This window comes from Mirounga angustirostris, unplaced genomic scaffold (genome assembly GCF_029215605.1).
Source record: "Mirounga angustirostris isolate CCGP_5_RB_7025 unplaced genomic scaffold, mMirAng1.0.hap1 SCAF_3, whole genome shotgun sequence".
NCBI classification, from domain to species: domain Eukaryota; kingdom Metazoa; phylum Chordata; class Mammalia; order Carnivora; family Phocidae; genus Mirounga; species Mirounga angustirostris.
Window position 1 is genome coordinate 167,541,924 of NW_026991711.1, and position 288,358 is coordinate 167,830,281.

The 288,358-nt window shown below is 42.3% G+C and overlaps 5 protein-coding genes, 1 long non-coding RNA gene and 1 other non-coding gene across 8 annotated transcripts; 2 read left to right on the forward strand and 5 right to left on the reverse strand.

The window, feature by feature from the left end:
- The first annotated feature begins 1,022 nt into the window (after positions 1-1,022).
- Positions 1,023-11,071, forward strand: LOC135363916 (uncharacterized). The gene is made up of 3 exons (XR_010410280.1): positions 1,023-1,348; positions 1,479-1,646; positions 6,049-11,071. It is a non-coding gene; the product is annotated as an uncharacterized LOC135363916 (long non-coding RNA).
- A 6,208-nt stretch (positions 11,072-17,279) lies between these two features.
- Positions 17,280-198,319, reverse strand: PLEKHM3 (pleckstrin homology domain containing M3). 2 transcript variants are annotated; one of them, XM_045868108.3, is made up of 8 exons: positions 198,085-198,319; positions 175,728-176,593; positions 159,134-160,069; positions 131,663-131,808; positions 119,286-119,479; positions 93,721-93,784; positions 47,481-47,638; positions 17,280-23,566 (listed from the first exon to the last, which is right to left on the reverse strand). In XM_045868108.3, the coding sequence occupies exons 2-8, from the start codon at positions 176,323-176,325 to the stop codon at positions 23,389-23,391; spliced, it is 2,274 nt and encodes a 757-aa protein (XP_045724064.1). In that variant the 5' UTR covers positions 176,326-176,593; positions 198,085-198,319; the 3' UTR covers positions 17,280-23,388. The 2 variants fall into 2 exon arrangements, with proteins under 2 accessions (XP_045724064.1, XP_045724062.1); XM_045868106.3 differs by having other exon boundaries at positions 175,728-176,648.
- A 57,468-nt stretch (positions 198,320-255,787) lies between these two features.
- Positions 255,788-258,187, reverse strand: LOC123842679 (gamma-crystallin F). Its single transcript, XM_064585790.1, has 3 exons — positions 258,179-258,187; positions 257,845-258,087; positions 255,788-256,060 (listed from the first exon to the last, which is right to left on the reverse strand). The coding sequence occupies exons 1-3, from the start codon at positions 258,185-258,187 to the stop codon at positions 255,788-255,790; spliced, it is 525 nt and encodes a 174-aa protein (XP_064441860.1).
- A 6,272-nt stretch (positions 258,188-264,459) lies between these two features.
- On the reverse strand, positions 264,460-266,154 carry LOC123841838 (gamma-crystallin D). Its single transcript, XM_064585835.1, has 3 exons — positions 266,146-266,154; positions 265,812-266,054; positions 264,460-264,732 (listed from the first exon to the last, which is right to left on the reverse strand). Exons 1-3 carry the CDS (start codon positions 266,152-266,154, stop codon positions 264,460-264,462), a joined length of 525 nt encoding a protein of 174 aa, XP_064441905.1.
- Positions 266,155-271,098: 4,944 nt separating this feature from the next.
- Positions 271,099-272,941, reverse strand: LOC123838332 (gamma-crystallin C). The gene is made up of 4 exons (XM_045867357.2): positions 272,780-272,941; positions 272,434-272,676; positions 271,592-271,594; positions 271,099-271,438 (listed from the first exon to the last, which is right to left on the reverse strand). Exons 1-4 carry the CDS (start codon positions 272,939-272,941, stop codon positions 271,166-271,168), a joined length of 681 nt encoding a protein of 226 aa, XP_045723313.2. The 3' UTR covers positions 271,099-271,165.
- A 4,727-nt stretch (positions 272,942-277,668) lies between these two features.
- Positions 277,669-277,776, forward strand: LOC123840050 (U6 spliceosomal RNA). Its single transcript, XR_006789872.1, has one exon. It is a non-coding gene; the product is annotated as a U6 spliceosomal RNA (small nuclear RNA).
- A 3,081-nt stretch (positions 277,777-280,857) lies between these two features.
- On the reverse strand, positions 280,858-283,000 carry LOC123838331 (gamma-crystallin B). The gene is made up of 3 exons (XM_064585836.1): positions 282,992-283,000; positions 282,652-282,948; positions 280,858-281,198 (listed from the first exon to the last, which is right to left on the reverse strand). Exons 1-3 carry the CDS (start codon positions 282,998-283,000, stop codon positions 280,923-280,925), a joined length of 582 nt encoding a protein of 193 aa, XP_064441906.1. The 3' UTR covers positions 280,858-280,922.
- Between the last annotated feature and the right edge of the window lie 5,358 nt (positions 283,001-288,358).

Below are 288,358 nucleotides of genomic sequence, written 5' to 3' on the forward strand. Positions count from 1 at the left end.
CTCCTGACCTGAGGCAGCCGCTCGTGCTGGTCCTCCTCCCGCCCAGCCCAGCTCCTCGGGGTTTCTCTCACCAACCCGCCCCTTCATCTGAAGCCCTCCTGTTAATAAGGTTTGATCCTGAAATCTCCACCCTCTCCAGAGGAGCGACTATTTCAATGTTCAACTTCCACCTAAAGCTGTGTGACTTGAAAATAGCCCCCCTCGAGACCTGCTTTATCAGCTACAGACGTGATGCAATTAATTAACTATATGCAGCCTCTCACCAAGCGAGCTGCCTAACTTCTAGCCCATTGTAGCTCTGGTTTACTTAGCAGATAGGGCCTAAGAGCCTGTAACTGTTTACCTCCCTCTGGAGGGGCTGTCCTGGGCAGATGAATTCATTAGTTGGTGTTTGCAGAGTGGCAGGAAACCACCCCCCCCCCCAAAAAAAACCCATTAGGTGAGTTTTTATTTTTATTTATTTATTTTCTATGTAAAAGGTACTGAAAAACTGAACTTACATCCAAGTTATTGTGCACACTGGTCGGTTTGCACACACCCTCCCCACCCCCGTCCCCTGCTCTCCACCCCTCCTTTCCTCTAGCCCATTTTTTTCTCTGTCTCTCATTTCCGCTATTTCTCCAACTGGAAAACTCTTTGGATTTTGTCCCAGAGGATAGAAAAGGTCTGTCTGTCCATTAGACGGGATTTTTGAGGATTTTTAGTCTTTTTGGTTTGTGCCAAATGCCTCCCAAATCCTCTGCTTCCTGGTACTCTCCCACTCACCCCACCTCCAGGAAGCTGTTCTTTCCTTTTTTTTTTCCTTCCTTTCCTACTTTTCTTCCCTCCCCTCTCTTCTTTTTAAAAAACAGTCCTGTTGAGGTTTTGTCAAGAAACAGCAAGCACATTTTTTTCTAGAAACTGCACTCCCCAAAACTCTGGAGAAGGAAGGAGAGGAGTGGCCATTTTCTTGCAGACGGGAAGCGGAAGCAGAACGGGGGGCTGGGAGGCGGGGAAGAGAACGTTTTTGGGGGCAGGGAGGACATTTGAACTTTGCCTCATCTTTTTCAACTATCACTCTTCGAACAAGAACAGGATTTCTTAAGTGCACTCTATAGGGCACTGGAGGCAGAATGCAGTTTCCAGGGCCACACTCCAAGCCAAGTGAATCACAGTTTCTGGGGATGGACTCTGGGCATCTGTATTTCTAACAAGCTCCTCAGACCATGTGGACATTCACTGACCTTTGAGAACCACGGATCCAGAGGGGAAGGCCCGGGGTCCTATGTACTGAATGCTTTCTGGATGTCAGCCTCTGCACAAGGGAGAGAAATAGCTTTGGTTTGGTTTTTGAAAAGCCAAACTCCAGGTACCCTTTTAAAGAAATGAGTACTTTGTTATTTTATATTCATGGTATTTATTGGGTGTTTGGATATGCCAGATGCTTTATAATCCTCACAACCACCCCCATCTGTATTCTTCTTGTACCCATTTTACAGATGAGGAAACAGATGTGGAAGAGGTAAAATCGTTTGCCTACCTCACACCAATAACCTGTGGTGTCTTTCGACTCTGTATTTCTGGCTCAATGCTGAGCTGTTACCTCCCAAGCCGAACTGCGGTGGCCCTATTTCCCACACTGGAAACTGAAACTCATGACTTCACAGGTATGTTTTTATTTTATTTTATTATTATTTTTTAAAGATTTTATTTATTTATTTGACAGAGAGACACAGCGAGAGAGGGAAAACAAGCAGGGGGAGTGGGAGAGGGAGAAGCAGGCTTCGAACTGAGCAGGGAGCCTGATGCGGGGCTCCATCCCAGGACCCTGGGATCATGACCTGAGCCAAAGGCAGACGCTTAACGACTGAGCCACTCAGGCGCCCCGGTATGTTTTTATTTTTACAGACAACTGTTTATAATATTCGCAATCTGAAAGGTTTCCTTCTATTCTGGGCGTGTGTGAGCCTGTCCTCCACTTTGTAGCATGTCGTTCTGGTCAGACATGGCGGCAGTCCTGGGCCCACTTTGCCAAGCCTACCGGGAGGAAACCCCAGCCTTCCTCCCCTGATACTGGGGAGTTATGGACCTATTTTAAAATTATTCCATGATAAAAGTAAATCACAAAGGGTTCCCATTTACTCCCCCCACCCCCATTCTCCTCAGAAGCAAGTTCTGCGACCAGTGTAGGGTATTTCCTTGGAGACCTTTCCTTGGCTTGTGCACATACAATGTATTTCTTTTTCTTAACATAAATGGAAAGGTATTGTGTACAGCAAGGCTTTTCACGTCATAATTTATCGTAGACTTCTTTCTTTGCCTACCTCATTATTTAAAAAAATTTTTTTTGCATTTTTTTAAAAGATTTATTCATTATATATAGAGAGAGAGAGCACGAGTGGTGGGGAGAGGAGAGAGAGAGGGAGAGAATCTTAAGCAGGCTCCAGGACCAGCACGGAGCCCTATGGGGGGCTCGATTTCACAACCGTGAGGTCAAGCCCTATGGGGGGCTCGATCTCACAACCGTGAGATCATGACCTGAACTGAAATCAAGAGTTGGATGTTTAACCAACTGAGCCACCCAGGTGCCCTGCATTTTTTTTTTTTTAAGATTTTATTTATTTATTTAAGAGAGAGTGAATGAGAAAGAAAGAGAGCACGAGCACGAGCAGGGGCAGGGGAGACGGAGCAGCAGACTCCCCACTGAGCAGGGAGCCCGATGTGGGGCTCAATCCCAGGACCCTGGGATCATGACCTGAGCCGAAGGCAGACACTTAACCGACTGAGCCAACAGGTGCCCCCCTGCATTTTTAATAGTAAAGGCACACTGAAGAAATTCAATGATGGGAGGAGAAAGAAGGGTGTTTTTAAGGCATAATTTTTTTTTTGAGAGAGACAGCAGGTGAGGAGGGGCAGAGAGACAATCTTAAGCAGGCTCCATGCCGGGTGTGGAGCCCGACTCAGGGCTCGATCTCACCACCCAGAGGTTATGACCTGAGCTGAAATTAGGAGTTGGACGCTTAACCGACTGAACCACCCAGGTGCCCCTAAAGATTTTCTTTTTTTAAGTAATCTCTACACCCAACGTGGAGCTCGAACCTACAACCCTGAGATCAAGAGTCTCACACTCCACTGACTGAGCCAGCCAGGCGCCCCTAGAATGATAGTGATTTTTGAATCCAAGTTTGGAAATAACTTTTTTTATTGTGGTTAAATATCCATAACATAAAATTGGCCATTTTAACCATTTTTAGGTGTCCAGTTCAGTGACATCAAGCATATTCACATTCAATCACCACCCCTCCATCTCCAGAACTCTTTCATTTTCCCTCCCTGGATTCTGTACTCACAAAACAGCGGCTCCACCTTTTCCCCCTGCAACCCCCTGCCCCGGCAACCACTATTCTACTTTGTCTCCCCGAATTTGACCGCTCCAGGTCCTCCTATAAGTGGGATCATGTGGTATTTGTCTTCTTGGGTTGGTTTATTGCACTTAGCATCATGTCTTCAAGGATCATCCCTGTGGTAGCATATGTCAGAATTTCCTTCCTTTTTAAGGCTTGCAGTCCCTCATATGTATATACCACATTTTGTTTTTCTCTCTTCTATCAATCGTTCCCACCTTTTGACTATTGTGAATGATGCTGCTGTGAACATGGGCGTGCAAAGATCTGTTGGAGTCCTCGCTATCATTTCTTTGGGGTTGGTACCCACATGTGGAATTGCTGGATCATATGCAATCCTATGCTCACTTGTTCCTTCTAAGTAACAAATCCTATTCCATTGTATCTTTCCTGCGTTTACTGGCAATTTAAATTCACTTTTCTATAAACTGCCCACTGATATGATTTTTTAATGGGATCTTAGATATAATTTATATAATTTAGGTATTCATTCTTTTATCTGTTATACACCTGGCAAATTATTCACATTTAAAAACAACTTTTTTTTTTTAAAGATCTTATTTATTTATTTGTCAGAGAGAGACAGAGCACAAGCAGGGAGAGCGGCAGGCAGAGGGAGAAGCAGGCTCCCCGCTGAGCAGGGAGCCTGATGTGGGGCTCATTCCCAGGACCCTGGGATCATGACCTGAGCCGAAGGCAGCTGCTTAACCGACTGAGCCACCCAGGCGTCCCTAAAAACATCTTTCTACATCATTCCAGATCCGAGCACTTGTCCTTATCTCTGATTATTTGAGAACTATTTATTGATGAGAATTTTTATTATTCTAAAGATAAGAACACACAGGCGGCCATCTGGACGCAGCATAGGGCCTGCCTCATGGAGGGTGCTCTGTAAATGTTTACCGAATGACTGAATTACTTTTGGACAGCACATGGTTTCATTAGTTTCTTTTTAAGGATTCACTGCGATCTGTCCAATCCAGAAGCTAAATTAAATCCTTCATGATACCTCCTAGCACAGCTCTCCTTAAGTTTAACTGTTCTACCAGCCTCAGGAAAAAAAAAAATTAATCCAAATTGCTATGAAAATCATAGATCATTCAGGTTTCTGTTATTTGAAAAGCACTTCAGGGAAACGGTCCTGCAGTGGGCTTTGTTAAAATGAGGATAGTTAGTGATCAAAAAACCCGTAGACTAGAAAAGCGCGGGAAAGGGACCATAGTTCTTCACTCAGTCCTCCTGCCTCTTCTCCAGGAAAGATTAGTATAGGCTTAATCCATACCAAATAATTTGTTGAACACTGTGCATCTGGTATTTAATCTTCAACATAATCCTGCAGGGGAACCATGACCATGCACATTTGACACAGATCGGGGGGCTCAGGAAGGCTAAGTCACCAGCTGGAGGTCACACAGCTCGTGGTAAATAGTAGAGCTGGGAATTCATCCCTGTCCCTTTGGTGGCAGGCTCTGAGATCTTACCCATTTTCTCATCTGTGCCCCTGGTACCCCAAGACTGGACCAGGGTCCCTACCAGGAACCATGGCCAAGAGTGGATGACCTGGCCGGGGGGACGTGCATGGAAGGGGAGCAGGAAGGTTTGCTTGTGCCCCATGGCTGGCTGGGGGATGCAGGTTGGGGTGACTGTATCCCTGAACCTCAGAGGGCCACAGCTTCCCTGGTCAAGCCCCTCCCCCTCCTGAGACTGCTTCCCTGAGGAGCTGCGGGGTCCTGGGGCTGGAGGGGACTCCAGGGTGCAGCATGAATGTTGCAACTTGGCATCCCTGGGGAACGGCTCTGCTCATCTGCGGGATGACCCTGCCTTCCAACTGTAGCCCTTAGAGGTCTCTGCCTTTTGAACCCTGACCACGGAGGGCGTTCACAACTCCCAACTTAGTACAGGCATGTATTTGTTCTCGTATTGCTCTCTGAACTTTGTTTCTTGTCACACCAGACAAACAGTGACATCTCCAGGGCCAGAGGCTCTTTTCAAATATGGCACTGGACCCAGGTATTGCCTGATAAAGTGTATTTTTAGTGGACAACCATTTCAGAGTCTCTGAGACCTTAGTGTCAGCTGAGAATAAGTGGTATGAACAACTGTTCTCAGAGAGGAGAAGAAAGATGAGGAAGAACCTCTCAAATTGAATTTTATATTTCCAGAAAGAATGCCATGTACCTGTTGGTAAGTGTAATCAGCCGAACTTTAAGGGGAGCGCCCCCCCCCCCCCACCAAAGTTCCAGCTCTGCTTTCCCTCGTGCTCATCCTAACTTCTGGTCTTAAGTGTAGCTCATTTTCTAGACTTGCCTTCTCCAGGGCCTATTAAATAGGAAGTGCCCCTAGGGAACCTGGTGGGGGTGGTGGCAGCAAAGGTGAGAAGAGGACCCCCATTTTCCTTGGAGGCATGGAAAATTAATCTATCCTTTGGATGACAATTTAAAATAGCATTTGGAATTATCATTCAAATCCTACAGGGGTTTTGTCTTTTCTCGCAAGTGTGTGGATCATTTTAAATACCAAGACGCTGTGGGGCTCACTTGTCTGTGATTCGCCTGCGTCGTCCTGATTCCCCGCCACCTAGATCTGCTGTGATTTCTACTCACCCAGCTGCTCTCATCTTTGAAATTGTCCCCGGGTGATCTACTGTTACCTGTATCATTTACAGAGTCCTCACTGAAAGAGACAATGCTCCTTGAAGATGGAAGCCCCGCCCCTCACCCGGTCACACTCAGACTGGGACCTATGGCTCTGGGGAGAGCCATAACTACTGTTAACAGGAACCCTTTGACACCTTTGGAGGAAAGGAATGTAGACTCATCCTCTTGTCATCGCAGAATCCCTTGACTCCGCCAGATATTCCCCACCACACCGAGGTGTGGAAGGCTTCTTTTTCTCATTTCGAGGTAAGACCACATGTGGCTACACCAGGGAGCCCCACATCGTGGTTGTCAGCAGAACGTGCGTAGAGAGAAGTTGGTGCTTTCCATCGAGGGAGACGGAAAAGACTGTTTCCCCTTTCATCGGAAATCTTCCTCCTTAGGAGGTGCTCAAAGGCTTGTCATTTGCCCAGATGTCCTTCTGAGCAGGCCTCTCCTTGGCCACGGCAAGGATCAGTAACGTCACGGAAGGCTCTGTTGTCCAAGGTGGGAGCTTCTAGCCACAAGTGGCTACTGGAATTTATACTATTTGAAATGAAATAAGATCCACCATTCCTATTGTTAGTTGCACGAGCTATAACATTTCAAGTGCCGGTGGCGTTCATACCGGACCGCGTGGCCACGGGACACTCCTGTCATCGCAGCAAGTCTGATTGGATGGCGGTACTCTAAGGCAAGCTGCTTACCAGAGGCCACCTTACTGGTCCCAGAGGGGGTGACCTGCACTGTGGTCCTGAGGGGCCCACATGAGGCTATCCCCAGCATGGGTGTGGTCATGGGGTGAAAACTTTTTTTTAAGATTTTATTTATTTATTTGAGAGAGAGAGAGCACAAGCAGAGGGAGAGGAAGAGGGAGAGGGAAAGGGAGAAGCAGACCCCCCGCCGAGCAGGGAGCCTGACACGGGGCTCGATCCCAGGACCCTGGGATCATGACCTGAGCCGAAAGCAGACGCTTAACGACTGAGCCACCCAGGCGCCCCACTGGGGTGAAAACTTAATGATACTTTCAATCAACATGTATTTCTTACATACAGCACTTCATTCAAGGCCACTCAAATGAGCGTGGGAAATCCTGACACATTTCTGTTGTCTCGGAGTTCATAATTTACATGGACTGAAATGGCCTGGGAAGAGGGGCTAAGGACAGGAGAGGTGACAGAGGGACACGGAAGAGATGGGACCTGAGAGCTACACAGGCAGTGAGCTGGGCGACTTGCTGATGGGACCCTGACTGGACAGCATGTGGGGTGTGCGGTGTGGACATGAACTCTGGAACTCACAGTCTTCGGGCTCGACGTCCGAGTGGCTGTCCTCCCCTGACCTCTCTTGTGCCTCCTCCTTGGCAGGTTCCGGCATCTTTGGGTCCCGTTACCCCTCCCAGAGCACAAGGCTGAGGGTGGAGGGCGAGTGCCACCAGCCCCTCACCCAGAACCCTTTCAGGGTACACCTTATGCTGCCTGCCCGCCCCCAGGTCTGGGGGACCTGAACCGGCCCCCTCTCTGCCCTAGAAGCACAGCCCTTAGGAGGCTCCATCCTCCTGGGTTCAAGCCTCCCTGGGACGTGCATTTCCTGACCTGACCTGACATGGGCCACCACCAGAGTTTCACTTTTCATTTTCTGACTGAATCAGGATGTGCCCTTTTGGGAAGGGGGGGTAGCCAAGGCATTCCAGAGCCCGGAACAGGCCCCACGGCCCAGCAGGGAGGGAGGAAGGAAGAACCAGCGCGAGCGCACCTCGGGCAGCTCCCCTGACTAGCAGACGGCAGGGAAGGAAGCCAGTGTGTGTCCAGTGCCAGGGCGGGCCATGTGCCAGCACCCCTCCCTCTTGATAGGATCTCTCTTCTAGCCCTCACCACATTTGTCACAGTGCCTGAGGGCCAGCTTAGTGGCCCCTCCACACACATACACACACAGTGAGCGGGCCCAGGTCTACAGCCACCTGCCCCTGGCCACTCCACTCTTTGGGGATGTGGATTAGAACTCTGGTCTTCGCGTTCCCGGACATCACCCCACTATCCCTCCTGTCCCAGGTAAATGTCTGGGAACAGCCCCCCATTTTTTTTTTTTGCTTCAACTTCAAACATAGAAAAGACAAAAAGAGGAGGCATAATGGTTAGACAGTCCTGGGTAAATTCCGAGGGCTTCATTTCTAAGATGGGAGGTGATTTTATTGAAACCTTGCATGGTCTCCATTAGCTTATTTGTAAAATAATAGGAGTCTGGTCTGATCCAGAGATCCACATTAAATAGGCTTCCCCTTTAATGCTTTTGAAGGGAAATAAAAAACACGAGTAGCAGAGTGAAGGAGGTATGAGTTGTGAGTTGACTGCCTCTGGCTTCGTTGTTCCAAGAAAACTGTTAAAAAGGAGCAACATGTGAATATCCTAATTCCCTGGCAAGTCCAACTTGGTGAGTCTTTGCACTTTCTAGAAAATGTGGTGTGGGATAGGTGGGAGATGAGAGGGAGAGAGAGGGCGAGGGAGGAAGAGAGAGAATATGAAAATGAACATGAATGAACTTGGGCATCCGGGAGACCAGCTGAACTTTGGGGCTTCTTTGTCTCAAAGAACTTTCCTTGTCCCTCAGCTCTTGGAAGCACAGAACACTTCCGATGGTTTTAGGGATCAGTGAGGGGGAAGAGAGGGAGGAAAAACATGGGGAGGTTGTTTGATCAGCCCCAGAGCAGTCTGATCAATGCTCAGAGTGGATACCAGCTCAGGAGTGAAGGCTGCTTTTCCAGGTTGGTCCTGGCTGTAAACTGGGATATGAATTTTACAAGCAGGAAAGGCTCTGAACATACAAGTTTGACTGACAGGAAAAGTCCATGGCCCGTGGGCCCTGGATGGAAGGGCTGGGCCTCTGGGGACATCTTCCTGGCTGCAAAAAGGGCTAGGCTGCTTGAAAGGTACTTGAAACAAATAAAACAGTGACTCTAAAACATACCCATATGTCACGTTCTTACAGAAAAATACTCTCTGTAATTAGTTACAAGCTTCAGGGAATAAAATCCAATTTACCTGTCAAAGAAGAAAGGCTAAGCTGCCCCCACCCCAGGCTGCTGGTGGGGGGGACACGGCTTGCAGGCCCTTCCCTCCCCTAGCCCCTGCTTTTCTCCTCCCGCCCCCTTTATTTGTGAGGACTAGAAAAAAAATAGGAAAGTTGGAAAAATCCTCTAAAGACACACAGTGTTCCAAGCACAATCAGGCCACTAATTACTGTTAAGCCCGAGCCCCTTTTTGTGTTCTCGGAGGGGGGGGACTTCAGTGTGTAGCAACCACTTGGGTCTTTTCATGAGTTCGGGCTAACTCCTGAATAGCAGATTTTTTTCCCTTCTCTTTTCAACATTTGCTTCTGCCCACCCTTCTTTTCCTTCTGCCTTCATCTCCAACTTCACCTTCTCCTTCTGTCCTTTTTTTCTTTCTCTCTCTCTTTTTTTTTGGTGCTTTTTTCCCCTTACCCACCACCTTCCCTCTATTCTTTTTGCTTTTCTGATAGCATTTTTCTTCTGGCGTGGTGTTTTAAGTCTCTAAATGAAACTTGACTGCCCCCACGGCCGGCTGGAGAAGCACAAAGGCCTCCCATTCCACTGGCTACAGTAACGCCATTGTGTGTCCTAACAATGCACTAATTGGTGGTGACAATTGTGGGGCTGGGAGGAAGAGGGGGGCGCTCTTTTCCAATCAGTGGGCCACCAGGATAAAAGGAGAGGAGAAGGAGGAGGAGGATGGCAGGCCCGGGCTCCTGGTGAGAGGGAGACCGATCTGCAGAGGGGGCATAGTACTTGGGGCTCGTGTTGGGCTTTCTAAATTAATAATACAAATGAAGGAGAAAAGAATTGTTTGGGGGAGAAAGTAGACTTTGCCTCAGACAACTTCAGGGTCCTGGTGGTGGCGGGGGGGGAGGTGAACTGCCCTCAGTTCATCTCTATGGGAAGGGACCTGAGTGGCCTCCGCATCTCCGTCCAGCGTTCCAGTGTTTCCGCTAAAGGATGGGAAAGTCGGAGAGGCCGGTGAGAAAAGGCTCTGGGGGAAGTGTTCTCCGGGATGGTCGGGATGGTCAAAAGGCAGGTGTTGAGGCTGGTGTGTGGTGATGCCCCTGTTTCCACCACATTTCTCAGCGAGGGGAGGAAGCCAGAAAGGGAGAAGGCTGAGCCATTCGCCTTGTGGCACATTAGACTCTCACGAAGTCCAGGGGCTCTGGGCGGCGACTCTGACCTTTAAACTGGTCCAGAAGAGGAGTTGGGCAGGATTGTGGGCCAGAGCACAATGGTCGCCACATGATGCTGCTGGGACTCTTGGGGCCTGCTGGAGAAGGTGCGAGAGGCCCCAGAATGTCCCCCAGAGGCTGTGGGATCCTCCCAGCCACGTGGCTCTGGCTGACACCCTTCCTTTGCACAGAATGACTCACCTTCCTAGACCGACGTCAAACGTGTTCTCTCCTGGAAGCCCCTCCTGGCCGGGTGGGGTCGGCCCACACCCTCTTTCATGTTCTCACTCTGCACCCTGAAAACCACAGGACCTGACCTCTAGTCCTCTCTCCTGTGGGTGCCAGGCCCAGGGATAAGGGCCCTTATCCACATCATTTCACCTAAATCTCACAACAGCCCCAGGACTGGAGGATGATTTTTATCTCCATAGAGAAGGCAATGGGGAAACTGAGGCCTCTTAGCCTCCCTAAGAGGTTCAGGATCGCACTCGAGGTCACCCAGCGTCAAAGCAGAGAGGCTGGGAATCTATCTAACTGTTGCAACAAGGATGCTAGCTCCCGGGCCCTCTTTGCTTCCATGCTCACCTTTCCCCCGTCACTGGTCTCTGGAGGGCAGAGGCTCTTTGTGGTCTTTACATCCCCAGCACCTAACACAGCACCAGACATACAGGAGGCTTCCAGAAAGGTTTGCTGCCTGAAGGGGGAGGTGGGGAGGGCTGAATAACGGGCAGTTATTGCCAATTATCCTCCATGTCCCTTTGGGTCTCAGACTTCAGCCTGCATCAGAATCCCCTGGGGTGGAAGGTTGCTCAAAGACAGATCCCTGGGCCCTACCCACCCCCCCACCCCCCCCCCCCGCCCCCGCCCCCTCCACCCCCAGTCCTGGTGGAACCCGAGAACGTGCCTTCCTAAACGCTTTTCTGCCGCTGCTGCTGGTCCTGAGACCCCAGCCGGACAAGGGCTGCCCGAGCTCCAGCACGCTGCGAACTCCGCCGCGGGGAGCCCATTCCTTCCATTATCTCTGTCTTTTTGTGGCCTGAGCCCCGAAGTTTTATTAAGGAGAAATTGAAGTTGAGAAGTTTTGATTATAATAATCTCAGGCTTCTGCCTGCTTTTTTTTCTTTTTTCTTTTTTTGATTTTTATTTATTTATTTGACAGAGAGAGACATAGTGAGAGAGGGAACACAAGCAGGGGGAGGGGGAGAGGGAGAAGCAGGCTTCCCGCGGAGCAGGGAGCCCGATGCGGGGCTCGATCCCAGGACTCTGGGATCATGACCTGAGCCGAAGGCAGATGCTTAACGACTGAGCCACCAAGGCACCCCTTCTGCCTGCTTTAAATAACAATCTTATCCAGTAGCCATTTATATCTGATGGAAAAAATAAAAAAGCCACGTGCCCAACTAACCACACTGCAAACAGTGGCATTTTCAAGAAAATATCTGGACTGAATCTTTTATTTGGGGAGACTCCTCACACAGCCCTTCTTTCCCACAGGTGTTCTGTGCCTTTTAATTTTATTTCATGAATATCTTATGCTTTTGGGTGAGATGCTCATGCAAGGGAGAACGGGACGCAGAGATTTGAGCTCTCGTGTGTTTGGTGAGGGCATCGAGGGGTCAGGTGAGGTTTGAGGTGCCTTCCCATGAGGACCAGGGTGTCCTGTCAGCTCGGGAGCCAATGCCTTGGGTCTCAACATGGCGCCGGGAAACCACAGATGGGACCCTCTGCCTCCCCTGCAAGCCAAGGGCTCTCTCTCTACTCAGTTCTGTCGGAACCAACCCTTTTCCTTGAGCACATCGTTTCAATTAGTCCGTTCCTCCGGGACCCTTGGTAAGCCACTAGCGTCGTGTTGGGGATGTCGCCTTCCGAATAGAGACCAGGGATGGTGGCCCCTGGCAGGTCTGCTCTTGTGTGTTCACGCTGCAGTGTCTGCTGGGAGCCTCGGTCGGGACAGGATGGCAAATGTACAGAGAAAGGGGACAAATTGTGAGGAGACATTGCATGGGAAAGGCATTGTGTGAGAAACCAGCTCTGGCTGACTTGAAGAGAGAAGCCATTGCTGCATAGCTGATAGAATTTAAGGAATAAAAACCCCTAGATCAGGCGCCTGGGTGGCTCAGTTGGTTAAGCGACTGCCTTCGGCTCAGGTCATGATCCTGGAGTCCCGGGATCGAGTCCCGCATCGGGCTCCCTGCTCGGCAGGGAGCCTGCTTCTCCCTCTGACCCTCCTCCCTCTCATGCTCTCTGTCTCTTATTCTCTCTCTCTCAAATAAATAAATAAAATCTTAAAAAAACAAAACAAAACAAACCCCTAGATCTTTGGAAAAGCAGAGTTCAGGGCAGTTTCAAAGGAGTTGGGTGAACGGAAATCCCCTTTAGCGGTTGTCGTCCAGGTGCACGCTCAGCTCCGGTCAAGGTCAAACTCTGAGCTTGGGCTATGGGTCCCAACAGTCAGACTCTGAAAGGCCACCAGGATGACCTGGAATGGAGAGTACTGTCCTCTGAAGGAAGGGTGGGACACTTTAAAGAAGGTGGAAGGGGGAGCGCCTGGCTGGCTCAGTCCATAGAGTGTGTGACTTTTGATCTTCGGGGTTGTGAGTTCAAGCCCCACATTGGGTGTAGAGATTACTTAAAAAAAAAAAAAAGAATAAAAATCTTAAAAAAAAAAAAAAAAGGTGGAAGGGAAGCTGAGGAGGCACCAGAGCCTTTTATAATTTACCAAGCCTTGGGGTGGGGGCACCTCATGATCTTGTTTTTATTTTGTAAAAGCTTTACTGTTTGAACAAACAAAACAAAAGACGTTTTTGAGATAAGATGAATATGATTTGAAACGGAGTATCAGATAGCAAGGAAACATTGTTAATTTTGTTAGGTTTGTAATGGCATTGTGACTACATAGAAAAAAATACACATCTTTTCTTTCTTATTTATTTGAGAGAGTGGGGGAGTGGCGGGGGGAGAGAGAATCTGAAGCCGACTCCCTGCTGAGCACAGAGCCCAACTCCATGCGGGGCTGAGATCTGGGGCTGAGATCTTGACAGGAGCCAAAACCAAGAGTCAGATGCTCAACCGACTAGCCACCCAGGTGCCCCCCAAAATACACATCTTTTTTAGACGTGTACTAAAGCATATAAAATGTCATTATGTCTCGGATTGGCTTTGTGATACTTCCTCAAAAAAGTGAAAAATGAAAAACAAGGCTAGGTGGAATAAACAAGGCAAAATCCAGTAATTTTTATCTTAAAAAATGTTTATTTTTATCTTTGAAAAATCCTCATTAGAAGCATCCTGTGGTGGGCTGCACGTGAGCTGACTGTTTGGGTGCAGGGGTAACCGGTGGGGGGGAATTCAGGCAGGGCTGGTTTCCAGGGCTCACTGTCTGTGGGACCACACACTGACACATGGTCACCACAGCGCTGACCCTTGGCGAAGGCTGTCAGCCCGTGCCTGGCCTCTGCTCTCCCACTTTCACCTTGGCGTGGACTTGAAGGCGCACGTGCAGGAGTACTTCCTGAGACACCTGTCATCGGACATCTCCTCTGGACACTGGGGCCGCCGATGGCTGCTTCCTCTGTTGCCTCGCTCCGGGGCATCAGTGAGAAAGCCATCTGGGGAAGTTGACCCAGTAGAATTCAAATTCACTTCCCTGCCTATGCAATTGGGATTTATTTCCTCTGCAAAAGGCTTGCATCTCAGCGCAAAGGGCCTCTCGCTGGGCTCGGGTATGCATGCGGGGATCTTCACAGAGAAAGCTCCTGCCTGGCTGATTTTCCTAACAGCGTGCACCTCGTGGTGTCCTCGGAACCTGGCGTTACTAAGAGCGTGTCATCACGATACAGTACAGAAGCTAAGGCAATTTGGATGTCCTTGGGCCCCAAATTAATACGCGCTTTGTATAGTCTTGTAATTTGGGAGGCAATTTTCCATAACACAGTGAGAGATGTTCCTTCATACATTTGAGATAATTTAGCTCAATGTTCATTTGAGAAAATTACCGTGCTAATAGCAGCTCTTCAGCTTCAGAACAACAGACCTTCCTGGGAGAACGTGGAAGTCCCTGAAAGCGATTCTCCCATCAGTCTGTCTGGGAGCATCAGCATAAAAGCTGCTGGAATTTCCCCCAGACCAGCAGCTGTCTGGAGGTTGTACAGCAGGATCGAATTGGGGCAGGGACTCGTGAACTCTAGCTGATTTGCATAAAACCAGGAGCCCTCAATGGAGGAATAGGAAATAAAGGTGGAGTAATGAGTTTCCCTGTTGTCCAAGTAAACTGGAAGTCACTGCCCATAAATCAGGATTCCTGTATGTTCAGCTATGGGAACATTTATTCTTCCTGCTGGACGTTTCTGCCCAAGCTGTGAACAAACAGATGCCAACAGGAGAGCATGAACTCTACCTTTCTGCTGGGTGTGTTTTGTCTCGGGCTTCCTGGTTCTATGTACCAGAGGCCTTTGTTATCCTGGGGGAGGAATGATTCTCTACCCCAATCAGAATCCAATACCATAATAAGAAATAAATTTAAAAGCATTTTTTGCCCCAATCAGGAATGTAGTTTCTAATGGTGCTGCTTTATTTATTTTTTTTTTAAGATTTTTTTTATTTATTTGAGAGAGAGAGAATGAGAGAGAGAGCACGAGAGGGGGGAGGGTCAGAGGGAGAAGCAGATGCCCCGTGGAGCAGGGAGCCCGATGTGGGACTCGATCCAGGGACTCTAGGATCATGACCTGAGCCAAAGGCCGTCGCTTAACCAACTGAGCCACCCAGGTGCCCTAACGGTGCTGCTTTAGACCAAACCCCAGGTAAGGCCCCGGTAGACCCAAGTTCATTTCCGGCTGTATTCCTGTTCCACAGCATACCAGCTGCCTATAGTGATTTTGAATTAAGTCATTGCTACTGTGGGTGTTTTCCATGTGATAAGCATTATGGGCATGGAGGAGATGATAATTTGTAAGACTCTGAACCGTCTGGAAAAGCTCATGAATGAGGAATACTTGTCATCAAAGTCACTGACTTCAGAAAGGGAGAAGAGGGAAGAACTGGCTGCTTCTATTCACCTGTAACTGGCAATTGAGGCTGAAAGTCGGCAGTTCAATAGGTGCCTGCATTTGGAAGGACTCTGGTTCATTTTCAAGTCTAGTTCTTCTACTGAACCAAAGCAAATCTGAACACAGCCCCAGATTTCATGAATTTCCCAGATCTTTCTGGGCAAGAAGCACCTGGTGCTTTTCCATTTTAAACACCACTCTCGAGAGTGTTGAGGGTCAAGTTCACTGGATGGGCCCGAACTGGGAGCAGACTCTCACACACATACGTGTGAGGACGAGTGCAGCAGAACCAGGAGGAATGAAAAAGTGGAAGGGAGAATACAAGGCTCCCTTTGTAGCCAGCTGAGTCACCTGTGCCCATGACCTGGCCACTTCCATTCACCAGGCTGCCTGGTGATAGTATATACTGGAGAAATAGAAGCTGACCACACCCTGGAAGAAAATAAAGGGGGTATAAAGGTGAGGTTTTATGGAAACGATTGCAACCTCTGCGCGGCAAGTTCCAAAGTACTGCTCTGCGTCTGCTGGGAAGAAGGGTGGCAGCAGCTGTTAGCTAGAGGGTAACTAAGGCCACGCAGTCCGTCCACATCCCTTTGCCGCCCTTCCCACCGCCGACCACCAGCATGCGAAGCAAATGTTTATTTCAGGGCAACTTGCTTCATTTCATCTAGTGGTTCTTAACTTTCAGAACACATGAGAATCACCCAGGGAGCTCTTAAGAAATAAACACTCAGGCCCCACCCAGAGAGATTCGGATTCAGTTGTCTGTGATGGGGTCCTGACATTTTGCTTCTGTTTTTGTGTGTCTGATGTGGGAACCGCTGATTAAAGCCATCATCAAAGGACAGGACAGGGGAAACAATGAGGGGAGATTCAAATCATCATCTCCTGGGGGTGGGGAGACAGGAACAAAATCGTGTCGCTTTCCATGCTTCTGAAAACATCTTTGCATATCTTCTCTCTGATAATGCCAAACTTGCTGGAGTTACCCAGTCACTCCAGTTTACTACAGCTGGGGGAAAGCTAACCAGCGCTGTGAATCCAACGAATCCCGGCTCTGACTAGATCGAGTGTCTGGTTTGGTTCTGTGAAACATTAACTTGTTTCCTTTATCACGGATTGTAGCAGGTTTCTTGTGAGGATGAAGTCCAGTTATTTCTTGGACAGAATGGGCGTGAGCCCCAGTTGGTTTCCTGAGGGAGGAGGCAGAGAGGCTGGGCATGAACATGGTTAGGTATGTCTCGGGGAGTGAGGCTCAGGGTTCACCTTTGGTAAATGTTTAACCAGAAGCACCTTTACTAGTCTTCAATGTCTGTCTTTGAGAAAGTGAGTTTAAAAGGTGTTTTGAAAGTTTCCTAGCGGACAGGTGTTGCACCCCATGGCCTTTGTGGAGGCAAAGCAAGGGCCAGCCCAGGCTAGGTAGCGCAGATACTCCCGATCACTTCTCAACGCCAGAGGACTGCTATCTTTCACATAAACACCTACTCTACTTTTCACTCTTTGCCCCCTGCATATGGTCTTCAGGAAGACCAGCGTCTTTGCCTAGTGGCTTACTGCCTGCCACTTGTCCATCTAATTTGGAGAGCACGGTGGCGAGATGAAACGAGGGCAAGGAGGCTTGGGGCGGAGCTACGTATGGTAGGAAGACCTTCCATGCATGAGCTTTGGCAGGTTTGTCTCAGACCTGAAGGAAATCATGCCAATTTCGCAAACAAGACCCATAATACCACATCTGCATTTTTTAAAAATTACACTATATTCTTCAGAAGCATAGGAAGGGGCTGATGAGGGTATTATGAGTTGATGAATTTAGAAAAACCCAAATCTATAAGATTAAGAGAGATTTTAAAGTCCTTGTAGCTCACTTTCAATAAAGCTCAAATCTTGACTTTGAATTAACATCCAGAGCTCATCTTGGGCTTTCACCACCACCACCCGCCCCCGCCGTGAAAACAGTATTTTAAAGAAGTTGTTATGAGAAGAGAAAGTACTTTCTGTATTGTTTATTGAGAGAGAGATAACTTTATACATTAGGAACTGGTGCACTTAAATTATATGACAGATGACCATAAAAACTCGGGCTTTTGTCAACAACACAACTTCATCTTATATTATTACAGTTACTGATATTTAAAAATGATACAAACAAAAATATGTATAAGTTATGCCAAAACAAAAGGCAATAAATTCCAGAAAACAGAAACAACATATATATGTGTGTGTGTGTATATTAGCACATTTCAAATAGCTCAACACAGAGTGATATAATAGCCCAAACCTAGAATTGTAGCTAATTCTGTACTGCACGAGCAGAACTAAGGGAAAACGACACGGATCTGACCCAGGAACCGAGGAACCAGTGGAGCAGAACTCTTCTCACCACGTTCGTGCTCTTCATTTGCAAACTGAACGTTTTCCCTCCTTTTACTGTTCCTTGAAGACAGATTCCCCAACCCCCACCCCCAATCTTGTATGGTAGGCTTCTGGCTATTCAAAATAAGATTGTGGTAGGTGACCGAAATCAGAACAGAGGCCTCCAGCAGCAAAAGCCGAATTTAATAGCTTGGTGGACCGCCCATGCCACCCAGAAACATTTTTATCACAATGTGTCCAAGAGGCTTCCCACTTCCTACTTGGAAAACAGGGGGCGAAGTAAAAAAGAAAACCTTTACACAGTAAAAGAAAAGAAAATTCTGTGTTTGTGTAAATTTTTGACCTGAAGAAAGGCTAAGTTCACCGACTTTATAGAGAACTGGTTTAATTCCTCTACTCATTGGTCTTGGTGACATTATGACATACATTCCCCTGAGTTTGGTTAACGAAAGCAAGCAAGCAAACAAATAAAAAGTGATTAAAAAAAAAAACCCAGCATAAAACAAAGTTAAAACATTATGTGGTTGTGTCTTTTGTATTTCCTGGTATAAGTGTCCACGGAGCTAAGAAGCCCACGTTTCTACCGTTCTACTTTAGCAATGCGTTCCCCAAAGGAATCCTTCCCTCGCGAGGTTAAGGCACCAGGTTAAACAAAGGTGAAAGGTCTGCCATGCTTGTGGAATGTGCAGGTTCCGAGCGCATCTGTATCAAGAGTGGCCAGCAGGGAAGAAGCAAAGTGATCTGTGTTTAGGCCAAGGGCCCTGCAGGCTTCAGGTGGGTCCACGGAGGAGACTAGAAGCACGAGGCAGTACTGTAAGGCACTCCTACGGGGAAAGACAGGTGGGAAGCCCAGCATGGAGGAGGAGTGCAGGCTCCCACGGTTGCAGGCAGGCTTTCTGGCCAGGAGGCCTGACCCCCCACCCCGCTCAGGAGGAGGGCGCTGGGATCAAGGGGAGGGGGAAGAGGCTGGCCTACGGCGCTATGGCCACGAGAAGGGAGTCTTTACCGCGCTAAGAATTGCTGTAAGCGCTTGAATCTTCCACCCTGGGCAACGACTGTGGCTTCCTTCCACCCCTAACAAGGTGGCTTCTCTTTCCACAGGGAGGAACCAAAGCGAAATAGCAGTTGTTCCCTCTCCTCGAGTTGAACAATGCCTTCTGTCACTTCGGAGGCCACTTGATGAGGAGAGTGCCCCATAACACGATCACCGGGAACCCGTTTTAAATAAAACCCCTGACAACCACGGTTGTGCTGAGGAGGGCATTCCATGCTTCTGACTTTTACCTAGAGTTTAACAGTGACTTAGACTTGACCTTGGCGTGCACCCACTAAGACACACCAAAGGAAACCCTTCAAGTCAGAGGGTCTGAAGACAATGAAATTAGAATTGTCTACCATTGGGAATTGCCGAGTGCTAGGACTGAACTGTGCCCCGTGACAGAAACCAACACTTGTCCGCTTAAATGAACTGAGCGGGGCTTATTCACGCATCACCGGCCCCCCCTCTAGCAGGGAGTTTTACCGGACGCGGGGTTAGAAGAACGGTCCGAGGTACACAGCACGCTAATGCCCAGCTGATAGCAAGGACCGAGGGAAGGAAAACAGTACCTCTACTGACTCAGTTCATGCCAAGGAGAGAGTGTTCATTTCTTTGTGTTTCGCCCCAAATTCTTTATTTTCTGACATTAGGTAGAGTAAGGAAAGTATGGAGACAGAAAACAAGAAATAAGGGGGAAGTTGTATGCATCGCTCTTTACTGGGAAAAGTAAAAAAAATAAAACAACCTCTGTATTGACTCTCGGCAGTCTTAGAGTCAAGAGTTGAAGACTGACTTGCTAATGCAGTTATTTCAGTAGAGTGCGGCAGAGCGGTGGGGATGAATACTTCTGCCCAAACTCAGGAACGGCAGTCCTGGCCTCACCCTAGATTAGGAGCAACCGTATCTTGGCTTCCTCCGATAATGCCTCCCTTTGCAGGAAGTGTTCAGTGTGGTGTCTAGTCGTACCCCGATTCCGTAATTCCCGCATGGCCTCTTTGGGCCAACAGGTAGAGAACAAACCCCCAGGGTTGGAAGCCAAGCCTTTCCGGGGAGGCACAGGGAGAGACCGTCCAGCGTCAATGTCCAGGGTGTACACGCGCAGCGACCACACCGGAGGCCAGACCTCAGCAAGGTGGACTCTCTCCAGCTTCGCAAAGGCTGCCTTTGGCTGCCGGAGTGAGGTCAACGCCAGGGTGCTCGCCGCCCCGGAAGGAAGTCATGGCACAGTCCCTTTGCGGGAGTCTGAGATCCCACTGAGTTGGTTGGAAACCACAAATCCCCAACACCACTGAGGTTCCCTTTTTGGTGGAGGCCTAGTCTGGTAGAATCCAAAAGTGATTACCCCCTCAGCGAATCAAGTGTGCAAGCTCCGAACAGTATCACCCTTTAGTCCTACGGATGGGAAAAGAAGGGTAATATGGTCCCCTGGAAGGCAGGGAAGCAAAGGGGGATGACGGGCGTTGACGTGGTTTTCACATAAAGAGGCTTTCAACTTTGGGGGAAATCAGCCCTGGAAAGAACACGATGCGATTCCAGTTGACTGCTTTTAAAGTACTTTGTGGCCTCCCCTCAGTGGTACAAGGGAGGTCTATTTTGGGAACTGGCTTCTCTCCTGCAGGGTTAGGTGCCAACATTTTACCAGGGTTGGACGGTCTCACACATGAGTTTCTGGCACCGTTAGGAGGGATTTCCTCCAGTGATCCACTGGGGAATGGGCCTTTCAAGTGAAAAGAGGTTCCCCTGAGTCGGCCGCCAGCTCTAGGAGATTAGTTGGCCATTTTCTCGTGTGTTTTATGTGTGAGCTATTTCAGATGGGATGAGAGAGGGAATGTGAGGGAAAGCAGGTATTAGCTTGGTCTTAGGTAGGTGGTAATCCACGGATTTGCTTTTGTTTCGACAGTTTCTAAGCAGTGGAACAATTCCCTAACAGTGCACCAAGTCATTTGTTTGGGTGGAAAACAGTAAGGGCGTTCATGTGCTCTAAGGCGTTCTGGGCTGGAAAACGGCAATTTTGAATTTTTCAGGACAGACCTGATTCCGAAGCCGGCTCCACTCTGTCCTATCAGATTTGGGTGGTGGTGGCTGTGCAGGCCGGCAGGTGGCACCGGCCAGGCTGTCAGGGGCGTACGAAGAGGAGAGAAAACGGAAGCGGCCGGGAGGTAGTCCTACTTCTGGGCAGCTGATGGCCATAATACCTCTCCTGTATATATATATATATGTATATATCTATTTTTCTCTATTGAAAATACGCAGAAAGCGACGTGGGTAGGAGGTTCTCCTTAGGAGTTCCCAGGGGAGGCCCATATTTAGCAGGACCCTCTACGCGGGCACCCGTGAAGACAAAGGCCTTAGAACAGGGATCCAGAATCTCACCCCCTCGGCAGATTGGACGCTCGGTGCCTGTGAGGGGGGGCAGGAAGTTCTGAACGTCCGGCAAGCGTGCTGGATGGGGAGGAGGGGGGTCTGCACTTCAGGACTCCAAACGCAGCGTGCTGGGGACGGCCTTGCTGACAGTCGGGATCACGGATACATTAATTACGGCGAAGGCAGAAGTAAGCTACGGTGACAGGGAGCTGGGGGCGGAGGGAAAAGGCACTTTGCCATCGAAGCACATCTGTTTTATAATAAGCAGGTCTATAATTCTCTTGTGAAAGATCATGTTCTGCTATCTTCTCTGAGGCTGGAAAATATAAATACTGTGTTTCACGAAGGGGAGGAAAAAGGAGGAGAGGATCAAATTTGTTTGCCTGTGTGCCAAGTGCTTGTTTGAGATTTTCCACCCTTTATCTTTTGTGTGCAACATTCTCTATAACTGGGGTGGGGGAAAAGTCAACCTGTTTTTCCAAGAATAAAAGGCTCCTTAAGGTCTCCTCGTGAAGGGGGCCTTGGCCTTTTAGCAAGTTTTTATGCCCTTGGTCACAGCTGCTGTAGAATTGGAAAATAAATGAAGCGTGTGGTCCGGGGCCCAAGGAACTGGCAGTCTGCACAAGTGTGTCTGAAATGTCTCGCCTCTAAATGGACAGAGGTATCAAGAGTCAGGATCTGGAGGGAGCAAGGTGTTGGGGGGAAAGTGGTAAGGGGGTTAAACGTATCCTGTACTTTGTGAGTCACTGATGCTCTAGATCCTAACAGTGAAACTGCCAAACCAGGAAGGCATGGAGGCATCTGCTCAGTGGAAACATACACAGTCTTCTCACATAGTCTGCTGAAAATTGTTTCAATATCAGTGTATCTTTCTGTTCTGGGAGGAGTTCTGGTGGGAGGACCGGAGCCATGATTTCCAGCGCCGTCCTACCTGACATTTTGGCCACAGCCACTGCTGTGGGGGTGCTGCAGTGGGGGCCCCCTACTCGGCCAAGTGGTGAAGCAATTCATTATAGTTCCTATTCCTACGATATGATTTTAGCACATTCTGTTTCACTTTAAGGTGGCAATTATATGTGTGTGTGTGTGTCTATATATTTATTTAAACAATATTATTACACTGAATTCATTATATTTGTAAGTTTGGTATTTTCTTAATAGCCTAGCGTGGGTGTTTTGAAGTCCCATGTTACTTTGATTTTGTGAACAATTTTAAAAATGTGAAAGTGGAAGTGGTTAAATTGACAAATTAAAGGTCCAAATGAAAGTGCAATGAAGAACAATGAGAAACAAAGCATTTAAAATAATTAAGGTAGCAAATGCCTACACAAGATTCTGTGGAAAGAAATTGAAGACCATCTCATGGCATGTACGCACCATCTCCACCAGTCTCCACACCCATGCATTTAACCACAATCGCAGGAAATTTCCTCAGGCCGGCACCATTACAACATCATAAATATTACCCACGAAACTGGGGAAAACTGCTCTTCAGAGCGCTAGGTTTTCGACCGACTGTGGTGGGGTGCCACGTCATTAGGGGGCGCTGGGATTCGTACCAGCAAACGGACCCACACGTACTCATTGGTCTCGGAGGTCTTTTTTCCAGGAAAAACCCTGAGATCAACCTCAAAACCAGAGGGGCTCTCCTCATAAAGTAGGGGGTGCATGCTTTCTGTCAGAGGAAGCGCACACGCCTCATCTCTAAGCCATTCGGCTTGGCTTAGCTGATCCCCACCTGAGTGGTAGAAACTGAGGTGATGGCGTCAGGGACACGGGGGTCTGGGATGATCCAGGCATCGTTCCTGTGTTCTGAAACAAACGATGATGAGTGCTTGCCTCAGTTACTTCGTCCTCTGCTAAAAATAAATAACACAAAAATAACCCGAAGTTCTGTGGTTCTGTAGGAAAAGCTTCCTCCTGTGTAATAAAATGGCCCCTGAGAGCCAAAAAAAAAGGGAAAAAAAAAAGTCTGACCTATAAAGCATTGTGTGTAAACCACGTTTTGCTTGGGAGTGAACTGCTGAAATTCATGGCTAAGTGTAATTCAGCTATCGGTAGTGTTTTTGGTTTTTTTTTTTTTGATGCCTCTGTTGGTAGTTTTTTGAGCCACAGAGGCTTCCTGGACCTTTTGGACAGCGATTTACACAGAACATACATAAGGACGTATTGGGAAGTGTGGATATGTATGTAAATCTACATCTATGTCTAGTTGAAGATGAGACATCCTCTTCTTCCAAAGGGATCGAACGGGCTAGCTGGGAAGCTGCCGGCTGCTGCATCAGCCAGAGGTCAATCCCTGGCCTCAGGCCCCTGCTGACTCAGGTGTTCTGATAGGACAGCTCGAACATGTTGCAAGCCTCCTCCAGGCTCTCGTCCATGTTCAGCCTCCGCCAGAAAGATTTCTGCTTCTTCTGCAGCTCCCTGCGGACACACCTCGGGCAGGGGACGGACTTCTCTTTGCACTCAGAATGGAAAACGGCTCCACAGCTTTCACACCTGCAAAAACCAACCACGGAGATGATGAACAAGGTGGGAAGAAGCAGGACACAAGCACCTAAAACCCAGGGGCCTCTGTGCCGCTCAGAGGACAACGTTTATTCTGGCGAGCCCTGCCACCGGGAAGAGAGAGGACTCAGAAATGGGCTCTTCCCTTTTCCAAGATGCTCAAGGTTGAATTTTTTTTTTTTTTTTTTTTCCCTGATTAGAACTGGCTGGGGCAAGGCTTATGGCTTACAGCGGAGAGGGGTCAGCAGTCAACTAGCAATGGTGTGATCATGGTGACAGTGGCCAGAGCTCTGGAAGTTTCCCCTCCATGGGCCCTGGGGTGAAGTGACAGAGAACGGGAGTGAGGTGTTTCACCGACCGCAAGTGCTCTGAACACCAACCCCAGTGTGACCGCAGTGAAAATGTTGCTCCCCACTTCTGTAAACAGGGACTGAGTGGGTCCCCGTTACTGCTTGCCCTCATTTAACAGTTTGGACAGATAAAATGACACATTTTCATTTTCTGAATGTTATCCTTAGGTCTATTGTCCTTTGGAGTTTTTTAAAAATTGGGAAAACCCCCACCACTGTAAGCCCACCTTTATAACACAAGTGGGAACAGTAAAGCATGAGAAAGTGGGGAAAAGAAAAGTTTTTAAAGAAAACACTCAGATACTGTAATTTATAGAGAGGAAGCATTCCAGGTGGATGACTAGTTTGTTGTCTGGCTTGGTGGAAGCCTGTACAAGAGTCCAAATAGCTTGTTTTTATGGCAAAGTCTTTAATAATGAGGAACTGACAAGCGCAACAATGGCTGCCCCAAGAGGTGGCTGGCCAGTGCGGATTACGGTGCCCATCCTGCCGTTCGGGAGTGACAAGCAACTACTCCCTCATCTCAGGAGCCCAGGGAATTAGTTCAACCAGCAGCAGTCCCTGGAGGGTCCAGCACTAGGCTGGGTTCGAAGATGACTCTGCAGGAAGCAGTCCTCAGGGCTCAGCTTGGGCTTCTGTTGGTTTTCCTCTAGGAACCTGGGCTTCAGTCCTGCACATAGGTCAGTCTTTGGGGCACCATTCCCTGGCGTGCCACTGACTTAGCCCTGGCACCATTCAGGATTCAGAAAGTTTGGTGATAGGAGGATCCTCCCACCCACCTTTGTACCCAGGGAGCGAGAGACGCGGGGAGTGGGGTGAGGTGGGGAGGAAGGGCGTATCGATCAGCTGAGAGACCAAAAGACAGAAGCTTCGCTGTAGCCAGCGGTCTCTGCCCAAGCTCAGCTCTCTGGGCAAGTAAATCATAGTGGTAGTTATGAAACTAGGAATAGGGTGACATGGCCTGACTTCAAATCCCACCCTCAAATCACTCTCTGGCTGCATGACTGCTATGGGCGGAATTGTGTGGCCAGCTCCCCACCCTGCCACCAAATGCCGATGTTGAAGCCCTAACCCCCAGTGACACTGCATTTGGAGATAGGGGTTTTAGGAATTAAGGTTAAATCAGATCATAAGGGTGGGCCCTGATCTGATAGGATTCGTGCCCTTATAAGAAGAGACCTCAGAGAGCTCTCTCTCTTTCTCCCCACTGTGTGAACCCAGCGGAAAGGCCATGTGAGGAGCACAGCAAGAAGGTGGCCGTCTGCAAGCCACGAAGGGAGCTCTCAGCGGAAACCATGCCCTGCTGGGTCTTGAGCTGGGACTCCCAGCTTCCAGAACCGTGAACAATAAGTGTCTGTTGTTGGAGCCCCGTGGTCTGTGGTATTTTGTAGGACAGCCTGAGCAGTCTGTGACAGTGATCGTGCAAGTCACTTGACCTCTCTGAGCTTCAGTCACCTTATCTTAACATGCCCCTCAGAGAGGTCTTGTGAGGCTCAACGGGAATCACAAATAAAGCGCGTAGCGGAGTACCTGGCACAGTAATGCAACTAAGCCTGCGCCTTCCAGGGTGAGCAGCGCCTCCTGGTGTCTTCCAGGGACGCTTCCTGCAGTCTGACTGCACCGACGTCACCACCGTGACCTGAGGACATCTTGATCAACCCCCTCTTGGCATAGATAAGAAGACTGAGACTCTAAGAAGGCTTAGTGATTGTCTCATGAGGACCCAGTGAGTTAGACAGGTTGTGACTAGAACCCGGAACTGCTGACAGCCCAGCCACGGCTCCCACCGAAGCCTGGTCATCCGAGTGGGGGGAATGCGCCGTCCTGGACGGGAATGCAGGCCTTCCAGTCAGAAGACTCCTGTTCCAATCACAACCCTTTCTTTGGTGACTATGGGCAAGTCACTGACTTTCTTGGTGCTCTGGTCTCCTCGTCTGTAAAATGCTGCTCGCAGTGACCTCCTTCCTACTCCCTGGGGTTCTGTGGGACGAAAATGGGGGACCGTCTGTGGAATGAGCAGGTGGGTGTGACACCACCTTTCACGGTGACTCCAGTACCTGCCTTCTTGATGCTGGAGCCACGCTGGTCAGGAGAGTCGACAGTGGCAGAATCTTCTCTAGCATCTCCCTGCCCTCGGCCCCTCCCTCCTGCCAGGGGGCTGAAGGTCAGACCCAGGTCTCCTCCTGCCTCTCGTTTGGGCCAGCTCCTCCCCAGTGGCAATGGCTCTGTCCTCCCTGGGTCACACCTCTCTACCCTCCTGTCACTGAAGTGACACTAATCGTAGCCTTATCAAGTAAATTTCCTCCTTCCTGCCCCCTTTGCCCTGCTGAGTTAGTGATTTATACACCTAGGGATGTTGCCCTAGGGCAGTGATTGATAAGGAGAAAACCATGGGGTTCCTTCAGTACCACTCCCTTATCTCTGCTGATACCAGCACCCCCACACCCTGCTCCGGTGAAGAGGTTGAGTCTTACTGGGGATTTCTGGTGCAACAAGCATTCCCGAGGTGACGGAGGGGCCGAGTACACCTGCTCTTTCTAGCCAAAGGTCAGTAACTGAAAAAAAGTCTGAGATAAAAAATTAATGATTTCAGAATGTAACCAAGTCCTATTTTCTAACCATTTGTAAGCCAGCAGTCATCGTTTGAACTGTATAACGGACAGACTGATCAATGACCTTCCCAAATTCAGACAGTCTATTGTTAACTTTCCCCCTGATTTTTTTTTTTTTTAAATGAAAAGAATAAGGTCAGGAAAAGGAAGGAGGAAGAGAAACTGTTTCTTACGTAAAAGTTATGGAGCTTCGTAAGAAAAATGTGCAGGAAGAATAAAGTATTTGCATTAAAAAATGCAATATGTAGGCATGCTCCTCTTTGAGAATATTATTTAAAAGGCCCTTTCACTTTAAAAGAGTTCGCTGGCCCCTTAGGGTTTACTGAATTTTCTGACTGTATTTAAAATATGATTTTACAAGCAACTTTTCAGGAACATATCTTATATATAAGGTTAATCTACCAATGCAATCATCCATGTAGAAAATTGCAGCAGATAATGAAAGAGAAATGCCCTTCAGTGTTCCCGAGTGATAAATCAAATGAAAGCCAGCCAGTTTCATCTTCATTTCTGAGTTCCCCGCTCCCAGCAATCAGCAGTTTCGTTGCCTTCCGGTTGTTGCTGTACACCACAGAGAACAAAGACCTATGTCCTCCTTTCCAGTGTCCCAGAGAATGCAACTACAGGGAGACATTTGCTATTGACCGAAGCCATCCTATGGGTTTTTCCTGAAAACGTCCATTGCTTCACTGAATCCAGGGATCTCAACCTCGGCACTGTTGGCGTTTGGGGCCAGTTAGTTCTCTGTTGTGGGGGGCTGCCCTGTGCACTGCAAGATGTTCAGCAGCATCCCCGGCCTCTACCCACAGGATGCTGGTCACAATCCCTTCCCCCCAGTTGTGACAATCAATGGTGTTTCTAGACACTGCCAAAAGTCCAAATGTCCCCTGGGAGGGCCAGGGAGATCATCCCAGTTGAGAAACACTGACCTAATCTATCTGGAGAAGGCATCATAGAGGGAGTACCCAGGGGGTACTTTAAACAGTGCCCTCCCCGGGTGGAATTTCCAAGCGTCAACTGCAGGCTTATACCAACCAAGAGGGTCCAACATAGTGTTCTTATTCATTTCATTTTCACAAATATATACATTTTTAATACATCATTCAGTTAAAATAGCTGAAACTCACAGGCATTAACCATCCCGTGGTTTTGAAAAGTAATTTAAAACATCATATAAGAAGTCAATACCCATGACACAATTCTGTGCATTGCTTAGTAACCCTTAACTTTCTATCAACTCACTCTGATTTTTTAGTCTTCCTCAAAAGCCATCTTGGTGGTTGACCCTCAGTTGCATGTATTTGCCCTATGGCCAAGAACATCTGGGCTGTTTCTCTGTGGTGTTCTTTACTTCTTCATGTCCTATGTAGGCCATCTAGCAAATCTAAACCAAAAACTTGTACTTGCCCCACAAAACAAATTGCTTTTATGTAACTGGGAAGCAGTTAGGTTTCAGCAACATCTCCAGTGAAAAGGAGACCAGAAAATATTAACAAGGCCACTTACTGCAGAGAGGAGGGCTCCAGTGAAGTGAAGAGCCCTGAGTTCTTGGCTCAGGTTGGCCCCATTGTCCCTGGGCCCTTGGGTAAGTTACTTCATCCCTGAACCTCTTGTTCTCCACAGAAGTAAAAGGGAAGGTTGGATTATCTAAGGTTCCTTCCAACTTGCAGATTTTGTGCAAGAGGGAGGGGGACGGCAGGGGAAGACTACTCTGGGTTTTACCCTTCTCTTTCCACATTTTCTTGCCCCAAAGTCTGTGGATGGATGAGTGGGAATACAGCCTTGCTGGCCACTCCTTGGAAAGTCTCAAACTGACAAGCTGGGACTGAATGGGAGGATCCTTAAAGTGAAGAGCACTACTTTAAATTTTATTTATTTGCACTGATTAATCAAACCATGAAATAGCTTACAGACTAGTACATACAGCTCGGTTATCAGGAATTTGGCCAAAAGGAGCTGACTCTGCCTCTTTCTCAGAACATCTCAATTAAACATTAAGGATTCCTTTCTAAGGATTTTCCCAACCCTCATCAGCATCCTCTCTCCCCAAGAAAAAACCCAGAATGGTTCAGTGTTGTGGGGTTTTTATTTTGGGGGTGGTATGGGGGCTGGCTAGAGGTGACAGTCATGGATCGTCCTATGTGGAAGAAATTGTGTTTTAACCACTGGGACAGATGCACTGGAGTGACCCGTATGCATATCAGCACCGCGTACACCATATGACGTGGGATGAGGACGAGGGAACTCTAGGTCTGTTTCTTCGGAAGCTCTAGGGGGCAGTGCCATGAACTGTCCACGTGTGCCCTGGCAAACCGGTCCCCTTCCTAGGGCTCGGGGCGGGGACATAGCCCCACCACTGTGTGGGGGTGGGGGCAGCGCAGATCTCATTCTCTTAGTAAAGGCACCATCACATGAGACTGTACATTTTATGAACAGTCTTTGACCTATAAACATTAGCTTACTGACCTATGGCAAGTGACAGAGAGGTACATACCCTAGAAATCTAATAGCCACAGACACGATGATCTTCTTCCAGCTCTCAAAACCAAGAAAACACACCTGCTGCAAACGGACAGAACTACCTATGTGCAGGGGACAAGGGTTGCTTCTCAAATATGGCAAAGCGGCAAGAATTCCTGGCTGTGGACAGTTTCCTGTTCTGGAATGCTGATGATGTGAGACCAATTAGAGACAGGCTTGATGCGCAGAGGCGGGTCACAGGAAGCTGCTAAAGGCCCCTGCCCCAAGTTGAGGTCACTGAAAGGCTTCTGCTCTGCTCATGCTGGATTCTTCTCCTGCTGCATTTTTATTTTTGGCTCAGGCAATGACCTCAGATATTTCATTAGATTGAAAGTCAGCCTTGAGTTTGGCTGGATCTCTGACAAGTGGAAGGACAGGCCTGCAGAGCAGGGCAGAGCTTTGGCTGACTTCCACTCTGCCGAGCCCACAGCGACTAGGGCGGGGTGCAGAAATCAGGGCACGCGATCAGGCATGCGAGTGCGGTTGGTCGGATGGCTACTATATAAGGCGCCCCACAGAGCCACCAGCTATTACTGGTTTTTCCAAGAAACCAAGATGATTATTGAAATCTCTTAGCTAAGGGAGGTAGTTATTGGAGCCTGGTTATTTGAATGTTCTGGGTTGGTGTTTTCTCCTGTTATTGTGTGAGTGAGTGAATATAAGCCAGTAACTTAGAGTTTGCTTCAGTGGGAGATCACATAAGGCGTATGTGTATGTACATCTGTGCTACGTAGGTACTTACTGCAGGTACACAGGTATGTGTGCTCTTTAGAAGAACACACAGAACATGGCACTAAACACGCTAAGGGAAAACGAGTTAAATATGATATAGTTGAACAGATGCTTCCTTTTGCGGGGGCACAGGGTTAAAATGACGAGAGGTTACACACAATTTCAGTAACGTGCTGATGGCTGGGGATAGTCCAAGTTTCACAGCCTCTGCCAGTGAAGGCTTGAGCCAGGATTACTAGAATCCACACACTCCAGATGTCCCTCTCTTCGGCCCCAGGGGAAGCAAGTGGAATGGGGAGGGAGAGAGCAAAGGGTCTGGGAATGCTGGATTACGGAACTGTTGTGGCTCCTTGCAGAGTGAGAAATGGACTACGTTTGGGATTATTCATTGTGGGTTTTTTTTTTTTTTTTTTTTCTTTTTTTGGCTGGGGGTAAGGAGGTGGGAGGCAAAAAGGTATCCATACGGTTTGACTGGAATTGTACGAGACTGGAAAAGCTCTAGCTCCTTTGGCCAAATGTCTGGCAGATGTAGGTGTGTATGTGCTAGTGTGTAAAGCTATTCCAGTGGTTCTGAACGGTAAATGCAAGTACAGCCCAGATCAGTGTTGGACATTTAAATTAGGTGACATCTGTATGCCTTTTGCCCCTGTTTTTACAGAAATTATCCTTACAATACCTCTCTTTGCTAGGTACTATTTGTTTTCCCATCTTTAATAAGTCGGGCAGTCAGTAAATGGATAAACCAAAATAAGGTAATAAAATAAAGTAACTGGTGGCTTCTCAGGTCCCCAAACTGGTAAGTGTGTGATCGACTCTGGCCTTGATTCCAGTCTTCGGACTTGAAATCTGGCTCTCTTTCCCCTGTTACTAGCCCCGTGGTCCTTTCGGTTATTCAGCACCCTCTCAAATACTTGCTAAGACTCAAATCATGGGAAGAACAATTGGTATGCCCTGCAGTGATCTTTTTATTTACCTTTTCATCCCCAGAGTTAATTAAGGAAGAGTTTTTCCCTGATTGCAGACCACAAAGCCTTTGGCTTTCACAAGTCTTGCACTTTTAGTTTGTAAACCAAGCTCAGCTAATAGCTTTGACAAAAGCTTTACTTAAAACCTTGGCTTTGAAAGAGAATGTAAACAAGGGTTAATTAATTCATTTGTTAATTTTGCTATCCCATTGGGAGCAGTAAATCACATTATCTTTCGTGCCAATGCTTAATAAATGCTCCTTGCTAATTTGTGGATGGTGACAACTTCTCATTAATACTCTATCATCTCATTAAGAGAATTGTATTGGTGAGAGGAGATAAAGACATTTTCGGGGATGGGTACAATGCAGAAAATTCAGAAGGTAAATCATATCTAAATTTATGAACATGACTGATTGCTTAGGAATGAGTTAGTGATATAAATTTAGAAGGAGAAAGACAGTCACATGAAAGGCCCAAAGTGTTCTCTCATTACTTTAGATTGCTCCCCTAATTTGTCTCCTCGCACCAATACAATTCTCTTAACGAGATGATATCACATAATTTTCTAATACTCAATGTGTTCTGGGCCAGTGGTTTTCAAAGTGTGGTCCCTGGACCAGCCAGACCAGCATCACCAGAGAATTTGTTAGAAATGAAAATTATTGGGTGCCACTCCAGACTTACTGCATCATAAATTCTAGGGTGGGATCTGGCAACCTGTGTTTGAACAAGCCCTCCAGAGAATTTTGATGAATATGGAAGTTTGAAAACTGCCGCTCTGGGCCAATTGTCTCCAAAGACAGCAGGGCTAACAATATTAGACAGCACTGTTGTAAATATTTAGAACAAAAATATGGACTTTGCAAAATGAAAATGAAAAGTGGTATTAATTAATGTTTTAATATTGGGATTTGCATTTCATATCTTTTAACATTTTCTCATAGCTGATAGGTAAGAACCTCATTTTACTTTCTTGAATTAGATGTGATATTAAGCTATTCAGATATTGGCCATTTGCATATTTTTTCAGTAAATCAGTTCATGTCCTTTGCCCATTGTCTAATGACTTTTACTTGCTGAGTTTTGAAGATTTTTTATATTCAGAAAATTAATTAATACTTTGTTAAATGTGTTAAAAATGCCTTTCCAAGTTTCCTGTTTACATTTGTCTTTACAGATCTTTAAGCATTTAACTTTTAAAAAATATATTTAAAAGCATTTTGCTTCCATGGCTTCTGGGTTTGTGTCAAGCTTAGAAAGACCTTCCCCACTTAAGATTATAAAAATATTCACCCATCTTTTCTTCTAGCACTTTATGGGTTTTATTTTTATATCAAAATATTTGATCCATCTGGAATTGATCCTGATATAAAGAGTATGTTAAATCCGGCATTATTTTTTTGTCTCCAAATGGCTGTCTAGTTCCCAGTTTCTTTTAAGGAATGTTCCATCTTTTGTTTTGCTAATTTGCTGTGCACCTTTATCATGTACTAAATTCCCATATTACTTGGGTCTATTTGCGTTATTTCTGAAATCATGTTCCGTTGATCTGTCTGTTCCCATGCCAGCACTGTACTGCGTAGTATATAATACATTTTTATATCTAATGAAAACAGTCTTCCTTCATGTAAACAACTTGAGAGGTCAAATTCTACATTGAATAATGAGGAAAGTTTACTGCCACCCATCTGAATGTTAAATAAAAAATTTTTTTGAAATGTATATAATCAACTAATTTAAAAAATGTATAGTGTAATTTATAAGGTTTATCTAAAATGAAAAGCACCTGTGTAAACATCTCAGGTGGTCAAGTACTAATCCTAGCTTTAGATATTTGACTTTTTGATTTTTTTTATCTTTATGTAGTGATAAAGGTATTGTATAAATTTGGTAAGGTAAACTAATAGCCTGTTTACATGTTTATAAAATTAGGAAACATGATACAATGAATTTAATAATGTATACACTCTTAGTAATTAAAATTATCCTACTTTGCAGGAACTGAGATGTATTACTTAAAGTAATACTTAAAACATGGTATACATTATCACTGAACAAAGGAAGATGTGACGAACAATGCATGTTTAACAGTCCCTTTCATTCAGTGCGAACATGATTTAGAACATTTTTACTCTGCATATGAGTAAAAATTGGATAGAACTGATAATCATACTAAGGAAACTAGTTATGCTATCTATGTACACAAGCAATAAACAGACATGTAAGACATCTCGCAGTCACTGAAAATGTTCTGTCCTTGAACATGGATGTTCCTAAGACAGGAACAGGGTAGAGAAGGCTAGATGCTAGTCTATCAGTAAAGGAAATTCTCAAAGGCAGTAATGTACTCGCTCACTGGGGAAAGCCAACGGGAGCCTTTAGCTTAGGTCTGGTTAGCAAAGTGCTATGCTAACTAGTAACTAAGGCTTTTCTCCTTCATTTCTCTGAACGGTGGCCTGGGTAAGCTCTCCAGACCCCTCAGGGAGAAAAACTGAAGTATGAACCTTGTGGGTAGGGTTAGGTGAGGTGGGGAGAAGGGTTAAGTAATGCTCTTAGGTACTTTCTAAATACTAAGGTTCCCCTGATTAGGTCTCTCTCTTTTAAAACAGGAGACCTTAACTACATTGTCAGGGAAGCTGAAGGAAGGAAAAGTCATCTTTCTTACTTGCTGCTTTGACATTCATTTCTGTCCCTAAGACTCTTCTTGGCTGGTGCCTCTTTCAAGCATTGTATGAAAACCATGTTCCCCCTGAGGTTACCTCAGGCCTCACTATCCCCCTCACCCTTCCACCCTGCCCCCACATCTTCCCCACTGCCAAGGAAAATTTGCCTATCTCTTTTCATTCTCAATTCTGAAAATTTTCTTTCAAATCATTGATGTGAGCTGCTTTCCAGCTAAGTCTTTTAATTTAAATTTCCTTTCTCTCCACCATCAAGGATTCTTTCTAGAAAAAAGTGTTAACTCCTCTTAAAGAAGGGCTTTAATATACTTCAGCTTCCCACCTCTCAAGGCCAAACTAGATTTTTCAATTTAAGTCAGCTCAAGTTAGTGGCTTCCAATGTTGTCTTTGAATCAGTCATTGGCTGGTGACTTGCAAGTCAGTCTATTATTGGTTTTATAAAAGGAGATTCCCACAGTTCTGTTTTTCACATGAATTACTGCTTGTTAAACGCTATCTTTTCCTGCTTTCTCATCAAAAGTTTACAAAATTCTTCCCATTATTTTTGTTGAGAACCTCTCCCCACCATCCTACCACCAACCATCACCAGAAGTGAGACTAGTTAAGGGTATGTGGTATAGTCTTTTGCCCTCCTAAGGTTAGTTTGTGCATTCCCTCAAATTTGAGGCTAGTGTTGTGAGGACAAGGAGAGGCAGAAAGCGGACAGTACTGGGATTCAACAGCCCGCATCTCCCAGGAGCTACCGCTGTGGTGTTGAGTGGGGATGCCTGCTTCCCTGGGGAGGGGGGAGGGAGGGAGTGTATGTCAGGGGGTGGGAGTGATGGGCTGATGACTGCTAAGCTCCTCTCTGACTCTACACAAGCTCTATGCTATGCAGACATAATTGAGTTCAAGCAGTGACTGGGGTAGAGAATGAACATCTATAGACTGCCTTTTCTCTATTTTAAGTGCTTTGAAAGCATTAGGAATTGGAAGATGATTATTAATGATAGCTATGGATAGCATATGCTGATGCTTCCGGATGTACCATGGAGTGGTTTAATATTTACAATACTGAAGAAGTTTAATAAAAACATGATAATATACTTTAGATGCCGAAATGAAGACAAACAAACAAAAAAAGGATTTTTAAAAGACAAGTTTAAAAAGATCTTGCTATCTGTCCTCCCATAATTAGTTAGGTGAAAAAAGTCTCACAATATCAAAAACATATACTGACAAAACCAAGTTACTATTGTACCTTTCGTAATTCTAAAGCATAATACAGTTCATTTCAGAACATACTGCTCAGGCTGAAGAGTCAACATTTTTTGTATGGAAAGGTAAACACTCCTCTCTTCCCTATTGTGTATTCAGGTTACTTATTTACAGTCGCATGGGGAAGGAAAAAACACACACTACAAAGTGACCAAAAAGTTGTTTTGAAAATTAAATTATCTGAGTAGCTTAGCAAGACTCAAGTTTTTGACATTAAAGTTTTCACTGGGCCAGAAAAATACATCTATTCCTAATATATGGTAGAATGCTAGCTATTACTCAATAAAGTTATGTATCTTGGTAATGTCTACATTTAAGTAGACAGTTTCCTTGAAATTAGTTGAAAAGTTATTTAAAATAAAAGAAAGTATGTGGAAAAGCACATATTTGAAAAACTAAAAATAAAGCAAACGCTTCATGAATTATTTATTGAGCATTTACTATGTGCTGTTCTAAATGCAGATAATTGAGCAGTGAACAAAACAGAAAAAAGTCCATTTCCTCATGGAGCTGACATTTTTTCAAAATGGTAGACTGAATCACAATTTGCATTTATTTCTTAATCCCTATAGGTAAATTGTATCAAAAATAGTCAGCCTTGCTGAAAACATCATGACAAACTAGCAAACAGGCTAATACAAAATGCTAAGCAAAGGAGCTGAATGAAGTAAAGTTCTAACTTTTTTGTCTGTAAGAGCTTAAAACAGTGTCATATATCAGCTAGGCAAATCCAGAGGTGAGGGGTGGCTTGTGAAAGGTCACACTGCAAATCAGTGGGCCAGTCTGCCTCTATTTTTAAAATGGATCTTAAAGACTTTAGAACCAATAAAATTTTTTTCCTGTTAAAGTAGCTGCCAATTAAAGCTTATCTATCAACTTATTCTGATATGATGTGATAAAAAAGCTGGATATAAAACCATGTATTCAATATATTGTCAATTTTATTAAAAAGTAAACATGCATACATATGTATGGAGAATTTTCTTCTTGTACTTTTGGTGTACTTTTCAAATTTTCTATAATGCACACCAGTTTTATATAGTTAGAAAATTACAACACGAGTTAAACAATGATGAACATTACCCCCTCTAATCAACAAAAAAGTAGGCTGTCCGAAATGCATAGCGATAAGATAATTACACAGTATTAACCAGACACCAAACAAGAGGCTTGGTAAGAAATGAGTCCAGGTGGAGATGCTAGCCATCTATTCAAGTGACCAAGTGGCTTTAAAAAACAATGGCAGCAGTCTCACGGGTGAGGACTGCCTTTATAAATGCACTGTATTTATAAAGTGGCTTAATGGCATAAAGGGTCAGGTCAGCCCTGAGGGTTTCACAGAAGTCTCGTCTGTGTTAGCAGACTTTCTGGAACATTTTGACATGTGAATATAGGAGCCACCAGGCCAAGGTGAAATGTTATTTACCAAGTTACTCTTTGACCAAAGTTTAAAAGCCAAAAAAACTAGCATTGTGTTTGAGGGTTTTTTTTTTTTTTTTTTTAATCAAGGAAAACCTTCACTGACACAATAAATACATTTAAGAGCAGGCGGTCATGCAGCCTAAGAGTAGAATTGCCTCTTGGTAAGTCACCACTCGGGCTTCTGCACTCACAAAACCTGTGAGCTTGCTGGGCTTGAGTTTTTCTACCCCCCCACCCCCACCCCGTGTCCGAATGTTCTCCACAGGCCTTTCCATCGCTGTTAATTTATGACCCTAGAACACAGGCAGAGATCTCATCCTTTCTCATCAGTGTTAGGGGACATGGAGGAAGTTCCTCACTCTGCCCCTCTTCAATAGCAGAGAGAGGAACAAGCGCTAAGCGGATGGAAATGAATGGTTCCTGAGCAAAGGTACCGAGGAAGAGGCGTCTGAACTTTCTCTCGCCGGTTCAGGAATCCCACACCTCAGCACAATACGCACTGAGTGGCTGCTTCCCCAAGAAAAGCCACAGAAAGGAAATATCATTAGGGAAGTGTCCCTCCGTGGAGCCAGGCCTGGGCCTCGCCAAGGCTGCTGTGTCTATTGTTGAACAGGATGTAACCCGCCCGCCAAGCGCCGCCCACAACCCTGCTCAGGAGGTGAGTTGACACTGTTTGTTTTGGAACCATTTACCAACAAAGGAATGTGTCAGGCTGCTTAGTGAGAAAAGGGTATGTAATGTATGTGTATTTGCGTCCAGATGAGGGAATAATCCAGGTATTCAGTCTGTTTGTGCAAGGACTGACAAAAACTAAGGCTGAGCAAATAGGAAGCCACAAGGAAAGACCAGCTTCTGGGCAGTGCTTCTCTCTCGTTCGCCTCTGGAGTTTTGTTCTACTCCCCAAGCCCTGCCAAAACATTCCTGCCTAAACATGAAAATCTCTTTCAAGAAATGACCAACTGTAACTGGCTCCTCGAAAAAGGGAAGAGCCTTTGTTAAGGCTGCTGGCAAATCTGGGGTTTGGTGATTTTCTAGGCACCTAAGTTAAGCGACAGCTTTGGGCAAAGCCCTCTCTGCCTTTATCCTCCAGGGACAAATCAAAGGGAACGAGGGCACAGAACACATAGCCCTTAGTGGACCGCTTAAGTTGTGCTGAGAAAAACCATGCATCTCAGCATCTTCTAGGGCAAGAAGTAATTCTATACTTTGTAATAAAGCGGTTGCTTTCTCTCCTTTAAACAAACCTTTATAAGGTTCGACGACTATTAGCTATTGGAAACTGTGCAAGAAGCGTGATGAAGTGCAGAAAGTGCCAAGGCAAAGACCAAAGTCCAGGCCCCAACAAGCTGAGGTCCTCAGGGACAGGGTTGTGTGGATTGCCAGGAAACATAAAATGACACAGACCAATTCACAAGGGTGCTGGGAGGAGCCTCTATGTTCTTCAGTACAAGCTGGGCCTTTCTGAAATTTGGCCAGATGGATGAAAGCAATGGGGCTTGGACTGAGTTCTTTGGGTGGCCTTCTTTTTCTGTAAGTTAACCTAACAAAATTGGTTTTTAAAATGAAACTCACTTGTTTTTTTTTTTTTTTTAAGATTTTTATTTATTTATTGAGAGAGATAGTGATAGAGAGCATGAGAGGGAGAGAGTCAGAGGGAGAGGCAGACTCCCCGCTGAGCAGGGAGCCCGATGCGGGACTCGATCCCGGGACTCCAGGATCATGACCTGAGCTGAAGGCAGTCGCTTAACCAACTGAGCCACCCAGGCGCCCCGAAACTCACTTGTTATGGATTTTTCTATGAGGCCAGGGATCATTCTCAATAGACATATGTAGGAAATGTTCTTGAAATGGGTTCAAATTAGACATGGTGTCAGAGTATGTTAACTCAACTGGTAAAAGAGTTTGGTGTTGATAAGTTCAAGGTCCTGAGTGCAATCGTTATTTCCTGGAGGCAGGGAGGGAGCGATCAAGTACTCTACCTAAAGAAAAACTGGCAAGTTATGCTCAATCTGCTTCTCCAAACCCTACTGCTTCAAAAAACACAGGACCCTTTTAGAAGAGTAACCGCTGAGCTGCAAATGACTTCCCCGCTCAACAGGAAGAACACCTCCCTTGGATGCCTTCCCAGGGGCAAGTGAATGTTGGGGACCTGGGCAGGCCGATGCCCATGCCACAGAAATACTTTAAACAGAGGTCAATTCCTTCAACTTCACAGATAAAGCTTACATATAAAGTAGTGAATTCAGACTTTCATTTTGCTCCTCTATCTTTGCAAGTATTCCCCCCCAGTTTTACTGAGATATAATTGACATGGAATATTGTATTAGTTTCAGGTGCACAACATGATGCGTTGGCAGGCATATAGATTGCGAAGTGATAACCACAACGTTTAGTTAACATCCATCATCTCGTGTGGTTAAACCTTTTTTTCTTGTGATGAGAACTTTTAGGATCTGCCACTCTCTTAGCACCTTTCCAATATATGATATAGTACTGTTATCTTTAGTCACCATGCTGTACATTACATCCCCAGAACTTATTTATCTTCTAACTGGAAGTTTTTACCTTTTGACCACCTTCACCCCCTGCCTCTGGCAACCACAACTCTGTATCTACATGTGTGGTTTTTTTAGATTTAACATATAAGTGAGATCATAAAGAATCTATCTTTCTCTATTTCAGATGATGCAAGTATTTTAAATTTTCTTAACTAATCAGTTTATTTAAAAAACTTTGTCGGTGTTCTTAGTGAATGTACATGATATGCTAGGAGAGCTGAACCACACAATAACTATTTATGGAATGCCTACTATATGGAACACACCAGATTCAGTGTTAAGTATAATCTTCTTATTGTATACCTACACCTAAATACAGCCCAAAATGGTATAGGGGTCATGAAGTCTTAAAGTGCAGTTTTCCATATTGGAAAACTTGTGGGGATGATTTGTATGTCACATGAAATAATTAACAAAGCCAAATGGATCAGACAGGATGGAACTGATTTATGATAGTTGGTATATATATGTATATATTTAAAGATTGTTTTTATTTATTTGGCATAGAGAGAGCCAGAGAGCAAGCATAAGCAGGGGGAACGGCAGGCAGGCGAGGAGCAGACTCCCTGCTGAGCAAGGAGCCTGATGCGGGACTCGATCCCAGGACCCTGGGATCATGACCTGAGCCGAAGGCACCCGCTTAACCTACTGAGCCACTCAGGCACCCTGATAGTTGGTATATTTTGTACGTTCCATGTTAAAATGCATGCTGAGTGTTTTTAAGATGCAATATTTATGTACTTGTGATCTGGAAGCATTTCAAGATTCAGGAACGACATCTTCACACAAATGTGTGCAGGAGGATGGTCTCTGTAGCAGCAAGAGCAGATTAGTGATATGTAGAGATGTCAGAAAGAAAGCTGGATAGGAGGCAATTTAAGGGTTAAAAAAAAAAAATCTAAGTCCTAGGTCACTCTGTGGATATATGTGACTCTTTTTTTGATTTTATAGTCACTGCTTTCCCTTAAGTCTTAAGAGTGGTATCAGTCTACTCTTCTGATTTGTAATTCGGAAGTTAGAGCTTTTATTTCTTATTCTCAGTCAAGGAGGGTATGTTTGGTCACTTTCTTTAGGATGTGGAATTTTATTGCTGTTTTAACAGAATGTTTATCTCTCTGAAAGCTGTGCTTTCCTTTTTCTAAGGGTGTAAATGTTGGATTAGGCTTAAGTTCTGTGATTCTGGATCTTACTATTGTATTTAAAATCTTGTAATTTGGATTTTAGTGTTTTCCTATTTAAATCAGAGAGAGGTATGTAATTAATTTGTGTTGGAGAAGAAAGACTACCTCAATGTGAAACTGTGGGCATTATCGTCTGAGTGGAGGTGGGGGTGATGGAGCAGCAAAGGGGGGCCTGCCTACTCAGCCTGAGTAAGGCACATTGTCAGCTCCCACAGGCCCCCCTGGGCCTCGTGACCGGCCTCGCATTGTGCAGAGGAGGGAGCTCCACTGTGGTCTCTCTCCACACCCCCTCCCACAGTCCCTCAGCCATTTTACCAAAGAAAGGCCTATCTTTCCCGCACCCTAATCTAACTCTGGCCTACTGCTCCAAGTGTAAACTCTTTCAGGATGGCACATATAGGGAGAATGCAAAATCACAGTTTGGGGGGAACCTTCTTGGGACATAATTTCTTCACAATGTCTTTTAGGGGGTATACTGCAAAAATTGTTTGAAGACTATAGGTACAGAAGAAAGGTGATGGATGATGGAAGCGTAGATTTTGGAGTCAGATGTATTTGGGTTCCAGTTTTGGCCTTATCTCTTGGGTCAAGTTCATTGCCTCCTCTGAACCTAGGCTTCCCCGTTGTTAAACGGAGGGGACAGTATTCCCTCAGAGCACTGACCTGAGAACGAAATGACGAGATATGTAAATTGCTGACACAGTACTAACACGTATTAGTGCCATTTCCCTACAACCCCAACACTTTCTCTCAGTTGGTCAGAGACAGTGCTCTAAAAATTAATACTAGGACTATATTTTTAAATGACATATTCATGAAGCTTCCTCCTGCATAACAATTAATTCAATAAGGAAAAGGAAGTCTGAAGAGCTGACCAGTGTTGGACACATGGTCGCAATCAAATAAGCATGTTAAAACCAAGTATATTCTAAAACTGAAGTATGTAAATCAGCACTTTAGAGTTCAACATAGAGCTCTCTGACAGTTGCAGGAAATTGTGCGACTGCTTTTTCCCCTACAATGTCCATGACTCCTATGGGTGATGCCCCTTCTTGGAGCTCCAGGTCCACCCCCTAGACTGTGGATCCTCCAACACCTCAACACAACTGCCTAATGACTCAATGTCTCTTAGTAGAGACTGTCAACTTCGTGTGAGCGAGGAGCATGCCATGTTCACTGTGGGTCTCCAGGGCCCAGCCCAGTGCACACAGTATGCTCTATAGATCATTTATTCAAAGAATGGATCGTTCTAATGCTCGTGGAATGTTTTTTTACTGAGTGGTAATTTTGCTGTTCAAATGATATTTGAATCTAAAGGGATATTAAGTATATTTCTGAGGACACAGAGGTGCTGACTTTAGCAAGGTGGTCAAGGATATGTGGTGACAAATTCACTAAATACATCATATCTAAGATTTTTACTTACAGATTTTTAAACATGTCTTATTATGGAATATTTCAAACATATTCAAAAATAGAGAGTATAATAAACCCCTGTCACTTATATCTACTCCCTCTCCCCCACCGTCAAATTATTATTTTTTTGCCACCATCAGATTATTTTGAAGCAAATCCCAGGTATCACATTACTTTACCTTCAGTTACATGTAAATTTTAAAAATTACCCCACTATTCACATTTATTTTTATTTAGCACATTTATTTATTCAGCACATCTTTATGGACATGTTTTCAATCTGCAACTTGATTTCTTTTCTTTTTTTTTAACGGGAGGGAGCAGGGCAGAGGGAGAGGGAGGGAGAGAATCTTAAGCAGGCTCCATGCCCAGTGCGGAGCCCAACATGGGGCTCGATCTCACAACCCTGAGATCATGACCTGAGCTGAAATCAAGAGTCAGACACTTGACTGACTGAGCCACCCAGGTGCCCCGGCAACTCAATTTCTGATTAGTTTTCCTTTAATAAATCTTTTATTCGTGTTTGTTTTTGTCCTTTCCCATAGGCTTGCATGAACTGTTCCCAGTGTTTAACTGGAAACTGAACACCAAGAGAAAGCATTTCAATGGGTTCCTGGAAAGTATTATCAAACCTGGAATTCCAGGGAGGCTGGTGAGGACTCCTTTGCTCTTAGACATTTGTCCAAGCTTAGAGAGCTGCATCTGACCAAGACAGAAACAGAAGATTCGTATTCCTTCTTGCTGGGTAAAGGGCTCCCTGAACCCACAGATGTGCTAATGTGGTCATTCTGATTATAAGAGTCTGGCACCTCTGCCTATGGCCACAGTTATCTTAGAGGAGTGATTCTTTCTTTTGGCTATGATGCAGAATCACATGCGGAGCCTTTTTTTTTTTTAAGAGTTTATTTATTTATTTTGACAGAGAGAGAGACAGCGAGAGAGGAAACAAGCAGAGGGAGTGGGAGAGGGAGAAGCAGGCTTCCCAGTGAGCAGAGAGCCTCACATGGGGCTTGATCCCAGGACCCCGGGATCATGACCTGAGCCGAAGGCTTAGCGACTGAGCCACCCAGGCACCCCACATGGGGAGCCTTTGAAGATAGATTCTCAGAGTTAAAAAACAAAAAACAAAAAAAAACCCAACGAGTCTCACAGGAGATTCTGATATGTAGTCAGAGGGCAGCATCTCTCCCTAGTCATGGGATAAGTCCTGGGACTGAGGGCCTTAAAAAATGTGTGTGCAACCTAGCGCCCTGATGTTGGTTTCATATTCTCACTAAAAGGAACCCTGGGCTCCTTGGAGAAATGGCTATCTCTAGGATTAGGGCAAGAAATGTATATGATGAGGCTGGAACAGTTGGTAGCACAAGAAAGTATGGAAATGATCAAAATCAAAAACTCCACAATGATATGAGTATATCAAAGTGATGCAGGAGCCAGCTGCAAGAGCTGGATGGCCAAAGCTGGAATAGTTTGAGCAACAAAATAAAGTAATCTTGCTTATAACCCAAAATGTAAAATAAACATGCACATGCCCATGCTGATACGAATAAATACTTTGGAAAAATAAATGGGAAGAAGAGACAAGTCACTCAGGGCAGAATTCCAAATAATTTTGTATAAACTCCACTCCCAAGGGAAGTGGAGCATAATCTTCACTCCTTAAGTGTAGGATAATATGGAAAAGGTGGGGCAAGAAGAGTTCCTTCCGTGAAGAAACCTGACACAAACACTGCAGTGGTAAGTCATGTTGACAGTATGTACCCGTGGTCTGATGTGATGAGAATGGCACTTTATGTCTGTGGTATTCCTCCCCAAATCTGTAAAACCCAGTCTAATCATAAGAAAAACATCAAGTCTATCCCCACAGAGGGATTCTACAAAATACTTGGCTAGTGCTCCTCAAAACACTCAATGTCCTAAAGACAAAGTCTGAGAAATTAGGTAAAAACTAAGGAAATCTGAAAAAGCTATGGACTTTAGCTAATAATAATGGATCAACATTGATTCATGAATTGTAACAAATATACCATATTAATGTAAGATGTTAATAGGGGAAACTGGGTGCGGGGTATATGGGAAATCTCTGTACCATCTTTGTGATTTTTCTGTCAATCTAAAATTATTCTAATGAAGATTATTAATATTGATCAGCTTTAGTATTTGAGGCAACTGTTTAGTTGGATGCATTGTGGTTTTTTTTTTTTTTAATAGACTTTATTTTCAAGGGCAGTTTTAGATTGACAGGAAAACTGAGCAGATAGTACAGTTTCCATATTACTACCCTCATCTCCAGTTTTCTCTATTATTGACAAGTTGCATTAGCGTGGTAAATTGTTTATAACGAATGAACCAATATTGATACATTATTATCAACTAAAGTCCATAGTCTAAATTAAGGTTCATTCTATGTTGTACAGGTCTAAGGGTTTTGACCAATGTATAATGGGCAGAATAATTTTACTGCCCCAAAAAATCTCCTGTGCTTTACTTACTCATTTTTCCTTATGTACTCCTGAGCCCCTGGTAATCACTGATTTTATTTTTTATTGTCTCTACAGTTTTGCCCCTTTCAGAATGTCATATAGTTGGACTCGTACAGTATGTAGCCTTTTCAGACTGGCTTTCACTCTGTAATATGCATTTAAGGTTCCTCCATGTCCTTTTGTGGCCTGAGAGTTTCTTTCTTTTATCACTGGATAATATTCCATCACATGGATATACCACAGTTTATTTATCCAACCACACCTGAAGGACATGTCAGTTGTTCCCAGGTTTTGGCGATTATGAGTAGACCCACTATAAACATCTATGTGCAGGGTTTTGTGTGGACATAAATTATCAACTCACGTGTTATTTAGAAATACATTGTTTCATCCCAAAATGTGTTGGGATTTTGCAGGTATCGTTCTTTTTTTTCTTTAAGATTTTATTTATTTATTTGACAGAGAGAGACACAGCGAGAGAGGGAACACAAGCAGGGGGAGTGGGAGAGGGAGAAGCAGGCTTCCCGTTGAGCAGGGAGCCTGATGCGGAGCTCGATCCCAGGACCCTGGGATCATGACCTGAGCCGAAGGCAGACACTTAACGACTGAGCCACCCAGGCGCCCCTTGCAGGTATTGTTCTGTTACTGATTTCTAGTTTAATTTCATTATGGTCTGGGAGCGTACTTTGCATGATTTCTATTCTTGTAAATTTGTTCAGATGTATTTTATGGCCCAGAATATGGTCTCTCTTGTTAAAGGTTCCATGTGAGCTTGAGAAGAATGCATATTCTGTTGTTGCTGGATGAACAACATGAATTGGCAGAGACGTCAATTAGATCCAGTTGACTGATAGTGCCTTTCAGTTTAACGATATGCTTAAACTGATTTTCTGCCTGCTGGATCTGTCAGTTTCTAACAGAGGGGTGTTGAAGTCTCTCTAATAGTGGATATATATGTATAGTTGTGGGTTTGTTTCTCCTCGTAGTTTTATTAATTTTTTTGCCGCATGTATCTTGACTCTGCTTGTGCACGTTAAGGAGTATTGTGTCTTCTTGGAGAACTGACCCCTTTATCATTATGTAATGCCCCTCTTTATCCCTGTGTGAAGTATTGGTATTATTTCTTTAAATATTCAACAAAATTCATCGGTGAAGCCATCTGGCTTCTTTATGGGAAGATTTAAAAATGACTAATTCAGTTTTTTTACTTGTTATAGGGCTATTCATATTTCTATTTCTTCTTGAGTCTGTTTTGGTAATTTGTCTTTCTAGAAATGTATCCATTTCATCTAAGTTGTCTAACTTGTTGGAATAAAGTCATTTATGGTATCTCTTTATAATTCTTTTAATTGCTTTTTCCTTCCTGATTTTGAGTAGTTGTGTCTTTTCTCTTAATTTCTTGTTCAGTCTAGCCAAAGAGTTGTCAATTTTGTTGATTCTTTCAAAGAACCAACTTGTGGTTTCACTGATGTACTCTTTTTCTGTCTTCCATTTCAATGATATCTGCTCTAATCTTTACTCTTTCTTTTCCTCTGCTTGCTTTGGACTTAGTTTGCTCTTTGTTATCTAGTTTCTTAAAGTGGATTTTTTTGGTAATGGATTTCAGACCTTTCTTTTTTTTTCTGACATGTTTTTCATGATATGTTTATAGCTATAGGTTTCACTCTAAATACTATGTTAGCTGCATTCCATACCTTTTGACATTTTATATTTCATTTTCATTCATTTAAAAATATTTTAAATTTCTCTTGTAATTTATTTCTTCTTTGACCCATACGTTTTTAGTGTGTATTGTTTAATTTCCAAATATTTGAGGGTTTCTCAGATTTTTTTCTATTGGGGATCTTAATTCAATGTGTCAGAGAATATACTTGGTATGGTTTCAATTTTAAAAATTTATTGAAACTTGTAGGGCACCTGGGTGGTTCAGTCAGTTAAGTGTCTGTGTTCGGTTCAGATCATGATCCCAGGGTCCTGGGATCAAGCCCAGAATCGGGTTCCTTGCTCAGTGGGGAGTCTGCTTCTCCCTCTCCCTCTGCCCCTGCCCCCTGCTTGTGCTCTCTCGCTCTCTCTCTTGCTCTCAATAAATAAAATCTTTAAACAAAATCTGAAACTTGTTTTGTGACCCAGAATATAGTTTATACAGTTGGAAGCATTTTTTAATTTAATTTTAATTTTTTTATTAAATACTTTCAATTGTGATATAATATATATACCATTAAATGCATTCTTTTAAAATATACAATTCCCTGATTTTTAATGTATTCACAAGACCTTGTAACCATCACCACAGTCTAATTCCAGAACATTTTTGTCACTCCTAAAACAAATCTGTACCCGTTAGGAGTTACTCACTTTCCTTTCCCCGATGCCCCAGGCAACTACTAATCTACTTTTGGTCTCTATAGATTTGCCTATTTGGGACATTTCATATACACAGAATATAAAATATGTGGCCTTTTGTGTCTGCCTTCTTTCACTTGGCATAATGTTTTTGAGGTTCACCCACACTGGTAGCATGTGGCAGTCAGATTCCTTTTCAGGCTGAATCATATTCCATTGTATGGATATACCACATCTTGTTTATCCATTCATCAGTCGATGGACATTTATGTTGTTTCCACTTTTTGACTATTATGAATGCTGCTATGAACATCTGTGTACAAGTTTTTGTGTGGTGTATGTTTTTAAGAAGTCTATAATCTCTAGGCTATGAGTTAAGTACCTGTACTCAGGAAACGAGGCTGAAGTGTGTGTGTGTGTCTCTGTGTGTGTGTGTGTGTGTGTATGTGTCTTTCTGTGTGTGGGGCCAACCCAAGTTCCTGTATGCTTACAAAGAGTCTTTGGGTTTAAGAAGAGGCCAGAAGGGCTGAGTCAACTCTTAATATCATAGCTTCACCCTAAATGCTTCAGACCTCCCTGGCTACATGCCTCCCCTTCTGTTCTGAACCACAGACTAAGTGAGCCCTGCTGGGTGGGAAATGAGGCATGATTTCATGGCCAAAGAAGCCAGTGCACAGACACATAAACAGTATATATTTCTAGGATGCTTTTGGAATGAAAGGAAAAGTGATATGTATCATTTTGTGATTCAAGAAAAGCAATAGTAAAAACCCCACTCTCAAGTTAGTGCGGGAAGAAAATCATCCATCAATCAATGAATGTGATGATGCCCAAATATTACTTTGGTTAGAAAAATAATCCCACACAAACTCCCACTTTTCTCTCCTTTGGATCCTAAAACTTTCATCACCACACTACAGCGCATCTGTGGAGAAAAGCATGTGGTGAGCCAGACAGCTGTTCCCCAGGGTCTTGTAGTTTTATGCCTGGCGGTCCGTCCAGTTTTAGCCTTGCTCTCAGACTGTGATTTCCCATTGCCTATCACTTAGCCCTGAAGTATTGTGAGGATTCTTCCTCCCTGATTCTAAAATGAATCCCCACATTCTAAAAATGAATCTGAATGCTCTTCGTTATCTAAGAAGGCAGACATAGGTGATGTTTCTTTGCAACTCTGTTATCTCATTCTAGATAAAGATAGTGAAGTGAGTTGGGAATAAATATAGGAAACCAAAGGGTAAAAAATGTTCTCCAAGAATAAGGGAAATCTGATACAAGCAAAGAGACAGAGATACAGTACAAGACCAGAAGTTGGCCAGATCTGACCAAATAAAACTGCATGTGACATATTCAGGTATACATTTATAAGACAAGAGAGTCTGTACCTGCTTGTTGAAATATCCTCAAAAGGGTAGAGGATCTCTCCATTGTTACAGATTTCACAGATGAACCCCTTCTGGCTACAAAGACTGCAGCTGTACACGTGTGAGGTGGCAAATTTAATGACCTTGCCCAAGAATGGAGCCAGCTTCCCCTCTATCACCTGCGGAAAGAGAAATGGGACAGGGAAGCAGATCCATTGAGAACAGAAGTCTTGCAGACACAGGAAGACTGGAATTCCTTTCCTTTACACAACAGGAAAACCTCTAATTATAATTTCTCAGCAACTCTGAGGAAGAAAAGACATAGTATTTTCACTCCAAAAGAACTCTCTGGTTTAAACCACTGGAGGTTGGGAAATGAAGATGTTGAAACTTCTTTTGTATTCCTCTTTCTCTGTAGTGTGATATAGGGGATTGAGGACCAACAAATGGGGAATGCTACTTTATAGACCAACTTACCGTTATGGTGTGGTATAAGAGGGGTGTGGTGGATTTCCCAAAATAGAAAATGTACAAGGTAAATATTAATGTAGAATTTTATGTTGTAAATTCAACAATACCTATCCTCTGATGAGTTAATGGTATAGCTTTTTTGCCATCTCCCCCAAAACATGTAACAAACGTGGAAAATGAGGTTTCTCTTGCTGCTGCTAAGTATGTTAACATAAAGAGGTTGTGATCTGACAGTCTAAGAGCCACATTCAGCCTGAGGGTTTTTTTGTTTTGTTTTGTTTTTAAATCTCTCAGTGTTTTAGAAAATGAGCCAATTTGAGAACTGGGAGATTTCACAGAAAAATCCAGAATTTTGGCTTCTTTTGAAAAATCATCAGATTTAGCAAAAGTAGGCCTGAATTCCAACATGATGAGGATCCTGGCTGTGAGTAGGGGCTGCTTGCTCCTACTGAGGCACATGCTCTGCAGCCCACAGTTGTCCCTTCTAGGTCCTGCTATTTTGCATCTGTCTGCCTCCCACCATCACCTTACCTGTTGGCCTGCAAACATCCATGAGTTTGGAACCAGTGGTTAGTCAGATCCCACCTCACTTAACTAATACTGAATGGGTTTCAAAGACTTCAGTAGTACAATACTAACAGGAAAAATAATCTGCCTTCTCTCTCATTCATGCATCTGCATATACATGCTGATTCCAATATAAAACAATAAAGATTAAATTTACTTTGGAAATAGCTGAAAATAACTGGTAATAGCTGGATACTTTCAAATAAATACAGAGTTAAAATGACAATTTTACATAAAAATAACATCTGAGGGCACTGTGGTAAATCATACCTAAGGAGAAATTACGATGTCAAGGTGAATAGATAGCAGTAGCGGATAGAAAGACTACAAGGAATGTAACAATGTATTTTGCAAAAAATGAAGCTATATATAATATTGGAGATAAACTCCAAGTTTTGTTTTTAAACATCATGGGATAATCTTATGGTGTTTTAAAAATGAATATAACAGTAGTTAACTCTAAGGAAGGGAACAAGTTGGAAAAGCAAGTCTTTTACTTTGTAGATATATAGGGTTTTTTTTGCATTTTTAAAAAACAATGTATATTATTTTTGTATTAAGATGCAGAAAATGAACAGAAAAATAAGGTTCACTGCTTTATAAGAGTGGATTTTTTTTTTCTTTATAAAGGGGGTAGAAATTATGCTGGCTGGTTTTTGAGTCAAGTAAGTACATTTTCCACAATTCTTTCACTTACTCTGCTCTACACTTCCTTCAGGAAGCCATAGGTTGACCTGCTTTATTTATGTTTTCTCAAGAACCATTAACTTTGATCAACCCCAGTAACATGTACTCCTAATGCCACCACCATGATACACACTTTCTAAGAAATAACCACTACCAAATCTTATACCAACCACCGGTAAACACTTTCCAATGTGTCATAGGGTTATTTCTAAATTGTGGTAACAACAGTTCAGCTGAGTTTGGTTTTACTTATGTTACTCTTTCCTAAACAACCAAGGTTAATGACACATTCAGAGATGCACTGACAAAATAGGGTCCATTTAGGGGAAAACATCAGTATCTAGAATAGTCCAGAAACCAGGTGAGTAAAGGTTGTTTGGAGGGACTGAAGGGAGGACGTGGAGGAAGACATGAAATTTATCATCTAGGATCTAAAGCAGAAGACTGGGCATCTTATGCATAAAGGTTTTTTTTTATTTTATTTTAAAGATTTTGTTTATTTGAGAGAGAGACAGAGAAAAGGGGAGAGGGAGAGGGAGAAGCAGACTCCCCACTGAGTGTGGAACCCAATGTGGGACTCAATCCCAGGACATCAGGACCTGCGCCAAAGTCAGATGCTTAACCAACTGAACCCCATAAAGTTTTTTTTTTTCCTATTAGAAAACTTCCTTGAGATAAAGGCCGAGAACAATTTGAAGGCTTTTGAAATACTTCACCAAATTTACACTGCCAGAAATGTAAATTTATTCCTACTTGGAGACTTCAATGTGCTTTAAAAAATTAATTTAGGGGCACCTGGGTGGCTCAGTCAGTTAATGTCTGCCCCGGGGTCCTGGGATTGAGCCCCGCATCAGACTCCCTGCTCAGTGGGAAGTCTGCTTCTCTCTCTCCCCTTGCCCCTCCACTCCGCTCGTGCTCTCTCTCACTCACTCTCTCAAATAAATAGATAAAATCTTAAAAAAAAGTTAATTTGGGGGCTGGTATCTTTATAATATTTATCCTCCCTATTTAAGAACCTTACCTATATCTCCATTTTATGAAATCTTCATTTGTTATTGCTTAATAAAATTTTGGGTTTTTTCCCTATATAAGCTACCCATCCTATTATTTAGGTTATTTCAGGGTTAAACTTTTATATAATATTTTTCTTATTAGCTATTGTTGGTATTTAGAATATACTGACATCTGTGTATATCTTATAAATATAACTATATTACTGAGTTTTCATGAATGCAAATCATTTTTAGGTGATTCTTTCAGGTTTTCTGAAAGTAATAACTTGGTCCCTTCCTTTCTAATATTATATCTCTTACTTACGTTTCATGTCTTATTTCATCATCCAGTGATCCTAAAATAATTTTACGTAATGATGGTGTTAGCGGATATTTTTGCTATTTCCATGAGAATCAAACTGGAAATTATGTAGTCTACAGTGAGGGGTTCATTTTCTCCATCAAACACATATATATTGTCATTCACATTTATTAATTCCTTCTTCTTTTTAATAACAGCTTTGACATATAATTCACATGCCATGTAATTCACCTATGTTAAATGGTTTTTAGTATATTCACAGAGTTGTGTACCATCATCACAGTCAATTTTAGAACATTTCATCAACACTTGCAGAAAATCCTGTACCTATTAGCAGTTACTCCTCTTTCCCCCATAACCTGTCCCCCCTCCCCCAAGCCCTAGGGAATCAATAATTTTTTTTTTTTTTTTTGTCTCTATAGATTTACCTCTTCTGGACATTTCATATAAATAGACTCATACTGGCTTCTTTCACTCAGCATAATGTTTTCAAGGTTCACGTTGATTTTGTTTTGAATATCTCTGGTGCCAGAATATCTCTTGCCCCAGCTATTAATCACTCCTCTCTAGATTAAGGAGATCATCTTCTAGTTTTATTTCTGGATGCCAGTCTTTTCCCTTTGGTCCATCCAGCATATATACTAATCAGTTCTGGACATCATTTTTATCAAGTATCATTTCTTCTTCCAAATCTTGGTGAATTCTTATTTTATTATTAATAAGAACTCTTCACTCATTCATTTCATAAAATTCTATTGAGTGACTATGTCCTAGATACTCCGTATACGAGTGAACCGGCCAAGACCGGAGCTTACATTTTTGCTTGGTGTGCGAGTGTCTCCATAAGCTGATTCCATACTATTTATCCAAGCTCATTTTCCATTTCCTACTACGTATCTTCCACTGTGAGAAAACTTTTCCCTGTGTAGAATATGCTTACTTTTTCTCTTGTGCCTTTCCTCATGTCATTTCCTCTATCTTAGGTTTCACTTCTTAATACTTACTTAAATTTCACCTAGGCTTCATGGCTCAGATCTAGTCAGCTTGATCTGGAAAGCTATCGTTGGCTACTTCAGCTGTTACAGATCTTTACTTTTATATCATATAATTTAATACAGAACTTGATGCTGTTTTGTGCTCTTTACTATTGTTTAACATGTGATTGTTTTGCTTATCCAACTAGATTGAACATATAAAAATGGTGATTTTATATGGAGCAGTCTAAGAATGTAAATTGCCCAAAGGCAAAGAAGGGGTCTCATACTTGTTTTAAGTATTCCTTCTCTGCCAGGGACATAAGTTCTTGTTGACTGACTGGGGATGCCTTCCTGTTTTTCTCCTGGGCAGCAGCTGCATGTTAGGGCTATCTCTGTGTCACAAACATTTTTAATCATTCTGCTGTGTGATTTAGGGAGAAGCATAAAGAGTGCGTGGGCCCGGTGGCTGCTTAGCTGTTCAGGAACTTTTTTTTTGCTCTTTATACTTAATTAATTGTTCTTCCTATTTGTTAGCTTAGGTTCATGGCCACGTTCCAAAGAGCTGAAGATGCTGAAAGTTTTTCCTCCAGAAAAGTGAGGTAATACTCTGTATATTTATTTTAGAATTTACATATATTTCTTTAATATTATAGAAAAGAAAACTTCAGACTTATAATGTTCCAGAGGTCCAGATATATTTAGGAGGTTTAAAGCTTGTCTTTGAATACAACTACTAGCAGCACTGGAAATAGAATCCAGCTCTTCTGGCTTCTGGTCTAGAGGTTTCATCACTACAAAGAAGTAGGTTCTAGGTATGAAATCTCCTAGGGTTCTTTTTAAAAATCAGACATAGAGGGGCACCTGGGTGGCTCAGCTGCTTAAACGTCTGCCTTTGGCTCAGGTCATGATCCCGGAGTCTGGGGATCAAGCCCCGCATCGGGCTCCCTGCTCAGCGGGGAGTCTGCTTCTCCCTCTGCCCCTCACCCCACTCTCGTGCATGCTCTGTCTCTCAAATAAATAAATAAAATCTTAAAAAATTACCACATCCTTTAAAAAATAAAAATCCGGTATAACTTTGCTTTGGATAATTGCTTAAAAAGAAATCAAGTGTCCTACCCCCACCACCTCCTCCTGCCTCCAAGAGTCTTGTAACTTTCTCTCCCAGTTCCTAGCCATCTTGGTGGGGGGTTAAGGTTAGGGACATATTCCATAAACATCATGAAGATGGTGGCCTCAAAGACGACCAAAGCCCGAGGAGCCACTATCTTCAGGTTCCAACTGAGAACAAAGTAGAAAAGAGCTGCCAGGATGCCAATGGACCTGGAAAATGACTATGGGTAGGACAAAGTCAAATGTCCAACAAGGCAACAAATTGGCCAAGGGCAGAGGCTGAGAGAAGTCAGACATGAGAACTCTTCTATGTCAACCCTAAATTGGAACACCTCCCTAGGTGGTGTTACTGCCTAGAGTAACCACAGTCTTCAACAGGGCCCAGCATGGGGAAAAGTTCTACGAACTGTGTATTTAGATTAGAGCTGATCCAGGGGATTCTGATATCACTAAGAGCAAGCCAGGACTGATCAGGACAAAGTAAACCACAAAAGTGCTTCCTTAATAAAACGGGCCAAAGCTTGTTTAAAAAACAAAAACAAAAACAAAACCTAACTATCATAGCTTTTGCTTCTTGACAACTTGGCTGTATTTTCCTGGTGTGTGTGGTCGTTTGATTCATCAGGGAATCTCCCAGAGAGGCTGACATTACAGAGTTACCATACTCCCTCAGAACTTAGTTGTCTTTGGGTACTGGGAAGCAGCAAAGCACAGTGGAAAAGGCAAAGCTGATCTGAGTACAAATTCTAGTTCATCTGCCTTCCAGCCATGAGACGTTGGCAAGTTACTTAACCTTTTCGAGGCTCAGTTCCTCAACTGAAAAATTAGGATAATATCTACCTTGCAGGGTTGAGGGATGGATCAGATTTAATATAATGAAAGCACTGGACATAATGTCTAACTTAGAGCATGTGATTAATAAATAATAGCTTACTATTTATCTTAATCTAAACAGAAATTTTATATGATTTAGATTGATTCCTTCTTTCAAACACTTGAGATTTGTAATTAATCACAGGTTAATGTAACTTTATAATAATCCATCAAAAGTCACAAGGCCATTCCATGTTTAGCGTAACAAGGCTAGTGGTTTTAGTTAACAAGGTGGTCATTTCAGGATGTCAGGAGTGAAGGTGAACTGGACCTCTGAGATGAGGTTTAGTTATCCCTCCACTTATCTTCCCCAAGTGGCCAGTCTACTTGAACAAAATCACGACAAAGTAATTAGCAGAAAACATCTGTAGCTCTTCCCCCATCTGCTAACCCCCTGCACTTCTCCTTCACCTTCTCCATACCAAGCTGCCCATCTGCTTGAGAAAAGGCAGATGCCCAAAATAGAGAAAATGAGTTTGCTTCTGTTTTCCATTACACTTAATTTCTTGTACTAAGGAAGGTACTAGTCTGATTGACTTAGTCGGAGGGTATGCATATGTGATTATTTCAGAGGTATTTTACTGGTCAGGTAGTCGAAGAATACACACTTTCATTTGTGATTTAAAATTATGTGTCCTCTCATCACACGGCAGGATAAGGATCCAGCTGGTATCTTCTTCCCAATTTTGCTATTGTTTATTTTTGCAATCTTTGTACGAATTCTTTGCACTCATCATTTCAGGTATTTCTAAAACTCAAGGAGTCATCCAATGTCACTTTTCATCCTCCAGCTGGCTGACCGATATACCAACTATGCTTACCCTTCTGGGACTGCAGAGCCCACGAAAGCTGCCTGGTTGAACTTCCAGCTCAGGGACACACACATTTTCCCCCCCTTCTATTCTGGTCAAGATGGTCAGCATTGGAATTTGAGGCCTATGGCTTTCTTGCAGACTAAGACAACAGACTTTATTTGATTTACTTTCTTGCAAACCAATCAAAAATTACAATTAAGTTAAAAAATAACCTAGTGCTGCCTTCTCCAAACCATAGTTTCAGAAACAGCTGCTTATTACTCATGTGTGGCACCAGGAAATTGCAGTGTCCTGTTCAAGGTCTGTGGCCAATAGAGATCTGTGGGATTGGGAAAAGGGCACAAATGATTCTTTTATGTCCGTTACCTTCACTCCCTTGGCGCCACCACACCATTCAAAATCTACAGGGGGAGAGGGACAGACCACTAGTAACTTGGGCAAGAAAAAAAGAAAAAAACTCTTTCTCATTGAATTTCTTTATGCATCGGCTCATTGCTTTCCCCTGATGTGTCAAGTTACCTTCCATTTCAATACAAGCACTCCTCAGTCATTGTGTAACATCTAGATTCTGGACAACTGTTGGGAATACTGTGATGAAGAGGGATGTTGCACTTGACAGATGGCCCCTCCTCAAAAGTCGAGCCAGAAGACCCCATTCATGGTAAACAAAGCCACCTGCCATTCACTAGTAACAAGCTAGCTTGATGAAATCAAAGAATCAAAACTGTCACACACTGTAAAATGATTTCAAATATAATTTAGTTTGCATTTGCTTGGCCAGAGGACCATGATAGGTTGTGCTCACTATTTTTTCTCTGAGTGCCATTTCTCAGCATTAACATGTGGATACCATGAAATCTAGTGATCCCGGTCAGGTGAGTTCGTGGAGAGTTAGGAAAAGCAGTCTGTAGATTCTGCTCAGGTTTGAAAACCCTAACACTCAGTGAGAATATTCTGAATCTTTATTCAATTCTAAATTTTACCATTCTTAATTGTAAGTCCTTAAAAATAGAAAATAAAAAGCATACCACCATATTATTTTTCTTAAAAATAGAAAATAACTAGGGGCGCCTGGCCGGCTCAGTCAGCAGAGCACGCGATTCTGGATCTTGGGGTTGTGAGTTCTCCCACATTGGGCGTAGAACTTACTCAAAAAGGGGGAAGAAAAGGAAATAACTAGTACAATGTTTTCCTATTTCAAAAAGTTTGTTAAAACCCCATTTTCCCATAACTAGCCTTTGAGTGCCTTTTTTTTTTCTTTCTAAAGAGAGGGACAGCATGAGTCGGGTGAGGGGCAGAGGAAGAGAATCTCAAGCCGACTCTCTGCTGAGCGCAGAACCCGATGCAGGGCTCGATCTCACGACCGTGATCATGACCTGAGCTGAAACCAAGACTCAGACGCTCAACTGACTGAGCCAGCCAGGTGCCCCTGAGCTCCTTATAATGGCTCAGTGCTGGGAGGTTTGTGCATAAACAGAAAACTTCTCTGGTCAGCTGTTCCCCACCCCTCTCACAGGACGGAAACTTTGGCTAATCAAGCACTTCACTGTGGGTGGATTATGAGGTTACCAATTAGCTCTTATCTGAGCCTCTCCCAAAGGTGACAATTTCTACTTAGACTTTGTAAACCAGGTGATAATTTAATCTGGGTTGATGTAATTGGGTAGATTTGTGAGTGGCCATCATCATTTCCATCAAATCGCATTTTGCTTCCTGCTGGAAACAATCTCAGGGAATAAAAGAAAAACAATTTCTTTTTTTCTTTTTTTTAAAGATTTTATTTATTTATTTGAGAGAGAGAATGAGATAGAGAGAGCATGAGAGGGGGGAGGGTCAGAGGGAGAAACAGACTCCCTGCTGAGCAGGGAGCCCGATGCGGGACTCAATCCCAGGACCAGGATCATGACTTGAGCCGAAGGCAGTCGCTTAACCAACTGAGCCACCCAGGCGCCCAAAAGAAAAACAATTTCAATTTCAATTTTCTTTAATGGGTGAATGGCAAAGATGAAGCCAAGAACACAAACTGCTTATTCAGAAAAACATATGGAATGGGGCCCACTTCGCAGAGTTTTTCTGCACCTGCTGAAGTGCCTCCAGGGCCACAACCTTGAGGAACTTCAGTGGCAGCACCTGCAAAGGGTGAGTACAATTATGTGGTCCCCATGTCGTGAGCCCCCAAACAGGTCACATGGTCTGATAGAGGTACACATGTATTTATGAGGAAAACAGATTAAAATATTTTAAATTGAGATAGTTCCAGAAAATTCTCATGGTACGGTCAGCAGAATTTTGCTTCTCTATTGAGTTAACTAGTTGTATGTCTGAAATAAATTATATTTAGGTCTTTATTATTCATTTTGGCTTTAGTTAAGATATTACTGACTCACTGAAGAGTAAATAAGGAAAGGCCCTAAATGGTCTTTTAAACTCAGCTTCCTTACTTTAATACCTGAGAAAACTGAGGCCCTGTGGTGATGTAAGTTGTGCAAGATCACCCAGCTGGTTGGTGACAGACACAGACCCTCCACCCCAAGCACCTTTCGCTGCTCTAGGAAGGGGTCTTTCTAAGGGCATCCGAGGGCAGAGTGAAGCCTCTGGGTGTGGTTCAGCCTGGGAATTCTGAGATCTCTGGATGCCTACTGACCCACCATGTAGAAACAGAGGATTTCTAAACTGACTCAGTCTCCGCCTGGAAGCAAGATGCACTGTCCACATCTGTATCTACATCTGCCCACAATTTTGATCCGAACTGGATCTGCCTTTGGCTTACAGAAAGGTTTTTTTGTCCAACATATTTGCACCTTGTATAACAGTTTTCTTAAATGGTCACATCTTGTGTTGTTTCCTGAATATGGAATATGATTTTAAATATTACGTTACTCTTAAACTACTGGGAAATTCACCAGTTAAAGTAGCCACCAAATTCTGTGACAAAAATGGACTTAACATCAACTTAAACCCTAGCCTACTTACCAAAACTAGAGAAGTAACTTCGTAAAAGGAGAAGCAACTACAGCTGGAAAAAGCAAAGCAAAGCAAAACTTAACTCCCTCTATGCATGTACTGTGGGAGAAATGAAAGAAGTATGGCTTTTCAGAGAGGGCTTGAGTAGAGACCAATAATAAAACATCTCAACAGAAAACAACAAGAGCCTCCATATTTGAAGGGACAGAGAGATATCAGGAGAAATAAAAGCAGCATGACCTGATCATGTAAGGATAGTAGAGACAGAAGAGGCAGAAAGTAAAGAAGGGGAGGAGAAGTAGGGAAAGGATGGAAACTGAAAAGAAAAAAAATTTAAAAAATAGCAAAAGGCAAATTGAAATGCTCACAGAGAGAAACAAAGGACAGAGCTGACTGAGGGCTAAGAGAGGGGTGAGGTGTCTAGGCTTCGATCCCAGCCATGTCCCCCGTGAGCTGTACAACCTGTTTTGTAAGTCACTTCACTTCTCTGTGCCTCGGCTTCCTCATCCACAGAATAAAGGGATTGCACTAAGTCATTCAAAACTGGAGGATCAATAAGGATTCCTCTCAGTTTGAAGATTCTATGATTTTGTGATTAACCAACAAGGAAAACATCAAAAGAAGCTTGTTGAATACCCCCAGGAATGTAGAAAGGGAATATCTGGGGAGATAGATAAAAGGTGAGTTTAACCAGACTAATTAGAAGATACCCAAGGAAATTTTCAAAAGAAGTGAAATAATGTCACCAGCTTTTTATTCCTCTGCTTTGCTGAGTGCCATTCAAAGAGGGAGTTAGTGCTTTTTAGGAATCATCCCCTCACAGGTGTGCAACCAGATATCAGTTTTCCTGAAGACGTCTGCAAATCCGTTCCTTTTATCAGTGCATTTAATTAGTTAAAGTTTAGATAGCACCTAGGGACGAAAAGCACAATATAAGTGCTCAACATTACTATTACTTAACAGCTTTTATGAGACCAGCAATGCTTAAGATTAAATGAGAAACCAAAATGAGTTTCTGGCTAGAAGGTTGTGATCTAATAAACTGCTGGGTTACTGATGTGAGGAAAAACAACCCTGCATATAAACTGAAATAGGTGCTCTTTATTAGCTTGCATGCCATTGTCTTAAGACAGCTGGTAATTTTTCTTCTTTGCCTCAAGGAGTCAACAAGTAGTAAAGCACCACTCACTGCACAGTACTGATTATGATTTCATACATCCTGTTATTCAAGAATATTATCTGGCGTCCATATGCTGGACATCTGTATACCCAGGATATGGGTTCAAATATGTACGGGAACTTATGATACAATAAAAGTGGGGAAAGATACGTTATTTAATAAATGATGCAAGGGTAACTGGTTAGACATCGTGGAAAAAATAAAATTGAATCTCTAACTTGTTTCATGAAAAAATAATTGCAGATACATTGGAGATTTAAATATAAAAAGAAAACCATAGAAGTATTTTAAAACTACAAAGAATATTAGAGAAAAATGTTAGAAAAATATTTACGTGGGGCAAATATTTTATAACCTTAGAAGCCATAGAAGAGTGATAAATGTGAATATGTAAAATTTAAAAATTAGTAAAATACAAAATACCACTTACAAAGTGACAGGACAAAAACAAACTGGGAAAGATAGTTCCCATTTATTATAAAAAAGTGCCAATTTCCTTAATATAGAAAGAGCTCTTTCAAAATAATAAGAAAAACAGCAATAACATAATTTAAATACAGGTTAACGAAATAAACAGGCAACTTACAAAAACTACAAATGGTGAGTAGCAAAAAAAAGATGCTCAACCTTACAGTGGAAAAGCATACAGATTAAAATAATAGTGTGAAGTTACTTTTTATTTATCAGATTGGCTAGGATTAAAAATACTGTTAATAGAGATAATTAATGTGGTGTAGGAACATAGGTATTCTCAAGATACTGAATGGAAGTAAAAATTGGTTCCACCTTTTCAGAAGGCAAGTGGCAATACTTCTCAAACTACAAAGCACATCTACCCTTTGACCTGGCAGTCTCATATTAACTAATTTACACTACAGACGTAGTCACACAAGTTCTCAGGGAAATATATGAGGGGGTTTACTGCTGTACTGGTTCTAGTAGAGAAAGAATGCACTGGTCAAAAATTTAGATAACTCTGGGTGCCTGGGTGGCTCAGTCGGTTGAGCATCTGACTCTTGATTTTGGCTCTGGTCCTGATCTCGAGGTCGTGGGATGGAGCCCTGCGGCTGGCTCTGTGCTCAGTGGGGAGTCTGCCCCTCCCCCTGCTTGGGCTCTCTCTCTCTTTCTCTGAAATAAATAAAATAAATCTTTTTTAAAAAAAATTAAGATTGGGGCGCCTGGGTGGCTCAGTCATTAAGCGTTTGCCTTCGGCTCAGGTCACGATCCCAGGGTGCTGGGATGGAGCCTAGCATCTCGGGCTCCCTGCTTGTGTTCCCTCTCTGTGTCTCTCTCTGTCAAGTAAATACATAAAATCTTTAAAAAAAATAAAAAAAATTAACATAACTCTATACTATGTAGCTGATAAAAGAATGAGGTAAACCTTTATGTGTACTCAATGAGAACATATGCCCAGATGTCCACAGTATACTATTAAGTGAAAAAGGCAAGATGCAGAAAGGTACTATTGCTTGATCCCATTTGCAAAAAAATAAAAAATTAAATTAAATTAAAAATTAACATTTGTAAATGTGTAGAAATGTCTAGAAGACAGACCAGCTATCGTTAATGAAAGCTACCTCTACAAAGTGGTATGTTGGGGGAAAGAAGGGAGGACTTTAAAAATAGAAATCTGTAATGAAATCTCAGAAAGGGAAATTAAGAAAACAATCCCATCTACAATTACATCAAAAAGAATAAAATACCTAGTAATAAATTTAACCAAGGAGGTGAAAGACATACATACTGAAAACTGTAAGACACTGATGAAAGAAACTGAAGACACAAATAAATGGAGATATTCTGTGCTCACGGATTGGAAGAATTAGTATTGTTAAAATGTCCATACTACCCAAAGAAATCTGCAGATTCAGTGGAATTCCTACCAAAATCCCAATGGCATTTTTCACAGAAAGAGAACAAACAATCCTAAAACTTGTATGGAACCACAAAAGACCCCAAATAGCCAAAGCAATCTTGAGAAAGAAGAACAAAGCTGGAGGTATCATGCTCCCTGATTTCAAACTATATTACAAAGCTATAGTAATCAAATTCGTATGGTATTGGCATAAAAACAGACACACAGATCAATGGCATAGAATAGACAGCCTGGAAATAAACCCACATGTATATGGTCTATTAATTTACGACAAAGGAGCCAAGAATAGATAATGGGAAAAGGACAGTTTCTTCAATACATAGTGCTGGGAAAACTAGACAGGCACATAGAAAAGAATCAAACTGGACCACTATCTTATACCATACCAAAAATAAACTCAAAATGGATTAAAGATTTGAATGTAAGACCTGAAACCATAAAATTCCTAGAAGAAAAGACAGGTGGTAAACTCCTTGACATGAGTCTTGCAAGGATTTTTTTTGGATTTGATATGAAAAACAATGGCCACAAAAGGAAAAATAAACAAGTGGGACTACATCAAACTAAAAAGCTTCTATACAAAAAAGGAAACCATCAACAAAATAAAAGGGCAAACTAGTGAATGGGAGAAAATACCTGTAAATCTTGTATTTGATAAGGTGTTAATATACAAAATATATAAAGAAGTCCTACAACTCAACAGCAAAAAATAACCTGATTAAAAAATGGGCAGAGAGCTTGGTCAGGGGCTGCACTGCCACCCTGGGTAACTTTGCCAATGCCACTTTTGATGCCATTTCCAAGACCTACAGCTCTCTCACCCCTGACCTCTGGAAAGAGACTGTGTTCACCAAGTCTCCCTATCAGGAATTCACTGACCATCTTGTAAAGACCCACACCAGAGTCTCCGTGCAGAGGACCCAGGCTCCAGCTGTAGCCACCACATAGTTTGATTTTTTTTTTAAGATTTATTTATTTATTTATTTATTTACTTATTTACTTATTTATTTGAGAGGGAGCACGCATACGCACAGGGGGAAGGGCAGAGGAAGAGAATCTCAAGCAGACTTCCAGTGGAGCCCGAAGCGGGGCTCAATCCCAGGACCCTGAGATCACGACCTGAGCCGAAATCAGTCAGACGCTCAACCAACCGAGCCACCCAGGTGTTCCGCCACCACATAGTTTTATACAAGAAAAATAAAGTGAATTAAAGCTTGTTAAAAAAAGAAAAATGGGCAGAGGATCTAAATAGACATTTTTCTGAAGAAGACATATAGATGGTCAACAAGTACATGAAAGGTGCTCAACATCACTAATCACCAGGGAAATATAAATCAAAACCACAGTGAGCTATCACATTGCATTTTTTAGAATGGCTATTACTGAAAAGACAAAAAATAAAAAGTGTTGGTGGAAAGGGGAACGCTTGTGCACTGTTGGTGGGAATGTAATTTGGTGCTAACATTAGGGAATATGGTATGGAGGTTCCTCAAAAAATTAAAAATAGAACCACCATATGATCCAGCAATTCCATTTCTGGGTATTTATCTGAAGAAAATGAAAATGCTAATGAGAAAAGATACCTGCACTCCCATGATTACTGCAGCATTATTTACAATAGCCAAGATACAGAAACAATCTAAGTGTTCATCGATGGATGGATGAATAAAGAAACTGTCACACACACATACAAACACAGAGGAATATTACTCAGCCATAAAAGAAGAACAAAATCTTGCCATTTGTGACAACATGGATGAACCCTGAGGGCATTATGCTGAGTGAAATGTCAGACAGAAAGACAAATACTGTATGATCTCACAAAAATGTGGAATCTAAAACAACAAAACCCAAAAAAACACAACAACAACAACAACAACAACAACAAAAAACAAAACCCAAACCAACTCAAGCTCAGAGATACACAGAACAGGCTGGTGGTGGTTGCCGGGGGGTGGTGGTGGGGGAGTGGTGGTAAGTGAAATGGGTGAAGAGAGTCAAAAGGTACACACATCCAGTTATAAAATAAATAAGTTATGGGAGTGTAATGTACAGCATGGTGACTATAATTAACACTGTTCTGCATATTTCAAAGTTGCTAAGAGAGTAGATCTTAAAAATTCTCATCAGGAGAAAAACAATTTTGTTAATTATGTATGGTGATTTATGCAGTGGTGACCATTTCTCAATATACAACAACAGCAAATCATGTTGAATACCTGAAACGAATATAATGTTGTATGTCAATTATACCTCAATAAAAAAAGGAAAGAAATCTACCACAGACATTCAAAGGTGATGATAATTTCTTAGAGGCAAAAGAGGGGTAGTAAGAGTGGAGAAGGAAGAGAAATTTGGGTGGTAACATTGGAAGAACAAATTGGTGACTGTGTGGATGTTTGCAATACAGAGTTAAACTCTATTTTGATGTTTGCAAACAGCTTTTAAGCCTCGCGCCCGCCTCTTCTTGTGCCCCACACCTGCGCAAGCTGATGGGCAGCCCAAGTGTTCTCCCTTTAGCACCTGCAAGAGATTCAAACCACCCAATTTCCTGCTTCCTATGGGAATCCTCACCCAGGCCCACCCACTAACCGCAATAAAAGCCTCAAGCCAGGCTGCTTTCCACTCTCCAGCCGTTTTGGACATGTTTGAGACTGCTCTGCTCGTCCCCAAGGCCTCAATTTGTAAGTAGCCTTTTTGTACTTTCAATATATATATATATAAATTCTGTTTTTTGATGTTTAAATAATGAATGTGAGTTAACACTTTTATAGTAAATGTTTAAGTTAGTAAAAAAAAATGACAGCTCTACAAAGCATGGCTTTAGAAATATATACATGAAATTTGCATATGCATATACGTGAACATTATAAAAATGTAGAAGACCTTCCTTTTTTGGTTTTGTTTGGCCTGTGTTTTCACTTGTCTCCGATAACCTGTTCATTTTCACAAAAATTCTTGAAAACTGCCTATCAGTGAACCTGTCATGATTGCATTAGACTTGATGCTTGTATCTAAGGAGACCTGTGTGTCTAATCAGAATGTTCCCTGACTTACGGGTGTTTTTAGGTTTTGGAAGGTAACACTGCCCCATTCAATTAGAATGACTTATAAGATATGTGGAGTGTCAATAGCCCTATCTAATACCAGGCAATTTAAGGTCAGGTTTTTGTTTACATAATTATCACTGAATTCTAGACATTTAATCTTATCTCTTGAAATACCTAACTGGGAGTTAGTAAGTAAGCAATCAGGATGCATATAGCATTTTCTAGAATCTCACTTAACGTTTTCAATGCCCTTTTGCAGCTCTGCTTCTTCCTTCCTGCCCTCTCAGAAATGACCTGACCTCACAGCTCCCTCCCCTGAGGCACATTATTTGATCTTGATCACCTGGCTGGTCCCCAAATTCCTATAGTTTTAAATGGGTGTTTTTGTAGTCCATAAAAGGAGAGACAGTATTGATATCATATTTTTTTTATCCATTCCCCAGACACTCAGAGGTCACAATAATTTCATACCACCCAGGGCACTGTGCAGGGCAAGTCTTGAACATTTTTACCATGTAGTTTGGTGTCAATTCAAGGAAAAGTCAATATACCTGACTAACCTGCCTTAGACTTGGCCTTAAATAAAAAATGAAAACTGTGATTTTACAACAGGACGACATTCAGAGATAAGATCAGGTTCAAAGACAAAAGCATTTTAAATAGCAGGCCCACATGTGATGTGTTCAGAGTTTTGGTAAAATCTAAATGGAAATGGGTCCTAAGAAAGGAAGCCCGGTAAAGAACCAATTTTTCAGAGCGATGAGGGCAGACCATCTGTGATCTGGTCCAGCCTCTAAGCCTCTCCACACCAGTAGCCTGCGTTTCTCCCTTCCAGCATCTCTGTGCCACTAGGCCAGAAGAGCGAGGACTCTCCTACCGTCATTTGCTACGGCAGGTGGCTCTAGCCGAGGGAAAACTATCAAGCAGGTCAGAGTTTTGCAGAAGTCGTAAAGGTTTTCGCTTTCCTTGGGCTTTCTGTTCTTCAGGAGCATGGGTAATTGAAAAAGGATATTACTTCATTTCCTCAGTCTCTCCTTTATTTTTTTAAATTCACTTTATTTTTTTTTTAGTGAAGAGCACTCAGCTAATTGGAACTCCAGGCAATTGTAGAGTAGCTTAGGTTTCACTGCCTATCTCTCATATATATATATTTAAACTGAGGTATCACATATATAAGATAGAGTGCAGAGATCTTAGGTACAACTCAATGAATTTTTAAACGTGTGTGAAACTACTATCGTCCTACTCGCTCTCTTGGCCTCCAGCCCCAACCATGCCAACCTATTCTCTATGCTATCACCAGAAGGATCTTATTAAAATACAGATTTGACCAAGTGATAAAAATGACACCAGCTGGTGCACCACCCCCACAGCAGTGACTGACTGTTTAATCTGTGCCAGTCACTGCCCTGAGCGTTCTAATTCATTTCTTCCTTAAGCTAGTATAAGTCCAGCACTTGGAACATTTGCAGGCACATAGTGAGCCTTAAATAAATAACTATTATTATTATGCACAAGAGCCTTAAAAGGTCCATGTTTTTATCATTACCAATTTGGAGGTGATAAAACTGAGGCTTATAAGGCTTAAGTCATTTGCACAAGGTCACTCAGCTTGGATGTCTAGAGTAGGGAGCTGGACTCCCAGAGCCCAGGGCTAAACCACTATACTTCAGTGTGTTCCTAGAACTGGTATCTTTTTTTTTTTTTCTTTTTCTTTTTCCTTTCCTTTTCTTTCTAGATTTATTTGTTTGAGAGAGAGTGCGTTCACACGCATGCATGCACACGAGTGGAGAGAGGGGCAGAGGGAGAGAATCTTCAAGCAGACTCCCCACTGAGCATCTCACGACCCTGAGATCATGACCTGAGCTGAAACCAAGAGTTGGATACTTAACTGAGCCACCCAGGCACCCCCAACTGGTATTTCTTTAATGAAAACCCCTTGAAGCTTCCTCAGCTCCTACAAGATAGGGTCTCAACTCCTTAGTATGCCCTACAAGGTCTTCCCACAAGCTAGGTAGGTACATCCTGTCTTTCCAAACTTGCTTCTAGTTTTTATCTACTGTGCATCCATCTCCTGCTCTCACAATGCCTACCTACCTCATCATTCCCTGAAAAAGTTCTGATCTTAATAACTACTATTTATTGCTCTCATCATGTATGAGTTCTGGATGCTTTCTATACTTACCTCCAATTCTTACTGCAACTGCCCAAAATAAGTAGTATCCTACTCGTTTTACAGTTAAGTAAACAGAGATAGAAAGATTCAGCGGCATGTCTCATGGTCAGAGAGCCAATATGCACCAAAGCTGGAGTTTGAACTCAGGCCTGTATGATTTTAGTGCCTTGTGCTGCTCTCATATGTGGCCCAGTGTCTGTCAGTTCCTAAGGCATTTTTGATTCTAGCTACCACTTGACCCCATCTTGCTCTGCTGCCTTCCACAGATGTAAACAGATTACTTGTTAAGGAGGTTAATGCTCCATTTCCATTTCAGGTCTTTCCAAGTGCATTCAACCTTTGCATTCAAAAAGCTGAAATGGAATATTTCTGGGATATTCCTACTGCAGGCCCCAGAGCCAAACATTTAAACGACAACTTTGTCCAAACAAAATGGCAAGTGTGGGACCAGGTGAGGTTATGGCTTAATGGCATGAACCTAGAGGGCAGAAGAGTTGCTGCCAGTTAAACACCACATGCACTTTAGCAGAACCTCCAGGGGATGTGTGACTCATGAACTCCTGGGACATGTACAATTCCTGAGGGATGAGCTAGTCAGCTCTCCAAACAGGAGGACAATGGAGGATGAATTCTGTGGGCAGCCAGAAAGGCCAGAGTGGGCAATTTTTGAACTGATCTTGCAAAGCATTTTATCATTGGAATAGCTAACATTCTTGTTGATTATGTAAAATAAAAAATACTGAAGCATTTGAACATTTGGTACATGTTCAGCTCCTTCTGTACCTCAAAAATGAATATTAATGTGCAGTCTGTAAAAGTCTTATAACTTGACAGGAAGTGGCTGGCTCTGCAACTGTCTCCTGACAAGTTTTGGCAGCATTTGGCTGTGATCATTCAATCATACTTGTATTTAAGATTAAACAATAAGTGAATTCTTTTTTTTTTTTTTTTAAAGAAAAGATTTACTTGTTTGTTTTAGGGAGGGTTGGGCAGAGGGATAGGGAGGGAGGGAGTCTCAAACAGATTCCATGCTGAGCACGGAGCCTGATGAAGGGCTCCATCTCACAACCCTGAGATCACAACCTGAGCAGAAACCAAGAGTTGGACACTTAACCGACTGTGCCACCCAGGCGCCCTTAAAATAAATTAATTCTTTAGCTTATTAATTTACATAAATGTAAACTACGTGTGTTACTTTTTAAGTCCTGAGCTAAAAATTCTCACTGTTAAGAAAAAGTACAAAAATTCAACTTGGAATCAGTATAATTATTAAAATAATTTTAAAAAGTCAAATGAGTTGACAAGTTGATTCCAAAGTTGGGCTGGAAGGATAAAAGGGCAGGCGTAAGTAAGACAATTTTATAAAAGAATATGAGGATATATTTGTGCTACTAGATATGAAAATATCATGAAATTCAAATGATTGGTATTGGCGATTAGACTTGCTACTGAGGAAATAGAAGTGATTGCTCAGAAACAGACCCCAGGACACACATGTAATTAGATTATGATGAATATGGAATCAAAAGTCAGCATGGAAAGGACAGATTATTTAAAAAGGAGCTGAAATGACTGCTTACCCATTTTGGGGGGAAAAAACCCTTATACCCTCACTTATGCCATGAAGAAAAATAAATCCCAGAAACTTACTAAATTATTAAATGTATAAAATAAACTATTTTAAAAGATAAGAAAATGCAAATTATTATTCATCTGATTCAAACATGGAGAAAGGCTTCGTAGGATTTAAAGCCTCAGAAAAAAATCACAAAAGGGAAAAGTGGACAGATCTGAACTCATAAAAGTTGAAAACTTGTTTATCAAAACATCATATATATATAATCCGAGGGCAAACAACAAAACTAGGAAAAACATGACACCTAATGTATAAGGAACTCATGCAAACTAACTGAAAAAATAGCCTGTCCCAAATGGGCAAAAGATGTAATCATTTTTTTAAATTGTAGTAATAAACATACAAAAAAATGTTTAGTTTCCCAAATAATAAAAAAATAGATACGCAAAGTCAAATAATGAGGAATCTTTTTTTACCTCTAAAATTATCAAAGATGTGCACATGTGCACATGCGTGTGCTTAAAATAACAATGGCTGGGGCGCCTGGGTGGCTCAGTCGTTAAGTGTCTGCCTTCGGTTCGGGTCATGATCCCAGGGTCCTGGGATCAAGCCCCGCATCGGGCTCCCTGCTCAGCGGGAAGCCTGCTTCTCCCTCTCCCTCTCCCTCTGCCTACCCCTCCCCCTCAAATAAATAAGTAAGTAAGTAAGTAAATAAATAAATCTTAAAAAAAAAAAAATAACAGTGGCTAATGCTGAAGGGAGAACTTGCCATGTTGGCAGGTATTAAGCTAGTAAACTACCCAGAGCTTTTAAAAAGTTCAAACCCTGACTATAATAATTCCTCTTCTGAATTTATCTTAAATAACCAGAAGCTAAATGATTTTATACAAGGATGTATATCCTAGTATTATTTATAATACAGAATTGGAAACCCCTAAATGTCCAATAAAAGGGAAAAGGCATTAAACTATAGCAACAGAATCTTGTACAAGAAAACAAAAGAGCTAGTGCTTCTGAAGATTAATAAGTTATAAAGCAAGATAAAAATTTATATACCGTAAAGAATGAGCCATGTTTTATACCTACACATGCATAAAAAAGAACTAGCCAGGGGCGCCTGGGTGGCTCAGTCAGTTAAGTGGCTGCCTTCGGCTCGGGTCGTGATCCCGGGGTCCTGGGATCGAGCCCCGCGTCAGGCTCCCTGTTCAGTGGAGAGTCTGCTTCTCCCTCTCTCTCTGCCTACTTGTGCTCTCTATCTCTCTGTCAAATAAATGAATAAAATCTTTAAAAAAAAAAAGAACTAGCCAGATGTGTATCTAATTATTAACTGTGCTGATGGGCTAATAGTAATTAATAATAGCAGAAGCAGTTAACCTTGGCTAGGTATGTGATCTCATTCAATCCTCATATCATTGTTAGATCTTATTCCCCCCACTCTATGTGGGGATGCTGAACAGTGGACCTGGGATTCAAACTCTGGTCTAGCAAGGGCTGGGATCTGAACCTCTCCACCATGCTGCCACATGGTTACTTTCTCCCTAGTAACTGTACTTTCAGATTCTGTGACATGAGTATACTTTAATAATCTGGGGGAAAACACAACTATTAAAATGAATTGGGGCCAGAAGCTCTTGGAATTCTAGTGTTCTGTCCTGTGACAGCCTGTGGTATGGGAGACTGTGCCACCAGTGAGTCCTTCCACTCTTGTCCTTGGCTCTGGGTTCTCTTTCTTCAATTTCCCATCCCTTTCTCCTCTTTCCAGTGTACATCGTGGATTCACTTGGTGATGGTGGGAAGCCCTTGGTGCATGGTGGTGCCATCCCAGGGCTGGTCTGGCCTACTCATTTTCTTTCCTCTGCCTCTCTCTTTTCCTACCCTTAGACTTCCTAGCACCCCTGGGAATAAGCCTGGTTCAAAGTTCTGGTTTAACAAAAGAAAACAGGGCATCTTGGGGTTAACTCGGCCTTTCACAGTTCTATGATTAAATTGCATTTTTCAGTGGTTCTGCCTTTAAACTCAAACCCTTTTAAAGAGAAATTTAAGGAGAGCAAAACATAGGAAACAGTGCCAAATGCCAATAACATATTTTAGTCGTTTGGGGAATGGGCAGCTTTAGAAACCGCAAATTCCCACTTATGCAAGGGCTACTTGAGCTTTTTTCTTTATTGCTTACTGACAGAAGCCTGGCTTTAGACCATGGTCAGAGTTGTTCTCCCTTGTTTTCTTTGTCTCTCTTCCTCTGAAAACAGTTATAAAAGTTATCTGAGTTATCACAATGAGAGTTGTCTAAGCCTAAAGCTCTAATCAAATAACAAAAATCATTTTCCACTGATGTAGTTAGTTCAGACTAAAAGGCAGATCCAAGTCTGTCTTGGTACCTGTTATACCTGCTCAACAAGCTGTCCTTATTGAACCCTGCACTCTAAGCTTGGGAGGCTCTACCCATGTGACTTCACCAGTTGGCAAGGCTTTGGTACCATGAGCTCGGCTAGGTGTTCTGTCTCCTTTCTCCCAAAGAAAGTGATGAAAGGGGAAGATATGAATATTGTTTTGTGATTATGCTGTTCCAAACCATAGCTGGCACAATATAAAATGGAAAGAATCCCGAGAGCTCCCTATCAGGGACTATGAACCCAAACATCAGTGTTTAATGAGGAAGTTCTTCTTCTCAGCCCTTACCCTCAGGGCTAGATTATGGTGTGGCCCAGCCAGTCGCAGGACATGAACTGGTAAATTGTACCATATTATCACCAAATAAATTGGAAATAAGGTGCCAGTAAGCTCATGTTTCCACAGCTACTCTTTAAATTACTGGCAAATGTGAACTAGTCCCTCTAGAGGATAAGTAGATAGCAGTGGAAATTTTAAGAAACTTCTTTATATATTGAATACTGAGCATTTTGGTGGTAAGCACATGTACAGAGAAACTGTAAGCCAGGGAAAGCATCCTGGAATGAAGCAGCTGACAATCATCTGAGCAGTCAATTAACATGGGTGCAATAGATTACTTTCATTGCATAAAAGTCAACTGATTCTGTAAAAACTGCAAAGAAAAAGAAGAATTATAAAGTTAGAAAAAGATACAAATATCCTCAAAAAAATACTAGCCAGCGCCGCCTGGGTGGCTCAGTCAGTTAAGCATCTGACTCTTGATTTTGGCTCAGGTCAGATCTGAGGTTTGTGAGATCAAGCCCTGTGTTAGGCTCCGTGCTGGGCGTGGAGCCTGCTTAAGATTCTTGATCTCTCCCTTTCCCTCTGCCCCCCACCCTCATGCTTGCTTTCTCTCTTTTTCTCTCAAAAACAACAAGAACAAACCCAAAACCCCAAACAACAACAAAAAATTAGCCAACTGAATCTAGCAACATATAAAAAGAATTAAACACTGGGGCGCCTGGGTGGCTCAGTTGGTTAAGCAACTGCCTTCGGCTCAGGTCATGGTCCTGGAGTCCCGGGATCGAGTCCCGCATCAGGCTCCCTGCTCGGCAGGGAGTCTGCTTCTCCCTCTGACCCTCCCCCCTCTTGTGCTGTCTCTGAAATAAATAAATAAAATCTTTAAAAAAAAAAAAAAAGAATTAAACACTATGACTAATTGGGATTCATCCCAGGAATGCAAGGTTGGTTTAACATCTAAAAATCAAACAATGTAATAGACCATACTAATAGAATGAAGGACAAAAACCACATGATCATCTCAATAGATGACAAAAAAAAAAAAGCATTAGACAAAATCTAACATCTCTCTGTGGTAAAAACATTTGACAAACTAAGAAAAGAAGGGAACTTCTTCAACAGATATAGGCTAGCCATGAAATACTCAGTTTAAAGTATATTTAATGATGAAAGATCAGGGCGCCTGGGTGGCTCAGTCGTTAAGCGTCTGCCTTCGGCTCAGTTCATGATCGCAGGGTCCTGGGATCGAGTCCCACACCAGGCTCCCTGCTTGGCGGGAAGCCTGCTTCTCCCTCTCCCACTCCCTCTGCTTGTGTTCCCTCTCTCGCTGTCTCTCTCTCTGTTGAAAAATACATAAAACCTTTTTAAAAAAATGATGAAAGATCAAATGTTTTATACTTAAGATCGGGAACCAGACAAGGATGTCTGTTCTCAACACATCTACTCAACATTTTACTGGAGGTTCTAGCTAGGACAACTGGGCAAGAAAAAGAAAAACTTCTGATGATGACAAGATCTGGTATATGAAAAAGTTGGAAACATTTTGCTGACATGAAAGCCAGAAAAAAAAAAACTTTTAGGTATATTTTGATCAAGACTTTGTAATTATATCCATGTATGTTTCCTGTACTCTTGGAGAGGCTGTGACTAACACTATCCAGTTCAGAGTTATGGAAACACTTATCAGGAATCCCATTCCGAATAAGTTAAAAAGGTAGTGCTATTGTTAGAGCATGTAATAAATTCTTCATTTTCAACAGAGAGAAGTATAATATATTTTTATTGATAATCAGTTTCTCTCCCTCTTTCCCTATCTACTAAATATATTAAATACTCTTTGAGTACATATTCAAAGTATGTTTAAAGAGTACCAGTGAGTAGGATGCCAAATTATTAGCCTGCTTGGGCATCCACATATTTCAGTCTGGCCCTGCTTTCTGCAGGTACTCTGGGTCATGGCTACTCCCAAGAGAAAAAAAGATGACATTAGTCTGATAGGCCTGTTCCAGGTCCCCTTGTATTGCCATCTGCTGCTGAAACCAAGGTCACTGGGCCCATGAAGATGAGAATCTGCCTGTCTCTCTACAAAGATCCTTTAAGGTACAAGGAAAGTCATGTAAGGGACAGGGCTACTCAGACATCTTAGAGTTAGTGAAATAAAAACATGAAAGCCAGTAATATCCACCAAGTCTACAGAGTGATCCAGGGGCCTGGGAATATCTCAGGTCTGAGAGCTCTCTACCTAGTTTGTTTTCTTCCTTAGAGCATTGACTATGGCAGCGATCCTGTTGATTTGGGGTTGCTGGCCAATGCTGGCCTTGAACTTGCCAGATCTCCCCTGGCTAACTCAGACCTATCCTGACAAATCATCTTAAATTTTGCTGGAGTCTTTGAACTTTGCTTCTTGTCTGTGCTTTAGCCTTACAATTAACCCCTCCAACTCTAGTCTCCTTGACATTGGGCATTTGGGGCCTCCTCTCCCTTTTACAACTTTTTCTGCATCTCCAATGGCTTCCTTCTAGATCAACTCTGAACTCAGAGTAAAAAAAAAATGTGTTCGTCAAAGCATGAAATGAAAAACAGAAAAATGACTTTTCTTCCTAAATATGTCCAAGATTTTTAGCTTCTCTATTCTCCTAAGTCCCAGAAACAACAGCAGCAACGTTAAAGAAAAACAAACAAAAAACCAATGACTGTTTAAGTATTTCTCAATTGTGGTCTGAACTTTCCACTTTGGAAGTGCAAAATGAAATAAACATTTTAGTGAATATGAGTATTCCAATGGATTGGTTGCTCATAGTAACTATTTCAGAGATATCTCATCTTTCAAAAATCATTTTATTAATAATGAGCACTGCAGTCTTGATAGGAAAACTATAAATCTAGAGAACAGACATGAAAGAATTTCATATAAGCAGGATCTCTTTAATAATTTCCCTGAAAAAATGCTTTAATGCACTTTAGAAAGAGATTGGCATGATTCCATATCACCCTTCCTGAAGTACTCAAGATTGCTAAGCAATGAAGAGGAAGCCTACCATGAACAGTGACTGAGCAATGGCACCCAAATTTCATGTTTTCTGGATCAGCACAATTTTTTTTAAAGTTTTAAATCTTTACTTCTGCCAAATAAGGATATTAAAGACTAAACAGTCTATTGACGATCACTATCATTTCGTAAGAAATGGGATTTTAAAACTAAAAAAGTAGATATAGTAGGATTTCAGAAAAAAAATTTTAGCCTATATCGTGGTATTAAAAATTCCCCACATTATATTATTTTTCTCCCTTCTGTATGGCCTACTGAAAACTCCATCCCAGATGAGCCCTTAACCGATGGAGGGAAGGTGGGGATCTTTTTGATAAGAGTAGGAGGAATCTCACTCAATGTTTGCCAAAATCATTGCTTTAAAGTTAACTTCAAAATAGAAGAATCAGGACAGTATTTCCCAAACTTCAATCAGTGAAAACACTTTCACAAACGTTGTCATAGCTGCATTCCACCTGTGCTATTTACTTAATGCTTTATTTAGACAGAGTCATTTGTTGACTCAAGTAAGTTTAAAAATGAAAGCCATAGATGAATACCATAAATGGAAACCAGTATCCTGTGCCATAAAATCAAGATAACACAACTGGCTGGAAAACCCTGAGCCTGCTGCCAACTCTGTTCAAAAAAAAAAAAAAAAAGATTAGCAGGTGTTAGGGGTTCAAGTCACAGCAGCACCAGAATAAATCTTTGTTTAATTTAACCTCAAGGAGAGAAAGAGAATTGAAGGGAATAATTTTCTCATAATGCAATTAAATGTCATTTAATGCCATGTCTATGTACTGTCTAGAGCATCTCTTGTACCAACCAATTTTGTTTTGGTAGAAATTCCATGGAATCAGAGGTCTCCTTGCACAGTAATTAAAAGCACTGGTTAAACTGGCCTTCCTCAGTTCAGATTCTGAGACTTTTCCACATACTAGCTGATGACTTTGAGCAAGTTATTAACCTGCTCTGCCTGAGGTTTTCATCTAAGAAATGGACATAACAATAATACCCACTTCACAGATTGGTTGCGAGGGTCAAATGAGTAGATACACGTAAAGCTTGCAGAACTGTAAATAGCACACTAAGAGCTTAAAAAAGTTATTCTTCATACCCACACTTTGAAGAATGCCAAATTAGGATACTGAAGGCCTATATGAAGTTGTATCAGGCATACAGTAATATAGTAACCTATTTCTGGAGAGAACAGAGAGCTAGGGAGTAAGAATGACCATTCTTTGGTAATTTGAATTAAAAGAGTAACTCCATACACATGCATCTATGGTAATTTATTGCTCATTTGGCTTGTTTCCTTCCATGCCCCATTTTCTTGGCTAAGAGCACTGCTGAGTGATGTATTTTCGCCTTTAAGGCCTAGTACACAATGCCTTTGACACAGAAAGGTCACACCATACAGAAAGGCTTTCAGGATCTTAACTGTAAGTCACTACTTAGGTAAACAAGGCCATCTAAATATACGAGGCTTTTAACTATGAAATCAATGTCCCCCCTATTTAGAGTAAACAATAGAATTAACATAGGATTTAACCCTCAGAGTGGTTACTCGTTACGATTTAATTCGTATTGCGAAATATAGTGAGGGAGGACTTACTCATCACTAAATCATCAAATAAATAAGCTAACATCAAAAACCAGTCGTTCTAGGGGGCTCCTGAGATGGATTAGTTGGTCCTGAACAAGAAAGACATATATTAACATACCCTAAGCTGTTGCCTTTCATGTGTTTCATCCCTTTTGTCCCTGGAACTATATTTAGTACAGAGGGAACAACAGTGCTGCCAGGGCAGTCAAGTAGAAAGAGCGGGTATTAATTTAGTAGGTCATGGTCAAGGTTAGGTAGGGCAAGAGATAGTGGACAAGTACACGATGAGTTTGGTAGACTCCAAGATAAGGTCATTTGGAAATTTATAGCAATCTCCAGACCCTCTGTTGGGTCTACCTTGATGGTGGCCTCGTTCAGAAGGATCTGTATTTTAAAAATACCTGTCTTCAGTCCCTGTCCATTTCGCAGGGAGGGACCGTTTATTCCATCTATAGAACCTGCCTCTTGATAACACCTTTACTGCCTCTTCTTCCTCTCCATTCAGTTCTGGCTGTTTTCTTCCTCTAGTGTCCCAAGTTGAACACTTCAGCTTTTCCCTTTTGCTGTCATCCTCTCCCATTTGTAAGTTGCCTCCCTCTTCTCTACAGACCTCTGGATTGCTAGGTTTCTTCTGATCAGGCCAAGTCCTCATTCTCATTTGCTCTGCTTTTTCAGGAAGGTCACTCAGCTTTTCTATTAAATTCTGCATCAAACACTAACTGTTCTTTCTTAAAAATGTTATCTGTCCTTTCCCCCTTCTCTTCTTCCCACACTGCCAAGGACAGTTTTTGTAAATTCCTTCACTCTACTTTTATTATGTCTGTAAGCAATAGAATGTTCCAGATGCTGGAAGTGGAATGAAGTCACATCTTCTAATTTTCCTTTGCACCTTTCCCCTAGGACCTACTCCTTTTAGAAAGCTTAGATTGAGTACTTCAGGGGAGACCATGAAGAGCAGAATAAACTCAGATGCAATACAGTAAATTCTTTTCCCCTTCTTTTACTGAGTTTGCATCTGGTCCGGGTATTTAATCGAAAAGAGTGCCCAGGGGCACCTGGCTGGCTCAGTTGGTAGAGCATGCAACTCTTGATCTTGGAGTTGTGGGTTCAAGCCCCACACTGGGTGTGGAGATTACTTAAAAATAAAATTTTTCCTTTTTTTTCCTTCCTCCCTTCCTTCCTCCCTCTCTCCCTCCCTCTCTCCCTCCCCGTCTTAAAGAGTGCCCAGGGTTGGAGCTCAATAAACCTTAACCATTAGCAGTGGCTCTATAGCTTTTAGTGAGTTCTACACCTTATCTATAGATGATCTCTATGTTCTGGGGTAAATGAACACTTTTGGATCTATTTGATTACAATGATCTGAATGGGTCATTTATGAAAGTATAATAGTGTCCTAGAAATGTCACTTTACCACCAAAATAAGGAGCAAAATTTCCACAGACATTCATGCGGAGTCTGCAGTACGGCAGGTGGGGTTCGAGTGCTGGGGATACCGGTGAACAACTCAGGCAAGGCCCAGGTCTTCTGGGGCAATGACTTCCCGTGAGTATTTAAAGGCCAAGGAAAATGACTGCAGTCGTACTGGTCAAGGAGACCAGGTTAAAACCATCCTGCTAAGGAGGAGCAGACCAGTTCGCTGGTGGATATGCCACTGTGTTAACAAAAGCTCCACCTCCCTGAACTAGGATACACATTTAAAAGTGGGCAGGTTAAAAAAAAAAAAAAAATCCTAACCCAACCCAAAAGATAATGGGAATCATCTGTTCTGTTCTCATGTGCAAACCTATAATTTATGGAAAGATGGGAAAGAGAAAGTCCCTGAGGAGACCTAGCCAAGTTCTGTGGTGAAAATTCAACTGTATTCAAAGCTCAGACTGGAAGAGGTGGGGGTGGAGAGGAGCAAGAAGCCGCAGTAAAAATAACATGTCTTGAAGAAGCCAGCTCCCTTTCTTCTCCCCGTTTCCAGGGCCATTCCTGGGCCATTCCTGGGCCGTTCCTGGGCCGTTCCTGGGCCGTTCCTGGGCCAAGCTGCCTTCCTCCCTTGCTCCTGCCACCCCAGCCCTTCCCCATTCACAGGTTGTTAATTTTTCTTCTGTGTTTTTCATTCATTTTTTTAAGAATTCCAAGCTAGGGGCGCCTGGGTGGCTCAGTCGTTAAGCGTCTGCCTTCGGCTCAGGTCATGATCTCAGGGTCCTGGGATCGAGCCCCGCATCGGGCTCCCTGCTCGGCGGGAAGCCTGCTTCTCCCTCTCCCACTCCCCCTGCTTGTGTTCCCTCTCTCGCTGTGTCTCTCTCTGTCAAATAAATAAATAAAATCTTAAAAAAAAAAAAAAAAAGAATTCCAAGCTAGCTGTAGTAATCATAATTCTGTCACAAGGTAATGCCAGCAAAATAAATTATAGGGCATCTTAGGAAGCAGGTAGTTAATACCACATGAGAATGTATGTTAATGAAATGGAGTTACCAGGAATTTTCAAATTATGGAAAGGAGACCATTTCCTTAAACACATGACCGCGTATAATATATATTTGTACACACTTACATACAAAGTAATTTACTACCAAGAATATGCTGTAAGACCTGATAGCAGGAAAGGCTATCATTCTTAAATGCTATGTGACTGGCAATATCACCCCCCCAAATTCTGATTTTTCTAGTTTTATCTCTATATCATGATGGCCACATGTTGTCTTTTTTGATGCTTCTGTTGGCTATTATCACTTACACTTTAGAAACAATATTATAAAGCTATGGTTACTAATAAATCAACTATTTGATTTTTTTTATTTTTAGAGAGAGGGAGAGAGGCAGAGGGAGAGAGAGAATCTTAAGCAGGCTCCACACCCAGGTTCAGTCTCACAACCCTGGGATCACAACCTTGGCTAAAATCAAGAGTTGGACGCTTAACTGACTTGAGCCACTCAGGTGCTCCTCAACTACTATTTTATTTTATTTTTAAAGATTTCATTCATCCATTTGAGAGAGCGAGAGAGAGAGAGCGAGCACGCACCAGCAGGGGGGAGGGGCAGAGGGAGAGGGAGAAGCGAGCAAGGAGCCTGATATGAGGCTCAATCCCAGGACCCTGAGATCACGACCTGAGTCGAAGGCAGACGCTTAACCGACTGAGCCACCCAGGCACCCTCAACTACTATTTTAAATATTTTTTTTAAAATGCCAGTATTAGTGATTTCTGCTGGGCCATTTGAAAAGGCATTTTTATTACACTTAATTTGCTCACATACTTCAACAAAAGTTCAATATATGTACTTTTTATTGGCTCCCTTATCGGCCATGGAAGGTAAATTATTATCCATGTCAGAGATGGAGAAATTGGGGCCATCTAAACTAGAAAAGATTGGTGGTCGTGGTGGAAAGAGGATGTGAAATATACCTCAAATTGTCCAGGCAGGGAATCCTCCTGGTATCATTTCAGTTTCTAATGTCTGTTGCAGTGTTCTTGCTATTCATGGATAGCTTTAACTGTTAGAATAAAACAGAGAAAGAAAGCACCCCTGGTCACAGGGTGCATGATAAAGCCTCATTACAGTGTGTAAATCAACTGAACTTTGTTTTTTTAAAGATTTTATTTATTTGACAGAGAGACAGCGAGAGAGGGAACACAAGCAGGGGGAGTGGGAGAAGGCGAAGCAGGGAGCCTGATGCGGGGCTCGATCCCAGGACCCTGGGATCATGACCTGAGCCGAAGGTAGACACTTAACAACTGAGCCACCCAGGCGCCCCTGAACTTTGTTAATGACTGTGAGGGACTTTTAACAACAACACTCCCAGAGTATTCACTATCAGCCAGCCATTCCTCAGAGTACTTGATGTATTTGTGACTCCCTGAACCTCACAATCTTATGAGGTAAATACTTTAATAATCCCCACTTGACAAATAAGGAAATTGAGACATACCAAGTTTAAGTTACTTGCTCAAGGTCACACAGCAGGTAAGGGGTGCAGCTAAGATTCTGGTATTCTTTTTATTGTGGTAAATATATGTAACATTTACCATTTTTAGGTATAGCTCTTTAGGTATAGCTCATAATCTCTTTTGATTGGTTACATTTCATTGATTACTTTCAGAATTCTGCAGCTTCTCCTCCACTGTTAACCATTTCATGGGTAATAAAATCACAATTCAGACAATTAGTTGGTTTTCCTAACTAGCACAGCGGGCCGCATTAGTACCTTCGGAAGAGATGACTTCAGTCCTTGTGGTGCCCCCACCCTCCCCGCCCTCGATGGATTCAGAAGCTAGCTCCAAGGTCTGAAGTTTCTTTGCCTTCCTCATCCTAAGCAGCTGAAGCAACTCGTCTCTCCACCCCTTTTATTATCCCATTCTGGCCACCCCATCAGTGGGGTGGAGACTCACAGCTTATAAGTGTGCTGAAGAAAACCCCAGAGGCAAGAAACGAGAATAACTTGCTCGTGCTAACAAAACAAGCCAGAATACACAGTAGGGGCCAAGACCTCACAGTAGCTGAGTTCCAAATCTTTCCTTATCCCAAGGAGCCAGACTGCCTGCCTCTCTATTCTAAGCTCAGGCAATGTGGCTTAAGCAAACTCATAGAAGGAATTCAAGCCTCAAGATCCATTTTCAGCTTCTCCCAGATCCCCATGTGCCTTTTTATCCTCACTCCATCTTGTCCAGCCCAACGTGAAAGCCTGTGTAAAGCCCATTACATGTCTCACTTTGAAAGGACTTGAATGCTCTTATGAACTAGCTCCTGGCTGAAATCTTCGGTCCCACGGAGACAGAGAAAGCAGCAGCCAGTTGGAAAACACAAAAAGAGTTATCTTTATGTCAAATTAAACTCAGATCTGCTTAATATCTTGGCCAACTTATGCCACAACTATTTTGGCCCTTTCCGCCACCCCAAAGCCTTTCGTGGCCAAAATGCACCACCGTGTTGCTGTCTGACAGTGTGGGCCAGCAGGCTTCTGCGCCAAAGCCAAGTAACACCCTTCCTTCTTTGGGTTGTGGGGTGGCAGGGGACGGTTTCTAATTCCTTTTGTGACCACTGACTAAGAGCTGAGTGGTCAACAATTTGGCAAATTATATACACACCTAAAACGTCAGCTGCATCAGATTTTTGTTCTCTATTCTTCCAGGAGCTGAAAGAAACCTTTAGGCTGAAGGCAATTCTAGAAGAGTTAGGTTTTCTAACCACGTTCTGGGGGAGGGATGCTAGCAGAACTCTAGGCACACAGAATCCTGAGCAGCAAAGAATCCTCTTTGATAAGGGCACATGCCACTGATTTAAGCCAAAGGCAACGGATGGGAATTAAAATTAGCCAGTTATGAACGCACGCACGTGTGCACGCACACAAAGAGATAAAGCTCCACCGCAAAAGTCCTTTTTGGAAGCAGACTAGCTATAAATATGTAAACACACTGACGCAGGTCAGCCATAGCTATGAATACAGAATATGCTCAGTCCAAACAAAAAGCAGAACCAAAAGCAAATTCATAGTATCCTAAGTCCAAATGGAATTAGCATGCTTTCCCCCTAGGACTATAATATATCCTGTGTGTTATCCAGCTCTTTGTTCTAGAATTTTGCTGTTTTTGACGACTACTGGTCACTGGATTGGAAAAAACGAAAATATTTTGACCACCATGGCAGCTGTTAAAACCGACCTGTAGGGGCACCTGGGTGGCTCAGTCGTTAGGGGTCTGCCTTCGGCTCAGGTCATGATCCCGGGGTCCTGGGATCGAGCCCCGCGTCAGGCTCCCTGCTCGGCGGGAAGCCCTCTTCTCCCTCTCTCACTCCCCCTGCTTATGTTCCCTCTCTCCCTGTGTCTCTGTCAAATAAATAAAATCTTTAGAAAAAAAAAAAAACTGACCTGTAGAAATTTTAGGGGCTGTGGACTATTTGGGGGAATCTGGGCACGAAGCTGGGCCTGACCACTATGATCGTAGCATCTACACGGACTCTCCTGGGCACTGGAATTTTTACATATGTGGTGCTGGTACTCTGAGGCTAGAGATGGGTGCATTTACATAGTTCTGTTCCCCTCTTTGCCTTCTATTCCCTCCTACCCAGTGGTAAGACTTGGTGGAGCTTCAGCAATGGTAGGGCTTGGCCTTGCTGCCAGGTGGGTTTGGTACCAGGATGCCTCTTGAAGTAATGTTAGCGCGGCGGGAAATGGTACAATGTAGTGGTTCAGGGTGTGTGCCCATTGGAGAAGGGAATCCTTCAACTGCAGGGGTAATCAAACAGCTGGTCATATTTGTTATTCTTTGATTTGATAAGTCTGAAATCTCTCATATGGAACTGAAACAAAAGAGGATATGTGCTAGAACAGGACAGCTTGATTTTGAATTTCAGCTCCTCCACTTTAGCTAGATGACTTTAGGCAAGTTTCCCTCATGTGTAAAAGGTGCGTAATAATAGAACCTATCTCACAGGGCTATTGGGATTAAGTGAGATAATCCATGTAGATTTAGAACACGGTCTGGCCTAAAGTAAGCACTCTATAATAAAAGTCACATTTTTTGAACATGTAATAAAAAATAGCTATGATTAATCAGTACATTGTTCTCATCTTATAAAGACTTTAAGCACCAGAGATATTACGTGACTTGGTAAAGGATGAACTATGGTCACCCTGGGTCGTAGGTTTCCTGAATGTCCCTCTCCTCCCTCCTTGACTAAGTGCTGTGATATGAGAGGCCCATTGCCCTCAGGGAGGCTGTGCCTCAACAACCCTGGGATGAAGCAAGCAGACTGAAAGTCCTGGCTCTTTCTCGTTCCTTCTGTCTGTCCGATGATCAGTCCCTGCCCCCAGCTGACAGCAGGCAGAGGAAGGAGAAAAAGATGAAACTCCAATCAGTAGTTTTACTACCTGGGATTGCCTAGACTTTCTCTCTGCACCCTTGACCTCTGCTCCAGCCCAGAATCCATTCAACAACATCCTTCCCCCAGATTCCCTTGTTCTTCAGGTTTAAGCCTTCCCTTAGGATGCCCCATTCTTTTATTGTCCTTTACCTGACTCTCTTTTAGCCCTGACAAATGCCAGCTCCTAGTTCACCAGATAACCTGACTGATGCCGCCCATTTTAGGAGCAAACTCACTAAATGGCATATCACCTTCTGCACATTTTTATTGGCCAACTTTTGTGTGCTGGGCACTATTCTAACTGCCACGAGATTGTAAGGTATTATGAGATTAATCTGTCTTTAAGGGCTATATAAAAGTAGTATATTTGACTCGTGGGCTGTCCTTCAGATCCTATTTGTGAAAATGCTTAAAACTGCTATTTAAGGACAAAAAGTCAAAACATCAGTTGATCTTTGGCAAATGGAAATCTTGACATTTGTCCCTTGGAACTGTAGGAGAGGATATCTAGCTTTCATTCCAGGTTTCTTGCTATGCCCAGAGCCCAGTTATGAAAACTGACAAGGAAGTCCCAGAAAGCAGATAGGTAAAAGTAGACTGGCTTCTACAATTTAATTTCTCCTCAAGGATCATGGAACCGGGGTCCTAGAGCTGGGAGGGGCTGTAAAAATTGTTTAATTCAACCTTTCACTCCACAAATAAGGAAACCTAGGGCTCCAGAAATAAAGTAGTGAAGAGTCTGAGATTCTCTTGGGAACGGATTTGTACAAAGCCAAAGCTGGAGTAAAAAAGTGGTCCAAGTTGGATGTACTGTGTGAAATTGTTGTTTAAAGATGCCCTATATCTTTAACACACGGGTTAACAGGGTTGAGAATAATCCCTTCAGGGGTTAAAAATCCATTTTAAAAAAACAACTCCGGTTTTGCAAAGCCGTAAGAAGGGACAGGGATGGGGATATTTTCAGAGGTAAGCTGTGTTTCTACTCCTAAGATTTAATGGAACACATGCATTCAGGGAGATGCGTGGAATTTAAACACAATTCAGCATCAGTTACTTCTAAGAGTAAAGGTCCTTCAGTCCGGCTCCTTTCCACCTGCACGTTAAAGGAAGCTAGAAAGCCAATTACACTCACAGCAGGGCCTCTCCCCCGACTGCAAAGGAAGAATGTACTGCAAATTCTACGTGTGCTTTACAAGCTAGTAAAACTATAATTGCAGGTGGGAAGGAAACATGGGTTCTCTTTGTTTCTGCCAACAGCTCAGTCTGGTAAGCTCCACCCTTCTACAGCTACAGAAACAGTGTGAACTCAGTATTTTTTAAGCTCAAAAAACGTACACTCTATGATTCTACAAAACTTAAAGAATGCTTTTTGTTAACATTGAAAAGATGATCTGTGTATAGCCCACCAAAAGGGCACACATTCTTCCAAGAGACAGGTGCTGAAGGTGCCTACCTTTTTTGGGGAAGCCAAAACTCAGCTTCTGGTTCATGTGCTAAAGGCCTCTTAGCAAGACCAAAGAAAGATGGTGAGGCTAGGAGGCCAGCATGTGATTCTGACTTGTTCTATCTAGCCCAGCCCTCTAGGGAGGTCTCACTGCCACGAAGGGGGTAGGGTGGGAGGCTCTGGAAGAGCAGTTCCCCTGTGGGGCCACTGGGGAGGTCTGGTCTAGGACCACCCTGGAGGCAGGAGGAAGCCCACCCAGGGTTTCTCGGCTTTCCCTATCACGGTGCTGGTGAGAGGCTAAACAGGTAGAGCAAACATGACTTCTGTGTGGTGGCTGTCGTCTGGTGTCCACAGATGCAGTGTCTTGGTGCCGCTCGAGAAAGCCACAGGGAGCCATTTACGAAAGGTGCCCATCTCCTAGCCAGTGCTAACCCCAGTAGTTGTGCCACTGGTGAAGCTGGTAGCTCCTAAGCTGTGTGTGTGTCAAACAGCCTTCCAACAGCCTTACACGTCTTCCCTCCTCTAAGCCTCACAGCACCTTCTGGGGAAGGTACCGTTATTATCCCCAACTTCAGAGATGAAGTGTTTCGTGAGTTATGAAGAGAAGGGACTTGTCCAAGGTCACCTAGTGAGTCTGGAGTGAGCTGGCATTTGAATGTGGGCAGCCGGGCTCCAAGTAAATCACCCTGTACCATCTAGTCCCTCTGCAGTGCCCAGCATCGGGTATCATCACCCTTTTGGAGACCTTTGTTCCAGGCAGAAACCTCATCCTAGGTTGGCCTCACACTGGCCTGCTGGTCTCCTAAAAGCTCCTGACAGCCATCTTAATTTTGATTTCTATTTAATTTTCCACCTCACAAAGCAGTGCCAGAGAGAGGGAATCTGGTGATACCTTTTGAATATGATTTATTAACCAACAGCTCGAGGAAATGGAGGGCTTCCTTGCTGCCACGTGACCTTCCTAATGTTTGCATTGCTGCCCTGACCTTGCAAAGTGACCTGGAATAGCTCGCCTGTTTCCCTGTGTGTGTCTACTTTCAGAGCCCAGCTGTCAGCCTGTGCAAGTCTGTCAATTAGTATCTCAAGGGTTTAGGATGGGGTCCGGAGCCTTTTGAGGAGCACAATCTAACACCAACCTCCAAATTCCTTCTCGTAATTGAGCATTCATTAGTTTTGACGGAACAAAAGCAGGCATTCTCTATTATAAAGCAGAGGTCAAAACCAGTGGCTATGTTTTGTTTGGCCTGCAGAGTGTTTAAATATTGAGAAATTTCACATAAAAATACGGATTTCCGGCTTCTCTTGGAAAATGGGAAGAGATGACAACTCTGGGGCTACTGAAAAACAGCTGTCCCCTTCAGAGGGGGACGCTCTCTGCTTTCTCATCATGACCTGAAGGCTCCACTTGGGCCTGCCTCGGGCACAGATGCCACTTGCCTGGCCCCTGCGGAAACCCTGTTCTAAAGCCATATGGGTCTCCTTTAAATGCAGAATGGAATGGTTAGGCTGCCCCTGCGATGTGCTTGGCATACCAGTACAGAACTGGGAGAGAATGTTCTCAGAGGGCAAGTGCTGTGCCTTTCTGATCCTGTCATCAGACCTGGCACAGTAAGTTCATGGTACATCATACACCAATTACCATTTGGTTCTCATATGGATAGATGAATGAATGACTGGCCCTTGGGAAAGAAGTGCATTTCTGAGTGACAAGAAACCTGCTCAACAGCTAACAGAAGTCTGGGCTTATTAATGCTTCGGCAGCTTTCTGAGTGATTCATGCTCCTCCCTATACCTCCCCTTAATTTGTTGGGTTGTAAAGATCTTCCCTGCTGTCACAAAAGATTTTAATCTTGTTTAAAATTCCAGGAGCAAAAGTGTTGATGGTTCACTAGGATTTGGCCAGAAATTTAAAAACAAACAAAAAGAAAGGCTGTGCCAGTCAGCCTTCTAATTTTTTCTCAGAAAGATCGGGGGCAATATTACTGAAAAGCAACAAGTTCCCAACGTGGATCGCAGTGCAGGCCACCTTCACATGCAGCCAATAGTTTCATCAAAGACATGTGTGCTAAAGCTGTCTTGTGAATCTGCCATCCTGCTCCATCTCTGGAGCAACCTCAAGTGAGTGAACTTTGTGAAAATGCTAGAAACCTCCTTAGCCTTCAACACCTGGCTAGACAGCCTTCTCATGATCCCTCTGGCCCCCTGAGGACCAAACTACAAATGTGGTAGAGTGGCTGGCATGAGGGAGGCATCAAGGAGTAAAATCCTGCTCATTAGGTTGAGCACAGCCTGTATCAGAAGTTCTTGGCACAGGACAAAGTACAGGAGTTTGACTATAACCAGTAAGAATCACTAGTCCTTTTCTGAGAAAATGAGCTCCCTCAACTTCAGGGCCAGCATAGCTATGGGCACATAGTGTGTACTTAATCAACATCTGAATGAATGAATGAATGAATAGGGAGGAGACATCCAGCCAAGGGTTTGGTGACTGAGAATTTGGCTCATGTTTCAGGAGCCCAGGTGGGATAGAAAAATTATAAACTCCACACTCTGTGGAGCTCTAGCCCGGAGACTCTTTCACAGATTTTTTATCACATTCATTTCTGAGTAAAGTAAAGTGATCCCATCATACTCATTCCATGAATGTTTGTTGAGACAATTTATCAAAATAACCCTGAAGCATGCAGACAGAATGTTCTTCAGAAATGTCAAAGTCAGTAATGAAAACTTTTTCCTGCTTTCCTTCGTGACAGAAACACTGTAGATTAGGTCGTTGATGGGTTTGAAACTACCAAGGCCTGAAAGTTCTCTTCCCATTCCCCTCCATCTGGCTTCTGCCTATAGGCCCTCACATTTCAACTTAGATCACAGCCTCTAGGAAGCCTTCTAACAGTTGAGTTACTGGTGTTCCAGTGACCACTGCTCCAAAACAAAATACTCCAAACCTAGTAGTGTAAAACCACCATTTTATTCTCAGATTCTGTGGTCAGAAATTCAGGCGGGATGTAGTGGAGATGGCTTTTCTCTGCTCCGTATCTGTTGCTCTGCTGAGAAGACTTTCAACTAACGGTGGGAATCCTTTGAAAGTATCTTCACTCCATGCCTAGTGTTGATGATGGCGGTCAGCTAGAATGACTACCTGTGGCCTCTCCTTGTGGTCTCTGTGCATGGGCTGGTTTGGGCTTCCTTACAACATGGTGGCTGCTTCTAAGCGTGAATAGCCAGGTTGAAGCTGTATCACCTTTTATGACCTAGCCTTGGAAGAAGTCACCTAGCATCCTAGCATCACTTCCATGGTTACAAGCCCAGCTAAATTCAGGGAAAGGGAACACAGACCCCACCTCTCGATGGAAGGAATGTCAGAGTCATAATGCAAGGAGAGCATGTGGGATGGGAGATGCTGTTGCTCTTGCTTTGCAAACTATAACTTATTTCAAAAAATGTATAGAATGGGGCAGAAGTGATGGCTCTCTGACCTGCGAGGCCAAGACCTACAAAGGATCGCTTTGCCTGGCTTTCACTGGCTCAGACAGCTCACAAGGCAGCCTGTGGCAAAGCCCAGGTGAGGAAGAGCAGAGGCCTCCCACCAACAACCAGCACCAACTTTTGGCCACTGTGGAAGTAACCCACCTTGGAAGCAGATCCTCCAGCCCCAGTTAGGGCTTCTTCCAATGACTATAGTCCCAAACAACATCTGGACTACAACCTCCTAACAGAGTCCGAGCCCGAAATGCCCAATTAAACTGTTCCCAAATTCCTGACCCACAGAAACCATGGGAGAAAAGGGTTTACTTTTGTTTTGGGTTACTAAGTTTTGGGGTAATTTGTTATATAGCAATAGATAGCAAATGCACAGACCTATGCCCCACTAAGCAACCACCACTGTGGCAGTTATTTCTCTGACCATGTGATAGCTTAGTTTTGATGCTAATCCATTCTTGCCTGTTCCTAGTGACTAATAACATTCGTGTGTGAAGTGGCAGGCTGAGGCGCTAGGTAGGGACGGTCTGATTCCACCAACGGTAAGATCGACACTGACCTTACTCTGTCTTTAAGTAAAATGTCTTTGAAAGTAGGCCCTCGCCTAGTCAGTATTCTAGCTGCGTTTTTATAAATGGGAAACAACAACAACAACAATACAAACCCCAAATCAACAACAACCAAAAAACCCAGATGGTTAGAAGCTAAAGCAGAAGCAGGGCCAGGAAACTGGATTCCAGGAAAGTGATTTCAGCACTGCCTGAGCACCATCCAGTTCTGCGGCTGCTACCCCATCTATTATCATGGTGTTTACGCTTGAGGGGCTCCCATATGACTTCTGAAATCCTTATCTCAACCAAGCTCTTTCTCAACTGGAGGATGAGGCTCTCCATCCAGCACTTACAACACACGTCCTCTTTCTGGCCTGGATTCCCAGGAAGAGCAATACATTGCCCTTAGCTACCCCCAGTTTCTGCCACAGCCCTGCCCACCTTCCCCAATCCTTTACTGTGTCTGTGGACCAGCTGTGTGGACGTAGCTGTGTGTGGTGCCTGGATCTGCAGCCAGACAAAGTGTTCTCAGAGCAAAGAAAGACTAACCAGCTGGCATAAAGAACAATCTGTACCACCACCTTGTCAATCACCTGCTTTCACCCACTCAGTTAACTGGCCCCATCACCCAAACCCCAAAATATCAGTAGTCCAGACTCCAAAGCCTGAAGGCCTCCTGCCGAGGAGTCCGAAGCCCCAGGTTCCAGCCCAGGCACTTCGCACTAGTAGTCACTTCCCTTCCCCCAGGATCCGAGACCCCTGGAGGACTGAGCATGAGGCCTGAACTACTCAGCAGCTACTCAAGATACAGCTCTCCTGAGAAACAGCGACTTTCCATTTGCTCTGGTGCTAGCCTGCCAGTTCTTCAGAGAATAACCTTCGATTCCTTCCCTTTACCCTTGAGACACACACTCACTTTTGAAAAAAGCTGCTTATTTCAAAGGCGGGATTTGTGTCCCTACTCAGTAACTTACGGTCCTCTTGTCTAACTCCTTGATTAGAACAACTCTGGCTAAAGTAGCTAACAGAGCTTTAGTGATGTTTTAGTGGAGGCCTCACTCCCATCTTGCCCCAGATTGCCTCAGAAGTTTCTGAAGGCAGTGACGGCTGCGGCGGACACAGGCCCTGGCCATGGAACAACACAGGCAAGCTGTCACACTTTGTTTTTCTGCTTGTTAAATCCGAATGCTCCTAATTAGTTACCCTGCCCGCTAACGCCTGGGTGGACAATGGCGCAGGATCAGGGGTGCTGAGAGGCTATGAATACAAGTTCCTCAGGCTGCTGAGGCTTGGAGACTGGTGACTTGGTTGTGGGCACCGAGGCGCTGTGTTCTTGTGGACTGCGGATTCAAAGATGTCAGCCTCGTGTGAATAAAGGTCATCACCTGTTGCTTCTTCGGTGAAAGGGCAGCTGTGCTGGTTACCCACTTAGGCTCAGCCTTTGTGTGCTGACTCTGTGAATAGCGCCCACAGAGAATAACTTTCTCTGGTTGTTTGCTTGGTGGGGCAGGGCCATGCAAAATTACTCACATACTTCCTCAAAGAAGAATTCAGCAAAGTCTGTTTTTAAAAAGTGGCCTTGAAATGGCTTAAACATGGCCTTTTGGTGACTGTATTCACTAGCTAGAAAACAAGCTAGATAATCTTCACGGTAGGATCACCATTTGTGTTGTTTTTTTCCAGCGCCCATTTTGATAAATGTTTAGGTCACAGAGATGACAATTCTAAGTCCCACGGGTGTGGGGGACTAGTGAAAAAGTTAACTGAAAAGTTGGTTAGCTGTTCAGGAATGTTCAGTGTCCAGAAAGTTTGCGACAATGAACAACGTACCATTATCCCAATATATAACAAGTGTAGATTTTTAATTTGGTTTTAGAATTCTGTGCATTGTTGTTTTACAGAGCAGCATTTCTAATGTTTAGGGGCTAACATTAAATTAGTTCGTTTTTCTTTGGGAAGAGAGAGTGCTAATAAGTTTGGGACGGTGTATGTATTCATCCATCCTTCCATCCATCCATCGATACATCGAATATTTACATGCCCAGTTGCTTAGCGTGTTTACTGCTTTAGCATAGAACAAAAGCAGTTCAGACCATTCTAGGCAACTCTAGAAAGGCAGTACACGTTTGATTTACTCCTCTCTCTTCATGGCTCCTGAGTGCTATGGGCCCTCCTCTACTGGCATCCTTCCCACTTCACATCTCGTTAGTTAAGTACTCCAAATTCCAGACTGCTCCATCTTCTTTCATCATCATGTCTGCTGAAATATATCTCCCCTGAATACCATCCTGTGCTTTTAACTTATTAATAAGACAAAAGAATTTGTGCCAAAATAATTTATTCTTCTCAGGTAATGTTTTGTATTAACTGGAATCTAAATTGCCTTAATCTGAAGGTAGGGTCTAGTTTGGAAATTTAGGGCCCAGGAGAGGTGATTGTCCCACAAGATGGGTGTGTATGTTGGGAGGTAGGTGGTAGGCGGTGGAGGGGGTGGCTAGGAGGGGCTACTCTAAGCAGCTGCCTCACCCATGGGATCACCCAGTAGCCTTTCTCATGAATCACGTGCAAATGGAATCTTTCAGTGCTTAGCTAACATATGCCCCAACGGTGAGTAACACCAGAAGATTTAGTCATTAATATACATTTCAGGTTTTGTCACAAAAGCACAGGTAGACAAAACTTAGAAGTTAAATCTGGCCTTTCCTTTCAGTAAGGAAAAGGAACTTGAGAACAATTCTCCTATCACTTACACAGTCTGAGGAATGAGCTATTAAACCAGGGTTCTGATTTGCTCCTTACGAGCAACTATGATCTCTTGAACATTAACTTACATATGCTAAGGTATTCTACTGGTACAGTGTGGAATTTTCTCATCAGTGATGTAAATAAGGAGATGGTTTGTCACATACTTTGCAGGGAAAGGAGAGAGCTAAAACAGAAAGCTAATGCATTGAGAGTTATGGTATTGTTTCTACTGTCTCATCGGGCCTTATCTTTTTATTGTATTCCTATCTTAAAGTCTTCCCATGGATTTGTGACAATGCTGGATAGACAGAAAATAACAAGACACAAATTCTATTCTACATCCCCTTCTTGAAGTATCAAAGGAGGAGAAAACTTTTAAAAGCAGTGCCTCCGTTTCCCCATTCAAAACATGCCTCGGTATTGTCCATTCATTCACAGATGCTTAGTCCTTGTCTGTCAAATCCTTTAGAAAGAACTGCTCTGTCAGTTAAAAAACAAAACACTGCATTCACACCTCCAGAAAGTTTCTGCTTACATGATTTTATTTTGTAAAAAATCAGCTGTATATTATGTTAGATTTACATTCAAAGAGCATGGATTGGGCAAGTTTTTCTAACAGTATCTACTATGCTGAACAGAAATTCACCTGAAATTCTAAACTGTAGAAATGACAGGCTCAAGTCAGTGCCCCTCAGAGCTCCTAGGATTTAGAGAGCCTCTGCTCCCATCTTTCGCCTTCCTTGGACCTGCTATAAGGCAGGAGGAGTACCTGGTTCTATCTTAGGTGTTACATGTTATAATGCTGCCAACTGATGATAGGTAATGACTGTGTTGTTCAACTACTACCTTTATGAGGTGCTAGTAAAACCCAGCAGGCAACTTAATGACTGGTGAAATAAATAGACAATTAGGGACTCGGCACCAGCATCAGCTACAAATTTTGTCAATAACTGGCACTCATTGGCTAGTGGGCAGGCAACTACAGCTTCCAGAACAACTGGAGGGAGTTTTTTTTGCTAAGCAGTGTCCGTCCTGCTATTTGTTTCCTCACATCCAAGTGTACAGGAGCAAAGGAGAACACCTGCAAAGAGGCCAGTAAATTCAAATAATGAGAAGTGGGGAGAAAATGGTCTTGAATGTAACATCAGAAGCATTAAGGTAGCTTGAAATCTTTGGCCAAATTGTTGAATTGAGCCTATTTCCTAAATTTTGGGATTGTTATTTATAAAAATGAAAACAGAGATAGAAGGGAGCAATTTTCTTGGTATCAGACTTCTTTTAGCATCTTTATCTTAGGTATTATTAGTGTTTTGTGTACTACATTATTTTAAGATTATATATACTTAAATTATAAGTCCTCTTTTACCAATGTGTATTCTCACCTTTTTTGATTTTTGGAGAGGAAAATGTCCACATTTTGTTTTTTAAACACATGCTAATGGGAAAAATCAAATGCACTTAAGTGGAATTTGTAGAAAGCAACTGATGTCGTTAGGAAGGATATTTATATTATCATTATTCAAGCTCTAGAACTCTTCAGTTACTTGCTTAGCTTATCTTCCACTCCCCTGCAAAATTAATAAACTGAAATTCACTTTTCTATAGTTATTTTATGTGATCTGCTTTTATGGAGACCTTTATTTTAGGAGTGTGGAGCGTAATGAAATGGGGAGAAATAGCTTACCCTAAAACTACTGAAGCTGACATGAAAGCGGACAACCAAGTAGCCAGACAGGCCAAAATGGTATAGGACAACATGGGGCTGGCCGCTGGCTCCATCAGTTAGGTTGGATTGCCTGCGGTCACGGACACACTCTGTCACAGAGCAATAGTATATGTTTTTCCCCTTATGTTCCCTTCTCTTACGTATTCACAAGAACAGTTCAGGTTCAGAAAACATGCCTGAAATTTACTCAGAAGCCAAGGGAAAATGGGGTGGAGGGGCCCTTCAGTACTGATAACCTAGATGCGGACAGATCAAAAGCTAAATTCAATTTAAACCACCTCAGGCAGGAAAAGTAATTGAATTAAACTTCCTCTAAATATGATAAGTTTGGGGATCTTAAAACCAGGCACAAAGAACCAGGTTAGAGTGAGCTGTTGTGTATTAAGTGGATGCACAGAGCTCTAGCCGACCTCCCCACCCCCACCAGGGAGTTTGATGAGCTGCTGACTACCTCTATCACTTTGCTACTGAGGCTGAAAACTGATTAAGCTGCTTATGGGGCTCCAGAGGCTAATGGTCTGGCCCACCAGGGATACTGCTGTCACTGACTTAAGTAAGCAGCGTGGCATATGTGGTTTGGTTATTACAAGGGGGGATAAAAGTCTGCAAGGCATAGGAAAGCTTTAAAAAGGAGGATTTATCATGCCAAATGGATACACTACTTTGACACCCTAAAATGAATATGGAATTTCTCTGATTCTTTCTCTTCATCTGGTATCAAAACTCATTTTTGAAAGGCTTCCTCAAAGAGTACTCACTTTGGACCCCACCCATTCTATTTTAAACCACCCTTACAAGACTACGTCCACGCCTTTAAACATACTTCTCAAGCGGATCCTCAGATACTATGATCAGGTAGAGTCCTAGAAAATAGGTTAAGTGTATAATGGGTATTTTAATCGATTCTTCTCCTTGCATGCCACTAGGCAATAGTAATTAAAAATATGCCTTTTCCCACCCCGGCCAGCAGATCATTGCTGCTTGATTGTGTAGTAAAGGGTGTGCAGGACTGAAGGAGTGGAAGGAGCTGATGTGAGAAATACGTTAAACTTGACGCACACGAGAAAATTAAAACACTACCATTCTCTCAGACGTTTCCAACTAAATGTTCTAAAACCACTTCTACCATTTAAAATAATTTTCCTCCCTCAGGGGGTACAAAGAAAACACAAGTCTTAAGTTAAACAACACTTAAAGTAGTTTAAATTCTTGAAAAATGACTGAAGGATCTGAACAGTTTTTAAGTTGACCTCATTTCCCTGGGCAAAACAAACCGTGAGGAAAACAACAACAAACAAAAGAACAGAATCAGAGCCGAATGAGATACTCTGAAAGTTGTCACAATCATTTTTTTGACTCTTGAAAGAATAGATATATGGAAAGTACTGCTTTCATTTAGTGTCTAAAAGCTTCTGAGGGAGTGAGTTGTTGATTTAAATGATTAACCAAAGCTTAACATATTCAGAACTTTGGGTTGAACAGACAAGATGTTGGTTTTCTTCTTGGTTGCTAACCTGGTCAATCATTAAAAGGACAAGCACTAATAAAAGTTTTAAAAGATGATTTTGACTCTTACATGTTCTCTTATGTTTTATTAAAGTCCTCCAACTGTTTGACTTAAGCACAAGTCAAAGAGTTTCCCAGAGTCATTGCCTTTTAAATCTTTTTTCCTTGTACAATTTTTTTTATTGAGATATAATTCACATACCATAAATGCACTCTTCTAAAGTATACAATTCAGTGGGGTTTGGTATATTCACAGAGTTGTGCAACCATCACCACCATATAATTCCAGAACATTTTCATCAGCCCCAAAGGAAACTCTGGTCCATTAGCAGTCACTCCTCATTCCCTTGCTCTCCCCAGGTGCTGGTAACTGCTCATCTATTTTCTGTCTCTCTGGGTTTGCCTATTTTGGACATTTCATTTAACAGAATCATAAAATATATATTTTGTCTGGCTTCTTTCGGCATGATGTCTTCAAGGTTCACTCATGTTGTAGCATGTATCAGTACTTCACTCCTTTTTACAGCCAAAAATATTCCATTGTCTTGATATACAAAATTTTGTTTATCTGTTCATCAGTTGATGAACACTGGGTTACTTCTACTCTTTGGCTATTACGAGTCATGCTGCTCTGAACATTTGTGTACAAGTTTTATGTGGACACAAGTTTACAATTCTCTTGGGTATATTCTAGGAGAGGATCTAACTGCTGGTTCATATGGTAACTGTTTAGCTTTTTGAGGGAATACCAAACTGTTTTCCAAAGTGGCTGTACCACTTTACATTCCCACCAATAATGTATGAGAGCTCTATTTTCTCCACATATCCTTGCCAACATTTCTTGTTGTCCCCCAGCATCTTTTTATAGTAAAGTTCTCCCCCCATTCTGAGTAGAAGTTGATTATCAGGGCTTGTGAAGAAATTACCCCAGTGATGGCAGAATTCAGTGCCTAGACCATAATCAACTAAGACATTTTCCCAGTGAGAAAGCAGAAATGAAATGGCCCTTCCGAGTGCTCACCTGCTGCAGATCAGCGAGGGAATATAGGTGGATCTGTTGAAGGAGGTATTCTCTGGGGAAAATTCTGAAAACAAGGACAGAAACACAAATCAACTGTGGTGCTGCCACAAAACAAGTTTGTCTCTTTCAAGATCCCTTTCCTTTGCCTTCTTCTCTTTCCACTGATAGTCTTCCTCTCAGCATTCTCTGAGAAATCCATTAACACCCCTTTTCTTAACACAGATACTAACTAAGATGGAAGTAAAAGTTTGGTCTTTGACTTTTTTTTTAATTCCTAAATGAGTTTATTTCAGGACAAAAAGGAATGATGCTCTGTTTTGTTTTGTTTTAAATTGAAGTGTAGTTGACATACAATATTCTGTTAGTTTCAAGTATTCAACAAAGTGATTGAGCAGTTATATACATTATGAAGTGATCACCATGATAACTCTAACATCTATCATCATATAAAGTTGTTGCATATTATTAACTACATTCCCTATGTTGTACACTGTATCACTGCTTATTTTATAAGTTTGTATCTTTTAATCTCCTTCCCCTCTATTATCCCTCACCCCATGCCACTCCCCTCTGTCAACCACCCTATTCTCTGTATCTACGAGTCTGTTTGTTTTATTTTGTTTTTTTAAAGATTCCACATATAAGTGAAATCATATGGTATGTGTCTTTCTCTGTCTTATTTCATTTAGTATTATACCCTCTAGGTCCATCCATGTTGTTGCAAATGGCAAAGTTTCCATTCTTTTTTATGGCTGGGTAATATTCCATTGTATGCATATACTACCTCTTCTTTATCCATTCGTCTACTGATAGACATTTAGGTTGCTTTCCTATCTTGGCTACTGTAAATAAGGCTGCAATGAATATAAGGGTGCATATTCTTTTCAAATTAGTTTTTTTTTTTTTTTAAGATTTTATTTGAGAGAGAAAGAGAGAGAGCATGGGGGGGGGGTGTCAGAGGGAGAAGCAGACTCCCTGCCGAGCAGGGAACCCAATGTGGGACTCGATCCTGGGACTCCAGGATCATGACCTGAGCCAAAGGCAGTCGCCCAACCAACTGAGCCACCCAGGCGCCCTCAAATTAGTTTTTTTCTGTGGATAAATACCCAGAAGTGGAGTTGCTGGATTGTATGTTTTTAGTTTTATTTTTAATTTTTTGAGGAACCCCCATACTATTTTCCATGGTGACTACAGCAAATTACATTCCCTTTTCCCCACATCCTCACCAACATTTCTTGTCTTTTTTTTTTTTTTTAAAGATTTCATTTATTTATTTGACAGAGAGAGACACAGCGAGAGAGGGAACACAAGCAGGGGGAGTGGGAGAGGGAGAAGCAGGCTTCCCACGAAAGCGGGAGCCCGATGCGGGGCTCGATCCCAGGACCCTGGGATCATGACCTGAGCTGAAGGCAGATGCTTAATGACTGAGCCACCCAGGTGCCCCTCTTACTTGTCTTTTTGATACTAACCATTCTGACAGGTGTGAGTGATATCTCACTGTGGTTTTGATTTACATTTCCCTGATGATTAGTGATGTTGAGCATCTTTTCATGTGTCTGTTGGCCCTCTTTGGAGAAATGTCTTCAGATCCTTTGCCTATTTTTTAAATTGGTTTATTTTTATATTGAATTGTGAGGTCTTTATATATCTTGGATATTAACCCTTTATCAGTTATGTCATTTGCAAATATATTTTCTCATTCAGTAGATTACCTTTCCATTTTGTTGATGGTTTTCTTCACTGTGCAAAAGCTTTTTAGTCTGATGTAGTCCCATCTGAGTTTTTTTTGTTTGTTTTGGGTTTTTTGTTTTGTTTTGTTTTGTTTTTGCTTTTGTTGCCCTTGGCTGAGGAGACAGATCCAAAGAAATATTGCTAAGACCAATGTCTAAGAACCTACTGCCTATGTTTCCTTCTAGGAGTCCCATGGTTTCAGGTCTTACATTTAAAAGTCTTTATTTTGAATCTATTTTGTATTTGATATAAGAAAATGGTCCAGTTTCATTCTTTTGCATGTCGTTGTCCAGTTTTCCCAACACCATTTATTGAAGATATTCTTTTCCTCATTGTATGTTCTTGCCTCCTTTGTTGAACATTAACTGAACATATAAGCATGGGTTTATTTCTGGACTTTTCTAGTCTGTTCCATTAATTAATGTGTCTGTTTTTGTGCCACTGCCATAGTATTCTGATTACAATAGCTTTGTAGGATAGTGGGATATCAGGGTGTGATGGCTTCAGCTTTTTCTTCCTTCTCTAGATTGCTTTGGCTCTTCAGGGTCTTTTGTAGTTCCATACAAATTTTAGGATTATTCGTTCTAATTTTGTGAAAAATACCATTAGTATTTTCATAGGGATTCCGCTGAATCTGTAGATCAGAGCTAGTAGATTTGGATAGTATGGACATTTTAACAATATTAATTCTTCCAGTCCATGGTATGTCTTTCCATTTATTTGTGTCATCTTCAATTTCTTTCATCAGTGTTTTACAGTTTTCAGCGTATAGGTCTTTCATTTCCTCAATTAAATTTATTCCTAGGTATTTTATTCTCCTTGATGCAATTGTAAGTGCAATTGTTTTCCTCATTTCTTTCTGATAGTTTTATTAGTGTATAAAAATCCAAGAGATTTCTGTATATTAATTTTGTATCCTGCAATGGTACTGAATTCATTTATTAGTTCAAATAGTTTTTTAGTGGAGTCGTTAGGGGTTTCCATATATGGTGTCATGTTATTTGCAAATAGTCACAGTTTTACTTACTCTTCTCCAATTTGGATGCCTTCTATTTCTTTTTCTTAAATGACTGTTGTAGCTAGGACTTCCAATACTATGTTGAATAAAAGTGGTGAGAGTGGCATCTTTGTCTTGTGCCTGATCTTAGAGGAAAAGATTTTAGCTTTTCACCATTGAGTATGATGTTAGTTGTCGGTTTGTCGTATATGGCCTTTATGATGTTGAGGTGTGTTCCCTCTATACCCACTTTGCTGTGTTTTTATCATAAGTAGATGTTTAATAATTTTGTCATGCTTTTTCTGCATCTATTGAGATATAATTTTTATCCTTCTGTTAATGTGGTATATCAAGTTGATTGATTTTGTGGATATTGAACCATCCTTGCGTTTCTGGAATAAATCCCACTTGATCACTGCATATGATACTTTCAATGTATTACTGAATTTGGTTTGCTAATATTTTGTTGAGGATATTTGTGTGGATGTTCATCAGCAATACTGACCTGTAATTTTTTTTTTTAGAATGTCTTTGGTTTCGGTATTAGGGTAATGCTGGCCTCATAGAGTGCATTTGGAAGTGTTCCTTCTCTTCAATTTTTTGGGACTAATTTGAGAAGGATCAGTGTTAATGCTTCTTTAATGTTTGGTAGAATTTACCAAAATAGCCATCTGGTACTGGACTTTTATTTGTTGGGAGTTTTTTCATTACTGATTCAATTTCAGTATTAGAACTGGTCTGTTCAGATTTTATATTTCTTCTTGATTCAGTCTTGGAAGACTGGGTGTGTCTAGGAATTTATCCTGACCAGTGATTCTAATGTAATCCAAGGTGCTATGAGTACCATGTAGTGGCCCAGGCCTGAGGACCAGGGCATCAGGTTTCTTGCATAAGCTGTGTTCCTCACAAGCTGTGTCATCTCAGGCAAGTCTTAAACCCATGTAGCTTCAGCTTCTTCACTGTTTAATAAAGATGAATGAATACAATGTCTTTAAATATCTTTCCAGTTCTGTGCCTCAATTAATAGATTTTGGAGTTGAGAAAATTGATTGGTGTGGCAACCTGTGTGTCTTTGTCTAGAGGCTTCTATGGCTTTTATTAATGGGGACAATTGTGCTGAATATCACAGTAATGAACTATCCTCCTATATATACAGTGATGAATTTTAGATAGGTACAGATGGGAATAATGGGACGAAATATTTCACATTGGTAATCTCTGACAAAGTCTAATATCTTTAACTGCTGTCAGTTCACAGCATCTGGATAAATGACAGTGAATGGGAAACAACAGTGGATTATGGGCAAGCAGATAGGTACCAAAGTGTTGATGGTCAGAACCCTCCCCTACCAACACACATACATTACCCAAACAAAACTCATGGTGCTTGCTAGCAGTTTTTCTCTGTCTTATAGGATACTATGCAATCTTTTTGTACCCTAAAGGGAAGAAACAACCAGTTTATTCAATTAACATTTAGAATTGTCCACTATATACCAAGCACTGTGCTGGGCATCAGGTAGATAATTATGAATAAGATAGTCCCAGTACTGAGTTCAAGGAGCATTAAGTCAACTGAGGAAAAGATATAATAAACTGATAACTGAGAATGATAAATTATGCACAGGATACATCCTTTTAGAATGGCCTAGCATGTTGGATCCCAATCGTGGCTACCTATTAAAATCACTTGGGGTGGCTCAGTTGGTTAAGTGTCTGCCTTCGGCCCAGGTCATGATCCCAGAGTCCTGGGATCAAGCCCCACATCGGGATCCCTGCTCAGGGGGGAGTCTGCTTGTACCTCTCCCTCTGCTCCCGCTAGTGCTCTCTCTCTTGCTCACTCTCTCTCAAATAAATAAATAAAATCTTTTAAAAAAAGAAAAAAATAAAATCACTTGGGGGAACTTTTAGAAAATAACAGGGCTAAAGCATGGGTAGAACCCAGAGATCAGTGTTAAACAAAACAAAAATTCTCCTGGTGATTAGTGCAGCCAAGGTTTAGAACCACTGGCCTAATATCTAGCTCACTGGGAAAGTCCTTCAATTAAATATGCATTATTGGACAAATCCTAGAGGCTAAACCATTCATCCTTCCACTCATCCATCTATCCATCCAATACTGATTAAGTACACTATGTGCTGGTCCCTGTACTAAGCCACTGAAGAAAGGGCATTGAACCTATTAAAGTCCTTCCCCCATGGAGGCCTCGGGCAGGCATATGCTAGTTTGGAGTTCTCCTGGGAAGTATGACAGGCTCTGAAGAATTCTGCTGAAAAGCCCTGTTTCATCCACAGAAATGAGAATAGACCTAGTGCCAAGGCCCTTATATTCTGGGAAATACAGTACAGTACCTGAGGCTGAGCTCCCTTTCACTCTAATGCTTCAGGGTCGCACCTTTGGTAGGAAGTGGGTGCACATTCCAAGCCCAGCTGGGCAGGATATAGGGCAAGTGCCTACTCCTCCAAGTGAGAATAAGCTTCCCTATCACAGAGAGGCTCCCTGTTGTAGAAGGTGGAGCACTTCCATTTCCAAGAACACACATATAAGACAGAGATGATCAAGAGATCTATTCCTCATGGCACCCTTTAGTATTAAGCACCAATAACAGTAAAAGGAGCCCACAGTGGGCTGGGCACTTGACATACATCATTTCATTTAATTCTCAGAGCTGCCCGGCATGTTAAGTACAACCTCCATTTTGCATAAGAAAAAACTGATGCTCAGAGGCAAAGACTAATTTGCCCAGTCACAAAGGATTTAAGGCCAGGACTTCCTGACTCCAAAGGCCTGTTTTCCTTCCACTTTCTTGAAGGTGGGGGTAGAGGAAGGAGGGAGGGAGGGAGGCAGGCTGGCCATCTAATTTAGCTATACAGTGCATGTCTCTTCCAGGTAGATGTTTATTACTGTTTAGGCCAGTAGCAATATAGAGCCATTGGTGCTTTTTTTAAGCAGGAAAGTGACACTGATATACTTTGTCATGCCTATTTTCTGAAGGCAGTAGAGAAGGTGGACAGACTGCAGGCAGGGATAGTCCTGACAGGTATTTGAGAGTCTATTCTAGGATAATCACAGGAGGATGGTGGGGGAGGGGGGCAGGATAGATAATACAAGAGACCTTTTGGAAGAAGAACTGACAATTTTTAGAATTAGTGACAGAGGGGGCGCCTGGGTGGCTCAGTCGGTTAAGCGTCTGCCTTCGGCTCAGGTCATGATCCCGGGGTCCTGGGATCGAGCCCCGCGTCGGGCTCCCTGCTCAGTGGGGAGCCTGCTTCTCCCTCTGCCTTGCTGCTCCCCCTGCTTGTGCTCTCTTTCTCTCTGACAAATGAATAAATAAAATCTTAAAAAAAAATTCGTGAAAGAGGAGAGGGGAAACAGAGGTGACTGACGTATCTAGCTTGGGTGACAGGATGGTGATGTCACTGGCCTACACAGGGCAGGCTGTCAGGGAAGGGGATAAAAAATTGAGTTTCATAAGTGCTGACTATGAAGTGCTTGTAGGCGGGGCAGGAAGTATGGCCCTTGGAAATGTGGGATGGGAGTGATGAGCGATGTGGAATACTCAGGGGGCACTGCGGCTATCAGCACAAAGGTGACAGTTAAAGCTGTGGGAATGGATGCAATGGACCTGGGAGGGAACGGGAAGGGGGCTGAGCAGGGACAGAGGTTCTTTGTCGTTATTTGTTTACTTTGTGCTGCCTGGAATTCTCTGAAGTATACACTTTGCTGTTCAGCAATTTTTCTCCTGCTTGAAAAATTCTGCTTTGAAAATAACCAAGATGTTCACATGTACTTGGGTTTCTAACATTTCCTCTATTTGTGAAATGTTTGTACCCTCATACCCTTCACTTGGTTACCCCTAATGTTAACATCTTACACAACCCACAGTGCATTGACCAAAAACTCAGAAATGAAGCATTAGGTAAATTATAGACTTTATTCAGATTTCACCAATTGTTTTGCTAATGTCCTTTTTTTCTATTCAAGGATCCAATCTGAAATACAACATTGCATTTATATATATAAATAATTTATAAACATATAAACATATAAATATATATATTTTATAATATATGTAAATGCAATGTATTCCAGATTGGATTTATATTTATAAAATATATATAGCTTTATATATATATATAAATGTAAAGTTTAAGCATTTGCAAGAAATTGAGTTTGTGCAGAACATATGTGCTGAACAGGAAACCTAGGAGAGTCTTAGAGTGGGGCACGTAGGGTAGCGACGTACGATAATCTAATACAGGGACACAGGACATTTGAACATGGCTCAGTGGGAGGAATAATCTTCCAACAATGATTGCTTAATAACGAAATCCCTTAAATAAAGTACATCAAGAGCAGTGTGGCACAAGGGCTAAGACATGGAGACAGAGTGAATCAAGTAAGTAGGCTGGAAAATCATTTCAAGATTAGCTTCTGCCTCTTCTGTTGGTTTGTACAAACGGAGGTCAGCAGGAGCTGGGAGAAGGAAAGCAACTGAAATGGACTGTAGCAAGTACAAACACAGGGTAGTGTTCTCTCAGGGCTTTGCCACTTAGTTCTTTCTGCTCTAAAATCCTAAAACCTCTATCACGGAGTACACAGGATATAAAAAATAATTATAAAATTACAAACCAAATCCTACTGGTCTACTCTTACTAGAGTACTACAGCTAGTCAGTTATCCAGCTAACATTTACTGAGTGCGTAAAATAAGCCAGGTGTTGTGTGAAGTGCTGGAGATGAATGGGTCAATGAACACGGTTGATGAGCAACAAAGAGAATTTCCATACTAGGCTGGGTCCTTCTTGCTTGAAAACACTGTTCATTAATTAACTCCTCTTCTCACAATAACTCACCAGCTTTGAACACGGTCTGCTGAAGTTATCTATGTATTTATTTAATGTTTCTGTGTATAAATATATTTCACATGTTTGTTTCCTCTCCCCTGAGAAGCACCTTATCTATGGTCTCCTCTCTACTACTTGTCCGTGTCTACCTCTATAATTTACATGAGGTCAGTCATAACAGACACAAAGAACTAGAAAATGCAATATATGTAGGAAAGATAAAAGAACTGAGCTTAGTGTGTCTGGAGAAGATGTGTCCAGGAGATACGGTGGTGGCCATAAAATACACAGGCTTTTAAGACTGGATAATGCCAATCAGCTTTTCTTTTCCCCGAGGACGGAAACTGTAGCACAAAAGCACTAAAGTCAAATATGACAATAAATTTCCTGAGAGGGAAGACTGAGAGGTATTAAAAGGTATCTCTTATAGTGATGCTTTTTAATGTAAATAAAAAAAAGAAAATATCCTTCGCCGCTCTTTAGAGGTAGGGACACACTGTTCTGCGTGGAAGAGGTAAGGGTTTTGGAGGCAGGGCCAGATGACTTCAGGCTTACTTCCCACTGCCTGCCATCTTCAAGGCAGACAGAGTTTGCAAGACACTCTTTGAATATCTCCTTTAGGCAGACCATCCACAGGGGAAGCACAGGGTAAATAACATAAAAGCCAAGCCCAGGAAAGCACCTGCAACTTCTCATTTGGGTGACGCCAAGGGCTTTTCCCTGCTGTGGTTGAGATGTACAAGTTGGCTCATCCAACCAAGCTCTTTAGTGAATGGAGGGAACGAGCAGGAACTCCGAGGAGCGGTTCCCCTTAAACTATGAGTAGTAAAGGGGGTTGTGGAGAATCTGCAGGCCCAGTGTGTGCTCAGGGAGCATTTAAGTGCCTCAGGCAGAGCTGATGAGGCAGGACAGGACTCTGCAGAGGATGCAGAGAAGAACTCATAGCCACTTCAGGGACTGCTGGGGGAGCCATTCATGTCTGGGAGGCAAAGCCTAGCATCCCTTAAGATAGTCATGTCAGCATTAATTTTACTATTAACGTATTCAATAAAGAATGATTATTTGCATTTTGTCAGAAAACACAACTTGTGATCATCATTATCTCCCAATGAATTTAATGCAAATGAAATCCAACCTTACAACCTCTGTGGCTTGTCACTGTGGTAAAAACCTAAAATCAGAACCTAAAACCTGCATATATTTCATTGCAATAAATAGACGCTGGGTCCGTAATATGGGACAGGCATTGTGCCAGGCCCTGGAGCTCTGGAGAAGACATGGTTTTTTAACATCAAAGAATATGCAGACAAGTGGGATAAACAGGCAAGTAAGCAAACAGTTCCAGTTCACAATGTGGAGTGCTGAAATCCGCAGACACACAGGTAGAGGTGAAGGAAGCCTGCAGAGCACCTGGTCAGGAAAGGCCTCCGAGAACTGCCCAGGGGTAATCTGAAGAAGTGGAAGGAGGGGTATTCTAGGCAGAGGGAGCAGCATGCGTGAGAGCACAGGGGCCAGTGTGAGGACTGTGCTTTCAGGGGCCCGGCGGTATGGGCAGATGAAGGAGCTGTGCACGTGTACAAATGGTGAGGTGGAAACTGCAGGGTGTGAGCTCAGGAAGGCAACATGTAGCCAGACATGACAGGTCTTGAATACCTTGCTAAGCATCTACCTCAAAAGAGGTGGGGTGCCACAGAAGTGCAAGAGAATAACACAGTTAGATCTCTGACTTAAAAAGAACAATGAAAGCAGAAGGAGATGGGGGCAGAGACAGAGGGATGGATCACTTTTTTGGTAAGTTAGGTGTGAAATGATGGGGGCCTGAACAGAATTTAAATGGTTACCGTGGGGTTGTAGAGAGTGGGCCTACCAGGAGATAGATTTCTATAGCAGAATCCACAGTGATGATGACTAACAGGAAGTGAAGGCCAGGAAGGAGCTGGGGATCATTCGGTTTCCAGCTAGGTCAGTAGGAAAATGGCAGTTCCATTTACTGGCATAGGGAATAAGGAAGAGGAATTGTCTTTGGGAACAGGGAGTTCAGCTGGGGCAGAGGACTGCAGCTGTCTATAGAGTGTCCAGGTGGAGTTGTCCGTGAGTCCAGGCAGGAGATCTGTGTGCCCTTAGCCTACAGGTGTTAGGTGAAGCCATGAGAATGAGCCTAGCTCGGGACAACACATATTAGAAAAAGAGAAAAAGACGGGACCCTGGCAGAACCGTATTATTTAGGGAGTAGATGCAGGAAGACTGGGAAAGAGCAGCTGATAGGAGGAAGAAAAAGCAGAAGAGCCAGCATCAGTGAAGTCAAAGAAGGAGAGAATTTCAAGAAGGAAAAAGAGGGTCATGGCATCCAAGGCAGTGGGGAGGTCAAATAATACAAGTAAGGCTGTCACAAAGCCTGAAAAGTTTGTGCTGGATTTGGCAAATGAAATCATTAGTGACCTTGGACAGGATGATTTCAGGGGAGGAAGAGGGAAGCTAGACTGCAGAGGGGTAGAGGACCATGGATTACTCTTTAAAGAAGTCACCCTTAAAGAAAGGAGAGAAATTGGGCCATGGCTGAAAAAGGATGTAGGACTAAGAAGGGATCCTTTAAAAATAAATAAATAAATAAAATGTATTATTTCAAATAAACTTTTTAACTGTAGTTAACATATTAGTTTCAGGTGTACCACAAAGTGATTCAACCTTACATCATACATCACAAAATAAACACCGTTAAGTCTAGTCACCATACACAGGTAATACAATATTGACTGCATTCCCTATACTGCACTTCACATCTCTTCAAGTTCTTTATAACTGTTAAGTCTGTACCTTTTGATCCTCTTCACCTATTTCACCCATCCTTTACCCACCTCCTCTCTAGCAACCACCAATTTATTCTTTGGGTCTGTTTTCATTTTTTGTTTATTCATGTTTTGTTTTTTAGATTCTACATATAAGTGAAATCCTATGGTACTTCTCTTTCTTTGACTTACTTCACTTAGCATACCACCCTCTGCATCCATCCATGTAGTCAAAAATGGCAAGATTTCATTTTTGAAATCAGCTTATGGTTAACTAATATTCCACTGTGTATATCTATATATATCACAGTTTCTTTATCCATTCATCCACTGATAGATACATAGGTTGTTTCCATACCTTGACTACTGTAAATAATGCTGCAATGAACATAGGGGTACATTATCTTTTTCTGTTAGTATTTTTTTCTTCAGATAAATCCCCAAAGTGGAATTATTCGATCATATGGTTTTTGTTCTATTTTTAATTTTTGGAGGAACCTTTATGCTGTTTTCCATAGTGGTTGCACCAAGTATGTTCCCACCAACGGTGCATAAGGGATCCCTTTTTTTCTATATCTTCACTAACACTTCATTTCTTGTATTGATACTAGCCATTCTGAAAGGCGAGCCATCTTACTATGGCTTTGGTTTGCATTTCCCTGATGATTAGTGATGTTGAGTATCTTTTCATGTGTCTGCTATCTGTGTATCTTTTTTGAAAAAAATGTTTATCTTAGGTCCTTTGTCCATTTTTTAATCAGGTTGGTTTTTTTAATACTAATGAGTTTTTTATATATTTTGAATATTAATCCCTTATTGATTATATCATTTGTAAGTATCTTCTCCCATTCAGTAGGTTACCTTTCCATTTTATTGATAGCTTCCTTTGTTGTGCAAAAGCGTTTTGTTTGATATTGTCCTAATTGTTTATTTTTGCTTTTGTTGTCCTTGCCTGAGGAAACATCCAAAAAAATTTCTTCTAGTGTTGATTATAACTTCTCTCATTTCTGATTTTACTTATTTGAGCCCTCTTTCTTTTATTCTTGATGAGTCTGGCTAAAGGTTTATCAATTTTGCCAGCTCTTAGTTTCATTGATTTTTTCTATTTTCTTAGTCTCTATTTCATTTATTTCTGCTATGATATATATTATTGCCTTCCTTCTATTAATATTGGGTTTTGCTTGTTCTTCTTTTTCTAGTTCCTTTAGATCTAAGGTTAGACTATTTGAGATTTTTGTTTCTTGTGATAGGCCTGTATTGCTATGGACTTTCCTTCTAGAATTGCTTTTGCTGGGTCCCATAGATTTTGGAATGTTGTTTCCATTTTCATTTGTCTCAAGGTATTCTTTAAATTTCCTCTTTGATTTCTTCTTCTTTTTTTTTTTTTTAAGATTTTATTTATTTATTTGACAGAGAGAGGCACAGCGAGAGAGGGAACACAAGCAGGGGGAGTGGGAGAGGGAGAAGCAGGCTTCCCGCGGAGCAGGGAGCCCGATGTGGGGCTCGATCCCAGGACCCTGAGATCGTGACCTGAGCTGAAGGCAGACGCTTAACAACTAAGCCACCCAGGCACCCCCCTCTTTGATTTCTTTATTGACCCATTGACTGTTTAGTAGCATGTTGTTTAGCCTTTAAGTGTTCGTTTTTTCTAGGTTTTTTTTTGTCATTGATTTCTAGTTTCATACTATTGTGCTTGGAAAAGATGCTTGATAGGATTTCAATCTTCTTAAACCTATTGAGACTTGTTTTGTAGACTAACATGTGATCTATCCTGGAGAATGTTCCATGTGCACTTGGAAAAAATGTGCATTCTACTGTTTTGGGATGGAATGTTCTACTATATATATATCTGTTAAATCCATCTGGTCTAAGGTGTCATTTAAGGCCACTGTTTCTTTATTTTCTGTCTGGATGATGTATCCTCTCATGTTAGGTGGGATGTTAAAGTCCCCTACCACCACTGTATTACTGTCAATTTCTCCCTTTAGGTCTGTTAATATTTGCTTTATACATTTAGGTGCTCCTATGTTGGGTGCATAGATATTTATAAGTGTTCTATCATCTTGTTGGATTGATCCCTTTACCAGTGTGTAATGTCCTTCTTTGTTTTAAAGTCTATTTTGTCTAAAAAAAAAAAAAAATTAAAAAAATCTATTTTGGGAGCGCCTGAGTGGCTCAGTCGATAAGCGTCTGCCTTTGGCTTGGGTCATGATCCCGGGGTCCTGGGATCGAGCCCTGCATTGGGCTCCCTGCTCTGCGGGAGGCCTGCTTCTCCCTCTGCCAGTCCCCCTGCTTGTGTTCCCTCTCTCACTATGTCTCTCTCTGTCAAATGAATAAATAAAATCTAAAAAAAAAACAAAACTATTTTGTCTGATATAAGTACTTGCCACTTCAGCTTTCTTTTTGTTTCCATTTGCATGGAATATCTTTTTCCATTCCCTCCATACTTTCAGTCGGTATGTGCCTTTAGGTCAGAAGTGAGTCTCCTGTAGGCTATATATAGATGCGTCTTGTTTTCTTATCCATTCAGTTACCTTATGTATTTTGATTGGAGCATTTAGTCTATTTACATTTATTTATTTATTTATATTTATCTATCTATCTATTTATTTATTTATTTTAGAGAGGGAGTGCATGCTGGGGGGAGGGGCAAAGGCAAAGGAAGAGAGACAATCTCAACAATACCCTGCTGAGCATGGAGCCCGATTTGGGGCTCCATCCCACAAACTGGAGATCATGACCTGAGCTAAAACCAAGAGTCAGATGCTCAACCAATTGTGCCACCCAGGTGCCCCTAGTCATGTACTTATTGCCATTTTGTTAACTGTTTTCTGGTTGGTTTTGTAGTTGTTCTCTGTTCTTCCTTCTCTTGCTCTCTCCCCTTATGATTTGATGACTTTCTTTAGTGTTATGTTTGGATTCTTTTATCTTTGTTTTTTTGTGTATCTATTACAGGGTTTTGGTTTGTAGTTACCATGAATTTCATATATAACCCCCTATGTATATGGCAGTCTATTTTTTTTTTTATCGCAGGTATGTTTTATTTTTAATTTTATTATGTTAATCACCATACATTACATCATTAGTTTTTGATGTAGTGTTCCATGATTCATTGTTTGTGTATAACACCCAGTGCTCCATTCAATACATGCCCTCTTTAATACCCATCACCAGGCTAACCCATCCCCCCACCCCCTCCCCTCTAGAACCCTCAGTTTGTTTCTCAGAGTCCATAGTCTCTCATGGTTCGTCTCCCCCTCTGATTCACCCCCCTTCATTTTTCCCTTCCTACTATCTTCTTCTTCTTTTTTTTTAAACATATAATGTATTATTTGTTTCAGAGGTACAGGTCTGTGATTCATCAGTCTTGCACACTTCACAGCACTCACCATAGCACATACCCTCCCCAATGTCTATCACCCAGCCACCCCATCCCTCCCACCTCCCACCACTCCAGCAACCCTGTTTGCTTCCTGAGATTAAGAATTCCTCATATCAATGAGATCATATGATACGTGTCTTTCTCTGATTGACTTATTTCGCTTAGCATAATATCCTCTAGTTCCATCCACGTCGCTGCAAATGGCAAGATTCCGTTTTTTGTTTTTTTTTTTTATGGCTGCATAATATTATTCCATTGTGTGTGTGTGTGCGTGCGTGCACAACTTCTTTATCCATTCATCCATTGATGGACATCTCCCTTAACTAATTATTGTATATAAGTTGATATTATCACTTCTGTTTTTTACCCTTTATACTAGCTTTATAAATGGTCGACCCACTACCTTTACTATATATTTGCTTTTATTAGATTTTTTTCCTTCATAATTTTTTTTCTAGTTATGGCCTTTTCCTTTCCACTTAAAGAAGTCTCTTTAACATTTCTTATAAGACTGTTTTAGTGGTGATAAACTCCTTAAACTTTTGTTTGTTGGAAAACTTTTTATCTCTCCTTCAATTTTGAATGATAAACTTGGTGGATAGAGTATTCTTGGTTGTAGGCTTTTTCTTTTCAGTCTATATGCCTGAATATATAATGTCACTCCCTCTGGCCTGCAAAGTTCCTACTGAAAAATCATCTGATAATTTTATAGGGACTCCCTTATATGTAACTAGTTGCTTTTCTCTTGCTGCTTTTAAGATTCTCTCTTTAATTTTTGACAATTTTAATTATTATGTCTTGGTGTGGTTCTTTTTAGGTTCATTTTGTTTGGGGCTCTCTGTACCTCCTAGACCTGAATGTCTGTTTCTTTCCCCAGATTAGAGAGGTATCAGCTATTACTTCTTCAAATGAGTTTTCTGCTTCAAAAAGATTCTTAAAGTTGGGAGAGACTTGGGCACATTTATATGCTAAAATGAAGGTGCTAGTACAGGAGAAGCGATAGATAGAAAAGTAGGGATAACTGACAGAGCCTAGCCCTGGAATGGCCTAGAGAAAATGGGATGGGGACCCAGCTGGAAGCTCTTTCAAATATACATATTTGCACACATATGCACACACACATCTCCTGTATTTTCTTGATTTAATTGCTTCAGGTTTCTACTAAAATGTTATATAAAAGGTAGTTACTAATTTTTCCAGTGTTCCCTCTAAAAGTCAACATATTGGGAACCCAAAGCTACAAACTACCTGCAAGTAATCTAATTTAGCAGTCCTCTGGTAAACAGGATCTTTGCTACAGAAAGGGTGCTGCTTTTTGCTTTCTGACAAGGGTACTGTGTTTAGGGTTTTCTGTGATTAAGTGACCTTACTGCACTGCAGGGCTACTGACAATCAGATCTGACAGCATTTCTCCAGCAAGCCAACCCTGAGAACAGCCCTGCTCATGCCAATGCAAGTTCATCTGGTCAGTCCTGACATCAGAGCCAAAGGACAAATGTGTTAAGGGAAACTACATTACTGGCAGGTAGCACTATCAAATTCTCAGATACCAAAGAACGATGAAGAAACCTGCTAAAGAATCATGGAAATCAAGTAGAACAATCATTTCTAAGGCCAAAGTTTTCTATTTTACCAAGAAGGTAACTTAGGCTTCATTTATAGGTTGCTCGAATGAGAAAGGTGAGAAAAAAAATGAAAATTAACAAAGGAAAAAGGTCATATATGATTCAGAGTCCTTAATATTATGCAGTTGGTACTTGGGGTTAAAAAAGTAAGAGATAATTGCCTAAGAAATCAAAGGCAATGGTCTTTGCAAGAAAGGTAGAAGTCCTCATTCCATTTTGTACTTAGGACACTGAGTCAAATAAATGAAGATTCATTTAACTCAACTAATTTCTGAGGACTTCAATTCAGCCCCCACCAAGGTTTGATCTCATGAGAGAAGAGGGACTAGGTCATAGATCAGACTCGGAAGTAAGCAGACATCTGGCAGGATTTTGTAAGATTTAATAATATCACCATTTCCCTGAAGCTCAGTTCTTGGAGGTGCACAACTGGCATTTAAAAACCCAATGATTAAAATGTGAAGAAAAAGTTTATAATGGAAATATGTTAGCACATGTAAGAAGTTTTAAAGACAAGACCCATCTAAACACACACACACACACACACACACACTCACCCCACCAAAGGAAAACCTCCAATTTTGATTCTAAGTCAGAACTGTCTAAACGAAGAATAGGGATAGAAGAGCATAAAGAATAATTTTAAAAAGAAAACCATTTACTCAGGTAGCATTACTGTGTTTTCCAAGAATATGTGCTCTGGGTTGGGTAATTTGTGCTGAGTTGAGAGGCTTGCAATAGCACCCACACTGAAATCAGTACAAAGCACCATGAAGCATCCCCAAGGAGATGCAATTTGGTGTTCTTGATATGAGCTGCAAACTCTTCCTGAAATCGCTACATTAGGCTGAATGTGGACAGGAATCATATGTCTAGCCATGCTCCCAGCTAATGGAAAAACAATTTTAAATCAAAGGCAGATATTTCGATAGCAACCCATGTAGAAGAAACAAGCTTCGATCATTTCTCTAGATACCTCATTTTGCTAATCTCATTGGCTGAAAAAGTAGCAAGATTGCATCAGACATTATATCTTGGCAGACAGTTATGGGAAATAAGGGCCTCTTTTACCTGCTCATTCAAAAATTGTGCTTAAGTTTCTTAGTAACAATCTAAAGCCTGGAGTAGGAATACTTGGAAGTAATTTTGGTTGTGATTATTCTGGGGTCTGATTATAAGAGTGACAGACTGTATCTCAGTTATAGATCCTAGCTGAAAGTCGTAGAGTATTTTTTAACAGTTCCAAGAACTAACACTTTTTTGTTGTCCCTTAGAAAATGATTTTAGATAATTTCTGTATATTTCATTTCCTCAGAATAAGATAAAATCACTTTTTAACTTTCTGAAGGAATTCAGTAAATAAAAAGCTATATGTACATCATAATAAAATTAATACATAACTTGCCAGGATTCTTTTCACAGATTATTAATCTGTTTAGTTTTGAATGAATTGTCTTTTATAGACAGTCTGTAACTCCCTTTTAGAGTGTTGATATTGGCATATGATTTGCTAAATAAGATCTCTGAAGAAAATGAAGGGGGAGGAGCTATTAGATCAGGTTAGATGACTTGAAGACCTTAGAAGTTCTAGAAGTCACCCAAGGGAAAGGGAATTCTTAAAGTAGAATGAGAACAGTTGCTTTCATGTGTTTTAGTAGTTTTTGAAATCCTGATAGATTCATAATTTGTTGAGACTAAAGCCCCAACTGCAGCTAATGACGCTTTTAATCCACTAACTTGAAAAATAAAGCCACAAAATATAAGATTAAATCTTACAAAGAACAAAGAGTCCTATTCATTTACTGAACCTAAGAGTTATCTATACACTTAGAGTCCTGCTAATGCTTATTCTTCTAAAATTCAACATTAACTAGTCTTTGTTGGCCAATAATTGTACAGTTAGATCTCAAATTTTGCTTATAAGATAGTCCTCCCACGCAGGTCAGGGACATGCCAAGTCATGTCTGTATAGATTGTGTTTTAAGAATTAGGCTGCCCTAAGAGATATGTCTTAATAAGCCAGCCTCCTAAATTAAGCGTATTCAATTCCCAACACCATGCAATCTTTTCTCTTTGTAACAGATAACCCTTATACCTAATATGTCCGATTTTTTTTGGCGGGTGGGGGAAGTGGGTGGGGGAAGAGGATGTGTTGCTATGAAATGATCTCTCTCAGTTTATTATCAGTTCATGCATGCTTTTGGGTACACTAAGTAATATCCTCATTTACTTTTTCCAAGATCAATGTTATGTAGGTATGCTCACACATCAAAGCACCGTTTTTATTTAGTGAATCATGCTTAAGACAAATATTTACTGGCATAAAAAGATGTTCACAGTATACCAAGTGCAATGATTGGGTTAAAAGTAGTATGTACAGTATGAAACCATTTTAATGGGGAAAAAATAGTCTGTGGAGGAAAAAGTCTGAAAAGATATGTACCAAAGTGGTAAGATAACGGATGGCTTTATTTTTGTTTTCTATAATGACCAGTATTTTTTTGTAGTAAGAAAAAAGTAAGTTTGACCAAATTAAGTGGGTGGAATCTTGGGAACTATTTTATTCATTTAGCTAATTTGTTCAACAAATATTGATTAGCCCTCACTATACATCAGGTATGGGTCTAAGCCCTGGGGATACAGCAGTGAACAAAACAGATAAAAAGCCATGACCTTTCGTAGCTTAGATCCGGTGGGGAAAGCAGGCCCCTGCATATGGCTGCAGAGACTGAGCAAAGCACAGCCTCCATATCCATGCATGACGGCCCAAGAGACGGAGACAGACAAAATACCATGTCATATGGTAATAAGCAAGAAAGAAGACAGGAAGTGTGGGGGTGGAGGGAGAGTCAAGGATACTTCATTAAGGTGACAGTTGTGTAAAGACCTAAAAGAGGTAAGGAAGCAACCCTGCAGTTATCTGGGGAGAGGAAAAACAAGGACAGAACTCACACAGGACCCTGCTCAAAGACCAGAAAAGGCCGGTGTGACCAGAACAGAGGAATGAGGGGACAGGTAGTGGGAGGTGAGGGCAAAGAGGTGACTGAGGAGGAGACCGTACATGGCCTTGGCTTTTACCTGGAGTGAGAGGTGAAGCTATTCGTCTGGATGAGGGGTGACGTCATCTAACCTACACATGAGCTCTAGCTGTAGTTTCAGAACAGACTGAAGGGGGAGACCAGTTACGGCACTAAGGCAGGAGAAAGAGGCCAGTGGCTGGGACCTGGGTGGTAGCGGTGGAGGTGGGGATGAGTGGATGTATTTTGAAGGCGAACCCACCACAGGATTGGCTGAGGCACTGGCTGTGGACACGAGAGAGAGGTGTTCGGCGTGAGCAACAGGGCGGCTAGAGGTGCAGGGGCCGGTCAGCTAGACGAGGTGTGCAGCAGGCACAGTTCGCAACAGCAGTGGGCTCAGGAAGATTAGTTCTGCCTTGGGCATATGGAGTTTACGATGCTGGCGAATGGCCAAAGGACATTACAACCTTTGTACTTAGCCTCCCCTCAACTCTCTAGAAAGACAGCTTTCCCCGGGGCTAACAAAGGAAGGAGTGGGAAGAGAATCTTGGTAAATCAGATGACACTGATAAGGACTAGAGGAAGAGCTGAGCAAGCTGCTAAATTTGGCAGTGCCAGTCTGATGGGATACACATCCATACACTCATTTTTTTTTTTTCCTGGTACTCACCTGGATAAATTAATAAAAATGAGAATCTTGGGTGCCTGGGTGGCTCAGTTGGTTAAGCGACTGCCTTCGGCTCAGGTCATGATCCTGGAGTCCCGGGATCAAGTCCCACATCGGGCTCCCTGCTCAGCAGGGAGCCTGCTTCTGCCTCTGACCCTCCCCCCCTCTCATGTGCTCTCTCTCTCTCATTCTGTCTCAAATAAATAAATAAATAAAAAATCTTTAAAAAAAAATGAGAATCTTTATGATAGAAATTTCTCACTATTTGGGAAAGTTGATATTTCAGTGAGAACTAATGCTGAATATAATTATAATTTCGAGAAAAATGTGAGACCAAAGACCAGAAAAGGTGGTTTAAAAGGTAGCAGAATCACGTTTGTTGTTCTCTTGATACTCCCAAGTTGAGCTGTTAAACAAGCAGGACCAAATGTTCCCCAGTGTAATTCTGTCCTAAGCAATTGGGAGAACAGGCATACTATTCCCTATCGGCCCCCAACTAGCGTTGGAGAGAAACTAGTTTTAAATTTATCTCACAGTAGGAACTTTGGATTCACCAGGTACCCAAGTTCCCAAACCACATTAATTTCTAGAATGTCTTTCCCTGGACTAAATGGTGTACTTTAACACTCAGAAGAAAATATAGGACTTAAATTTCTGAAAGCTAGTCCAAATAGCTGGTGTCAGTCTGATGATATTTTCAGCAGTCCAAGGTAAAATGAGGAAAAGATAATAGAATGAATTTTAAAATGTATTTTATTTATTTTTTTAATTTATATTTTTAAAGTTTTTATTTGTCAGGCAGAGAGAGAGTGAGCACAAGCAGAGGGAGTGGCAGGCAGAGGGAGAATTCTGCAGGCTTCCCACTGAGCAAGGAGCCTGATGCAGGACTTGATCCCAGGACTCTGGGATCATGACCTGAGCTGAAGGCAGATGCTTAACCAACTGAGCCACCAGAGCAGAATGAATTTTAAAATCTATTTGATTTTAAAAAGCTGTATGGGGCGCCTGGGTGGCTCAGTTGGTTAAAGCGACTGCCTTCAGCTCAGGTCATGATCCTGGAGTCCCAGGATCGAGTCCCACATCGGGCTCTCTGCTCAGCAGGGGTCTGCTTCTCCCTCTGACCCTCTTCCCTCTCATGCTCTCTCTCATTCTCTCTCTCTCAAATAAATAAATAAAATCTTTAACAACAACAAAAAAAAGCTGTTTGATTTGAGATCATTTGCCTTTTTAAAAAAACTTTACTATGTTCTTTCATGAAATGGTGAGAAATAGGCGGTAATGTTTATTTTGGTAAAAAATATACATATATCTAACAACCCTGTAGACGTCTCCATTTTTTTTTTTTTAAGATTTTATTTATTTGAGAGAGAACATGAGTGAGAGAGCAGAAGCAGGGGGAGCAGCAGAGGGAAAGGAAGAAGCAGACTCCCCAATGGGCAGGGAGTCCGATGCGGGGCTTGATCCCAGGACACTCGGGTCATGACCTGAGCCGAAGGTAGATGCTTAACTGACTGAGCCACCCAGGCGCCCCAGATATCTCCATATTCTTGTTTAAATTTACAGGTCTGTGAAAAGGGAAGGTCTGGTAAATGCCGACCTAGAGAAAACGTACTCGTTAACGCTAACCAGTTGTCATGCCTTGCTCTCCTAGGCTGACTGAGCAACTGTGAGCATAGGAGTGCGTGTGTCAGCAAGCCCACCTTCCCCCTCATTGGGACATCACTGTCTGCCACCTCCCTGCTGCCTGCCTTCCCTCTCTTCTACATGACCTCAGTCAAGGCTTTAGGAGAATTAGAAGTGGTTCCTCTTAAGAGTCTAGAGACCTCTGGCCATCGCCACCACCAAGAGCAAATGTCCTGGGGAGAGCTGCAGTGACCTGGTTCTGAGTGGGGAGGGAGGGACTCTGCTGCTAACCAGCTTTGTCACCTCAGGCAAGTCACGTAGCATCTCAGAGTCACAGCTCTTTCTCTTCTTTCTAAATACCCTCTGTTTCCTGTAAGGAACAAACAATATATTTATGGGAAAGCACTTTTTAATTGATAAAACCTTAATTACCTTACATGGGCCCAGGTACCATCATAAATAAATGAAATGGGCTGGGGAGAAGAAAACAGGGCCGCAATGTAGTCTCTACTGAATGACCCTGGGTTTGGGGAGAACAGGAGCAGGACAGACTATGCACAGTGGAGCATCCAGGATCTAATGCTGACTGTCCTCAGCGATACCAGGGGGCTTCATTGTGTACACATGAAAACTCCTGGTTATTTAAATGTTAGCAACTAATTCACAACTTTAAAAGCCAGGAGACCATTCCTGAAAGGCCAAACAAAACATGTCTGAGGGCCAAATTTGGCCCTGAGGTGCCTGTTGGTGACATGTGATCTACACACACATCCTACCGTTCCTGTTGTTCAGCGGGATATATAGGGCTGGGACCCCCTACCAGTTCTTCTCAGTGTCCCTCCCAAAGACTTCCTTCCCTAAGGCTGCTGATGTGTGTGTGTGTGGTTGTGTCCTCACAGTGCTAAGATTTTCCAGAGAGTTCTTCATGTACCTTCATGTGTGGACACTGTAAATAACTCTTCTCATGAAAAGTTAACTGGGCCTTAAACCAATCCAACAGGGTCACCATCTGGAAGTCCTCAGGAACAGTGGATTGTCAGCACTGTAAACATTTTAGACTTCACGGAAGACACTGACTTTTTCTAAACTAATCATCCCTGCCAGTCAAGATTTGCAGTATGGGTTCAAGAACAAGGCATTCATTTAACAACAATAACAGGAATACTGAGGATGAAGAGCGGGCGGTCATCATAATGAAAGGCCTAAAAGCAAACTGTGACTTCCCTAATAAGGCGACAACCAAAGTTAGCTCTCTGGTGGGGGTGCACCAATACGATTAATCAGTCTGTTTTCAGTTTTCTCACGACAGCAATATTAACAGTTTGCTTTATTCTGTTTATATGGTGCTGACAGGTCTTCAGCATGTTGGGCCTCCTTGCTGGAGATTAATGGCTACTCCTATACGGAGGTAAAAACCAGGCAAGGAGAAAACGCCTTTCACAACTAGATGAGATCTGGCTTCTCCTGCTCTCTTTTGTTCCCTGCTGCATATCAAACTCCTCTTAATTTCTATCAAGGTTACACAAGATTAGTTGTATCTAGGAGCTTCTTCTTATGTTTAAATTCCACTTTAAATGTTGTGTCCCCAAGTGAAACAAAAACAAAGGGAACCTTAAATATTACTTCTGGATAAGTTTATCATCTCTCTTATCAAGAGTGCAGTTGGCTCATTTTGTTTTTAAAATGCCAGACTCCTTATAAAGGTAAAAGATAGGTAAGAGATGGCCTCTGGTGACAGGAATTTCAGCATCTATGGTTATTTAGTGCACACTTTAAGAAGAAGGCAGAAATGATATTAAGTATGGCCCAGCTGCAAGAAGTATGGGCATCCCAGAAAATCTTAGACCTACTGCACTAAATAGTCCTCTATTTCAAAACAAAAAGATTTGAAATAACTCAAGACCAGCCCCCTGTAAGTACTGCTTGTGTCCTGGTATCCTTTCCTCTGTGCCAAGGTGGGAAGACATGGTAAGCCCAAACGTTATTTTAACAGCATATAAATATAGAGAAACGAAGATAATTTTTCTTTTTTTAAAATCAATGTGCCTCCTCTAGGGTTCTGTAGGAATCTCATTCTTTGGTCTTAGGGAACCTCCTGCCCTACCCATTTTTATGCAACAACTGCATGAATAAGTATGCATCAAATACCCAGGAACCTCAGATCCTTGGCCAGGGTGAGCTCTCCAACCCACTTCCTCTGGCTCACTCCTCTCCTGACATAGGAACAGGAAAAGGGGACTGATTCCAGTAGACAGGGCATCAGGGGCGGCTTTTAAGTGGAAACTTCTAACAAAGATTTTTAAAGCCAGAGATAAGAACATTCTAGGATAATAAAGCAGTATTTTTTTTTTAAGATTTTATTTATTTATTTGAGAGAGAGAGAATGAGAGAGAGCACATGAGAGGGGGGAGGGTCAGAGGGCGAAGCAGACTCCCTGCTGAGCAGGGAGCCCGATGCGGGACTCGATCCCGGGACTCCAGGATCATGACCTGAGCCGAAGGCAGTCGCTTAACCAACTGAGCCACCCAGGCGCCCTAAAGCAGTATTAATAATAGTATTTATTGAGTGCTTACTATGTATAAGCACTATTGTACGCACTTCAGTTGTAAAAAAAAAAAAAAAAAAAAATTTAATTCCCACGACAGAATGCATTAAAGGAAGTTAAATCGTGTTTGAAGTACAAGATATTTGACAGTAGACCAATATACTGGACTAGATTTGCACAGATCTTGAATTCCATACTTAATAATCTGCCTGACATGAAGGTTCAATGGGAGAGGGAAAAAACTGATGTGAGGCTAGTCTGAAGGATACTGCAATAGTCCTGAGACTCCAAGCCAGGGTGGTACATTGAAAGTGAAAAGGAGAAGAAAGATTTGAGACTTATGCCCAAAACACAACCAACTAAACTTTTTTTGACTGCTTTGATTTTTTAGTTCATCTATTCATTCATTCAGGAATTATTTTTGAGGGTTGCAGATAGGTGAGTCACTGTGCTAAAGGACATCTAAGGAAGAAATAAAATCCAAAGATTGACTCCTTCCTCAAAATTGGGCTACTAGCCATTATTCAGTGGTCTCAAGTGATACCCCAGCAGACATCTGTCCATCCCTTCCTCCTTCCTTCCATTCAAAACTTACTGAGTTTTGGTCATGAACAAGTGAGGAAAGAAAAAAAGACTGCTGTCTTCATTTTCATAGCCCTAGGAGTATCTTTCTAGAACTTCCATTCCTTTTCTGGTGGTCTGGCCATAAGGTGCAGGACATGGTGGTAAACCACCAGAACAGCATAGGTATTCTTAGTCATCCAAATGAAGAGAGGATCTATTTACTTTCTAAATGTATGCCCTGATGTGGCATATTTATCCAAAGCAAAACATCGTATCAGAAAGGTATCTAGAGGCACACGTCTGGGTGGCTCAGATGGTTAAGCATCGGCCTTTGGCTCAGGTCACGATATCAGGGTCCTGGGATGGAGCCCCCGCATCAGGCTCCCTGCTCAGCGGGGAATCTGCTTCTCCTTCTCCCTCTGCCTCTCTACCTGGCTTGTGCTTTCTCTCTCTCTCTCAAATGAATAAATAAAATCTACACATGGGAATCACGTCAGATACTTTTTTTTTTTTTTTAAGATTTTAATACTGTCTAGAAGTATAGGCACAAGAAAAACTAACTCTGAGCAAAGCCAAAGGTGAATAGAACAAACATACTTTGAACATTAAAAATCTTGTATCTAGTTCAGTTGGTAAATTGGAGACCTATAATCCTATCGTCTTTCAGGGAAAGCCCTGATCTGTTAAAATTAAGATTGGCCTAGACTTTATAAGAATAAATCCTGACCATTTTCTAGTGCTTTCTGAAAAACAACGAGGTAATAGAATGACTACCACTGAGAGGTATTCTGCTTTATGGCAGCTGCCTTTTCATTACTATTTTATGAGAGCGTGTCTAGATGTTATGTATTCCTCACTATCTACATTTAATTCTTTTTAAAATGTCTTCTGGGGTTATGTCAGTTTCTTTGGATCTAACCAGATCTCAAATAACAAACTAGAGCACTTTAATATTTTCCAAAGGTTCTTTTGCATGTAGGCTCACCTCCAGAAACCATGACTAAGGTATGCTTTCGGTCATTTCTATTAAAACATTAAAAGGTATTTTTAGGGACCTATGAACACCATCAACAATTATCTCGAGTGTAAGCTAGTTCATATATGCCAAGGGTGAGACTTGAAATGCCAATAAAATCTAACTGTAAAAGAAGGAATTTGATGAGAGCAGGCAAATTTTAACTTCACAGTTTTACTTTGAGGATCTGAACCTGGTATGGACTTGTGTGTTCTATGAACTCTGTGATAACTAAGCTATGGAAGAACAGCCTGCATAGACAGGGACATGAAAAGGCAGAATCCTGGGCCTGTGCATCTTAATCCAGCCTCCACGGTCTGCCTCACTTACCACTCCCGTTTCTGTCTGGAAAGTAAGATCTGAACAACCACCTACTTATTTCCACTGAAAAATGTCTTTAAGTTATGGAATAGTTCAAACATGCTCGTTTTACAAATGGAACTAGGAAAAGTGTGAAACACTCCAGAAGTGATCAGTGAGGACACTCCCGGGATTATCAAGTTAACCTAGGGGGAAGAGCAGTCTTCACTGTTGTGGGAAACTAGTTCCCTGGGTGAAAAGCCTTCAGTTGTGCTCAGATACTGCTTTCATTGTTCTGGGCTCAACCGGAGAGGGCTTTGGAGGAAAAAAGTCAAAGATGAGCCTAGAGGGAGAGCCACAGAACTCGAGAGGGTGCGCACCGCGAAGGCCGGGGAGGCCATCTGACCACCCTCCCCTGGCGGGCGGGAGAGGAAAAGCAAGTGGAGCTGCCTGACCCGTGACCTACCTGCGGCGCAGGTCCTCGGCCACAGCCGCCCGGCAGCTGAACAGGTAGGCGCGCAGAGACTTCAGCCGCTGCCGCAGCCGCACCACGGTGGCCAGGGGCTCGGCGTGGCGGTACAGCATGGGGTTCTCCTGCTGGATGTCGATCAGGGGCTCTTCGTACACGTACTCCAGAAACTCTTTGGCCTGCTTAGATACCTACGAAATAAACTTTCTCGGTCAGCCTGGTGAATCATCCAGCTTGCCACACCTCCTCCAAGTAGGAACCTGAGTTTAAATATCAGAGTCACATTATTTTTTTTTTACTTCTACATTTTTTTTTATTATGTTACGTTAATCACCATACGTTACATCGTTAGTTTTTTTTTTTTTTTTTTTTAAGATTTTACTTATTTATTTGAGAGAGAGAGACTGAGAGAGAGAGAGAGCATGAAAGCGGGGAGGGTCGGAGGGAGAAGCAGACCCCCCGCCGAGCAGGGAGCCCGATGCGGGACTCGATCCCGGGACTCCAGGATCATGACCTGAGCCAAAGGCAATCGCTTAACCGACTGAGCCACCCAGGCGCCCAACATCATTAGTTTTAGATGTAGTGTTCCATGATTCCTTGTTTGCATATAACACCCAGTGCTCCATGCAGAACGTGCCCTCTTTAATACCCATCACCAGGCTAACCCATCCTCCCACCCAAAGTCACATTATTTTCTGAACAAGCCAAGAGAAATAGCCCATAATTTAACTAAATATAAATTTTGGCTTTTCTTTCTCTCCTCCAGAAACTTGTAAAAGTAATCTTGCATGGAAAGGAATTCATTAATTCTGAATCTTGATTATACGAATCTACATGTGATAAAATGACACAGCACTATACAGACCCAGGATACCCATGTTCACTTCTGGGGTTTTTCTGGTTTTTTGTTTTTTGTTTTTTTGTTTGTTTGGTTTTTCTGATATTGCACCATAGTGATCTAAGATGTAACGAATGGGAGAAACTGGGTGAAAGGTACACAGGACCCCCTTTATCTATGCAACTTCCTGTGAATCTATAATCATTTCAAAACTTAACATTGCTGTTAAGAGTCTTAATTTTTCATTTTTAAAAACTATACATGTATATTCTGTACTACTTTTATAAGTAGCCACTTTTTTTTTTTTTTTTAAGATTTTATTTATTTGACAGAGAGGGACACAGCGAGAGAGAAAACAAGCAGTGGGAGAGGGAGAAGCAGGCTTCCCGCAGAGCAGGGAGCCCGATGTGGGGCTCAATCCCAGGACCCTGGGATCATGACCTGAGCCGAAGGCAGCCGCTTTACGACTGAGCCACCCAGGCGCCCTATAAGTAGCCATTTAAAAAAACAGATTAATCATGTACATATTACAAAATTCAAAAGGAATAAAAGGATAGCCTAAAACGATAATTTGTATAGAAAACAGGCTCAAAAAACACACTTTAGTGAACAGAAAGGCACGCTCTTAGAATAACTTTGAGCTTGGGCTGACTGTCTAATCCATCCATCCAATTCTATATCCACTTCTGGTAGTAAACATCAAGCCTATGAAAAGGTGATTTTAAAATGTCATTGTCATTAGAGTAGAAACACAATGCATCCAAGATACAGAGGGAGTAGGTTAAATAATGTGTAACAAGTGGGGAATTTGGGGGAATCGTTACATACCGATTCACCAGATACTGAGATGTGGACTGGCTAATGATATGTAGATTTGGTTTAGTTTCTATTTATGGAAGGTAAAACCTCTCTAAAAAGTTTCCACCAAAACTACTCTAGTACTGGGAGTAATGATAGAATTCAACATTAAAAAAATTCTGCTTATTAAAAAGAAAATTGAAAATCCACTATGCTTTACAGTCCAGCCTAGAAATTTATTAATGAAGATAAATAGGATACAGTCTGTACCCTCAAGGGGCTCACTATTTAGTATCACAGATAAATATTTAAAATAAAAACTACATGTAGCACGTAGCCTGTCTTCTAGTACAGAAGAAATACAGATGAGGTTCACTGGGAGCTTAAAGGAAGGAGAAATCAACTGTCCTGGGGGGAAGGGAACCCCTGACAAACCAGGCCACACTGCCTAAGGTCTAGAAGGATAAACAGAAATTCACTTGGTGGGCAAGGATGGGACAGAGGAGAGTACCACAACTAGATACAACCATGAAATACAACCCCTGCAGTATAAATAGGTGATAACTAAATGTACAGCTATTGTATGTTGATTAAAACACATTTATGTAATTTAATATAAAATAGAACTCATATAAAAGTTTGTCATAGAGAGATACAAAAGCATTGATTTTTTTTTTAAATAAAGTCTCATTTTTTTTTCCTTATTAGCAATTTTTGAGGTACCTGTTGTGTGATCCTTTGGGGGTCCTGCAGTTACATAGCTGGTGAAGTTTACAGTCTGCACATCAGCTCACAAAGAGGCATCTGGAATTAGCCAAAACCTTTCACTACTTAACCAGATGGGAAATAACAGTTGGCAAGGATAAATAATGCTTCACTCTGAGGCATTGAGACACAGGTACATGCCAGATAAATACCATAGCAGGCATTAGTGGAGAATAAAGTAGGCAAGGCCCTGTCCTCATGTAGCTCAAGGTTCGGTAAGAAAGACAGAATTGGGTTCAAATATTTTATTTATCATGGTTAAATATTTGCTATATTTAAATATCTTAAATGGGGAAAAAACGGATAGTGTTCTGGGAAATGAAGTACAGTCCACTTGAAACTGTTGCTGAAAAATGATGTATTGTACAATTCAATTAGTCTTTCTGGCTCTATTGAGCAGTGTTTATACTGAGTCAGGGCCCTGCTGAATTAGGTTAACAATACTACCTTTTAGTAGGTGAACAGAAGGACAAAGGGCACTGGCCAGTCTCCCAGGCCTGAAAAGGCTTCTCTCTTCAGGTGGTACTTAAGCCCAAAAGGGGGGAAAAAAAAAGTCTTTTTCAGAGACAAGTAAAAGCAGTGAGACAAATGGGACAGCAGCTGCTGACATCAGTGTTCATAAGCTGAAATTACTAAAAACAAAAACAGAGCTAGTTTCAATAATGTCTAAGGCACTGCTTCATGAAGTTATTACCCAGGGTTAAGAATACAGAGCATACTGTGACTGCGGCTGCCCGAGTAGGTGAACGAACCCTGCAACACTGAGCCATGTTTTTGGCAGCATGGCTGAGCACACGCTCACTTTTGAGAATCCACCACTTGTAACTATGTAAGGGAATTTTTGAAAGAACTAAGAATTTGGCATAAAATGCTACTTTTGCAAAAGAGAGTGCTGTATCCCCACTGATTTCCTAAGTTCTAAATAAGCCTGCACACTGGTATAAGGATTCCACTTTCAAACTCACTGTAATTAGAAAGCTTTTTTTAAAAGATAATGTTAAATATATAGTTACTTAGGGAAGGAAGCCAGTGATACTCTTTTAAGTGAGAAAGTTTCTTTCCTGTTAACAGAAATATTACATAAATTATATGTGAACACCAATTATATTCCACCTAAGAGCTAAGAGCTACTGTCCTATTTCTTGCCAAATTATGAAAACCATGAAAAGCCTGAGTGCTTTTCTGATGTATGTAAAAATTCAGCTCATAGGTGCAGATGGATGGGCCCAATACATTTTCTAAAAATGGTTTTGGTTGGCATTCTTTTCCATGATCCCATTCCATTCACATTAGAAACAACTTTTATAGGGCCAAGAGTTCATTTTTCAAACCTACTGACCTTTGGTATTTTAATGTTTAATATAATTTCTTTCCACGGCTTTTTAAGCTTAAAACCAGACTAATTTGAGCTATAAGAACTCAAGTCTGTGACTTGATTTTGTTGCAGTTTGTGAACTGATGCCCCCTTGACAGTGGTGCAGTCTGCGTGATCCAAGCGCTGAGGAGGAAGTCGAGGCCGACTGCTTCTCCACACCTCACACACAGGAGTTGGAGCAAACAGCAAGTGGGTTATCATCAGCTACAAATTATAAGGACCCAATCTGCTCTATAAACATACGTATTTACAAATAAACATTATTTGAGAAGTAACCATCATTGGTATAGATTTAAACATAATACTCCTTTTGTTAAGCTGGTGACTGCTACCTCTTAAAAACCGAATTCTCAGATGTTCAGGTTTACGTAATTCTGAGAAAGAGGTTCTGGAATGGTGTCCTGGTATGTTCCCCCACAAAAACAGCCCCGGGTAAGAAAACAATGGAGCAGAGGGAATGTTTACCCAGAGACAGCAGTTTGCAGATGATGTGGTGGGGGTGGGAGTAGGGAGGAGTTCAGTTTTTGTTAAGGGAGGAGAATGCATTAGAATAAAACAGATGAGAACATAATTTTAGAATAACAACTGGGACAAACAGTCTGGTTCCATTTTTCTCAGCAGGTGTTCCAAGGAACACCGGTCCCACAAAAATGGTGCTCTGAGGTCCAACAAGAAAAATGCCACATGCCACATTCTTCTCTTAGTGATTCAGTGTAGCATGTTAGCCTATGAAAGCCTGCGGACATGGTGTCTGCGTCACGTGCTTAGCCCAGCAATTTCCCAAACCTATCTGCAGACAAGGCAGCTATTTAGTGTTGTGCTGGCCTTGTACTGGGGGCGGTAGGGGATGAAACTCAGTCTGGGCCCTGCTTACCAACTGGAGGAAGGGGCCTCTATCTCTAACTCCTTCCAATCTCTTGCCATCCTGTGAGCTCCCAGGGCTGCATTCTCTTGAGGCGCCCTGTTCCAATTACAAAGCTGGCCTGGCTGAGACCCTCCTATAGAACCCTCTTTTTGCAGAACACCTATTAACAAGCACAGCACTTGTTAATGCTCCATGGAACATATTTTGAGAAATGCTGAATTAATATACTTAATAGAAAAAAAATACTGAATCCAGAGAGCTTAAGTGACTTATCTGTTCAGATCTCTGGATACCCTGTTCTGTGCTTTTTAGCATTATTTATATTCACAGTTCTTTTTATTCTTTAATAACTCTACCATAAACTATCTATTCGTCACTCCTCAAAGGAGGGGATCCCTGTCCAGGTTCTGTCCTTCCCTTTTCCTAAATACAAAGTCAAGGGACTACAAAGGGAGACTAACCAATGATGTAATTTGAAAGTATGCTGGCCATTTGATTTTAGCTATGAAACAAAAATTAAAGTCCAGTAACCCGTCATTTATCTAGAAGTCACTTATTTGTGTATTTGTTTACTAGTCTTTCTCCCTCCTTTGGAATACGAGCATTCACAAGGCAGAGACTGTCCCCACTGCCTCCAACAGTGAGCGTGGTGGGTGTTCGACAAATACTTGCTGAAGAAATGGATGAGTGCTTTACGATGCTCTGGCTGGGACCCTGAACCACACACTCCTAACAGCTCGGCTAGTTGTTCCTAAGCTCACCACAGCTTTAGAGTTAAGAAAGTAGAAAAGGGGAAGGACAGCCCAAGGCAGCACAGTCACACCAGAAGTGACAGCGGAAATCTTGGTACTAAGGAAGAAAGGTGCCTGCAAGGAGATACGGTGAAAGTGCAGCACACAGTCCTGGCTGAGGACAATCTGGAACATGCGGCAAGCTAAAAAATGTACAAACCTACATCTAGGAAGGTGTCCTCAGTCTCACTTGTGAATGAAAGTACTTACAGTCAAAATGATGTATCAAGTTATTCATTGAATCATTATCTATAATACCAAAAGACTGAAAAAACAAAATCATCCAAGAAAGGCCTGGTTAGATTGTCGTGTGTGTATAAAAATGTGTAAAATTCATGACTGAATATGGAGTGGCTATACAAAAAAAGAAAACAGGAAAAGAAAGCAGGTAAGCCCCAGATGAGGGATATGATCTAAGTGGAAGGGAGGGCTCTCCAAGAGCTGCATGTAGATCATCTATTGCCACTGTTGTGTGAATAAGCACACGTACATAAAATACCTGTGGAAAGAGGGCACCTGGGTGGCTCAGTTGGTTAAGTGACTGCCTTCGCCTCAGGTCATGATCCCGGAGTCCTGGGATCGAGTCCCACATCGGGCTCCCAGCTCGGCGGGGAGCCTGCTTCTCCCTCTGACCCTATCCCCTCTCATGCTGTTTCTCTCTCTCTCTCTCTCAAATAAATAAATAAAATCTTAAAAAAAAAAAAATACCTGTGGAAAGATACACAAGAAAAGAGTAACTGGTTGCCTGTGGGAAGAAGAAAATGATAGGTGGGAGGGAGATTATCTATGTATACATGCCCTTTGTACTTTTTGAATCTTGAAATTTGTGGAAGTATATTTGAAAGAAGAAGAAATAAAAATATAGCAGTGCAAGGCAGTTTCCTTACGGAAGGAAGTTTCCTTATGGTAGCCTTCTATACCACATTAAACCACACTGAAGTAATCACAGGACAGAACAATCATAATTCTGAGGCATTAAAAAAGGCAAGTTTCTAATATGTATTTTCTGAAATAGAATATATGGAGCTAAGTGACAGTTAATCATTTTAAAAATACTAAAAGTAACAATCACATTACTGAAAATTTGGAGAATAAAGATCAGGAAAGAAAAAAAAAAATCACAATCTTATCACAGTAAAATAACCACTTATTGCTTTGGTATAATGTATTCTTCCCTGTATTTTCGCTTGTGTTCATTGTGAAAATTCATGGTGAAAGTCTTACTAAAATCAATCCCAACATAATGCTTCTTGGTCCTCTTAAAACAGGCACTGGGGGCTAATGGAGAAGGAATCAGGAGATCTTAAGGTTAATTGCAATTTGTTCGCAAAATCTCCGAATGACCCTGAACAAGTGGTTTTTCCCATCAGCGAGCTGCTCTCCAGCTCTGTGAGAACAGTACAGCTTGCCTTGAATGCCTCTCAAGATGTAGAGATAGGAAATAGTTTATGTAACATGGAAAACCCCTAGCTAAATGGAATGTGAATATTCAGGCTAGGACACAAAAATATTTTTTAAAAGTACAATAGTAGGGAACTATTTAGGAAGAGCTGAGGCCAAGTTTGAGGTCCTCACCACCTCTGTGTCATGCTTGATATTTTTGAATGGGAGGGTGGACAGTAGGGGGAAGGTTGTCTTCAAAGAGAATTTCATTAGAAAATGGCTACAGAACTTGAGGATAAGGTTTAGCTGCTGGGTAATCCTGGAGCTCAATTCAATTTGCAGGATGTATACCAGAAAATAGATGAAATCCTGCTTTAAAAATAATTAGGAGTATTATTACTCCAGAGGGTAGACAAGGAAACGTTTCAGATGACAGATTTCAATCAGCTCTGCAAAACCATTTTTTCCACTCTCTTAAATGGATATTCAAGCCAGTCACGTACTTCTTATTAAGGATAGGAGGCAGATCTAGCAGAATGATGTCTGGTCTTGGAAACTGATAGGTCTGAATTGATCCTCACAATTAGAAACATTAAGTTAAATCCTGGTGTCTGAGCAAAGACAGACAGATCCTGGACTAAATGGAAAATAGTTACTTAATGCCAGTGAGAGATGATCCTGATAAAATTGACCAGCTCTGTTCTTGCTTTAAAATCTTCCCTGGTCCACTGAGAATCTGGAAGGGAAGGTCCGACAAAGGAGATATTCCTCATGTACAAGGGGGATAAAGCAAGGGTACCTAACACCTTCAATTAGTTACTTATCCTCTCCACATCAAACCTTGTCATCTGAATGACCAGCATGGCAAAATGTCTGCTCTAGAGAAAAAGACTGCAAGCGTCCGTGATGGCTAAATTGATGGTTTCAATGGCTCACTGCACACAGATCTGGATCTCCTCCACCAATTCACATCTTTGTAAGCCATGCCTGATTTTCAGACTTTCCTCATTTAGCACCACCTCTTCTGTTTTAACTCCCTGGAGTGGTGCATATTCTGTTGGCAAGTGCCACTAGCCTAAGTCCCGGGTGAGCGCGGGGCTGGGCTTGCCTCCCTCACTTGCACTCTATACACCTCTCTTGGCTGTCAAAGCTCTGCTCTAAGCAGATTAATCTAAATAATGTAAATCAAACTCAACTCTAAATACACTTTTATCTAATACACACATGGCAAATATATTTATAGCCTCTATTCAGAGTGTCAAGTACAAGATGCAGAGGAGAGAATGATAACTCCGTCTGGGAGAGGGGAAGGAAAGAACCGGGAGAGGAAGAGAGGTTTAAGACAGGCTCGGTTAGGGTCTGTCATGCTGAAATGAGGGCAAGAGGAAGACGAGAGGTGTGAAACAGCACGGCAGGACTGAGGAACAGGAGGGAGTGTGACCTTCCGAGGACGCTCATGGCGGCAGGGAGGTAGTGCATGAAGGGGCCAGAAGAGCAGGGACTGGAGATCACAAAAGGTCTTGGGGTCAGGTTAAGAGATTTGTGTTTCACTTCTACACAATCATAGTAAAAGCTGGCGTTAACCGAGCACCCGTGTGCCAGTCACGGTGCTCGGGGCTTTCTGTGAATCATTCTTTCAAGCCAACAGCAATCTTATGAAGCAGTTCCCATTACTATCATCACCACCTCCATTCTAAAGGTGAAGAAACTGAGACTGAGAGAGGGTACAGAATTTACCCACGTGAGATTAGGGTTTTCTGAACAATTGCTGGGGCAAGACTTGCAGGCAGGAAGCACAGTTAGGAGGCTACCAAACTCCTTCGTGGGAGTGATGCCCAAGGTTTGAGTCTGTGAGGTGGGATGGTGGGTGCAGCGGAATGCAAATCCAGCGGTTGAGTTTTGCTCACTGATTAGACCGGGGAGGAGGGTGGTGGCAGAGAGAAGAGCCCAGGCTGTCTCCTGGCACTGGCAGCGCGGACCGGTGGGGCCACGGACATTCCGGAGGTACATGTGATGAGGGTGATGAAGCCGATTTGGGGGTACCGAGTTGGAGGGGCCCATAAGATAGGCTTCATTCCTTCACTGATTCAGTATACATTCTTGCTTACCTACTACGTGCCAGAAATTGTGCTAAGACAGGTTCCCTGTGCCCAGGGAGCTCACAGAGAGGAGCAGCATCACTATGTCCTAGGCACTATTCTAAACATTTCACATGCATGAACTCAGGTAACCGGCAGTGGGCCTGTGAAGTGCCAGTGTCCTCATTTTACAGATGAGGACACTCAAACACAGAGAGACTACATAACTTGCCCAGGTTAGACACCTAATAAATGACCAAGACAAGACATGAACTCAGGCAGTCTGGGTTCATTTTATAAATTGGAAACTGAGGCTCAGGAAAGTTCAAGTACTTTGCCCCAGCAAATTAAGCCCCAAATAAGAGGTGGAGGTAGGACTTGGACAAATGCCTGTTTAACTCCAAGCTCCTGCTACTAACCCCCTAAGTAAGTCTAATTATAGACACACACACACACACACACACACACGGCATGGTGGTGGCCCAAGGGAGAGAGCCAGCAATGCAGCAAATAGGGTAGGGTGGGGAATACCAGAAAATATGTTGCCAAAGAGGACATGCTTTTATCAGCTCTGGAAGAATGAAGAGTGGTTCCCCAGATGGAGAAAAGTATCTATAGTACATGTGGAAGGATGATCTCTAAACAAGAGAAAGGGCTCTTCTTCTTCCTATGATAGGAGGGGAAGCAGTAAGCCCAGGTACAAATATAGAAACATTTGTAGGAATTCATATCCATATCTTGTAGTTTCAATGTTGTCCTTGAAGTGGAGGCAAAGTCATATGCTGAGAAGGATGGGGATGAGGCATCCTAAGGACAGTGAAGATGTGGATGGTTATTGGATTGACCAGGAGACTGAGCTGCCCAGGGATACAGAAAGGGTATCTGCCAAATGGCCCCTCACAACTTTCATGTTTGTTTTAGATTTCAAATGTTACAGGTGACAGGGGCGCCTGGGTGGCTCAGTCGGTTAAGCGGCTGCCTTCAGCTCAGGTCGTGATCCCAGGGTCCTGGGATCGAGCCCTGCATCCAGCTCCCTGCTCAGCAGGAAAACTGCTTCTCCCTCTCCCACTCCCCCTGTTTGTGTTCCCTCTCTCACTCTGTCTCTCTCTGTCAAATAAAATCTTTAAAAAAAATATTACAGGTGACAGCTATGGGTCCCTTCCCCACCCACCTTGCTCCCAGGTGATACAGTTACACTGACAGCAAGTCTCAGACATCTATTAGCAAGGAGATATAAAAGCAGTCATACAGACTATGGTTGGGACAAAGCACTTTGCGTGGAAGGTTCATTCAAGGAAGAGGTGACAGCATTCTGGCAGAAGGATCAGAAAAGCTTCTAGTCAGTCAGGTACCAGAATTCTCAGTTCTGGCAGAATACAGGAACATAAAAGAATCCTATGCCTATAGTAGTACTTCAGTGGATTCGATTCCCCAACTTGCCAACTTCTACTGCCTTGTTTCTGCATGGGCAGAACTGCAGTACAATGCTGCTAACAAGTGCAGTACAATCCACATATCTTGAAGACTACTAGGTTGAAAGCTAGAGCTAAGATGTCATTTGGCAATTAAATCCACAGATCTCCCTTGCAGTAGCAAAAATGGAGCTGGAGATAAGGGTGGGAATCATCAGGGAGTTGAAACTATGGAAGAGAAAGAGAGAATACAATAGAATATAAAGTGGGAACAGAAAACAAAAAAATGAAGCTAAGGAACTGCAACATTAAAGGTGTAGGCAGAGGACAAAGAATCAGAGAAGGTGACAGAGGAAAAAGAGTTGGAAGTAGGAGGAGTCAAGGCAGAAGAATTCCTGGTCCAATACTATATCCCAGAGAAGTCTAGTAGAACAAGAAACTGACAAGGGTCAATCAGATTTGGCAAAACTGATGGAGGAGCTAAGATCATGAGCAGAGGCAGAAGGAATAAACCTTCTATAAAAGGAGTGATGTTTCTTCTGTGGTTGGAAGGAGGACAAGGAGGACGGGTGTAGATGTAGACAAGTTTATAAAAGGTTGGCAGAATTATTACCTAATCACTCCTGAAACTATATGAAATAGAAGGTAAAGGCTTTTCCCAGAGTGACTGGGGCTGGGTCTTTAATCTCTTTAGACTCACACGTCCTGAAATAAATCAATATGATGACAGCTACTGATGTAAATGGAAGGGGCCTTCCCTAACCTACCCACTGGCACCTACATCCAGACTCTGCCTTTTCTCTTACTTCCTGCTCCAAGCAAAGGCCAACCCTCCTACTGTCTACAAAATTCTTTCTCACTCAACCACATGATTCTAGCAATTCTCTCTCTCCTAGGTAGTTCACATTAGCATAGAACACATGCTTTTATTTCTTCTATTAAAACAAAAATCAAACCCAATTTGATCCTACTTCCCCTCTAGTTACTCCTCATCTCTCTCCATCCCCTTATAGCAAAACTTCTCAAGAGTTGTCTGTTCTTGTCTCATTTTTCTCCTGTTCCATATCAAACTCACTCCAATCAGACCTTCACTCCCACTGCTCCATTCAAACTGCTCTCATTAAGGTCACTCATTACCTCCCCATTCCTATATCCCATGGTCAATTCTCAGTGCTCATCTTATCTGACCTATGTATCAGCCTCTGTCACAACTGATCTGAAGACACGTTCTTTGTGTGGCTTGTTGGGCACAGTAGGGTCCTTCTCCCTCACTATGCACTCCTCCTTGGTCTCCTTTGCTGGTTGCTCCTCTCCTCTCTACCCTCTTAAGGTGAGTGTCCCGGTACTCAGACTTCCTCTCCTCCTCTGTTGACTTGCATTTTTATAGCTACCAAGTCTGCTATTTGTACTTCTGGAATACCCTGCTAGGCTGTTAGCAGTTACTCTGCAAAGCGTGCTTCTCACTTCCTCCCTTTTTACAAAAATAAACAACAGTCCAGGTGAAGGTCTAAGGGTGGCTCAGTGCACTGTTCTTTGGTGTGGGCCCCCACCCAGAAATCCTCATAGCTTCTCTCCAGCTTCTAGTTCCAGGGGAGATGGACCCGCAGGAAGACTGACCTTCACATGAGTAGGAGTGCTACTGCTACTCAAGATAAGAAATATCTTGATTATATAAGGCCTCTCCTTCAAAAGTCACTAGTATGCCCAGGCATGCATTATTTTCCTATTTTTATCCTCTGAGAGTATTGTGATTTTGGAAATAAGATCTAATAAAAAAATAATGAGGCCTCTTTCTCTATCAGAATTCTTTTTTAGCACCCACAGTTACTTATCAAGGCCCAGAAGTAAAAACTGCTATATTATCTTTCTAAGTGAGGAAATTAATAGAAAGTCATAGTTAAGGCACCTTTAAATGGGAGCTGTTTAAGAAGCACTAGGTAAGATCTCGTAGCTTTTATGAGACAATCTAGTCAAGCATGCTTCAAATTCTTTTATCATTATTTCTTAATCCACACAACAGCTGAACACCCACATTGCTATTATGAAGTGCACTCAGATTCTGTACTTACCTTGTATTTCGAAGTATCCCAGTTGTGGACTATGCGTGCGGGGATGAGGAAACTGTCGTCTACATGGCAGCTGCTGCAGTAATACCACCCACTGTAATTGCACACCTTGGCTTTCCCACTGGAAAGGCCTATGGATCGCTGGCATCCTGTCCAAGGCAAAAGGACGAGTCTATGATTAGTGTTGTACTTTTAACACCACAGAACAAGGTTACACAACCCTCAAACAAAAGTCCGCAACAGGAAAAAAAAAACCTTCAGAAAACACATGTATGGATGTGTCCTTCTCTTCCTAGCCCGATAGCCTCCACCCCCTCACCTCCTCAGGGGCTGCCATAGCCAGCACCTAACTGGTCCTGTCTCTGGTCTCTTCTGTGTCTTCTGCACACAGCTGGCAGAGATCAGCCTCTCCACAACCCCATCACTGGCACTTCACTTCTTCCTCATAAACCCTTATTCCCACCACCAGACATTCTGCTGGGGACTTCTCATAAAGGAGCTTATTTAACATGTACAACATCTCCGTGAGATGGTTTTAGCCAAGGTAAGAATTTTGTCTGAAGTCACTGCGCCAGAAAGAGGTGGAGTTTGGATTTGGCTCTAAGCCCGTCTGAGTTTAAAATGATTCTAAAAACTGATATGTGGCCTTCCTTTACTTACATAGTCAATGAAAGAAATCTGTCCCCCGATTGGCCCCATATCACCTTTCCAACTACCTACTCCTACGACTCTCCAATGGGAATATAACCTCTTTATTGCAATCAGAGAACTCTCCTCACTATTCCCCAAATAAACAGTGTGCTCACTCCATCCTCCACACATTGGCGCATTATTACTTCTCCGTACACAACACCCTCTTCTGATTTCCACGTTGCCAAATCCTGCCCATTACTCAAGACCAGTGGCTGCCTGCAAGTCATTGCTAAAGCCCTTTTCATGTCCGAGGAAATCCATGATTCTGTGAGCACTGTTTTGGGACTCTCAGCGGAACTGGTAATAATCTCCGCTCTGTCACAAAGAAGCCATGCCTTTTCTTTAGGTAGGAGGAACTACCTTCTCTTGGTGAGTACAGAAATTCTATCGCAACCCAAAGGACAAAATCCCGGCAGCCCAGAACAGGTAATCATGATTATACAAACAGCAACATTATCCTGGCATTTCTAATCTACTGCTTTCATTTCAGAAATCCATTTCTGGATTCATGGCTGGATCAAGAACCGCACTGGTCAAAGAAATCTCACGGTAAGCCTATTTCATGATAAGGGCATAAAATGAATTAATCAGCACTATCATCATCAGCCTCATCACCACTAATATCACTGTTGCACCTCCTTGCCATTAAAGGAGCTCCAAACAGTTTAACAAACTGCTAACCCAAGAAAAAACTGATTCACATGAACTCCATGAATGAAAATATCACAAAACTCAAAAGACTTTCGTTTTCATCACAAATAAAATGGTATCAGTAATGGAGCCGTTTCACAGTGCATTCTCCAGGAAGAGAATTAGTTCCTATTGCTTTCAAGACAAGAGGTACTAGAAGACAGTAAGTGTGTGCATCAGTATCATGCTTCAAAAGCTGCATACCGTTCCTTCCTGGAATGGTTATTTCTTTACTACTGAGTAGCAGCAAACTCAGAACAAGCTCCTGTTCTTCAGATGGGCTGAGCAAGGAGATGTGTGCGACAGATACAGACGAAGTGAACACACAAGCGGCCGCGGCTGCAGAGAGGAGGTGCCGTTGCAATGCCTGGGCTCTGGGCACTGGAATGCTCTTTGCTGCACTCACTGACCGCACTATTGCTCATCTGGCATTTAGCACATGCTTCCTGAAACTACTGTGCCTCTTTATGTGCTTGTCCAGCAAGAACCACACTATAAACTCCTCAGAGCAGTTTCTTATCCTCAGTACTTAACACAGAGCTTTACATGCAGCAGACCTTCAATAACTGTTTATGCAGAAAGGATGATAAACTGAATATTACCCGACACACATACACCTGCATTTAAAGAGATTTTAATTTCTCATAGCTCTTTTAGAACTGATCCCCCTAACCTGGGCACCTGCCTCTTAAAACAGCATTCTTTTGTTAATAACCCCGTGAAAAATATGTTGCCCATTCTAAGAATTATACATCGCTCATGTGTTCATACATGGACTGTGGAGCAGAATTCAGTGGAACTTGACACATCCTAGACACTGGGATATTGCTGTTTCCAAAAACTCGCTGATGGTCAAATTGACTTAACACTGAAATGACAATGAATAAAACTCAATCTTTCCTAATGATTTAGAAAGTGATCATGGTCCTGCAGGAATTCCAGGTCATCACTATAGTTTAAACTCTCATCACAGAACACAGCAAAAATAAATTTGGGTCACTTTAGCTTTTTGTTTTTTTGAATTTTAGACGCAACTAACATTAGTAAGCATTTGCTGGGTATTTATATATGCTTTAGTGGGTACTACTGGGTTTATCAGTCTATACTTTTTAAAGACTTTATTATAATTTTTTAGATGCAACGTACATAAGCAATATTAAAATACACAAATATGCATTTTAAGAAAGTACATGGTCTAAAAATGTGTACATCAACACAGGTCCAAAGCCTAACATGCTGGGGCTTCGACTACATGAGCCAACTAAATGAGCTAAGCATTCTCACCACTGCGCACTAGTCTCGAGGCTCATCAAAGACAGAAGGGCTGAGAGAGAGTGGCTAGGGCTCACTCAGGTTGTAGGTTAGACAGAAGCAACAGCACATAAACCCCTAGTTCCTGGGTGTCTTTACCTTCATACCTTATTTAGAACGATGCTCTCCTACTTTCTGTGCTGAAATCACCCCTAATGACCCAGAAGTAGGTCTGAACCTATCTGCGTGCTTAGGACTGTTTGGGATACATGGTGTACGGACAAGCACAGGTCCAGACTTAGAAAGCCACTTTTTGCCTAGGACAGACCGTGAACTTGACCCATCAACCTCTTTAGGCCTGCTTTCTTCACTACAAATAAAGGGGTCAGCCTCAATCAGCGGTTTGCCAAATTCAGTGAGTGTCAGAATTTGACATGTTTGTCGCTCTTTGAGATATTTATGAAAAATGTAGACCCCGTCCCCACCCCAACTCCCACCCATAAGACTTAGAGTCTGTAGATCTGGATTAGGGCCCAGGAACCTCTCTTTCCCCCCCACCAGCCAACTACCACCAGAGACCCTGGTGGGGAAAAGCTGAGGATGGCGCCCTGGTTTCTAGGTGGCTGCAAAGGTCCCTCCAAGCTTTAAAACTCCAATTCTACTCAAGTGCAGCGGGTGTGTAGCCCCTCAAATGAGAAGCTTGTCATTCGTCACACTGTATACCCTCTAGGCTTCCAAAATCATCATTTCAGGTTCTTAGTCAATTTCTACAAATCCGCTACGTAGAAACAACCTGAGTTCATTTTACCAGTATTTTCCCACAGCATTCACTCTCTCCACTGAGAAGCATTTTACTTGGTTTAGAATTAAATTTTTTTTTTAAAGATTTTATTTATTTATTTGACAGAGAGAGACACAGCGAGAGAGGGAACACAAGCAGGGGGAGTGGGGGAGGGGGAAGCAGGCTTCCCACCGAGCAGGAAGCCCGATGTGGGGCTCGATCCCAGGACCCTGGGATCATGACCTGAGCCGAAGGCAGTCGCTTAACCGACTGAGCCACCCAGGCGCCCCTATTTATTTATTTTTTTAAAAGATTTTTATTTATTTGACAGGGACAGACAGCGAGAGACAGGGAACACAAGCAGGGGGAGTGGGAGAGGGAGAAGCAGACTCCCTGCCGAGCAGGGAGCCCGATGCGGGACTCGATCCAGGGACTCCAGGATCATAACCTGAGCCGAAGGCAGTCGCTTAACCAACTGAGCCACCCAGGCGCCCTAGAATTAAAATTTTTAATCTCCAAATCCAATGTAGTATGTTACTGAAAGAACAAAGGATGGTCAAGAAAGATTAGAGGCTAGTGGCCTAATACAGATTCATTTTCGAAAAAACACCACTTACCATTTACTTGAAGAAGGAAACACGTATATTTTTCAATTAACTGTAAGATTTCCTTCTTTAGTATCATACTAGCAAATTATAGACTAAAAATGTCTGAAACAATTCCCCCTAAAGATATATGATCTGGATTTCACTTTATCGTTGTGATGTTTTCAACAGAGCAAAAAATGTGTTTTCTTATTAACGACTATTAGAAAGACACATTTTTTGAAGGGTGCCAAAGCTGGACTCTGACAAGAGACATTATGGGGAGAAAAATAGATCTGCAAAGCAGAGACAAAAAATAATTAATTGAAATAACTAATTAGAGCTTATTTACATATTATATTTTTATGTACTTTCAAACAGACTTTTGAATAATGCTTCCAAATTAAGGGGTATTTGTAGTAGGGAACCCTCCACATATTGGATCAAAGCAAATACATTCTTCCCAGTCTCTTTTTGAAACTTTTCAGAGGGTGTTCAATTCATAGGAACAAAAAACTATCTCACAAGAGAACTCACTGGCCTTTTTTTTTTTATTGCTTCCCACCCCACTTCAAATCTTTAATGAACACATGCTCTGAAGAGCTTAGCTTCCCCTCTGGTACTCTTTTGGAAACAAATGTTACCATTTAACTGAAATCCTATTTGCTGCATGTACAGTCCATTTCCCAAATGGCCTTTCACTAAAGAGGACCAAAAGAATCTGTTGCCGGGGGTTGAAGCAGAAATTTTGGCATAATTCTCCACAAAGGCACAATCTTTCTTCTTATAAGTGCACCTAGTTAGCTCAATTGGCTGCAATGTGGTGTTACTGAAGCCGAGATCTTGAGGAGAAGCCAATCACCTTCTCACTACCGCATGGCTACCAAATCAGCCTTCCTTCCCCTGACCAGCAGCTGGGAAATTCACGGGCGGAAGAGAAAAAGGACGCGAACTGTGGCTAGATCCAGATGAATCTCCCTAAGGAAAGAACTCACCCAGTGCTTCCTAAGTGTGGTCAGCCACACTACCTCCTTTACCTAATTTGGTGAAGTAAATTCAGTATTTTGTATTTGGAAGGTAGAAATGCTCTAAGGGAAAAAAAAGTAAATAAAAAGAAAGAAGAGAAGGGGTCTTAATAAAAAAGGGAGGAACAGAGGTAAGAGTGAGAGGATACATTTTCATTTTCTCTGTTAAAAGAGAAAAACAAAACTGGCACGGTGGAGGGAGAGGTGCCTATAGGAAGGGCAAAAGGACTGCCCTTGCCCCCCCTCACCCCTTCGGTCCAGTGCCCTGGTGTGGGACAATGACCTGTGCTAAGCACTTTGTAAAATGGGGCTTGAAGGCCTGGACTTTTATCCGAAGCTCTACGGACCAGATTTTCCAAAATGAAGGAAAACAGAAATGGGGTAGGGGGGTTTCAATGACTTGCTATTTTATAAGAATCAGCGGGAAAAAGGTCATACAGAACTCCGCTTTCCTAGCTTACGGTCTATAACCATTGACTGCTGATTGAAAATACAGATAGCACCCGGCAAGCCCATGCATCTGTCTCTTGCTTCAACAGTGTTTGCATGAAACGGACCTGGGGACCTTCTTCCAACCTCCAACCAACCCCCAACCTCCTTCCCGGTTGCAACCTCTAAGACCATCTTTTCTTGGCCATCCTCTGCCTCTGGGACCAGCCAACACTGGTTTTTGTGGTTAGTTCCTTACTGCCCACCAACCTTGAGCTCCTAGATTCCACAGAATTATTCCACCAAAGTGGAGGCTGCTGTCAACCGCTGGGTTAACCTACATCTGCAGGCTTTCTACACCTACCTCTCTCTGGGCTTCTATTTTTTGCCACAACGATGTGGCTCTGGAAGGCATGGGCCAGCTCTTCTGCCAGGTGACCCAGGGGAAGCATGAGGGTGCCCAGTGTCTCTTGAAGATGCAAAACCAGGGCAGAGGCTGCATCCTCTTCCAGAATATGCAAATGCCCTCCCAAGATGGTGAAGGAAAGCCTTGTATGCATGGACGCTGCCATGGCCCTGAAGAAGAACTGAACCAGGCCCTTTAGGATTGGCATGCCCCGGGTTCTGCCCGCACAGACCTCCATCTCTGTGATTTCCTGGAGAGCCATTTCCTAGATGAGGAGGTGAAACTCATCAAGAAGATGGCGACCACCTAACTTCCGCAGGCTGGGTTGGACTAGTATCTCCTGTGAAGGCTCACCCTAAAGCAGGACTAGGAGCCTCTGGAGCCCAGTGGACTTTGAGGGGTTCCTCTGTATTCCCCAGGTGTCAGGGCATCTGCTCCCTGCAGCCACTAAGCAGTTTTTTAATACCCTGAAGCCCTCTCCCCAGCTGTGGACCAAACAGAAACAATAATGTTTTTACAGGAAAAAAAAAAAAGAAAAAGAAAATATAAAGCCTGTCTATGCTGGATAAATGCTATAATGTTTGTTTAATCTTCATAGAATGTTGTTATTAAGATTATAAATCATATGAAATACATTAATAAATACCAAATAGATTCCAACTCAAGTTGAGAAGCGTCAAGATTCATTGGTCTTTCAGGTAAACAATGATTGAGAGACTAAAGTCAATATTTAGTCAAAATTTATCTTGAAAGGCAATAAATCTTGATTTTTGCCAAGGCAAGTAAGTAAATATGTGCACTGTTCTAGAGATTCTGACTGCTTTTCTGTCTACTAAATAGCTACAGTGAGTTAAAAGTATCCATGACACAGATTCTCACTTCCAAAGACATGGTTTGGAAGATGTTGATGATAAGGTGCTTTAGTACCAGTATTATGGTAATGTAAGGTCAGAGAAGGTTAACAATGAAATGCTATTTCACCATCTAGTATATTTAAATCAGTCTAAACTCGGTATTTTTTTTTTATACTTGTTTTCTTCTTAATAGTCTATGACTAAATTTTCTCATTAACTTCTGTGCCTGTCTGCTCTTTACCCAAAGACTCTCAAGAAAACAGTATGCAATTTTAAATGGTAGTAATAAATAGATAGGTAAATGGATAAACAAATACTTACATAGTGCCTACTATATGCCTGGCACAGTTATAAGTACTTTACATACACACACATTTATTTAATACTCATCAATTCTATAAGGTAGGTATTATCCCCATTTTACAGATGAAGAAACTGAGGCAGAGGGTGGTAAAGTAATTCTGTCCATGGTTGTACAGTTAGAAAGAAGACAGAGCTTAATAGAAGTAGCTGATATGGCACTTGATGAGAAACACTAATATATATATATGGGTGAATTTCCATGTAGCTGTCTCCTTGTGGAAAGTATTTAAAAAATGGTCTCTCTGTGTATGGCAATATGATAAGCGCAGGAAATATAAATCAATTATACAAAAGAGCATAAGTTATTTTGTCAATGAATTAGCCTAGGACCTCACAGCATTAGCATCACACTGAATATGAAGGGTTTGGGGGGACAAGAGTATAAATCTGGAAGGTGGAAAGCAGAAGACAGTAAGAGATAAGCCAAGGAGGAAGCAATCCACTCTAATTGTGGACACTGGGGAAGGCTGTGTAGGCATGGGTCATTTGAACTGGGCCTTGAAAAAGAAAAGAGATTTTGGAAGACGACAGCTCAGAAAAATAGGGGCATGTTTGGAAAACGTTGATTATTCTAGATATCTGAAGCTTCCTGTAATGAGAGAGGTGTTAGGAAAAAAGAATTTGGAACCATAAACTGAAGCTAGAACGTAAGAATCCTGAATGCTTAGCGGGAAGAATCCTTACTAACCAATAAGATACAGAATGAGCTAGAGTTGTTTGAAGCAGAACAGGAATCTGAGCTTTGGAAAGATTAATTGGCAAGGAAAAAAAAAAAAAAAAATGGAAGGGGAGAGGACCAGTCGATAAGTTATTGCACCAGTCTGGGCTTAAGTAGGCAGTGAGGTTGAGAGCGGAAGGGGAAAGAGAAAGGGATACTGTGGAGATGAACTGCAAACATTTTGGTAACGGATTAATGTGGAAAGGATTGGGACTGTCAAAGATGCCCATGATGTTGTATGAGAAATCCATCAGTCAGAAGGGGCAGGTGGTTTCAGGGAGAAAATGCTGTTTGTTTGGGGGCATTAAGACCAAAAGACAGAGTTCAAAAATTTTGAGCTACCAGATCTTCTGATTCCTATAGCTCAGCTGACTAATTCCCCTTTACTGTACAAATCAATTTGAATTTGATCTTGTTATATGACTGACTGCATCTGATGTATTTGATACTGAATAATGGCTGGTTGAGGGTTCTCTTTCTATAACCTAATATTTTTACCTAGAGCTACCCATTAAGATGCTAAGGTCTCATTACAAACCATTAGCTGGTACGAAATAATCAACATGCATTTCCGTAGAAGACATTTATTTCTTTATAAAGAAGTGTATAAAGAAGTGAGTAGAAGCCAAGTGAGGAAGAGATGACAGAGCGGGTAGGCCTTATTTCTTGACAGCACCGTGGTTCTCAACCAGGGGAGACAAACAGGGGCGTTTACAGTATCTGGAGACATTCTTGGTTGTTATGAAAGGCTGAGGGGCGTAGCTACTGTCATCTAGTGGATAGAGGCCAGGGATGTTGTTAAACATCCCTCACTGCACAGGACAGCGCCCACAACAAAGAATTATCTGGCCCCAAATGTCAGGCTTGCCACTGTTGAGAAACCCTGTGACAGCACAAAGAGGGCAAAATAAGAGGTCTGAGTAGGGATGCTACTTAATCACTTTTCTCTGCAAGTGACAGATACATGGTCTATCATGGGAAGGAGGAAAGCCCTCCCACCAGCTCTACTTTCTTAGCTAAAAGAAATGATTCGTGCCACTATGTTAGTTTAGAGAGGCACCATCAAAGAGAGGTCTTACCCACACTGTACCACCATCTCCTATACTGGCCAGTAACGTCGGCTCTTTTCTTCATGAAGTTATCCTTCTGGTGAAACACTTGTGACCAATAACTTACTTGGAAAACTGCAGAAAGAGAAAGGGCTGAGCTAACCTGATGATTTTAAACATGAAAGCGGCCGGTGGTGGGAATATTGTCCCTCTGTCACAGTCTACCTCCTGCTGTCAGTTGTCTCTTAAGCACGGGAGAAGCAGGATTCCCCATATTGTACCCCTGCAGCCCCAGAAAGGGAAGGCAGGTCAGCCTCACCATCCTTGTAACAAGGCAGATGCTGGGCTGGGCTACTTGGAACTTACACACTGAAAGCTTTGGAGGAAGCGGTCTTACTAAATCATAGGTCTTGGGCGCCTAGGTGGCTCAGTCGGTTAAGCAACTGCCTTTGGCTCAGATCATGATCCCAGGGTCCTGAGATAAAGTCCCGCATCGGGCTCCTTGCTCAGCGGGGAGTCTGCTTCTCCCTCTCCCTCTGCCCTTCCCCCCTGCTCATGCTCTTTCTCGCAAATAAATAAACAAAATCTTAAAAAAAAAATCAATGGTCTTACTGGAATGTTCCTCTGAACCAGTGCCACGCCATATGAGAGAAGCCTGAGACAAAAGGAAAATTCAGTCATAACTGATCCTCTCTCTAAAATTTTATATTTTGTTCATCATGGATTTTTTGGCTTTTAAATAATATTACATTAAAAATATTATTTATCTCAATTACTGAGTGGTTGGGGGGGGGCGTCCTCTTAAGTTGTATGCCCAAAGCAACTGCCTCACTCCCCCTACCCTAGTCCCCAGCCCTGTACTGAACCTTTTTTTCCTCAGAGTCTGCTGTGTACCACAATGATGTTCTTTCTGCAGTGATTCTCCTTGATCTTTAACATTATATTAAACGACCACTAACTCTCTTTTTGTGAGACAGCACTTTATAAAGAAGTGAGGAAAACCTGAGTGAGGAAGAGAAGACATAGTTGGTAGGCCTTGTTTCTTCACAGCACAGTGGTTCCACCTTTATTTTGGTGGCTTTGAAAGGTCAAAAACCTCTTACTGGCTTAGAAGTTCAGATTATCTTTATGGTTTCCCTGAGAAGCAAGTTGTCTTTCTTTAGTCTTTTTCTGGAACTGAGGTTTCCTTCCAGCTTGTATACAGAAGTCTCTGTGTACATCAGCCTCATCCAGCCGGTCGCTTCTGTGACAAACACTGTCCCACCAGGGGCTCCTCAGACTTCTCTTTCACGTCACTCCCCACTCTGAATGCCTGCTCCTCTTTCCTTATATTTTTCATGAGTCTCATCCCTTTGAACTTTACAGTCTCTTTACAACACAACCTTTCCTCTTCTTTGCTAAAACCTCCGAAAAAACCCTGACAGCATCTCTTAGAGTAATTTCTACCTGAGCTATTTTAGTAATGACAACAATTTGATAAAATTAAAGTCATGAGAGTGGATCCAAGTAGTACTAGGAACAGTCTCAAAGTGAAAGAGATCACTTTCATCAGCTTCCCTTAAACCCATGCTTGAATTTTTTCATTTTCACCCCAAATTCTTTATGTTCTAGAAGATTCAGTGACTGCCTTGGTGTACTCTCTTCCTTGACCCTTTTCCCTATGCCTTTTTTGGTCTTCTTACCAAGCTTTTCTGTCTCTCTAAAAGGACAGATTTGTGACCACCTCCAAAACTAACCTTTTAATTATATGTTTAGTATTTGAAGATAGGCTGCTGTATCAGGATATTTGGAGCTAGAAGGCAAGACACAAAAGGACATCTACAAGCAGGAAAACTCCTATTCCCCGGTCCTCAAGTTGCCCTTTGAAAGGAATTCCCTAGACTAGTATTCCCAGCGTCTCTCCCCTTTGCTTATCTGGCCTCCTCACAGATGGAGATGTGAGGTATCGGACTGGCAAATTTAGAAGAACCCTGGCATGTTCAGTCCAGCCTTCAGGAAGCAGTTTTTCAGGGCGCCTGGGTGGCTCAGTCGTTGGGCGTCTGCCTTCGGCTCGAGTCGTGATCCCAGGGATTGAGCCCTACATCGGGCTCCCCACTCGGCGGGAAGCCTGCTTCTCCCTCTCCCACTCCCCCTGCTTGTGTTCCTGCTCTCACTATCTCTCTCTCTCGGTCAAATAAGTAAATAAAATCTTAAAAAAAAAAAGGAAGCAGATTTTCTGTCTGCCCTGGCAAGAAGACATGGCCTTTGGGATTCCAGCTGTGACCATGTGAATAAGTCTCTCTAATTTAAGGGTCCATTATATAATAATAAGTGTGATTGATATGCAATACATGCAATATTTTGATCTCCATCTTCCTGACCCCTGGGAGCAAAATGAAGAGGTAGGATACATTAACCCTGTAAAGCCCCTATCAGGATGATGGCTCAGACACAGCATCTACCAATGGGAGTAGGAAGGAAAAAGGAAGGCAATCAGGCAACACATGGCACTGGGTGACGGGATCATACAGGAAAGCTGGGCTCAGAGGCTTGCAAGGAAATCCTCTGCATCCCCGGGCACCTTTCATTCAGTTAAAATTCTTCATCTTAACAATGGATGAGAAACATCATTTTTCCTAAAGGTTTCCCATCCAATATTAGGCCACAATAAGACTTCCACTCATCCAAGAACCTCTCCCATGTTTTCTGGGGAAAAAAAAATGCAGTGATGTACAATATTACTGAATTAAAATTTGGCACTTTTGGTTCAGGTGATATTTTGTAACATTTGAATTGCACAAAGTCAAGGCAGTTTAATCTTCCCTCAAGTTAGACTGTCGAAGATGCTGACCCGCAAGACTAAAAAGGTTGGCCCGAGGCTGTATAATAAATCAGTGACAGGGCTATAAACAGAAGACCAAGCTCTTCTGCTCCTAATGTATTACTTATCCCACTGAGTCTAGATGCTTCCCAGCCACCAAATCATGGGTATCTATTATTTTGTCTGGTCTCTAAAAGCCTGGGGGTTAAGAAGAATATCTTCATTGATAGGATGGAGAAAGAAACCAAGCCATTCAAACTAAGTCTATCCTTTGTGTCAGAGGTACAGGCTTGGTGATTAGACAGGGAAATGATTTTCAATAAGGCTTTTGATTCAGCCCCACATGATTTACTTACTTCATTTAGCAAGATACAATCCTTGGTATATTGATACATACCTGGTCAGAATGTGATTTTCAGCACAGTGACTATACTCAACAATATTCTATTGTATACCTGAAAGTTTCTAAGAGAGTAGACCTTAAAAAGTCTCACCACACACATCCACAAAAGGTAACTATGTGAGGTGACAAATGTGTTAACTAACCTTATTGTGGTAATCACTTTTTGCAATATATATGTATATCAAATTGCCAGGTTGTACAACTTAAATTTACATGTAATATGCCAATTATATCTCAAAAAAGCAGGGGGAGGGGAGATGAATAAGTCCTGGGGATCTAATGTACAGCATGGTGACTATAGTTAAAGAATACTATACTGTAGGGATGCCTGGGTGGCTCAGTCGGTTAAGCATCTGCCTTCAGCTCAGGTCATGATGCCAGGGTCCTGGGATCGAGTCCCACATCAGGCTCCTTGCTCGGCGGGGAGCCTACTTCTCCCTCTGCCTGCCGTTCCTCCTGCTTGTGCTCTCTCTCTCTCTCTCTGATAAATAAATAAATAAACCTTTAAAAAAAATACTGTATTGTATTCTTGACAGTTGATAAGAGAGTAAATCTTAAATGTTCTCACAACAAAAATTTTAATTATGTGAGGTGATGGATATCTTTACTAACCTTAATTGTGGCAACCATTTTAAAATATATATCAAATCATCACAATGTAGACCATAAACTTATACATGTTATTTGTCAATTATATCTCAAAAAAGCTGGGGGAAAGAAAAAAAGAATGTGATTTTCAATCTTTTGGAAATTCACACAAGCCTGCATGTCTTGGTTTTGGATTCCTAGTTCCCTTCAAAAGTGGTATGTAACACATACTACATTAGCTAAAGCTAATAGATGAAATTAATTTTGCTGGTCACCTTTATAGTATCTATTTAAAAAGAAACTCTCTATTTTAAGCCAGGATTTGAGAGTATATCTGGGTTAGAGAGTGGGATCACAAAGTCACTGGATGTGCACTCATCCCACCACCCTGAGCTGCAGCCCTCTGAGGGCTCTAGCCGGGCTGGACAGACCAGAGCCAGCCAGTTTCCTCGCTGCTTCTGAAGCTGCTTGGTCCCAGGAAGACCCGGGAAGATATCACTAGAAATCTCCCCTCCCGAGTAAGTGCATCAGTGCTGGAAGGCGCCCACTAGCAGCAGACTGGAAATGAGAGAACAAGGTAAACAGGCCAAGGCCTCCTCCTTCCCTGAGGGGCAGCCACATATATCACTTCTCCTCCTTTCATCCAGATCCTGTTTTTGCTGTTCGCACTGGTGTATAATAAAGAATTGTCTCATCTTTCTCCCTCATTCCTGGCAGGGAGTTTCTAAAACCCTTGGAATTTCCTGAGTGGATACAAGGGTCTTTATTATTCTTGAGCTCCTTGGATCACAACTGACTTTATGCTAATGAGGTGACTCATGGTGGGCACCAAATAGCTTCGGATAGAGGGTGGTCACTAGAAAGGACCAACCACTTGATTAGAGGGTTTAGACTTTGAGCCAGCCTGACCTCTGGGGAAGGAATGGGGGCAGGGACGCCTGGGTGGCTCAGTCAGGTGAGCATCTGCCTTCGGCTCAGGTCATGATCCCAGGGTCCTAGGATCGAGTCCTGCTTTGGGCTCCTTGCTCAGCGGGGAGTCTGCTTCTCCCTCTGCCCGCCACTCCCCCTGCTTGTGCTCTCTCTGTCAAGAAAATAAATAAAATCTTAAAATAAAAGGAGGGGAGATGGAGGCTGCAGACTGAGTTCAATCACAAGGTCAATAATTCAATCAAGCGTGCCTATATAATGAAACCCTAATAAAAACTCGGGACACTGAAACTCTGTGGAACTTCCTGGTTGATGAATACATTGATGTGCTGGGAGGGTGACATGCCCTGATTCCATAGGCAAAGAACACAGAAGCTCTGCATTTGGAATCCTCCCAGACCTTGCCTTCTGAGTCTCTTCATTTGGCTGTTCCTGATTTGTATCCTTTCTAATAAAACAGTAATTAGGAGCATAGCGCTTTCTGGAGTAGTGAGTTGTTCCAGCAAATTATTAACCTGAGAGGGTTGTGGGAACCCCCAAATTTGTAGCTAGTCAGTCAGAGTGCGGGTGGCCTGGGGACGCCCTGAACTTGTGGCTGGCACCTGCAGTTGGAGCAGTCTTGCGAGGGATCAAGCCTTTAACTCATGGGGTTCGTGCTAACTGTGGGTAGTTAGTGCCAAAACTGAACTGCAGTACACCAGTTGGAGTTGAAACAACATGTGCACGTGAGAGGAAACTCTGATGGTACAGTGCCTGGAGTAGGGGTTTGCACCATGTGTTTGAGGAATCCTAGTCCTGCAAAGAGAAGGTCGACTAAGTTTGGAAATGTTGCATATTTATACCTCTTATTAGTATAATAAAGGCTCTAAAAGGTTACATAGTTAAAAAAATTTTTTTTCAAGTTTTATTTATTTAAGTAATCTCTACACCCAATGTGGGGCTCGAACTCATGACCCCAAGGTCAACAGTCACACGTTCTTCTGACTGAGCCAGCCAGGCACCCCGCATAGTCAAAAATTTTTTTTAAGTTCCTGGAAACCTTCAAGATCATAACTGGCTTTCCAAAAGGGTAAGTTTTGGGTCCATCCTTTCTTAATATTATTAAACAACCTAGATGACTAAGTAGAGAACATGTTAATTATATCTGCAGATGACTCCAACCTAGGATTTCTAGAAAAGATAGTGGGAGTGGGAGGGAGGTCTCACACAGAGGATGATTAGAACTATTTAGTGCACACTACCGTGCACCAGATGCAGAGCTAGGAGACAGCAATGAACAAGACAACACATGCCAACAGAGCATTTGCAGTCAAGTGGAGGAGACACGTATTAAATAAACAATTACCCAAATGACACTATAATGTCAATTATGACAAGTGCTAGAGTAAGAGGTACTAAACCAGCATTACAGAGGAGAGCACTAAATGGGTCCTAAGTCAGTCTGGGGGGTTGGTTGGAGAAGGTGTTCTTGAGAAAGTGATGTTGAAGTAGTGACCTGAAGAAAGAGCTGGGGGTAGGGGAGATGGTGGCAACATACTAGGGAGAGGCAGTGCACGTGCGAAGGCTCTGAGGGGGAAGGAAATGGTGTGTTTGAGGAACAGAAGTGAAGTCATCGTGGCCGGCACTTGGTGTGTGGGAGGAAGCGACAAGAAGAGTTAAAGGTGGGGTGCCTGGGTGGCTCATCATTAAGCGTCTGCCTTCAGCTCAGGTCATGATCCCAGGGTCCTGGGATCGAGCCCCGCATTGGGCTCCCTGCTTCTCCCTCTCCCACTCCCCCTGCTTGTGTTCCCTCTCTTGCTGTGTCTCTCTCTGTCAAATAAATAAATAAAATCTTAAAAAAAAAAAAAAAGAGTTGAAGGTGAGGTGGTGGGCAGGAGTCAAATCATGCGGGGTCATTTTAGGGATCCTGGTCTTCATGCCAAAAGATGTGCAAAGCCACTGAAGGACTTTAGAGAGGTCTACCAGGGTCAATCTGCATTTTAATAAGATCACATTCACTATGGTCAAGACAAGGTTGGGAAAGGTTAGAATGGAAGCAAGAAGACTGGTTGGGAGGTCGCTGTGGTTGTCTAGGTGAAAGACGACTCTGCTGGTAGCAAAGAAATGAGGGAGGTAAAGCCTATCTCAAAATCCAAATACTAAATAGGCTCATCAAGTATAAAATAGAAACTAGGCATAACATTAGGATGTACTAAAAAGGAGGCCAGAATGTGAGTAAAAGACTTGAACTAATCTCTTTCTTCATTCGTATTCACCACCAGGTAGAACCCTATTAGAACACCATGGTAGTTTCCAGAATGTAAGAAAGACATGGAAACCTAGAGATTATCAGCAGATTGATACCTCAGTGGTTAAAATGTTGGACATATGGAGAAGAAACAGTTAAAAGAAATGTGCTTACATAACCTAGAGAAAACTGAAGTCTGGCTTGATTCATTCGCTAAGAACATTCTATGTGTTAGAGCAGTGGTTTCTCAAACTTTGTATGCATGCAAATCAACTGGAAAGTCTGTTAAAATCTCCAGACCCAATCCCAGAGATCCTGACTTCAGCAGGTCTAGGGAAGTGTCCAGCCATGTTTCCTCTCACCACTCTCCTGATTCTGATTAAAATGGTGCTCTGATCACTCTGAGAAGTGCTGGGGTCCTGCCTTCAAAAAAGTCAGACACACATCATAGGACCATGACAGGAGCCCAGGAGACTGGAAGGGGGGTGGGGTCATGCAGGAAGAATGTTCAATTCTACCTGGAGGATTAGAGTAGGGTAGGGGTAGGATAGTCAAGGAAGGCTTGTAAAGAAGCCTTTAAGAGTATAAAGGCTTTTTCACTACCAAAAGTCTTCAACAAAGCATTATACAAAACTGTACCCAGAACGCTGCCTGTCATCCCTGATCTCGAGGCTCACTGCTTTGCAGGCCTGGTCCATTTTGCATCTGAAGCATGGAAAGGAGTTTTATGCTCTTCGTTTCTTATTAATGTGATTTAATTAAAACATTTTCTGTGCTAACATATTTCAAGATATAAGGACCTGCATAAGCAATATGTTGTACATCTGAAACTAATATATATAACATTGTATGTCAACTATACTTCAATTAAAAAACAAAACATAACCTGCATATAGTCATATTTTCTACCGCTAAAATTAACTTTTCATTTACCCCCACACCTCAATTTCTGGAACTGTATGTGGCCCATGTTTGTTGAATGAATGAATGATTAGATGAAAATAATATTGCAAGAAATAAGTTGATATTACTCTATTACTAAATTTCCTTATCTAGGGATGCATTTACTCATTTCACTTACGTATGTTTCTGCTTTTAGGCAGTATAATGAATTTTAGAAAACCTCTCAAGTAGCTCTTACGTTTAGAGGAGTCCAAGAAAAGCTTAGTTTTTCCAGCAACTTAGCTAGAAATTAAGAATACTGACCTACCCCTAGGTAGGATATCCCCAGCCTATCCTAAAACCATACTTAGACCAATTTCTGTCCTAATGCAAGGTCAGTAAATAGAAACTATTAACTCAATGCAGAGTCCAATAGTACATTAACACTTACTTTAGAAGTTTAGCTGGAAATGAACACATGATGAGAACAATGTTAACCATAAAGGAAGCTACAAAAAGGGACAAGAACTTTCCAGACCAAAGTATAGCAACAAAGACTGGGAGAAATGAACAGCTTTTTTTAAAAAAAAAGATAGCACAGCTATGGCCTATGAAGTTCAGGAAGGTCTATCAAAAGATCCATATCTTCTGAAATTCAAAATGATTTTATTCTTCTGAAACATATCAAAGACCAACATGTGACTTCTATGATGAGATACCAGGAATAAATCAAAAAGCAAATTTATAACCTATAAAATCAAACAGCCTACTTATATAAAGTTATCAAATCTCTCTGAATTTTAGAATGTGAAATAGTTCAAAACCCAAATCTTCTTCCGTAGTCATTTTACCACTTCAGTGTGTATTCAGATTCTTAATGTACATTTATTTTTATTTAAAATCATTTCCTGGACTGAAACATTTAGACTGCAAAAAAGGGTAAAAAGCAAATTTATCCAATGATAAACATCAGAATCAGGAAAAAGGTACCCATCTCCTGTCTTCTTAGTCAAGTGATATTTCTACTGGTTTAAAATACCTTCCTCAAAGGAAAAAGGTATTGCTTATTAAATGAGGTTTAAATGAAGGGACCACATTAATCTAATTTTCTCTAATCTTCTATAGACATTCAAAGAACCACAGAATGAGAGATAAAAGGGACCATATAGAGCAAGGCCATTCCCTCTAAAATATCCCAGACAGATCGAAGTGTTGGAAGGAAATTCAAAGACCTTTGAGTTCAACTGTGTGCTATAATTACTCATTTGTCTGGCCTCCAATTTTCAATTTCTGTGAGGGCAAATAATGGGATTATTCTGTTCACTATGTATCAAGCATAGTGCTTAGAACATAGTAGGGCTTCCACAAGCAGAAGGGCAGAGTTAATGAATCTCTTCATCTTGCAGATGAGAAAACTGTATCTCTGACAAGTTAAGTGTCTTGCCTTGAGGTCACGATTCCAGTTCTTCGAGTCTCATTGGCCAGGGCTCTGGACACTCTACTGATTTTCACCTACGGCCATCAAATCCTAAATAAAGGACACCCATTCCAATCTGGAAATATCTGTTCCCTTGGTCTGGTGGAGTTACCCAGAGAAGTCTATTTTCTCTTCTTAGTGGCAGCCTTCAAAAATACGGGGACAACACCTGTGTCCTTCCTATTCTAGGTGACACGTGCACGGCACGGTTCACTATCCTATCACATGTCAATAAATGTAGTTGTTTGTTCTTCAAGAGCAACTGCTGTAAATGGAATTTCCAGATGTGATCTGGCCAGGGCAGAACACAATGAGGATATAATCTCTTCTTTCTGGACTTGTTTCATGAATGCTTTTGAAGTAAACACAGCAGCATAGATTCTGGTTTCCCACTGCTTCATTTGTACACCCACATGAGCTGCTAGATCAAGTATCCTGTGCCTTCCATTTTTGCAGTTAATTTTCCAAATATAAGCATGGGACTATCTATTTATCCCTACTAAAGTCACATCTTGTTTGGTCCATTCCTCTAGCTTATGTTTCAGAATCTGGATTCTGTCATTTAACATATTAGTTGCCTAACCCAGTTTTGTGCGAGTTGCAAATTTGATTAAGTATGCCTATGTTATCTTTATCCAGGTAATTATCATCTTATGTAGACAAATAATAAAAGGAGCTAATCCTTTTTTTTTAAAAGATTTTATTCATTTATTTGAGAGAGAGAGAGAGCACAAGAGGGGGGAGGGTCAGAGGGAGAAGCAGGCTCCCCACTGAGCAGGGAGCCCGATGCAGGACTCCATCCTGGGACTCCAGGATCATGACCTGAGCTGAAGGCAAGTTGCTTAACCCACTGAGCCACCCAGGTGCCCCAAAGGAGCTAATCCTTAATATGCACTTACTATGTGCCAGGCACTGTCCCAAGCCCTTTTACCTCATTTTATTCTCACTACAAACTTATGAGGTGGATGTGATTATTTTCTCACATCAGAGGTTAAAAAATGGAGATGCAGAAATGTTAAGTAAGTACGCAGGGTCACATGGTGAGTAGCAATCTGGAAACCCAGTCTGATTCCAGAGTCCTTGATCTTAAGTACTCAATGATGCTCATTCTTATTATTCTCATGTACCTTTACCAACAACCCTCTAGGCTGATAGGGATCCATTAGTCAATAATCCTTGTGCAAAGCTGCCAATCATTCACAAAATGACAGAACTATAATCTCTGAAAACCCATGCTTCTCTGTCTTCAGGACCTTGCCAAATACTTTTCTTTTTTTCTTTTAATTTTTTTTTTTAACAGAACAAGCCTTTTGATTCTTTTATTACTCAAAAAAGCTTCCTTTTAAATTCAGCTTTCTAACTCTGTCCTTGTGCCTTCAACAATTTCACAATTTTCTGCTCCGCAATAAGGAAAGCATGCTTGATCCTGTCATGAACACACTTAGCACACATGGAACCACCGTAGGCCCTGCTGACGTGTTTTTTCATTTTAGAAAACCTCGTAAGAACTGTACAGCACAAACTTCTCAAAGTCACCCTGGGCACACACCACATGCAGAATTTGGTGCTTTCCCAACCTTCTTGGTATAAAGCTAAATGACTCTATCACCAGGGGTTTGGGCCAGCCTCATTGTGTTAGAGGCTGTATTATATATGTCAAATTCTGGACCACTCTGAATACCTATGGATGCTGTCCCCAGAAAAGGAAAGAAAAAAAAAAGCTCAGATAATTTTCTGAACATTAAGTGCCGTATGGCGTGGACCTGACCTGTCTAGTAATCCCTCATTTTCCTTTGTGCATCCTCAATCAGACTATAAAGTCCAGGGGGTCCAGGCTATATCTATGCTTCTCTTCTTATCTCCCATAGCACCAACTACACAATGAGTACCCAACAGAAATTCAAGTTTTATCTTTGATAGATGGGTAGTAAAAGCCAAGGAGATTTCCCCGAGTTTAATTCTATAGGAAATCTCGGGATGAAGTTTGAAATGGAGAAGTGGGAAGAGACACTACTTTAGCTCTTCAGCTATCAAATTCTCTACAACAGGGATTCTCTGGCATAAGCAGAGAGGGGATGTACTGGTCTCCAAGCCAGTGGCCACGACAGCCTAGCCCCTTACCTCCCAGTCCCATTCTCCTGCTCATCCCCTTCAAATCCCCATATCCTCTTGGAGGGGATTCTATAAACCTTTGAAGAGCACAGCCCGCATATTACTCCTAATTGCACATCCCAAGGTGCCTGGCAGAACATGTGCGTAGCACACATGAAGGGCTTAATAAAGGCTTGTAGAAAAGAACCCTCCACCAAAACTCCATGTAAAGAGTTTGCTATCAACAACCCCTCCACGGTCATATTCAAGGTTGGGGAAATAAAACTTAGCCTGCAGGACGGACACACACACACACAGATACACACAGACACAGACAGACAGACAGACACACACACACAGACACACACACACACACGAGACACACACACAGATACACACAGACACAGACAGACAGACAGACACACACACACACACACACACACACGAGTGTCTCCTCTGGGAGACAACAACCCAATACACTAAGAAACAAAATGACAGATAATACAAGGTAAGAAGGCAACAACAAACTAAAATATTCTCTTCTATCCAAGCTGTTTATATGTTTTGAGGGGAATATCTAAGTTTTTCTTTATTGTCTTATTCTCCTCCAATTGACTATCTGCCTATTCCTTAACTCAAATAAATCTTCACCTTACTATCATTCCTAGCAAGTGGACGACAAATTTGAAAATAGTACTAAAGATAGGAATTGGAGATATCAAGGAAGGTCAATTGTTTTTATTTCTGTCTCTATTTTCCTTAGCAGATATTGTACTTTGGCTACTAGAGGATCCCCTAATTTTTCACATGAGAATCAAAACAGATTTTGGCTATGCTAGAAGTCTCCCCCCCCCCCCCCAAGAGCATAACATACAACTTCCCTTTTTGGCACTTAAAAAAACCTACATATCTTTCTTTACCTACACTCATCTGCATAGTCAGCTCCCAAATTCAATTTCTCTTTTTCTTTTTTTTTAAATTTTATTTGATTATGTTATGTTAATCACCATACATTACATCATTAGTTTTTGATGTAGTGTTCCATGATTCATTGTTTGCTCCAGTGCTCCATTTAATACGTGCCCTCTTTAATACCCATCACCGGGCTAACCCATCCTCCCACCCCCCCCACCCCCTCTAGAACCCTCAGTTTGTTTCTCAGAGTCCATAGTCTCTCATGGTTTGTCTTCCACCAGAGGGGGAGATGAATCAATTTCTCTTTTTCTTAAGAATTGCTATTCTGTATGATTTACTTTGAGGCCAATAAGTAACTATGCCCAACTTAGAAATACTGCTTACTTCCAGACTGGCAACTATTTAATGAATAATTAACCACTCCACACTTTCTATCAGGGATGCTTGTATTACCAGGGTAAAGGTATCCTTTATGTCTAAACGATGTCATAAAATAGGCCTTTGCCAGAAAGACGCCCTCATTTATCACGTGAAATGCCATGTGGTATTAACAAGGTCGATACTGTTTGTTTAATATATTTTGCTTTCAAGGGGCTTGAAATGATTTGTTTTTGCAGCTGTAACGGAGTTAAATTAGGGATTTAGCTTCTGCTTAGCTAGTTGAGCATATATAACCAGCAGCTATTAATTATCTTCTGCTAGTCATCTTCCCACAACTTTCAGCATCCTGGGGGTACTGAGTTACACCACCTGCAGCCAGTCTCCCCTTGAATAACCAATCCCGGCTTTTCAGGAACTGAGGGGAGACGAAATCATTCAAATTGTTATTTCTTACTCCACAACCACCCTCACCCCAACATGTAAATGTTATTAGAGCACAGATTTTTTTAAAACGTTGAGTAAGCAATTTATGAGAAATATCTTAGCTCAAAGACTAGTTTCAGACATCCATCCTCACAAATGAGAAACAACAAAAAACTTTTGAGACCCTAACGTACCAATAATCAGCCCCTTTTCCCTTTTCTCTCTTCTTATACCACTGTTCTTTTTTTTTTTTTTAAGATTTTATTTATTTATTTGACAGAGAGAGCAAGAGAGTACAAGCAGAAGGAGTGGTAGAAGGAGAGGGAGAAGCAGGCTCCCTGCTGAGCAGGGAGCCCGATGCGGAGCTCAGTCCCAGCACCCTGAGATCATGACCTGAGCCAAAGGCAGACGTTTAACCATCTGAGCCCCCCAGGCGCCCTGTCTTAAATGGAGCAGGGAGAGGAGGAAGTTTGCTCCCAAGATAAACTTGTCAAAAGTCTGCACTACAATTCTAACTCCTCTCTACCTGTTTCTATCAGCTGGGAGCAGCCACCGAAAAGCTCTGGGGGGAGAAAGGCAAGGGGAGAGAAGGGGAGAGAAGGAGAGAGAAGGAGAGAGAAGGAGAGAGAAGGAGAAGGGGTGAGGAAGGGTGGGGGCAAAGAAAAACTAGAGTGCAATTCAAACAAAAATGAAATCACGCACGCACACAGACACAGACACACACACACACTCAAACACACAAAGAGAGAAGAAAAAAATGCCCCCCCCCCCCCCACCTCAGGTCCTAACAACATACTTCTTTATCAGAGGTTCATTGTCAATCAATTAGCCGAGGCAGCAGGGGTCTGTGAGGTGGGGGCACCCAGGGAAACAATGGGCAGCCCTGTTGTACTACTATTTAATCACTTTTGCTAAATAAATAGAGCAGCCCCGAGGTGCTGTCATGTCAAGGGAATTTATAACAAAAAAAAAACTTCATTTTTCCTTGGTCATTCCTTTTTTCCCTTCAGGACAAGAGAGGGTTATTACTGTAGCCTTAAGTTCCATCTTTGTGTTTCTTGCCTTTGATTCCCACTCGGACCCTGCCACTTTCTGGCACTAATTTGTCAGGCTGAACAAAGAGAGGATTTGTACCTCCTGTAAGGTCTCAATTAGGAATGGCTTCTGCTGTATTATGTGCCATTCAGGGAGGACACAATGCCGGTAATTACAGGAATTTGCACTAAATGGCTGAAGAATTCACAGCGAAACTCCCCCCCACCCCACCCCTTGGGCTTACTCCTCCCAAGGACTGGGGGGGTAGGGGGGGGAGGGAAGGAAAGCAAAAGCTCTTAATGCCAGAGATGTAATTAGCAACAGCAGTCCTGAGAGGTTAAACAGCAGCCAAAGGAGTAAAACCATAAAACTGACAGTGTGAAAATAGTAGAGGGGTTCCCCTCGGCTCACTATTTTTCTTGCTGTCTCTTCTGTTAACATTATTCAACTTCAGTCCAGAATCAGGAACACTGTCCCACAGTGGCCATCCGACATCACTCCCAGATTACAAAGCAGGAACAGAAAGAACGCTTTGAACAGTGAGCTTTGCAGATCTTATGGCACCTAAAACAAGGCCCTGGGCCCTTTGATTATAGTACTCAATTGGTAGGTTTCTTGATTGCCGGGAAATTACAGGAAAAATAGTTGTATGTACTCGTGCCAAGAAAACCCTGTATCTACTGGAGGGAAATAGGTATGTACACATGTCTAATTCCTGAAGAAAAGAGGGCGGCTGCCTTATGATCTAAATTATACAGCATTTTGTGAGCAACCTAATTTAGAACCACTTACAGGTACATGCTTCATAAATATTTTAATAAGCTGCATAATCATGTGTTTTAGTATTAATATTTTAATACCACAGATGCCAAACGAAATTTTAAATCCCAACCAGTAACTCTGCTAGAGAATCGTACCTCATTTTCCTCTACAGAGGTGTTCCTGAAAAGCTGTACTAAAGCAGCACCAAATTAACTGTCCTGAAATACCTCTTGTATCATATGCTCCTCTCTGCTCAGGAACCTTCTGTGACTTCAGGGTCACATGCTCAGCTCAACCCTATCAAACTCCTTTTGCCGGTCAAAAATTACTAAAGAGCTGCTATTTCATATAGTTCTCTTTGCCACCACCTAGCTTTGTCACGGTGGCCATCTGGCATTCATGACATGATTATGTGATTAATATCCGGCTCCCGGAGCAGACTGTAGGTTCCATGAGGGCAGGGACCATGTCGGCTTTCTTGCAGCTCTGACTTCTCTGGGTGCACCTGAGTTTTTGGCACATGGGCAGAAACTCAGCACACAATAAATGGTGGGCTGAAGAAGGAAAGAACTTCATTTCCAAAGGCATGTTTTCAGGAAGAAGGAATGCAAGTGCAAAGGCCCCGGAGGCAAGAATGACCAAGGTAGGTTCCAGAACAACAAGATGACCACTGTGGCTGCGGCTTCCTAGCATGAGGCAGCCCTGGGGCTGGAAAGGAAGCCGTGGAACGAACCACACAGCATCAAATACAACTATAAAAAGTTCAAGCACATGTTAAGAAATACACAGTTATATATAAGCATGTATTTCCAAAACCATAACCTCAGGCATTTTGGGATGGTTGTGGTCCATTTTCTCTGCCGGGGCTCTTCAAGTTTCCAAAAAGGATATCGAAAATTCTTTACCTACAGAAAGAATTTAGTGAAAGAACGCCAACTGCACTATTTTGTAGATTTAAAAGCCAACATTTGTAGATCGCCCGGACAGCAACTGAATGACATCATAATAAAGAGCTGCTCTGTCATAAAATACAGAATAAATATATAAATAAATAAATCCTCAAAAACATATTTAAAGGGGGAGGGACTACGTGGACGTAAAAATTTACATTCTAAAGACACCCACTATAACCATGAAATATTCTGAATGAGCGTCTCTTTAAAATAACAGATAATGCCAAATTCAACTAAAAACAAGTTAGTGAGAATTTTGATGTTTTAGAAGGTAAACATACTATGCAACTAGCTTTTTCACCAAATGGATGTTTTTACAAGGATGAATAGTTAGGGGACACAAATACTAAATGAATAAACAGCTGGTTTAGATTAACTGTGTTTGTGAGAGATCAATTTTTAAGGTCCCATCTGCTATAATAATTTTTAATATAATGAACAACCTCCCAAGTAATTTTAAAAACATTCGGAGGTTTGCTTACAAGTTTTAGCCTTTTTCTTTTGAGACTCTGCCCCCTACAGGAGGTGAAGTATTCCTGCCTGGGGTAGGAAATCAGTATTCCATGCTGCAATGAAGGAAAATGAAAAGCGACCCGGTAAACCATGTGTAGCACAAAGCAACTGAATGTAGTATTTTCCAATGGAAGGGGCACTGAAAGGAAATAAAAAATTTCTACTTGGGAATCCGCCATACTACACAAATTAGGACTGAATTCTCCCCACCCCAGATTAGAAAGCTACCTGTGATTTATTAGAACTCCAAACCAGAGCATGAAGGTAAAAGCTGAGCAGAGCAAATGAATTTTAGATTTCATTTCTCCTGCCTCCTGGATTCCCTATTACCACCCATCCCCAACCTATTTTCTAACCAGGCCAAACTGAGTGAGGACATTTAGACAGCAAAGGGAGATATCCTGCAACATGGAACCTAAAGCAGCTGCCAAAAAGTTCTATCCCTGCCCACTCTGTAATCCTTCCCCTATTCCTTTCTACTTAGTTTCCTTCTCCCTACCTCTTCTACTCACCCTTCTTTGTCTTTTTCCTGTTTTCATTTCTCCAACTGCTAGTATGTGATGGACCTGCTGAATGCTACCTCTACTTGCATTTCTCCTTCCTCCGAGTGCTAGAAACACTGCTAATGCAGGCCAGAATGTGGGCAGTGCACACTCCATCAGGAAGCAAACTTATGAGAGGAAGGTGAATTAGGGGTCAACTATGTGACAATCCTTGTATAATCCCTGAGACTTTTCTTCCTCTTTACTAGAAAGTTTCCCAATTCAGCTATTCCAGTCTCCACCTTGAAAACTATTCTATTCTCCTTGATTCTAGTAACACAACAGATCTGTTGGCCCTATCAGCAATCCAAAGCCACAGAAGTGTATCATAATTCCAGAATGTTCACAGAGTCAGCATCAATAAATTATTGTTGAATGACTGAACTTTGAAATAAAATATATGTACTAATATAAGACACTAAAATGTCAATAATTTCCAAAAGCTGTGGTAAAGCTAGTATCCCCTTATTTCAAAACCATTTTGCAAAAGTAGCTGGCTGACTTAACACAAGGTCATTCATGCCTGCAGATACATGCATATCACCTAGTATGGCTTCCTTACCAGCTCAGTGTTGCTGGTCTCCCCTACCCAACCCTGCAAGTTTCTGCTTCAGTAGTTACTGAGGCCCTCCAGAGAAAGCAAGGATGATCCACTTAATCCCCTCTTCAGGTATATTATTTTTCAATAGAAAAGGCAATCATCCCAAATAACCTAAATTGAAATTTTCATTGTGCCACCACTGTTTGGCTTTCAAGGCAGGAACAAGCAAAAATTGAAAATTTGGTCTTGGCCGGTGGTCAGCTTCCTGTTCTTTTTTAAATAACATACTTAAATCTGATACACTTGAATTAAAATCTTCCAAATCAGGTTTCCAATTAAATTACTTTCATGGTAAATTTACCTTAAGGATACATTTCTTGTCCCAAACTGTGGGGTTTAGTGAAAGCGAAATAATTTGATTTGGTTTATAGTATATACATAGATTTGGTTTAGTGAGGGTTTTATTTTGTCTAGTTTACTGGTTGGGGGAAAGTGAAAGGAATGGGAAGTAGGGGAGAGACGCAGTAAAAGGGTTTTAAGAAATAACAGATGATTGGCCTTGAACTCTACTTTGTGCTTCACCCTTCCATGGTAGGTCTAGAAGCCCTGACTTCCCCAGGATGAGGCACAGGCCTACTGTGACTCAGAGGTCATCTGCCGAATCATCATCTACCCTGCTGTTAGCCACCTCCAAATTTTCTGTCAAGGCTGACTTTCTAAATTCTACCTTAACAGGATTTGACAAGGTTATGATCAATGACAGTTACTGACTACAGACATTTTTCTTCCCTAAGGAGTGTCAGCAGTCAGCTTTGGGCCTGAGTATCTCCTTTGAGACAATCTGTGACATCCACGTTCCCAGTGACCTTTATTTAAGAAGACAGAGGAAATGGAATCAGAGCAGACACAAGAAACCTAAATTCTAGGCTCATTATGCTTTGGCTAAGTCATTTTGATTCAGTGGGGTCTATCTTATCTGCTTCTACTTACTTCACCAGCATGGCATGAAGATAGACAGATGTTTTGATGTAGCAAACTCCTTGAAGGAGAGATGCTTTTTAAACAAGAGGCAGCTGTGACTGGCCCACTGAGGGGATTTTTAAAGTGAATTCCAATAGTGGGATTCAGGACTGTTCTTTAATAAGCTTTAGACTAAACATTTGCTTCATACCTGCACATTTGAAACTCTGAGCAGTGAGTCCTCGCTCCAAAGACAAAGTTGTGAGAATGCTGAGGAAGCTGGTGGTCACAGACTGACGTTTGTTCTTCCTGAGTTCGTGCCCACCCATCTGATCCTTGGGTTTGCTCCTCAGGGTGACTTGCAGGTTTTGCTCTGAACTCCTCACCACATTGGCTGCTGTTTTCAGAGCCTCCATCCACTCCTCGGCCCTCTGCCGGGTCTCAGCGCGGAGGCGGAGGACATCTTGGGGGAAAATGACTTGAAAGCAAGAGTCACAGTCGTCCAGGTTGTCCACCTGGACAGCCAGACACACGTCCACATTGTAGCTTAGCAGGGGATCCTCGTCTAGCTTGCCAGGCTGGAAAGCCATAAGGTAGGCCCTGCTAAGCACAAAAGTAAATGCCTTCCAGTTGTTCTGGATGGTGAGCCTGTACAGCGTCCCTGATTTGATGATGTTTTGGTACTGTCTGGGACTATCCAAGACAGGGGATGGTGCGAGCAGCTCACTGGATTTCTTCTGTAAACAGTGATTCTGTGTACAGTCAATGTGATGACCAAGCCCTGGTGAGTTGGCCAGCTCATCTTGCTGCCCCACATAACCAGGCACGGCGGCGTGCACGACTTCCCAAAGCTTCTGCCCCCAGTCCAAAGCCTCCCATGGTGACTCTGCCTTTAACTGCAGCTGAGTGTTGTCATACAGAACGGTATCCACCAGCCTGGCCTCCAGGTTGCCCAAAACAGATATGCTCTGGAAGTGTGAAAGCTGGTAGGTGGCATAGAGGGCTTGATTGCCACTGCTGTCAAGGCTGTAGAAGTAGAAGTTGTAGGGGGAGAGTTCTGCGTAACAGCTTTGCCAGTAACTGTCATGGTCCTTCCTAATCTCCAGGTACCCCTTCTTCAGAAGGTTTGGGAATGCCTGCTTGTGTTCTAGAAAGAAAAAAAACAAAACAGAAGAAGCAATGTGCGTTAATTTATGAATATGAATGAACTCAATGAGATGAAAAGGCAGGTGCAAGAAACTATAAAGAGATCAGGGAATGACATCTTTCTGGTTCAAAGCAAACACAGCAGAAGCAGTACAATTCCAAGATAGTACAAGTGACAAGATGTAATCGGGGGGAAATTTCAGGTCTAAAAAACTTCACAAAGGTGGAATTATGAGCGTAAGATTAAGTACAGAGTGGGGTGGTTTGCAATGTCAGTGTGACGTGCAGAGGTCTGTGCAGAAAACAGAAATACTGGAATAACTGGGACCATCCCCCGTGGGCCCATGAAACAACTGCACTTCCCCAGGATTCCATGTTTTCTAGGAAACATTCTACAGAGTACCAAATACATGAGAGAGAACATTCCTCCTGTCACATGACCTAACTCCTTGCCAATACTTCCATCTTTCTTTGGGTTAGGAAAGCCAAGAAGGGTCAATGGAAAGGATAGAACAGAACATGAAGTTTGCTGCCAATAAACTCCTGTTTCTCAGACACCCCATTAGTCTTCAAGGCCAGTTCATGAGCCTTCTGTCTTACAGCTACTTCCCCAGGCTTGACTCAACTAGCTCGTTTTAGGTCTCTGCTTAGATAGCAGTTCTCTCTCACTTCTGAGCCTGGATGCGCTTATACTGTTCCTTCTGCTTACAATGTTCCTTCCCACTGCTTCCCCCAGCTACCACACACTTACCCTTCCTCACTTAGCCATGCTTTCTTCCAGGAACAGAGTCTGTCCTGACTCTCCCAATCCCTCACCTGCAAACACACAGCCCTGGGTCAGTAACAAGTATCCCTATTATTCCTCTCTGATGGGTTCTTATAAGGCTGTATTATAATCGTGTATTTAAATATCTGAATAAAAAAAAATTTTGAAGTTTTTAAAGAAGTGTGTCCTCCCCATTGGACTGTAAGCTCTACTGAGGACAGAAGAGAGGTCTGTCTTTTCATCCTTATTATCACAGCACATAGTGCAATGCCTAGTACACAGTAGGCTTTTAAAAAGTACTTGTTGAATGAGAAATATAGCTCCCAGCACAATGCCCAGCATATAGTAGGTATTATTTCTTTCCCTTCCCCTGTTTCATGAGTTTATCTGGTTGTGCCATCATTAATCAATGCTTAGCTGTAACGTATGCAAGTTTAGTACTTTAATAGAAGGAGACTGTCGGGGCGCCTGAGTGGCTCAGTCGTTAAGCGTCTGCCTTCGGCTCAGGTCATGATCCCAGGGTCCTGGGATCGAGTCCCATATCAAGCTCCCTCCTCGGGGGGAAGCCTGCTTCTCCCTCTCCCACTCCCGCTGCTTGTGTTCCTGCTCTCGCTATCTCTGTCTCTGTCAAATAAATAAATAAATAAAATCTTTAAAAAAAAAAGGAGACTGTCATTTGGGAGACTTCCTGATACTTTTATCAGGCGTGAAAAGGACATCCATGCAAGAGGCAGCACCCCTCCCTGGTAAAGATTTTCATTTCTGAAATTTTCATTTCATTCTGTTTCTTAATTTCTTTGCTAGCACACATTGGAGACAGTCATAAACTAATTGAGTCATTCCCTAAAGAAGACAAATCACACTCCCAAAGGGTATGATTTCTGATCTTGGCTGAAGGAAAAAAAAAAAAAAAAGTAACACAGATCTAGATCTTAAAATAGCAAACCAAAAGAGAAAAGGAGAGAAATGAGGCAGAGAAAAGCCAATTTTACCTGCTTTACATCTCCAGTCCTGACATTCATTAGTATTTCTGTGATAACTCAAAAGCCATTAATTTCTTGCAACCTACACTAATCCCTTTGTAGAGAGAGATAATGGATGCCTATTCTCAGTTATCTGTCTTTTCTGATAATGCAATAAGGGAGATAGTGCTGTTAGAGACGCTGCTGCTACCTCTCCCCCTCTCATTTCCATCAAGCGCTGATGGTAGTTGAATCTTTTCCATAATAAGACTCATAACCATGTGTCCCTCCATCCCCATCTGTCCTGTGACCCAATGGCTCAGCTACGCATCCCTGAGTAAAATAAAAACTACCTTTCTTGCTTTTAGCTAGAAATTTTTCTCTTCTTTTCTTTCCTCCCTGAGAGCTTTTTACAATAGCAAGCACGAATTAGAAATTCTACTTTAATTGGGCCCAAGCCAGCAGCAAACCTGATTAAAAACTCACCTCTTTCTGACTGTCCAAGCTAGGGTGGTAGATGCCAGCCCGGGTGGACCGAGTTAGAAGTCCTGCCTGGGTGTCTCAAAAGTCCCTTCACCTTCTTGATGCAGAGTAAGGGTAGAGAATGCATTGTGTTTCCAGATTTTTCAACCACCTGGCTCAGCCCTCTCTAAATAGGTACATTAAACTGAGACAGAAGAGATTGGTGTTGATCATAGGAAATGGCCCATATTTATAGGCTGCAGTTTGTAGCGTTAATTTCTTGAAAAAGAACAATCAAGTAGAGAGCAAACATGATCAGAAAGCTATCCTCTGGGGTGCGTATTCCTCTCTGGAGGGTCTGTTTATATCAGACCTTACTAATATTTCCTGTGTGAAGTATTGATGGTTTTTGAGTTGTAGAGGGCTAAAGGACGACCATTTCTTTTTTTTTTTTTTTTTTTTTTGACCATTTCTCTTTAGTCTCAAACAACTGCTACTTTCTGTTTCTATATGAAGTTTATTTTTAATATTTATGCTACAGACAAATCAGAAGGTATATATTTAAATCTAAGCTTTCATTAACTTATAGTTCAACTTTTATTTCCCGAGACCATATCATTTCAACTCATTTAATTAACCTCCCACACATTATTGTAAAGTGTTCAATTTCACAAATGAGTAATATAAAATCTATTTTAACTAATATCATAAATGATTCAGATGGGATCATTGACAAGAATTATCACCATTTCCTCAATAAATTAGTAAAGGATGCTCAAAATAAATCACTGTACCCAAAAATTTCATACTGAAACCACAAGTAATTCCTTGTGAAAAAGAGGGGAAAAAACCCCCAAAACCCAACTCCTGAATTCTTCATTTCCCCATTGCTTTCCACTTCGGCTAGTATGAAGACCTGGTTCAGTTCCTCTGCAGTGAAGACCCCTTCTTCCTCTTCTCTTCAACCTGCAGCACCAGTGCAGCGGTTTAAGGACAATGATTGCTAGTTACTGAAGAGGAAGAAGGGAATTTTCCCCATCACGCGCCTGATTCACTTCTGTACCGCCAACCTGCCAGAGTTCCTCTTTTGCTCTTATTTCCTCTACCTATTCTCGGAAAAGTTTCCTTTCTCATGGCCACCACCCTAATCAAGGTTTTTTTTATTTTTTTTATTTTTTATTGTGGCATAATTGACATATAACATTATATTAGTTTCAGATGTACAATTCAGACATAATGATCTGGATATTTGCATATATTATAAACCGATCACCACAGTAAGTCTAATTAACATCCGCCAGCATACAAAATTACAGAACATTTTTTTCTTGTGATGAGAATTTTTAAGACATATTCTCTTAGCAACTTTCAAATATGCAATACAGTATTAACTAGAGTTGCCATGCCGTACATTACAACCCCATGGCTTTTTATTTTATAACTGGAAAGTTGTACCTTTAAGACCTAATCCAGGTTTTAAATGAGCTCCCACCTCTAGTCCGCCTTCCTCCTGGTCATCTCCCACACTGTTACCTGGGTCATGCACCACCCCTCCCACCCAGTAAAGTTCAAACTCCTTAAGACATTTTATTATGGAAAATTTTAAACACACTCCAAAGCATGTAGAAGAGAAAATAAACACCCAGGGATCTATCCCTCAGCTTCGAAAATCAAGTTTCTGCTATTCTTGTTCTCTATCTCCCGCCCCTCTCCAACTCTGGCTTTTTGTCGGTTGTTTTGGCTGCAATATTTGAAAGCAGATTGCTAACACTTTATCATTTCTACTGTAAATACTTCAGGGGAATCTCTAATCTGACAGATAAAACTTCAATACACACACACACACACACACACACACCCCATTTTCACACCCAACAACATGAATAATCCTCATCTAATACCTAGTCCGTATCTGATTTTCCCACATTGTCTCAAAAAATTTCTTTATACAGATAGTTTGTTCAACTTAGGTTCACACATTGATTTGGCTGATACATCATTTAAATCTCTTTAAATCTATAACAGTTCTTTCTCCTTTCTCTTTTTCATGCCACATATTTATTGAAAAAATGAGTTCATTTGTCCTGTAGACATTCTCACATTCTGGACTTGGCCGAGTGTATCCTCATGGTGTTGTTTAAATGTTCCTCTGTTTCCCATGTTTTCTGTCAACTGCTATTTAGATCTTGAGGTTCATTTAGATTTTTTTTTTTTGACAAGAATACGTCACAGGTGGTTGTCCCACTTCTAGGGGTATTAAGATTGATTGGGGGTTCAGAAGATGTTAGTCTGATCCCTCCATTATGACTTTCCCCAGCGACCTTTCACACAATGCAGGCACTTTTCTCCACTCCCCCATATTCCAGTCAGGTAACTTGATACTGTTTCTACCACTCACCCCTCCCAACCTTCGTGCATGTTCTCTCACTGACCTCCCTGTCTAGAGCTCCCCTAACCTCTGCTTATGCGTGTTTTCCTCACACGAGGGCTAGTACAAAATCCTACCTATTCTTTTTTTTTTTTTTTAGATTTTATTTATTTATTTGTCAGAGAGCGAGCGAGGGACAGCACATGCACACAAGCAGAGGGAGTGGCAGGCAGAGGGAGAAGCAGGCTTCCCCCCCAGCAGGGAGCCCACGTGGGACTTGATCCCAGGACCCTGGGATCATGACCTAAGTCAAAGGCAGACGCTTAACCCACTGAGTCACCCAGGCAACCCAAAATCTTACCTATTCTTGAAGACCTTCTTCCTCCCCTCTAGCTGAAAACAACTGTCTTCCTCTGAACCCCCAAGGCTCTACGGCTACACTACTCTGATGACTCAGATTTCAGATACTATTTCACATTTATCACATATGTATTAAATTATGTAATAAAATTATTCAAAAAATCAGAAAAAAATGTAAAAGGCAAGAGCAAAAACTTTCTGCCTCCATATCCCAGCACCCACAATCCTCCTGTCCAGACTATATACTATTTGATATGAAGCCCTCAGACATGATATATATGTCATAATATAAATAATAATTAGAGGTATATTATATTTACTTATGTAATTACATAATTATTAAATGGTTACATACTTTCATTTTTATTACTTTATGTAATTTTATCTTTTTAAAAACCACCATATCCCAGATCACAATAAATGAAAGAAACATTTAGGTAACCTAGTTTACCAAGAAAATCTGGACTGCCTGAGTCAGCACAATGAATGAAGTCACAAGAATAGGATTCCGAAGATTGGGCAATGGTTAGAATGAAAGACAAAGAGCAACATTTTGATGTTTTCAAAGAATTCAAAAGCCCAATGTGGTGCCAGTATTCCAAATCAAAGTTATCCTGGCAAATCAAAAGCACACATTTAAATTCTTATTACAAGATTAATAAATGTGAAAGGAAGCCAAAGTGGAGAATGAATGGAGAACAGCCATACACTTCAGTGTAACACCATCTAAGACAAGCCTGAAAGGACTGCCTTTCAAAGTTTGGCAGATATATTACATTTTTTCTGTGGTGGAAGGGGCTAGGGGGCTCTTTTGGGTCTCTTGTAAATAAGAGCACTAATACCATTCATGAAGGCTCCACCCTCATGACCCATGCACCTCCCAAAGGCCACATCTCCTAATATCATCAATTTAGGAGACAGCCCAACTTATGAAATTTGGGAGTGACACAAATATTCAGACCATAGCACTAAACAGGGACTCATGTTGCTCAATTTCTATCATATCTTTAGTCCTGACAATTCATTCTTTTATTCATTTCAGTGGATCCCAGACACAATCCCCACAGCAGTTTTTCCATACTTCTTTACTCTTGCCAAACACCTAATTCCACTGTCTCATTTTGTGCACTGCAGAGAGCTCCTTTACATATACTATGCTTGGCTTCATGCCAACGTTGCATAACCAATGTCCCGCACAAGTGCTCCAGAGCACAGTGGTTAAGGCCATAGGTGCTGGAGCCAATGAACCTAAACTGAAATCACAGTTCTGCCCTTACTGGCTGTGTGACCATGGCAAATTACTTAACCTGAGCCTCAGTTTTGTCATCTTTAAGATGGGCTATAATAATAGCACCTCCTCACTGTACTCTTGTGAGAAAGAAATGAGTAGCTCTTAGAACAATGCCTGATACATCATGAGTATTCAACAGATGTTTCTTATTTTGGTCGTCTGGTCTCAAAAGAATCTCCCTGCCTCCCTATTAAAGCTAACCCTACCACCTCTGCTCTGTGCCTAATTCCTTCCCACTTCTTCAGAATCTCTTCCTCTGCAACATCTTAATATTATCCCTCCACTAATCTCTTTTCCTCCTGTCTTCCAATACCCTAAGGTTTGTTGTGTCTATTAAAAAAGGATTCACTTGATCCTACCTCTCGTCCGGCTCAATCTGTCTCCTTCCTTCGGAGGCCAAATTCTGACATTGCCTCCATGTCCTGTTCCACACAATCTGGCTTCTGACCACTGCTCTGACCTCATCTCACATTCCTTCTCTCATTCCAGCCACATTCTTTTATGTTCTGTGAGCAAGTTGAGTGCATTCTAGCCTCAGGAACTCGGAGGTTGCTATATTCTCCATTTGGAACTTCTCTCCCCAGCCCCACTGACTTACGTGCCTCCCTTAGTTTTTCCCCTCAAAGGTGCCATCCTCAGTGAGGCCATCCTTTACCACCTTCAAGAGCCCCCTCTCTATCTTACACCTTGCTTTATTTCCTCCAAAGAACTCTCTCCTTCTCGAGGGCAGGGACCTGGATGTCTCTCTCACCCCTGTATACTCAGTGGCTGTCTCCATAAATATTTGTTGAATGAATGCACAAAGGACTCTGCTAGAATCTGTGGACACCAAATGAATCAGACACAGATTCTGTCAATAGATCTATGGCCCAATCAGAGCCCTTCTTTTTCTTTTCACAAGTCCCACTTTTCTCTTTGGCCACGGTCACCCTAAGTTTAGATCTTATCACTTCACAGCATGATAACTGGCAGAGTCTTCTAATTGGTTTCAATCCCTTCCATTCTTTCCATCTGTTAATCCATCCTATATTCTGGGGGGGGGGGGGACACTGAGGGGAACCAATAAATAGCATCCCTTTACTCACCCAAGTTTTAAACCAACTGAGATTGACGGACATTGTCAGACACATGGAGATCAAAACATCAGCCAGTTGGAGGACGCAGCTTAGGGGTCCTCCTACCCCTAGGACTATACATACTTACCTCTGAGTCACAAGCAGTACTGATCACCACAGGCTTCCCCTCCTGGGGGACTGCCCATGAAAGGCTGATGGATGGAGGAACAGACTAGAATTAGTGCTTCCTGTGAGAGAGGCTGAGTTATACACATCCAGTTCCTCTCCTAAACTTGCCCTAAGTTGCTCCTCCCTGGGGGTGGAGTGTGCAAAGGGAAGGAAAGAGGCCAAGAGTGTGAGTCTAACTGATACCCCTTTACACAGACACAAAAGCTACAGGAGAGGTGGTTCCCTGGTAGCTACCTCCACTACCCCTCAACCCTGTCGACTTACATACTTTTTATAAAATACCCTTTTAATTTTGACTTTCAAGTAATTTTCAAGTGCTTCTTTGCTAAACATATCACATTAAGTCTATTTGTTTGGCTTTGAAGGTCCTCCATGACCTCAGACTACAACTCAAAAATACAGCCCTGTCCGGCTTAGCCTCCCAGGCATCCCACACACATGCTATGTTCACCTCCACCTTGGTCTTGTGCTCAACCCTCTAAGCTCACTGAAGCATCCTTTCCTCAATGAAGACCTCTCTAACATTCTAGATTACAATCATGTCTCTTTTCTTTATATTCCTAGTTAATAAAACGCAGTCTTTCAAGTCTGTTTCATGTTATAGTATTCAACTGTATTTAAGCCAGAAACTAGGGGGAAAAGTTTTAAATAATTTTAGGTTTTTGTTCTCCTCATTAGAGGCACACAAGAGAAGTGACATTAACAGGATCCACATTAATCATGACACTACCACAAAAGTCCATAGCAAAGAATATGAAGAGAATAATACTATAGGAACCAAAGACAGGCTGTGTCTTGAACATCTGAAATATGCTCCACAGGCCAACACTCAGTGATGGCTCCCAGATACTTGTTAACAAACTAGTTCTGGTAGAAATGAAGTAGGCTCAAGTAATGTCTTTTCTGAGAGCTACTTTGGAGACCTTTCTTTATGGGTAAAGGAGACTATCCCATTTGCTCTCCCTTCAAAATAAACCTAGGGGAAAAGACATATCATCTGTGCAGGCTCTAGTAGAAATAGACCTGTAACATATCTGGCTACATATTAGCTAGACAGACATACCAACTTCGGGATCTCTTCCATCTAAGTTCTTTGCTATGGGCAACAGTGATAGAGCATTAGTCCATACAGTCCTGGTCAATTTCACTTCTAAGTGTGAACCCCACTAGGAGATCACAGACCCAACTTCTTAAATGCAGAGGCTTTCTGCCTTCTGTGACAAGGGTAATCCCTAGTCTTTAAGAACTTTGTGACCCAGAAAACAATTCCAAACCAACTTTCAAGCTATGCTCAGTCATTGCCATGGTGGGCTTTTCACTCTGTTTCCCTAATCTATAGGAATTAAGTATAAAAGAATCTCCCATACTTAAGCCAGCAGATTTTAAGGTAAATGGCATTTCAGTATAGTATCTTTGGGTAACATACTAGAGTCATAGAAACTTAGAGTTAGAAGGGACTAGAAATCTCTTTGGCCCAGCCCCATCTGAGGTAGAACTTGTCTGTTGCTCATGTCATTAACTAGTCCTCCCACTGCTTTACCAACAGAACCCTAATCTTGTTCAGGTATGGTGGCAGATGCTCAGAGGAGATGTCCTCTCCCTTGCCCCATGGAAAGAAACAAGATTTGTTTAATCCAATCACAGAAATGCTATTTTCCTTTGCCAGACATTGCTTTAGGGGTGAGCATGTGACTCTAGCTACCGAAGGGGTGCTATTAGGGGCCACTGGGAAAGAGACCCAGAGGAGGTGCTCTGCTTTTCCTTCCTGAATTTGGCTACTGATATATAAGAAAATGACTCTTGGGACTACTGTAGCTATCTTGTACCAATGAAGGGAAAGAAGAGACATTACCAGTATACTGAGAAGCAAAGCAGAAAGACGGAAAGTGCCTGGATCTTTGATGAGCCTCGGACCACCTATTTCTGGACTTCTGAAGTGTTTACTGCATATAGTGCTTGATATTCACTAAGTGCTGCACACCCACCTGTGAGACGGATGAAAACAGAAGATGATAAATGGCCTTATTATTTATGCCACCTGTGGTTGGGGATGCTGGTAACTGCTTCTGAAAATATTCGTAACTAATTTAACAGATTTGGAAAGAGATCCCAGGAAGCAAAATGACTTGGCCAAGATTATACCACACAGTGTGCAAGATGAGAGGAGAACTCTAACCTCCAAACCTGGAATCTAGATCATATTGTGTTTATTTGTGGTGGAGGGAATGACCTAAACTTCCACAGGCTTGAGAGATAGCATTATTGAGTGATTACGCACGGCCTCTAATGTCCTACCACATCCTACTGCATGGCCTTGGGTGAGGTCAACTTCTCCAAGACTCAGTTTCCTCATTTGTAAAGTCAGAACAATATCATCTATCATACTAAACTATTATGAATATTAAATAATAGACACATCTTAGCACAGGGCTGAATGTAAAGTTAACTCTCATTGAATGACAGCTCTTATTGATAGTATTAATAACAAACTCCATTCAACTTAAGTTATAGGGAAGGAAAACAGAAAGAGAGGCCATTTCTGTTTTGGAAAACAAAACAAAACAAAACAAAACAAAATGGTATTGTCCTGATGTTCCGAGTACCAACACATAAAATTCAACCTGACACTTCGCATAAGATCATACTTGGTACAATACAAAGTTTTCTATGATATGGTTTATAGCATCAAAAAACTTCCAACCTAATGCAGAAGATGGATATATAAGCAATTACCTATAATTCACAGAATTAAATATGCTGTGAAAACATACAGTGAAGTAAAAAAAAAAAAGAATTTTAATTGAAAAAAATATAGAAAGGTCTCAAGGAGGACATGGCATTTGGATCAGTCCTTGAAAGATAATGGTGGATTCTGAAAAGTGAAAAAGGCCGGGAACGTATTCTGGAAGAAGAGAAAGCATGAGCAAAGGCTCAGGAACTTGAAAGGACATGGCATATTAAAAAATGGCACATAGGTGGGGTGATAGAAGGTGCGAGTGATAAGTCTGGGAAGATACCTGCATGCTTTATAAAACTTAACACTTGATTTTGTAAAGAATGGGGAACCGTGATTCGTTTTTGAGAACACAGTATGAACAGATTTGTGTTTTAAGAAGGTAACTCTAGCAGTTTGTGAAATTAGTAACTATAGTTCTCCTTAGCCAAGAAAGATAAACTATATTAACAGAGCAATCAAAAAAACATCAGAAACTTCATTTTCAGAGTTCTCACATAGAAATGTTAGAATCAGGATATCAGCTGTTGATAAGGAGTGTTGGCTTTCCAATAGCTGCCACAGACCAACATTCAATAATGTAACCAGTGGAAACTATACAACCATATAAAATCAACTTTGTAACCTATTTTAGCAACTTCTTTGTACTGACTAATCTTGCTGAAGGGTGAATCATAAATTCAGCAAGAGACCATGTCCTGGTGACCTCACTTGTTCTAAGCCTGCAGGAATATTCCCACCTCTATTGGCTCCAAGGCTTTTCAGAAACATCATAATTGAAAAAGCAGTCATTTTAGTATAAGTCCCAAATTTGGCTTTTTTTTTTTTTTTTAAGTGAAAGATGGGGAAAAAGGGAATGGAAAGAGAGTAACATAAAACTCAAGATAAAGAAACCATACTGCCATGGTCTTTCTAGCTCTAAAGAAAATCTCTGCTTGAGACCTTCTCCTAAAGTACTTAGAACAAGAAGATAGAGGCATAGAAATGGTACCAGGTCACTAGAGAGTGAAACCAACTGAAACAAAAGCTAGTTGACCACTGCCCTTGCCAAGCACATGAAAATGTGAACACAGTCAGGGAGGGAAAAGGAAGTCAGGTTCGGCAGTCCATTGAGTTTCAGAGCTCCACAGCTAATGCAAAGGATTTCTTTAAAAAAAAAAAAAAGAAAAGAAAAAAGATTTTAAAAATTGCAACGACAGCAGTTCACCCAAAAGTAGAGTAGGTTACAAGGCACACAGAAGTTCTTCAACCATACCCATATTTCCATGACGACTTTCCATTACCAATTTACCGATCTGACTATAGTTAATTAGCTCCCATACAACCAAGAAGCAGGGTCAGTTCAAATATATCCTAAAATGATACAATTTTAGATTTGGGAGGATCTTAGAGACAATTTAACCTGCTTCACTAGGTTTTTAAATCAAAAGCAACAGACGAGTCATTTTTCCAAACCCACACGGTGAGTCCTAATTGAGTGTTCTTTCCACACACCCCCACCTTCCTCTATCACGTGTATACGTTTATAGGTGTAAGTATGTCTGTATGTGCGATCTGTTTTTCATATTGATAACATAGCTAGCATCCACATGTTCATATGACTTTCTATATTCTTACCTTAATTCATACTTACATTTGGATTATAATTCTATGATGTTAGGACCCTCTCTTCCAATCTCATGGGAAATTCCAGGCTGCCTATGGCTGTATTATTACTCACTGAACAAGAACAGGATGACAGTGATATAAAGGGGAAAGGGTTGGTCAAGAGCATGTCTGTACAGAACTCAGACTAGTGCCAGGACTAGCAATGATCTGTTCTGGCAGGAGCTAAGTTTAGGAACTTCCCCCAGGGCTAGCTCCCTGTCACACCTTGCTACAGGCTGCCCAGGGCATGGCAGGAAGGAAAAGAGCTGGCCATGAGGAAGCTTTGTCTCCACTACCTGTCTTGAGAATTTTTAGAAACAACTGCCTCTGATGTGAAGTGATGGATGTGCGAACTAACTAGACAGGGGGAATCCTTCCACAACATACATGTATATCAAATCATTACAACATACACTTTAAATGCCTTCCAACTTTGTCAATTATACTTCAGTAAAGCTGGGGGAGAAAAAACCTGTCTCTGTTTCCGTCTTGCCTTAGATCTAGTGCTTCCCAGTGATTCGTGACCTAACCTCTTCAACATCACTATCCCACGCTCAGATAGTGCAGACAGTCTTAACTGGGTTGGGTTCAAGCCACACTCCATCAGCCTGGTAGGACCCACTGACTCTACCCTTCATCTACCTAGCACTGGCAACATTCCCTTGTAAGAAGCCTGTCCTGGGTCTATCTCTGCCTGAGGCAATAAAACTTATAGAATACATTCATTCATAGGCTTCTAAGTAAGACTGAGAAAGGCAGCTGAAAGATGGAACAAAACCCCAAAGCCCTCTTTCCATAGTAACAAATCCACGGTGTCAGTTCACTTAAGCTCTTCTGTACAGCCAGCATTCAAGGGTATGAAGGGCAAAGTTACAGTCCTCCTTTTGCGGGCTCACTAGTCCCCTAAAGAACGGTGGCCAGCTCAGCACTGTCCATGTATTTTAGTGAATATGTTAAATGCAAAAAACAATCCTTGTTTAGCTAGGCCGCTTTGTGTGTCTCAGTTTTTCCAGGCTTGGTGATCTCCTGAGGGATTAATTTTAGTTCGATGAACATCATCCAGGTCTGTCTCATCCACACCACTTCTCACCCTCTACACCCACAGGGCCTGATTACTAATAAGGCTTTCAAAGTAGAGGGTTCTGGAGACTGAGAACTATTGGCTTCCAAGGTAAGGGTACAGCTCCAGCTTAGTGGTTAAGAGCATGGACTCTGGAGAGAGACTGCCCAAGTTCAAATCAAGGATCCACTTAGTACCAGCTATGGGACTCTAAGCATATTACTTAAGCTCTCTGTGCCTCAGGTTTCACCATCCCCAAAATGGGGTCAGTAAAAATATCTACATCACGGGAGTATTATATGAATTAAATAAGCTACTACTTGTAAGGAACTTAAAATAGTCAGTGCACAGTGTTTGTTACTGCCACCATTTTCCCCTCCTCTTCCCGCCTGGGCTCTCTCACCCGGAGGGCAAACACACTGGGTGCTCGGGTGTTGGCTCTGATAGTGACAAGTAGGCTGTTAGTCTGTTTGATGTATTCTGCTCTCATACATCCCGAGCAAGAAGCTAGGAAAGAAATGACCTTCAAATCCAAAGCAATAATCTTTTTTAAAGAAACACTATCAGGGAACTGGGAAGAGTTGAGGAGTGATGCAGAATTACTTCAAAATTACTTCAAAATTGGGAGCCTGGGTGGCTCAGTCGTTAAGCTTCTGCCTTCGGCTCAGGTCATGATCCCAGGGTCCTGGGATTGAGTCCCACATCGGGCTCCCTGCTCGGCAGGAAGCCTGCTTCTCCCTCTCCCCCATCCCCGCTTGTGTTCCTGCTTTCCCTATCTCTCTCTCTGACAAATAAATAATTAAAAAAAAAAAAATCTTAAAAAAAAAAATTACTTCAAAATTACTTCAAATGATTGCCTTCAGAAAGACTAAATGGCAAAGCCTAATTATCGCACGAGGCTTTGTGCTCACCAAGCAGCAGTCAGATTCTTCCAGAAAGGGGAATCCTAACTGTACCTAGGCAACCCGGGAGTCTCAGAGGTATCTGGATACCCCTCCAAGGCCAGGGCAACATGCTGCCAACACAAGGGGCCACTTTATAAGCCATATCTGTTTGATTTTCTCTTATCACAAGGCTAGTGCAGGGCAGCCTTTGAGATGAAAGCAAATCTTCATTTTTCACTGCTGCTAAAGAGCTTCACAGAGAGGATGTGCAAGGTATGAAATGCTAGATGATGGCGCGAGGCCCTCAGAAAAGAGGGTGGAGGTTTTTTTTTTCTAGAAAGACGAAAACTGGCTAAAGAAGTTATTGTTGTTAATTTAGCAGCTTATCAGAATTACATTCATTTCACATTTTAAACAATTTTTTTGAGCATAAACTATGTTCAGAGCACCATGTTGAGGATAAAACAATGGGTAATAAACAGTCCCTTTCTCAGTGACCAGAAGATAGTAAACAGCTGATCACAAATCAGTGAGAGAGGGAATGTATGGTTCACTTCCCACTAACAAACCCGTTCATAATATGAGAAAGCACACTTCAGGAAGGCCAATTTAAGAAATCCTTACTGTGAGGCCCTTTTATAAAAGTCTATGCGAGAGTAAAGTAGGAGTGATTGGAAGTGTCACTTTGATTCTCATTGATGAGTTTCAAATTCCTTTATTTTTATTTTTTTTAAAGATTTTATTTACTTATTTAAAAGAGTGAGAGAGAGAGAGAGAGTAAGCACGAGTAGGGGGGAGGAACAGGGGGAGAGGGAGAAGAAGACCCCCTGCTGAGTAGGGAGACTGAGGCGGGGCTCGATCCAGGATCCCCAAATCATGACCTAAGCCAAAGGCAGATGCTTAACCGACTGAGCCACCCAGGTGCCCCGATGAGTTTCAAATTTAATTAATAATAGTAATATTATTAAATGTTTAAGATATCTAAAAGAAAATGCTGTGGGAAATGAAGACATGGTTTGTCACACCTCACAGAATTCATGTGCACATGTACTGTGCATGAAGTATGAGGAAAAAGAGAAATTCAGGGCCCCACACCATGAGGTCTGAACCAACCTCTCCCACCTTTCCCTCCCACTAGCCTCCATGGGATCCTCTGCTCCCCCCTGCACCTCTCATCTCCTCACCTTGGTTCCAGCTGTAATCCTGACCGAGTGTCCTCTACCGCGACCCCCTTTCTGCATCTGAGTGTCTTTCCCGGTCCAGCTGAAACTCCATGAACTCTCATAAGCCCTTCCTAACAAATCCAGCACAGTGTCTTCTTCCTCTGTCCTCTCAGTCACTGTCACCTGCCCATTGAAATAAATTCCAACAATATAAAGTAAAACAAAAGCCCCCTCACAAATATTTCAGTTGACTTCTACTTCCTCTCACTTCTGGTGCCTTCTTGAGTGTTTGTTAGTGTCTGATCCCCTCGGCTTAAGTGAGAAGTTCTTTAAGCCAAGGATGGTGTCTTTATACATCTTTAAATGCTTCCTAGCACAAGGCTATGCCCAGTGTGTGATCAGATGAACATCTACTGATGTGAACAAGCAGTATCAAACTCTGTACAAAGGCAAATACTACATGAATTATGAGACTATGCAGATTCTTACACACAAGATTAGAAAGGGAGAATTAACCACAGTCAACTTTTCACTCAGCACTTCTTATGAAGACACCAAGGCTGAGGCTTCAGGTAAAGCGTGAAAGCAAATGGAAGAGGGAGCTTAAGTAAGCAAAACCGGACAGGGACACTGGAGAGTACACTTCCCCTGAGGTAAATGTAAGACAGACAAAGGAAAGTCAACGATTGTTCAATAGCAGTCAGATATAAAAACATACCAGTATTCCCTTGAGCATCTTCGACCTTATTTGGTGAGGATGACAGAAAAGCTGGCCTGGTGAAATGAGGGCCCCGAAGACACGGTTGCTGCTGCAGAGGCATGGTTTGGAGGACTAGCCTCCAGTCCACCTGGGTAATATCTGACCTTGACCGAGCATGGCCTGGCTTGAAAGTAGAGGTCTCATCCAATAAGTCATTGACGGAGCGAGGCCTGTCCCTCCGACGTGGACAGATTTTGAAAAAATTAAAGGTCGATGCTTCCTTTTGTTCCATCCACGAAAGATTATCTGGGGCTGTCCCCTTCTGAACCATAAACTGTTCTTTGGCAGGGAAGACATTTTGAGCTTTGGTTTCTAAGAGCCTGCTCTTACAGTGGTCCCAAATCAGGCCCTCCTTGCCCAGGGAGGCAACATTTCTGATAGCACCATTGTCTGTTATGTTAGTGAGGACCTCGTGCCCCACCAATTCAGGGACTTCCTGAATCCCATAAACCTCAGCTTGCTGCACAGCCTTTTCTAGCTTAGTATCAAAAGTACTAAAGAAATCCTCAGTAACTTCCAAGGCTGGGCTGATATCATCCACTTCCAAAGCTTCCATGTCACAGGCTCCAAGAGGCCTAAGGCTCCTCAGCTGGTTCAGGAAAGGGCTTCATGAACATTCATTCACCCAACAAAGAGAGGTGCGCTTCAGCAACTGAGTTCTGGAAACAACTGAAAGAAACCTTCATTCGACTGCCTAGAGCAGGCCAACCACAAGGATAGTTGATGTTTTTTCAGTCATTAAGAGCATTTGCTAGTAGCTACTGGCCATTAGCAGAGATGTGGGAAGACAAATGCTCCTTTGAGATCATTCTTCATTGAGATCTCTGTAAAGATAATAGGAAGTGCTTGTCAAAGCAATGCCATGCAATCCTTAATTTCCTGGAAGAGAAGAAACAGCACAATATTGACACGTGGTTCACTGTATTCTATAGTACATGAATCTGCCCAATGATTTCCCCATCTTTACATCTCTTCTATGTAGACATGCCCCAAGGTGGACAACACCTACACAGAAGTTCCACTGTCAAGAGTACACATCACTACCAGCTTTAGTGCTAGAACCTACACAGAGCAGGGTGGAACCCTTGATAAGGGGAATTAAGGTCAACAGCTTTTACTCATACAGAAAAGCCTTTGAGAACAGTTGTGAAAAGACAGTCCTGGCAAATCTCTGTAAAATGTTGACCTAAAATAGTAAGCAGAGAGACTAGGATTCTGTGTCTGGGCCTACATCATAATCAATCTAAAAGTCACAAATGCATGAGTCCTTTCACAAACTTTGAAAGCGCTGATGGTCTGTCAGGCTAAGAAGCGCAAGGGGGAAGGACCCAGGGAGGCTCTGCCCTTTTATTAAACCCCAAAATTACTGTGTTTGTGCTTCCCAGGCTTGGATTATGTAATACCTACTGAATGCCTATGGACTTCAGAATTCCTCCAGTCAGCTTCAAAAAAAGGCTTCAGGCTCCCAACTCCCAGAGGTTTTGAGGACTGGCCGAGGAGTACAGGTCCAGCCTCAGGGCTGGGCAGAAAATACCCTTCATGAGCACTAACTCACTATCTCTGAGAAAGGCTCGATCTCCAAGGTCTAATTGGCACAGAACTTGACAGTGATGCTATCCAATACGGTAGACACCAGCCATATACGACTATTTCCATTTCAATTTATAATAATCAAATAAAGTTTCTCAGTCACCCTATTACATTTCATGTGCTCAACAGTCACATTCACCTTTGTATGTGTACCCAAAAAATGAACAGAAAAACAAAACCACCATGCAAGGGGCTTTTTGCCCTTACTTACTTACAAGTACGTAAAATTAGGCAATTAGCAACAGCTCTGCATGTCCCTGCAAAGGTTCATAGATGTGCTTTTTCTGTTTAAAACTGCATGATTTTATGGTTCATTAAAATCATTTTTAGCACTTAGGTCATTAACCATTACATTTAAATCAATAGTACCAATCCACATTGCTTAATATATGTAAATTAAACTAGTATATATAGCCCTTTATTTTTTTATTATTATTTTTTATTATGTTATGTTAATCACCATAATATAGCCCTTTATTTTAAAGTATGTCAAGAGGTTTGCAGTTCACAGCAACTCTGTGGTTAACCTCTTGTGAAGTGATAATGACTATGAATTTGTCTACATTTTATATTTTGGTACTTATTATGTTAGCCCTTATGCAGTAAGGCACTGATTGACTTTTAGAGATAAACATCAGTTATAATAGTTGCAAACAGGGTTTCTCTTCCTGTGTTTACAGTTAAGCCCTAAGCCTCTTGAATTGTGCAATAGGGTTTCACTACTTCTCTAATTTTGAAACATGGGATTTTTAGTTTCATCTTCTACACCAGAGGTTATGAAAAAGAAATACATAATAAATCGTGAAACTTTTAGTTCTTTCTTTACTAAAATTTCATATGAACATAATAAAGTCTAAGTGCTAAAAAAAGAAATAATGGGCACAAAATGGAGTCACTTGTGCGGAGCCCCACATCAGCAAATCGACTTATACCTAACCTCAGCCTCAGTACTTTCCGCCTTTCCCAGGAATGTGACCTTTAACCAGTAAATCTGGAATTACCTGATCAGCGCTACTGAGGTAATCTGCCCCATAGATTCCTGCCCTCCCCCCAAAGGAAGGTGACCTTGCTTCTACCCCTTCTGCCTGTAAAAGACTTCCATTTTGTAGAGCTTTCTATTTACTAGATGGGATGTCACCTGATTCATGAATTGCTGAATACAGCCAAACTTATCTTCAAGTTTACTCACTCAAATTTTGTTTTTTTTAACATAAGTTTCCCATTTTATAGATGAGGCACCAAGGTGCAGAGCAGTTAGTTATTCATCTAAGATTGCATTACTCATATTCCTTTCCTTACCCAGTGCTTAAAATTCAGTCTGTTATCATACTAGAAAGAGAGAGTAAATACCTTCAAAGTGATTCTTTCTTTCTTATTTTAAATCAAAATGTCTAGAAATATACTCTTTGTGCTCTCTGTTTAGGTATTCATAGGCTGGTTAGAAGCATACAACCATTGATGGCCATCACTGCTAGCTTGTGGAACACTGTTACCCCACACATCCTAGAACCATAGACTGTTAGACAAGGAAGGGAACTTTGAAGTCATCCTTCCAACTCCAACCTTTCACAGAAGGGGACACCGAGGCCAAGAGATTATGAGATCACATGGACACTTTTGTATGCATTAGGAAAGTCTTCAAAAGAAGGTGCCCTTTGAGTTGAGCTTAAGAAATTTAGAAGGTATTTGCCTGAATGGCTAGGAACAAATTAGAAAGAGTAAATTACTTTTTGATTAGCAAGAGATTTTCAAATTTATTATATGACTTTCCATAGGCAGTGTGGTGAGCAATATAGTGGAAAGGGTCTAAGCTCTAGAGTCAGTTCTGGTTCAACTCCCAATAGTCTCATATGAACTACGTGATTTGGGGCAAGATTTCCCTGACCCATACCCACTCCACCCCAAGTCCTTCTCTAGGCTAACCTGTCTTTCCCATTATAGGAATTCTGATTTTCACTATTTAGTGCTTTCCATTACCTCTGTTTGGAACTTACGCAGCTATTCCCCTTCCTTTCTGATAGAAATATGCATTTAGCCTTCTAATCATACCCTAAAAACCTCTACTCTTCTCTATGTGACCCAGCGTTTTCCTGTCTTCCTCTTCTTCCTCCACTCAGTCGCTCCGGTCTTTCAGTCCCACCGAGATTTACCTTTTTGACTTCCAGTCCTGTCCACATTGCTGGAGGGGTTACTCCCTCTCTCTCTTTTGCCTATCTAATGCCAAATTATCCTTCAACCTAACATCAAGTGACAGACTTGTATTCTCTAAAGATGGCCACAACAAATTCTACCCCACATGCTTTTCTGCAATGAGATCTTGTTACTCCTCCATCAAGAGCTAACTTTATTTTTCCACTCCCTTGAATCTGGGCAGGACTTGTGATGTTTTGATCAATAGAGTGTGGCAGAAATGATGCTGTGCCCATTTGAGGTATAGCCCTTACCTGGCCTGGCAGCTTCCTCTTCCTATCTCTTGGAGCTCTGAGCTGTTATCTAGGAAGTAAGGCTATTTGCTAGAAAGAGAGGTCACGTTGCAACAGGGAGGCACCAGGCATGTACGTGAAGAAGCCACCTTGGATGACAGCCAGTCAAGCTTGCAAAGGATTTCAGCCCCAGTCAGTATCTAACTGCAACTCATAGGAGATCCCAACTGAGAACTGTCCAGATGAACCTGGTAGCCCAGACCGGTGAGAGGCAATAAATTGTTTTAAGACACTAAGTTTGGGAGTATTTTGTCACACAGCAACCAATAATCAGGACTTGTCACTTCCTCAGGGAAACACCCTCTGGTGTCCCACACTAGGTTAAATGTCCTTGTTTAAGTTTCCACGGCACTTGCATGTCTGTAAGTTACACACTTTACATTTGTAATTACCAGTTTCAGTGTCAATCAGCCCCTCTTAGGCAGCAACTGTGTCTATTTTGCTCACCCTTGGACCTCCAGAACACAGGTGCAGTTTAATAAATATTTTTTAAGTAAGTTAATGAATTATTTTTGAGTGGCTATCTTTAGGATTATTAACATTGTTTTCTTCTCCTCTTTTTCCTTTCTTGCCAGTACCTCTGACTTACCACCACTTACCACATGACTATCTCTAGCAATAAACAGTAAAAATAGCCACTGCTTTAAAAGTAAAAAAAAAAAAAAAAAAAACTTAATGAATAAATAAATATATAAATAAATAAATTACTCTTTAGTGTAATAAATGAATTGACAGACCAGTGTGAGAGGTCCAGCTCTTTGATTTCCACAGTACAAATTAAATAGCTAAAAAGCATTATTGAGAGTTACAGTGATTTATTCATTCCATAAATATTTACTGAAGCGGCTACTGAGTTCTAAGCATAGGTGTTACTACAGCGAACAAAACAGATACAACTCCTGCTCTTGTGGAATTTACATTACTACAAGAGTAGTGGAAATCTTACCGTATGCCAGGCACAGATCTAACTGCTTTCGCTGTCTTACCCTCATGGGTAAGGTGTGGCTGAGAAGGCCTCCTGAGAAGGAGGTGCATTCTTCCATATCCTGTGTCAATCTGATCCATCCCATCCCAAATCCCAGCCCTCTATGAAGTCTTTCCTGAGGACTCAGTCCTTTCAGGTCTCTTCCTTCCCTGAATGTCTAACCCATCACTGAACAAGTCAACTTTGTAAACCGGCTTTTTCCCCCCAATTAGACTATGAGCTTCTTGAGGGCAAGCCCCATCTTCACACCTGTGTCCCTGTTCTCACAAAACCAGAAAGGTCTTCCTGCCTCTTGCCTTCCTCCCTCTAATGCAGCCTCCACATTTCTTCTCTTAACCCTTCAGAGTCTCTCCAGTAGAACAAGAGTCAGCAAGCATGTTCTGTAAGGGGTAAGTAGCTTTGGCTTTAGGAGCCGTACAGTTACGTTGGCTACCACTCACCTCTACTGTTGTAGTGCGGAAGGCAGCCACAGACAATAGGGAAATGAATGGGCTTGTCTGTGTCTGGTAAAACTTTACTGACAAAATAGGCTGATAAACAGAATGTGGTGTATATCTGTACAACAGAATAGAATTCAGCCTTAAAAAAGCAAGGAAATGGGACGCCTGAGTGGCTCAGTTGGTTAAGCGTCTGCCTTCAGCTCAGGTCATGATCCTGGAGTCCCGGGATCGAGTCCTGCATCTGGTTCCTTGCTACATGGGGAGTCTGCTTCTCCCTCTGCCTCTGCTGCTCCCCCTGCTTGTGCTTGCTCTCTATCTCTCTGACAAATAAATAAAATCTTTAAAAATAAATAAAACTAAAAAAAAAGAGGCAAGGAAATCCTGTCTGCTACCACATGAATGAACTGTGAGGACATCATGCCAAGTAAAATACGCCAGTCACAAAAATACAAATGCTACACAAACCAATGTAGATGAGGAATCAAATGTAGTCTAACTCATAGAAACGGAAAGTAGAATGGTGGTTTACCAGGGGCTCAGGGGCTGGCAAAGAAGGAGGTGGTGTTTAAGGGGTATAGATATTCAGATTTGCAAGATGAAAAAGTCCTGGAGATCTGTTTCACAGCAATGTGAATACACTTAACACTACTGACACATAAAAATGGCTAAGATGATAAATTTTGTATGTGTTTTTCACCACAACTTAAAACAACAAAACAACAGGCAGAGAGTCAGATTTTCTTGCGCGCAGTAGTTTCCTTGGAGATCTAGTCCAGCAAGGAAGGACTGCAGCTCTACCAATTACCAGCAATGGGACTTCAACAAGTCACTTTCCTCTTTAATTTCAGGTTTCTTGTTTGCAAAATCAGCAAACTAATAATACTTCTCTCTCAGGACAGGTGAGAGAATTAAATAAGACAATACGTGGCATGGTTCCTGGCACACAATACGTGACCAATCGTGGCCTAAAAGCCCTTACCTCAATCTGCTCCACCATCCCTCCCCCATGAGCTCATACTCTCCCTACTGCCAACCCTCCCTGCCATCTGGCCACACTGGCCTCTGTGCAGATTCGCAAACTTGTAGGCATGTTCTCACCTCAGGGTCTTTGCACTGGCTGTTCCCTCAGAACCAACATGACCAACTCTCTCCTGACGTGATTATTCATGTCACCTTTTCAAGGAAGCCTACCCTGACCATCCTATTTAAAATTATAACATACATCTTCACCCTGGACATCTGATTCCTTTTACTCTTTTTTTAAAACAAACTTATAATTTTAAAAGTTTTATATTTACAAAATTATTGCAATGATAGTACAGTGAGTCCCAACAAACCCCACAACCAGTTTCCTCCATGTGACACTTTACAGTTATACAGCACATTTGTCACAATTAATGAACCAGTATTAATACATTATTAACTAAAGTTCATATGTTACTGGGCTTTCCTCAATTTTGTCTAATATCCTTTTTCTGTCCCAGGATTCTACCCAGGATACCACATGACATTTAATTGTCATATCTCCTTAACCTCCTCTTGGCTGTGAGTTTCTCAGACTACTTGTTTTTTGTTTTTTTTTAAGATTTTTTTTTTTTTTTTTTTTTTATTTGACAGAGCACAAGTAGGCAGAGTGGCAGGCAGAGGGAAAGGGAGAAGCAGGCTCTCCGCCGAGCAGGGAGCCCGATGCGGGGCCCAATCCCAGGACCCTGGGACCATGACCCGAGCCGAAGGCAGCCACTTAACCGACTGAGCCACCCAGGCGCCCCCTCAGACTACTTGTTTTTGATGACCTTGACAATTTTGAGTATAGGCCAGGTGTTTTATAGATTGTCCCTCAACTGGGATTTATTTGATGTTTTTCTCACGATTAGACTAGAGCTATATGTTTTGGGGGGAAAAAACCACAGAGGCGAAGTGCCATTCTCATCACATCATATCAAGGGTAGATACCTATCAACATGACTTACCGCTGTTTCTGTTAACCTTGATCACCTGGCTTGACCCTTTCTCCTTACGCAATTACCATTTTCTAAAGTACCACTTAATTTACTTATTTATTTAATGTTTAGTGTTTCTATCTAATAAAATATAAGCTCCTCAAGGGCAGGAATTTATGCTCACTTTGTTCACTAAGGTATCCCAAGTGCACAGAATAGCATTTGACATGCTTAAAAAAAAAGGGGGGGGGGCGCTAAATATTCAGGTGTTGAATGAATGCACTGTTATTCCTTTGCATGACATTCATGGCCTTTCGTGACCTATGCACCTCTCCAATTTGTAGATTCTAACCAACATTCACCTTGCTGTTTTACTCCTCCATGCTTCGCTCCAAGTTGGGGAGCCTTTCCCAATTGCTCAGGCTCTCTCATAGCACCCTGGGTTTGCCACATTGCCTTGAAATGATTAACAATCTCTATCCCATGTATCCCACTCCACACTCTAAGTGACTGGACGCCAGGCAGGGTGCCTTACTTAACCTCCTGTGTAATCTTTGTGTTTTCATCCTTTGGGGCTCCATTTTTCAACCTCATTCTTTTTAGAACTTCATCTTTTCCCTAGGATATATATGCCTCAAATTCACTACAATACCAGGATCTAATGCCAAGTTTAGTCTCTATAAGTAAACACCTCTTCCTAGCTTGCCTCATTTGGTTTTGAAATTAATTAATTAGAAATAACAACAGCATATTCAGACAGGTCAAAATATGTAGATTATGTTCCTTTGACAAAGTGAACTAAATAAAATGAGTGCGTAGGTGCAGTGTGGTTTGCCTCAGCACAAAACTGGAAATTAGAAGCTAATTAGAACTGTGTTCTAAATCTGGCTCAACCACACACACGTGCTGGGTGGCCTCTGGCAAACCATTTAACCTCTGGGTGCTTTACTCAGCTACCTGTATCCAATAAAGTCGCTAACATCAAATTGCTATGCCTGTGGATCATTCACTAGGTAGTTGTTCCAACATGCCTTTAAAAAATGTAAACTGTAATTATGGAGCACTCCACTGGACCTCACCCATTCAACAACCACATGCTCCTAGTCTATACCTTCAATGATGTGTCAGCCCAACAAAGGCAAAGTCAGCAACCAACTACTTATAATACACTACTTTTCAGCCAAACTCCATAATCTATAGATATTTTATCTTATTTTTAAACAAAATACCCTTTCTGTAAAAAGGGTTATTTCTTCTATTTAACAGACTGACAAACGGAGGTCCATTTGTCAGTGCAGGAATAAAAGCTCAACTGAAAGAATCCCCTGCATGCGTCAAAATGTAACAGGATGGAGAATCAGTGTATTGCTATTTTCTAACAAGGAAATCTGCTGTTTACATGCTCATTAGGCCAGGCTAATTAAGAGGATGAATACGGCAGTCCTCCCACACCGAGGCAGAAGCAGCTATGAGCAATAATACCAGCCCAACCCACACAAAGGTGCCATGTTCTCCCAAGCTGGATGGTAAAAGTGCTGACTTCCTCCCACTTGACTAAATGGCTTGTAATCAGAATTTAATGAGTGCTGAGAGGGTGTCTTAGAAGCAGCTGGACTAGAGAGAAAAGGGCAATGCCGAAGACACCTAGGGTGAACCGTTTCTGCCAGTCCATTTTCAAACATGAGAATGAAGAGGGATCACCAGGACGGTCAGCATATGTGGCTCTCATGTGTTCTTCACTTTGGTTAAGGCTGCGGCTGACTGAAAATTTTCTAATATATATTTTACATATATTATATATATATATCTAATTATCTATAGATTTATATTATCTATCTATATATCTATATTATATATATCTAATTATCTATATATTTATATATCTATATTATCTATATATCTAATTATATAATGTCAAAAATCCACCACAGAAGGATCTGACCCTAGTAAAATATCTTTCTGGACTATGAGGCTGCAAGAGATAATGATTTTTTCAGGTCCTCTGACATGACAACACCGTAGGCATGTGAATGGAGCACAGGCAAGCCACAAACAGCAGATAAGGACATGGTGTCGCTGTGGACCTCATAAGGAGTTCAGGGGTCTTTCGGAGGAAAAGGATGGCGAGAAACACAGATGGAATCCCATTTCATAGGCCCAGAAGGAACATTAGAAGGCTACATTCTATACAAGTTTTAATAAATGAGAAATCTATTGCTACGTAACACATCAGGAGAATAAAAAAATATAAGTGGTAGAGTGTTTTCCCAGTTCTAAAAGCAATAAATATTCATAGAAACTCTGGAAAATACTGACAGATATGGCAAAGAAAATAAAAATCAGTCATGATCTCATAACTCAGAGAAAATAGATCAATAGTTAGGTGTGTTTTGTCCAGTACTGACTTGGAATCAGATTATATAGATATAATGTGGGCACACTGTCTGTTTACATATATGCTCAAAAAGCAAGTAACACTAACCTTGAAAAAGAAAAACAAACCAAAAACAAGCAATGTCCCAGAATGTGCTGTGCCCACTTACACCTTCAGCCTGGCACAAGGCTCCACTCGACTGAACCTCCCTTCTAGAGCTCTGCAGAGACTTCCTCAGTACACAACCACTAGTGTTCTTCCAAGTCCTGACCCTCCTTGACACTATTAACCAGCCCCTCCTCAAACATCTCTGCGGCCTCACAGACATCACACACTCTGACCTTTTCTCTCATTTCTACTGCCTCATTCTGGGTCTCCATCTTTCTCCTTTCCTTACTGGTCCCTTCACCAAATGTGGGCATTGTCTGAGCTCTCTTCTCTAACTCCAGCTACATATTCTCCTGAGGTCCATTTATCCACACTTGTCAATAATTACTTCTATGTTCATGCCTTCCAAATGTCCACTGTCGGTCTCAACCTCAGGCCTGACCTCTGGTCCTAGGTTCCCAACTATTCTTAAGACTTTTCTACCTGGCTTATCTCATAACAAAATTAAGCTCAATTTGTCTAAAACCACAATCAGTTATTCATTCAATAAATATTTGCTGAATGCTCACCATGGGCTGGGCACTGTTCTGGGCACTGGGGGGACAGTAGCAAATAAAATCCTTCAATGAAGCTTCTGTTGACAACAAGGCCAACTGCTCACCTGACACTCTAAACCTTTCACAACCTTGGCCTGGCTTGCCTGCCCAACTGCTCACTTCTCTTCCGTAATATGCTCTTTTCCTCCAAACTGCAATGCTATCACTCAAATTTTGTTCTCCCAACTCCAAAACCTTACTTAACACAGTTACCGCTGAGGTACCCTCTCCCCACCTCTACCTATGAAATTCTATCCACTCTACAAGATTCAATGCCACTTCTTCCACAAGCTTTCTTTAATCCCTGATCCTAAAACAGCCTGCTCTTTTCTTTAAATTTCCACAGGATGTCTTTGGTACTGTCCCCACAACATACTTTGCACGCTGCCTGTTCTTTCTGAAATGATGACAATAATAATTATAATTTAACAAAAGCCCGTACTGCGCCAGCTACACTGCTTGGTACTTTACATCCCTAAGCCTCATGATATATAATGTATTATTACCTCCATTTTACAGACAGAAAATGGAGGCTCAAAGACAAATAATCTGTCTGAGGTCACACACCTACCCTACTGGACTTACAGCAACTTGAGAGTGGTGATTTTGAACCATTTCATTTTTATAACCCCCACTGGGCCTAGAACTATGGCTAGTATACAATAGCTGCTCAGTAAATATTTTTTAATGAACAACTGAATAAAGAGTAAGTTTTCAAAGCACTGACACCTGTAAATATAAATACCACCCTGATTTTCTGGCAAAAGTATATTTGAATTCATTATAAGCTCATTTAAGTAAAATCTGACAAAACATAGGTTGACTTGAGCTTTTAAGATTTTTCTTAGTAGAGAAAGCTTCTACGCTATAGAAACCAGGTTTAAAAACAACATGGCAAGGGTCAGGCAGCCAAGACCTCACCTAGACCTTTTATAGAAGCAAAAGCACGTATGCAGCACTAGGGAATTGTTTTGTGAACCACTGCAAGTCAGTAGTTGGGCTGGTCTCATTTTCCACTGACTTAGAGCTCAAGCTCTTTCTAATACCAGTAAAGAGATGTTCCCTTTGAAATACACCAGGCAATCAATTTAAAGCATTTTTCAGTACAGCTCTGTGCTTGCTTATTGTTTGCCACTTGCAAAATCATTGAGACATTTGATGCCCCAAGATGTTTTCCCAGAAACTAACCTAAACGTAAGCATGGCACTTCAAATCTCAGACTGCTTTGCCGTTGTAGGCAGTGATGTTACTATGCCCCTATGTCAACCACGGGACTGGAAAGCCAAGGCTCCTGATCAGGGAATCCCATTTCATAAAACCACCAGAGTTCCAATATGTCCCGCTTTTAGAAACCAAACAGACACAAACTTCAGTTATGTGTCTAAAAATACAGACTCAAATGTTTTCCACTTCCCTTTACCTCCACAGCAAGGAATAGAGATTAAAAAACAGCAATAATCGTGCCTCGGATAAACCTCATTGGTTATGAGACTGCCACAGCACAAAATATACCCACTCAAATTATCTAGGGCTGAGGTGAAGTAGGCGAAAACTTCCATCATAAAAATTGCATCTTGCTACAGTCAGCCTCCAACTGCAACAGGGAATAACTTCCTAGTCCGCCCAGGTGCCATCTGAGCCAAGCCAGCTGGCACCAGCTGAATACATGACAGATCACAACAATAAAGGTAACAACCACCAGGGACGTTCACTGAGACCCCGCCATGCAAGCTACCCAAAAAGAACCAGGGAAGTAGCTTTAAAGATATCATCAATTCATATAACCATTTGGCTCTACTGAGAATAATCATTTTCATATGCATGGCTTAGAGTACGGTTTATAAAGTGCTTGGTAAGCTTCTTGATAAAAACTAGTAGTAAACAGAGAGAGGTAAGAAAAAGTAGCAGGATTACTTTAAAGATGAAGAAAGAGAAACCAAGATGACTCATCTCTTGTCAGTCAAAGGCCCTATGGGGAACAAAAAGAGGTTCCTGGAATCCCTGTCTAATCACTGAGCCAACCAAGTTCAATTTCCCTTTAAATCAACTTAAATCGCTTAGGGGCCCTGATGTTAGAAGAACCATAAACCGTAAGTAGATTGAATCCAACAATTCGCCACTCAGTTTTGAGTTTGTTCAATGGGACAGAGGTGTGGCAATGAGAACACAAATTTCTGAGACCAGAAAGGGTTAATGTCCCAGCACTGCCTTCTAAGCTGAGTGACTACAAGCAAGTCAGCCTGACTCAGGACTTCCGGGCCCTCCTTATCTGCAAAATGGAAATCCTGCCAATGCCTGCCCCCATCTACCTTAGGGAATAGTAAATCACAAATGCAGATAATGTATGTGAAAGTTCTTTGTAAAATCTAAAGCAATTACTATTCCTATTAGAAGCTAGCTGATTGCTAACCACACAACCATTTATACTCAGCAAGCCTTTACAAGGATGGACCAAGTACCCCAACACTGTAATAGAGGCTAGGGACACAAAACCAGAGCTGCCCTAGAAGCATGTAACAGCTGGTGGGGAAACGTAAAACCAAGTGTAAACAGTGCCTTAACAGAAGTATCCCAAAGGTGTAATGGGAACATAAATAAGTAATCATTAATAATCAAGAGATAAAGAGTCATAATGACCAAACACAATTAAATGACCTAACACTGAGATGACTTCAGTTGGAAGAAACCAAAGACAAAGTAAACAAACAACCAAACAAAACCAATCATACCTGCTCTAGAAATGATGCTGCTTCTGGCATGAAGCGGTCAACCTTTGGTAAGAGCTTCAAAGGCTCCACCAAAGGGTAAGCTCAAAGTAAACGAACAATGGCACAAATGTAAGGCATCAATGCAGAGAGCTCTTCACAAGCTGCCCAAGTCTTTCTGACCCATAGAAACATCACTGGCCAACAGAAAGCCTCTGCTGCATGGCTGGGATGTCATGGGAAATGAATAAATGCCTCACTTCCTGTTGACTTTAATTCCTTAGGTCACTGCAGCTGATTAGCAGAAGGGAAAATACTTACAACTTTAACCTTCAAAACAACAATCAGCTTATGGGTTAGCACATAGTCACAAAACCATTTCCCATGGGCATGTAGGGTGAATGTACATTAGAAGTAATTAAATGATTTTTTTTTCGTTCTCTGCTGCAACTGAACCTGTTAAAAAGTGAGCCTTGGGTCTTTGTTTAATGGCATCCTGAGAGTATCGGACCCATGATAAGATCTAAGCAAAAGGTGACTCCTTATTTGAAAGGACAGACATACTCAGTGATGAGGAACTGCATCCATGACCCCTTCCTCCCTTTTTTACTTAATCTGTGACAACAACCTTGACTACCAAGCAGCCTCTTACAATTCTGTCAGGAAATAAGCAAGGCTGGCAGAGGCAGACAAAACAGCCTATGACCTTCAAAGATAATGACAAGGTACGGTAAAATAATAGGATGAGTCTTTGTTATTTTACTATGTACAACATGAAGGTCAGAAAAATCTCTGTCCATCAAACAGAACAAAGGAAAAGTTTACAAAATATGAAGGAGAAGACAGTAGGAACTATATTTTCATCTCCATTTCTGGATTTAAATTTCTTTTATTATGGACTATATTCATGAGTATGGAATGGATTTTTAGAAAACAATGCAACAGCATGTAAACATTCTGGAGTTGTGATTGGTGCATATTTCTTCAATTTTTTTAAAAAAGATTATTTGAGAGAGAGAAAACAAAGAGGGGTGAGGGGCAGAGGGAGAGGGACAAACAGACTTCCCGCTGGGTGTGTAGCTCGACATGGGACTCAATCCCAGGAGCCTGGGATCGTGACCTGAGCCAAAGGCAGACACTTAACCGACTGAGCCACCCGGGCACCACTCTTTAGCTCTTTTGATTTGACATTAAGATGATAGGCATATGATTACTGGGACTCAAACAGCTGCTCATCATCCAAGACTACCACTACTAAACTCATTAAAAATGTCCCGCAAAGGGCTCATTCATTGTAGACGGACACATTTAAATATGGAATGATGTATTTAATAAAATATTTAAAAACAAAATAAAGACAGTTCTTATAGTTCCTAAGCCAAGACCAAGGTTAAGAAGTCATAGCTAATATTTTTGAGTACTTACTAAGGGCAGTCATTATTTAAGCCCTTTATCTGTATCATGTTGTTAAATCCTCACAACAACCCTATCGGAGAGCTGCTATTATTACCGCTTTACAGACACTCAGATTTAAACAGACCAAGTTATGTGTCCAAAGTAATACGGCCAGTGAGTGGAAGTAAGACTCTAAAATGCACACACAGCCCTGTATGGCATTTAATAGCAAATTAATTACCCTGAGATAAGAGAGCTAAAATTTTACATACATGGTGCTCTGAATTTTAGTGTCAAACATCAGCAACTTTAAATTGTTTATTATTAATAATTAATAATAATTATTTAAACTATTTATTTTTAAATCTTTGTTAACCCCACAACTCAGAAAGTTAAATGCTAATTATCATCTTTATACCCAGGGAAATAGTTTATACCTAATTTATTCAAAAAATCATGTCTGTAATACTTCTGTGTCATTGTAAGTTCTCTGAGGGAACAGTGGATGAGAGGTCCCTGAACAAACAGAGTAAAAAGCTGTTCTCTAACTAAATAGCTAACCTCAATTCTCTTAGTGACCTTGAACACATTACTTTGAATGTCTGCAAGAGTATAATAACTGTGACTTCATTTAGGCCAAATAAGTGCTTTTGCAAATGTTGACATAGTCCTAATTGCCCAAACCTTTTACTAATGTTTCCCTAAGACATCATTTTTCATTCAGCCAATAAATAGAAACACTTGTAAAAAATGTTTACTTAAAAAAAAAAACCCTGCTAATAAGTGTTTCTGTCAAAAGGATTAAAGAAATATTTTCAAATTAAATGTGACTATAGATAATTCTAACATTTTAACTATTAAGGCATACCCAAATAAAGTGCCTCCTTCTTTTGGGGGTGGAATAGGGGTAAGAGTATCATTGTACATGGGGCTCAATCAAAGTAACAAAGTTGACCCTCAACCTTCAGTGTTGTTTCTTAAGTCTACTGAAAGATGATATGGCACACTACCAGGAATCCACAGACATCATATCTAACATTTCAGTGAAGGACAATCACTTTGGGACCATAAAACCTAGAACTGGAAGACCTCAGTTTCAACATTCTATGCACAACGACCAGAGGTGTGATTCTGGGCAAGCCATGTGAACCTGAATTCCAGTTACCTTGATGCAGGTCAAATAAGGATACCCGTCCAACCCGCTTCAAAAATTTTCTTGGAGAGCAAGTCAAATGACATAATGCAGTGCTTTGTGAACTCCAAAGTACAGGATACAGGACGCAGACAGGGGCTGTGTGGTGCCAGGGAAAGGGTCCGCATTCTCTTTGATCTCCTCTCATTATAAACCAACGAACTGGTACAGAGGAGTGACAGCAATCAGTTCAGGAAACTCTGGGATAGGTTTTAATCTACTCAAGGAATGCCTGCACTGTTCAAGGCAGCGAGAGTTACTGTGTTTTCTGCTTTTCTGGTGGTCTTGGGGTGGGGAGATTCAATAGTGCAAGTGCATGATGATTCAAAAGGAGTATCTCTCCTCAAAGAAGAAAAACCAAATAAGTAAAACCCTCCCTTCCCCTCCAAGTTCCCCTACAGCTAAAATATGTTCTCCTCCTACCTTTTAATTCCAAGTTTCTAGGAGAAACTTGCTCTTTATGCTTTCTGACTCTACTTCTCCCCACCCATTCATTCCCTGCCCTGCGCCGAGGCAATCTGGTTCTGCCCTAGCTGAAACTGCAGAGGCAAAGGTCATCAACAATTTCCTTGTTGCTAAACCCAGGAGACTTTTCACACACGTCGGACCTGACCCCTCAGCAGTATCTGACCTATTGAACGCCCACTTTGCATTGCTCTCACGAACACACCGATGCAGCCTCTTCTGATGTTTCTCCTTTATCTCAGGATGCTCAGTTCAGTCCTCACTATGAGCTCCCCTTCTTATGCTCATATCATAAATACAGGTATTCCTCCATTTTCCCCACAACCCTATTAATTCCTCTTCTATCTGAGTGATCTTCATTTCTGTGGCTTCAGCTGCAGTCCATGTGGTGGATGAGGACCAGATTACTCCCCTGAGCTCTAGACCCACAAATGCAACTGCCGTTTGGATGTCCCTAACTCCTAAATGTGCACAAACCCAGCTCCTCATCTTATCCTCAACCTGGTATTGTCCATACAGTGAAGGACACCATCATCTGCCCCAGAAGGTGAACAGCACCCTTGATCCGTCTGTCTCCTTCACCCACAATCACTCCAAAGAGCAAGTCATATTAATTCTACCTCTACCACATCCTTCAAATCTACCCATTTCTCTCTTTATTGTCTTAGTTCAGACACCACCACCCAGTCTTCTTCCCTTCAGTCTTGCCCTCCTCTAATCCAGTCACCACACTGCAACGGAAGTGGGCTTTCTGAAATTAAAACCCTGATGTCTTCTGGAAAAACCATACACTCCTTAACATTGCCTGTAAGAGCTCATGGCCACTCACTTTCCTGGGCTCATCTCTTGAATCTCCCTCTTCACCCTCCATCCCACAACACACAGGGATACAACTTGGCTAATTTTAATTCAGCCGTTGGGTCTCTGCTGAAGTATCACTTCTTCCCTGACCTCCCACGTCCATTTTAGTCATACCTCTTATATGTTCCCATAGCATCCTGATCTCAATTATAATGCCTTTCATGCTGTGTAAATTGGCCTGTTTACTTGTCTGTCTCCCCCACTAAACCATAACTTTCATGAAGGCAGAGACTGTGCCTGTTTTATTCAGAGTTGTGCTCCTGGCTCCAAGTACAAGAGCTATGTGTCACGGTACAAAACAAGTGCTCAACTCTTACTTGTTCAGTCAAATAATCAATGAATCCCTGAGGGTAGAAGAGAAGTTGTTCTGGAAAAGCTAAAGTGCTGACTCAAATGAATCAAGAACACGTGGGAAAATATCATTTAGTCAATTTCCTGGAGCATGAAAACTGCTGGTTACCTTTCTGATGCTTTCTAACATGTTCCCTGTTCTGTGACTGAAACCTACATTTACAATCACATATACAAGCCACAAAGTAAAGTGGATATTTAGCAATTTCCCCATTAGATAAATGTTCACAAGTAAACTGGATAACGCAGAACCAGGCAGCTTTAGTTTGTACTGAATTATAAACTGGTTACACTAATCAAGGTAACTGGACAAACAAATCTCTACCGTACTCACAAACATGGCATATAATCGGAGAATCCAATTTGAAACACATAACTCAAGTTAACAGTTAATGTGTATGAAAAAGAAACAAAATGTTAATGAAAATAACATGCCTGACATCTCGATACAATGGCTTCAATATTTTAATGTTAGTTTTTGCTCATAACTCACGTTGCCATCAAGACTAATTACATCCACAGACCAAATACAGTCTTTACCTTATTGTCAGTATGAAGGTAAATTATGTGGGCTTTTTATTGTCTGTCTGGTAACATCCACAGTAGCCAACGAAGGAGAGCATACACAAGGCATGAAATTTACTACTGGTGGTCATTTTTATCATAGTGGCACTCAGTACTCAGTTCTCAGAATTATTTAGCTTGCACTAGAAGTTCTAAGCTAGAATCCGGTTCAGCTACTTATGAACCAAATACAAAATCACTTTAAAAGAAAAAGGATGAAGAAAAAAGCAATTCCTTGCTAGATATCCTTCCACACGGTTTCTTCTAAGGGATTAACATTCCCCATGAAGAAAATCACCATCTGGCTAGTGCCAATGGAGCAATAGACAGTTTCTGGACATTTCTTGTAGGTGTGTGAAAATAGAGCAAAATGAAAATAGGAAAGGGAACCAGTGGGGAAAATGAAAGAGTATCAGTGCTCTGCTGCTCCTGGAAACTGTCTAGAGATGGAGAGTCCTAAAAAATCTGCCCAAATGATTTAATCTTTTCCAGGTTCCTATTAAAATCAGGTCTTCTGAAACAAGTAATTAAAGTAGTACCCATCTACCTACCTGCTTCTTAAATATGTAAATGTATAGCTTGGCTTCAAGTATTGTGGAAAGGCTGCATACATGATTAAACTGGAATAGAGAATGTCAAGTATCTGATAAATATTCAATGAGTATTAGCATTGGGTGTTTTGTAACGCAGATGTTACCGGCCTGGGTCCAGCTTGGTTCTCCTAGCCAGAACATGCAGATGTCTTTCTTTTTGCAAATGGTTACATATCCATCACAGTTCTTTGTTTTCCACTTGTATAATTAACCTGGGTCTAGAGCCTAAAGCCTAAAATACATCAATGTATGAGAAAACAAAGCTACATTAAGCATTTGTGAACATTAACTGTAAAAATATTCCTAAGTTCCTTTGGATCGATTGCTAGGAGTATTAGGTCAAGTGGTAGGAGCATTAGTGAGGCTGTTCATACATTCAGCCAACGAGCTTTTCAGAAAGGTTATACCATTTGCTCACCCCTCACAGCATTTGAGAGTATCTGCTCCACTGCGCACTAACTAATGTGAAGAACTGAAATTGTTAACAATCTATGTAAATTTAAGAGCTGGAAAAATGGGGCCCTGCTGTTGTTCCAATCCTCATTTCTTTGATTAATGAAAAGAGAATGTATTTTCATATGTCTATTAGTCACTTAATTTTCTCTTCTATGGATAGTCTGTTCCTGTCTTTTGCCCACTTCTCTGCTGGAGTCTGTATTAGTTTTCTATGGCTATATAACAGATTTCCCCAAACTCCGTAGCTTAAAGCAACACCTATTTCTTATTTCACAATTCTGAAGGTCAGAAGTCCGGGTGAGCTTGACAGGGTTCCCTGTTCAGGGTCTCTCTCAAGAGACCAAAATCAAGGTGTTGTTGGCCAGGCTGGACTCTTATCTAAAGGCTCTGGTGAAGAATCCAGTTCTAAGCTCATTCAGGTTGTTGGCATAGTCCAGTTCCTAGGTTGTGCCCCCAAGTCTGAGGTTCCAGTTTCCATGCTAGGCCACCCCCAGAATTCTAGGCATCCTGCATTCTTCAAGGCTCCTCCATTCCTTCTCAAGTGTTGCCTCCACCTTCAAAATATCAACAGTATGTTGTTCCTCTTCAAGCTTCAAATCATTTGGATTTCCCCAGCCAGAGAAAGCTCTCCACTTTTATGGGCTCCTGTGATTAGATTAGGACTACTCAGGTATTTCCCCCATTTTAAATTCAACTGTGTCCTATAACACAATATAGTCAAGAGTGGTAATTCATCATCTTTACAGGTTGCACGGATTAGGGCATGCAATCTTGGTCGAGGGGCATTTTTAAAATGCTGCCTGCCATTTCTTACCATTTGTTCATGCTCTTGATAAAGCTCAATTGCATGAATTTACCAGATAAATGAACCTTACTGATGACTGTAAGAAGCTGCATTTTCACAATGGCAAAGGCAACTGTGGATGGGGCTACTGTGTGCTAATATGAATTTTGAGGGGCATCTGCGTGGCCGAGTCGGTTAAGCCTTGATTCTGGCTCAGGTCATGATTTCAGGGTTGTGAGACTGAGCCCCGCATTGTGCTGGGCATGGAGCCTGCTTAAGATTCTCTCCCTCTCTGGGCACCTGGGTGGCTCAGTTGGTTAAGCGTCTGCCTTTGGCTCAGATCGTGATCCCGGGGTTCTAGGATCAAGCTCTGCATCCGGCTTCCTGTTCAGCCCAGAGTCTGTTTCTTCCTCTCCCTATCCCCCTCCCCCCTGCTTGTGTGTTCTCACTCTCTGTCAAATGAACAAATAAAATCTTTAACAAAAATTTTTTTTTTAAGATTCTCTTCCTCTCCCTGCCCCTCCCCCTCCTAAAAAAAAGAATTTTTAGTACCTAACTTTGCCAACACTGATATTTTTTTTTAATTTTAATCGTGGGAAAATACCTATAAAATTTGCCATCTCAGCCATTTTCAAGTGTACAGTTCAGTAATAAGTACATTCACATTGTTGTGCAACCAATCTATAGAACTCTTCATCTTCAAAACTGAAACTACACTCATTTAACAAAACTCTCCATTTTGCCCCTCCCCCAGCTTCTGCAACCACCATTCTACTTTCAACACTGGTTTATTTTTAGTATACGTATTTTTAAAAAAATCAATGAAATATTTTATTTTTTAGTAATCTCTACACTCAACGTGGGGCTTGAACTCATGACCCGGAGATCAAGAGTCACATGCTCTTCCGAGCCAGCCAGGTGCCCCTTATGTATTTATTAACAAACGTGTACAGCAATTATTACACGTACTGTTCTAATGCTTTAAAAATACTAATTCATTTAACCCTCATAACAACCCTATGAGATCAGTACTATTATAAGCTCAGTCTATAAATTCGGAAACACAGCAGGTAACTTCCCAACATTATACAATAGGAAGTAGCTACACAGGAACTAGAATCCAGGTAGCCTGGCTTTATAGTTCTTGCTATGAACCATTACACTGTGAAAATATTCATTTTAAAGACAAACTCATAAGGCATTAATATTATATTACCTCTTTGATGTACTTGCTTTCAAAACACTTCTTTTTTTCTAATTTTTTAAAAGATTTTATTTATTTATTTGACACAGAGAGAGAGAGAGAGAGAGAGCGCGCACAAGCAGGGGGAGGGGCAGCAGCAGAGGGAGAAGCAGACTCCCTGCTAAGCAAGGAGCCGGATGTGGGGCTCCATCCTAGCACCCTGGGATCATGACCTGAGCCAAAGGCAGACACTTAACCGACTGAGCCACCCAGGCGCCCACAAAACACTTTCTATGTGCGATTTAATCTAATACTCTTCTACTAACTAAAAGTTAGACTATGTCATGGAGACATGTCTATATATAGCCCAATTTTTGGTGAAGGCATTTTCGAAGTTAATGAAATGAAAACTGCCTTGTATTTGATTATAGGTACAATTAAAGCTTACACGTAGTCAGGTTACAATAAAATACCTTATGAATGAATACACATTGCAATTCACTATGACTACTGAAATTAAATTAAAGAAAAAAAAAGTGTTTCTCTTTTCCAAGGAGAAAAAAAGGGAAAAAACTTCCAAATGAGTTTACAACAGCATAGCTCAATTTCAGTTTAACCTGTTAAATTCAAATCTGCCCTGCTTTGCAAGCTATAAATCTAGACCAATCTCAGTTTACCCTCAATTATATATCTCAGTAGCCATTTATTTCATTTATTGAGTGGGTCTGAAATTTCCTTATCCTGCTTTTTTAGCTTAGTAATCCTCTCATAGAAGACCAAATCATGCTTGTCATCAGTCACACAGTATCACTTACTACACATTAAAAATGATCGGAGTCCACAGAGGGAACAATCGCTGTTGCTCGAGGAGCCCCGGCGTGATGTGAGTGATAGGCTCTGCTGAGATTTGGTTTCTAGGACCCAGGAAGCAGGGAGACTAAAACCAACGCACAGGACGGGATCAGCTATTTCAAACTGCTTTCTGCTTATATACCCGATGTCTAAAAATCAGCAGACAATATGCATCATGTAATCTCCCCTCGCCCATTATCCACGCCACTGTAGTGCAGTCTCCGGCACGAAATCAAAACCAGAGCACGCAAGAAACAGCAAAATCATCGCCACCCCAGGGATACCCTCGGATATCTGTTACAACGTTGTCATCCCCACACCCTTCCCCCACCGGCCAGCCAGGCAGCACAGAAGCAGGCGGATGCTCCCCTGGCCGCCGGCTGGGCCTCTCCCCTCACCTGCGGGGCCTGCAGCCTACTCCTGGCTGGGGCTCGGCTTCGCAGCGAGCCCGCCTCACCGTGACAGCCCGCCCGGCCGCCGACCGTCCCAGCCCGGCTGTCTGTTTACAAGCGCGGCTCGCGGTCCCGCTCTTAAAGCCTTCCCCCGAGCCACCCGGGAAGCGAGACCCGGCACACAAGGTTCCTGGTCGCAGGGACGCGTCTTTTTTTGCCCCGGGATCCGGCCGCCGGGCAGGGCCTGACCGCGCCGCCAGGCCTTCTCTCCGTTTCCTTCTGCGCGGGGTTTTGTCACACACATTTTGGAAACAATGGCGGGTGCTGCAGAGTCTCCTCCCTGCTCCTCCCAACGCCCAAATGGATGTTTGCAATTGGAAAATTTCACCGGGAACATACACAGGATTGGACCCATTTTTAGCAGCTCCCTCAGAAAATTACTCAGATAAGTTCTTTCTGGAAATAGGACTTTTTCAACCTGGAGGTTGCTTCTCATTTCAGGTTTGGAGCTGCGGAGAAAATCCATTTTCGCTGTCCTGTCCTGTTGTAGACAGCAGGTTGAAAGCAGGTGATTTTTGAGGGGAGGTCTTCGACCCGCATTCGGATTCCCAGCGAAACAGAAAGTGGGGGGTGTGTGTGTGTGTGTGTGTGTGTGTGTGTTGTGTTTATATATGCACCAACTGGCCCCTGGGTGCTCCTTAGTAAGACATCTCATCCCACCGAGCCCACAGGGATTCGGGCCGTTTCAAGAGGATATGCTGGTCTAGCGGGACAAGCCTGTCCTTGAAGTTTCTCCGCTTTATTTCCTATCATAGCACACTTCCTAACCTTTTTCTCAATTTATAATTACGCATTTATTTTCCTTATTTTATTGGCTTCTCCACCCCTACCCTAGCCTCACCTATAAACTCCCTGAGGGCAGGAACTATTTCTTTTCCCGCACGGGGCACAAAGCACCTTTCTTTTTTTTTTTTTTTCTTTTTTAAAGATTTTATTTATTTATTTGAGAAAGAGAGTGAGAGAGAGAGAGCACAAGAGGGGGGAGCGGGAGAGGGAGAAGCAGGCTCCCCGCTGAGCAGGGAGCCCGATGCGGGACTCGATCCCGGGACTCCAGGATCATGACCTGAGCTGAAGGCAGTCGCTTAACCAACTGAGCCACCCAGGCGCCCTTCTGTAAGGATTTTTTATTCTATTTATTTTATGTTTATTTTTTTAAGAATTTTTAAAAAGATTTTATTTATTTATTTGACAGAGAGAGAGCACAGCAGGGGGAGCAGCAGAGGCAGAGGGAGAAGCAGGCTTCCTGCTGAGCAGGGAGCCCAATGCAGGGCTCGATCCCAGGACTCCGGGATCATGACCTGAACCGAAGGCAGTCGCTTAACCAAGTGAGCCACCCAGGCGCCCCACAAAGCACCTTTCAAATGAACGACTGAGTGAAGAAATTGATGCCAAAAACAAACAAAAAGTCAAAGGAGGCTAGAGAAAGCAGCATGAAAGGAATCGAAAATCTGATCCCTGCCCCTTTCCCTTAAACATTAACGAGAAAAATCCGTAACCATAGAATCTTTCTGGGGCACCTGAGTAGCTGAGTCAGTTAAGCATCTGCCTTCAGCTCAGGTCTTGGGATCGAGCTCCCAACCCCCTGGGACTCCCTGCTCAGTAGGGAGCCTGCTTCTCCCTCTCATGCTCCTTCTTCTTCTCTCTCTCTCAAATAAAAAAATAAAAGTCTTTAAAAATTAAAAAAAAATATTTTTTTTATTAAGATTTATTTATTTTATTAGAGAGAGAGAGCATGCCCTTGTGAGTGCAAGTAGGGGGAGAGGCAGAGGGAGAGAGAATCCTCAAGCCGACTCCCGGCGGAACACAGAGCCCTGTTAGGAGGTGGGGAGCTGATCCCAGGACCTTGACATCATGACCTGAGCCAAAGTCAAGAGCGGGCTGCTCAACCGACTGAGCCACTCAGGCATCCCAACCATGGAGTTTTTAAAAAAGTATCTCCTTCCATTGATGTTCAGAGTTTAAGTAAGTTAAAAACAAAAACAGAACCAAGACACTGCAATTTGAGGTATATTTCTTGTTCCCTAAACAAACGGTGTTCTCTTTTGCCTCAGGACTTCTGTACAGTGGTTTCCTCTGATGAGACCTCTCACCCCTGCCACATCACGTTAGCCTAACTCCTTGCTCTTTAAAAAGCGGGTGCTATCACCCATGTCCTGGAAACTTCTGGCAGGGAAACCTGTTACTTTTATGCACATCCAGAGGAACTTACATGTTCCTTTATAAATGCACTCATCACATTGTTACAGTCATCTATATACTCATTAGTCTTCCTAGACCAGTAATTTTTAAACTTCAGCACGTAACAATCTTCTAGAAAAGTGCTTCTCAAACCCAAACATTAATGTATGAGGATCCTGTTAAAATGCAGATTCTGATTCAGGACATCTGTGGTGGGGTCTCTGCACCTCTAATGATCTCCCAGGTGATGCTATATTTTGAGTGTCAAGGCTCTTGGATACTTGTTAAAAATGCAAATTCCTGGGTCACATATCCACAGATTTTTATTCTGAAGGTCTATAATAGGGTCCTGAATTTTGTGATTTGCACAACTGCCTCAAATTGCTTCCAATATAGGTGATCAGCGGACTACCCTTTGAGAAAACCTCTATGGTTCTGTGAAGTTTGAGGGCAAGGGCCTGTGCATGGTCATTGTTTCCCCGCTGTGCATTAAGCACAGGGTCTGGCACATAAAATGCATTAAAGAGTCACATTTGCAGAATGTCTGAATGTATTCACTATCACTAATACACATCCATATCACCAAACCAAGGGGGTGATCCCAGAAAAGGGATGAAAAGTCAACAGCTACGAACAATCTTAGCTGAGCAGGCTCTCAGGCCTCTATTAGGTCAGCAGGGAACATTTTACTCTTTTAAATGTAAAATATTTAAGTTCATGTCTCCATTCAAATGGTTGTCGGCTAACAGCAGTCCCACCATCTTTTCTTTCTTTATTTTTTTTAACAGACTTTTTTCGTAGAGCAGTTTTAGATTCACAGGGAAATTGAGTGGGAATTACAGAGTTTCCAAATCCCCCTGCCCCCACATGTGCATAGCCTCCCCCACTATTAACATCCTGCACCATGGTGGTACATTTGTTACAATCAGTGAACTTACATTGACACATTGTTATCACCCCAAATCCATTGGGTTACCTATCTATTTACATCTCTTAGACCTCACAGTTATACCACCAGTTAAATTATAGTTTGCTCAAGATAGTTTGAGAGTGCCTGGGTGGCTCAGTTGGTTAAGCAACTGCCTTTGGCTCAGGTCAGGATGCTGGAGTCCCTGGATCAAGTCCCGCATCGGGCTCCCTGCTTAGTGGGGAGTCTGCTTCTCCCTCTGGCCCTCCCCCTCTCACGTGTGCTCTCTCTCTCTCAAATAAATAAATAAATAAAATCTTTAAAAACAGAAAAGAGAGAGATAGTTTGAGTTGATTTGTGTGTGTCACTTGCAACTGAAAGCATCTTGACTAACATTCCACTTTTTCAGACTTGTCTCCTGCATAATCTTTTCCTCCCACTCTGTACTCCAGACACATTTTTACCACTTCTGAATACTCTTCCTTTCCCATTATCCTGCTTTAGGCTCCCCTATTATACCTCCTTCTGCATGCTCTGAAGTTCAGGGACTTTGTCTTATTCATATTTGCATGTTCTACAACACTTACCTTTGTATCGAGTAAATGATCTCAATAAATGTGCATTGAAACAAAATGAAATACCAAATGACATGTAAGGAGATTTGATTATTATATCTCTTCATTAAATTTTTTTCCTTTTAGCCTCCATTTTCTACAGTAATGGTCAGGCCAGGATTCAGTAAAGCAATGCCGCTTCCAAGAAATGAAACGGTAGTCTGATCAAAAGACGTTTTAAACTTAATGAGAAAATTTGGAGTGCTATTTATAGCTTAAAGTTTGCAAGCCAAGTATACATCACTCCTATCTCCCGAAAAATGCCCAAGTAAAGATGATTAGGATATTCATTGAGAGCAATATAATTTGTCTCCTTAGATAAATTAAAAGCATTTGAGATATAGAATACTAAAGTCATAAACGGAGTCACTTGGTCAAAGAACAAATGAGCCTGCTATTCAGCTAGCAGACATCCACAAGGCCATACCCAGTGTTCAAATATTGAAACAGTTCCATACAGATTGGTAACTAGCTTCTGTCGCTAACCTTCCTAAGTGTCCCAAGTCTCTTTCTGAGAAGCCCCCTCCCCACCCACCCTAAGATCTAACACCCAAAGAATTAATACCTGACCCTATTCTGCTTGGATGATGGGTGTTGACAGGACCGTGCTCTTGCTTTAGGGCCAGAATTTTCTGACTAGTTGATGGTCTGGCCATACAGGTTTTTAAGTCTTTTGACTATCACTTCTACAAACAGGTAAATAGGGGGGGAAAAAAAGTGAAAAGGCTTCAACAAAGCGAAATATTCAGTAATTCCCCACCCTACCACCACATACTATTCCTTTTTCAACAAGAAAGCTCAAGCATAAGTGATAGAATCTTACCAAAAAAATTTAATTGGGCAATTTGAATGTGATTCATTTTAGTCATTCAGCAAACATGAACAGGAATTAATTGTCCTCTAGGTAGGGGGTTCATGGTGGCTTGTATAATGGTGAGTACTAGCCAGGGCCTCTATTAAGAGCTTACCTCTGGGCACCTGGCTGGCTGTCACTCTTGGTTTTGGCTCAAGTCATGATCTCATGGGTGGTGGGATCGAGCCCTGGGACAGGCTCCATGTTCAGTGGGGAGTCTGCTTGAAGATTCTCTCCCTACCCCCTCCCTCCACTCACATGCTCACACTCTCTCTCTCTCCAATAAGTAAATAAATCTTTAAAAAACAAAAAGAGCTTACCTCTTGAGCAACATCGTTTGTCATTGGGGAATTAAAAACTGAACTCCAGCTTAGAGACCACCAGTAATCCCTCAGAACTGATAAAATTAGATAAAGAACTGACAGTACTAAGTGAAATATATTTGGCAGCATCTATTGAATTTGAACACATAAAAACCTAATTATTCCATATGTGCACGAAGAGACAGACATGAATGTTGATAGCACCATTTCTCATAATAGTCTCAAATTGGGAACAACCTAAACTTAAATATATATCAATAATCAAATGTATACACTCATGTTACCATCACCACAATCCAAGTAATAAGCATATTCATTGCATATGTCCCAACTCACTAATTTGCATACATTTATTATGTGCAGATTTTTATATATTAATTATACCTCATAAAGATGGAAAAACCAATCAAATGTATATAGAAATTGTGGTATGTATGAGTGATTGACACTTTTTTTAAAGATTTTATTTACTTATTTTGAGAGAGTGAGAGAAAGTGTGCATGCAGGGGCAGGGGAGGAGCAGAGGGAGAAGGAGAGGGAGAAAGAGATAATCTCAACCAGACCCCACGCTGAGCACAAAGCCTGACTCAGGGCTCAATCCCACCGCCCCTAGATCATGACCCAAGCCAAAACCAACAGTTGGACACTTAACGGACTGAGCCACCCAGACGTCCCGAGCAGTGGACACTCTTAATAGTTAAGTTGTATAATATTGCACATACCAGCTTCATTAAGCTATTGAGCAAATGAAAAGCGACCAGTCAGAATTGAGATGTACTGTCAGTATAAAATGCACACTAGGTTTCTAAAACTTCATATGTAAAAAGAATGAAATGTCAGGGGCACCTCAGTCGGTTAAGCATCTGCCTTCGGCTCAGGTCATGATCCCAGGGTCCTGGGATGGAGCCCTGCATCAGGGTCCTTGCTCAGCAGGGAGCCTGTTTCTCCTCTGCCTGCCACTCCCCCTGCTTGTGCTCTCTCTCTGTCTCTCTCTGACAAATAAATAAATAAAATCTTTTTTTAAAAAAAGAACGTAAAATGTCTCAGTAAAAAAATGTGTAATAATTACATATTGAAATGACAGCATTTTAGGTATACTGGAATAAATAAAGTACCCTTAAATGTCTCAAAAAAAGGTTAAAAGCTTGTATAAGAAAAATTGTCTCCATTTTGATGTGGGACAGAACATTTTGTATGATATATTCTCATCTTCCTTCTGGGAAAACCTAGCATTCCTGATAAGGTGCCTAAGCAATCTGCAAAGCTTAGATAAACTTTAACAGTAGTAAGAGTTGTTGCAGGCTCAGTTCCCCAGAGAGCAGACTTTGAGAGTTGGGCATGCAGAAAGTGCCCTTGGGATCAACACATGTGCCTAGGGTGGGTGAGGGGCTAGGAGCAGAACTGGGCAGAGGGAGAGATACAGCTGTGAGCCCCCAGGAAGACAGCCTCAGCCACCCTCACTAAGACCTCTGGGACAGAAGGGCCTTTCAGAGGCTTCCAAGTCCTGAGTTGGGCTGAGAACCGTGGTATGCTGGCAAACTGACTCTGAAAAACCAAAGCCCTGATCTGTCTGTGTTTGCCAATTTCCATGGAGCAAATACCACACCATGACTAGTTTTAAGCTTTGGATGTCATGTCACTCAACATGGAGTTCACGACGTGCACCATCCATGGAAGCTGGCTCCAGCACACCCCTGACCAAGATGGCCAGGCCTTTACGCTCCCACATCTCCCAGTCCAAGGATGTGGGCACTCTGGGAGGGAGTGTGGCCTTGGGCAAGGTGGCTCTCTGCCGTTGACACAGCCCCTGAAGGGGCTGACCACTGCAATCAATGTGCTGGCATCACTCCCTTCTAGAAGCTGGGGCCACAATCCTTTTCCGGTTGGGGATTAGGCAGCTCATCACAGAGTCCACCATACTTATTCTGGGAAACCAAACACCTGCCCACTCAACACATTGTCAGGGAAGGGCCCAGTCATCTTTCACTTTTAGATGGTAGAGCTAATAGAAAAACATGTGGGGAGATTCCCGGCAGTCCCCAACAGTAAGTAATCGGGGAGTGATGAAGGCCAAAGGAACTCCAGAAGTTCAGAAAATTGGGGGGAGAATGGAAATGCTCAGGCAGGCCTCTACAAAAGAGTGAGGGTTTGAGCCTTCCTGGCAGGAGATGTAGAGCTGAGGTAGAAAAGCAAGGGAAGTTGAATAGAAACTGCATTGCCTATGGTTAGAAGCCTGGCCCTGGTGCTTACTAGCTCTTGGGCCTGCACAAATTACCTTACTTCTCTGTGCCTCGGTTTCCTCATGGGTAAAATGGGGATGATGGTGATGATGATAGGAATAATGTTACCTACCTCATAGTGTTTTTGGAATAAGTGAGTTCCAAGTAAGAGTTTATAATAGTGCTTGGCAATATTAGGCCCCCAATAAGTGAGTTGTTATTGTATGGAGCAAAATGTGAAGATACAATATCGCAGAGTAATATATATATATACACACACACTATATATATATATATACACACACACACATATATAAGTATATAAAAATGTATATATAAAAATCCTAAGTTGAACCATCATAACTTATAGACTAGCTAGCTATATATATATACACACACGTATATATATATTTGAATTTGAATTTATATATGTATATGAAAATCTATATATGTGTGTGTGTGTGTGTGTATGTGTATTCATTCATTCGTTCACTGGAACTGGGCAAGCATAACTGATATTCTAGGGACAAGAGCAAAACAGATGGTTGCCCTTAGCTTCCCAGCCCAGACCCTGTCTTGCTCTACGAGGCCCCACATGGGCATGAAGACACCTCTGCCACCACGTCCTAACATCTCCTGTCCTATCATCTACTGCTTCCCTAGCCGTAGCCACTCCTCAGGCCTATGAGGACACACTGGCAAGTGGGGCAGCCCGCAGCAAGACAAGCCCTGGGGTAGAAGCCCTGGGGCCAGGGAGAGATGCAGCCAGAGGAAGACCTAAAGCCCAGAGCCTAGGACATCAGCCCGATTGCCCACATCTAAGGGCAGTCCTCTGCTGGGTGGTTCTACTGGGGATCAACTTTCTTAATGCAATATTCTGTCTTTGGTACATGCTGGATTATGATGAGGTAATTGTGTTGCAAGAGAGGCTTTGCTATACTAGAAAAAGCACTGGATTAGGAATCAGGACCTCTGAATGATGATCCTAGCCACAAAGTCTAAGATCATGGATTATACATATTATGCTTATTATGCCTAATAGCACTAAGCACTGTGATGGAGCATAGTAAGATCTAATGAGCAATTTATATTTGTAACGTCCAAGATTATTGAGATTCCAGAATTTAATTTGGTTTTGGAGAGTGATTTTTTTTTTAAAGATTTTATTTATTTATTTGAGAGAGAGAGAGAATGAGAGAGAACACATGAGAGGGGGGAGGGTCAGAGGCAGAAGCAGGCTCCCCACCGAGCAGGGAGCCCGATGCGAGACTCGATCCCGGGACTCCAGGATTATGACCTGAGCCGAAGGCAGTCGCTTAACCAACTGAGCCACCCAGGCGCCCCTGGAGAGTGATTTTTAAGAAAGCTTTATTATTTTGTTTTGTTCTTTTAAAATTTTTTTAATTTTAATTTTTTTTGCTTTGTTCTTTTTTTAAATGTAACGCAAAGTCCAAGCCTTTTGTTTTGTTTTTGTTTTTTTAAAGATTTTATTTATTTATTTGAGAGAGCGACAATGAGAGAGAGTACATGAGAGGGGGGAGGGTCAGAGGGAGAAGCAGGCTCCTCGCCAAGCAGGGAGCCTGATGCGGGACTCGATCCCGGGACTCCAGGACCATGACCTGAGCCGAAGGCAGCTGCCCAACCAACTGAGCCACCCAGGCGCCCGGTCCAAGCCTTTTGTACATGATCAAAAATTCACGTCCCCCTGGGTGCCGGGTGGCTCAGTTGGTTAAGCATCTACCTTTGGCTCAGGTCATGATCCCAGGGTCCTAGGACTGAGCCCCACATCAGGCTCCTGGCTCAGTGGGGAGCCTGCTTCTCCCTCTCTCTCTGCCCCTCCCCCTTGCTCGTGTGTACTCTCTCTCTCTCTCTTGCACTCTTTCTCAAATAAATAAATAAAATCTTTAAAAAATAAAAAAATAAATTCACCTTCCCCAACACACCCAAATGAACTTTCACACTATTCAGTCCTTTTCTCCAGAATGGGGATCACTGATACAAGAGTCCAATGCCCCAAGTGATTTCTTATTTCACACATTTTAACTAATTGTTATACAAATGAAAGTTGGGTTTCTTTTTTTTTTTTAAGATTTTACTTATTTATTTGACAGAGAGAGAGAGAGAGCGCACAAGCAGGGTGAACTGCAGGCAGAGGGAGAAGCAGGCTCCCCGCTGAGCAGGGAGCCCAACGTGGGGCTCCCCATGACCTGAGCTGAAGGTGCCCCTACAAATGAAAGTTGATAACCAACAGATAGGTTGTTAATGGTGCAGGTATAAGAAACTAACATCTCTCAGATGTTCTTTATGTTTTTGAAAATAATTAACACCAGAAATTTAAATTATACAGAAAGAGCCCCCACACATAAACCATTCAGTTACTAAAATGAAAGGTAAAAAAAAAAAAAAAAAGTGAGAACTGAATGGAACATCCTCTGATTTTCCCAAGTAGAATATTTCCTTGCCTATGGTGTCTTTCTAGAATCCAGAACCAGAGAGTGATTCTTTTATCCTGTTGGTCACAGTGTGATCATTCTTTCCAGGAGTTGTCAAATGTGTGTGTGTGTGTGTCTGTGTGTGTGTGTGTCTGTGTTGTGGGTGCTCGGTGATACTCACTGAAATGCATGTAACTCACTTTCATATATTTGTATGAGGTCACCCCACTTCCTTATGCTGGCCTGTTTTCACACTCCATTTGTTCAAGAACTGTCAGATCATACCATCCTGGAAACCCTGAAAAAGTCTTCCAGACAGAGGTAGGCTAGAGCTGGTTCCAGCCAGATTGAATTCACTATAGTGTTTCTGAATGTTGCTTTACACATTTTCATAACAAAGTTGCTCATGATTGAATGTATTCACTTCCATATAGAAGAATGTGACCCTTCCCCAAAAAAGCGAGGTTGCCCTTTTTCCACATTCTCTGTCAGGATATAACCTGTCTTTAAAGATAATTCTGCAGTCTAATCACCAGAAAAAAAGAGCTGCCAGCAGCAGGAGAGAGGGCCACAGGGGAAAGCATTCCAAGCATCTCAGCATTCCTCCTCTAGGTTTTGTCTCCTACACTTTTTCTTCCACATTTATAAAACTTTTCACATTTTTCAACTCTGAGCAGTAGACATGAATTGGGATGGCTTTATTTTCTTTGCATTATTGTGGTTTGGGACTTGAAGTTCTTCACAGGCAAGGATAATTTTAAGATCACATCCAACCAAGAAATGCTTAGTAAATAAGAGTGACAGGGATCTTCTGCAAGCATTTGAGGGTTGCTTGACATTTTTAGGAATAGATTTTCACCTAGTTGAGGGTCTGATAGACACAGTGGTGCATTTGATTCCTGGAAGGGATGAGTTTACAAAGGAATGGAGGAAAAGAGGAAGGAAGCAACATTTAAAATTGACCCCCACCATAAACTGAGCTCCTCAACACACACACACACACACACATTCATTGGCACACAGACACACACAGAGTTTGCTATTCTTCAGCTAATGGGATTGGCACTGCTTAAAGCAGACTACTAGGTCATTGTCTGAGAACACAGCAAGAGAAACATTATTTAAAGGCCTTTCAGACCCTAAAAGAAGCGGCTGAGCAGAGTAATTATCGGAGACTCTCCATTAACTAGGGCATCTTTACTCTTTGTCTGAATTGGTTTAATAAGGCCCACTAATGGGACTGTAGGGGAGGGGGCATGCTAATGGTTCTAAAAAAGCCCCTTCTTGGCCCTTTTATTACTGGGGACCGTCCTTAGAGATGCTGACAGGAAAGCCAGAAGTTACCATACCGCAAAATGACCTTCACAAAAACTTGGTTTGGAACCCTGCTGCTTAGGACTCGGATTTCTAAAATTAGGAAACATCTTTGTCTTTTTCTCTCTTTTATTCCAAGGTGGTTTTCTCCCACTTCCTTTGCTTTTTGGGAACTTGTCATTGGAAAGAGCAGCACTCAGTGGTCATGAAGCAGAATGACGCTCCTGACCAATTTTTCCCTTACCTTGCTGCTTTCCATAGTCCAGTATCTACTTCTCCAGAAAAACTGCCTGCTCCATTATTCCTTTAAAAATCTGAAGCCAGAGTCAGTTGCACAGTTATATGTCAAGCTTAGGATGGCCCCCCTGGATTCAGACGGCTGTCTTATGATCAGCCAGCTTTATAAACAAGGCCTCCAACACTCAAGTTTTCCTGGAAGTTGGCATCACATGAGGGGGGATTCTCGTGCATTATTATATAGCTGGCAAGTGGCCCGAGTGGTTCTCATCTCATTTTCCCTACCCCAATCCTAGACCAAGCTTTCATCTTCTCTCCCCTGGATGACTGCCACAGTCCCCTAGCTGGTCTCCTAGCAGCACCATTGGCCCTCTCAACCCATTCTCCTTATAATAACCGGAGTCAGTCTCTCAAAACAGAAATCTAACTAAACATTTCAGTGGCTTCCCTGTTACCCATAGGAATTCTTAATGTTGTCTGTGAGCCCCATACATGTCTGGCCCTTTCCTCCTTTCTAGCGACCTCTTGCATCACATTCCTCCCAACTGTGTGTACCAGTCACTGGGACTTTTTTCAATGAATGAACATGTCATGCCATTCCTGCCACAGGGCCTTTGCACATCTTTCAGCCTGAAACACTCTTTGCTCTGGTAGCTCCCACTCATCCTTCAACTCTCAACTCAGTACTCAGCTTCAGAAAAGCCTTCCCTTATTGCCCTTGCTAGGTTGGCAACTCTATTTCATGATATATATATTTCCATATATTCCTCCTTCACAGGACTTACTTTAAGTGTTTACATTTGTTTGAATGGTTTATGTTAATAATAATTACCTTCTCATGAAACTGTGTTATGAGAACAATCAACTGTGTCTGTTTGGGAGTATCATTATGTCCTCAGTGCCCAGTATAATATCTGTGACCTGAGGGCAGAATAAATATTTGTCATGGTAGATAGTGACTCAAAATACTGTACCCCACTCCTCCATGCCTGTTTTCTATTTATCAACCAAAGTTTGTTCCCTGAGATGTTCCCATGACTACTATATTTGGACACTACCTATATCCCATATTTTCCCCTATCTTCCCACATCAGTGTAGAGGGCCAGGTCTCCTTTTGTAGGCAATTAAAGACTACTTTTCTAGTTTTACGGGTAGAACTAGAAGCACATTCTTAGCCCCTGAATGGGTGGACCTTTATGTAGTAACACAGATTCACAAGGCACAAATAAACACACACAGCTTCAGTGATACCTCCTGTCTTCTCAAGACCTGGTGGGAAAGAGAATGGGGGTGCAGCCAAAGAGGAGAGTCCAGCATTAGAGTTTCTCAGCACTCCAGGCACACCAGTACCATGGGGGAGGCAGGGAGATGGTTCTAGTTGTAGATGGTTCCCAAGAAAACTGGGGAGTTTCTCTTTTGATTGCTGTAAGAAGGGTGGATGTCAGCAAGGTGCAAAGTGGCAGGAGAGATTGGGTGTGTGTTCTGTTGCTTGGGGCTGTTCTGGAGAGGTGACCATCAGGTCGGCCTTTATGGGCCAGCTGAGTATATGTGCACATGGATTTGCATGAGTGAGGCCAGGTGTTCATACAGTAAGCTGACCAAGTTTATGTATTCCATCACCACTTGAAAAAATAAAGCTAGAAGTCAATTGTACATGCTTGCATTTCACACTTAGTTATGGCCACCCAAATTCAGACTGCTCTATTATAATTGAGTTGCATCAGCCAGCCTCAGGATTCTACTAACATAGGGAACAGTCTAGAAAAACAAAGAAAGTAAGTTTTTTTTTTTAACTTTTTATTTTAAATAGGCTCCACACCCAACGTAGGGCTTGAACTCATGATCCTGCCATCAAGAGTCACATGCTTTACGGACTGAGTCAGCCAGGTGCCCCTAGAAAGAAAGACTTGGTATGAAATCATGTTTTCAGAGACTCTGAGGCCCCATCGAGGAATTGTCCTCCTGAGGTAGGTATGGATATTGTCCCTGAACTGACATAAAATCAAATGGACACACGCACGAATTCATGATGCATTCAAGTTCAGAACCAGGGCCAGAAAGTTTTCCGGAGCTGGTACTAATGGAATAGACAGCCGCAAACTCTTACATAACCTTTACCACTAAGTTACGGAGAAGCCTGCAAACTCCTGAGCCTCAGGTCACATGTATCCTGTGAACATCTCTTGGCTCTCGAAATGCAGAAGATACAGAAGACTGTAAAACAAGGTTCCAACCCACAAGTTGCTGGCCATCTAGTGGAAGAAACAAGTGATCTATGAAATAAATGAAGCAACAGAATATGCAGAGTCTAGATTGTTGCGTTCTAGACCAGTGCCTCCAGTGTGATCCACAGCCCACAGCATCATCACTTGGGAGTATTGTTAGGAGCCCTGCAGACTTTGGGGCCTGACCTTGGGCCTAGTGAATCAGAATCTCTGGTGGTGGGGGGAAGGGGTAACAGGAGCATTACCAATCCCTTCAGGGGATGCTTACACACACCAAAGTTTGAAAGGCATTATAAAAGTTGAGGAAAGAAAGAGTCTGAGTGGATTGAGAATTGGGGGAAGAGTCTCAAGAAGACCCTTGAGTTTAATCTCAGCCACCCCTGAAGGTCAGGTAGATAGGATTTGGAAAAATGAAAGGTTCAGTGTAGGGCATTCCAGGCAAAAGGAGTAACAGGAGTAAAGGTGTGGAGCGGAGAATAAACATGGCCTGAGGGAGACTGAAGCTGAAAGTCTGGGATGATATGAAGGCAAGGCCATACCTTGCAAGGAACTGAGTTTTAGAAAACATGTTGCACGGAGGTGCCTGGGTGGCTCAGTTGGTTAAGCGTCTGCCTTCGGCTCAGGTCATGATTCCAGGGTCCTGGGATCGAGCCCCACATTGGCCTCCCTGCTCAGCGGGGAGTCTGCTTCTCCCTCTCTCTCTGTCCCTCCTCCCCACTTGTTCTCTCTCTCTCTCAAATAAATAAATAAAATCTTAAAAAAAAAGAAGACATGTTGCTCATAAACTATGATTACATATATATGTGTGTGTATATGTAGATGTATATATATATCTATATATATACGTATATAGAGATGCATATAGCTTTTGCTGATTTCAAGGGTAGTTTTTTTAATAAAACCATAAAATATCAGAAAAGCTCAAATACAGAAAAATTTCCCTGTAATGTCCATTCCCTTAGAACTTTCTCCACGCCTAGTCTAATTACCTCTCCCCACCAAAAACACCAGACAGAATTCTCCTCCGTTTACAGCTTTTTTTTTTTTTTAAGATTTTATTTATTTATTTGCGAGAGAGAGAATGAGAGACAGAGAGCACGAGAGGGAGGAGGGTCAGAGGGAGAAGCAGACTCCCCGCTGAGCAGGGAGCCTGATGCGGGACTCCATCCCGGGACTCCAGGATCATGACCTGAGCGGAAGGTAGTCGCTTAACCGACTGAGCCACCCAGGCGCCCTGTTTACAGCTTTGCAGCTTCCTTTGTTCACATCACAATCCACTCTTTGTATCTGTGTCAGTCTGTTAGTCCTAATGACCTACCTCTTGCTTTTTAATGGCCCCATAGTATTTCATCGCATAATGAGGCATCACTTAGTAAAGTACCATAATCTGCTGTTGGTTCTTACGCTGGAAGAGTCTGACGACCGGGGTGTTTTAGAATATAAATGTGAAGGTGGCTGTGTATGTGGTGTGCTCAGACTTCAAGAAGATCAGCTGGAATGAGGTCTGGGTGTTCAAAGTGACCTGAAAACTCTATACTTGGAGGTAACCTTAGTCCCCTCTGTGTCTGTGTCTCTATGTGTATGTATAGTTATCTCTTTACCTATATCTTTATATGTGTATCTAACATTGAATCACATATAAAAGCAAAATGGAAGAGCCTGGGGCAGACTTCTTGAGACCTTTTTAAGAAAGACCATTCTCAGCTAAAAATTCAAAAGACAAGAAATAAGTGTTGGGCAGGATGCAAAGAAAAACGAAGCCTGATGCACTGTTGGTGGGAATGCAAATTGGTGCAGCCATGGTGGGAAACAGTATGGTGCCTCCTCAAAAAACTAAAAATAAAAATATCATACAATCCAGTAATTCCACTACTGGGTATTCACCCGAAGAAAACAAAAACATGAATTCAGAAAGACAGATGTACCCCTATGTTTATTGCAGTACTATTTACAATACTCAAGATACAGAAGCAACCTACGTGTCCACTGACTGACGAATGGATAAATAAGATGTGATATACATATAATGGAATATTACTCAGCCATGAAAAAAGGTGAGATTTTTTTGCCATGTGGGACAACAGGGATGGACCTAGAGGGTATTATGCTAAGTGAAATAAGTTAGACTGAGAAAGACAAATACCATATGATTTCACACATACATGGAATCTTAAAAACAAAACAAATGAATAAACAAACAGAAAGCAGATCAGACTTAAAAATACTGAGAAAAAACTCATGGTTGCCAGAGGGGAGGATGGGGGATGGGCAAAACGGGTGAAAAGGACTGGGAGGTACAGCCTTCCAGTTATGGAATGAGTAAGTCACGGGAATAAAAGGCCAGCATGGGAACATAGTTAATGATATCAAAATAAAAATGTATGGTGAAAGGGGCGCCTGGGTGGCTCAGTCGGATAAGCGTCTGCCTTCGGCTCAGGTTATGATCCCAGGATCCTGAGATCACATCCCGCATCAGGTTCCTTGCTCAGCAGGGAGTCTGCTGGTCTCTCTCCCTCTGCCCTTCCCCACCACTCATGTTCGCTCTTTCTCGCTCACTCTCTCTCTCAAATATTTAAAAAAAATGTATGGTGACAGATGGTAGCTACATTTGTGAGCGTAGCCTAATGTACAAAGTTATTGAATCCCTATGTTGTACATCTGAAAATAATGTAACATTGTGTGTCAACTATAGTCAAATAAAAACATTTTTGGGCAGCCCTCTCTGGTCCCCTCCCTCTTTGGGAGCTTTTTACTATCGCTCAATACTTTGCTTTGCTGCCCACCAAAAAAATAAATAAATAAAAATAAAAATAAAAAATAAAAACATTTTTTAGGAGCACCTGGGTGGCTCAGCCAGTTAAGCGCCTGACTTTGGCTCAGGTCATGATCTCAGGGTCCTGGGATCGACCTTGCATGGAACCCTACATTGAGCCCCATGAGGGGCTCCACACTCAGCAGGGAGTCTGCTGGTCCCTCTCCCTTTGCCTGTCCCCCAGCTCATGCACGCATTCACATGTTCTCTCTCTCTTAAATAAATAAATAAAGTATTAAAAAAGAAAAGGAAAGGGGAGCCTGGTTGGCTCAGTCGGTTGGGCATCTGCCTTCAGCTCAGGTCATGATCCCAGGGTCCTGGGTTCGAGGCCGGCATCAGGCTCCCTGTTCAGTGGGGATCCTGCTTCTCCCTCTCTCTCTGCCCCTCCCCCCTACTCGTGTGCTCTCTCTCTTTCTCTCTTTCACTCTCAAATAAATAAAATCTTTAAAAAAAAAAAACAAACCCACACATCTTTTTTAAAAAGAAGAAAAAAAGACGATTCTCAACTCCACAGATTTGTCCCTGTCAAGTGGCAGTTTCTTCAGCTCGGTGGTAGAGGCTTTCAGCCTCAGCCTGTCCCCTCCCTAGAAGTTTGAAAGTCTGTCTGATCAGAAACTTCATTCGGTCACTATTGCTGTGGCCGGTGAGGCTTTTTGTCTACCATCCTTTATCCTGAGTTCATCCTTCAGACTATTTCCTGAGGTGGGAGACATTGAGAAAATAGATATCCGATCATGCAAATTTTCACCAAAAGATATGTTCTTGACCTCACTGAGGACAAAACACGGACCTAATATGGAAAGAGAAGGAGCAAGACTAGATGAGCAGAGAACTGTTTCACTCTTAGGTAGTCTGGGCATTAAAAACATGACGTGCAGAGTGCCTATTGCTTGGTCATTCTCTTCCTTCTGGGAGTTGCTTTGTGGATGGGCCCAATGACTTATACACAAATGGTAAATGGTTAGTATTGCTTAGTGGCCCATGGGTGCTTCACTCAAGGCAAATTCAAGAACTTGAAAGATGAGGGATGCCTGGCTCAGTCAGTTAAGTGTCTGCCTTCAGCTTGGGTCATGATCCCAGAGTCCTGGGATTGAGCCCCACATTGGGCTCCCCACTCAATGGGAAGCCTGCTTCTCCTTCTCCCTCTGCCTTGCTGCTCGCCCTGCTTGTGTTCTCTCTCTGTCTCTGTCAAATAAATAAATAAACATCTTTAAAAAAAAAAAAGAACTTGAAAGATGAGTGGACAGAAAAAGAACATCGATATTTGCCTTTGTAGTAGCCGGCTCCTGGTTTTAAGTCTCCAGACCTTATGATATTTATTCATGGTGATTGAATATGATAATACACTATTTTATCCTTTCTTGGTCACACACACAAAAGAAAGAAAGTAATGGAAAAAATATTAAGCTACGAAGTAGAAAAATACTAAAATACAAAAAAGTAGAAACTGAAATAATTTTGGCCCAGAACAATTAGTCTCTGCGATATCAGTTAAGCATCTTTCTTAATGGATCATCCTTCCTGTTAATATAATAAAATACTGCAGACTGAGTAGCTTATAAACAACAGAAATGTATTTATCATTGTTATGGAGGCTGGGAAGTCCAAGATCATAGCACCAGCAGATTTGTGTCTGGTGAAGAACTGCTTCCTCATAGAAGACACTCTGCTCCCTGTGTTCTCACATGGTGGAAGGGGCAAGGTCCTTCCTTCGGGTCTCTTTGATAAGGCACCAATCCCTTCCCTCGTGAGGCCTCTACCCTCCTGATCTAATCACCCTCAATGGTGATTGGGATCTCCTAATCATCTCTTGATATCATCATCTTGGGGGTGAGGATTTCAACATGAATTTTGGCGAGACACAAATATCCGGACCACAGCATGGAACTTTCTCATGTGATAGCACCGGAATGATTAAAATTGTAGCGATTCTTGACCACAGGTTTCTCCTTATGGGGAATTCAAGTACACCCAACTTTATTTCAGTACCTTTCCAGCAACAGAGGAATTTAATAGTTTTAATTTCCAAGCACTTTACCTAAACAATATCCATTCCCCCATCCCAAAAGAACCCCAATTTTATGTGGGATGGCAATGCACCCAGGTAAAAGAAGACTTTATTTCCCACTCTCTCTTGCAGTTATGAGTGGCCAGATGACAAGTTCTAACCAAGGAGATATAAACAGAAATCTGGTGGATGAGACTTTTAGGAAAGTTAATGTTTTCCTCATAAGAAGGGACAGATTTGGTTTTGGGAGAATGTTGCCTTTGCTTTTTTTTTTTTTTTTTTAATTTATTTATTTGAGAGAGAGAGAGTGAGCACGAGAGGGGGGAGCGGGAGAGGGAGAAGCAGACTCCCCACCGAGCAGTGAGCCCGATGCGGGACTCGATCCCGTGACTCCAGGATCATGACCCGAGCTGAAGGCAGTCGCCCAACCAACTGAGCGACCCAGGCACCCTGCCTTTGCTTTTTGTGCTACATCTTGCATAACATGTCGGCACAGGATCTTGAGGTTTGGCACTGTTTTGTGAGCTTAAGGGCAAAAGACAAAAGGGAGGGATGTTTGTTCAAAAAATCAGAGGGAGCGTGCATCACTTGACAGCAACATACAGCTGCTCTATCAGCCCCGAGCTGTTACTTGGAAAAACTATTTCTCTCGCTTGCTTAAACCTTTCTATCGGCTTCCTGACACATGCAGTGAGAGCATGATTCTATCTGATGAAACCCCAGCCCTCTCTTTGGAGGATAATTAAAAAAAAGAGAGATCTATGGTCTGGAATTTAGTTTCACAGCCAGATTGACCAGAATTATTCGAACTAGTGGTAGACCAAGGGCCGAGTGATGGGAACGACAATGAAGCCAAGTGAAGTTGTCTGCCCTTTATTAACGCCATGTGCCAGCAAATGTCAACAAAGTCAGTAATTAAATATTTCTCGTTGAAAAATCTTTGGCCTAAATCTTCAACCATTGCTGAGGTTAAATAATTTGCAGGAATACCTGAACATTGCACATTTTATTATTACTTATCCTTTAGTAAACATCATGTTCTTTTTAAAAAAAGAGAGAGAGAGAGATAGTGAGAGACAGCACCAGTGGAGGAAGGGCAGAGGGAGAAGCAGACTCCGAGCAGGGAGCCCGATGTGGGACTCAATCCCAGAACCCTGGGATCATGACTTGAGCCAAAGGCAGACACTTAACCCACTGAGCCACCCCGGCAGGTGCCCTAGTGAGTGTTGTGCTAGACATGGACATTAATTGAAAGAATTCCCAGTCATACACTGAGCTTCCAACAGCACATGCCGACACAGAGGCTCATTTCAAAGGTAACTTTATAATGGTTCAGGATTGTTCCAGTCACGTTAGGGGTCCAGTTGGTGTTTCCAGCCCTTGTGGTACTAAGTGCCTGTGGTTAAGCAGCAGATTTGAAATAAGTAATAACAATGGCGATTGCAAAGACAAGGAATCAGAACATGAGTTAAGTTCAGTTCTGTAATCCCTTGTGAGTTCTTGGATTTGGGGTATTTAAAAGATTCCCAAGATAAAAACAGTGATACAGTACAAACTGCAAAGTGGATATTTTTTATTAGAAAGCAAAAAATTTAGTTTATGTATTAAATATCTTACTGAATTTGAATAGTATCTTTACAAATTTTTTTAAGTGAGCCCCACCCCTGCCATGGAGCCCAACATGGGACGACCCTGAGATCAAGACCTGAGCTGAGATCAAGAGTCAGATGCTTAACCGACTGAGCCACCCAGGTGCCCCAAGTGTTATCTTTAAAATAGAAATTTCTTCTTGTTTTCAATTTGTCTCTTATAACTATTACTAAATTATAATAATGCTATTATTCATTATGTGACCAAAGAATACATAGGTACAAGAGTTCGAGTTTTTTTTCCTTGCCAAAAAAAATCCCACAACACTGTAATTAAAAAGTGGTAATCCATATTTCCCTTTATCATTAATCTAATAATTTCATTATTTATATATTATACATAAAAATTCAATAAACTATTTTTACTTCCTGCATTTGTTCTCTGACCATTATTATTGTTTTATTTAATGATTATTACTGAAAATAATTTTGCCGGGGTGCCTGGGTGGCTTAGTCGATTAAGTATCTGCCTTTGGCTCAGGTCATGATCCCAGGGTCCTGGGATTGAGCCCCTCGTTGGACTCCCTGTCCAGCAGGGACCCTGCTTCTCCCTCTCCCTCTGCCCCCCTGCTCGTGCTCTCTCTCTCACAAATAAATAAATAATCTTAAAGAAAAAAAAGAAAATAATTTTGTCATATAGAGGATGGAGATGTTAATGAATAATCCACCTCTTCCTCTGGTTACCACTATCTCAGTTTTAATTGATTTTAGCACTCACCACCAATGGTTTCATTCCATGACTTACCAGTTCATACGTTTGTTAGAGGCCATGTGAAGTAATTTTTGAAAAGGGCACATAGGTGGCATTCTCTCTGAATGCTTGCAAATTCAAGTCTTCACATTATCTTTCCCTGAACGTGATTAGATTCCAACCTCACTCCTTAGCATCCTGTAAGCATTGCCTCATTGTCATTAGGAATTTTATGTGGCAGAGAAAGAAAAGCTTGGGACAAATCTATTTTTTTAGTTTGTTTGTTTTGGGTACTCTTTTTTAAGGAGAAAAATGGAAAAACAAAAGGAGAAAATGGATACAGTAGCATTTCACCGCCCCCCCCCCCTCCCGTTTACCCTATGGTTCAAAAGTTTTGTCCAAATGTGTCTAGATGTGGGTTTCTCTTGATCCATTTCACGTGGGATGTGGTTTAGCACTTCCGATCTTGTTAAACATTTGCATTCGCACATTCGTTCACTATCTTTATCTCAGATCTATTTTACAATGGTTCCGATGTATTTTTTTTTCCCTGACAAAATCGAAGGACACGGCACAGCCCGACCAGCAGTCATTCATTACTGCAATTTAAAGGCACACCATTCCTGACAGGGCAATCCCCATCCGGCGCCCCCCAGGGCTGCATCCTCATCCCCACCCTCCGGGGAGAATCACTCTCCTAGCCCATCCCTGGCGGCTGTGTTTTTCCCATTGTTGTGGGTTTTTCTTAAGGAACACCAGTTGACTCTCTTCTTTGCTGTCTTTCCATTCTGTCATCTTACCTGTTTCATCTCTTTGTCCTCCTCTTTGTACTTTGATAGTGACTTAACTTGTCCTCTATGTCACTACAGCATCCATTTTGCTATGCCTCCCATGTTTTTTTCCTTAATTCCAGCATTCTGTTTTAATTTCCTTTCCATCTTTCCTTATCACATCATCCTTCCTTTAAAAATCTTGCTGCATTTTTATTTCATCCAAATGTGTTCTCCTTGTATTCTCTTCTTTTCATAACACATAACTCTTCCCTTGTTAAATGGCTGTCTTGGGCCAATGAGGGCTATCAGTTCCCTGAAGTTTTCTTTTATATCCTACAGGGGATCAATTCCTGGCGCAAGCTCTTCCTGGGAGTCTTCTGAAAATTGTTTTCTTTCTCGTACTCCGCAGAAGCTTTTTGTGAGGTTGCAGTGTTTTGTTCTCCTTCCTCATCCTTGAATAAAGCAAGCTATGTCCGGACTGAAGCTTTATCACCAAGCATGCTCTTGAATCCACTCCCTGTGAAGTGGAATAATGCTTGAATCCTCTCCCCAGACACAAATGGAGGAGAGATCACACACACAGCTCTCACATCCATTTCCAGGCTTTTGCTAGCTTCTACCTATGCTGTCTCGTAAGTGACATCCTTCCCTGGAGCTCACTCCGTGATTATGTCTCAACCCATTCAATCCCTTCCTTCCCCTTAGAACTAACACTATACCAACATTTCTGATAATCCTTTTCTTACTTTTATTTCTATACAGTTTTATCACCTATGTGGTAATGCATCCCTAAACAATTTAATTAGTATTGACTTTTATTAACTTCATATGAATGGAAATTTTTATTTTTTGTGACTTTCTTCTTTCACCCGATCTAATGCATTAGTGCTCTTGGTCACCCAGGCAGACTCCTGCAGTTAACAAAGTTGGGTTTTTTATTCATTATGGGGAAGGAGAGCACACACCAGGGGGAAGCAGGGGGCATCTCAGGAAGAGAGTTTCCAATTCCTTATAGGCATTGAGCTTGTGTTAGGTGATTTGGGGGAGAGTTTAAGGAAGTCGGGCTTTGCTGTGGTTTGAATAAACCTGATCAGGAAGCCAGGCTGGGGTGGTCATGGAAGGCTCTAGGGAAGACGTTGGGTAGTTGGATCTTGAAGTAAGGCTGCGGTAGAGAAAGACAGAGAGGAAGGGGGACAGGCTGATCTAGGGATAAGGCAAAAATGGTGTACATCAAACAGTAATGCAAGTATGGAGGGTAACCTCGTGGGCAGTAACTGTGGAAAGAGATTTAGGTGAGACTGAGGAAGACTCGACACCCAAGCTAACAATGAAGTCTTCCTCCCTCAAGAGAGTTTGAAGGCATTTGTGCAAGGAAGTGATGTGATGAAACCCATGTTGAATGACTGAGGCACCATCAATAGTGTTTCAAACTAGATTGGACTAGAGCCTGGGCATGAGCAGTCTAGACACCAGGGAGCTAGAATGAGAAAGAGGGGTCAGGTCCTAGGTACCCTCACGGCTTCAGCCAAATGCTTTCAATCAGCAGTGGAGACTGTAGACCATAAAGCACACAAAGTAACTAAACGCTGACCCCTTTCCCTCCCCCACAAAAACCCTACCTTATTCCGTAAGAGTGTTTGTCCATTTGCTGTCTAGTAACCAATCAGGAGGCAGGTTAGTGTGGTGGAAAGAATATTTGTTAGAAAAGTGAAAACCTTCAAATTTATAGAAAAATACAAGGATTAATATAACAAATACATTTGTGCCCACTGTCAGAATCAACAAATATTAATACTGTGTGATATTTGCTTTTGATATTTTATTAAGAAAATATTGTAGCTTGAACCTAATTCCATTCTCCTCTTTCCATTTTCATAGGCAACCACAATCACACATTTGATGTTGACCCTTTCCTATGATTTTTTAAATAAAAATTTTTAAATAAAAAAATTTAAAAATATTTAGGATGTACAACACAATGATTTGATAGACATATACATAGTGAAATGGTTACTAAGTCAAGCTAATTAACATATCATCTCACATAGCTATTTTTTGTGATGAGCCCCTGAAATCTCTAAATATATCCACTTTTTATTTTTTATTTTTTTAGATTTTTATTTGAGAGAGAGAGAACGAGAAAGCACGTGCATGAGCAGGGGGAGGGGCAGAGGGAGAAGCCTACTCCCCGCGGAGCAGGGAGCCTGATGCGGGGCTTGACCCCAGGATCCTGAAATCATGACCTGAACCGAAGGCAGACTCTAACTGACTGAGCCACCCAGGTACCCAATATCCACTTTTGAAATTTATGCAAGAAACTTGGTTTCTACCACTTAGTAGCTACCGGATCTTAGGCAAGTTACTTAATCCTCCCTGTGTTTCTCAGTGCTATCATTTATAAAATGGAGGTAATAATAAGAAAAAATATAGGGTTGCAAAGAGGATTAGGTGGGTTATCGCATGTAAAGCACTTGAAAGAGTGGCATGTAGCAAGTGCTCAGTAAATATTATTTTTATTGTTTTCTTGGAGTCTTTCCATGTCAGCCCATGTAACTCTATGATATTTTGAAAAGGTATATAATATTCCCTTAAATGGCAACCTCCAGAGTTTCAGATTTTCCTATTGCACACAATATTCTTCTGTATGCAACTTGCCAAGTTTTTGTAAATACACATATGGTTAATTTTTTGAGTTTGAATTGCTGAATTTATTTGAATTTTGAAAGGTATTGCCAAGTCATTTGCCAAAACAGTGTGCCAATTTGCACTTCCACCATTGTTTATTGAGCTTTGTAATCTGATAAGCAAATTCATATACCTCATTGTTTTCTTAAATAAGACTTAAAAAACACAGTTTTATTGAGATGTAATTCACATACCAGACAACTCACCCATTTAACATGCACAATTCAGTGGTTTGAGTGCATTCACAGAATCGTGCAACCATCATCACACTCAATTTTCATGACCTCAACAACAACAACAACAAAACAAAGTTCTGTACCCATTAACAGTCACTCCCATTTTCCCCTGATTCTCAATCCCCCAGTCCTAGGCAACTACTAATCTACTCTCAGTCTCGCTATATTTGTCTGTCTGGGGATTTCATGTAACTGGAATCATACAACATGTGCTCTTTTGTGTATGGCTTCTTTCACATAACATAGTGTTTTCAAGGTTCACCCACACTGTAGCATTTATCAGTACTTCATTCCTCTTTAGAGCTGAATAATATTCCATGGTATGGATGGATATACCACAATCGGTTTATCTATTCATCAGTTGATGAGCATTTGGATTGTTTACACTTTTTAGATATTATAAATAATGCTACTTTTTTAAAAGAGAGAGAGCGAGCATGAGGGGGGCAGAGGAACAAGCAGACTCCCCACTGAGTGCAGAGCCCCACATGGGGCTCAATCACAGGACCCTGAGATCATGACCTGAGCTGAAGTCAGACATTTAACCAACTGAGCTATCCAGGTGCCCCTAAACAATGCTACTTTTTATTGCTAAATAATGTTTTGTTGTATGGATATACTCATTGTTTTTGATACAGAATTATTATTTTTTAAAGATTTCATTTATTTGTCAGAGAGAGAGAGAGAGCACAAGAACAAGCAGGGGGAGCAGCAGGCAGAGGGAGAAGAAGGCTTCCCGCTGAGCAAGGAGCCCGATGTGGGACTCCGGACTCGATCCCAGGACCCCAGGATCAGGACTTGAGCAGAAGGTTAAGCAAGACTTGGCTTAATTGACCAAGCTACCCAGGCATCCCTTGATATGTAATTATTTAATTGTGAAAGAGATGAGGATTTTAACATATTTGACCATTTTTCTTCTGATTTGACTTGACTTGTTGAGTTGTACCATGTGTTTTTATATTAATGATAATTTCTTTGCCAAGTGTATTGTAATCTTTTTATCCAGTTCGTACGTGTTCAAATTTGTTTTTCTCTTCCTTTAAGACTTTAGGATTACGTGTCTTAGAAAGTGTTTTTGTATGACAAGATTATCCACCAAATAATAAATTCACCAAAGTTTTCATCTACTAATATTATAACTTTATTTCTTTATGTTGAAAATCTTTAAATCCCCTGAAAATTTTTTTGCATAAAAAGAGTATGGTAAAGACCATTTTATTTTATTTTTTCATTCCTAGCCAGTTTACTTGCCACTATTTATTAACTAATACATCTTCCTTCCCCCTCACCTCCCATAAATTTGATCCATCTACCTTTTTCACACATTAAGTTCAATACATATTTGGATTTATTTCTGAACCTTTTATTCTATTCTATCTAGCTATATATTTCTTCTCTAGAATAAAATATGTTGATTATTATACTATTATAAGATATGGTTGTACTAATTATTTTCCCATTACTCTTTTTTCAGAATTTTTCTAATTACCCATTTCCATTTCCTTTTTTTTTTTTTTTAAAGATTTTATTTATTTATTTGAGAGAGAGAGTGAGAGAGAGAGAGCACAAGAGGGGGGAGCGGGAGAGGGAGAAGCAGACGCCCCGCTGAGCAGGGAGCCCGATGCGGGACTCGATCCCGGGACTCCAGGATCATGACCTGAGCCGAAGGCAGTTGCTTAACCAACTGAGCCACCCAGGCGCCCCCATTTCCATTTCCTAATGAACTTTAGTACTATTTTCTCAAGTTATAAAAAATTACCTTGGTGTTTTATTTGGTTCTGCATTGAATTTATAGATCAATTAAGGAAATTAATGTTTTTATAATTGTGGAGAGTCTTCTCTCTTACTGCTATAGGCAAAGAGGAAAATCTGAAGTGGGAAAAGAAGAGGAAAAAGAGGAGGAGGAAGAGGAAGATAAGAAGAAGAGACATTTTTTCCTCATAATTCACACTTAAAATATAACAAATTGCATTTTCTCTCTGAATAGCACAAAACACTTTTAAAACATCACGTCAGTCTCTAAAATATCCCATGCAATTACTATTTCTAACTTATAGACTGAAATTTCAAGGCAGAATCTTGGCTAAGTTCTTTAAGTTTTATATATTTATTCTTAAATGATTTCCTTTCTTTTGAATATTTATGAAGAACTGAGTATAAATCTTTCCTGCCTTTAGGCTTTTGGCAGCTTCTGCCAGAGTAATGTGAAATAACGGATAGGGTTAATAGAAAAGCTATATATATACCCACACGCATGAATCTAATTGATGGTGACTGTATTCAGATTTAAGTTACTTTCTGTAGATTTTGACTTTTATCCCAACTTTGACTCTTACCCTACTGTCAAAATTATTTCCAGATTATCCAAAGTGATAGGTAATAAACAGAAAAATAAATTAACACTCATTTTTAGCTTCTCAGACCTCTTAATTTTGAACAGTTTCCTTTGGAGAATCATAAAAATTAAAGGTTATTTTCTTGCAATTTTTTCCCTCCTAAATATTTGGATAACACACTGGGGTGACTAAATGGAGAGTTCAAATCTACCGTGAAAGACAGCCAATCTGTAGAGCAAAGCTAAGAGAATGGAGAGTCCAAATGCACTTGGAGTACCTGGAAATTACACCTGGCAGCCCGCAACCTTTTGTGCTTCTTTGTTGTACTGTATTTTCTGGGAGCAGGCTTTCAAGAGTACCTTTATTTCACTGATTACTAAATTAGTGTTGGATTTAATGAGGGAGATCTGTCCTTTTATTTGTGCCTTTTTTCCTTCTTCTTCTTACTTAAAAAAAAAAAAAGGATCAGCATCACAAAAGCTTTGTACATTTCTAGTTTGCTTTTGATGATGTGACCATTTGCTCCCATCTATCTCCATGGTAATAAGCTTCCTCCACCTCCACTCTCTGAAGCCTCAGATACTTAGGAAGCTTCAGGACTAGAGTAGAGTTGCATGCTAAAATGATGCAGGGAAACAAATTGGTCTTTGTAAATAGGCCCCATCTTCAAAGCATTCGAATATTTTTCAAAATGTGATCCATTTTTTCTTTGCTTGAAAACAGGTGTATTTTAGATAAAATATTCAAAAAATATTCGAAAGTGAAATTTTGCATCTCAAGAAATGCATGTCAAGAAGTGCCCATATTCTACAACAAGACTTGGACGGGATTTTAAAACTGGAAGAAGCCTCAAACTTCATCTAGGACAGGATTTTTATTGAACATTTGAGGAAACTGAGGCTTAATACGGTTCATTGTCTTGTATCTAACCGTAACTTGGGGCTGGACTTTTGTCTCCCAGAAGCTATTCTTTCCTCGGTTATCAATATTTCAACAATAATAATTAATAACAAGTATTATTGTTAATAGTATCATTGTTCTGAATGATATTAATAATAGCTATTAGTAGTATTAATAAGAGAAAATACACAGAAGATGTGCTATAAAATGCAAATAACTATTATTATGTCTGTGCTAAGCAACTTTTCCCTATAACTTGAAGTCCGTTAGGAGTTGATCTTTCAAATTTCAATCATGCTCTTTTTTTATACACTCATAGAAATCAATATTCCTAAAAGAGGATTTATAGATATATACGTGTATGTGGATATATATGCTATATAAATAAAATATTAACAGTGGTAACTTCTGAGGAGTTGTTATAGAGTTCTTTTTAATAATTTTCTGTATTTAAAATTTTCTGTTAAAATATATTACTTTAAGAAAAAAAATCTTTTGAATTTTAGAAAGAAAATTTGTGCATTTGTTGCTTAAGATGTCAATCATTCATAATTGGCCCGATCCCACTGTACTTTTCCTACACAATGCAAAACAATTAATGGTTCACGATAGCTGAAGATACTCTGCCCTGCTCTACCTGCTAAGACTTAGTGCTGGGGCCTGAGATGGCTGTATTTCCTCATCATTCACAAAATACCTGGGATTCTCACTTAGCCAGGAGAGAACCGACTGGAGAAACTAAGATCTTTATAAAGAATATCCCCTTCACAGCTTTTTTTTTTTTGGATCCAGATTTTGCTTATTATTTTGTTTAAGAGCTATTTTTTTTTTAAAGATTTTTATTTATTTATTTGACAGAGAGAGAGACGGTGAGAGAGGGAACAAAAGCAGTGGGGGTAGGAGAGGGAGAAGCAGGCTTCCCGCAGAGCAGGGAGCCCCAAGTGGGACTCGATCCCAGGACCCTGGGATCATGACCTGAGCCGAAGGCAGACACTTAACAACTGAGTCACCCAGGTGCCCCTTAAGAGCTATTTTTAAGGTAAAGATAGTATCAGTGGGTACTACAGAGAGCTTCTCACCTGAACACCTCACAAGACTTCACAGGCCTTAACCCATTTATGATCTCATTAAGGTATGTATTTGGTCTTAAAGGCTCATCATGGTTCTATGAACAAACCCCAAACAATCAATTGCCTTTAGGAAGTCATGGGAGACCCTCTGAGAACAAAGAGGTGTTCAAGAAGAACAATAGCAGTGCAGGATGTGACAGCGACAGTCCCTAGCACAGTGCCCCGTGTATGACAAATGCTAAGAAAATGTTCCATGACTAAGCGGCTCCGGTCCAGAGATTATATCAGGCCTTGATTACCTGTTAAGGTATCTGCCCCCCAGGTAAGCAGTGCGTTCTGATCTTGCACCATCCGCCTGAACAGAGCCAGTGGTAAGCTGTAAGTGCATCTCTGTTTCTGACCCTGCAAAACATGGCAAACAACTTCGTTTAACCTCTGTTAATTTTTTTTCCCTGCTTGATTACAACTGAAATCAGTTAGACCCAAACATCCTTTATTACCAACACTAATATTGATTAATTCCTTTTTATACAAAGATCTTGCTGGAGCCTTTGAGAAATGATCAAGTGCTCATTTACCATAACTTCTTTTACACCTGACTTAACTGTCTTCCTGGGAACAGCTCTAATTGGATACTAAAGAAGAATGAGAAAGGAACATACAACTTACACTGAGATATTAAAAATTAGTGGGAAGTAACCAAGATTCTTGAAATAATTATTAACCAAGTATCTTGAAATAATCCAAAATACACCTTCAGATTTTTTGCCCCAAATTGGCTCCTTCTCCAGTAGTCATCCCTTCTCAATATATGGCACTGGTATTTACCAGGTTGCTCAAGCTAAAAACCACAGAGACACCCTTGGCTCCTGTCTTCCCCTTACTCCCAAATTCAGTCTGTCAGCAAGTCCTGTTAGCTCAACTTCTAAAAAATCCCTGCATTTCTGTGTTTCTTTTCCTTTTTACAGCTGTTCATCGGCCCAAGCCCCTGTCATCTTGCACATGAACAACACCAATGACTCCTAACCAGTTCTCCACTTCTGACCCTCACTGGGATCTATTCTCCCCATGGTAGCCAGATTGAACACATAGATCAGACCTCTGCTAAAAGCATCCCTTCTCACAGAACAAAATCCAAACTCCTTGTTGCCCAGAGTCCCTACCTGATCTAGGCACTGCCTACCTCAAGCCTTTCCTTCCATTCTTCTCCCTGGCTTTCTCTTCTGGCTGTGCTGGCTTCCATGCTGTCTCTAGCTCCACAGATGCTCCTGCATGCACAGAAAGCTCTTCTCCAGGGACCTTCACACGATTTGCCCATTCACATCATTCGAGTCTGCCCAAATACTTTCTCCTCAAGAAGGCTTGCCCTCGCCATCCTATCTAAAATAGCATTTCCCTCTTTCTCTTCTTGACTTGCTGTACTCTTCTTCTGGCTCCTATCGTTATTTGAAATGATGTTACATAATTTAATGTGTCTGTTTTCTGTCTCTGCTTCTAGAAAGCAGTCATCACAAGGAGGGATGTGGTCTTTCTTGTTATCCACTATGATCTCAGCTCCCAGAGCAGTTAGTCACTCATTCAATATTGTAGAGTGAATCAATGGTCTCACCTTAATCCTTTCTTCTCTGGAGGAGAGCATTTGTGGATGTGGATCCATGCTGAAGGCGATCAGGGTATCTGGAGAAATCAGCACGTGGCATACACAAGAGCAAACAAATCGCATTTCTACCATGGATGACTGGAGACATTAAGTGAGCACTTCACATGGATATTTAGGCTCTAGACTTCTGTAGCTCAGAGAGATGCTACCCCAACTGGTAAACATTAAATGCTATGTAAGTCTAGTTGTAGTCATTTATAAAAATTGTAGTCATTTATGGAAGTGCTTATTGCCCCCTTCAGGTGGTTATCTTCAGGGCAGAGACCATGGCTTGCTCATCTGCCTGTATTTTCTGACAGCAATCTGCAAACAGTAGGTGATGTGTAAATACTAGTGGAACTGAATGAAATTGGTCATTTCAAAAATGGGCATGAATTTTTAGAATCTGGGGTGTGTGTGTGTGTATGTGTGTGTGTGTCTGCGTGTACATTCAAACTAAAAATATCTATTTTGAAGTGATTGGACTTGGAAGACATGTCAGTTCTCCCTAATTCAATTAATTAATGATCACAATTCCAATAAAAATAGCAATACATGTTTTCATGGGGCCCAATTAGCTTATATGAAAACTTACATGAAAAAATAAACAGGCAGGAAAAAAAATAAGTAAAAATAAACAGGCAGGAATAGTCAGGAAAAGAAAACTTGTGAGTGGGGACTAGCCCTACCAGATATTAAAATATTCTATGAAGCCCTTATAATTAAAACATCTTCTATTCTTGGATAGGATGACCCAACATCACAGAGATGTCAATTTTTCCTAAGTCAATTTTTTAAAAGATTTTGAAATTTATTTATTTTTTTTTAGAGAGAGAAAGAGAGAGAGAGAGAGAGCAGGGGGGAGGGGCAGAGGGAGAGAGAATCCTCAGGCAGACTACGCTGAGCACAGAGCCCAACATGGGGCTTGATCCCACGACCCTGAGATCATGACCCGAGCTTCGCCACAAGAATGTAAGGGCAGGGGCGCCTGGGTGGCTCAGTTGGTTAAGGGACTGCCTTCAGCTCAGGTCATGATCCTGGAGTCCCAGGATCGAGTCCCGCATCGGGCTCCCTGCTCGGCAGGGAGTCTGCTTCTCCCTCTGACCCTCCCGACCCTCCCCCCTCTCATGTGCTCTCTTTCTCTCAAATAAATAAATAAAAAATCTTAAAAAAAAAAAAAAAAGAATGTAAGGGTAGCCCCTGCAGTACTTCTACGAATCTTCAGGGTGTGCCTAGAGCTTTTGAGAATTTCAAGGGTGTTGCTCTACATTGGCCTCAAAGGAGGCCCCGAATTTCTAACGTGTGAAATGGGCATATTCACATCTCCTGCTGGCCTATTAAACAAAATACCATCTGCTCGTTCTAAACAGAGCCGAGAGTCTGCTCTGTGCCCGGCGCTCTACCACTGCTTGTAAATTCCCGATAGATATCAATCTTCAGGACCCTGGAACAAGAAATGGGAATCCCTAGGAATTCTTGGGAGTTCTCAAAATCTTAAGTTATTCTGTATTTTTCTATAATATCTTCTTTACATGTTTTACTTTTTTATTTTTTTTAAGATTTTTTTTATTTATTTGTCAGAGAGAGAGAGAGCACAAGCAGGGGGCGCAGCAGGGGGAGAGGGAGAAGCAGGCTTCTCACCGAGCAGGGAGGCCGATGCGGGGCTCGATCCCAGGACCCTGAGATCATGCCCTGAGCCGAAGGCAGACGCTTAACGACTGAGCCACCCAGGTGTCCCTCTTTACATGTTTTAAATGACTGACCATCATAAACAGTGAATCATTTTTCTATGATAGGGTTATATTAAAACTTTCTGTGAAAAACTTTCTGTGAAAAAGGTAGTAACAAATGCACGGTTTATTATTATTATGAACATATATACTGGTATAAGATAATACATTTTAATGACATGTAAAAACAAACTCTACCTGATACAGACCTTTGATAATAGAAAATATTAAAAGAGGGGCACCTGGGTGGCTCAGTGGGTTAAGCATCTGCCTTCTCAGGTCCTGATCCCAGGGTCCTGGGATCGAGTCCCTCATCGGGCTCCCTGCTCAGTGTGGGGGCCCCTTCTCCCTCTGCCTCTGCCCCTGCCCCCGCTTGTGCAAACTCTCTCTCTCAGGACCTGAAAAACAAACTGAGGGTTCTAGAGGGGAGGGGGGTGGGAAGATGGGTTAGCCTGGTGATGGGTATTGAGGAGGGCACATTCTGCATGGAGCACTGGGTGTTACGCACAAACAATGAATCATGGAACACTACATCTAAAACTAATGATGTAATGTATGGGGATTAACATAGGAATAAAAAAATAAAAATAAATAAATAAAATAAATAAATAAAAATAAATAAAAAAAGGAAATATCAACATAAAACAAATTCCAAATAATTTTAAAAATTGAAAAATACAATTAAATTTTAAGTTATCATTCTTAAAATGAAATTTAAAGACCTATAAAGCATAAATTGCCCTAATTGTCTTGATCCTTGTTTTATGACAAATATTCCAGATGTAGAAAGATCTTTCATTGTGTGTTGACATGAGTTGAATTGTTGAGAGTGTGTCTAGAAGCATCTTCAAGTTGGTCATTAAGGTACCTGTTGCTTATTATAAATTCATTCCCTTTTTCCCAATGATTAAAATAGTCTTCTCTGATTTCGATCTTGCCCTTGAAGTCCATATTATTTTTGCTAATTCTGACTTTAGATCAGTGTCAGACTCCACGATGGATAGACCACAACACTTCTTTTGCATTTCTTCTGATATAGCATATTTTCCTTCACAAGTCTTTCCATTAATGATTTTGCTAATTGAATTACTTCATTCTTGTTTGCCAAAGCAAAAAAGGTGTCCACCTCCTATAAACTACTAACATTGCTTAAATGTTCATTAGACCTTTATTCTGCATTAAGCAGTTAGATTCTAATTTCTTTTAAAAGCATACTGCTCAAAGCAGAATTCTGATTTTGCTTAGAAGATTTTGCACTGTGGTTTCTTCACACTTCAACTGCTGATTAAGCAATTTCAATGTCTCACAATTTTAAAATACTCCTCTTTCCAAAAGTATCCTTGTTTTAGTGGGAAGAAAATAATTTTTTATCAGGTTTAGAGTCTTTAAAAATCTTTTTCGATCTTTTTTTTTTCTTTTAATGTGTTCCAGAGTGTTTTGCAGTTCAAAATGACCTGTAAGTTTTTTGTTTTTTGTTTTTTTCCCTATTCTTGTTGCAAAGAGAGAATTTCTCACTAGAGAAAATTCTTCTTCTTCTTTTTTTAAGATTTTATTTATTTAACACAGAGAGAGAGACACAGCAAGAGAGGGAACACAAGCAGGGGGAGTGGGAGAGGGAGAAGCAGGCTCCCTGCAGAGCAGGGAGCCCAATGCAGGGCTCCATCCCAGGACCCTGGGATCATGACCTGAGCCAAAGGCAGATGCTTAACAACTGAGCCACCCAGGCGCCCCACAATGGAGAAAATTCTTAAAAGGTTTACCATTTTTCTTCTTCTATAAATTGCCAGAAGGACATCATCTTGCAGCTCATACTGATTGGCACCAGCTACATCATCTGAATCTGAATTACTTGCTTTCATCTTTCTCATGTTCAGAATCTACAGTGTGTATGCCGTTCTGCCCCCCGTTCTCAAGGCTCCAGCTTTCAGGTGTTTGAATAAGACACTTGGGTTACAGCAAAGTAAAGTAGCATCGCTGCTGAAAACGTACCCATTTTTTTTCCCACTGTATATCGCTAATTACAGAGGCTGGTGGATTCCTTCAAACGAGTAACATCTCCCTGAAGATTGTTTAACTTTATTTCTTGTGGGAAGAATTTTAATACTTTCCTCAACTGAGTTCTCGGTGGATTCTTCCCTGAACTCAAAACAACACCAACTTTTGAGAAACTCTGGGAGGGAATTCCTGCATGGAAATGTCATACCATCATAGGTGCTAGGGATACTGCAGGGGGCCAGGGAGACCTGGACCCTGCTCTCATGGAAACACAAATGAATGAGCTGTTTCAGGGAGTGAAGAAAAGAGGGTGATGTGTCCAGAGATGGGTGTGGTATATTTAGTTAGTCTTAAGGTGTGGTGGCGTGGAATAGGAAAGCTATGAGTAGCAGTGATTTAAAGAAACGGTTCATTTCTATCTCCCGCATAAAAGATACCTAGAGGCTGATGTTGTATGCTCTGCCCCCATTCCACAGTTCCATTAGTCTTTCTGGCTCCTATCTGTCCCTTGTCACTGCCATCTCAGGATACAAGATGCTTCCCGAAGTTCCAGTTATTACACCTGCATTCCAGATAGTAGGATAAAGGCAAATAGGAAGAAGGGCTTGTCTGCTTCTCTTCAAGGAGGCTTCTAGGAAGTCCCACTCCACATTTTCACTTACACCCCATTAGCCAGAAACATGGCCACATCCAGCTGCTAGCGAGGCTGGGCAGTGTGGACTGGTATCCTGGGCGGCAAAGTGCCCTGCTGGAGAGCAGGGTTCTGTTGGGAAGGGCAGATAGGAGTGGGTGCTTTAGGAAGTCTTTTCCTAGGAAGTGACAATTAATTTGGAACTTGAATGATAAGAAGCCGCTTGTTAGATGATGGAAGCCGAACATTTCAAGCAAGGGGGACCTGCACAACTTAGGTGATGGAAAAGGCACGATGTGAAGAAGGAAGGAACGAGAGGAGAGGAGAGAGTCCCGGAGGTAGGCAATGGCTAGACCATATAGGCTGTGAGCCGTTACCGTGAGAGCTTTCCATTCATTTCTAAAAATTTCCTAGAATGCTTGGCTCTAATGGATGCTAAAGAAATCTTATTCTCTGGAGTAATACACTGGATATGTCTTGGTCTAATCTTGATTTCATCCTAGATTATTTAACAGGATGTGGCAAATTATTGTTTGTTCTGCTTTTGATTTGTCTGTAGACAATTATATTGTCTATAATATAATTATATTTGTTCATTAGTTGCCTCAGTGAGAAACAGATGATATCATGTAGCAGATCCATCGTGGAATGCTTTCTGTAGGGGTGAGGGGTGCAGCAGATAGGAGGGACATGGGCATGGGGCGTACTAATAAATCAGAAATAGTACCAGATCTGTGATTTGTGGCTGGCTCTTTCAGGATGTGTAAAAGCCAAGAAAAGATTTTTAAAAATCACTCCTTTTTCACTTTTTCACTTTTTTCTTTCTAAGGTCATGAGCATTTGGTAGGAATTTATACCCTACTGTCGGGCAAGGCTCTAGAACAACATTTACATATGTAAATGTGTAAATGTTCACTTGAGTTTTTAGTATCTGTGGAGCATTTTGTGCTCCTCTGACGCTCAAGGAGAGATGAAGCTAAGCAAAAACCATGGAAACTTCCCGCTGTTACGGGAAATGCCACAAATGCCTGTCTGTGGTCTCCCTCTAGTGGACGAATTAGGCATAACACTTAAATGCCGCCTGACAACCGTTTTTCTCCAATATCCCCTCATCTGCCAATACCCACTCACCCCAAACGATAAAGCAGCGGTGTCTCCTGAGCTGAGCACAAGCTCCCATATACTTGGACAACCAAAGAAATGAGCTGTAAAGATGAGCTCTAGGTTTTTTAGGTAAAGACTCTTCCTCTGAGTTCATTTTAATCCAAAACCGTGCTTGGCGGTTTTTGTCCAAATGCTTGGCATTCTACCCTCATGTCACATCCATCCTCGGGTCCCCTGAATTTTGTCTTCTTCCTAACAGTCTTCCTGTCTGTTGCCCTCCATGCTGTGTGTGTGTGTTTCTGTGTGTGTGGGCACACACCTGTGTGTCCCACCACCTGCTTGAAGGTGGGTGGGGCTTGAGATGAGAGTGTGAAGTTGAGTGTGTTGGGACATGGGGGAACGACGTGAACAGGGGTCCAAACTTCCCGCCAAAGGAACTGAAGCTGGCAAGATTCCTTTGCAACCCAATTTTTTTTCCTTAACAAAGGTGAAATGTACAGACGTGGAAATATACTTTGAATGTATTGTTTTTTGTTTTTTAAAGAATTTATGTATTTATTTGTCAGAGAGAGAGAGAGAGAGCACAAGCAGGGGGAGAGGCAGAGGGAGAGAGAGAAGCAGGCCTCCCGCTGAGCAGGGAGCCCGATGCGGGGCTCGATCCCAGGACCCTGGGACCATGACCCGAGCCGAAGGCAGACGCTTAACACACTGAGCCACCCAGGCATCCCTTTGGTTTTGGTAAAGATAAACAAAATAAGTTAACAGTGATCCTCCTTGGCAAAGCCTTAATGTTTCCAGTAAAATAATTATAATAGAGTAGATGACCTAGAATAATGCAAAATGAACTTTGCTGTGTCCCAGCATTCCCAGTATGAAAGGAAATAGACAAGCCTCCTTTTCCTTGTGGAGGTGGTTGTGTTGAGGGGAAGGCAGCACTGAAATTGTCTGAAGAACCGGGACTGAATTTTTACTTGCCCGTTTACCATTTCTGGGGCTTTGGGCAAGTCGTGCATTCTGAGTCTCATCTGTTAAAGTGAGGATATTCATGTCCATCCCACAGGGTTGGAACAGGGATCGAGGGAGACTTTGAGAAAGTCCTTTGTCAGTTGTGAAGCCCTAATCAAATGTGAGTTTTCTTATTATAGAGTAATTCTATAGGTACCCCTGTCTTTTTTAAGGGGGAGAGGTGAGGCCCAGGATGTTGAACACAAGGACAATACTGATGGGGTAAAAAGTAGTTGGATTAGATCAAGTATTTACATAAATACTTCCTGAAAGTTCTCTGTCAGCTGCGGCAGATTGAACCCCCCCCCCTTCCCACTACAATTGATTAGCTCATATCCCAGCAAAACCAGCCCCAAGTGTTATAATCATCACCGGCCTTCAGTGTTTCCTCTCACCAACCTGTCTCCAAAGCTGAGTTCGAGTTCTAAGAATTACTGACGGTAGTATTACTCCTCTGCATAAACCTAGCACGGTAGAGCCTTTTTGTCTGTAGAACAGAGGTCTTAGCATGGATCTGAGGCTTTTCATGAGCTGGCCCCCACTTAACTTCATTTTCTCCTAATCCCCGTCTTCTATCCAGCATGGCAGGAAGGATCTGGGCCTCCGGTAGAGTACACAGTTTTGTCTAAGAAGGATTGCCATGGGCCAAACTGAAGAAGTTAGATTGAGTGCACAGTACAGTTGGAAATAGGAAGCAGAGCAGAGGTCAGGAGCCAGGGGAACTCAAGATCATCAGGAAGTGATGCGTGAGTGGAAATGAGGCAGGAGGGTGGGAGATGGTGACCTGAGTAGGACTGGGCCGGTAGGGGCGGGTTTTACCTGATACTGATGATTTGGCACATGGTACACTAGTCAGAGTCAGTGGTACAGATGGTGGTCACCCACTCAGCCCAACGAGCCCGCCCTCCTCTTTGTCTGGGTCTATTTCCTAATTTCTGTCCTACTTTTACATGAAGAACACCAGCTCTTCAGCCCCTGGCCAGGGGCTTCTGCAAGGCATCTTGAGCTGTGTGTGGAGGGGTCAAAAGATCCCAGTATATGTCAAGGGCTTTCCCTCTCGGCACGAAGAACTTCCCCCTGTGCAGGCATGTGACATTCCCTCACAGACCAAGTAGCCCTGCGGACGTAGAGCCCATGAGATACACACAACCTTACATAACTGGTTATGAAGTTCTTTTGAATTGACATCTATAATGTCTGGGGACGTCTGGGTGGCTCAGTCGGTGAAGCGTCTACTTTTGGCTGAGGTCATGATCCCAGGGTCCTGGGATCGAGTCCCACATCGGGCTCCTTGCTCAGCAGGGAGCCTGCTTCTCCCTCTGCCTGCCACTCCCCCTGCTTGTACGCGCGCTCTCTCTCTCTAATAAATAAAATAAAATCTTATAATGTCTTGAGATTAAGAACCTAAATAGAATTAGCAAAGAAGACTATTTGCCTTGTGTGTAAAGCTGGCAACTATTTAAACACTTTGTTCATGGGGCACCTGGCTGGCTCAGTCGGAGGAGCATACAACTCTTTTTTTTTTAAGATTTTATTTATTTATTTGACAGAGAGAGAGACACAGCAAGAGAGGGAACACAAGCAGGGGAGCGGGAGAGGGAGAAGCAGGCTTCCCATCGAGCAGGGAGCCCAATGTGGGGCTTCATCCCAGGACCCTGGGATCATGACCTGAGCCTAAGGCAGACACCTAACGACTGAGCCACCCAGGCGCCCCGAGCATGCAACTCTTGATCTTGGGGTTGTGAGTTCGAGCCCCATGTTGGCTGTAGAAATTACATAAATAAACAAATAAACTTAAAAAAAATAGACACTTTGTTCAGAAAGCAAATTATCCCTGTGGTTGAAAGTCCTGCCTACACATGCGAATCGGCTGGGGAATTTTGCAAACATCGGGATGCCTCAGCCCTGTGTCAGAATAACTCAATCCCATCTTTGGGGTGAAACCAAGCTTCAGGATGTTTGGAAAAGCTCCCCAGGTGATTCACATGTGCAGCCAGCATTCCACTGCTCCAGTGGAATGTCTCGGAGTAATGGGCTGACGGGGTTTGAGCGGATGCAACATTGATGGTCTGTGGAGAGAGGAAATAGGTAAGAGGAGGTGGTGGAGAATCTACTAGACACTAAAGACGGATATGTACCCATTAAAGAATTAAAAGCTCAAGATGGAAAAAAAAAATGGCAGCCAGAAATAACACACGGATTAAAAAAAATATTGTCTCAGGAAACATATCCACAATCTAAATGTAAAAATAGACGAATTACAAAGAAAGGAATGAAAATCCACTAAGCAATTCATAACTATCTTTATTAAAGGAGAAAATATGATTGTTTCCCTAAAGGGGAGGGAGGCTAAGCTTTAAATGAACTTCTATCCACATTTATTAAAATGTTCAAATATGAATAGCTGCTCACTTGGGGGAGAGTCTAGGAATGTGTTTGAAGTTGAGTGGCTCTGTGAGCTGCAGTTTTATTATAGAATAATTACATGGGTCTACCCCTGCGATAAAGTAGAACAAGGTCCAGTTCAATATTGGCTTCCTGAATGTTATTGCATTTGCTCCTCGCAAAAAGCTGGTGAAGCAGATAAGGCAGGAATTTGTGTTGGTATGTGACAGAAAAGGAAACTGAGGCTCAGAGAGTTACATAAAACCATGCAACTAACAAGAAGCTTATTGGGCACTTGTGATCCCAAATCAAACCTCTTCTCGTCACACAATCCCACTGCTAGTTACAAGCGGGAGCTTTACAAAACCTCGATTTTAGAACTTTACAGAAGTTCCAAGTCTGGTTTTCAAAATGAGATAATAGATTAAAGGGCCATATTAGGCATATGGTTGTGGGAAGACTTGGCCATTCAAAGGAATGGGATTATTTTGCAGATCACTCCCAGACTGGCCTTGAAGAGATCAGCAAGGTCATTGACCCTAGTCTTTAGACAGTTTGTGGTAGAACAATCTTAGAACTTTACACATTAATTCCATTCCAGGGTCCACTCACTTTCATCGACAGGAAGCCCTTACGTAACCCTAAGTTCTTCCAGTACCATGTGAAAAAAAACCAACATTCTAAATTCCAAGGAAGAAGGAAATCATGTTCTGCTTTATATAGTTGAAGTTGACAGGGTGTTGACCTGAGAAATCAGGGTGTTTTGAATAGACTTCGGCATCTGTGTTCCTCCTAATGATGCAGCTGGTAGCTAGCTTGCCCGTTGAGTAGCTGGGGTATTGGCTACAGGCTGTGGCATAAAACAAGCTACCAACTAGGGCTCTGGGTGGTGCAGCTGGTTAAGGGTCCAGCTCTTGGTTTTGGCTCAGGTCATGATCTCAGGGTTGTGAGATCGAGCCCCACGTCAGGCTCCCTGCTTGGTGAGGAGTCTGCTTCTCCCTCTTCCTCCGCCCCCCTGACCTGTGCTCTCTTTTTCTCTCTCGCAAATGAATAAATAAAATCCTTTTTTAAAAAAGATTTTATTTATTTATCTGACAGAGAGAGAGAGAGAGAGCACAAGCAGGGTGAGCGGGAGAGGGAGAAGCAGGCCCCATGTTGGGCTCCACATCCATCATGGAACCTTCTTAAAAAAAAATATTTTGAGGATTAAGTGTAAAACACTGAACATTTATCTCTAGCAGGTGAGATAGTTGTTCATATAGGCTTCTTTAAGAGATCAACTTTGCCTTTAATTTTAAGTTTAGGTTAAGTTAATTTTAAGTTTAGGTTAGGTTCTTAAAAATGTTTACAAAACTCCATTATTATTGAAAATGGAAGCTGGACATTTTTTTACTAAGTTAAAACTTAGGTGCAAGACTTTAAAGGAAGGGAGAGAAAGGACGAGGCTCATTTAAAAATGTAATTACTGCATATTTTTGGGAGAAAGAGTCTATGAATTTTAGGTCCATATTTCCCCCCCCCTTTTTTTCCCCAAAGGGAGGGTAAATATATCGGTTACGTTTTTCCTTACTTTTCTTACTACTATGGGTATCAAAACTGCGAAAATAGAATTTTTTTTAATGTTGTAGTAGTTACTTGTGCTTTAAATCTTAAAAGAACTCAAGAAAAGGAGAATAATGCATTGATTGCATAATAAAATGTACAAGATTGATAATACAATAGATTTAACAACAGAAGCTTACATATATTGAGCATGCCAAATTCTGTGCTAAACGCTTAGCATATTTGTTTGTCCTTTACAATAACCTGGCCACCCATCTTGCACATTGAGGCTCAGAGAGACTAACCTAATTTACCCCTGGCCTCCTGGTTAGTGGGAAAACCCGATTTCAAACCTAGGTCAGTCTGACTCCAGGGCTTAATTATCAAACTATATTGACTTAATTTTCAATCTCTCCTTTGATCCTAATTGTGCAGAAATGTAACTGAGGAAATTTTGCTCGCCCCACAGGGTGATTTTTAAAAGTCTAAGCCAAGGGGTGGCTCAGTTGGTTAAGCATCTGCCTTCAGCTCAGGTCATGATCTCAGGGTTCTGGGATTGAGCCCCATGTCGAGCCCCATGTCGGGCTCCCTGCTCAGCAGAGAGTCTGTTTCTCCCTCCCTGCACCCTCCCACTTTCTCTTTTTTGCATAAATAAATAAAATCTTTAAAAAAATAAAAATTAAAGTTTAAGCCAATATTAAAAATCAGAGTGGTGGGTGGAGAGTCAACATCAGAATGTACAGTTCTAGATTTTCATGAAAAGTGGGGGGATCTGGCCACGTTGGGCCTCTTTTCCGTGGATGGGAGGCGAAATACATCTGGCCGTCCCTTTTTGATGGGGCAGGTCCTCTGAACTTGGCCCAGTTCTCCGCACATGCTCTGTGGTTCTCTGGGTTTCCTGCTTCAGCCCCTTCTCCTGTTTATCAGTCCTTTGTCTTTAAGGAAACAGGCCAGTTACACCAAGCCTGCTGAATGCCTTCCGTGGTCCCCTATTATCTGAAAGTCCTTCATACCCTGCTCCACCCCATATCTCCAGGGTCTTCTCTGACCTGTCACCCCTGACCTGTGACCCACCTTCTTCCTCCAGCCCGCCTAATGCACCATGCCCCTTCATGCCTCAATGTGTTCCAGGCTTTCTCACGATGTTCTGGCGCTGAGTCCTTCTGCTCTTTCTCCACAGTTAAATTCTTACCCAGACTTTAAACTCCATCTCCAATGTCACCTCTTTGTGAGACAGCAAATCCTTTTCTGGAATTCTCCTTACTTACCCTGGAAGAATTCACGTCTTTCTTCTTCCTTGCCTCTGCAGTCCTTCACATCCTCAGCTTCCGCGCAGGTAACCACATTTTACCTCATCGAGTTAATTGTGGGCCTGGCTCTCCTGCCGGACTCTGAGCTCCTTAAGGGGAAAGGCTCTGTCTTGGTCCTCTTTGCACTTCCATAAGCTGATAGAGAGATGGGCACAGAGTAAGGGCTCGGTCTGTGTTAGTCCCCTCCCCTATCTTACCATCTCCAAACTTTCTCGGCTTAATTCAGCAGCCCTGGTTTCTGGGGTGTAATAGTGTGTTCACTGAGTCTGTGTTGACCTATCAGCTGAACGAATGTGTGCCTGTCATTGTGGGTCTTCACCTGTGTCTGAGCCAATGTTGAGTTTGGCCCTTCTGGGACCCTTCTGTCTCTCTCTGCTCAAGTTCTCCCGGCTGCTAGCAGTTCCTGTTACCTAAAGCTGACAGGATTTCGTTCCTATTACCTAATCATGAGGCCAATGAGGGAGTTGGCTTAGGAACCAACATATGTTATAATCAGTGTTCTCAGAAGCAGTAGAGGTGAACAAAATCCCAGATGGCTGCCTGGACACCAAGCTCCTTCTCCCCACCAGCCTGCCTGGCCCTCTGGTGGGAATTCTATCCTGCTTGACTGGCCTCACCATCTTGCCCGAGTTCCCTGCTGGGACAGAAGCCTGGACTTGTGCAGTAGCCTCGGAGGTGTGGGTTCCGGGCACCTGGCCAAGCTCTCGAGGCCCATCTCCACGGCTCCTGTTCTTCTTGTTACTGACACCGCATTAGGCACTGCTAGGATTGCAGAACTTGCTGGGGTTTGTGCTTCTCTCAAACTTGGTCGTTTCCCCGGGAAGTCCTCTGTTGGAGTAGGGAGCACAGCTCTGCTCCTGTGGTAGGTAACTCCTGCCAGGAACCCCCAGCATGCCTCCCAGAGTTGTGTCCACTCTTTCCCTGGGTCTTCTCAGCCGCTCATCCCTTTGTTTTCTGTCTTCTAAAGATAGATCGTGGACTTCCTGGTCCTTCAAGTAACCATCCTGGTACATTTGTTCTTCTATAAAAACCAAAAAAAAGGGGGCGCCTGGGTGGTTCATCGGTTAAGCATCCAATTCTTGATTTGGCTCAGGTCTTGATCTCAGGGTCATGATTTCAGGGTTGTGAGATCGAGCCTGGAGTCAGGCTCCGTGCTGGGCATGGAGCCTGCTTAAGGTTTTTTCTCTCTCTTTCCCTCTGCCCATCTCCCCTCCCTCTCTATAAAAACCGAAACCAAAAAAAAGTTCATATTATTTTCAACTCAAGATAATAAATTATAATCATAATGCTATGGGTTTTCAGTCCTGGGCTGACAAAATTTCTTTTTAAAAGAATTCCACGAGGAGACTCTCTGCACCCCTAAGTCTCTGCATCATAGAAGGGGTCTGTGGCCCTCCCTCACGGACTCAGCGGCCTCCTCTCCAAGCCAGGTGACCCAGCTCTCTCCTCACTACCAAGATGCCTGATCACAGGGTCATCCTGCACTCCCATTCCTTGTCTTCCTGGGAGCACAGAGACAGGTTTCCTCTGTTCTCTGACAGCAACACTGGAACGCATCCTTACTGTTTTCTCACCGAGAGTGACTTACTGGGATAGTGTGGCACTTGCCCTGCCTTCATTCTCTTTCCTCGTTGATCTTGTACGACTTGTCTCTATGAGGAGACGCTTGCAGATGCCCTATCGGTCCTGCAGTAGAAACATGAGTGCTGGCTTATCGAGCCCGTTCCTCCCCAGATGAACCAGGATTGTTGACGGGGAGGGGGCCAAATTACTGCAAGGGTAGGCCTACCTACACATGTATTGCAAGAATGTCCCTTGGAACAGCTCCCGCTTTTGAGTTTTTCAAAGGTCCTTCTCTTCTTTGTTTCCAGGCTTCTGGGTTGGGGGCCGGGGGGCACTTTCTCTGCCTCTCCCTCTGCCTCTTTCCTTCTTGTTTTGGATGCGATTACAACCTTCGAGTAAATTATTGCTAAAAATGGCATGTGCCAGGAAATAGTATACACATGTGTCTGTGTCCTCCGCCCCCTTCCCCAAACTTCCCCTGTGTCTCCTTCCACGCAGAGGCAGTAGAGCTTACTGGTGAAATGTGAGGATTCTGGAATCAGGGAGATCTGGCTTCCAGTGCTGGTTCTGCTCTGTAGCCCTGGATTAATCACTTAACCGTTCTGAACCTATGTCCCCGTACAGCAGATAGGACTCGTATCTAACTCACAAGGTTGCTCTGAAAGGATTGAAATGGGTGTGAAGTGATTGGCACCATGCCTTGGAAACACGGTAATTGTCAATTATTATGATTGGCTGCATGGCAGAAAGAAAGATTATCAAGGTGGCCGGCCAGCCTTCCAGAGCGGCTGTCCTCTCAACGGCTGCTCAGTCTTGGCTCACCGATGAGTGGGTTATCCGTGCCAACAAGTCAGGCTCCCATATCCGCACATATATTCCAGATGCTTCCAGAATTTCAGTATTTTCCTCTGTAAGCAAACCTCAGGGGAGAAGCATCTTAGCAGTGTCAATCGGTTTTATTTCTAAAATGATAATAATGTGTATTATACCTCAGGAGGAATTTTGTTTGTTTGCTTCTGAGCGAATAGAAACATTAAAATTAATTGCTCCAGTGAGGAAGTGGGTAGGGAAGAGGCCCCTTCCCAATGTCACCATTTTATTTTATTTTATTTTTTTTTAAGATTTTATTTATTTATTTGGGAGAGAGAGAATGAGAGAGAGAGCGAGTACATGAGAGGGGGGAGGGTCAGAGGGAGAAGCAGACCCCCTGCCAAGCAGGGAGCCCGATGCGGGACTCGATCCAGGGACTCCAGGATCATGACCTGAGCCGAAGGCAGTCGCTTAACCAACTGAGCCACCCAGGCGCCCTATTTTATTCTTTTAAAGATTTTATTTATTTGAGAGAGAGAGAGAACATGAGCGGGGAGGGGAGAGTGTGGGGGGAGGAGGGGAGTTGGGGGGTGTTTGGTTGGAAGGACGGAGGGAGGGAGAAGCAAGCTCCTGAGGATCCCAGAGGGATCTTGACCTGAGCCGAAGGCAGAGGCTTAACTGACTGAGCCACCCGGGTGCCCCCCCACTGTCACCATTTTAAAAAGCTCCCTATAGGGCTGCAGTGACAGGGACTCCTCACTGCCCAGGGCAAGCTGAGGTCTAGCAGTTTACATTGTTACAGCTTTCATCATTAGGAGCACCATCAGGTTGGCTCCTGTGTCTCTCCCTTCCTGGCTCCCCCCTTTTTCTTTTAGCATTTTCCTACTTTCTGGTACCACCAGAAGTTCCAGACTCCTCTTGTATTTTCTCTGATCCTGCTCCAGGATTAACCACTTCTCCTAGAAGCCCTGGGTCCTTCTATTGGACTATGGTGCTTCGAAGTAAAGGAGAAACACGGTATTGTTTACTCTGAACACTTCTGTATCCTGGTCACCGGGTGGGCGGTATTTTTCCACACATCAAGCAATTCTGCGACACCAGCTGGGTGTCCTGCAATTTAACTCAATTCTGACACTATCTACCTGGAGGTGGCATCTGATCCCACAGGTGAAGGACTCGGTCCTACAAGCCTGCCTCCTCCCCGCCCCCCATCCCCACCCCACTTCAAACACCAGTCAAAGCCCAAGTTGTCACCTGGGCTTCTGACCAACTGGCTGTAGCCTGGAGGCTTCCATGACTTCCTTCTTGGGTTTGATTAATTTGCTACAGTGAGTCACAGAACTTGGGAAAACAGTTTATTTACTAGATGACACATGTTTTGTAAAACGATACGTTCAGTTGTTTTAGGGTTTTTTTTTTATTCTTATGTTAATCCCCATACATTACATCATTAGTTTTAGATGAAGTGTTCCATGATTCATTGTTTGTGCATAACACCCAGTGCTCCATGCAGAATGTGCCCTCCTCAATACCCACAACCAGGCTAACCCATCCTCCCACCCCTCTCCCCTCTAGAACCCTCAGTTTATTTTTCAGAGTCCATAGTCTCTCATGGTTCATCTCCCCCTCTGATTCCCCCCCTTCATTCTTCCCCTCCTGCTACCTTCTTCTTCTTCTTTTTTTTTCTTAACATATAATGTATTATTTGTTTCAGAGGTACAGATCTGAGATTCAACAGTCTTACACAATTCACAGCACTCACCATAGCGCATACCCTCCCCAGTGTCTATCACCCAGTCAGCCCATCCCTCCCACCCCCCACCACTCCAGCAACCCTCAGTTTGTTTCCTGAGATTAAGAATTCCTCATATCAGTGAGGTCATATGATACATGTCTTTCTCTGTTTGACTTATTTCACTCAACATAATACTCAGTTGTTTTAGTTTTAATTTTTTATTTATTGGCTTAAAGAAAAGACATTTACTAAAAGCAGCTAGCAGCCAGACCACGGTCATCAAACTAATTTCTCTCGGGCAGTGGCTATTCCTTTAAGTGTTCCTGAAATTTTCTTGGACAGTCTTAGTGTTCTAGAGAGTCTGTAGTCATGCATATATCATTTATTGTCACTGACCAGTCTTGGGCAGAACAGCCCAGACGACAGAACTGCATACAGCAAGGCCTGGGGGCAAAGGACTCTGAGCTTCCAAACTCTCTCTGGGCACACCGCTCTCCTAGTACCCCCTGTGTTCACCAATGAGGAAGCTCTCCAGACCCCATCCTGTTGGCTTTTTAAGGAGGCTTCATTACCCAGTCATGGTTGGTTAAATCATTGACCATTGGTGATTAAGCTCAATCTCCAGCCCCTCTCCTTTCCCCAGACGTGGAAGTGGGGGTGGGGGCTGAAAGTTCCAACACTTTAATTTCAGGTCGGTTTCCAGGGCGATCAGCCCCCATCCTTAGGGGCTTTCTAAAAGTTAGCTAAGTTCTTAGGACACAAAATGAGATAAATAGGAAAGCAATAGCCAAAGGATCAATAACCAGTGGTTACCCCAAATCCAAATTCACATGAGTCATGATCAGAGAATTAATTCTTATAAATGTTTTTCTCCTGCTAATCTGAATTTGAAAAAGAAATGTGAGAGTGAAATTTTACCTTCCTTTCTTGACTGAGCACTATAGGCAGAGATCTGGGAGAGCTGACTTTGGTAAGAATGCTTACCCTTCACCAGTTTCTGTCAGATTTCCAGGATCCCACCTGCAGGTTCTGGGGCAAGTGGTATGTCCCAGGGGGTCCCATCTGAACTGCCAAAAGTTTAGAGGAGGAAAAATAACTTTCTACCCTTCTGAATTCTTGGTTGAAACACTCTATAGTAAAAGACAGATTAAGAAGGGAAAACCACAGTTTGTTAATATGTAGACCTCATGTATACATGCGAGATTCCCAGGGAAACTCCCAAGTAACTCCCCGAGACAGCCCAAGCCACCATCTTAAATACCTTCTTTAGCTAAAGACAAAAGAAAGATGTTGGGGTACACTGGGGAGACCAGTTCTGGGAGGCTATCAGGAAAAGCATGGTAAACAAGGGTAAGGTTTGTTTTATAGATTTAAGTGGCTGCTTTCTCTGTTGATAAGATCTTCTTGTGATTTAGAGTCATCCTTCTTTCTCTTCCTGGTATGGAGAGACATTTATAGAGGCACCAAAAAAATCACATTTTGGGGGGTAAATGTAAATGTCCCTTACGAAAAGACAACTTGTACTCTGTTCTCAGAGCTTCTCCTGTGTCTGCTGTTTCTTAAACATTATCAGCTCAAAAGAATCCTTAGGCCAAAGAGACATATTTTGGGATGGTGTATTCTGCTACCTTTTACCCATCAGCCAAAGACCACAAGGAGCATACCTATTGTTGAACGAAGTTGAGTTTATTGGTTCTTGTTGCAACAAGGGAGGCTGCACACCACAAGGCAGTCCAGTAAAAAGCGGTTTGGAGGGGCTCGTATAGATGGGATTTGGTCTTGTGTTAGGTGATTTGGGGGAGGGTCATAAGGTGGGATCAGTTCTATTATCTAAATATGATCTAGGAGGTGGGAGGAATGGAGAGAGGTTAAAGCTATAATGGGAAAGAAATAGCACTCACTCCCTGTTATCTGGAACGTTTGGTCATCTTTGCCGTTTTTGGTGTCCTTGTTCTTGCTTGCCGTGCTCGAACATGGGAGGGAGTGGTCTTGTTTGTGTCTGGCTCCATCATGGCCACAGAGTGACCTCAACTGATGATAGCATTCTGTAAATTGTTTATGTTGCATTGGAAAACATGATGGCCTCGCTGAGTGCCAGGCTGGCTCCCAGCTGTGGGCTGTCAGCGTCGGCTTTTTCCTCTCTTGACCCAAGGAAGTGCCCCCCAGTGGTCTCCCACCAGAGCAGACAGTGCTGGGCGTTCCCAGGATACTTATCTTCCCAGCCTACAAGCATCAACAAGGAGCTATGCCCTTCCTAACCCCATGCTAGGAATCTGGGACATTACCCAGGACATGGCCTCCCTTCCATGTCTTCCGATCTGCCCTCCCCTCTGCCTGGAATATTCTTTTCTCATTGCCATTCCTTGCACTAATTTTCCAGGTGCAGCTCCTGGGCCACCTCCTTCCTGGACTGGTTGTGAAAATATTGGTAATGCTTCCATACCGTTTGGCACATCACTTTTGCCCTGAGCCTTGAGGCTGACCCATGTCACTCCTTTGGGATCCCAGTTCAGCCCCAGGACCATGGGCACCCATTTTGATAGATCTGTTTTTGCCTTGTCTTCCATGCTTTACAGACCACCCCCGGGTCTCTTTGCTCACTGCCACAGAATTACGTTAAACTCTCACAGCACGTATTTCTTGTTCCATTTTATTTTATTTTATTTTATTTTTTTAAGATTTTATTCATTTATTTGACAGAGAGGGACACAGCGAGAGAGGGAACACAAGCAGGGGGAGTGAGAGAGGGAGAGGGAGAAGCAGGTTTCCCGCAGAGCAAGGAGCCCAATGCGGGGCTCGATCCCAGGACCCTGAGATCATGACCTGAGCTGAAGGCAGACGCTTAAGGACTGAGCCACCCAGGCGCCCCTCTTGTTCCATTTTAAATCAGTCTTGTGAATGCCTATCTCTCTCAGGTAGCCAGGACTATGTGTATGTGACATTTATTTTCTGAGTTTTACAATGATACTTGATATAGGGAAGGTCTTAGCCGCTGTCTGTTATATATTGAGCCAAATTGGTCCCCTGACCTCCGGGCACTTACGATCCAGGCAGTTTGGTTTGGGGACAAAATTGTAAATTTTTATTTACTTTCTTTTTTCTTTTTCTTTCTTATTATATAATTGATAAATATTCACTGTAGAAAAAATAGCTAAACAATAATTTATGTCATCTCGAATCCCATAGCTTGGAGACAAATGCCATTAACATGGTAGTGTTGATTTTTCCAGACTATTTCCAGATGCACAGAGAAACATGAGATTATACTTTGAGGCTCTTTTGACAAATGTTATTTTACTTAAAATATCATGAACAGATTTCCATATCAATAAATATAGACCCACACCACCAATAGCCAATTGCACGTATGTATTAAACAATGATGACTGTGGGGATTTTAAAGTCTGACAGTTTTCCTGCTGATATTATTAACTCGACATCATTGGTATTGTGGGTGCTTAAAAAGATTAAGTAATGCCACAGAGAACAGGAAGAGCAGAAGCTTTTATTTAGATTCGGGGCAGCAGGGTGGGGGGGCTGGCGGTGCATACCCACAGAGGAGTTGAAATTTAGGTACTTACTGATATTTTGCTAGCACTAGAAGTCCAGTGCGCTATCCATTGCGCTACAGAGCCTAGTACTTATTGATATTTTAAGCAGATGTCACTGTGATGAGATCTGTACTGTACACAAAACCTTTCTGTTGAAAGGGAATTTTTGAAAATCTTGGGAAGCTCTCTGTTCCATTTAAGACAAAAGTTATCTTATAGGGAGGGTATGGCCCATTTCTAGGGAATCTACAAATTAAACCAATGTAAATTAAGCTTCCATTTCCAGTCACTTGCCCCAGATTGAACCCAATTGGCTCCTGCATTCCAATAGTTATTGATTCCTAGAAGGAAATTTATTTCCAGATTCCTTTGGAAATTATAATCATCTATCCTAATAGAAGGAAACGCTTAGGGAAGGAAAGGTGGGCCTATCAGGGAAAATGTCTACAGAAGAAAAAATGAAGTATTGTCCATATTTTACATCTGTAGATAATGGGCAATACCTTACAGAAAAAAAGGCTTTCTTGGGATCACCCAGAGAAACTGGAGGCATGGCTGTTCTCTGTGTATTCAGGAGTCTTCCTGTAGCAGATGTGTTAGCATTTGTCAGCCCAGCATCTCTTGACATCTACTCCTCCCCCAGTGGAGCTAACGGTCCCAAGTTCCCATCCCCCCAGCACCGCGGTGGCCGTGGGGCCAGGGCTGAAAGAGGAGAGCATGCGCAGGCTGACCTCTAGCACTCATGGATGGTTCTGCGGTGGCATTTCGCCCCTGCAGGATCAACAGGAGTCCTTTTGAGAGACCTGATCCAGACATTCGGAGAGAGACAGGGATTTTGGACACGAGGGATCTGGTGATCTTGGGGTGTCTAGGGACCATCCCGTGGAAAAAGCCTGTTTAAGGGTGAAGCCCACATGGCAGGAAGTTTATCACTGTTTGAACTCTGGAATGCATCGCTGTGTGAGAACAGCTGTGACTTCCCACTTCTAATCCTGTTTCAGTTTAAACTCTTTCGAGTTGAGGATCTGTCACTTGCAGTGAAAGGAGTCTACTATGCCTCCCTGGAATCACATAAACAAACTCCCATGAGTAAGAAGAGAACGCACTGTTAAGTTCAGTTCCCACCTACATGGAAACCCTCTTTATTACCCAGTGACTGTCAGCTCCTCCTTGGACATGCTGCAAGGCTCCCATCGCATTGCCAGATACCTCTGGCTCCTTTAAAATTTCCTTCATGTTCAACTTGTAATAGCCTTCCCCCAAATTACACCCATTGGTGTTAATTCTATGCTGGGCTCACACAGAAAATAGTCTAGGCTCCTTTTCACGTGGTAGCATTTTAAATATCTGAAAACACTAACAATTTTCTTCTTCGGTCCAAATAGTGCCAGTTTCTTTATCTACTCACAAGAGATGGTTTTTAGACTCTTCCTAATCTTGATGTCCTCTTCAGAAAATATGACATTTTAGTAACGATCCCTTTACAATATATTGCCTAGAACGAAACAATTGTTTGACTAGTTTGGAGAACAGTACATCTATTGTTTCCTTTATTCTAGGTACTGTCGCTCCATAAATACACTTATAGTTACATGATTTGCAACCAAACTGCCTTATCCTAGGACATCCTAAATTAAACTTTGGGCTTCAGGATAATTTTTAAAAATCCACAGCAAGTGCAAAATATCATACTTAGGACAATAAAATAAATAAGTAAAATGTGATAATAATAATAGCTAACGTTGAATGAGTTATTATATGCTAGGCATTTTATAGCATTATATTATTATTATTATGTCTCACAAAACCCCATAAGGTGGGTTTTAAGATTATCCCTATTACACAGATGGGAAAACTGTAGCTTTGGTTAGAGAGGTTAGGTCGCTTCCCTGAAGTCCCACAGCTGGCTCAGGGTAAGGTTAGTATCTAAGTTTGACTCCCAAAACTAGCTCTTGGGAATTCAAGAGCAATGTTTTCAATAGAAACTAGCTGGATGGTTATGGTAAACTGTCACTGTGCCAACCGAAGTATTATTTATGGGAATTTCAGCTTGTTGTTGTTGCTGCCCTTTTTTTTTTTTCTACTTCTGCTGCTTCTTAAATGCAAAATTGTGTTCTGTGAATCCTTGAATATGGATTTATAATGGAGGGCAGGGGGCGGGGAGGTAGAACAATTCTGAAAAAAGCCTTTAAGATTAAATACACAGTAAAGACGAAGAGTTGTGAAGAACAAAATTCAAGTTGGTGGGACAAAATTTGAAAATGTATGAAGAACAAAATTACAAAGTCAGTGGAAAGAGTGAGCTGTGGGCATGGAAACCACAGGGAAGAATCTGAAACATGGGCAGCGGCGTGGTGGTAAGACTTGGCTTGGAACAGACCCATTTGATTTCCTGGAAAGAAAAGATGGTTGAGGTAAGACAGGGTTTATCTTATTTTCCAGGCCAGGACCCTGAGAGGGTGAGGCAGGTGGCCACAAAGTCAGGGAGAGGGTCAGTTTCAAAGCTGGAGTCTGGTAGATCCTCAAAGGGATCTGGGATCTGGGCTGGTTTGCAGCATTCCCTGGCCATGTGGGACATAGAGCGAAGGTTTTCTAGAATGCTTCACAGAGCCCGAAGGGTAAGAGAAGGTGAACTATATTTGTGAGCTCTAGCAACAGTTCCCAACTCCTACCTTTGAAACCAACATAAACTGGGAGTAGGAGGGCTCAGGCAGAAAGACAAACATCGCTTGGAGGATACTGCTCAAAGCAGCCTCAAGATGCACAGCTTGGGTGTTACTGGAAAGAACCAAGGTTGGGACTTTCAAATGCAAGGATGGGCAATTGAGGACCCACGCTGCACACTATTCGCTATCTCTGCATACTCCTAGGTTGATCTGAGAGATTTTAAGACCTATGGGACGAGGCTATCCTTGTATGTCTGTAGACACTGAGAGAGGGACGGAGGAACACAGGAAGTCAGCCAACAAGATTTGAAATAGCTCTCCTGTTTATTTTCTCCCCCAAACGAGATGAATCAGACCTCTGTAAACAATGAGTCATATACAATGGTAAGAAAAAAATGCAAAGGATATAAAAAAGAGTTGGTTGAGAACTCATAAGTAAGTAGGGGTTGAGTCTGAGGGTGAAATGAAGGAAATGTTTGAAGCAGGATTTGGAATGTATCTTACCCATGGACCTGAAGTTTTATAAATTGGATCTGTCGCATGTTGCAAGATGGAGGAAGACAGGGATCTGTTAAAAGTCACAGTGCAAATGCTGGATTCTCCAGCTCGAAAGGGCCACATCTGCTCCGGTGAACACAGATCAATTGTCATGCCTTTCTTTGGCTGCTCTTATGAAATGCTTACAATGTGTCACAAAGCTCTCAAACGAATAAGATTTACATTGGTTTAATAAGCATTTTGGCTAATAATAAGTTTGCCCTGCATACACTGCCTAGCAGAGTATATTTAAAAGGTACAGAATAATCTCTTAATATATATGATTTTGAAAAAAGCTTTTAGACCATACTTGACTTTTTTCTGCTGAGCACTAGGTGGAGCTCTCATCTAAATTAAGTAAAAGCATTGTCTAAGCAAAAGAGAAGGAAGCTACTTTTTTTTTGTTTGGAATTTTTAGTTATTCAGTCTCTGTGGTGCAAAAAACTTCTTTCTCTTTTTTTTAAGATTTTATTTATTTGGGGCACCAGGACCCCAGGATCATGACCTGAGTGGAAGGCAGATGCTTAATGACTGAGCCACCCAGGTCCCCCCCCCCCCCAATTTTCTTTCTTTTTTTTTTTTTTTAAAGATTTTATTTATTTGACAGAGAGAGACACAGCGAACGAGGGAACACAAGCAGAGGGAGTGGGAGAGAGAGAAGCAGGCTTCCCGCCAAGCAGGGAGCCCGATGTGGGGCTCGATCCCAGGACACTGGGATCATGACCTGAGCCGAAGGCAGACGCTTAAGGACTGAACCACCCAGGCGCCCCATCCAAATTTTCTTTTTTCCTTCTTTTTCTTTTTTTTTAGTAATCTCTACACCCAACGGGCTCAAACTCACATTCTTGAGATCAAGAATCGCATGCTCTTCTGACTGAGTCGCTAGGAGCCCCCCAAATTTTCTTGATAAACTGGTAGACAGTGCTCTCCAGTGTAATGGTCAGAAAATCAAAAGTGATATGAAACAGCAATTAGATTCCACTTTTCTAATTTTCTTGGCATTGTTCCTGCTGACTTCCATGTTTCCAGATTTATCTGCTTTTAAGAATTAGCTAAAAAGTCATTACCATTTATTTAAAAAAAACCTTTAAACATTTAAAAAATATTTATTATTATTATTATATTTTAAGTAGGCTCCACGGCCAGTGTGAAGCCCAGAGTAGGGCTTGAACTCATGACCCCAAGATCAAGACCTGAGCTGAGATCCAGAGAGGGACACTTAACTGACTGAGCCACCCTGGCACCTCATAAAAAAACAAAAAACAAAAAACCCCCTTTTTAATTTTTTTTAAATTAAATTAAATTGTTTTAAATGAAAGAGAAAACTTTTATTGTGTAAGTCACTGAACTTTAGCATTATTTGTTAGCCCTCCCTCCCATACATTCATTTTATTTTATTTTTTAAAAGATTATTTATTATATATATATAGAGAGAGCACATGCATGCAGGCGGGAGGGGCAAAGGGAGAGCGAGAGAGAGTCTTAAGCAAACGTCACACAGAGCGCAGAGCCTGATGCAGGGCTCGATCTAATGACCCTGAGATCACGACCTGACCTGAAACCAAGAGTTGGTCACTTAACCGATTGTGCCACCCGGGTGCCCCTCAGACATTCATTTAATTTTTTTAATTTTTATTTATTTATTTGTTTAAGACTATTTGAGAGAGAGAATGAGAGAGAGAGCACATGAGAGGGGGGAAGGTCAGAGAGAGAAGCAGACTCCCTGCTGAGCAGGGACCCCGATGCGGGACTCGATCCCGGGACTCCAGGATCATGACCTGAGCCAAAGGCAGTCGCTTAACCAACTGAGCCACCCAGGTGCCCCCAGACATTCATTTTAAAGCTGAAGTGCCCAAGGTTTCATCGACACACACTTCCTGAGGATCCTATCCCAATTTATGACTTTCAATACCATCTACCCTCTGATGACTTGCAAACATTGATCTCCAGCCCATGCCTCTCTCCTGAACCCCAGGCTGGTTGCCTGGTTAACCATTAACCAGTTGTCTGGTTAACAACTCCACCCGGATGTTTCTAGACATCTCAAACTCCTCTTGTCCAAAATGGGACACCTGGTTTTCCTCCCCAAACGTGCTCCCCCTGTTTGGGTTGAAGACAGCTCCATCCTTCTAGTGGTGCAGACCAACCCTCTCCGTCATCACACCTACGTTGAATCCAATAGGAGTTTCTGTGTTCACAATGTCTTCACAATGTGGCCACTTCCCACCTCTGTAAATGCCACCTGCCCTAAGCCAGTGACCTCTTTTTTCTGAAGGCTGAAGGCTGCTAGCTAGCTGGTCTCTGTTTCCTTCTTCACCTCTTCCTCTTTTTACTTTAAACAACGTTAGCAGTTAGTAGTAACAGAAACAACCGTATCACAGAATATTCTATATTCCAATTTTGGTTTTAGAGAAAAGAAATAGCTTTTTTTTAAAGAAAGTTAGAAGTGTTTCGGCAAAGTTCCTACGAGGTTATGAGTGTGTTTGTCATACTAGCTGCTGCCTCTTGGAAGAGAAGGGGGTCACAGTGCTTGCGGAGAAAGCAGCGTTCCTCTTTGCACGAACACTTCTCCTTTATTGGCTTTTGCTTTTGTGCATTTCAAATGGTTTTGCTTGCTCCGTTGTTCTCTCTCTCCCTTTTTAAAAAAATTCTTTTTTGTTTTGCAGCTCAGGTTCTAGATGCTGGTTGGGAGCTTGTGACATCATTTCTGTCTCAGCTAAGGTCTCATCAATAATGCCACCTCCTGGGGCACCTGGGTGGCTCAGTCAGTTAAGCGCCTGACTCTTGATTTCAGCTCAGGTCATGATCTCAGGGTCGTGGGATCAAGCCCCTCGTTGTTAGTCTCTGTGCTCTGTGGGGAGTCTGCTTCTTTCCCTCTCTCTCTCCCTCTGCCCCCACACCCCCCAGCACTCTCTCTCCCTCTCAAGTAAAAAATCTTAAAAAAAAAAACTAACTAACTAATGCCACCTCCTTCCCAGCTCTGGCCTTAACCATCTGACTACCTTCTCTCTCACTTCTCCCCTCTGGGTCTCTAACACTTCAGCCAACTTGAATCACTCCTTGTTCCCCTCATATGTGCCATGTTTTCTTCCCTATGGGACAAGATCTGTCCAGAACATTTTCACCACCTTTATACCCATTTCTTCCAACTCCATAGAACCTAATAATAATCATCATCGTAGACACTTGGTGAGCACTCACTATGTGCCAGGCACAGCACTGAGTACGTACAGGCCTTATACCATTGAATCTCACACTGTGTAAGGGACACACTGTTATTATATTATCCCTGTCATCCTGAGGAGGTGTGCTCTGCCTGGACCCCCTCAGATCCCTTTCCAGCTCTGCGTGCTTGCCCTCCTACCCAGCATCTGCAGACTTGTCTGAAACAGCTCACCCTGCAACTTTCTGAAGATTGCCTCTTGCCAGCAGGTGAAGGGAGTCCAAAGGGTCTGGGAGCTTGGGGTGTCCTCCTTCCCCCAGTGACTAATGATAGAGGGACTGGTGTGGAAATACCAGCCTCCCCCCCCCCCAATTCCTTTGCCTCTGGGCAGGAGACCCTAGAAAGGGTGATCCCGGCTCTAGGGCCCTCCACAGAATCAGACTGAGTTGGCTTCCTGCCCTTCTCTATCTTGCTTCTCTACTCCCTCACCTTTCCTCCTGGAAACACTTCTCTGATAAATCACCTCCTCCTGAATCTTTGGTTCATGATCTGGGTCTGGGGGAACTTGACCTAAGACTCTAGCCTGGCTAACACAAGATCAGTTCACATTCAAACCCAAGCAGTCAGATCTAACTCCAGGCGGATTTGAGACTCCTAATCCCTCCATTATGCTGCCTGTCATGTGGGTGTGATGATTCTGTTTCAGTGTCTTGTTCCTAGCATTCCACTGAAAAGTTATCAGAAGATGTTGGAGCAGTATCTTTTTTTTTTTTAAATGATTTTATTTATTTAACTGAGAGAGAGAGAGCACAGCAGAGGGAGGGACAGAGGCAGAGGGAGAAGAAGACTCCCCACTGAGCAGGGAGCCCAATGCATGGCTCAATCCCAGGACCCCGGGATCCTAATGACTGAGCCACCCAGGCGCCCCTGTTCTACTTATTCTTATTTCCCAGTAACGGGCACAGTGTCTAAAAGGTGCTCAATCTTTTGGGATGTAATTCTGTAGTACAAAAAACTAGATTTAGACATGGTTCTCAAATGCCATTTGCATAAGAAGCCGCTGGGGGTATATATATATATATTTTAAAGATTTTATTTATTTATTTGAGAGAGAGAGAATGAGAGAGAACACATGAGAGGGGATAGGGTCAGAGGGCAAAGCAGACTCCCTGCCGAGCAGGGAGCCCGATGCGGGACTCAATCCAGGGACTCCAGGATCATGACCTGAGCCGAAGGCAGTCGCTTAACCAACTGAGCCACCCAGGCGCCCCACGGGGTGTATTTTAACAAGTGTCCCAAGTGATTCTGATGCAGGTGATTCTTGATCCATCATTAATAGTTTCAAAAGCACTAGTTTATAAGGTCCAAATACTCCATAATAACCAAGGAACATTTGTGTTATAAATGCTTATTATATAACATCTACTTTGTGCTTGGCACCATTGTAAGAAAATTAAAAATTTAAAAATAAAAACTTATGTAATCCATATCACAATCTTATGAGATGAAGAGTGTTATTACTCCAATTTTTACAAATTAGAAAACCAAGGCAAAAACAAATGCTAAGGAACTTGCCCCATCACCTATCGCTGGTAAGGATTTGGACCAGGCATTCAGGCTCCAGGGGCTGTGCTCTTAACTGCTACCCCATACCACCCTTTCCACCGATATGTGTAAGCAAACCCACATTATTCCCAGCTTGTTTTCTGCTGAGCCCTTCCAAGGAGGCTGAAAGGAAAAGAGGACCACGTGACTGCATGAAACACACGGGAAATACTTTATTAGCTCCCAGATGGAGAATAGGGTAGAGTAAAAATATTTCAATAGTAATCCACGGCTCTTCTCAATGAGCCCACTCGGGCACTCGTGGCCCCCCAGTCGTGGTAGCGCCTGTAGTCCCCCGGTCTCAGCAGGTACTGCCGCCCCCGGTAGTTGGGCAGCTCGTAGAGGACCCAGCAGCCCTCCAGCACGTGGAAGGAGTGGATCTCACTGAAGTGGAAGCGGTCATAAAGCGAGGAGCAGTCCTCTGTGATCTCTACCATCTGGCCTCTGTAGTCCTCTTGCTCATAAATCCTGATCCTGTGCGAGCTGGTCTGTGGGTTTGGCAATCAGCAGATGAGGAAAAGTCAAAAACCTAGCCCTTCGCAACCAGCCACACACCCCACCAGGGGGAATGGGCATCTCTTTATCTTTTCTATATCAGAGATGACCAAATTAAAGGAGACTACCAATACCATGGCTGCATTGTACAGTTGGGTAGGTTGTATACTGCAAAACTCAAAAAAAAAAAAACAAACCAAAACCACCATTCACATAGACCATGATATGGATGAATATGTGAATGGTGCTCCCTAGGGTTTTTTGGGAGGGCACAACCTTTATGAAGCATACACACTGGATCCATTTACTACCATTCTTAAGTAACAATTTGCATATAATTGTTTTGCTCTATCCTTCATGGACTTTTGGTGGTCCGGGGTTCTCCTTGGATGATATAAAAATAATTAGATATTAAAATAAAAAGACAAACATATTGCTAGCAAAAGGCGTTATTTTGAATCTTGAGAGCATTAGAAGAGGCGAGGGAGAAAGGAAGTCAGATTGCTTTCCGGAAAACGAGGCACAGATGCGCTGTGGTGGTTCCTTAGTCTCTTCTGCTTTAAGCCCTGCTACTCTAACATCCTGGAAAGCAAGAGCCATCACAGAGATGAGGTCTCTGTTCTCAGCTCTAACGTATGCGCAAAACAGTTTTAGGTCATTAATAAAAAGGGAAGCTCAAGATCATGAAGGAGGCCTGCGCAGGACCAAGGGAGTATACAACCTTTAGAAAAATGGAAAGTTAGGCTGTTTGTCCTGAGCAAATCCTGCCTGTCTTTTCCTTGAGCGCTTGCTCTTCTTTGATCTGCCTTCCCAGAGGGTGCCGAGTGTCTCAATGTCTTCCTGCTCCCACCACTGAACGCTCTTCAGAAGTTCTCACAAGCAGTCGTCCTGCAGTATGAAAGACTGCTAATAAGCTATCTCCCACGGTTGGGAAAGGACCCACGTGTACATCATTTAATTTGGCCTTCACAGCAGCCCGGAGCACGTGGAGCAACCACTCTAGCCTTTTCTTCTTTTACGAGAAGCTAATGACTGGAGCTTTAAGTCTGTGATTAGAAAAGTCCGGACGGGGAAGGAGAAGCCCGGATCCTCAGGCTCCTCGTGCTCGTCTGGGTCCATCAAGGCATTACACCCCCTGAGGGGGTTTCACACTTCGCAGAAGTGGTACATTTTCCAGAGGACTGTGTCATAGATTAGAGAATCCCCAACCGTGGGATTTCAGGCTGCTGGGGCTTGATTTGGGGAACAGTGGGTTCTGCAGAAGCTGCCAGAATCACCTTGTTGGTTACTTGTTCTGACTGAACAAAAACCGGAACTTGATGTTCATCATCATAATAGTTAATATTCAGGGGAAGTGGTAGCTTGCCTTGTGCTAGGTACCCTCCTTTCATCCTTATTCCAACCCTATGAATTAGCTACTTTTATTGGCCCCATTTTACAGATGAAGAGAGAGAGAAATAGCCCAAGGAACTAGCCCCAGGCTACCTGATGAACCGGTATCAACACGCTGCTCCTTCCTCACCTGGGCCATGGACCCCGGGAATTACTGCATTTCTTTTCCCCAGTAGCGGTGAGTTGAATTTTAGCAAAGCAAAATAAACTTTTAAATTAAAAGCATTGCACCACATTTTCAGTGTTAGAAAACCCTAGAGATATTCACAAAGGAAAGGAGAACATAGAGCCAGCAACAGAAGGCGGCCACCCCGTAGTCTGAATGGCACATCTGGAGCGCCGGGGTGGCGGGAGGGCCCAGCAGGAGCCGGGGAGCCAGACTCACGTGGGGGATGAGGCGGCAGGAGCGGACCGAGTCGCTGAGGCCCAGCCACTGCTGGTAGTCGGGGTAGTCCCCGCGCCGCAGGAAGTACTGGCTGCCCGCATAGTTGGGCTGCTCATACAGCATCCAGCAGCCGCTGTCCACCCGCACCGAGTTGCAGCGGCTGAAGTAGGGCTGCAGGTTCGGGTGGTCACTGCTGCATTCGTAGTGGCGGCCCTGGAAGCCGCGGTCCTCGTAGAAGGTGATCTGCAAGGCAAGGGAGGGAAAGGCTCAGAGGCCTGGCCCCCAGCCCCGGCGTGCGGGGCCCCCTCCCGGCCTGCGGCTGCGCTGGGCTCACCTTCCCCATGGCTGGTGGATGGAGGTCAGTGATGGGCCGCCCTGGCGCGCGCGACTATATAGCAGGAGGGTTGCTGCGTTGGCAGGAACAACACAAAAGGGGCCCGCGGGGTGAGGAGGGGATTTTCTCTCTCTCTTTTTCTATATAATTACGGCGGGGGTGGGGTGGGGGACTTATTGTATGTTTTCTCTTAGACTCTCCAGTGTTTTCGAATTGATGACCCGCGTTAAAACTGTCACTTGGTGCCTCTGGGGCCTTTAAATGAAGCCTATTTAGGAATTTGGAACTGAGCAAAAGCCCTTAACTGAGTTAATAATTGCAATGAAATATTTTAGTTTCTTTTTAAAGTTCAAGACGATCTCCTTTTGAGTAACAGAGCCAGGTAGTGACAGAGTCTGAGGTCAGAATGGACCCTAGCATGAAACGTTTCGATTGGAGAGCATTTTTTTGGTGTGAGAATCTGGAACATGGGGAAGAACCTGCCTTCTCCATAGTACGTTTAAAGTAAGATGGGATTTCCCTGTAAGAGGAAGGACCTCTCCATGACCCTGCAGACTGACAAGCGGGTACAGCAGATATTGCTAACACTTGAGGAAGGGTGATGGGGCGTTGGACCTTGAGGAAGTGGGTTTAGGCACCAGCTTCCACTCTGCTCCCTGGAGACTGGGCTGGACCAGGGTCCTCTCCAGGGCCTCAGCTGGGGTGCCTGTCACTGCACAGGCGTGGAGACCCACTTTTGAAATTCATGAGGTGACTCACTGGTGGTTCCAACTCACAGGGTAACTTTCTTTTTAAGTTTTGCAAACTAAGTGCTAAGATTAGTTCTATCTGCTGATAAATACAAGTTAACATGCAAATGTAACAAATTTAAAATCCTACAATCTTCCAGAGCATCTGCCTTTTCTCCCTTTCCCAGCCCTGGGCAAGCCCTGCTTGCTCTGTAGTTAAGGCTCTGACTCCAGGAGCTGGAGTCCGCCTTCCTCCCCCAAGACCCTACCTCCATCCCCAGCAGTTCCTGATGCTCAGCTCTCTTTAGAGCAGAGTTTCTCAGCCTCACACTATTTTGACATTTGGGGTCAAAAAATTCTGCTGTGGGTGGTTGTCCTGTGCATTTAAGGATGTTTAGCAGCATCCCTGGTGTCAACCACAAGATGTTAATAGCATTAGTCTCCTATTTGTGACAACCAAAAATGTTTCCAGACATTGGACATGTTCCCTGGGGGAGCAAAATCAACACTGGTTGAAAACCACTGCTTCAGAAGAAGCAGTTCCTCAACTTGAAACAACCTGATACACTATTTCATTCTTTAGTTTGGATTATCAAACATTATGTATGGTAGTATGTTATCAGACCATGGTTTATAATATATATAAAAAAAGACACAAATGAAATGTCCAAAATAGGGCATTAATTAGGTAACTTATAGGACATCTGTTTGATGAGATATTATGCAGCTACCAAAAATCATGTTTGCAAAGAATTTATTTAAGTATATGGAAAATGCTCACCATATGTTAAACTTCTTTTTAAGTAAGTATATTACACACTGAGAAGTATTGCTGAAGGAAAGAAGATATAAATAAATGGAAATACATTTTATGTTTATGGGTTGGAAGACTCAATATTGTTCAGATATTAATCCTACACAAAGTGATCTACAATTCAATGCAGTCCTTATCAAAATTCTAATAATTTTTATGTAGGAATAAAAAAAAAATCCCTCCTAAAATTCACGTAGAATCTCAAGGGACCCTAAATCCCCAAAACAATCTTGAAAAAGAAGAACAACTGGAGAACTTGAACTTTCTGATTTCAAAACATACTACAAAGCCACACGGATCAAAACAGTGTGGTACTAGCATAACAATAGACATATCGACCAACGGAAGAGAACAGAAAAACCCAGAAACAAGCCCTCACATATATGGTTAACTGATTTTTGACAAGGTTGGCAGGACCATTCAATGGGAAAAAGACAGTCTTTTTAACAAATGGTACTGGGAAAAATGAATATCCACACACAAAAGAATGAAGTTAGACTCCTACCTCACACCATATACAAAAACTAACTCAAAATGGATTAAAGACCTAAAGACCTAAAACCATAAACTCTTAGAAGGAAACAGAGGGTAAAAAGTTTCATGACACTAAATTTGGCAATGATTTCTTGGATATGACACTAAAGCATAGACAATAGGTAAATTGGACTTCATCAAAATAAAAAATCTGCGACAAAGGAGACTATCAACAGAGTGAAAGGCCATGGAATGTAAGAAAATATTTGCAAATCATAAATATCTGATAAGGCATTTGTATCCAAAGTATATAAAGAACTCCTACAAATCCAGCAACAAGAAGCACAAAGCAAAAAAACCCCAACCAACCAACCAACCAACCAACCAAACAAACAAACCCAATTTTTAATACAAGGACGGGAATAGACATTTTTCCAAGGAAGATAAACAAATGAGCAATAGTCATATAAAAAGATGCTTAACATCACTAATCACTGGAGAAATGCAATCAAAATTACAATGAGATACTACTTCATCCCTGTAAGGATGGCTATTATAAAACACAAAAATAAAATAGAAAATAACAAGTGTTAGGGAAGATGTGGAAAAATTAGAAATGTTGTGCATTGCTGGTGGGAACATGAAATGTTGCAGCCACTGTGGAAGACTGGGAGTTCTTCAAAAAGTGAAACATCGAATTACCAGATGATCCAGCAATTTCCCTTCTATGCATATACGCAATATAATTGAAAGCAGGGACTCAAGCAGATATTTGTACACCAGTGTTCATAGCATTATTCACAAGAGCCCAAAGATGGAAGCAACCCAAATGTGCATTGAGGGATGAATGGATGCAAAATATGTGGTAGATGCATAGAATGGAATATGATTCAGCCTTAAAAAGGAATGAAATTCTGATAAATGCCACAACATGGACCAGTCTTGAGAGCACCATGCTAAGTGAAATGAGCCAGGCAGGATGAATACTGTATGATTCCATTTATTTGAGGTACATATAGGAGTCAGATTCGTGGAGACAGAGAGTGGAATGGTGGTTACGAGGGGCTACTGGGAGGTGGGGGATGGGGACTTAGTGATGAATGAGTGCCGAGTTTCAGTCTGGGATGATGACAAAGTTCTGGAGATGAATGCTGCTGATGGTAGCACGGCAACGTAAATGTGCTATATGCCACCGAATTGAATACTTAAAAGTGGTTATAATGGTAAATTTTATGTTATGTGTATTTTACCACAATTTAAAACATTTTCCATGAACAAAAAGAAAAGAAAACATCTATGTCAATTTTATCAATATTAACTTCTTGATTTCAATAATTCTAACGGGGCTGTATGAAAACAGTAAAATGGGGTGAATACTAGGGATTAGAAGGGAATTAAGCAGCATTTACAACAGTTTATTTTAAGGTACTTATAGTCCTCTTACTTTATAATAGGAAATAAAGCAATAATAAATATAATTAATGTCTTAAATATTTTTTTATTGGTTCCTTTCCCTCCTTGGGCTTTCTCCTTTTACTCTTTCCATTCCATTACCTTATATCACCAAAGCTTACACTCAAGAACCTTGATAACATTTCAAGGTCTTCTTTAATCCTGGTAATCTGTGCTCTGGGCACAACTGTGTTGTAGGCACAGATCGCTGGGTGCTCGTGTTCACCCAGCCTTCCTTGTATGCTGCCAGGGATACCGACCTGCTCCAGGACCATGCAGATGCTCAGTATGGTGGGAGACAGACAAAACCTGGGGCCCTGATGACATTGCTGAGCTGCTGAATCAACCATCCCTAAATCCTGTGCCATCCCAATACTTCTGTCACATGAGCTAGTAGATTTCTGTATCGCTTGTCCTTTTGATGTGGAGCTTCTGCTACTTCCAGTCTAATGTTCCTGTAGCAATTCAGATTCATTTTTGGCTGAGAGATGAGGTTGAGTTTTTTTTTTAAGATTTTATTTATTTATTTAAGAGAGAGAGCAGCGGCAGGGGGAGGAGCAGAGGGAGAGGGAGAAGCAGGCTCCCTCACTGAGCAGGGAGCCTGATGCGGGACTCGATCCCAGGACCCTGGATCATGACCTGAGCCGAAGGCAGATGCTTAACTGACGGAGCCACCCAGGCGCCCCGAGATGAGGTTGAATTTTGATCAAGGTTTAGAGAATGAGCTGCTCACCAGAGGGAAGGTGGAGAAGAGTAATTCAAGGCATGGAAACGATGTGAGCAAAGGCAAAGAGATGTGAAAATGCTTGGTGTGCTGGGAGGACTCAGGTGGGTCAGAGTGTCGATAGGAGAGGGAGTGGATGGGTTGGGGCTAGGTTCTTGTAAGAAGAATTTTCCCTTGTGGACAGTGGAGAAATATCGAAGGTTTTTAAGCAGGGAAATGACTTGATCAGATCAGTCTTTGAACATACACACCCTCCTCCTTTCTAAAATTCTAGCAATGAGAGCACAAGACAGAACAGAAAGCCGAAGAATCAATGTAATTGAATATCGTGCCCTACTCCCCTATAGCCTTATGTGTATAGTTTGCTAACATGCCTGCACACACATATACTATACGTACAAGTACAAGCTTATGTACGTTTATTTAACTGTGTGGGGGGATGTGCATAGATATAGATAGAGAGGATGAAGCTTTGTGTTATCCTATTTATTTAATTCAATTCCTGCTTGGTCTTATGCAATGACCTCATGGTAAGAATCAGTAAGCTAGTGCTGTCAGTACTTTGACAAGAATCTGTCTGATTCCACAATGGAAAATCAGTGATCTCTGAGCTGTGGTTCTAGCTTCTGATGCCACCTCCATTATTAATTGTTTGACATTAGAATTGGACTTCAGCTTACCGTACATAAAATGAGTTATCTAAGTTATAGATGCTCTCCAGGTCTAAAATATGTTAAAAATCAAATGACTTCCTTGTTCTATAGTGCCTGATTTCCTTCCTTCCTCTTTGCCTCCTTCTCTTTCTTTCTTTTTCTCCTGGTTCTTCTTCTTTTTTTTTTTTTTTTTTTTGCATTTTCCAATAGGAATTTCTTTGAATACAGTACTCAACAATCACCTCAGCAAAAGTCACATATACTCTGTATTAGCTAGAAATGTGTGTTGAACTACAAATAACAGAACAACCAATTACAGTGGCATAAATGAATTTGGGTTTATTTTACTCCCATTACACAGATTGTGAAGGTCAAACATTGCTGGCATTGTCCTTAGTAGTGAATGCACCATCTAATCTGTTGGGAGCCTGACTAGAATGAAAAGGTGGAGGAAGGACAAATTAGTTCTCTGCTTAAGCTGAGACATCCATCTTCTCTTGCCTTCAGATACCAGCGCTCCTGGTTCTCAGACCCTTGGACTCGGACTGAATTACACCACCAGCTTTCTTGGTTCTCCAGCTTGCAGATCATGGGACTTCTCAGACTCCATTGGTGAGGTAATACTTCTCATAAATCTCATATTATCTATATGTATCCTGTTGGTTCTGTTCTCTGGAGAGCACTGACTGATAGACATTGGTTCAGGGGCTGGACCACCTCAAGGCTAGCATTTCTGAAACTCTGGCATTTCCATCACACTTGTCACCTCTTGGGTATAAAATGCCCAAAGAGGAGGGAATTGTGGCATCAGGGGGAGCTCCTCCCCTCCATCAGGAAAGCAAAAGTTTTTCCGGAACCATTTCTTCTCTCTTTCTCCACCAGCATTCCTCCACTTAGGTTTCCATGTCCAGGGAGCGTCATGTGACAGGCTCAGCACCAAGAGAGTCTACCAGAGATCTGTGAACTCAACTTTTACATACCGTTTAGGGCATTCGAAAACCTTCTGAAGCCCATTATGGAACCCAGCTTCAGAATTCCTGTCTTAATAACTGGGTCACTCTATCTCTGAACCTCAGCTTTGTAGATCCTCACTCCTCAGAGAAAAACTGAAATCTAAACAGATTTTTAATAATCTGGTTTGAAGAAACATCTTGTTTAAACACCAGAGAATCAAATGAGATAATGTATTATAAAAGTGCTTCGCAAACTGTAAAGTTCTCCTTAATATGAAGGCATGTTTTTATTGTGAGAGGCGTGTTTTATTTGTTCTGGGTCACACATCTCGGTTTCCACTTGCGTTGTGTGGGTTTGTGTATGTGTGTGTGTGAATAATAAAGTAAGAGGAGGACAAAAGAAAAACACAAGCAAACCAATGCCAGGAGCACACAGAAAATATTTTATTAGTTTCCAGACTAAGAAATGATGAGGAACTTATTTCAATAGTAATCCATGACTCTCCTCAAAGAGCCCACTCGGGCACTCGTGGCCCCCCAGTCACGGTAATGCCTATAGTCCCCCGGCCTCAGCAGGTACTGTCGCCCCCGGTAGTTGGGCAGCTCGTAGAGGACCCAGGAGCCCTCCAGCACGTGGAGGGAGTAAAGCTCATTGAAGTGGAAGCGGTCCTGAAGAGAGGAGCAGTCCTCAGTGAACTCCATCATCTGGCCTCTGTAATCTTCCCTCTCGTAGAGTCTGATCCTGTGAGAGCCAGCCTGGCCCATCCAGAGATGGAAAGAGGAGGAAAGCAAGACATGAAATGGTTGCAACACATTCATGCAGTCCAGCGCAAGCTATTTTGAAGTATATGGTAAGCCTTAACTAATTTTCAATATTTATATATTCCCCATTTTCAAAGGCAGAGATTCAGTACCTTTTTAAGACCATGAAGCATGATAGAAAGAATTAAGAAGGAAATTCCACTCTATATATTTAAATATCTCCTAGGATGAAATACTAACCGTGCTCACCATACCAGGGAGAACCTCAAACTTTTAACAGCTTATTACTATTTTTGCCATTTTGAAGAGATATTTTTAATTTTTCAAGCATGTGTGTTTGAATAGTAAAGTCAGTTTATGAAATGAATGACCTTGCATTGGGTTTAAGGTAAATCTCGGAAAAATAACCAAGGACTTGGATATTTCTGTTTCTGTGGAAAGCAAAGTTAAACATCTTAAGTCTCTCAGACAATAATCGATTCTTGTCTAATAATTTAGGAATAGAATGAGGAAAAATGAGAAAGAAAAATCAGTTAAGGCCCAGGACTAATTTTTCAAAAACTTTAGCGTTTTAAAACATATTTGAAATATATGTGGCACAAAATTTCTCTGTGTTTCTCTCCATTGAGAAAAAGTGCTTTTATTCGTATAGGTGGGGTAACCCAAAATATGCAAGTGGGGAGCAAAAGAGAGAGAGGTCTTAAACAAATGGACCCTTGCAAAAGTTTCTTTTTCAACTCCTATCTGCTCTGTAACTGCCATGTATTCTTTCACTTAATTATTCTTCTATGGGATGTTAGTGGTTTTTCTGCAACTCCACTGTAAGTGACTCCAGAACAGGACTTATAGCTCGTACATGCCGGCGGCAGCCAACACATTCTTAATAAATATTTGTGGATTAATGGGTACCTGGGGGGAACGCTTTGCTTCTGTTTGGGGCCAACTACATGGAGCTACTCTACATAGCTTGTCTCATGTCCAAACCCTCAATCATTCGGAATGACCACTACTCCAAATGTTTAAGTTTTGCTTGAAACTCTCCATTCTGTGTCCCCACAGGGAGCTGGACTCACGTGGGGGATGAGGCGGCAGGAGCGGACCGAGTCGCTGAGGCCCAGCCACTGCTGGTAGTCGGGGTAGTCCCCGCGCCGCAGGAAGTACTGGCTGCCCGCATAGTTGGGCTGCTCATACAGCATCCAGCAGCCGCTGTCCACGCGGATGGAGTTGCAGCGGCTGAAGTAGGGCTGCAGGTTCGGGTGGTCACAGCTGCACTCGTAGTGGCGGCCCTGGAAGCCGCGGTCCTCGTAGAAAGTGATCTGCAAGGCAAGGGAGGGAAAGGCTCAGAGGCCTGGCCCCCAGCCCCGGCGTGCGGGGCCCCCTCCCGGCCTGCGGCTGCGCTGGGCTCACCTTCCCCATGGCTGGTGGATGGAGGTCAGTGATGGGCCGCCCTGGCGCGCGCGACTATATAGCAGGAGGGTTGCTGCGTTGGCAGGAACAACACAAAAGGGGCCCGCGGGGTGAGGAGGGGATTGTCGTGTGCTCTTTTTTCTCTTTGCTGTCATAGTCCACGGGGCTCATTGTAGGTTTTGGTCCCTTTCTCTCTGGAGTATTCGGGTTGCTATCACTGGCTGATGCTATTGAGACGGTTTGAAAAAAAAAAAAAACAAGTAATTTAGAACATTGTTGATTTAATAATAGAAATAGAGCTTCAGCCATTTCATATATAGTCTACACTTTTATTTGTATAGGCTGGGGAAAAACAAAAAAGTGTAAGTCAGGGAGCAAAAAAAAGCAGAGTCTTAACGTTGTAAATATAAAATTAATCTGTCAGATCTATCAAGGGACATGTGTGCCACAATATTGAATACTAATTGTTAATAGGAAGGAAATGACCTTAATGGAATGTTGAAAATTTCAACTTAGTCCTTTAAGAGAATTTTCTTATTAAAGGGTGTAAGAGATTGGAATGTTTTACCAAGGGAATTCACAGAACTTCAAACATGCAGTACGGTAAAAACAAAAACAAAAACAAAAACAAAACAAAACAAAACCAAAAAATCCCAGCAAGCCCAGATCTTCAGTATTTGGTCTGAATTTGTTACAGTCTGGAAGTAGACTGAATTTGTTACAGTCTAGAAGTAGACTGAGGATTAGAGGTTTCATCTTGGCTAATTGTAATTTAAAAGGGAGAATAGTTTTAAGAGGCTTCCTCTCAGAAAGAACTAAAAGGGAAATTTCTAACTTGGACAAGATAAGAAAAAGTTACAACACAAAAATCAATTACCTCTCAGGTTATTATAAAATAAAGCCAAATTCCTAAGAAATCCATTTCTAGGAGGAATCTAGATAGACCTTTTCCTCGGGGAACAAGAGTACACAAAACTTTTGACTCAACAGAGATTAATTGCATGAACACAAAGAGGAGCTACAGCAAAAATGGGGAAAGGAAGGAATAAATCTGGAAGCTGAGACTCTAGGAAGACTTTAGAAAGTATTTATTAGCCTGGAAGATAATAGTTTGATGGACTGGAAGGAGCACTGGAGTGGAAGATGACCTATGACTTTAGCCTCTTTCATGTTCAAAGAATTATTCACAGTCCTGTGTTGTCTCATGGAAATACTTTGTCTTGACTTTGGGTCATAAGTCTTTGTAAGTTGGTATTTATAAATAAAACATCAGCTCTGTGCAATATGATGATTTCAGTTCTTGTTATCCACTATAGATAGGCATATGTTTGCAGAGTTACTTCCGTTTACAGAGTGGAAAATAAGCAGCCCAAATCAAAAGAATAAAAAAAAATAATGATTTTAATTAAAAATTTAAAAAATAATAGTTAACAAAATAAAAATTTTAAAGTTGCCATTTTGCTCAGAGTTGTTTCTGTGGGGAAAGTGTTGATCGATAAAAAACAGTAAAACATGAGAAAGAAGCGAATGCAGAGTCCTAGAGAACACTTAGGGGAGCTGGGGGGGGGATGGCTGTGGGGACCTCCACTACCATAGCTGACATACAATTACAGATTTGGGATACATCTGGAGGGCCAAAACAAGGGGACTCTGCATTTGGTTTTTTCATTGACTAGGAAGAGAAAAGGCTTTATTTCAGCCTGGGGAAAGAAACAGGGAAAAAGAGAAAAACAAACAAACAAACAACTCACAGTTTTCATCAAGCGAAAAATGAATGGCTTGGGCCAAAATGTGGCTTGATTTTAATGTTTTACAGAAAATTCCGGCATTGACAAGTGTGTGCTCAACCGAAGCCCCAAGTTGCACTTAGTGTGCTAAGTGAGCAGAAGTTAGGACTTGAGAATCCTTACGCCTATAGCCCTGAAGCAGAGTTCTGTACAAGCTGCTGGAATGACTGATGGGGACCGTGTTGGAAGGAGAATAAGAGATAAGCGTCAGGCACCCTCAACCTGAGCTCTAGTCTGGCAAGTAACCCTTTGTCACTTCTAAATATTCAGGTGGTTTCCAACAAAGGTGAAGGCAAAAGGCACGAGTTCAGGTTAGAGTTTTGCTGCATGCAGGGTCAAAGATTTCTGTAGCTGCTGTAAATGTCAGTCTATAAAACTAAGTATATAAGAAATACCACTTTCCTTATCTCCTAGAGCTCGAAATATTTTATGAATCTAAGTCTCATTCCACTAGCATGGAGAGAAAATTTCACTGTAGTCATTGCTGGGGTTTCGTTACCTCATGTTTCCAAGCTCCGTGTTTGGGTTCTGTGGGCTTAACATGAGACCAAGGCATCTCATAGGGGGAGAGGGTGCACTGGGAACTCCCGGGGTCCTCGGTGGTGGCTCTCCCCAGCTTTCACACCAGCATGGAAATAAGAACTGGCGGCTCCGAGGGCTGTGGAACTGGGATGTGTTTTATTTGGCCAGCATAATGTTTAGATGTTCTCCATGATGCTTTGGGATGGTTTGCACTTTCCACAGCTCACCATACTCTTCATCACTCCTTGTGGTCTTAAAGGAAGTTGTTTTGCTCATGTACATCATCTCTCTGGCCCCTGAAGGTATTGAGCTGCAACCTCAATCAAGAGTCTTCAAACTCTGCTCAGTTTTTGCCAAATGAAAACACTATACAGCAGAGCAAATTCCATATTTTATTAGGAACTTGTGTATTTGGGGGTGTTATGATGTCCTTTTGTAAATATCTCTTCTTTTATAAAATAATGTATGAGTAGATGGTGCTTAGTTTTACGATTTTGTTGTTTTGTTTTTAATCTTAAAGGTCCTTGCTTGGTGAAATAAAAATTGGCAAGTCTGTGTTGGTCTCTGTTTAAATAAAACTGGTCTGGGATATCTAAAATATTGAGAACCATTTGATTTGATATCATGATTTAAGCTATTTGGTATCATAAGAAATATGTAAATAAATATTACTGCATTTGTTTCCCCTAGAAATTTGTCTTGGGATGACTTTAAAGTACTAAATAAAAGTACTTGATAAAAGTGATTACATATGTATTATTTAGTACTTGAGAAGTACTTGACTTTAAAAAGTGATTACATGGGCGCCTGGGTGGCTCAGTTGGTTAAGCGACTGCCTTCGGCTCAGGTCATGATCCTGGAGTCCCAGGATCGAGTCCCGCATCGGGCTCCCTGCTCAGCGGGGAGTCTGCTTCTCCCTCTGACCCTCCTCCCTCTCGTGCTCTCTGTCTCTCATTCTCTCTCGCAAATAAATAAATAAAATCTTTAAAAAAAAATAAAAAGTGATTACATGCTTACTGTTTAGTGTAAGCATTTCATATTCTCTCTGTGTAGAGCTCTGTGGTGGTGGGGACCATGCCTTTTATTTGTTTTGGTTGTTTTTTTAATCCTCAGTGCTACATATGGCAGGCCTATGGTAGGTGCTTAGTAAATGGTAGAGATACTAACTCAAAGAAGTTAGGATCTTTGGTGGCTAACAATTGGGCAGAGTCTATTAAAATTAAAAATATCTTGTGCTATCATTGGGCAGTCTCACTTCTAGGTCTCTAGCTTCTAAAAATTATGGTGTGTGTAGATAAAGGTGTATGTACAATGATATCCTTTGCAGCCTTGTTTGCAAAAGGAACATTGGACAAGCCCAATCACCAATGGGTCAATGGTAACATAATCTAGGGAGCCTTCAAATAAGAAATAATGCAGTCATTAGACAGAATAAGGTACTGACCTAGATCTATGTCTGTATCATTTTGCATGTTAAAAGCAAGTTGCAGACTAATATGTACAGCATGGTTCCATATTTGCCAATAAGTAAGTAAATAAATAAAAAGCATGTTTCATGAGATGTCAATATAAGGAAAGAAAAACTTCAAGAAGGGTGCCCAACAAGTGTAAAGAAGGGTTAGCAATGAAGAGTGGGATCAGAAGGACATTCTCTTCTTTCTTTATAGAATTTGTAAAGTAGTACGATTATAGGAGGTTTTTAATTTGGAGGAAAAATTTTAAAAATAAATTAATTCTCTACTGACGAAAAGATTTTTAATTTTTTTTAACTTGCAGGGCTTTGCTTGTGAGCAAGCAGATTTTACTTCAGGTGAAGTCTATTTAAGTGTGCCAGTATGGTTCAGTCTGTTAAGCGTCTGCCTTCAGCTCAGGTCATGATCCCAGGCTTCTGAGATCGAGGCCCATGTCGGACTCCCTGCTCAGTGTGGAGCTTGCTTCTCCCTCTCCCTCTGCTTGCTCCCTCTCGCAAATAAATAAATAAATAAATAAATAAATAAATAAATAAATAAATAAATAAACAAAATCCTTAAAAAAATCAAAATCTATTTAAAATATTCACATGTATCTCATTAATTTATTTGAAATAGCTGCACTTCATGTAGGGTTTGGCCCAGGGGATATATTGGCCAGGAGGTGCACTCAGGTCAGGAGGCATTTTAGAGTAGGAGGGGGGATCTTCAACCGGTCCAAGAGTATGGCAATGTCCAATGGCAGCCTTGACATTAGTTACATCATCCTGTGCTCAAAAGTAAACAATACTACAATTTCCTTATGTTGTCTAATCAGGCTTTTTGCCAGGTGGGCTTCTCTTCACTGCTCATCAGTGACCCTCTATGGCTTCCAGTCACCTGCTGGGTCCAAAGGAAGCTCCTGGAATGCTGTTCCTCAGGGCCCCCAACTGACTGCCTCCCTCCTCACCGGTCAGTCACCTTCTCCCATCTTGCTGTGTTGGCCTCCTTTTCTTTCTTACACAGGCTACCTCCTCTTTCCACCCCTACTTCTGAGCCTGTTTCGGACTCATTCTACCTTGCGGAGCCTTCTGGAACTGACCCCTCCCCACTCATTCGCTCCTCAGCTCCCTGTTAAGGGAGCATTTACAGGTGGATTCATTGGCACACAGTGAAAGAAAAACAGAAGTCAGCAATTGCCAACAATACAGACTAAGTACTTTATTAGGTTCCAAATTGAGAAAATGGTAGTGTGAACCTATTTTAGTATAAATCCACTGCCCTCCGCAAAGAGCCTGCCTTAGCCTCCGTGGCCCCCCAGTCGTGGTAGCGCCTGTATTCTTGGGGCCTCAGCAGGTACTGTCGCCCCTGGTAGTTGGGCAGCTCGTAGAGGACCCAGCAGCCCTCCAGCACGTGGAGGGAGCGGACCTCACTCAGGTGGAAGCGATCCTGGATGCAGGAGCAGTCCTCGCTCAGCTCCATCATGAGGCCTTTGTGGTCCTCTCTTTCATACAGCCGCAGCCTGTGGGAGCTTGTCTGCCCGGTCCACCGAGAGAAGGAGAGGAAGAAGCAACCAAACAACAAATGAACTTGGTAGGTTGGGGCATGAGATCACCCATGAAAAAACCTGAGACCCTGACGTTGCTGGGTATGCCGTGCACAGAGCTGTGTTCTACTGGCATTTAATACATGCTTGCCTTCTCACTTTTTATTTCATATCTAGGAAATGTAAATTTTAAGAGGTTCAAAGTCTGGGTTAGTGTCCATCAAGAATTCAAATACCTTGACTCCTCATTCCCTAATTTCCATTAATTCCTAGGTGATAAGTCAAATGTATATTTTGGGGGGGGGAATGGAAAGTATTTTGACTAATATTCTTTTAATATGAGTATTAATCTTTTTTTAGAATGAGTGTTATCTTGCAAATTTATATTCATATAAATTTATAACTAAAGCTGGACTTCAGTGAAAATTAGCTTAACTTCCCCATGGCTGGTCACTTGGAACCAGAGTTCAACTGCTTTTCCAAATTAAAGGCAACTACCTTTTCCAAGGTTGGACACAAACTTTGAATGGCCTCTATTAACAAGACAGTTTCCATTTTTTGCTAGTCGGTAGTGGAACCCATCTAAGTCATTCAGCATCGATTCTTTACTGTTAATTAAAATTACAATTTTACAATTTTACGTTTTTAAAATGAATCTGTTCGCAATACAGCCTTCTTATGTCCAACCAGCTTCCCATTGGCACGTTTTGTTCTCTATCCCACTATGAGAGTACACTGGTTACAGACAACTTTGTAATGGACATAACGGTAGCAAAAATTAACAATAAAGCGGACTCTTCCCATGAGTGACTTATTCTTGTACGCTCTGCTGTTTTTGTGCATTTCTCTATCTGGGCTTAGGCAGTAGTTAAAGCCCACTCTACCCCTTAGGTGCTTTTAAAGGAAAACCCTCCCTCACCCTCACTGCCGTCAATAATCCGGTGAGGACAGGCAGGCAACGGAATGGAAGTCAGGAGGCACCCACCTGGGGGATGAGGCGGCAGGAGCGGATGGAGTCGCTGAAGCCCAGCCACTGCTGGTAGTCGGGGTAGTCCCCGCGCCGCAGGAAGTACTGGTGGCCCTGGTAGTTGGGGCGCTCGTAGAGCATCCAGCAGCCGCTGTCCACGCGGATGGAGTTGCAGCGGCTGAAGTAGGGCTGCAGGTTCGGGTGGTCACTGCTGCACTCGTAGCAGCGGCCCTGGAAGCCGCGGTCCTCGTAGAAGGTGATCTGCAAAGGAAGAGTGATTCCCAGTTAAAGCGGTGGCTCCCAACGGATCTGGCAGAGAGGTGTTTTTCTTTTTTTCTTTTTACTTAACTCGCATCCCGCTCACCTTCCCCATGGCTGGTTGACACCGGTGTGCGAGTTCAGTGTGATGGGCCAGCAGCGCCGCGGGTCTATATAGCAGGAGGGCTGCTGTGTTGGCAAGAACAACACAAAAGGGGCCCCAGGCGGTGAGTAAGGGGATTTTATGGATCCCTTTTACGTGCTGCATTCAGTGGAAATGCCTGTGGAGTTTGCCCTCATTCTCTGGTATATTCTAACGCTGTTCTGGATGCATCCTAGTTGAGTCCCCAGACTTGCTTTTATTTGGATTCTTCGTGTTTTCTAAATTTATCAGCACATCAGTCTGAACTGTTGACCCGAAATTCATGTCTCTACGGATATGATTCCATTCTGCTCCATGTATTTTCTGGGGGGAAATCTCTGCCTTTATAGAAGTGCTCCCCAGTTCCAGGGGCTGTCTGTGATGTAGAATACCACAAACACTTGATGGCAGAGGTCACTGTAACTTAATTTTTTTTTCTTTATACGATTTGCCAGTCTAGTGCAGGACACAGATCTGGATTCTGATCTTTGCTAGTTTTGATTGTGGTGACCTGAGGCTTTAAGACACAGCAGCAGCTGACTCCTCCTTTGGTGGGTCTGTCTCATGTACTAGAAATCAGCCCTGCAAGTCAGCTTGTGATAAGAACCAAGGGGAAAATTTCTCTGGTCCTTGGGTCCCAAACTGAGAAATGTTTGCTTTTTTGGAGTGCTTTCCCTTTCCAGGGAGGCAGTAAAGCTTCATAAACTCAGAATGTCCACTTAGCAGCCACATGAACTTGGCAAGCCACATAGCCTCCCAGAGCCTGAGTTATTTCATAGTACTTATATCGTGGGATATAGTAAGTTGAAAAAGAAAGAAGGAATAAAAACAAAGAGAGGTATTTGCATTTAGAAGCTGGCCTGGCATTCAGAGCTAAGCCATGTTATTCCTCTGTTAGACATAAACAATTTCCCAGAATACCAACTTCAGGCAAGGTTACTCTGAGACTCTGACGCAATGAGACAAAATAGGGCCACTTCATCATTTTGTCTAAGCATAAGCAAAAACAAAGTTACCGTGTCACCCACACAGTACCAAACACCCCCTCTCTCAGCCCAGATGATTAGCTGCTCCTTCTTTATCAGCTGCAGCTTTATCCTTCTAGGCTCCCCTCCCCAGGAGTAGATTTATTGAGATATCCAATCATAAAATTACCCCCATGTTCCGACAACATCCAATTTAGAGTGAAGCCCTGCTCTTTTAGGCTCTTCTCCAAGTCACCGAACCAAAGTACAAATCCTATAACAATATCCTTTGCTAACACCCTTTGCTGAGGCTCCCCACCCTTCCTCTTAACAAGTAATAAACCCAACTTGCTTTGTGACAGGTGTTCGGGTGGTCTTTGGCTGAAGGACATTGACATGAGTCAATGGATTAGGTGTATAATGTGTTTGGCATATACTTGGCATAAATGAGCATTAAGTAAATGCTCGGTGTTAGTAATAGTGCAACACTGCTAAGGATGAGGTCAGCCTATTTATCTCTCTCAAACATAGTCAGTCCTCTCAAAGATGCTTGAAAAATTTCTCTGCTATGAAGCCATTTTTCAGTTAAAAAAAAAAAAGTAGATGTGGAGGGTACTTTAGAAATCATGTAGTGGCTTTCAAACTCTAGTGTGTGTAAAGACTCACCTGTGCTTGCTAAAATTGCAAATTGCCAGGTCCTACCCTCTCTCAAGATTTTGTATCATTAGATGCGGGAAAGACTCCAGGAATCTGTAGTTCTAACCAGCACTAGATCGTTCTTGGATCAAACTTTAAAAAACACTAGTCTGGTTTCCTCTTTTTTTTTTTTTTTTCTTTTGGTAAGGAAAGCATGGTTTAGGCATCCCCAGCTAATGTTTTATTAGCACTTACACATTATTTTCCTTAAACATGCAGGCAGAAGAACTCTCTGCTTTGTTCTACAAAGTTTTATATGCACATAATGAGAGAATCAAAGCAGAAATACCAGCACTTAAATGATAGTGCTGATTAGACAGGAAAAGAGGCGAAGGGCTCAGAAAATGCAGAGTACTAAACTTTAGTCTTGTTTTTTTCCAGATCTTTCTCTTTCTCTCCTGGGGCGCCTGTGTTCCCTTTCTTTACCTACCTCCCCAATCTCCCCTCCCCATCACCCTCCCCTCCAGCTGCCTTGCTTGGACTTTCATCCTATCTCAGCTGGACTGTCCACAGTCTCCGGACTCTGTCTAATCTTGCCTTCTTCCAAACTGCATTCTGCCAGCATGCCAGGGTGAGCAGAATCAGAACACATCAAGTCATGTCACTGCTCTGGACTGAATGTTTGTGTCCCTTCCAAACTCATATGTTGAAACCCTTATCCCCACTGTCATGATGTCTGGAGATGGGGCCTTGAGAGATAACTAGGTCCTGAGGGTGGAGACATCATGATAGGACTAGTGTCCTTAGACACTGGAAGAGATGGGAAAGAGTTTGCTTCCTGTCTCTGGGTGAGGGCACAATGAGAAGACAGTCTGCAAACCAGGAAGCTGGCCCTCACCAGACACTGGATCTACTGGCACCCTCATCTCCGACTTCCCCAGCCTCCAGAACGGTGGGGAAGAAATATTTGTTTGAGTCATCCAGTCCATGGTATTTTTGTTATAGCAGCCTGAACTAAGGTGGCCACTCATCTGCTTGAAACCCTTCACTGGCTCCCATTGCCTCCAGAATCAAGTACTGGTTCCTTAGGATGGCACACTTGACCTGAGATCCTCTGTCTTCAGACTTCCCGACGGATCACACCGAATCACTTGTTTCCCAATGCACGATGTTATTTTCACATTTCTCGTTTACCCCCGAGTTTTACTGAGATATAATTGAAATATTACATTGTATAAGTTTAAGGTCTACAACATATAGATTTGATATATTTATATATTGCAAGGTGATTAGCACCATAGCGTTAGCCAACACCTGCATCACCTCACATAATTAATATCTGTGTGTGTGTGGGAACATTTAAGATCTACTCTCTTAGCAAATTTCAAGTATGTAATACAGTATTATTACCTATGAACACTATGCTGTACATTGGATACCCAGAACCGATTCATTTTATGGCTGGAAGTTTATGCTATCCTTCTCTTGTTTTTTAATATACTGATCCTTCTCACTGAGATATCAGTTCTGCATTTTTCACCCAGAGTGAGGTTCATCTCAGGTATCAATCCCTCTGTAAAGATCTTCTTGAACCTCTCCTAACCTTCCAGGCTGAATTTAATACTGCCAATTTGGTTCTATCAAGCATCTTGCTCATACCACTGTAATGGTAATTATTACGTATCTAATTATTTTGTTTAGACATCAGTTCCTTAAAATAAATGAGGGCAGCCCCTTTCTGGGCAGGAGCTAGTCCATCTTTATTTTTGTATTCCCACTAAGTGGCCGAATGAACTGGCACATAAAGGCTACTCAGTAAATGCCTGGAGGATATGAATGTTACTCCCTAGTCTGAAATCCATTGTTGTAATAGTCCATGGGACCTATTTTGCATGCTCAGCACAACCAGCATACACAGTCCCATCAAAGTTCAGTATTTGCAGCTTTCAATGTGTAGGATGACACAAGCGTTCTGCGTTTGATCTATTTCATGGGCCTTTATAACAGGGGAGATGAGTAAGCAAAAGAGAGAAAACAGGCATGTTGTGTTCTCCCCCAGACCTTCTGTTCCTTGGCAATTCTGTCAAATTTTTGTGTTTCCTGAGATGCCAAATTAATACCATAACAGCAGTGGCCAATTCCGGAGTGTTCCCAGTGCCTCAGGTCCAGGCAGCAGTTGACCTTGACACCCGCCTTCCTGCTTCCTAGTAACTAATGTAGCTTTTGTATCATCCACAAGCTCCATTAAATGAGATAAGGTCATTTGGTTGGCAGCTACATAGACTGAAGTATCCCAAACAAGGAGGCTGGGTGAGACACTGAGGATCACCGTCGTAGCACCAGCCTCTGGTTCTCTTTCTCAGCTTGTGTTTGGTGACTGACCAATAGATGACAAGAATATAGGGAGGGGGCAACCTCTGATCTACCTCTGCTTAACTCCTGTGGCATTCCATTTGGATCAAATTGGCTCTTGTGTGAAAAGCAGAACATCTCTTCTCGTTTAAGCAACAGGTGGTTGTGATTGTCGTTTTTGCTTTAACAAACCCACAAGAAAGCTTTGAACCCCTAAAGGCTGGAAGGGAGGGAATAAGACAGTAGCAACATCAGGACCTAACGCCGTGGCGGCAAGGCAGGATAACTGGAGAGGGAGGCCATAATGAGGAGCACCCTTTGAGCATGTAACACAATATAGCAGTTCGTGGCGCTTCTTTATGGAATGACTTCAGTTTCTTTGCTTGGTGGGTCTTATATAGGTTAGATTGACCAGAAGAAACTATAGGTTGAAAGGGAGAAAAGAGGGATAAAGGGAAGAAAAAGGTTTAGAATCTGGTGCTCATTTTGGCAGCATGCATTCTAAAATAAGAGTGATACAGAGGAGGGCGCCTGGGTGGCTCAGATGGGTGGGCGTCTGCCTTCGGCTCAGGTCATGATCTCAGGGTCCTGGGATCGAGTCCCGCATCGGGCTCCCTGCTCCTTGGGAGCCTGCTTCTCGCTCTGCCTCTCTCTCTCTCATGAATGAATAAATAAAATCTTAAAAAAAAAAAAAAAAAGATCAGCAGTGAAGGTCTTTTACTAACTTTTCTTCTTTGCTCAGTTTTTTTTATTTTTAAAAATTTACGTAATAGGGGACGCCTGGGTGGCTCAGTCGGTGAAGCGTCTGCCTTCGGCTCAGGTCATGATCTCGGGGTCCTGGGATCGAGTCCCGCATAGGGCTCCCTGCTCCTTGGGAGCCTGCTTCTCCCTCTGTCTCTAATTAATAAATAAATAAAATCTTAAAAAAAAAAAGAGTGATACAGAGGAGATTTAGCATGGCCCCTGCACAAGGATGACATGTAAATTCTTGAAGCAGTTCATATTAACAAAACACAAACGATTTAAAATCTGGACTTATTATGAAGTAGGATATACGGGAAATACGGGTGTCTATAACGTGTGTAGGCTGACCCTGGGCTTATCTTGACTTGTTTTTTCATCTTCATGGGGAAGGTTAGGAGGAATCCTGTAGGGTACCCCTTCTCCCATTCCTCTCTTGGAGGCAGCTTCCATCTCAGACCTTTTCACCTCTTTGAGGTTCCAGCAGGTACTTTTGAGAGAAGAGGGAGGGAAGGAGGAAGCATAGGTGAAGAGTTAGTTTGGTCGTATTCCCCCTCTGTTGATTTTTTTTTTTTTAAAGATTTTATTTATTTATTTGAGACAGAGAGAATGAGAGACAGAGAGCATGAGAGGGAGGAGGGTCAGAGGGAGAAGCAGACTCCCCACCGAGCAGGGAGCCCGATGCGGGACTCGATCCTGGGACTCCAGGATCATGACCTGAGCCGAAGGCAGTCGCTCAACCACTGAGCCACCCAGGCGCCCCATCTGTTGATTGTTTTTAATGCTGGGATTAGAGGGAGGATATCATTTTCTTTGCCTGTTCCCCAGGCATGGAAACACAATTTTCTTTCTTTCCTCTTCTTTTTTTTAATTAATTAATTAATTAATTAATTAATTAATTAATTAATTTTAAAAGATTTTTTATTTATTTGACAGAGAGAGACACAGCGAGAGAGGGAACACAAGCAGGGGGAGTGGGAGAGGGAGAAGCAGGCTTCCCTTTGAGCAGGGAGCCCAATGCGGGGCTCGATCCCAGGACCCTGGGATCATGACCTGAGCCGAAGGCAGACACTTAACGACTGAGCCACCCAGGCGCCCTCTTCTTTTTTTTTTTTAAAGAATTTATTTATTTATTTGACACACAGAGAGAGACAGAGCAGAAGCAGGGGGAGAGGGAGTAGGAGAAGCAGGCTCCCCGCTGAGCAGGGAGCCTGATGCGGGACGCCATCCCAGGACCCTAGGATCATGACGTGGGCAGAAGGCAGACGCTTAACCAACTGAGCCACCCAGGCGCCCCTGGAAACAGTTTTTAAGAACAGAAACTTGATCAGTGGCATCCAGGATCTCTAATTTTATGTGCTTTGGGTTCAAGTGTTTCAGGATCATTTCCATGTCTGAAGTCTGTGATTTCATGCCTACCAAGCAAATAAAGTAAAATTCAGCACTGCAAGAAGCTTTTGGCTTTCCAGTTTATGTCTGATATGTTACTATTGGCAAACGGAAAACTCTGGCTAATGTTTCCAGGAAGCCAACACTACTGTTGGGAGTTTAAAGGTTGAAGAACTGGGATTTAGGAATAATTAATACCAAATAATTCAAGAATCTGACTATTTTCCAGGGAAAGAACTCTTATAGATAGCTTAACCATGTGCAACCAGTTAGCCTTGAACACTCCTGGTTCATTCCTCTTGCCCTGATGTAATCTCTAATAGCACATGCTTTTGCTCTCAAAAGTGACTCAGGTTAAGCAACAAATTAGATGCTCGTTCTGTTCACAAGTCACGTGGATGGTAGATTGGAGCCCTGGAAAGCCTGGGATGGAAGGAGACTATAAAAAATAAATAGCCATGTGGGTACAGCTAAGAACAGAGGAGAGAGGAGCAAGAATGAGAAAGAAGACCAGGCCACCCAGCAGCAGGTTGGAGCTTGCAGACTGTTTAGAGCATAGTCATGTAATATTAAATTTGATATTGTTGTACTGCTGTGATCTAAACTCCTCCCACAATCTCTATAATGAAGCTGGCTGCACGCATGAATGCTTTATGTGAGAGATGGTTCAGGAGCTCCAGGAAAAGGAGCTATGTCTCCCACCTGAGTTGGTGAGACGCATGGGGTGGGTCACATGGGGGAGGACAAGATGACTCATCCAATGACAAGGCAGGAATTCAGAGTGGAGGGTGACTGGGGAAAGCATAAATTACTCATTCCCTTTCCAGAATCACAAGAGACATGGAGTATGTATGTGTCAGAGAATGTGGGTACACAAGTCTCCCGCTCCATGTGAGATGACATTTAAGCCATTTCATTAGAATCTCAAAGAATGGGGTACTTTAAATGGCTTTTGACCTGGAACCATCAGCTTCATTTCCAAACTTTGTAAGAAACAGACCAAAGAACCATATTTAATTACTGCGTGCTATTAGGAATGTTGTTTGCTCAGTACCCTTTTTACTAGGACCTACATGAAGACTTTCTTTGAGGTTTCAGTTCTGGGAGCAGTTAGGCTAGTCTTGGATAATTAATTTATTTGTCTCATGGACTCTCTTAGTCATGGAACTGATCTTGATTCCCCTCTGTCCTGGCTGCTGGATTCAAATCTGGCTTTACCTACAACAAACAAAGTGCCTTATAACATGGGACTTGGACTCGAACTTTGCTCCTGGAAGATAAACATCCCCAAAGGAAACACATATACAGTCAAACAAACTTCTCCAGAAAATGTCAATTCCTTGTTCTCTATTTAGTATTGCTTTCCAGGTATAGTCATAATTCTTTACTTCCTATTAAAGAGATAGGAGCCTGAGTTTCCCTATGCGCATATGGTTTTTGGTAGAAATCCTGAAATTCTTCTATAAAAGAGAAAGTGAATCCTATTTGGACTGAAAATCTCCTGGAGGAATGAGGTGTTGACATGGAATTGGCAACCGTTAGAAGGATAAAGAATGCAAGAGTGGAGGGTGACCGGTTTGTTCGTTTGTTTTTGAAGCTAAAGGAAGGGTCTAGATGCTGAGATGACTTTCCTCATTAGGTAGGATTTGGACTATATAGAAAAGATGGTGGAGATAACCTACAAGGATAACTTGAGATGTTACAATAAGTACTAATTTAACATTGTAGCTGCAAATTTATGTTTTTAAGACTAACCATAAATGTCTTTAGCCCAACTGAATTGAACCTTGAGTCTACATGGTTTAGTCTTTAAAAGAATGCTGGCAATGATATCCTTTACTTTGTCCCCCTTATAAGACATCATTTCCCATCATGAAAACGTTTGTCATTATGTTGGGCTAAGTGCCATTATTGCTTACGAAGGCTTAATAGATTAAAAAAAAAAGCAGGACTCTGTAGTGCAAGAAACACAAGCTAAATATTTTATTGGATTCTAAAAGAGAAAAGTGGAGAACATAAATACTTTAGTAAAAATCCATTACTCGTCTGAAAGAACCAACTTTGGCATTCATGGCCCCCCAGTCAAGGTATCTCCTATACTCCCCGGGCCTCAGGAGGTACTGCCTTCCCCTGTAGCTGGGCATCTCATAAAGGACCCAGCAGCCCTCCAGCACATTGAGGGAGTGGATTTCATTGAGATGGAAGCGGTCCTGAAGAGAGAGACAATCATCTGTGATCTCTGACATTTGTCCTCTGAAGTCATCTCGCTCATAGATCCTCATTCTGAACGTGCCGGCGTGCTGAGGGGACAGACAGAAAAGAAAAGATAAATGAACACAAATGGAGAGAAATTAAAGTTCTAGCCCCTACATCTCCCTGGCCCCACCAGCCCAGAAGTTCCTGGAGTCTGGGTTTGCTTCCAGAACAATCACATTGCAGTGTTAAAGAGCCTTCCTGCCTCCATTACCCCCACCCTTCTGGGCCTCTAATGATTTCTAGGCAATGCTAGGGACAGACCTTGGCAGCCCTTCAGTGCTATCCACCCGGCTCTGTCCTTGGCAGCCAAGGTTGGTCTCAAATATAATTGATCATGTTATTAGAGAAGGTCCTTCTCGAAAGAGGAAAGTGTAAGTCATCAGAAAGCAAAGTCCCATTTGATATAGTACTCTGGTTAAAAAGGAATCAACATTTGGCTATTTTCTCTAAGACCAATGTTTTGGTTTTGCGTACACCATAGAACATAAGATTATTGAGCTCTTGTAGGGGCGCCTGGGTGGCTCAGTCGTTAAACGTCTGCCTTCGGCTCAGGTCATGGTCCCAGGGTCCTGGGATCGAGCCCCGCATTGGGCTCCCTGCTCAAAGGGAAGCCTGCTTCTCCCTCTCCCACTCCCCCTGCTTGTGTTCCTGCTCTCGCTGTCTCTCTCTCTGTCAAATAAATGAACAAAATCTTAAAAAAAAAAAAAAAAAAAGATTATTGAGCTCTTGTAAAAAAGAAGATGACACATTTTCTTTGTCTCTGTTTTTATTGCCTCGGTGTCACTTCAGATTTCAACCTATCTGACCTTTAAGCTTCCTCTCTGGTCTAGTCGCTTACCATCTTCATTTCCCTCAGCAGCAAAAATCATCTCCATTGAGCTCTGTTTGGATGCCTACCCCATGCCTCCCACACTCCAGCACATTCTTCTGAGAACTAGGCAAATTACTCTCTAGGAAATACTGATTCTCAAACTTTCATTTTGGAGTTGGCCTTTCCTCTAATATATACCTGTAAGTGAGCTAATAGATACTGACCATGAAATTAGAATAAAAACCAGAAGACAATAGAAAAGTGAGCCAAAGCAAACAAGCGTATTTTTATCAATTAAGTAGACCCAGATTGTATCTAGAAGTTTTGATATATTATTTCTGAGTGGATACCACTTGGAATGATGACTTTAGTAAGCTCTATATTAAACACATGGCAACTTCTGTTTTCCCTCTGTCCTGCTTTTTCTCAGTCAGTCTTTGGCTTTTTAATTTTTGTAGTTACATTTTAAAATATAAACATCTGGGAGCATGTGAGTAAAAATGCAAGCACCACAGAGCTCATGAAGAATGGCTTCCCATCTGAGACCTCCTTCTGGAATGGACTGCAGGCTGTAGGCTCAGTCTCAGTTTTCTGCTCTCTGGTTGGAATGATTTGGTGGAAGAATGATATCTGTTCATGGCTTTCACTTCCGAAGAGACCAGAGACGAGGTCAGAGGCACACTCACCTGGGGGATGAGGTGGCAGGAGCGGATGGAGTCGCTGAAGCCCAGCCACTGCTGGTAGTCGGGGTAGTCCCCGCGCCGCAGGAAGTACTGGTGGCCCTGGTAGTTGGGGCGCTCATACAGCATCCAGCAGCCGCTGTCCACGCGGATGGAGTTGCAGCGGCTGAAGTAGGGCTGCAGGTTCGGGTGGTCACTGCTGCACTCGTAGCAGCGGCCCTGGAAGCCGCGGTCCTCGTAGAAGGTGATCTGCAAAATGGAAGATGTGGGAGCATGAGGCGATTGGCCCCCCTGCTGAAGAGGCTGCGCCAGGGCCAATCCTGAGCCTCAGGTACCCGGCACTTACCTTCCCCATTTTGGAGCAAGCGAGCAGGAGGTGTTGGCCGGGTGCTGTGTGGGACGAGGGGGAGTGCCGCTGTATATATAGCAGCCCTGACTGCTGCCTCCGCAGGAAATCACACAAAAGGGGCCCATTTCGGTGAGTAAGGGGATTTGCCAGCTCCCCGCTCCTCCTCCCCCTGGTCATTGGGGTTAGCTGAATGGTTTACTCTCATTCTTTCTGGTAGGTTCGGGTTGTTCTGATTCACTAAAACTGTTGTTGCCACCAAAATGAAAAGAGTCTTTACTCTTTTAGTTGAGCAAGATGATGAGCGAAATTCTATCCCCGTGCTTTTATTTTGTCACCTACTCTGCTTAATTGACTCCTCAAAGGTAATTAAACTAAGTAATGTATTCTGCTTCAAGACTGGTGTGTTTTTTTTTTTTTAACTTTTATTAAAAATCAGAATTTAAATAATAAGGAATCTTAAGGAAGAGAGAAGCAAGTGAAATAATCTGTGAAAGTGCTTTAGAAAGCAAAAAGCTTAGTTCAAATTCAGGCTTGTGTGGTCATCGTTGTTATTTTGGGGTCTATCTTGAGTAAAATTGTTACTTGACTGGAAATTTGTAGGCTCCTGGAGGCTGGGAATTCTCTCTTATTCCTTTCTGCCTCTGCGCCTAGAGCAGAGGGTTGGCACATAGTAGACCCTCAATACTTGGCTTTGACCTGAAAGAAAGCAGATAGCGAAGGCCTTCCTCCCCTCCCTCACAACTCCGCGAGAGCCTAAATCCTTCCTTCTGCTGGTGGCTGCCCAGAATACTGCTTGCTCTTTTTTGTCCCTGCCCTCCTTCAACATCTTAAGATCTTTCTTCCTCATCACCATTACAGACTCTTGCCCACTTGATAAGGGTGGTTTGAGTTAGTGTGAGGAGTAATGTAGAAACCCTCAAAATACCAACAGCTACTTCCTTAGACTTTTGAGATGCTGGAGAGCACCCAAGCCAGATGACAGAGCCTCTTGATTGTATGAATTTCACAGTGTGGTATGGGGACCCCTGAAGTCCCTGAGACACTTTCAAGAGGTTCATAAGATCAAAACTGTTTTCATAACAATACTAAGATGTTACTGACCCTTTTCACTCTTATTCTTTTACAGGTGTGCAGTGGAGTTTTTCCAGAGGCTGTAGGACATTAAAGAGATTTGTAAAAACATAAAACAATTCCAATCTTTTCGTTAATTGTTTTTGCTTTGGAAAATACAGTTATTATTCATAAAAATATGTTATTTATGTTAATATGTAATAGGCTTACCACCTAAGGCCTTGGGTCAGAGGCCTATACTCAGACTTCTCAGTTGTCTAGCCAGCTTCCAATGTCAGCCCATCAGGGACCTGTACTGGGTCGGGTGGGGGGGTGAGTGGTACTTTCAAGAACTGTACCACTGGTTGGTGGAGGAGTAAGCACTAGCAAGTGACACCAACTGTGACCACCTACCCTGCCTGTCCCATGCCTTGCTTTCACAGTGCTTCCTCTAAAGTTATTTTTCTTCCCAGTACTTATAAACACCATGATATTGTTGAATAGGCATCATTTGTGGAGAACACATTCAGGTATCCATGGCCTACACACATTTGCAGGCACTTTTGCAGTTTCCATTACTGTTTGTGACGTCTTGGGAAAATGACTTCCTAGGCTTCAGTTTCCCCATTTATAAAATAGGAGTGGTGACGAAAATCAAATGCGATAATGAACTCAAAAGTGCATGATAAATTGTAAAGTAATACCAGTGGTAAAAAATACCATATCATTCATATTTTAATAAGTGCTAAAGATGATAATATTGATAGAATTTCATGGTACATTGATCAAAAATAAATATGAATGTGTTTCTGGGTTTCGACCCCATAGTGTCTACACTTTTGCTTATTGTATGGAGACTAAATGCAATCTATGGATAATATCATATATTGAAATGCTTTGGTCTAATTTAGCAAAGATCTTCTGTTTGGTAATTTTGATTTCACAATCAAATGATGACTACCATTTGTGTGTGATCTTGAAGCAAGATGCCAAGAAGAGGAATAACATAGTGAGGGCTGTGCAGTCAGAGCAGATAGAGTCCTTGAAGTTCACCCACTGCCGGTGGCAGATGCCCCAGCCCAGCACATGCAGCTCTTGCTGTCCACTTGCATGTGCCAAGTTGCCACAGCTAAGGCAGGACTGCAGGTTGGAGTGGTCACTGCTGTGCGCATAGGAGGTAATCTGCAATGAACATGCCTACGGTAAGGGACATCCCCCCAAGAACACATTATCATGAGTTCATTGACAAGACCCTGTTCTACACCCATCCACGCTAGTGAACTGCAGCTGCAGAAGCAAGACTCATCATCAGCATAGCAGAGGCTCAGGTATGCATGCTTATGTGTACATGTGTGCGCATTTCCTATCCATCAGATGATTTAGGCCTGATTTGGCTGACAGTAGAATTGTGCCTTTTTTCTCATTTCTATATCACCAATGCAGTCTTTTTAATGTGTTTGACTTTTATTCTCCATTACATTATAGCTGTTAAGTGCTTTGGAGGTCTTTGAAGCAGTGTGGAAGAGGGAAGTTGATATATAAAGGACAAGTCAGAAGGAGTGTCCCTGCTCTCATTATTTGATTAAACTTTATTATGTTTAAGTAGAGAAATAATAGGAATAGACATAATTCACACTGAAAACTGTGGGAACGTTTGTTTTAAATCAGGGCATCCTGGGAGGGCCAACTAGGGAGAATGTGCTCCCATTTGCCTTCTAAATTCAAGATGTCTGTGAGGATCTGGGCTGAGGGAAGGGAATCATTCCTTGATACTGGAACACCTTCCCTTCTCAGAAGCTTATCAAATCCCACCCAGTCTAGGCAGCCTATGTCCCTCGTCTAGGACATCTCTTCAGACCAGCTTTTGCTTGGCTCTCCCTTCTCTGAACATCTATCCCACTTTATCACCACCTAGCTTAGCACTGCTGCTCTGCCTTTCTCATAGAATTTCTTCTTTTCCTTGTCCTCAGCCAGGTTATGAACTCAAGAGTAGGGACCACGTCACACTTCTTTATCTCCCATCACGATTTATTAGTTAAGTAGGTGGATAAATAGAGCTCTGTAAACATGAAGAACATGAAAAAGCAATGATTCTAATTCTATTTTGGAGAACAAGAACTCTCCCACATGAGGTCACCCATGTGGATGTTCAGAGACGCAGAAGCCACTTTCTCCCACTCACTCAGTCTCTCTGGTTCTGATTCCCTCTGCTTCTGTCTGTCCTTGCTGACCTGGGGGGACTTGAAGGGAGGTAAAAATGGCCCAGAAACCCAGGCTGGCATGGGCCAACAGCAGCACGGTCTTCCTGTGGGGTGGGGAGGTGTTAGAGTGCCACCAGGGCTATGCTGTTAAAGTCTCTAAGTGGCTAAGGGAGAGAGATGGGGAGTGGGCCTGAGAGAGAACAAAAAAGAAAGAAAAGTGGTAGGTAACATTTTTGTGAAGGAAAATAATAAAGAAGATTCTTAGCTATTTCCTTGTAGTTTTTTATATTATACTTTTTAAAAGATTTATTTATTTATTTATTTATTTATTTATTTATTTGAGAGAGAGAGAGAGAGCAGGGGAGGGGCAGAGGGAGAGGGGGAGAAGCAGACTCCCTACTGAGCACAGAGCCCAGTGTGGGGGCTCCTTGTACTTTAGAAGATGGATGGATCAATGGAATGAGACTTTAGGTCCTGGATGCTGCAAGACAGGCTTTGTTATGTCTCTTTGTATTATCAGCCAACAGCCCAGTCTAATTATGTGGGAGGTTAAGGGACTGAAGCCACTGAGCCTTTTATCAGAAGTATTTGAACACCAAGTTTAACTGTAAAGTTATATACACTTTTGTTTTGTTTTGTTTTTAATAACTGCAATACTCCCTTTGGAAGAACCGGCCTTATTTAAATCAGAACAAAAATTTAGAAAGCTGTTTAAGGTCCTCTAGGAGCTCATGGCTAAATAAACTTGTAGATCAAAATATTTGAATGGTTCTAATATAACTCTGGCTTCTAAAAACAAAATCATTCATTTAGGAGCCATTATAGTTGCCTGAGGCCTGTTAGGAGCCTGAGTGGAAATAGTTCATTACCTTTCTCCCCTCCCACCACAAATGTTTTAGTTTACAAGCTGGCTTTTCCTGAAGCATTTGCAGACTTCTTTCCTGACTCTCTGGTAACCACTCCCAAGTGAAATCTCTTGAGTTCATCAGTGCGTCATTGACTTGACCCTGCTGAGGGAAGCCATGTCTACTTTAATTTAAGTAGTTAGGATTGAAACTGCAGCAAACATTATAGCACTCACTTGACTCACGATGATGAAAACAATAAGAGTTAATAATAAATAGCCTACTGTATAAAGATGTGTGGTATGTTCCAGACATTGTACAAGAAATTTTGTACAAAGTACATCATTTAGTCAACACAGCACAATTATTATGGAAACTTCCACAAATGTTTGTGAGATTTCGGGCAAGAGCATAAATAGAGCCCTCTTTACCTCTTCCCTCCTCTCTTTTCACTCCCTCTCATGTCCACACTCTATCCACATGCTCCTTGCCCCCCTTCACTTCCCACAAACTGCTGCCTTTTGACTACCAGTGTCCTTGGGATGATAGACCCGGTAAAGACTTTCTTTTAGGTCTTGGAAACAAGGATCTATATAGAGGGAATTCTGGAGTTTCAGGTAAAAGGAGTGTGGTCTAGAAGAAATGTGGGTTTGTCCCCAAGGTTCCACAGATTCCTGTCCTGTGGGGAAGATTGCCGCTGGTGGAGGCTAGAGTAAGACTCTCTGAGGCACCCAGTTCAGGCCAAGATCCCTGACTGCCCAAGTCTAATCATAGTACTCATCACTATAGGGAAACAAATCCAAAAATGTAGACATAGCTAGTAAATGGAGGAACTGGGAATTGAACTCAGGTGTGTTGGCCTCCAAAGCCTAAACTAATTACTTCTGCATATAACAATGGCTTGTTTTAGATGTTACCTTTCTAAGTGTGCTTATCTTATATCTTCCCTAAATTATACACTTCTCAATGTCAAACTTTTCTTTTAATTTACAAAAGGCCTAGCATCCAAGTAGCCTGTGGTGTCCCTATCAACCCTGAGAATCTTTGTCTTTAACAGGAGTTCCAGTAAATTTTAGTGGACTCTTCAATTCACTGATTGCTGTCAGGCTGAAGAAATCAGCATTAACTGACTATAAAAGGCTCTATAATCCCTTCGCTTATATGGGTATAGACTTCTAAGACCGTGGTAATGGGTGACTGTCAAAGGGACATTGAAGATGTTCACATTTTCTTTACTTAAAGAAATTTTCTAGAAAACAACTAATTTA

What these genes read in the sequence shown, in the direction of transcription:
- PLEKHM3 (XM_045868108.3), bottom strand. Translation starts at nt 176,325, where the DNA reads ATGGAAGCTTTGGAAGTGGATGATATCAGCCCAGCCTTGGAAGTTACT. An exon ending in TCAGAGTTTCAAATGTGCAG is followed by an intron (nt 131,809 to 159,133) that starts GTATGAAGCAAA and finishes TGCCTTGGACAG; the next exon opens with GATGCCAGCGATCCATAGGC. An exon ending in GAGGATATTTCAACAAGCAG is followed by an intron (nt 23,567 to 47,480) that starts GTACAGACTCTC and finishes TGGTTTTTGCAG; the next exon opens with GTGTGAAAGCTGTGGAGCCG.
- LOC123842679 (XM_064585790.1), bottom strand. An exon ending in CCTGCCGCCTCATCCCCCAC is followed by an intron (nt 256,061 to 257,844) that starts GTGAGTCTGGCT and finishes CCAAACCCACAG; the next exon opens with ACCAGCTCGCACAGGATCAG.
- LOC123841838 (XM_064585835.1), bottom strand. An exon ending in CCTGCCGCCTCATCCCCCAC is followed by an intron (nt 264,733 to 265,811) that starts GTGAGTCCAGCT and finishes TGGATGGGCCAG; the next exon opens with GCTGGCTCTCACAGGATCAG.
- LOC123838331 (XM_064585836.1), bottom strand. An exon ending in CCTGCCACCTCATCCCCCAG is followed by an intron (nt 281,199 to 282,651) that starts GTGAGTGTGCCT and finishes CTGTCCCCTCAG; the next exon opens with CACGCCGGCACGTTCAGAAT.
- LOC123838332 (XM_045867357.2), bottom strand. Translation starts at nt 272,941, where the DNA reads ATGCAGCACGTAAAAGGGATCCATAAAATCCCCTTACTCACCGCCTGG. An exon ending in GTCAACCAGCCATGGGGAAG is followed by an intron (nt 272,677 to 272,779) that starts GTGAGCGGGATG and finishes CTTCCTTTGCAG; the next exon opens with ATCACCTTCTACGAGGACCG.